This window comes from Kogia breviceps, chromosome 4 (assembly GCF_026419965.1).
Source record: "Kogia breviceps isolate mKogBre1 chromosome 4, mKogBre1 haplotype 1, whole genome shotgun sequence".
NCBI classification, from domain to species: Eukaryota; Metazoa; Chordata; class Mammalia; order Artiodactyla; family Physeteridae; genus Kogia; species Kogia breviceps.
In genome coordinates this window covers 79,048,880-79,337,237 of record NC_081313.1, presented here as the reverse complement: position 1 = coordinate 79,337,237, position 288,358 = coordinate 79,048,880, and positions in this window count along the sequence as shown.

Sequence of the window (288,358 nt, the reverse complement as noted above, 5' to 3'; positions counted from 1 at the left end):
TAGAAATGCTTATTTAAACAGAAGAAGGTAGCAGCATGGGTTTCAATAGACAATAATAATGTATATCTTAGAGGAGTTATTGTAGGGGTTAAATAAAATAATCTTCAGAGAGCAACTGAGACATAATAAGTCTCAATGAATATTAGCCATCCTCCAGTATGTAGATGATATTCTGATGGCCAGTCTTACTAAGGAGGTCTCTGACAAAAATACTGTAACCACTCTGAACCATCTAGCCGATAAAAGATATAAGGTGTCCAAGAAAAGTTTCAAAAATCACAAACTAGGGTGACCTACATAGCATTCATTCTCACAGAAGGTCAGAGAAGACTACACCAGGAACAGAAAGAAGCTATTTGCAGCCTTGCCCATTCTAAATCTAGAAGACAGTTTAGGGGTTTCCTGGGGATGGGCGGGTGTTGCCGCACCTGGATCCCTAACTGTGGTCTAAATAGCAAGGCCTCTATCTGAAAAGTTAAAAGGATGATCATCCTTTTGAATGGAATTCAGAATGCGAAGGGGACTTTCAAGAATTGAAAAAGCAATTACTTTAGGCTCCTGCCCTGGCCCTTCCAGATTTAGCTAAACCCTTTGACCTTTACGTTCATGAGAGAAGGGGAATCGCCCTTTGGGCATCAGCTCAAAAACTGGGACCCCCTTACTTGGGTGGTGGCTTCTTTCCCTAAAAAATTAGATTAAACCGCTAAGGGATGGCCTTCTTGCCTAGGGGCAGTAGCAGCTACTACAACCCTGCTAAAGGAGGCTGAAAAGTTAACTTTTGGCCAGCCAGTCACTATATGGACCCCACACCACATTCAGGCTTCAGTAAATTCTAAGGGGACAGAGTGGCTATCCCCTGGAAGGTCGATTCAAGTTCAGGCTATGCTTTTAGACAACCCAGTGGCTAGCATAGAAACCTGTCACATGCTAAAATCTGCCAACCTGCTACCCACAGAAACGGGGTACCTGGAGCATGACTGTATAGAAACCATAGACGCAATCTATTCCAGTCACCCCAACCTAGAATGTTAGGAAGTGAGCCTCTCCTAAACACTGAAGAGGAATTGTTCACAAACAGGAGCGATTTTATGAGACAGAGAAAAAGCCTGGTGGGATACACAGTGATTTCCGAGACTCAAGTCATAGAGGCAAGAAGCCTACTCCCAGGGACTTCTGCCCAAAGGCTGAGCTGATAGCCCTCACCTGATCTGTAGAGCTTGGGACAGGGAAGATCTTAAATGTTTACATAGATTCCTGCTAGAACTATGCCATCCTACATGTGACCATTATTCTCTTGCTAATATTTGGGCCACATATCTTAAATTATCTGGTGTCCTTTGTCTCCAAAAGGTAAGACAAATGGTGGCTGCTCAGGGATATGAATAGTTAGGGCTGAGACCTGGTGACAATCAAACACATCTAAAGGAGGCTGGGGAGAAGCTCTGCTCCTCCACCCAGGGTTATGACAACACACAGACTCAGCAGGAAGCAGTTTCCGAAGATGGAGCTGTGCCCCCTCAGTGCTCCTCAAGAAAGAGGAGCAGGATGAAAGACAAAGGGGGATTTTTCACTGGCAAAGCACGTTAACAATTCCCAGGAAATAAAAATAGAATCTGGGTAATAAAATAGAGTCTAACCTTTTTTTTCTCTTTGTGCTTCATGGAGTTTCACTAGCCATAGGATGCCGTGTGCGGAGGCCTTGCAGTCAGCGCTTCAGACCAGAGTTCCCAGTGAGAAATGGCTGCTCCCTACACCTCAGCTGGGCGACCTAGTGCGCAAGCGTTGCGCACAACGCTGCAATTCAAGATGATGGCGGCAGGCTGCGTGCAGAGTTGCTGCACCTGGCACTTCAATTTGGGGCGTGAGCAGCGCAGCTGTACCAGACCAGTGAAACTCTGCCCCTTCCCCTCCCCGCTGAGGAGACCCCTGTAAAGCTGTACAGTCTAGCAAAGGTGATCCTCAATCAAGATTTCTGAAGAGCTAAATGAAGTCAATGTATATTTTTTTCCTTACTCCCCTGTTTTTGCATTCCATTAGAATTCTATGCAAGATAACAAATCTGCCTAATAAACCTTCACATGGATCAAAGTCGGGAAAAATCTCCAAGGACTTTCTCTATTATTTATTGTGAGAATATCAAAGGTTGTTGATGTCTTAGTCAATGACTTTCTTTGTATATATTCAGATTATTCAACGTCTGTCTTAGACAAATATTCAGATTTTTCTATCTGAAGGCAAAAAGGACATATTCTACACAGAAATAAGCAGATATATTGAGGCTTATGTGGTTTCATTTTATCTGTATAATTAATTAGACTGCTTTGATGGGAGACAGTTCAGTGTGGTGCAGCAGAGAGCACTGGGGAGAGCTCAGGACGGAGGCTGGCTCTACAACTGCCACTCTTCAGTTGCATGACTTTAGATAACTGTCTTAATCTCTTATAACCTTAATGTCATCACCTGGGAAATAAACAGCTGCATCCTATCAACCCTGAAGCTTCCTGTGAGCTCTATATTCCACAAATCTAACATGCTATGACCTGAAAGGTAAGGTTAAATGGAAAAGTGAGCTTGATAATTCAGGTAAAAATATCTAGCATATACTAAAGAAAAAGACAAGGTGGAGAACTTGATTTACGTATTTACTAAATATATATTGAGCATTTTCTATGTCCATGGCACTGGACTAGGTGCTGTGTGTGTATGTGTGTGTGTGTGTGTGTGTGTGTGTGTGTGTGTGTGTGTGTTGAATGTGGTAGGAATCCTAACCTTATGGGCTTAGAGACTAGTTGAGGGGATTGGGTGTGGGTATGAGTAATCCTGACTGACGATGGCTTTCCATTTTTAGGAAATCAATTACACAATTGAGCCACAATTCATTTTGACTTTTAAGATAGCATTTGATGTTCAGAGATAAACGGCTCAACCTAAAATTACTTCAGAGTGAAATAATTTTACTGCATATCAGAACATCACAATTTGTAGGCAAAAAGCTTGCTAAGGCCATTAAGAATATGTGGGTGTACTTATTATAAAAACATGTGATTAGGCCAGAAAACTCTTCCCCCTGGATCTGCTTACCTGGAGACAGAAAAACCAATCCTAATCCCTGACTGATAATAATAATAATTTATAAAATAGGTGGTAGGACTGAACAGAGAGATTAGAGGAAGGTGTTAATCAAATTCACAGTGTCATGCTTTTACATGAAAGCAGCAGAGAAATAGATGGTATCTGGGACTGCTGGGTTCTGTTAGGTAATATTTTTAGCTTTGATTAATGATGCTACCAGGCAACATTTCCTAATTCCATGTAGCATATTAGAAATCCATATCTTCCTTCACACAAGCTCGTCCCATTCAGGTGGCAAACTGTCTGTAGTACCCTCATTCCTGAAGCAACAAACCAGGCAAGTATAGATTTTCTTGGTTCGAGTTTTAATTTTTCTTAAGTGTTCAGCAATAGATAAAAGGAAACATAAATACTACTGTTGTTGATTCATTATAGCAGCACTAAATTAATTTGTTACAGAAACAAGCAGAAGTCACTTCCAAATATGTGTGGATATTTATTGCATAGTTCACACACTAAGAAGGAGGGATGTAGAGGGAAGTATGGTAGTATAGACTGTTCTTTTAGGCATGTGTGGAACAGTGAAGGGTTTTTTTTTTTTTCTGGAAGAGAGGGACATGATTAGATTTATGTTTTAGAAAAGCAGTCTAGGATGAAAAAGAAGAATGAGAAAATTATATCAAAATATGTTAACATCAATAATCCAAGTGAATGACCATCAGAATTTGTGCTAGGATAATGAAAGTGGGAATCAAACAGTCATCAGGGTTTGGTGACTAGTTGACTATGAGGAATGAGAGATGGTGGTGTCGGTGACCAAACCTCGAAAAATTAAATAGGAATCCATTTTTGAGCCATATGCTTAGAGGAGAAAGGGAAGATATAATTTTATTATTTTCCTATCTTTTTATTTTTGAACATTTCAAATAGAAAAATTACAAGAAAGTACAATAAATACCATAATTACCCTTTGCTTGGTTCACTTATTGTCAATGTTTTGCCTATGTGATCTCTCTCTCTCTCTTTCTCACACACTGACATACGCTTTGCCCCCCAATAGTTTGGCACGTACCTCCTAATAACCAGTCCATTCCCTTATGTATTCAAAACACAATCATCATTCTCAAATAATATTATGGTATACAATCTATACATTTTTTCCCAATATTCCCAATAATGTCTTTATAGCTTTTGTTATGCTGGAAGGACATCCTTATTGGGATTCTGGAATGGAGCTAGAACACAAATTCATTGTTATAAATATAGATTTGAGAGTCACTCACTAGAATGGAACTGATATTACTAAGCCAATAGTATAAGTGAGTTCACTCTGGAAAGAGATAGTAGGAAGTGAGATTAATCAAGGATAGAACCACGAGGTAATTTTATTTTAGCTTTTTAAATTTTCAAAATTATTGTGTAAAGTAGTCAGTATTTTCTATACTTTAGTCAAGAAAAGTTATTTAAGAGATTTGCTTATGACAAGTTATGAAGTTATTAAAAGATGGTACTAGGACTTGATTTTCTGACTCCTAAGCATGTGGTCCTTCTACTATAACACAATTACTGTCCATGAGTGCACAGTACCTGTTCTGGAAAACATTTCAGTGTGGCTGATTGGATCTTTCAAAGTTGGCTGTAACAATAATTCCCACAACACATGTTCTTCTGCAATATGACTTGCCGTTCTCTCATCAAGGGGGGAATCTACACTTGCCCAATCAGGTTGTGTCATCGAGACATGAAAGGCATGCTTCCCCTCTTTACTGGTAATGCATAATATAATCAATATGAGCTAATAAATAAATATTTATTTACATCTTCACATTATTCCAAGAAAGATTTAGGCAGCTAGAGACATTTTATGGCATTCTGGCTTGAAGTCTTCAAAATGTATCTTTAGATCACTGAGCCTATTTTTCTATACAAGTGTATGGCTTTCTTTCCATAATCTACCTTTACTGTTCCAGTTGCTCTCTTTCAGAAAATTCTTCTTTTAAGAGTTATTATATCTGGGCTTCGCTGGTGGCTCAGTGGTTGAGAGTCCACCTGCCAATGCAGGGGATGCGGGTTCGTGCCCCGGTCCGGGAAGATCCCACATGCCGCAGAGCGGCTGGGCCCGTGAGCCATGGCTGCTGAGCCTGCGCGTCCGGAGCCTGTGCTCCGCAATGGGAGAGGCCACAACAGTGAGAGGCCCGCGTATCGCAAAAAAAAAAAAAAGAGTTATTATATCTGTCATCATGGAGACAAAGTGACTAACACTGTCTCGTCAGTTGATTCAAATGCTCATATCATACCATATATATAATAATGTTGGTCGGTCCACTAGATAGAGGCTTAGGCAAGAGGTGATAGAATGTATTTTCAAAACAGAAAGTAAGGGATAAATCAAAAAAAAAAAAAAAAAAAAAAACAGTTTTTGGCTTGAAGTCTCTGAGAAGTAGTGGGTAGACCTGGGATGGGGGAGTGGGTAGAGAGAGGAGGGTTAAAGTAGTTCCTCTCTGTAATTCATTGATTAGCATAAGGTTTTGCAATGTATTGTTTCCTTGATGTCAAGCATTGTGCACTAAACTAGAATGCATAGTTTCATTCAATCTATAACCTTGAGTATAATTTCCTTTAATTTTCTTTTGTTGATTGTAACTATTGGTGTTCAAAAATCATGGTAAAACCTGAAGTGTTTTTTTTTTTTTTTTTTTTGTGGTACGCGGGCCTCACTGTCGTGGCCTCTCCCGTTGCGGAGCACAGGCTCCAGACGCACATGCTCAGCAGCCATGGCTCACGGGCCCAGCCGCTCCGCGGCATGTGGGATCTTCCCGGACCCGGGCACGAACCCGTGTTCCCTGCATCAGCGGGCGGATTCTCAACCACTGCACCACCAGGGAAGCCCTGAAGAATTTTTATAAAGTGTCAGTAATAGCATTCTATTAGTTTATCAGCCAGACTCGCTATTTATTTCTATTTTTATTTATAAGAAAATTATTATCTGTATCTAGTGAGAAATTCAAGCATTGCCAAGGGGAATACATCAAATGAATGCCTGCTTCTTATCTCTAGTGCTCTAATTTCCACTCTAATGACAACCAGTTTTCAAATTCTTGTGTATACACATTCAGAGAGATTCTAGTCCTGTCAAGCATGTATGTACATATCAATACTTCCTTTTTTTGTCCATTTAGTAGCATATGATTCTTACTTCTGTGCACTTTGTTTTTGATCATCAATTGTTTAAATGAAGTTTGGTCCATATCAGTATAAGTATATAATTCATGTAATTGTTGTATAATATTCCATTACACACTTGCTTCATGATTCATTTAGCTGCTTCCTACTGATGGATACCTTGGATTGCATACCAACTGATGAACAATGCTTTAAAGTTTAAAGTTGTGAAAATGAAATGTAACTTCAAAAGTCTTTATGTGAATTATACAAAACACCACCAGGTAGGGATACCAGGTTATAGCAGGTTATAGCAGTCTATCTCTGAGTTTGAGTCTTTGCAGTCTGTGTGGTTATAAGCCTATTTTGTGTTTCTGTGCTTCTCTCTGCATCTTTTCCTGTTTGTTTCTGTCTGTGCATACATATTTCTCCTCTTTAATGCCTTATTTGTACGTCACTGTCATGTGGGCATACTTTAGAGTTTAAGTGGGGATCGTGGAAAGCATGGCCAGTGAAACTAGGACTGAGTTCAGTTTCTGCCGCTAACCAGATCTCAAACTTTTTCTCTTTAATATTTTCTTTTTACATCCAAAGGCATCAATTTTCCCATTTGTTGAGCAAAATAATCTCTAAAATCTCTTTTCTATCATTCTATGCATTCTTTTGTTGTTTATATATCTTTTAATTCAGCCATCATCTAATAAATTTTGAGTATCTGCTATTTACCAGGTATGGAGGGAAGCTAATAAGAGTGGGAGGAGATTACGAAGATACACGAAATGCCTTCTAGTTTTGACTCGATCAGGTGTATTACACAGAAATAAATAAGTACATTGTGAAGAGTAGTAGAACTTGTCATCCCAAAATATGCCTCTTTGGCATAAGGATTATTTTGAGCCGATTATTTTGAGAAATAGCAGACACAGAATAAGCTCTGAAAATAGATTATAAGTTACTCTTTTGTAAGGGAAATTTACATTTATAAAGGAAACCTCCATTTGTAAGGGTGTCTCCCTCTGTGAACCAGGAAGAGAAAGATGACAAAATCACAAGAGAATCTTATCAATGGAGGAGGCACAGATATAAATTTGCATAATAAGCCTTGTTTACTCATGCTTTTCCTGGTAACCTCTTATAACTGGCCTCCTCCTAACACAAACACACATCCTTTTTTTTCTTTTGTCTTTAACTGAAGGTGACATTTAAGTTAGTGGCTTAGGCCTCCTCAGGGAGTTATTCATTTTTACCTGGGTTATCTCTTATGTACACAGGAGGTATATGTGTTAATAAACTTCTGTTTTTTCTTTTATTTATCTGTCTCATTATAGGGGATCTCAGCTAAGAACTAAGAAGAGTAGAGGGAAAATTGTTTTTCCTCCCCTAAAATTACATCTAATTATACTTATTAAATGAAGTTTTAAGCTCTTGTTTCCTAATTTAAAAAGTGGAGCTGTGGACTATTTATATGCTTCTTTTTAATTTTTTTTTTTCTTATTGTAATTGAACTAATATTTTCTGAGGACCATTTGCCCTCAAGAGAAACAAAGAAATAAATACATTTCTAGTATATTATTTCAAAAGGAAAAGTGCTTAGGAGTTTGCATAGCAGACAGCTTAATATTTTTAATAATACTTTTCAGTTTTTATTCAAATATTGTAATTTATTTGCTTGGTAATGTTGGGCAGCAGATGCACGTCTCATCCTGATTAATAAGGGGTAGATGGTGCACCAGGCACAGATTGAATCATAGACTGGTCATGAGGGAGAGCCTTCGTCTGTCACTGACAAAAGGCAGGGTGAGAAAATGAGATCTGGAGCTCATTTAGGCTCCTAACTGTATAGAAGCACAGGGGCAAGAAGCCAGAATTGTAAAGAGAAAAACACCATCTTTATGAAAACAGTAAAATGTAATGTCTCCTTGGAGTCCTGCTCCATTTCAAAATAAATATGGAGAATCTGTTTAGAGCTATTCGCAGGCTTCTCTTCCATCAACCCCGTGCTTACTAACCTATATCAGCTTCTTTAAAAAGTACATTTTAAATGGTAGATATTCAATTGGAAAATTAACATTTGCGGGCAAGAAACAAGTTTACTCTATATAGAGAGAGGTGTTGATAATTAAAATGTGATATGACATTTAACAGCCCATTGACTGAAATGCCATTAATACTTTAATTCACATAGTTTTTAAAAAAATTACAGTTGCTTAATTTTGCTTTTCTTCTATGAAAAAGAAAAGACCATGAAAATGACCTGTCAAGTTTCAAGGCTGTATTTATTTCTGTAGGCAATATGACTAATCAAAGTAAAATAGAATTACGTCAATCCATGTATCCAGTTGCAAGAGCAAAAGTAAAATTTGCACTTTATAATCTTTAATATTTAAATTATAACATTTAATATTGAGAGCTGAATGTTATATAAACATGTAAACTTTATGAGCCTCAGTTTTCTCAGCTGTAAAGTGGAAATGAGTAATATAAACATCTGAGAGAATTTTTATGAGAAATAAATAAAATAATGAGTTTTAAATACTTAGCATTGTGCCTTGTACATGGTTGGTGCTTAAGTCTGAGGAATCTGAAAAACATAACAAACTCCAGGACAGAGAGATAAAGATGAATATAAATAAATAATAAATAGGTGTAACTTTCAAGTGTTGCATAAATTAGAGTTTAAATGCATTACTCTTTTAAGAACTGAAGGAATTTTTTCTGCAGTTTATTTCTGAGGAACTAATAATCTATTATCTGTTCTAAAAAGAGCACTGTAGGAGGTACTCTGAACATACTGGAAAATTTCTACACTTTCTTTTTAAAATAAATTACATATATTTGATCAACATAAATGGGAAAAAGGAAAATATTTTTGTATATATTATGTCACATAAATGCCTTTAAATATAAATTTTAAAATGATTCTATAAAAATCAAGCTTTAATTGCATAGATCCATTTTGCCAAGTTGTTCTAGCTCTTTCTCATCCTAGCAAATAGGACAGGCTTGAGGCACTTACTAGAAACTAACAGATTCAGAGAGCAACCTTGTTCAGGAGCTCCCTCAAAGCTTAGCCACAAAACCCTAAACACAAAAAAAATCTTCTGGAAGTGGCTCCCATCTTTTTTTAATGTTTATTAATTCGACTCACCTTTGCCTGAATTCGGAACTTTGCCCAGTGGTGTTCCTTCCTTCCATCTCACTAGTCCCAGCCTTCTCCCCTCCTTCAGTGAAAAGAGCAGCATGGAACTTCCCTCCAGAGACCTTCCACCTCAAATGGCCATATGCGTTTAATGTATAATGCATGAGAAGCAGTGTGAGCTGAAGATGACTCAAAAGAGAAGTCTTTGAGGCTGGGCTCAGGAGACATTTTTCAATAATAATTAGAAAATCAAGCAACATCTTACTGTTGTTCTAGTCATTTCATTGCATTGTAATAACAATGGCTCAAATAGTGCCACAGAGCAATATATTGCTCTGATACAACCTTTTCAACACACTTATTGGGCAAATGCACTTATTCATTGGTAATGGGTTCACTGTCCTCAGAATTTCCTACTTAGATTTGACTGGAAATTTCACTTTTCTATGGACACCTCTCTAACTTGAGCTGTTTATCACTAAGGTCGCTGGCAGAGACAGCAAGTTTTAATGTGGATGTAATTTTCAGTATATTATATTAAGGAATTCTTTTGGAAGAGGCAGAACAGGCAAGACTTTTGCATGGTGTTCAAGCTAGTGACATCAACTTTGGCAAGATGTCTTTTCTCTTTTCTTTTGACCCAGGAATAATATTTGAAATTAAAACTCGACTTTTTGCTCTGCCACGAAATACAGAATTATTGCGTGTAGTCAGGGTTTTTGTTTTTGTTTTTTTAAAAAAACAAAACCTAAAAAGTAGTAAAATGTAGAAATTGGGCACTTGATATGTGAAACAAATACCAGAGTATTTCACCTCAAAATATGTCTCTTTGGCATATGTATTATTTTGGACTAAAGGATATTGAAAATCAGCAGGTGCAGGAAAAGCTCTAAAAACAGGTCCCATGTTTTCCTTCTGTAAAGGAAATGTCTAATTTTTATTAATTTATTTAAAAAAAATTTTTGGAGTATAGTTGCTTTACAATGTGTTAATTTCTACTGTACAGCAAAGTGAATCAGCTATATGTATACATATATCCCCCCTTTTTAGATTTCCTTCACATTTAGGTTACCACAGAGCATTGAGTAGAGTTCCCTGTGCTATACAGTAGGTTCTCATTAGTTATCTATGTTACACATAGTATCAATAGTGTTTATATGTCAATCCCAATCTCCCAGTTCATCCCACTCCTCCTTCCCCCTTTGTATCCATATGTTTGTTCTAGGAAATTTCTATTTGTTAAGATGTCTCCCTCTCCCCAGCAGCAGGAAGAAGAGCTCTCTTAATAAAAAGGTAGGACTTAATAAAAAGGCATAACAAACATGATTAACAACCTTTGTTTACCACACTTTTCCTGGTTACCTTCCCATAACTTGCCTCCTCCTTCAAGAAGCCCCAAACCCCTTTTCCTTTGTTCAGCCTAAGATGGTATATAAGCCCAAGTTCTAACCACTCCTTTGAGTTACTCATCACTGGGTGCTTCCATGTATACATGAGTGATGCACATTTTAGTGAAGTTTGGTTTGTTTTTCTCTTGTTTCTCTGTTTTTGTTCAATCTTTATAGGGCGCTATCTAGAAAACTTAAAATAGGTAGAAGAAAAGATTTTCTTCCTCCCCTACATGTGTAAAAAACTCTGAGTTCTAAAGGAAGGGAGAAAGGGAGAGAGAGAGAGAGAGAGAGCAGAAGGGAGGGAGGAAAGAAGAAAGAAAGCTGTTTTCCCAATAAATCAGTGTGCCTGACTTCACTTTTTGAGTCTGCAAGGACAGTTCTGCAATTCTTTGGAAAACCTTGCGGGAGATACATTATTTATTTGAAGAAATTAGCCCAGGAGTTTGCAAAGGTGAACAGAGGTAAGCTTTATGCATAACGATATAGGAGATAATTCATCTCATTTACATAGGAGCTGCAGTCAGGGCTCTTTGAGAATCATATATGTGAGGATATATGCATAGTTACTTCATAAATTTCCATCCAGGGCAAAGACATTTGATACAATTATGGGAATATTCTGTAAAGGAAAGAAGACAAAAAGAAAATCATGGTTTCTTTAGGATGGAAGGAAATTGAAATGGCACAGAATTACAGAATTATTGAACTTAATCTCATGTAGGAGTCTAGACAGTAGACAGCCTGATCCTCTTCTTTTGCACATGAAAGAAATGAGAACCAAGAATGAGGCTATCAACAACACACTTATTATATGGGCTTCATCATGTAGCTGGTCAACAACTGCTTAAACATCTCCAGTGAAAGAGAGCTCACTTTTATTGTGGCTCCTACCCCTACATTTGAATGTTTTAAATTTTTATACAAATTTTCCTTTTGCAAAGTAAAAATTCCTTCCTTCCTTGTGAGAAGCAAATCAAAAAGCAGTATATTATTTTATCTGAAACATAATGGACAACTTTGACATTTAGTTTTTGTACATTTTAGCATTTAATAAGCACAGTCAAATTTTGATGGTGCAGCACAAATCAATGGGAAAAATAGATTATTTATTGGAAGTGCTTTATCACATATACAAAAAAGTAATGGAAGAAAATTCAGAAGAATATTTTTATGATTTAGGGACAAGGAAGATATTTAAAACTAAACTTTTTAACTGTAAAGCATAAGCAGAAAACATATTTTTATCAGAATAAAGCATATGTTCAATGAAGAATATCATAGACCAAAGTAATGCACATGTAACAGAATGACAAAAGGCGGAAAATGTTTGCAATATCTACAACTGACAAGGGGTTAATATACAGAATATAAAAGAAACTTATAAATTAACAAGAGGACAGAAACTCCAATAAAAATGGGTATAAGATTTGCAAATCAATTTACAAAGCAGAAACTCAAGAAATTAACAAACAAAAAGATTCTCAATTCATTTGCAATGCTGAAAATGGAAATCAAAAGAAAGATGAGCTATCACTTTGTACCTATACTCCTGGAAATAATTAGAAAGCTAGATAAGTAGCAACTATTGACAGGGTTGTAGAGATAGAATAGTCTGTATTTATTGCTGGTGGGAGATAAAACTGATGCAGACATTCAGAAGAGTAATCTGAGTTGACTTACTCAAAATAAATTTTCTCATACCTATGTCTAAACTATTCTTTTCCTCAATATATATCCCAAGGAAAGTCTCACAGAGGTCCTTTAAGGGACATGTACAAGGATGTTCATTGATGCATTATTTGTGGCGGTGGGAGTTGAACCAACCTCAGTGCTCATCACTGGGAGAAAGAGATAATAGAATGCAGTGGGTGTATAGCATAGAATACTATGCAGTGGTTAGAAACAATGAATTACGTTCATGTAGCAAATATATACGAATTTTTAAAACATAGTGCTTAGTGAAATAAATAAGAATCTGAGTAACACACCAAATTATTTACCTAACTGAATTAATATATTTGAATTCATTATTTGAATCAATTCATTCTATACAAGCAAACAAAAATCACATTTTTATAATAAGACATACAAAGAAAAAATCCATTGAATGGAACGGAATGGCTTCCTGGAGAAGTAGTGAGTGTGAGGTAGGTAAGGGAAAAAAAAGAATTAAATAAATAAAACAAAAGAGGCCTTTTTATGGCCCAATGTTAATAACATGCCATGAACTACAGAGCCTGATTAACCCAATCCTCTGCACCTAAGGGTCAAGGGAAAATGATATCTCATAACAATGACCTTGAAAAAGCCTGAACGGCCTTTTGAATCATGCAAGATATCATAAGTGCATTTAGTATCAGTGACATTTTATCATACACTAAATATTTGACATTAGAATACTATATGTGAATATAGGCAACTTATTTTAAATTATTTGAAAATGTTTAAGCTAATCAAATATTATGGTGAACTATGAAGTGTTCTTAAATAGGTAGATTTAAGAAGAAAAACGCTACAAAGCTTGCTAATGAAATGTTGAGCATTTATTCCTATTAACTCACTGCAATTTACATGGTTTTTCACTTCTTATTTGGGAACTCTCTTTGCTCTTTATTATGTTTTAAGTAACAAATAGGCCAAAAGCTACTGTTTTCTGCCTTTTTTGTATTCTTGTCAACATTTTTTAAAGACCATTATGAAATAGAGTCATTTCTAAATAACTTCCTACTCAGGAGCAGAAGTAAAAGCCATGGGTAATTGACAGCATGGATATAGGGTGGGCTTAGTGGGTAAGTGACCTATGGAAGTCAAAAGGACCCATACTCAGAAGGAACCTGTGCTTGTATTAATTTATGCAGTCACCATCTTAAAATTCCTAATGATTTTTAAAATAAGTGGCCCCTATTGTGCACTGGGCTCTCAAATTATGTAGCAAGTCCTACATAAATAGATGCAGAACTCATTTTACTTGATAATAACTTATTGAACATTTCTTACATGCCAGGCACTCTGCTAGGGGGCTGGCAACTCAAAGGTAAATAAGGAACAGCTCCTCATTTTAGGAGCTCATCATAACAAGGGAGCTACATATATGAACAACTAATTTACAGAGCAATATATATTCATAATTGTAAAACCCTGCTTCAGACAAACATATTTTTGTTTGTTTGGGAGATGTGGGGATTGGCAAGTGAACAAAGGGGTTGTCCCACACTTATGCATAGAATCAAATGGATATCAGAACTACTTTATTTAAAACACAATGGAAGGGCTTCCCTGGTGGCGCAGTGGTTGAGAATCTGCCTGCCATTGCCGGGGGGACACGGGTTCGAGCCATGGTCTGGGAAGATCCCACATGCCACGGAGCAACTAGGCCCATGAGCCACAACTACTGAGCCTGTGCATCTGGAGCCTGTGCCCCGCAACAAGAGAGGCCACTACAGTGAAAGGCCCGTGCACAGCGATGAAGAGTAGCCCCCTCTTGCCGCAACTAGAGAAAGCCCTCGCACAGAAACGAAGACCCAACACAGCCAGAAAAAAAATATTAATTATAAATAAATAAATTAATTAAAAAAAATACAATGGAAGTAAATCATTCCTATCAGGAAACGCTCTGCAATTTCATTTGGAAATAACACCTAATATTATTTCAAAAAGAGCCTCTGTAATGTCAAACTACATAGCTTTTGCTTTTTAACTAAATAATATTATGGAGAGTAAAGAAAAAGGGGGTCCAGTTTCACTGGCTTCATAGTGCTTTGTTGGTTCATCCTCCTTTAGTTCATTTCATCCTCAATTCCTAATTTCTGATTTTTTTCTTCCATGCTCTCATAAGTTAACTTTTCTTTGCAAAATCTGATTTCTAAAGTTTTGATTGCCAACAGCTTACAGCTTATTTCTTTAGCTCTTCCAGGGAATTTGCAATACTTAAAATCTTTTAGTTCCAGAACTAACACTCACTTGCACTTTGTTAAACAATCTAGACAAAGAACTAAAATTTGCACAGGGGCTGCAGAATGCCACAGCTTTTCTCTAATTCTTCTCCAGTAGTCAAGTTCTACTAGGGTTTGAAAACCTCTCTAAAATGGGGTGTATTTCACCTACAGTCCAGTTAGATCATAACAATCAATTTCAACCCACATGTTTCTTCTTGACAGAATAATTTTGCTTTAAAAACAATGAGTCAAAGAAAGCTTAGACCTGTTCTTAGGTTCAACCTCATTGAATTTTTTTTGTACAAAACAGTTGACATACTTCCATCTCATTCCTCTAATTTTTGCTATTCTAATTTGTACCACGATGTTAGCTTAGCTAATTTCTTTCTTAAGTTTTTTTTTAAAAAAAACATTATTGAGGTATAATTTACCAACAATAAACATTTCCAGTGATCTTTGTTGCCAAAGGTTCAATTTCCTCCTGGCATTCTTTCCTTTAACTTCGTTTAGCATTTCTAACAGTGCAGGGTCTGGTAAAGATAAATTTTCTTAGTTTTCTTTATCTGAAAATGTCTTAATTTCACCATCATTCTTGAAGAATATTTTCATTTGATGTAGAATTCTGGGTTGGCAGTTTTGTTCTCCCAGGACATTAAAGATGTTATTCCCAGTCTTCTAGCCTCCACGCTTTCTGATGAGAAACTTTGAGGCCATTCAAGCCTTTGTTCCCTTGTATGTAATGTTGTTTCTTATTCTCTGCTGCTTTCCAAAAATTTTCCCTTCATCTTTAGTTTCCAACAATTTGACTTTAATGTATCTATGCATGGTTTTGATGTCCTAGGATTTGAACTTCTGGCATTTATAAATTTCTATCTTCTTGCATTTATAAATTTCTATCTTTATCTAATTTGGAAAATCTTTAGGCATTTTTTTATCTTTGAATTTCCTTTTTTTTTTTTTTTTTTTTTGCGGTACGCGGGCCTCTCACTGTTGTGGCCTCTCCCATTGCGGAGCACAGGCTCTGGACGTGCAGGCTCAGCGGCCATGGCTCATGGGCCCAGCCGCTCCGCGGCATGCGGGATCTTCCCAGACCGGGGCACGAACCCGTGTCCCCTACATCGGCAGGCGGATTCTCAACCACTGCGCCACCAGGGAAGCCCTGAATTTCCTTTTAATTTACTTCTCTCTTCTCCTTCTGGGACTCTAATTACTCTTTTGATATTGCCCCATAGAATCTGATGCTCTTTTATTTTTTATAATTTTTTTCTATTTATTAGAATGGATTCCTTTTGATCTATTGTTATGTCCACAGATTCTTTCCTCTGTGATCTTCATTCTGCTACAAAGCTCTTTCAGTAACATTTAAAAAAATTTCATCCATTGTATTTTTTCAGTTCTAAAATTTTCATTTGCTTTTTTATGTTTCCCATTTCTCTGCTATTTCACATCCTTTTTTTCATTATGTGAATATTTTCCTTTATCTCACTGAGCATGATTAGAATAGTTTCTTTAAGTCTTTATGTCATAATTCCAACATCTGGATTATCTCAAGTTGGGGCTCTGTTGATTACCTTTCTTTGAGATTCATGTTTTTCTGGTTCTCTGTCTGTTGAGTAATTTTGGATTGTATTGTGGGCACTGTGGAGACTCTACAATCTGTTATATTTTCTGAAGAGTGTTGATATTTACCAATCAGCATATACCTGTGAAGTAATAGCCAAGACCGAGGAAAGAACTACCAGAAAGGATAAGAAGGAACAATGCCTGATGCTCATTCAGGGCTTAAAATGGTACTCTTTTCTTATAATTCAGAATGGGAAACCTCATAATTCATGGGACAATTAATAGCATACTCAAAAGTGTCTTGCCTCAGTAATAGGAAATAATTAACCCTAGGCTAAACACTGCTCTGGTCTCAACTATCAAATCTTAAAAACAGAATGCATAAACATCAAACTGTTTTCAAGTTACTTAACTGTGCCTGAAGACAAAATTCAAGTATATTTGTGAGACTACAAAATATCTCGTTCAATAAGGTAAATTTACAGTGTCTAGTATCCAGTGAAACATTACCAGGCATACAAAGACGCAGAATAATATGACCCATAATAAGGAGAAAAACCAATCAATCAAAACCTTCCTAGAACCAACACAGATGTTAGAATGAGATGAGAACACTGAAATAGTTTTACAACTGTATTCCATACATTCCACAATTTAAGCAGAGGCATGAGATATATAAAAAAAGACTAAAATCAAAATTCTAGAAATGATAACTACAATGCCTGATATGAAAAAAAACAGTAACAGCAGATTAGACATTTCAGAAGAAAAGATAAGTGAGTTTGAAGACTTGTCAGTAGAAACTATCCAAAATGAAACACAGAACACAAAGACAAAAACAAACCAAAAAACAGATCCCTGGAGCTCTCTCTATGCTTGTCTTCTCAGGTATGCTGTCCTGCAACCTCTAGCCTCTTTGGTCTCCCCAGATTCTCAGACTTGCCTCCTCATTCCAGGGAGTCCTCTAGGTTCTACCTTAGTTATCTCTCTCTGTGCCAAGGCCTAGATTCTCTCCCAAAACAGGAATCTGGGGCAATCACAGTGACTGCCTTATTCATTTCCCATCTCTCAGAGAAGACTGCCTTCCATTGCCTGATATCTAGTGTCTTGAAAACCACTTTTTCATATAATTTGTTCAGTTTTCTGGTTGTTTCAGGTTACAGGGTAAATCCAGTTTCTGTTATCACACCTTGGCCAGAATTGGGAGTAAATTCCATGACATTTAAAATTTCTTTTTGCTGTGGAAATGTCTGTAATTGAGAGTTCAGTGAGTCAAGTTTAGTGTTTCATATGTACCACAATAATGAAAATAACCCCTTGTTACATGTATATCCTTGAATAGAAGAATTTTGGTTAGGTAGAACCTGGTTAGGCAAGAAGAACCAGACCCTTCTCTTTTTCGATGGAAATTGCATGTCACCCTGGAACACTTCTTTGTATTGCAAAGAATCACTTGAGTAGCCCCTTTTAATTTCAGCTATGTAAAGGCAAATAAATTGGAAAACTTCTGTTGATGCAACTTCCTGGTTCAATGGATGTCTTTCCTGAACAATTGTTGGATTGTGCAGGTAAACCAAAGAGGAACCTTGGGATTCCCAGGGACATCACTGGGAATCTATACCATCAAAGGCATCCATGCAGCAATAAGCAAGTTCATGTATGTCAGGTAGGTGAGTCCAGTGTTGAAAAGCAAAATCATGTGGCACTGACAGAAGACATGGCAGCAAAAACTAGGACTCACCAGTGACTGAATCTTATTCTTTAATTTATTCTCTCTAGAATTTATAAACAGGAGTAGAAATTGGATTAGCATTCTCTTAAAGGAAGGATAATTTATTTTCTATTATTTTGGAGAATATATTAATTTCTTTAAAAAATGAAAGAATGGTGAGTACTCTAGTGAAGTGTGTAATACTGTGTATTATATTTTGTGCAGTTTTGTAGATCCATTAAAAAATAAATTTTAACCTAAAATAAATGTGGTTTTCTTGAGAAGAAAAATGATATGTTTTATTGGAATAATTTTCTTCAGGTTATGCTATTTGGACAGCTTCAGGTTTCAAGGACAGAGACACATTTATGGTCTCCAAAGTTACAGGATGTATTTTAAGGATGTATGAGGAAGTAAAGTATAACAAGGGAAGGTGCTCAAAAATCATCTCTAGCAAAAGAGTAGCTCTCATTTCTTGGGTAAGTTGATCCATGTGCTATTGCTCTCCTGACCACTTTTTTGCAATGTCTCTCTTTTAATCACCATTGTTATTAGCCAGTAGTGGGCATGCTTAGTGCTCAGGATTTTCTTGCCATTGGCTCACCAGTAGACAGCTACCATTGACACAGCCACCAACTGTGGCCCATTCAGTTGAGATCACAGGTCAGAATATTGACTCCCAAATTACAAAGCATGGTCACTTAAATAAAAAGAAATAATGTGACTGATTTTTTCAGCCTCAGAGTGGAGTCTGACAGGCATTCAATTTTTCTTAAATACAAGGGTACAGAGATTTATATTATTGATTTTAGTAAGAGAAGGGAAAGTAATAAAACTTTGGAGGTTCCTGACTATTTGGGGTTTAATATTTTATAAGGCATATTCATCTGTGAGACCATAATTCTGTCTGGGTTTGAATCCTTACTCTGTAAGTTTTTAGCTGCATGACCTTGATCAAATTATTTTACTTCTTTACTTATAAGTTTTTTGCTATCTGCCTTAGGGAGTTGTGAGGATTAAATGAGTTGATCGTTAGCACTGAATAACTATTAGTTATAATTGTATTATTGTCACTAGGGAAGTTTGGGAAATGTATTTTAAGTTTCTTTACAGCCAACTCAGAATTGGAGGTTTTCTACAAGTGTGTAAAGTTTATTTAAAAAACCCCTATGTCGGGCTTCCCTAGTGGCGCAGTGGTTGAGAATCCACCTGCCATTGCAGGGAACACGGGTTCGTGCCCCGGTCCGGGAAGATCCCACATGCCGCAGAGTGGCTGGGCCCGTGAGCCATGGCCTCTGAGCCTGCGTGTCCGGAGCCTGTGCTCTGCAACGGGAGAGGCCACAACAGTGAGAGGCCCGCGTACCACAAAAAAAACAAAACAAACCCCTATGTTTAATATGTATGTATATATTTCACACTTATATTTACTATTTATATCTACAGTTATACTTATACCTATTTCTTTATCTGTATTTTCATCTTCTCAGAATTATTTTGAAGGTCTTTAAAAGAAGAAAGAGATTGTGTTTTATTAATATATTACTAGTGCATAACATTGTGCTTAAAACATATTTGGTGCTTATACATAATTGTTGAGTCAAATTGAATTTGATTGAAAAGGAGAAGAAAGAATGTTGAGTCTTTTTTCCCCCTCCTTAAGATGCAGCTATGCTATGGCACATTGAATATGAATTTGGAAACAGAAGTTCTACTTCTGAGCTTTTTGATTACCAGTTCTATGTCCCTGAGCCATCATTTAATCTCTCTGAGCTCCAATTCCCTCATCTTTACAATGAAAAACTAATACTTCACAGAATCATAGTAAGAATTAAAATGAAATTAAATGTGTGTACAGCTACCCACACGTTAGGTATGATTATTGTTATTGTGTTACAAACTATTGCCCTTTCTTTTGAATTCCAGTTTGCTGGAAGATGTGGGAAAATGTCCCAAGCTTCTAAATATTTCTCAAATTTCTAGGGCGAAGTAACCCCTCAGTCAGAATACTTTACCTTCTGTTGTCTGCCTGACCTGTGGCCTATCAGTTTTTAGACTTAACCCTCCAAACATGCAGCTGAGATCAGCCATCTCTAGATATTACATCTCTCCCTGCCCTCCCCCACCCCGCCCCAATCTGTTTTTATATCTTCCTCTTTGAAAATAGCACAGAAAGACATGGCCAGTAATGCTGTGGTCATTACTCTATGTAGATCCTGCTTTACCTCTTACAGTTATTTTTTGTCCAGCCTAAGGCAGACAAACCTAATTCTATTTCAATCTGGATACGGCAGGTGGATTGAAAGATACATTCTGAGTGACATCTGGTCCCATTACAAAGAGAACAAATAAACTACATCTAGCCAGTTACAAACGCCATGCAAAAGAACAGGATCTTTCTCAGGCAATGCTCTTTTTGTTACTCTCTAATGTAGTTTTTATTGCACATTATTTTTCTCAGTTGTAATTCATTTGAGCCTTTCCTACTATGAAAAGATCAACTGTCATTACATACATTTTTTAGTACTGGAGTGTGAGAGGAAAACTCAGGAATGCTAGATTTCTTCATTGAAACTTGGAACAAAGAAAACAAAAATCACATCTCCGTTTCAGAACACAGTGCTTTTTGTGATTCATTTTGGAAACCAATTCAGTGAATTGTTGAAATTATCTGATAAATTTTCTGTCCATGATTTTAAAAATATTGTCAATTTGCCTCTGAATGGTCTGGAAGTTTGCAGGGCAGACACAAGGGTTGGCTGAAAATGGTCACTTAAGCAGTAGACACTGGGTTTCTAGGGCAGTAGTTTTGACTAAGAAAGAATGCCTATTCTTTCCTGAGTAATTAGAGATTGTTTGCAACTCCTAGACCTAATTACGCATTGACTTTATGGCTAGGCAAGGTCCATCCTGAAGGGTCAATAACTTCCTTAGAAGCTCAGGGGAAGTGATTTTCTGGCCTTTCTTTTGTTTTAGAAAATAACTTAATTTAGGATCACACTAACCAGCAGAGAGAAATGGAATCTTATTCTACACACTAGACAAGTGTGTCACTAAATATTATCCCCTGATTAATCTCTAGAAATTAACAACTTATTTGGCATTGTGTAGACATAACAATAAATTGTATATTTCTATAAATCAGGACCAATATCAAGCAGAGATTTGCATTATTGTTTTTAATGACTTAATTTTTTTTAAAAAGATGGCAAATTCTTGATGGCTTTATACACTTCATTTTAAGAAATTAGATCTGTTATGAGGTTATATAGAATTTTAGTAGGTTTTTCCCATATTTTAATCAACATTTACCTTTGGATATAGAATTTACTCTGTGAGCTTGAATATTGAAATTGGATTTTTGTCTGGAATATGGCCTATGAGGAAATGGTTAGTCACTTTTATTAATTCTTTTCAAGTGACAACTTAGAGAAAATATTTTTAAAAATTATACACAGATATCCTCAGGATGTTCATATATCACATATTTATACACATCTCAAAAATATGACTCTTTCCCTTGATAAGGAAGTCATAGAGAAAATGCCCTGTTTTTCATGTTTAATGGAAAATAACAATAATATATATATTTTGTACCATATAAACTATTTTGAGAATTTTAATATATTTTAATAACCCAAACAAATTCACCTTTTCAATGGACTGACATGTCTTAAAGAGATTTAAATGGATCTTTCAGTGAGGAATTTAAGGGCCATTTGGAGGAGGACATTTAACTTTGGTTGCCTCCGGATTCAATGTAAACTACCTGATCAGCCTAGTGACTTTCTTACTTTTAGATCTCCTTATTTGCTATCACTGTTGTCAGAAATCTAACTCAGAATGCCCTCCCATCTCATAATGGCAAAGCAAGGCACCATCAGAGGTGTTACTTTGTGAACTGTATGCTGTTCTTTTACAAATGAAACGCTGAACTTTAAAAACTGGCTTGTTAAAAGCATTTAATAATTTTTAACATTTTTTAAGATAGGCTTAGAAATTCTGGAAGATGGTAAAATTCAGATTCGGAAATGTGGGGATTTGTAGGTCAATTAATAATGATTTATTATTTCCATGATTTCTGAGATCAGAGATGGGTATATGCCAGATTCTATAGTTGAAATTGTGAAGTAAATCAACATCTAGTGCCGAGGGAATTGCTCGGATAATTGCAAAGTAAGCAGATCACCTGGTACCCCCATATGCTCAGGGTCCCCAAGCTCAGAGCTAATGCCATTCTTTTTAATGAAGCTTGGGCTTTTTACCAATTAATTGTCTAGCAATCCTTCTGGGATACTGAAGACACAAACATCTTTTTGAAACCTTCTAATATGAGGGACAGATTTTATAAAGAGACCATGGCATTTCTATTATATCTGACTCTCTAAGAACATTGGGGAGATGTATATGCTACCCTTTGCTAAATATAAAGTAGTATAAGTATGTAAGGATCTACTGTTATAATTTAACAGTGATGTGGTTAACATTTAATTTCAATCACTTATGAAAGCATGGAAGTTACCTGCCTGGTCTGGAACTTGTAAGCTCTTATCTACCTGAATTTGTCCCAGAGTAGAGTCCTATTCAAGACCAGGCCTTCCAGGCAGGAAGATAGGAGGGAATAGAAGCTGCACTAGCTGAATAATATAGCAGTGCAACTTCTCCATCTAGCCCTGCTTCTGCATGTGCTGTCATACATGGCCATTCATATGTAGTGTGCTGTATATTTATTTACAGCACACATTGGTAAGTTAATCTCTTTTTAAAATAAAATTTAATTTTTTTATATTTTCCAGTTCTCTGCCAATATTCTCCATTTCTTCATCTTTCCCTACAAATCCTTTAACATGTTTGTAACAGACATTTTAAGTTTCTTGCCTGCTAATTCAAACAGTTGGGCCATTTATGGGGTGGCTTTTATTGACATTTCTTTTCTCTTGATTATGAGTCGGATTTTCCTGCTTCCTTGTGTGTCTAGCATTATTTGACTAAATATTGGATATTATGATTGATATGTTGTAGATATTCTGGATTTCATTACCTTTCTCTAAAGGTGTTGAGTTTTGTTCTGCTGGGCATTTATATTGTTGACTAATCATCTTGATCTGTGGATGGCTGTGTTAGTGGACTTCTTTTGGTTTTGTCCTTGGTCCTAGGACATAGTCCTTAGTCCTGGCCTTATTCCTAAAGTGTGGCTTTAATGGAAAGCCTGAAGTCTTTACCAAGCCTCTCTAACTTGATAGGACTTTAAAAACAAAACTATGTTCCCTGAGCAGGTGGGCTGATGAGATACTGCTGTTGATTTTTTGGGGGTTCTGAGTCATATTTTATACATAAGCAGCTCAACAGTCAGCCAATAATTTGAAGAAAATTTTAATGTAGATTATTTTTCTCTGTGGCTTTCTCCTTTCCAGAATTTTCCTATCAGCTCAACCTATTTCTCCTTAACCTAATAGGGCTGCTGCTTTCTGTCTGAGCTCTATGCCACTGGACTCCATGGCAAACTGGGATAGGGTCTCAAGGGAACAGTGGCTAAATGTGGTGCTCATCTAATTTTCTTCCCTTCTTTCAAGGACTGTATTCTCTCTAGTATATGCCCTCTTTTATCTTTCTTTCAGTACATTAAAACTGCCTTTTCTTTTCTTTTTCTTTCTTTTTTTTTTTTTTTTGTGGTACACGCTCTCACTGTTGTGGCCTCTCCTGCTGTGGAGCACAGGCTCTGGACGCACAGGCTCAGCGGCCATGGCTCATGGGCCCAGCCGCTCCGCGGCATGTGGGATCCTCCCGGACCGGGGCACAAACCTGTGTCCCCTGCATCGGCAGGTGGACTCTCAACCACTGCGCCACCAGGAAAGCCCAAAACTGCCTTTAAAAAAAAATATTTTGCTCAGAGTTTATATTAATTATCAGTGGAAGAGTTAGAGTCTAACACAAGCTATTCTGCCATTACCAGTAGAGAAATGTAAACTCTTAAAAATTAAGATACATTACATATACAAATGTACAAAGTGAACAGATCCATGTAAATGCCACTCATACAGTGCTTTTCTTAGGGGGTGGATTTTATTAGTTAACATCTACTGAGTACTTACTCTATGCTAGGCAGAGTGCCTGGAGTTTTACATTTATTGAATGATGTTTTAAAAATTATCAAACATTTACAGAAGGAAGAACAGTATAAAGCATCTCTATGTACCTATCACAAAACTTCAATAATTAGCTACACATAGCTGATCTTGTTTCTCCTATACCTCTACTCACTTTGGCCTCATTGCAGTATTTTAAAGTAAGTTCAAGACTGTATAATTATATTTGCAAATACTTCAGTATGAGTCTCTAAAATGTGAGAGATTCTGTTTCAGTTATTTTTAGCATAAGCAAAATATTATCAGACTTAAAAATAACAATAAATTCTTAATGTTATCCAGTGTTCAGTTATCCCCCATTTTCTCAGCTCTTTAAACAGTTTTCCTCCACATTCCATATTTTAATCCAAAGGTTGTCTTTCCCTTTTATTTTCCTTACAATGTATTTGTTGAAGAAACTTGCCCACTGCCATTTAACACACTGCTCTGTCCTCATATATCTTGTAAACTTGTAGGAAGATCTAGAAGGGGGAGCAGATTAAGGTTGAATTTTTGGCAGAATACTTCATTGGAATTCTGTGCTTTCCTTCGCATCATATCAGGAGGCCTATACTATCTAGTTCTCTCTCTCCTTGTGATATTAAGATTGATAAGTAGGGTCAGTTGTTGCCAGCCTGATTCATATATTGTTGAGTGTCTCAACAGCTTTTGACTCAATTGTTCAGCAAACATTAACAATCATTGGCTAGGAGTTACTCAATTTATTTGTGCATAATTTATTCTTCATTCATGTATTGAACACATGTACATTCCAAACACCGTGCTAAGCACAAGGGGTACAAAGAAGAACAAAACAATCCATGCATATGACCAACTTATGGATGTCTGTTGGTCATACCATAGCCATGTCCTCATGTGTAGCTGAATTCTTCCTATGGCCAAAGAATTTGGGAGGATAAGAAATAATCAGTAATATTTTAGGCACTGAGAATGAGGAATTAGGGTTGAGGTTACTATTGAAGATATCATTATTTAGTGTAGATGAACTGGATTCACTGGCTAGAGGACTCTAAATTATCCACATGTTGTGGGAGTGGAATCACAACCAACAGTTTAGTCTGAATTATTTTGCAAAAAAATGATGCAATGATTGCATGCAGTGAAGCAATATACAAAATCTATTTGGTACATCATATTACACTTCCCACTACAACAAAAAATCTATTCTCAATTTGGCATGAGTCTGGTTTATAGAGACGTTTTTTCATTTAATTGTTTTTACATGGGTTAAATATTTATTGGACATATTTTCTTCATTTTTTATTACAGAATATCTTCAAAATTTACTGAATGCAATTAATGTATTTTAAATATGAACATTTGTTTAGCTACTATGATAAGAAGTTTACAAAACTATGTTCTTGAAGCTCATCTTAAGTTTCTGAGATTTAATATTTACATTCTCTATATTTGTATATCTCTTATAGGAATTCGCATGCATTCATTTCAGCAAAGGTATGGAACCTCTACTACTTACCTGGCATGTCCTAGGCAAATTGATGAATAAGAGAGACAAAGTTCTGTCTCTTCATGGAACTTATATTTCAGTACCTTAGTCTCAGTTATCATGTTTATTACAAATTGAAAATCAACAGGTGGGTTCTTCTCCCCATTAATGTTCCAGATGTCATTTGACATCATGATATACTAATGATATGTGATTTTTATAATATACTTTATAATATTCAAAGCAGTTTGTTATATATAAACATGGCTAATTTTCAGAGAAATATACTGGGGCCATTATCATCCTTAGTATAAAGATGCATATAGGACACATAACGTCTTATTCTTGCTGTCAAGTGGGTCTTTAAGTATTATAAAGTGAATCTCATTATCAATATTAATTTGTCCTTCTTTTTGTTTTCTTTAGCCTTGAACTCTTGAAAATATACAAAGTAGGATTAGCATTGATTGTATTTTATTCCAGTTAACAATTTATTGATTTTTTCCAGAACTGGAAAGGTAACCTCTCTATCATCTATTACAGTAAAAGCTCTTTTTCTCTCCCCATAGTCTGCTAATCCCGAATCTTAGAAGTTATCTTAGACTTTTAAATTTACCTCACTTTCAATGTCCAATCAATCTCTTTTTTTTCATTCCAGACCATAAAACACATGTTAATAGGTTTAAAATTTTTTTTAATTAATCTATTTTTTTATACAGAGGTTCTTAGTTATCTATTTTATACATATTAATGTATATATGTAATCTCCCAATTCATCCCATCACCCCCTCACCCCATAATTTATCTCTTTTTTAATTCTCTTCAACTCATTGGCATATTTGACTACTCTTCCCCACTCCATGTTGTAATGGTTTAATTCTATCTAATTATCACTTACTATGATTATCACAACGACTACTTGGTCTCCCTTGCTCAAGTTCCTCTTCTGTTAGAATGATCTTCAAAGTGCAAAATGTGTCAAATTATGTCACTGATTAAGCCATTCAACAAATTCTCAGTGCCTACAGCAAAAACTGAACTCTTTTTAGGGACAGTCAAGTTCTTCCATGACTTCTAAATTCATTTTTTATTTCCATCAGGCCAAACTTAATATGCAATCTAGATATACTGAACAGATCATTGTTTCCAAATACATCATGCTGGCTCATGTTTCTTTAACTGTGCAGATTTATTTAAATTTTTCCTCTTTGTTATCTCCTGTTAGGAATTTCCCTAACTGTCTAAGAAGATCTAGCCATTTCTTTCGTTGAACTCCCACTATGCCAAGTATATACTTCTTATTTTTATTTATTTAAGTGGGATTTTTTTTTGGTGTGTGTGTATGTAATTTATCACTCTATTACAAGTATCTATTTACAGGTCCACCTCTCTTACTAGAGTGTGGTTTTTTGAGGTTAGATGCCTGGAACACGGTATAAACATAAGTATTTGCTTGATAAAGCAATGAAGAAACAAAAAGGAAAAAAATTAAGGAAGTAAAGATATATATCATCACTATTCCCTGCAATTTTGTCATCCCTATTTCTATTCCTTTAATCCTTGGTCACTCTGTCTTTCTCCCTTAGAATTCAGGGATTGCAGAAGGCAGCAGCCTAGAACAGAACAGGACGCTTGGATTGCCTCTCCTTTTTAGAGTATGGATTTGATCCTTTTAATTCATCTTCTTAACAAAATGGACTTGTATTATCTGATATTCACTTAAGATTTTGCTTAGTAGTTTCCAAATTTGATGAAGAGATTTCAGGGGGTTGGTGGATCCAAGGCCATAATGAGGTACCCTAAGAGGATATAGTTAAGCACACAGATTTAAACTTGGAATTCAACTTGTCTCTGCCACTTAGTAACTGAGTTAACCTAGGACTAGATATTTATCCTCTCTGAACCTCAGTTAGCTTGTCAGTAAAACTGGAATAACACAGCCCTGCCTCACAGGGTTATTGTGAGGATTAGAGATAATGTGTATAAATCTCTTATCTAAGATGAAAGATTTAGACTAACCCTATCCTGTGAAAGTTTTGGCTATGGTGAGAAAACAATAAAGAGGGTAAGGACTCAGAGAAATACGGAAGGCACTTTAAGTTTTTGACTGGGGGTCCCAGACAAAGCCAGGAAATATTCCTCTGATTGTCTAGAACAAACTTCACAAATGTCAAAACCTCTGCAAACCCCTCAACACCTCGTCTTCCACTCATAATCAGATGAATTATGAACAAAGGTTACATGTTCATTTTAAAGTTAAGCTATGTATTTCAAATTATTTTATGAAAATTTTAAATTGTTGATGTTTTTAGTTTTTGTATATTTTGACTCCTAGTTCTTCCAAAGTACCAAAACAATTACAAATGTTTTACAGACATTCACTCGTGTTAGCTCTTACTCTCCTGGTATCTTCGAAAATCAGTATGTTTGAGGGAACTATTTTTGGGTGAATGAAATTTACATTTATGATAAGTTTGGGCCATAGGCCTGAATACACAATACACAATCAGGTACTATAATCTAATGATAGGGTTACTACATATCCTGATTTTAAGCTTTGTTTGCGAATGATGGAAAGTATTCAACTCTCTCTTAAAGATGGAAATAAAATTATTGGAATGACTATTTAAGGCATCAGTTGTTAGTTTTTCCTCAATTGTCATCATCAGGGATTTGTCTGATTTGAAAATATGGAGGTTGAATTGATGGCTTAGCGCTTTACTTGGTTTTACTCCCTTTATGCTTCTTTCTGCCTGATGACATGTGAGAGAGTAAATGCAAGTGCAGAAAAATTTTCTTTTTCATAGGCTCTAATATTATCCATTTTATTTCAGCCTTTTAAAGTACACTTTTGTGAAATATGTATATGGCTGGGGCTGATCTATTACTCATTTTTGACCCATAAATCCTCTGAACAACACTATGTTTCCTACTCTCTTTGATGAGAAAGTCTCAGGAACAGGTTAGTGAATTCCTCTGTGGACCTTTCAGGTGGAGGGCATGGTCTATAGGCACACAAAGCCTTTGGTCTGACTCTTGGGTCATGAACCCTAGACTTAATCAAAAGATAAAAAAATCAACCCAATGTGTTCTAATGAGTAATAACTCATTCTTGAAAATTTTCCATTGAATTTTAATATAACTTTCTACAAATATATTAACTGTAAGCATACCATTTAATTTTTGTTATTCTAGTTATTGCAAAAATGTCATCTCCTAGTGTTATGGGCATAAATCCCCAACCTCCTTTACAACTCAACTCTCAAAGTTCCAGAAATTGTACTCATTTGCTGTCATCTTTCTTGGACTCTGAAGGTTGGTGCCACAGACAAGCTGCATCTTTCTGAGGATGTGTTTACTATTTGGTTTCCACACTGGTCTCTATTGTTCATTCATAATGAATGCTTGTAATTCTCACTTTTTCACCAGGACCACCATGCTGAATTATGCCATGAATGTATGGCATTCCTGAATACTGTTTCTTCAATGATAAGCAGTAGGGAGACTTATAGATATTCTTTCTCATCATAAAACTAAATTAATATCACTATAGCATTGTAGAGACTTGAAAGGGATAAGACTAGCTCCCCTAGGGCAAAGAAAATCCTAGGCAGATAAACCTGAAACTTATAAAAGGAAATCCAACCAGGTGGGTAGCATATAGTATCCAGAGAATTCAGTGTTAGACAATAGGTGGGTAACGAGGTAAAAAGTGAGGAAAGAAGAAATAACTGAAGAGACATCTATTTTTTCAGTTTGCTTAATGAGAGTCCCCTCTATTGGTAACAGCATCTACCTGATATTCCTTTGTAGAACCATCTTATCCACACTCCCAATCTATGGAGTTGCAGGGGGATGACCTTTATCTTGCCTCCAGGCTTGGGCAAAAGAAGTACTGCACATACTTAGGGATATTGATTGATTTCGGTATGGGTCTGTGAGCTTGGTCAGCCAATGAAAGTACCCTGGATTTCGGTATAAAATTCTTTTGCTTGGTTTGTTAAATTGGTGGATTATAAGCTCTTGGCACCTTGTAGAGAGAGCTTGCCTTAGAATAAAACCAACACAGAAGTAGATAGAGCCAAGGGCCAAAAAGAAAGAAAGGCAATATGTAGATAAAATCCTTTAAGTTTCCTGGTATTAGCTAACCAAATGTCAAATTCATCCCTTCACTTTAGCCAGTAAATTCTCTCTTTAAATTTAAGTGAAATGTAACGAAGAATCCTGTCTTACTCTGTTTTTCAAACAAGTGCACAGACAGACAAATCTGGGATAGGCAATATCTGGAGACTTGGTCAGGCAGATATGGGAGTAATGGAAGTTTACCAGCAGAGATGATGAGCCCAGGGGCAGGAGGGTCAGGTATGTTACTATAGAGGGAGCAGAACAAGCAAAGCAGATTCCATTCTGGAAAGATTGGGAATATGGTTCTGTGGAACAAAGAATTATCCAATAATCATAACAGAGTCAAACTAGTCCAGGATCGGAGGTTTTTTCCAAGGAATAAGAAAGAATCCTAATTAACAGAAATGGAGCTAGTATTGAAGCGAATGAGACAAGGAAAAAATACCTGATTTTTGTGCTAGAGATCCTTTTAGAGAGGACTGCATTATTCCCAGAACAAAGCTGGAAATCAAGTACACAGTTGGGAGTAAATTATTTCCTGCTAGGGGGAAAGCAGGAATTTGGGGTAAAGGTAAGCAGTAGAGTTTATAGGAGAGAAGCGGGAGGAAGAAATGGGAGAGTAGGTTACATAAATGCACCAGCTACATTAAATATAGCAGATTTATGACTGACAGTGCTTTCAGTAGCTCACAAAATTCTTAAGTTTCTTCTAATATCAACAAAGAAAGTAAACTTTTAGGTTGCAGAAATTATATTTACATGCAGTATTGATATACTTATAACAATGTACTCACAAAATATAATTTTGCCTTATTTATTTATGTATTTATTTATTTACTTATATAGAAGAAGAGACCCATAAAAGCAAAAGTACCATGGGCCCACAGAAGTCAGATTGCTTCCCTGTCTTGGGTACTATTACAGACTCTGTTTATTGGCACCAAAGTCCTTCACAGCCACCTTTTCCCTGATTTCCTTTACTTGAAAGGCTGAAAGACTAGAAGATTCATTCATACTAGATTCTCCTGCAGTTAGGAGTGGCATGTAACTTTACAGCTGATGAGACATTAAAAAAAAAGACTCCGTCAAATCTGAATGAGATCCTTGCTGGTAGAGTAATCTTGATTGTAGGTTTTTCCCTTTCATCACTTTAAATATGTCCTGCCACTCCCTTCTGGCTTGCAGAGTTTCTGCTGAAAGATCAGCTGTTAACCTTATGGGGATTCCCTTGTATGTTATTTGTTGTTTTCCCTTGCTGCTTTTAATATTTTTTCTTTGTATTTAATTTTTGATAGTTTGATTAATATGTGTCTTGGTGTGTTTCTCCTTGGATTTATCCTGTATGGGACTGGCTGTGCTTCCTGGACTTGATTAACTATTTCCTTTCCCATATTAGGGAAGTTTTCAACTATAATCTCTTCAAATATTTTCTCAGTCCCTTTCTTTTTCTTTTCTTCTTTTGGGACCCCTATAATTTGAATGTTGGTGTGTTTAATATTGTCCCAGAGGTCTCTGAGACTGTCCTCAATTCTTTTCATTCTTTTTTTCTTTATTCTGCTCTGCAGTAGTTATTTCCACTATTTTATCTTCCAGGTCACTTACCCATTCTTCTGCCTTAGTTATTCTGCTATTGATTCCTTCTAGAGAATTTTTAATTTCATTTATTGTGTTGTTCATGATTGTTTGTTTGCTCTTTAGTTCTTCTAGGTCCTTGTTAAACGTTTCTTGTATTTTCTCCATTCTATTTCAAAGATTTTGGATCATCTTTACTATCATTATTTTGAATTCTTTTTCAGGTAGACTGCCTATTTCCTCTTCATTTGTTATGTCTGGTGGGTTTTTACCTTGCTCCTTCATCTGCTGTGTTCAAATGAAGCAACTGACAAAGGATTAATCTCCAAAATTTACAAGCAGCTCATGCAGCTCAATATCAAAAAAACAAACAACCCAATCCCAAAACGGGCAGAAGACCTAAATAGACATTTCTCCAAAGAAGATATACAGATTGTCAACAAACACATGAAAGAATGTTCAACATCATTAATCATTACAGAAATGCAAATCAAAACTACAATGAGATATCATCTCACACTGGTCAGAATGGCCATCATAAAAAAATCTACAAACAACAAATGCTGGAGAGGGTGTGGAGAAAAGGGAACCCTCTTGCACTGTTGGTGGGAATGTAAATTGATACAGCCACTATGGAGAACAGTATGGAGGTTCCTTAAAAAACTAAAAATAGAACTACCATATGACCCAGCAATCCCAGTGCTGGGCATATACCTTGAGAAAACCATAATTCAAAAAGAGTCATGTACCAAAATGTTCACTGCAGCTCTATTTACAATAGCCAGGACATGGAAGCAACCTAAGTGTCCATTGACAGATGAATGGATAAAGAAGATGTGGCACATATATACAATGGAATATTACTCAGCCATAAAAAAGAATGAAATTGAGTTATTTGTAGTGAGGTGGATGGACCTAGAATATGTCATACAGAGTGAAGTAAGTCAGAAAGAGAAAAATAAATCCTGTATGCTAACACATATATATGGAATGTAAAAAAAAGAAAAAAAATGGTCATGAAGAACCTAGGGGCAAGATGGGAATAAAGATGCAGACCTACTAGAGGATGGACTTGAGGACATGGGGAGAGGGAAGGGTAAGCTGGGACAAAGTGAGAGAGTGGTAGTGTATATATGGACATATATACACTACCAAATGTAAAATAGATAGCTAGTGGGAAGCAGTCGCATAGCACAGGGAGATCAGCTCGGTGATTTGTGACCAGCTAGAAGGGTGGGATAGGGAGGGTGGGAGGGAGGGAGACACAAGAGGGAAGAGATATGGGGATACATGTATACGTATAACTGATTCACCTTGTTATAAAGCAGAAACTAACACACCATTGTAAAGCAATTATACTCCAATAAAAATGTTAAAAAAAAGAAAAGACTCAACAGGAAGTAGGTCTGTAAAAGCGTTTTTGAAAAAGAAGGTACTTCTGATTCCCTTTGCTTAGGGAAATTGCTGACCCATATTAAGCACTCAATAAATGATAGCTAATAATAATAATAATTTTATTATTGAAAGATCACAGAACATAGAACAAAGTGATGACTGCTGACATTAACTTTCTATTTCCCACTTGTTCCTTGGATTCAAAATGTATCAGCTGCCATGGAAACCATAATGGTCAGATAGATTTTCCTTAATGACAGAATGTCTCAGAAACTAGCAGATGGTGCCAACTGCAGCCAATCATATCGCAAGTCCCCCTAAAGACTAGCTGCTGGTCCCTCTTAGAGGGAAAAGTTTCATGGCAAGGACTAAAGCCACAACTAGTCATGGCATTTTTAGATGATGATGAAACCCTGAGGACTAAATTATGAGGCAGTATATGGATTCTTCAAACTGTTGCCATTCAGAATTTATGTGGATATTTGTAATACCTACTCTCCAATCTCTCTCAACCTTGTATATAGAGAGGGCTTTTTCAGGGATACTGGTAGAGTGGAGTGAGTTGATAGTGAAATATATCATCTGGCTTTATTCCAATTAATCTAAAATTCCTTGAAATGCTCTTCAGTGGTTGTGCAGTGCCTATAATACTTCATCCCCTCCCAACTTGTTCTTTCACTTTCCAGTTCTCTTTCTTTCCCATCTATACCATACATTTTTCATATTTTGCCATTGCTCAGAAGCATTTGTGATTCCCGTTACTTACATAAGGAAACATCTATATTCTCATCATAAAATTGAAATCTTTCCACAACTAAGTCTCAGTCTAATCTTATCTTTCATTTCACCTCTGTCTACATTTTCCTCTCCAAGCTTTTCTTGAAAGTACCCTGAATATACCATGTTATGCCATGCTGTTTGAAATCTCTTTACCAAGATTTAATTCCATTTATTTCTGACTGATTATTCTTGGCCCAATTCAGGTTCTTTCTCCATTCCTGAAGTCTCCTCTGCCCTCACTGATATTTTTCTACTTTGAATTATTATGGGTTTGTCCCTAATTTTATGGTATATGTTGATAATCTCATTTAAGGAGAAATTATAAATTTATTAGCATATTATAGGACAGGAAAGAAGAAAAGGAACTGTCTTAAAATTGTATTTGCTTTGAAAATGTATATTTTGAATCTCCTTAGCAAGAATATATGTATCTGAAGAGGTTCTGCATATCTCATTTTTCTTGTATACCCCACAGTGTACAGCACTGCATAGTAAATACTTAGTAGAGAACAAATGAATTCTCAAGGACAGTGGTTTTTAAAGTGGAGTCCAGGAAATCTTGGAGAGGATACGAGAGTTCAAAATTTTTATAATACTAAGATACTATTTGCCTTTTTTTCAAGTTTCTGTGGTGTTTTCTCACTAAAGTTTTTTGGTTTTGAAAACACGTTTTTTTTTTTTTTTTTCATAAAATGTGCCATTTACAATAACACAAAAATGGGTTTATTATGGTTATTTAAAAATAAATGAATAAATACATACTTTAGATTTCTCAATTTTAATTTAGATTATAGTAAATATTGATAGGTATAATACATATCAACAAAAGCTCTTTGGAGTCACTAATGATTTTTAAGAGTATAAAAAGTTCCTGAGTTCAAAATGTGAAAGACTTGATGCTGAAGCAGTCACTGCTGTGGAAGTTCAATTCAGGAAGGAGAGAAGATAAGACAAGGCAAGGTGAGAGGGATAGTGAAGATACCACTAGCTCCTGTTTATCGTTTAAAAAGTAGAGATGCATTGGACAGAATACTCAGCAGCTCTCCTTTGAATGAGAATATATTATGGAAGTCAAAATGTCTTCCTTGCAGGGAATTAAGTTTAGATATTTACAAAATGATGCCTTCCTCAACAATAACACGACGGCCATTTGTTAAATCCCATGCTGTATATTTTAGCTATTTATATAGCTAAAATATAGATTAGAAAGTATAGATTAGAAATTTACATGAATCGTATTCTAAACTCTAAAATTCCTGATTCCCATCTTTAATTTATTCTTACTGACAGTAGTCACACAGTTACAGAGCCTTTGATTGACCAGTTTCTTACACTGTTTTGCCATTTCAAAAGCTGAAATATATAGTATTGTCTCTTTTCAAACATTGGTGCTGATAACATCTAACATTTGTTGAATGTATGGTATAAGCCCAGTATTCTTCTAAGTTCTCTACACATATTAACTCATTCAACCCCCTAGAAACCTTGTGATGTAAACACTCTTATTATTCCCACTTTACAGATGAGGAATCCAAAGAATGCACACATTTGATAATTAACTAAGGTTGCTTAGCCAATAAATGATAGAGCCAGGATTTATGCATAGGAATCTGGCTGTGGAGCAACATAGCATAGGATGCTATCCTGGATATCTCACAAATATTTAGCTTTTCCCTTTAAAAAAGGAAAATATGGTAAGAGATTCTCTAATTGATGATATTAACTAATTTTGATTATAAGCCCTTGAAATTTACTACATTGGAAATCATTTAAATTGTAATGATATCACATATTAAAGGTCTAGAATTAAGATATCATTGCTTAGAGGCATACCTTTTTGCTTAGTCAACCTCAGAAAGGCACTCTCAAATTTAATGGGCTTGTTACAAGCTAACTAAAATAGTGTAAATTCTAAAACCTTGCCTCTAGAGTGTTGTAACTATTTCCAACTTCCCAAATTATGTGTTAGGCTGTTAAATGTGAGAAGCTGTGACTCAGTACTTGCATGAGGATGATATAATTGTGAATAAAATTGGTGTGGAGGGAAGTGAAAAGTCTCAGAAGTGCTGGGGTCAGAGATGATTGCATTACAGATGAGCAAGTCTGGTTCATAAAACTGCTACCAGATTTCAGGGCTCAGAAGGGTTAAATGTGACTATTCACTCTTTTCACAGCTGCTATAAAGTCAAATCCAGGCTCTGGTACTGCCAAGACTTTGTTCTGGGGCAGGTCAGTATTGAAGACTTTTCACCATCCTGGAAATAGACAATGGGTAGAACTCTGCAGCCTAGAGGGTGGGATCAAATGATTATTTGGGTCATCAGCCCCTGAATGAAATTCATTGGTTTGAAAGGTTATACACCAGAATCTTCATTAATCTATCCTATTCATCTTTTCTCAAAGTTCATTCAATGAAGAAACTTCTTTTAATGTGTGAGTTATTATTTAGTGCCTCATACATCTAGTACTAATGCCATGAGGCCACCACATGTGCTATGTCAGCTTCAGCAGTGTTGTTCTCCTTGGCCTTCCCCTCTGAAATCCTGGAGGTCTAAACTGCTTAAGCATGCAGAGTCTGTTGCCTCAAGGAGTGTGAGAGGAGCCAAAGAAAGGCTCGTGGCTTTGGGTGGGGGTAACGGGGTGTAATTTGTATCTTGTTCACTTCTTCCCTGTTTCCATATGAAAATCTTGTTTGGATAAAATCAGAGCTCCTGGTGAGTTGTCAAGAGTTACATATTTCCATTTTCTGTCTCAACCTTTGGGATTAAGAACTTTAAAAACTGGTGTGTAGTGTGTGGGAAAAAATCCCCCCAAATGAGAAAAATTAAAAACAGATGAAAACCGAAAAAGAAAGCAGCCCAAGATGGTTATAGAACTCAGGTGGAGATGCACAGAAATAGGAATCACCTCCACTGTAATTCAGGTTTAGCACCGGCACTTGAGATAGTCAAAGGGTTTCTCAACTCTGGGGCAAGGTCTTACTTTCAAGACTGGGGCTTCCAGGGCAAAAAACAGAAGAAAAACATACAGTCATCATATATAGCTTAAATGCATGTAACAAGTGGCTACCAGGCTGGCATGTCTAGAAAATTTTCTGATTACAGTTTTGACAAGAATATTCTCTCTCTACCAACAGGTGCTATGCCTGTCACTCCATTCCTCATGTACTATTTTACATTGTTGACCAAATTAAGAGATCTTTACAGTCTTGATGATACAGAGCCTTTAAAAAACCTACTTAATCTGGAAAAGACCTATTAGTTCAATTTTGTAGGAAGTAAATATTTCAAGAATGGGATATTCTTTTAAAAATAAATAAGTGTAAAATGGCAGCTATTTTGTAAATTATTTTTCTTCAATTTCAGAGATTTAGTAAACATACTTAATCTGGTTCTATTTTGGAAACAAAATTGTTATTTCCAAATAAACTGGAAAAGCTCATTACTCTGTGTTGTGATAGCATCAGTGTATAGTCTAGGCATGAGGAAATAGAGCAATTAATACTCATAAATATGAAATGCAAAAATTTATGCTTTATGTTGAGAAGTGTCATTCTTAATTATAAATATGCCAACATTACTGATACTATCATTAACAGGATTTTCAAGTAAGGTGCCAATAGTTCCAGATATGAAACTCACTTGTACTTCTAGAATAAGTTTATAAGAACACCTTCATTAACTAACTATATTTCTAATGTAAAATTGTCTCCACTTTACATTTGACATATTCTTTGACATTTTTGCCAACAAGCAAGAATTAGAAAAATACCCCATTGTGTTTATTCATTGCTTAAATATTTTATTATACACTTTCAGATGGAATCAACCATTCTAATTGCATTAACCATCCATTCTACCTTATTTTTCCTAACCTTATCTGACACCCTGAAATTCTATTTTGTGACACTCAAAACTTTTATTCTAACTCAACTTTCATATGATGGAGGAAGATTACTCTATTTGCATATATTTAAAACTGAGTCCTTAGACTATTGTCCATGAGATATGGTTGCTGTGCTTTTAAATCTCCTACTATGCTATAAGTATATAGCAGTAAGAATGATCTTCTCCAAAAGGAATAAAAACTAAGATTTTTTAAAAGTTAAAATACATATTTCATTCTCATTCAAAATTTGCTTTTTGGGCTTCCCTGGTGGCGCAGTGGTTGAGAGTTGCCTGCCGATGCAGGGGACACGGGTTCGTGCCCCGGTCCGGGAAGATCCCACATGCCGCAGAGCAGCTGGGCCCGTGAGCCATGGCTGCTGAGCCTGTGCGTCCAGAGCCTGTGCTCTGCAGTGCGAGAGGCCACAACAGAGAGAGGCCTGTGTACCACAAAAAAAAAAAAAAAAAAAGAAGAAAAAAAAAAAAAGAACATTTGCTTTTTAAACTAATGCTCATATTTTCCAATACTTGGCTGAAAATATAGACAGGCCCTTGGACCTTAGTCCTCTGGAAGGGGAAGGGAGGGAGCAGAGCTGTCAACCTGAACAAGAAGGGTTAGAAAACATCTGCTCTGAAAATGAGCTGAGGATAGGAACTCCTCTCTGTTTAGAAACAAAGTTCAGCAGAAGGTCTACTAGAGGTACAACCATTGGAACAGCAGAACATAAAGCATGCTACTGGTATTTTCTTTTTTTTCTTTTTTTTTTTTTTTTTGCGGTATGCGGGCCTCCCACTGCTGAGGCCTCTCCCGTCGCAGAGCACAGGCTCCGGACGCACAGGCTCAGCGGCCATGGCTCACGGGCCCAGCCGCTCCGCGGCATGTGGGATCCTCCCGGACCAGGGCACGAACGCGTGTCCCCTGCATCGGCAGGCGGACTCCCAACCACTGCGCCACCAGGGAAGCCCGCTACTGGTATTTTCAAAGGCCTATGGTAGCCTGACATCATGGATGAGGGCATCAGGTATCAAGTCCATGTATGAGAGAGTTTCAAACCCTGACTTAGAGTAAGGTTAAGACCCAGTATAAGACAACAAGACTGGGCTTCCCTGGTGGCATAGTGGTTTAGAATCTGCCTGCCAATGCAGGGGACATGGGTTCGAGCCCTGGTCTGGGAAGATCCCACATGCCACGGAGCAACTAGGCCCGTGAGCCACAACTACTGAGCCTGCGTGTCTGGAGCTTGTGCTCCACAACAAGAGAGGCCCACACACCACGATGAAGAGTGGCCCCTGCTCGCTGCAACTAGAGAAAGCCCTCACACAGAAATGAAGACCCAACGCAGCCAAAAATAAATAATTAATTAATTTTAAAAAAAGACAACAAGACCAATTCATGGAATAAATGTTTTCCCCAGGAACTTGTGCCACAGCATAACCTGAGCAATTGTATGAAGTCACCATGATGTGCTTTAGGACTATCTCAGATGTTCACTCTGTCCCTGACACACTTTCCATTCATTTCTATAATGTTTTTTATTTTTATCTTTAATGTCTCAATTAAAATCTTACTTTTTCAGGTAAGTGCTTCTTGGACAACCAATTTAAAGTAGATCTGTTATTCTCCCTCATAGGATCTTTTTCTTATCTTTCATTGTATGTGATTTGTAATATCATTTTATATATTTTTCCTATTAGGCCCCTTCAGTACAGGCACTGTCTTTTTATTCATTATAGTATACTCCAAGCCTAGTACAGTGCTTGGCACATAAGCAACTCTCAATAATTTGTTAAATAGATAAAAGTTAAATAAGAAAATGCACTACCTTAATAACTGGCTAGTGAAGCGAGTAAACTGAATAGATACTCAGGGATAGAAATTGTCAGGAGTCCATTATTGCCTGGAGAGGACAAAAGAGGTGACTTCAAAATCAAGGCAGAACCACAGGGAGAGCAAGATGGAGGAGAAGAAGGATGTGCGCTTACTCCCTCTTGAGAGAGCACTGGAATCACAACTAACTGCTGAACAATCACTGACAGGAAGACACTGGAACTAAACAAAAAAAATACCCCACATCCAGAGACAAAGGAAAGGCACAATGAGATGGTAGGAGGGGCACAATCACAGTGATATCAAATCCCATAACTGCTGGGTGGGTGACTCATGAACTGGAGAACACTTGCACCACAGAAGTCCACCAACAGGACTGGAGGTTCTGAGCAGCACGTCAGGTTGCCAACCTGGGGGTCCGGCAATGGGAAGAGGAATTCATAGAGAATCAGACTTTGAAGGGTAGCGGGATTTGATTGCAGGCCTTTGACAGGACTGGGGGAAGCATAGACTCCACTCCTGAAGGGCACACACAGGGTGGTGTGCATATCAGGACCCAGGGGAAGGAGCAGTGACCCCACAGGAGACAAAACCAGACTTACCTGCTGGTGTTGGAGGGTCTCCTGTGGAGGGTGGTGATGGCTGTGGCTCACCACAGAGACAGGGACACTGGCAGCAGAGGTTCTGGGATGTGCTCCTTGGCATGAGCCCTCCCAGGGTCTGCCATTAGCCCCACTAAAGAGCCAAGTAGGCTCCAGTACTGGGTTGCCTCAGGCCAAACAACCAACAGGGAGGGAACCCAGCCCCACCCATCAGCAGACAAGCAGATTAAAGTTTTGCTGAGCTCTGCTCACCAGAGCAACACCCAAATCTACACCCCACCAGTCCCTCCCATCAGGAAGCATGTACAAGCCTCTTAGATAGCCTCATCCACCAGAGGGCAGACAGCAGAAGCAAGAAGAACTACAATCCTGCAGTCTGTGGAATGAAAACCATATTCACAGAAAGATAGACAAAATGTAAAGGCAGAGAAATATGTACCAGATGAAGGAACAAGATAAAACCCCAGAAAAACAACTAAATGAAGTGGAGATAGGCAACCTTCCAGAAACAGAATTCAGAATAATGATAGTGAAGATGATCCAGGACCTTGGAAAAAGAATGGAGGCAAAAATCGAGAATATGCAAGAAATGTTTAACAAAGACATAGAAGAATTAAAGAACAAACACCTAGAAGAATTAAACAACAAACAAATGGAGATGAACAACACAATAACTGAAAGGAAAAATACACTAGAAGGAATCAAAAGCAGAATAACTGAGGCAGAAGAATAGATAAGTGACCTGGAAGACAGAATGGTGGAATTCACTGCTGTGAAACAGAATAAAGAAAAAAGAATGAAAAGAAATGAAGACGTCCTGAGAGACCTCTGGGACAACATTAAACACAACAACATTTGCATTATAGGGGTCCCAGAAGGAGAAGAGAGAGAGAAAGGACCCGAGAAAATATTTGAAGAGATTATAGTCCAAAATTTTCCTTACATGGGAAAGGAAATAGCCACCCAAGGCCAGGAAGTGCAGAGAGTTCCAGGCAGGATAAACCCAAGGAGAAACACGCTGAGACACATAGTAATCAAACTGACAAAAATTAAAGACAAAGAAAAATTATGAAAAGCAACAAGGGAAAAATGACAAATAACATGCAAGGGAACTCCCATAAGGTTAACACCTGATTTTTCAGCAGAAACTCTACAAACCAGTAGGGAGTGGTACAATATATTTAAAGTGATGAAAGGGAAGGACCTACAACCAACATTACTCTACCCAGCAAGGATCTCATTCAGAATCCATGGAGAAATCAAAAGCTTTACAGACAAGCAAAACCAAAGAGAATTCAGCACCACCAAACCAGCAACAAATGCTAAAGGAACTTCTGTAAGTGGGAAACACAATAGAAGAAAAGGACCTACTAAAATAAACCCGAAACAATTAAGAAAATGGTAATAAGAGCATACATATAAATAATTACCTAAAATGTGAATGGATCAAATGCTCCAACCAAAAGATGCTGAATGGATACAAAAACAAGACCCATATATATGCTGTCTACAAGAAACCCACTTCAAATCTAGGGACACATACAGACTGAAAGTGAGGGGATGTAAAAAGATATTCCATGCAAATGGAAAGCAAAAGAAAGCTGCAGTAGCAATACTCATATCAGATCAAATGGACATTAAAATAAAGAGTTCTACAAGAGACAAGAAAGGACACTACATAATGATCAAGGGATCAATACAAGAAGAAGATATAGCAATTATAAATATATATGCACCCAGCATAGGAGCACCGCTATACATAAGGCAAATGCTAACAGCCATAGAAGAGGAAATCAACAGTAACACAATAATAGTGGGGGACTTTAACACCTCACTTACACCAATGGACAGATCATCTAGACAGAAAACTAAAAAGGAAACACAAGCTTTAAATGACTCAATAGACCAGATAGATTTAATTGATATTTATAGGACATTCCATCTGAAAACAGCAGATTACACTTTCTTCTCAAGTGCACACAGAACATTCTCCAGGATAGATCACATCTTGGATCACAAATCAAGTCTCAGTAAATTTAAGAAATTTGAAATCATATCAAGCATCTTTTCCGACCACAACACTATGAAATTAGAAATCAGTTACTGGGAAAAAAAATGTAAAAAACACAAACACATGGAGGCTAAATAATACGTTACTAAATAACCAAGAGATCACTGAAGAAATCAAAGAGGAAATCAAAAAATACCTAGAGAGAAATGACAATGAAAACACGACAGTCCAAAACCTATGGGACACAGCAAAAGCAGTTCTAAGAGGGAAGTTCACAGCAATACAATCCTACCTCAAAAAACAAGAAATTTCTCAAATCAACAATTTAACCTTACACCTAAAGGAACTAGAGAAAGAAGAAAAAAGAAAAAAACAGTGTATGTAGAAGAAAAAAAGTCATAAAGGTCAGAGCAGAAATAAATGAAATACAAACAAAGAAAACAACAGCAAAGATCAATAAAACTAAAAGCTGGTTCTTTGAGAAGATAAACAAAATTGATAAATCATTAGCCAGACTCATCAAGAAAAGGAGGGAGAGGACTCAAATCAATAAAATTAGAAATGAAAAAGGAGAAGTTACAACAGACACCGCAGAAGTACAAAGCATCCTAAGAGACTACTACAAGCAACTTCATGCCAATAAAATGGACAACCTGGAAGAAATGGACAAATTCTTAGAAAGGTATAACCTTCCAAGACTGAACCAGGAAGAAATAGAAAATATCAACAGACCAATCACAAGTAATGAAATTGAAACTGTGATTAAAATTCTTCCAGCAGGGCTTCCCTGGTGTCACGGTGGTTGAGAATCTGCCTGCTAATGCAGGGGACAAGGGTTTGAGTCCTGGTCTGGGAAGATCCCACATGCTGCGGAGCAACTAGGCCTGTGAGCCACAATTACTGAGCCTGCGCATCTGGAGCTTGTGCTCCGCAACAAGAGAGGCTGTGATAGTGAAAGGCCCGTGCACCGCGATGAAGACTGGCCCCTGCTTGCCACAACTAGAGAAAGCCCTCCCACATAAACGAAGACCCAACACAGGAAAAATAAATAAAGAAATAATTAAAAAGAAAAATTCTTTGAGCAAACAAACGTCCAGGACCAAATGGTTTCAGAGGTGAATTCTATCAAACATTTAGAGACGAGCTAACACCTATCCTTCTAAACACAGCCAAAAAATTGCAGAGGAAGGAACCCTCCCAAACTCATTCTATCAGGCCACCATCACCCTGATACCAAAACCAGACAGAGATACTACAAAAAAACAAAATTACAGACTAGATGCAAAAATCCTCAACAAAATATTAGCAAACAGAATCTAACAACACATTAAAAGGATCATACACCATGATCAAGTAGGATTTATTGATTTGTGAAAGTATTCTTCAATATACACAAATCAATCAATGTAATACACCATATTAACAAACTGAAGAATAAAAACCATACGATCATCTTCATAGATGCAAGAAAAGCTTTTGACAAAATTCAACACCAATTTATGATAAAAACTCTCCAGAAGTGGGCATAGAGAGAACCTACCTCAACATAATAAAGACCATATATGACAAACCCACAGCCCACATCATTCTCAGTGGTGAAAAACTGAAACCATTTCCTGTAAGATCAGGAACAAGATAAGCATGTCCATTCTTGCCACTATTATTCAACACAGTTTTGGAAATCCTAGCCATGACAATCAGAGAAGGAAAAGAAATTAAATGAATACAAATTGGAAAAGAAGAAGTAAAACTGTCACTGTTTGCAGATGACATGATACTATACATAGATAATCCTAAAGGTGCCACCAGAAAACTATTAGAGCTAATCAATGAATCTGGTAAAGTTGCAGGATACAAAATTAATGCACAGAAATCTCTGGCATTCCTATACACTAATGGTGAAAAATATGAAAGAGAAATTAAGGAAACACTCCCATTTACCACTGCAGCAAAAAGAATAAAATATGTAGGAATAAACCTACCTAAGGAGACAAAAGACCTGTATGCAAAAAACTCTAAGACACTGATGAAAGAAATTAAAGATGATACAAACAGATGGAGAGATATACCATGTTCTTGGATTGGAAGAATCAATACTGTGAAAATGACTTTACTACGCAAAGCAATCTACAGATTCAGTGCAATCCCTATCAAATTACCAATCGCATTTTTTACAGAACTAGAACAAAACAAATATTAAAATTTGTATGGAGACACAAAAGACCCTAAATAGCTAAACAATCTTGAGGGGAAAAAACGGAGCTGGAGGAATAAGACACCCAGACTTCAGACTATAATATAAAGCAACAGTAATCAAGACAATATGGTACTGGCACAAAAACAGAAACATACATCAATGGAACAGGATAGAAAGCCCAGAGATAAACCCCCGCAACTATGGTCTACTAATCTATGACAAAGGAGGCAAGGATATACAATTAAGACAGTCTCTTCAATAAGTGGTTCTGGGAAAACTGGACAGTTATATGTAAAAGAATGAAATCAGAACACTCCCTTACACCATACACAAAAATAAACTCAAAATGGATTAAAGACCTAAATGTAAGACCAGACACTATAAAACTCTTAGAGGAAAACATAGGAAGAACACTCTTTGACAAAAATCACAGCAAGATCTTTTTTGATCCACCTCCTAGAGTAATGGAAATAAAAACAAAATAAACAAATGGGACCTAATGAAACTCAAAATATTTTGCATCACAAAGGAAACTATAAACAAGACAAAAAGACAACACTCAGAATGGGAGGAAATATTTGCAAATGAATCAACGGATAAAGGATTAACCTCCAAAATATGTAAACAACTCATGAAGCTTAATATTAAAAATACAAACAACCCAATCCAAAAATGGGCAGAAGACCTAAATAGACATCTCTCCAAAGAAGGCATACAGATGGCCAAGAAGTACATGAAAAGCTGCTCAACAGCGCTAATTATTAGAGAAATGCAAATCAAAACTACCGTGAGGTATCACCTCACACCAGTTAGAATGGGCATCATCAGAAAATCTACAAACAATAAATGCTGGAGAGGGTATAGAGAAAAGGGAACCGTCTTGCACTGTTGGTGGGAATGTAAATTGATACAGCCAATATGGAGAACAGTGTGGAGGTTCCTTAGAAAACTAAAAATAGAATTACCATATGACCCAGCAATCCCACTACTCAGCATATACCCAGAGAAACCATAATTCAAAAAGACACATGCACCCCATTGTTCATTGCAGCACTATTTACAATAGCCAGGTTATGGAAGCAACCTAAATGCCCATTGACAGACGAATGGATAAAGAAGATGTGGTACATATATACAATGGAATATTACTCAGCCATAAAAAGGAACAAAATTGGGTCATTTGTAGAGACGTGGATGGACCTAGAGACTTTCATACAGAAGGAAGTAAGTCAGAAAGAGAAAAACAAATATGTTATATTAAAGCATATATGTGGAGTCTAGAAAAATGGTAAAAATGAACCAGTTTGCAAGGCAGGAATAAAGACACAGATATAAAGAACAAATGTAAGGACACCAAGGCGGGAAAGTGTGGGTTGGGGGTGGTGGTGGGATGAATTAGGAGATTGGGATTGACGTATATGCACTAATATGTGTAAAATAGATAACTAAAAGCACCTGCTGTATAAAAGATAAATAAATAAAATTAGATTAAAAATCAAGGCAAAAACCAGTGATGAACAAGTAGAATTTCAAACAAAAAACACAATAGCATTTATACTAGTACCCCCATAAATGAAATACTTAGGTATAAATCTAACCAAATATGTACAAGATCTATATGAGGAAAACTAGAAAACTGTGATGAATGAATCCAAAGAAGAACAAAGCAGAGAATCTATGTTAATAGATAGAAAGACTCAGTACTGTCAAAATGTCAATTCTTCCCAACTTGATCTATAGATTCAGTATAATTTGAATAAAAATCCCAGCCAGTTATTTTGTGGATACTGACAAACAGATTCTAAGTTTTATGTAGAGATGCAGAAGATCCAGAATAGCCAACACAACATTGAAGGAAAAGAACAAAGTTAGAGGACTGACAGTACCTGACTTTGTGGCTTACTTACTAAGACAAGCTATAGTAATCAAGATAGTGTGGCACTGGCAAAAGAATAGACAAATAGATCAATGGAACAGACTAGAGAGTACAGATACAGACCCATATACACATAGTCAACTGATATTTGACAAAGGAGCTAAGGCAGTACCATGGAGTAAAGATGGTCTTTTCATCAAATGGTGCTGGTTCTGGAACAATTGGATATCCACATGCAACGAAAATGACTCTAGACATAGATCTGACAACCTTCAGAAAAATTAATTCAAAATGGATCACAAACCAAAATGTAAAATTCAAAACCACAAAACTTCTAGAATATAACATAGGAGAAACCCTAAATGACTTTGGGCATGTTGATGAAGTTTTAGGTAAAAAAAACAAAGATATGGTTCATGAAAGCAATAAATGATAAGCTGGACTTTATTAAAATTTAAAAGTTCTGCTCTGCAAAAGATGATGTCAAGAGAATGAGAAGACAAGCCACAGACCGGGAGAAAATATTTGTAAAACACATATTTGATATAAAGGACTATTATCCAAAATATACAAATAACTCTTAAAATTCAACAATAAGAAATAATATGGAAAAAGTGGGCCAAAGACCTTAGTAGACACCTCACTAAAGAAGATATACATGTGACAAAAGGGCTATGAAAAGATGTTCCACATCATATGTCATCAGGAAAATGTATATTAAAACAATGAGATGCTACTACACAGCTGTTAGAATGGTCAAAATCTGGACATTGTGAACACCAAATGATGGCAAAGAGTTGAGAGACAGGAGCTCTCTTTCATTGCTGATGGGAATGCAGAAAGATACAGCCACTTTGGAAAGCAGTTTGGCTGTTTCTTACAAGACTAAACATACTCTGGTCATACATTCCAGCAATTATGCTCCTTGATGTTTATCCAAAGGAGTTGAAAACTTATGTCCACACAAAACCCTGCACACAGATGTTTATTACAGCTTTATTCATAATTGTCAAAACCCGAAAGCAACCAAAATGTCTTCCAGTAGGTGAACAGATAAACAGTGGTACATTCATACTAAAGGAATATTATTCAAACACTAAAAAGAAATGAGCTGTCAAACCATAAAAAGACATGGAGGAAATTTAAGTGCATAGTACTAAGTAAAAGAAGCCAATCTGACAAGCCTACATGTTGAATGATTCCAATTATATAAACTCCTGAAAAGGCAAAACTATGGAGACAGCAAAAAAGATCAGTGGTTGCCAGAGGTTGCAGAGGAGAGGGGAGGAATGAATAGGCATAGCCCAAAGGATTTTTAGGGCTTTGAAAATACTCTGTATGACATCATATTGATGGACAAGCCATTAAACATTTGTCCCGACCCATAGTATGTACAATACTAATAAGGAACCATAATATAAACTATTAACTCTGATTATGAGGTATCAATGTATATTCATCAATTACAACAAATGTACCTCACTGATGGGGGATGTTGACGATGGAGGAGGCTATGAATGTGTAGGGACAGGGGGTATATGGGAAATCTCTGTATCTTCCCCTCAATTTTGCTGTGAACCTAAAACTTCTTTAAAAACTAAATTATTTAATAAAAAAAAAAAAACCAAGCTCAGAGTCTTAGCTGGTTGACAGAGAATTGCCTTTCTTTCCTTAAGAACTTAGGCTCTAACGCAGGAGATAAGAGTATCAAAGAGTTGACATAACAGACATGCAGCATAGCCCAGGTCAGAGGAGGTTTCCTTGGACTGAAATGCAAATAGAAAACTAGGAGGAAGAGACTGGGGTTCCTTAATTCTACTCAGTACCTTGAGGTACCTTGAGTCTGTGCCAATTTCAGTCTGGATTGGGTTAATGTCTGATGTAGAAAGGAAGTAACTGGGAGGGAAGATGGTAAAAGCAGCCTCAAATGAACCCACCTTACTCCATTGCAATTTACATAGAGGCCAGGAACCATTAATACCAGGACTTTAACAGTTTGTTACAACTGCTACTTTATTTATCACTTATTTTTTTCTCTTCATTTCTTTTTTTTTTTTTTTTTTCCTTTGGAACTTTTTGTGTGTGTGTGGTACGCGGGCCTCTCACTGCTGTGGCCTCTCCCGTTGCGGAGCACAGGCTCCGGACGCACAGGCTCAGCGGCTGTGGCTCGCGGGCCCAGCCGCTCTGTGGCATGTGAGATCTTCCCGGACCGGGGCACGAACCTGCGACCCCTGCATTGGCAGGCGGATTCTCAACCACTGTGCCACCAGGGAAGCCCCTTGCCTTTGGAACTTTAAGGAGGTTCTTCAAAAACGTAAAAGGGTTGTGCTTTGCTTCAGACAAAGAAGTTGGGTGAAGAAATTGGAAAATAATAGCCTCTTATTCAAAAGAATGAGGGTTGTGTATAGAGAGAACACCTGTGGAAGAACAAGATGAATACTAGTGTTAAGTAGGACACATAGGTACGCTCTGCATAAGGTAAGAAAGGTGAAGGGAACCTCAACTATGCCCAGAAAAAGCATCCTGAGATTTAAACTTGTAAGGGATCTATTCACTGCAATACATTATTTCTCTAAAAATAATTATAGTTGATTAAATGCTGGTCAGGAAAGATAAGTGCCAACAGGAATATTCTCTGAAGCTACAGCATTTTCATTTGATTGAAACATTTGATATACTTTCATTCAGTGTAAGTTTGTGTCACTCAGATTTTAGTTTCTAGATAATAAAAAACAATTTCCTGATAGCTATATTAAACTCAGTAATCCTATTTCCTTTGCCTAAATGATTTATTCTCAGCTCATTTTCGGTAGTTTAAAAGAGTCATGAGTTTGATGACACATTTTTAGAGCTTGATTATGGAAGAAAAGTTTCATATTTTTCTCAACACTATTTCAGCTTTTAAAAAAATAAAACTAACCTTCTTTTCAAATCCATGCAGACCTCCTCCTTTTATTTCAGGCAACATGCAGAAGGCCATCACCTCTCACAGCGTTTTTTCTTTTTCTTTCTTTCTTTTTTTTTTGGTATCCTTTAATATCCTTTGTAATATACTGGTAATCTAGTGAGTAAATTAGTTTTTCCGAGTTCTGTGAGCTGTTCTAGAAAATTAATTGAACCCAGGGAAGTTGTGGGAACCTCTGATTTATAGCCAGTTGGTCAGAAGTACAGGTAACAACCAGTACAGGCTTGGGACTGGCATCTAAAGTGGAGGGTGGTCTTGTGGGACTGATCCCTTTACCTATGAAATCTGATGCCATCTCCAGGTGTCTGAGAATTGCTTATTGGTGAGGAGAAGGCTAAACACACACACACACACACACACACACACACACACACACACACACACACACACACACAGAGGAATTGGGTCCAGGAAACTAACTTAGTGTTCTTCTTGGGAATTCAGTTATAGTAGTTCACCAGGCCTGCCATAACAAAGTACCACAAACTGGGTGACTTAAATTCTTTATTTTTAAAATTAAAAGACTAGACATTCAAGTTGCATGACTTGCCTCAAGTTCCTTAGCTAGTTTGGGGCAGACTGAGCTCTTGAAACAAAGGTTTCTGACACCCAGTCCAGTGTACTTTTGTGTTTAATATATTTTCGGCTCTTCCTTTAGCAGAAGGAAAATAGTTACTCTGCAAAATACTCCCAAGTCGTCATGATGTTTCCTGTCATGAAAAGTTTGGAAGGATTATGGGAGCATGGAAGTGCTGTGAACTGTAGTATGAGGAAAAAAATGCCAGAAATGAAATGAAAGGGACAGATAGCAAGAGTCACATTGATGCTTGGCAAAGGAGCATAGTTTTTAGAGAAGGAATCTGTCGATTTTTAGTGCCACGGGTTCATTGAATACTTTCTCATTCAGTACATGAAATCATCTAAGAGAGTGGCCCAAGTGAAAAGAGAATTAGCTGAATAAAATTAAGTTTAATCTACATACATAATTGCCTGATCTATTCATGTATAAACAGCCAGCTATGTTCTTTGACATTATTGTTGGGGATGAGTTGGTAAAATACTTTAAGACCCACTGAGTATTAAAAGTAAAAATACCACAACTAAGTACTAGCACAATCTATATCGTTTTGGGTTCTAATTTTCTTTTATCCAAAGATATTTTTCCTATAAGTATACTGTATATTTTTTATCTTGTCTCTTGTCATTTAGAAGTTTCCAACAGAGTACTGGCTGATCTTTTCAAATTCTTAGTCCAGCTGTGGTAGAGTATACATTAGAAACTGATAATTCAAAATGATTGCTTGATCAATATAAACAGACCACCTACTCTTGTGTCCCAGATGCCTTCTATATTCTAGTAAGAAAAGGATATAAGTGATATAAACTGTAATATTAGGTTAGAAATTGCTTTCTAGGAGAGACAAATCCTTTTGGACGCTGAAGTGACAATTTGTACAAAATTTCATTTGTTGAAAATATAGTCTGTCTAAGGTTGACACTAAATAAGAGAAACAGTGCATCTAACAAGGAAAAAGATGCATTATTCTGGCTACCATCTGATACTTCGTTTAGATCAATTTTAAGAAAGATTTCCTGTGTAAATGACAGCCCTGAAGAGTATTGGATATAAGAAAAGAACACAATGAAGTTTGAAATGGTGAAATGTCTCAGTTGGTAAAGTGATTTAATGGAAGAAATTGTGAGGAAATGTTTAATAAGACCATGGATTTCAATGGCTAACTTACTTATATGGCCTGCCCTCTTTTCCTTCTCTCCATCCCTCCCTACCTCTCTTCTCTCTTTCTTCCTTCCTTCCTTCCTTCCTTCCTTCCTTCCTCTCTCTCTCCCTCCCTCCCTCCCTCCCTCTCTCTCTCTCTCTCTTTCTCTCTCTCTCTCTCTCTCTTTCTGTCTTTCAGTAGTGGTACTAGTTTGTACAGTAATTTATTTTGCCTACATGCCACTATGTGTTTATCGTAACCCTTGGAACTTTACAGCACCAAATAGTGTACCTTAATGTATACAAACTGAAAAAAATCAACCAGGAGATTCAGGGGTCCCAAGATGGAATGCAGACTGTGACAGAAGACTAACTGTCATACATGTATGACATAGTCTCACTGAAGGTGAGGGAAAAGGCTCTGATCTAAGTAACTTTGAAAATTTGTGTTTTGACTGGAAACTGTAAGACTAAATATAAAAGGAAATATACACAAACACTATACTCTAGGTAAGTTTTTTCCTCAAGTGAGTACATGTTAATATAATTCTGAAACCATTACACACATAAGGTGGGATTGAACAAATAAGTAAAAAAAAATGATGCTGGTGGGATTTTATCACTATTGGACTGGGAACTTACAGATAAGTAAGGGAGTTAAGGTTAGTATGGACCATGTGGTACTGGATTAAAGTTGGAAACATCAGTAGGAATTCATGTTTAGCTTAATATAGCTACAAACTGATAAATAAAAAACTAATTATAGATAAGTATGTACATATAGCTAGCATATATCCATTATTTCTTAGCTCTGTCTGCTGAGAGGGGCTTGAAGCAGTGACACTCCAGGAGTATTGAGCTCACCCAGGCCCAAGACCTTAGTTTCTAATACCATTCTACAAGAAAAGAAACCATAGCTCTTTGGAGAAATGCTTGATTCCAGACCCACAGCAGGGAATATATGAGATGAACCTGAAGCATCTTATTGTGTGAGAAAGTAAGGAAGTCCTCAAACAAAATGATGGAGGTATGCAAAACGGACAAAGGAGGGAACTGATAGAGCTCACAATAGTGAGAGATGAAACAATTTGGGCAAAAATATAAATAATGTTTTACATTGAATTATAACCCAAATTATGAAATCAATATCCATGAGTTCTTACTAATATAAACAAATGATTGAAGGAATAAATAAATGGAAGCAAAGAGGCAAATCTCCTATAATGAAGAACTTCAGATATTCATAGGAGTCTATACCGCCCCCTAAAAGGTGAAGCTTAATTCTCCATCTTTTGAGTGTAGGCTGTGCCTAGTGACTTGCTTCTAAAAAGTAAAGCATGAAAAGGGTAGTATTAACTTTACAGCGTATAAATCTAAAAAATACTACCTCAGCCTGGTAATCAAGGTTAATATATCATGTTGATGATATATATCCTTAATGTGAAATGATGAAAATGGCATTTCACATTTGTGGTCTTCCTTTAAAAAACCCAGAACTATAGTCAGGAAAAATATCAGACAAACTCAAAACTAAGGAACATTCTGCAAAATATATGACCAGTACACCTCAACACTATCAAAGTCATCAAAAATAAGGAAAGCTTGAGAAACTGTCACAGACCAGAGAAGGTTAAAGAGACAAGAAGACTAAAACGCCATGTGATATCCTTGATGGAACCTTGGACAGAAAAAAGGGTAGAAGAGGAAAACTAATGAAATTCAAATGAAGCATGGAACTTAGTTAATAGTAATGTATCAATATTTGTTATTAGTTATATCTAATATACCATATGAGTTTAACACTAGGGGAAATTGAGGCAGGGTATACACGAACATTGGGTCCTATCTTAACAAATTTATAGAACTATAAACAATTCCAAAATATAAAAGTTTCTATAAAAATTAAGTGGGTAAGAGTTTCACTTTTCTGTTTAAAATTATTCCTGAAAATTAGAAAAAATATAAAGTGGCATCAACAAAAAGAGGAAATGAAAATGATAATCCTATTTTGGGACAAAAATATGGAGAGAACTGGGCAGAACAACTTTTACAATATCTTATTTTTAATTTTGCTACACTACTTCTACATCAGATTAGGGTTTGATGCTAGACAAATTAAATGATGCTGTCTATAATTTAACTAGAAAGGCAAATATAGCAGGGGAAAGGAAAATAAATTTAAAGCCAGACTTTCTCTTTCATCCCACATCCTACCAAGTCCACAGAAGCTAAGTAACCTGCCTTGGTTCATTGGTGTTGCTGCTTTATTTCAATATATAGACAATATTTTCATTGAAGGATGGAGGAAATTATTAGATTACCAAAGGATGGAGGAAATTATTAGATTACCAAACTTTATGTGGGGTTACAACTCTTATTTCCATGAAATAAGATAAACTTTCTCAAGGACATGAAAATATAAAGAGTCTTTTTCTTTTTATAGATATCTAACTTTTCTTAGAGGAGAGAATTGGAACTTCATTGATAGCATAAAATAACTTTTATGAGTTTCAGGTTCCCTGGGAATTTTCCAAGTAATATTGAGTCTTCTGAGAGGGAAGGGATAATGAAATAATATGCCACTGCCCTAGAAAATCCCCGCTGATTTTGCTTTCCTGAAATAACAGGGTAACTCTTGTTAGTATTGTGCTATAAAACATCAACTGTTTACTGCAAATTCCCTGGCAATGAATTTCTAATATGCCTTTTGGAATTTTTAAGACCTCATGTAAAATTGAATTCAACTTTTAACAAAATGCAAATCTTTGGGGGAGCAGCAGTTCATGACATTTTCTCCTTGGGAATTATGGAAACAGATGCTCTCAAAACCACACATGATGGCTGTCAATTTCAAAATGGAGTGGGGAACTGAGGCAGATTTCCAGATAATGCTGATTACAAAATAATTTGAGACTCAATTATCTTGATGTCACGTGGGGCCTGCAAGCTTTTAAATGCTTTTCTTGACAACTAAAATACTTTTAGAGAATTTTCATAGAGAAATGACAGCGACATAAACAAATACATAGACATGGTTCAGATATTTTAATCTACTTGAAACAGCGCTGAGTTAATTAAAAACTGTTAATAAAGCTTCTTATTTAAGCTAGACAGCTGCAATAAAATTTCATTAGGAGGAGTGAAAAAAATAAGGCAAAAAGGACAAATGGTGGAGAATTAATAGAATTTGAGGTTGGAAAGTTCCATGTAAGCAGGGTCTTACTTCCTGGAATATCCTTGGTGTACATCATTTGTCCCAGTGTCATTATTAACTGTCCCAACCCCCAATCCCTTAATTCTCAAATATTTTCTAGTTTGAATTAAATGCTCATCCATTTAGAGGTCATCGAATCCAGCACCAATTCATATTGTTCTCTGAATATGATGGTCTGAAGTGCAGCAAAGCAAAGTAAATTTAGAGAACTAATGTATGTGACCATTTATAATAGGATATCATTAAACAAAACCCTAGATTTCTTATCTAGCATTTTAATATACTTTTTACAAAGGTGTTAACTCTTGAGATTTATGGGTTTCAATAAAATGTATCCTTCCCTAACTGGGTAACTCATTGAGAAATAAGGCAAGGAATAAGCAGATGGGAAATCTAAGTATCACCTATGTTACTGATAAGGGTAAGGTGTAAGATGAAGTTTAGTGTGAAAAGCAAATGAATTACCTAATACCAAACCCCAGGACTGCACACCTTTAATAGTTATAGAAGTGCTGAACATGATATTTGATGTGCCTGATCCTGAAGGCATTGCAGAGAATTCCTGCTGCCTGTGGGGAAGCCAGTGAGGTGGAGGATGGAGAGAGATGGATATATATATATATATATATATATATATATATATATATATAGAGAGAGAGAGAGAGAGAGAGAGAGAGAGAGAGGAAGAAGAGGAGAGGAGGGAAGGGGAAAGGGAGGAGAGGAGAGGAGAGGAGAGAAGAGTAAAGAAGAGAAGAGAAGAGAGGAGAGCAGAAGACAGGAACTGTTTTCATGGCCATGGAACCTCTTTTGTTCAGGTTAGTCCTCTGCACTTAGAGGGACTGTCCCAGATAAGAGTAACAGCAGGAGCATTAGAAGAAAGTGCCAGCCCCCTGATGGCTACTCAGCCCCAGGAGAGAGGAGGAGCTGAACCAACTCTGCCAACCTCATTCTTTTCAACTGTACCAGTCTCCACCATGTCTCAAATGGGTTGAGCAGGTCCGGGCTTGTCATATCAGTGGAGCTTCATGGAAGGAAGCATCAGGACTGGGGGAGAAGAGTTTCTCCATAGAAAACCTCATTTATTAAGGAGAAGAGAGAGAATATAACAAGTTTTAGTGGTTTAAGTCTCATGATATCAGTGTAAAGCAACATTCTAGGTAAAAAGTGAGGTTAGGTTTTCAGAAAAAGTAGATGAATTTCCTAGCATTGTTGTGAAGTTGGGCAGAGAAGCTGTCCTCTGAATTGCAGATTTCATTTTCCTTTCTATCATCTATTAATACCTCAAAACTTCTTCACACTAAAACTGTAGTCTATTCATGGGCCTACTTCTCCATTTTGATGCAGCTATCACAATGATGCTATCAACAAGTGAAAAGCATAATTTGAGCTACTTATCTGTGGTTAGAGTTGTTTTGTGCATGAGCTGTTTTCTGTATGCAGTTGATGAATAATATTGGACCTGAAGACATTTTATTTTGCAGATTGATTGTTCACATTGCTTGTGATCTCACATCACACTGTTGGAACCAATTGAATTATCTGACACAAATCATCATGTCTGCAGGGTGTTCATTCTCAGTCAAAATTACAGACTTCTTATGACTTTGTGGGGACAGTGAAAACAGGGTGTGCTGATGAGTTTCAAAGCTGAACACACTGATTCATTTCCAGGGTAGGGAAAGGAAGAAGATGACATATTTCCCCTCAGAGGACTGAAGCCTGGACCATCAGCAGTACATTGTGTTTTACATTTGGATTAAATGAACTTTTTCCCAGCAGCTGCCCATGTGATTACGACAGAGGGGATTTTGATCAGCATGGTGAGAAGGGTGATTGCATTTCCTCCTCATCCACTCATAGTCTTCCCTCTGGCTTCTGAGCTATGCAGGGGGCTGAAAAGCAGGTGTTGAAAGCTTCCCTGACTCAGCCCTTTTGGGGACTGCTTTGCTTTGGATGGAATTTGGGCTTCAGGGGTGAGATGCCTTTCATTGAGAATTCCAGTACACGCCATCTTCTCAAGGGCAAGGAAACATACAGGGCATTTACCAAAGTAGCTCAATAAAAAGCTAATTAAGTGCTTTGGATTTAAATTAAGCATTTTTCATTTGACCTCAAAATTCAAATTTCTTTGCAGTTTTGTTTTTAATGCTTCCACCCCCAACAAATATGGAGCTTTTAAAATTTTATATTTTTGATGTCACATGGGTCATTTTTCCTCTTAAATTTTTTAGTTTGTTGTTGATTGCTCATTTTGTTTATTTATTAATTGATTAAGTTGATAAAACAGATGATTAGAATTTTCTGCTGGGGTCCCAGACTGTTTATATGGTTACCTAGCAACTCAGATGCAACACTTTCTGAATTATTAGGAGTAATTTTACTGATGTACTAGATTAAATTATGCAGTTTGTTCTAGCAAACATGAGGGGGGTAGGGCAGAGCAACATTTTCTAGTTCTTTTCTCACAACTCCTGAGACCATCTGGTCTCACTGATCACAAGTGCCCTGCTCTATGTGATAGACGAAGCCTATGTTCCATTCATCTCAAGCATGGTCCATTGAAAACTGCTGTTGCATAGTAACATGGGCAGATGCTTTGAAAGCACATGGTTTTTCAAAGTGTTCAAAAGGAACAGCATTGTCCAGCAGGGTGAGAATGGGGCATAGCATGGTCTGCCTTATGGTTATCGGTATGAGTATGGCTCAGGTCAGAAACAGTTGAAGGAAGGATCGTTCCCACAAATTGGGTGGTCTTAGCTTAATTTCTTACAGACTACCAATGTGGGGTAAATGATGACAACCGCAAGTAAATTATGTTTGAGCTTCCAAAATGTGGTTCCTGAGAGTCCATGGCCCAGGGCTGCTATATGGTGGAGACATTAGGAAATTCCCTGTTAGGAACTTTAGCGATTGAATTACTATAGAATTCAAAATGGGGCCCACCTTATAAAAGTTTTAGAATAAAGCTGGGATCCTGTTCAGGCTAACTTTGATAGAATTATTGCCTTTGCTTGAAATTTTATGGTGAAAAGAGGATGGATCTTAGATTCGGTGAGATACAAGTTTGAATTACACTTTGGGTAATCAGTTTAACCAACTCTAACCTTGGAGGAAGTGATTTAAGCCCACTAAACCTCAATATCATCATATATAAAATCGGGATAAAATTGTCCACCCACAGGGATTGTGAGCATTAAGTTAGGGAACACTTGACCTTACCAAGACGTATCAGGTGTGTATTTTAGCTCTCTTTCCCCAATAAAGATAAGTGGATGGGGCTTCCCTGGTGGCGCAGTGGTTGAGAGTCCGCCTGCTGATGCAGGGCACACGGGTTCGTGCCCCGGTCCGGGAAGATCCCACGTGCCGCGGAGCGGCTGGGCCCGTGAGCCATGGCCGCTGAGCCTGCGCGTCCGGAGCCTGTGCTCCGCAACGGGAGAGGCCGCAACAGTGAGAGGCCCGCATACCGCAAAAAAAAAAAAAAAAAAAAAAAGATAAGTGGATGAAATTTTACCACATATTGTGAGTTGATTATTTAAGAAAAACATTAAAAAGATCAAATTGCTTCATTCGTTGGGGGATCCTTTGGGGAGTGGAAAGGAAGAATTAGAGCAATGCCAGGAATTACTCAAATGGTGAAATCACGTAGTGTTGGGGATGAGCACTGCAGGCATCAATGAAGTTAGCAGTTTAGTTTAGGTCTTGAAACAGGAGGAATATAATTCAGCAGGCGGTTTTAGCACAGTGCTTTTTGCTATGAGCACATTTGCACCTCACTGATGTTTGCTTTCAACAAATTGTTTCTTGGTTCGTGATATGTCGTTTCACAATTTACGAATCCTCCCTCATTTAAAGGAATATTTTGCACTAATTATGGCAGCATACCCTTGAGTATGTGAGATTTTCACAAAGAACCGTCTAAAAAGTTGTTAGATGGGTCGTGAGGTAGACCTTATTCAAATTGCAGGGGCGAACTGTTCTTTTTTTCCACAGGGTTTTCAATTTTCAGGGTCCGATTCAATTTTTGTCTTTGTCATGAGGCCTTTTCTGACTTCTCCCCTCCTTGGCATCTCCTCCCTACATTCTTAAAACATTTAGCGTCAACAGTCACAATTTAACTCTCAATTACGTACTGCCGCGAATAAGTTCCTTTATTTTGCCGATGTGATCATCTTTTCTCCCAACTAGATTTTTAATGTTTTGTTTTTCTGCTAACTGCTTGTCAAAACTCCTAACGTAGCACTGTTACATGAAATGTGATCCGTAAGTGCTTACCGATTGATTGGCTGACGTTTTACTGTTTTAGTGTAATTTATCCTGGCACCCCAATAGAGGATATGGAGATACTTCTAGTATTGATCCTTCTCTGGTTCTCTCCTTCCTGGACACAAGGAAGCACATACTACCCAATCCTCTTGAAGAGCCCTGTGACTAATTCTGTCCTCTAAGCTGTGAGTAGAAGTGACCTGTCACTTTCAGACTGAGGCAGTGAAAGCCCCTGCATAACTGTGGAGGCCACACATGGAAATGGTGAAGACACAACAAGGAGGAGCATGGATCACTCAGTCACTGCCCTGAGGACAGTTGCCCGGGAGTTACCTGATGCTCACTGGATATGTTCTGTGAGCAAGAAATAAATTTTGTCATTTAAGTCACTGGCATTTTGAGTTTAACTTGTTCTCAAAGCATAATTTAATCTCTCTTGACTATTTGTAGTGGAGGTTGTGATGCATCACCTAGACCTCCACTGCTGGAAAGTTCACTCACTTCTCAAGTAACTGGTTGCTGGCTGAATAACTCTCTTGGAATTGCACTAGGTAAAGAGAGTTTCCTGTCCCAAGTCTCATTCTCTCTACAGAGCACCTTATATTCAATGACTGGTAAATGAGGCAGCATAAAGACCCAACCCTGTTGCCTGGACAAGGGACAGCTTTGAAGAAGGAGCATCAAAACTCCCTGTAGCAACTGTATTTAAATTCCACCTCTCCCTTTGCCGACTCTTGTTTCTCTCACTCCCTTACAGATGAGCATGCCTGTCAAATTTTTGCATGTGCGTATCTGCCTCAGAGTCTGTTTCCCAGGGAACTGGAACTAAGATACAAATGCAGTTGTTTCAAATTCCAATAATAACTAAAAAGCTTATAGAGTGAAGGTAAAAAGGCTGCAGTTTAGGTCCTGAGAGAATCTTTTATACACCTACCTTAAAAAACATACAGACTAAGATTCAGAAACCTAGTTCCTACTTGTAGTTATTCTGCAAATAACTTGCTGTGACTGAGTTTCTTCATTTGTCAAATAGGGATGGTAACATATGCTCTAATGAGAGCAAAGAGCTGTTGTGCAGATCAAACATGAAAGTGTATAAAATATTATAATGCTTTCTAAATAAGCTATGATCTCTCTGGACTTAATCCCATTTCACCTGTGGCCAGACTGCATTTGTAATGTCATTGTTGACTGATTTTTCTGAGACTTCCCAGAAAATTGGACGGGAAGCATTCCAATATTTTTGAATATTCACCTTAGCATCTAACATAATGCCTCACATCAAGTAGGAGCCCAGTGCCTATTTATTGAATATTCCCTTTGGGATCTGCACACCTGGGGACACATATAGAAACTGTTATTTCAGAAAACTTTTTGATTCATGTTTGTGAAGAAAAGTGAGTCAGAAGGGACAATAAGAAGACCCAATCTCATATCCCATTTTAATTTTAACTTGGAGAGGACAGATTAACCTGCCTAATGGAGATATATCAACACTGTGTTTTCATGAAACATGCTTAGCAAGGTAGAAAAAGTGAACTAATTTTAACCCCAAAAGACACAAAGGTAATTTTGGCTTTAGAAGTGAAATTTAAGAAATGAAATAAATTGAGAGATAATAATAAACAGAAAGCTTCAGGCTCAGGTAGTTGGTGGAGAAAGTTATGAAAGAAGGACACAACTAGACATTAATATCATTTAGAGCAGCACTATCTCTTCACCAATCACAACACACGTAGGCACTGATTTCAGAGAGAAGTTTCAGGCTATAGAATCTTTTGAAGTAGTTAATACCCTGCTATTTTGTATGCAAAATAGAATTATACCCCAGTTGATATTTTCTTTTGGACATAGTCTGCCTACTTCTTCTGGAGGAGGTGGGAGAGGTCACCATGATCCCAAGTGTGCCATTAATAGCAGCTGACAAAGGATTAATCTCCAAAATTTACAAGCAGCTCAGGCAGTTCAATATCAAAAAAACAAACAACCCAATCCAAAATTGGGCAGAAGACATAAATAGACATTTCTCCAAAGAAGATATACAGATTTCCAACAAACACATGAAAGGATGCTCAACATCACTAATCATTAGAGAAATGCAAATCAAAACTACAATGAGGTATCACCTCACACCTGTCAGAATGGCCATCATAAAAAATCTACAACAATAAATGCTGGAGAGGGTGTGGAGAAAAGGGAACCCTCTTGCACTGCTGGTGGGAATGTATATTGATACAGCCACTATGGAGAACAGTATGGAGATTCCTTAAAAAACTAAAAATAGAGCTACATATGACCCAGCGATTCCACTACTGGGCATATACCCTGAGAAAACCATAATTCAAAAAGAGTCATGTACCAAAATGTTCATTGCAGCTCTATTTACAATAACCAGGACATGGAAGCAACCTAAGTGTCCATCAACAGATGAATGGAAAAAGAAGATGTGGCACACATATACAATGGAATATTACTCAGCCATAAAAAGAAATGAAATTGAGTTATTTGTAATGAGGTGGATGGACCTAGAGTCTGTCATACAGAGTGAAGTAAATCAGAAAGAGAAAAACAAATCCCGTATGTTAACACATATATATGGAATCTTAAAAAAAAAAAAAAAAAAAAGGTTCTGAAGAACCTAGGGGCAGGACAGGAATAAAGATGCAGACAGACATAGAGGATGGACTTGAGGACACGGGAAGGGGGAAGGGTAAGCTGGGACGAAGTGAGAGAGTGGCATGGATATATATACACTACCAAATGTAAAATAGCTAGTGGGAAGCAGCCGCATAGCACAGGGAGATCACCTGGGTGCTTTGTGACCACCTAGAGGAGTGGGATAGGGAGGATGGGAGGGAGACGCAAGAGGGAGGAGATATGGGGACATATGTATATGTATAGCTGAGTCACTTTGTTATACAGCAGAAACTAACACACAATTGCAAAGCAATTATACTCCAATAAAGATGTTAAAAAAGAAAAATAACTAGGAGCATGTTAAGCAGGCAAAAGCAGTGAAAAGAAGATGGCATGTGTTCTCCAAAGGAGAGTCCTACATCTCAATGTTTCCATCATTGTATTACAGTGAAGCATATCACGGAACATTGTTAAGAATATTTTCCCCCCAAATCGGAACAGGCTGTGCTGAGGCAAGAGAGGAAAATTGTGTTATTGTCTTTTAGTCGGTTAAAGACTCATTTGTTGGCAACAAAAGAAATAAATGGTTACCATTCTATAATGCATTTGAATGAAATTGCTTCATAATGGCTATTACTATTGCAGGAATTATCTCACCAGATTCACTGTGAAAAATTTTCACCAGAAATAAGAAATATAATGCCATTACAAGATACTGATGGAGAACTTAAGTCAGACAGGATAAAAGAAGGATAATTTTCCTTCTTGAGATACCTTCCAACCAACTCTTCTGAATACTTTGCAGCTACCAAATTACAGTCTAAACTTATTTGCAATTGATTTTATTTTACTTTATACATGCCATTTAAGTGGCTTGGCATAAGTCATGCAATCAGAAAAGTGACCATTTTATTCATGAGATCTCCTCAAAGTTAGTCCTCAATCTAGGCCAAGAATGGCATAGTGGGATGTTTTTTGCACAGCATGGTCTAGTGTGTATGCAAAGATTCAGTGAAGTATATTTGATTAATAGTTGCTAGGCATAGTTATGGAATGCTGGGGAGTAGAGCAGAGAAAAAAATCTAGTAAATGGGGAAATAATTGGAAATTAAAATGGCTAATTTTAACAAATTATTTTAGTCTGCTTAAGTGGAAATGCTCAGAATTACATTTCAAGGTAGAGATCACTAGTCATAGTGCTTCATTATAAATCTTTCACATAGCCATTATATTTTCTATTTCTCCCTGTTGAATATGGACTACCTGTCATATTACATGAGTCTAATTTGCAACTTTTTTGTATATTAAAACATAATATGCTAAAATGTATTTTGTATTATTTTCAGTTTGGTGGGATCTTGGGACCTGGACAGGTGAGTGAAATTCAGTTGTCAACCAATTAAGCTTTAGGTTCCTATGTATTCTCAAATAATGACACCTCCATCCTTATACTTGTTGAGGCCCCAAATCTTGATGCCATCTTTGAACCCCTCTGGCACTCATCCTTCACATTGGACCTGTCAGCAGTGCCTTCAAAACATGTCTGGAATAATTCAGCCACTTCTCACCACCTCCAATAGCATGCACCTCACCCAAACATATTTATCCCGCTCTTAAGTCAGTACTATACCTACTATGTCGTATTCCTTCTTCCATCTCGTACCCTTTACTCTGTTCTCCACTGAGCAGCAAGAGTGATCCTATGAAAACATAATCCACATCATGTCTTTCCTCCATTTAGAGGTCCCCAGTGACGTCTTTTCTCACTTTGCGTAAAAGCAAACGTTCATTCTCTGACCTATGAAACCTTACCTGATCTAACTGCGTGTTCCTTACTTCCTGTGCTGCAGCTACTCTGGCTTCCTTGCTCTTCCTCAGATATGCTGCTGGGCAGGCCTATCTCAGGCCTTCACACTTTGTCTTCTTCATTCCTCAAATGCTCTTCCCCCAGATATCCTTAGGGCTAATCCTTTATTTAATTAGTCGGTACTTCTACCTTGACCAGCCTAACTAAAATCTTGGTATCCCCCTGAACATACACACATAGACACATGCACTTATTCCCTTCCTCTGTTTTATGTTTTCCTTTCTAGCACTTATTATTATATAGCATATACCAAATTAAAGAAAAAATAATTATCTTGTTTATTTTCTGCCCCCCACACCAAAATCCAGACTCCTCAAAGCAGTGATTTTTGCCTGTTTTGTTCACAGCTGCATTGCCTGTGCTAGAAGAGTACCTGTGGCATGGAAGGTACCTCACAAATATTTGTGGAGTAAACGATCCTATTCTGAGTCCAACCCATGGTTTCATAGCTTCTTGTACCAAATAAAGCTCCAATTTTACATAATACATTATTTTCACTCTTAATGCTAGTCAGTACCCATTAACTTTGACAAGCTATTCAATAAGAAAACTTTGTAGGAAAAGAAGTTGCATCCTTCAACAAGCAGAGAAAATGGAGGATGATGACCTTCTAGAGACCTTTGTGGAAGTGCTAAGCTGTGATTTAACTAACTGGGGAATTCTTGAAGAGTTTAACTTAGATTTGAATCAAACAAAAACATTTTTACTCTTTATTCTTCTTTTATGGTATTGAATATGGAGTAAACTATTTAGATTTATTAGCAGAGTAAAAGAAATAAGAAATATTTCTTGAAGAAATAACCTATATTATCACTTCATTTCTGAACATAGTGTTAACTTGTGAACCATTCCTCCTTGAAATAAATGAAAACCAAGAAATGAGCAATTTCATAGCTCTATTTTAGGCATTGCTAATTACAATGTAAAAGACAGTAAAATGAACTAAGTCTATGGCAGTTAGAGAGGGTAGATGTTTTGACAATTATAGCTAGAATTACAGCATCTCATGTTTGTAAAATATATCACAAATTCGCCTTTTTAATAACATGCGTTTTTGATACTAAAATCTCTTCTGTGACATGGCTTCTGATGGTCATCCAGCACATCCACACATCCAATGATGGGAAATTTACTATATTTTGAGGCAGTTTATTTTAGCTTTGGACAATTTTGTTAAAAAAGCTCACTTATATTGATTCAGTTTGTCTTCCTGAAACTTACTTAGAAGATATTTAATAAGTATCATTGACTGAATGGATGACTAGATTGAGTAGAATTAACTTGTGAGGGTGGTGACTGCCACAAGAATCAGGTAGCTTGACAATAAGACTTGATAGATTATGTCACAGAAGTGCTTATAAAGGCCAAAACTCTACAGGAAGTAGATATAAGAACTCAAAAAGCACAATACCTTGGGATTATTTCATGTAAAGACAAATAGTCCTTCCCCTTCTTCTTCAAAGTAAATCTGATTACAGTTTAGTTTAACAACTTATATTTATAGTAACATCTGTGTGTTACCAAATAAAGATAATATCATTTAAAGTATTTTTAAGTAGATAATGTAAGTTTTAACACAGTTCATAAATGTGTCTCCACTCCAAGCACTTAAACTTATAAAATCATGTTGCTTAATACGGTAATTTTTAGCTTATCTGAAAAATGTATTTACATTGTAACAGTTATTCACCAGTAGTAGCAAATAAATGTGACTGCTATTGTGCAGACAATTCAGACTTCTAAAGGCTCTATGCAATTATAATCAAATCAAATTTTTTTATTAATGTCATAATAATACTGCTTTAAATGCTGCAAAAAAGAAAACTATTAGAAAAATGTATAGAATTTGAAGTATAAAGATTTTCAACTGAACAAGGGAAAATATCTCTAATTCCTAAGGTCATTATGTGATACTGTTAAGTCCAATGCCTGTGGTTCATTAAATGGAACTGGAATAACTTTTGAAACTCTGCTGAAATTCAGTGGCACCTTCTGACATGTCATCTATGCTTTCTGACCACTCTGTCTTTTTTTTTTTTTTTTTTTGGCTGTATTGGGTCTTCATTGCTGCACACGGGCTTTCGCTTGATGCAGAGAGCTGGGGCTACTCTTTGTTGTGGTATGAGGGCTTCTCATTGCGGTGGCTTCTCTTATTGTGGACCACAGGCTCTAGGCACATGCGCTTCAGTCATTGCAGCATGCAGGCTCAGTAGTTGTGGCTTGCAGACACTAGAGCACAAGCTCAGTAGTTGTGGCACACGGGCTTAGTTGCTCCGTGGTATGGGGATCCTCCCGGACCAGGGCTCAAACCCGTGTTCCCTCCATTGGCAGGCGGATTCTTAACCACTGCACCACCAGGGAAGTCCCCACTCTGTCTTTGATAAATGTCTATATCTATGTCTATTTTTTATCTCTCTCTCTCTCTCCCTCTCTCTCTCTCTCTCTCTCTCTCTCTCTCTCTATCTATCTATCTACCTATCAACATACACACCTTACATATTGCAAGAAGTCCTAAATCGCATTTGCCATTTTGGATTTCCGTTTTCCTCTAACATGAGAATATTTCACACCGGATTGCAGGTTAGGAGGTCTGTTTTCTTGTTTCAGATCTGGCATTGTACGATGAACAGCATTCAATTCTTTCACCTGCTTGGGGAGTTTTCTGACTAAATGATTGATTACTAAGATCCTAGTTTGTTTCAATAGCTTATAATATTACTATTTTGTGAGTATTTTGAATTGGGAAAGTCTATCTGTGAGATGTGATTGTTGACCAAAGGATAATGGAGGTGAAATTTCTGTGACAATATGCCCTGAATGTCTTCCATTTGCTGCTCGCCCTCCAACCTTCCCTGCCCTGCTGTTCTGCAGGGGCTGCAGTCTCTGTGGACTGTATCAACAGGCTCCCTTGATGCTGGAGTGAAGACAGGAGAAACAGAGGGGTGAAGAGTGAGATTGGAATATGTATCCTCCCTGCTTCCTCCCTGCAGGTCATGACTGCAGGCTGGCTGTGTGACTGAAGGCTACAGCCCCTGTCAGTCAGCCCTCTCCAAATTACAGTAACTGCTCTCTCCTCCTGCTCCTGCAGGCCTACCTGGTCCATGCGCCCTTTGATACTGCACTCCTCTTTGTGATTTCCTTACTCTCTGACCATAGCTTTGCAAATATTTCCTTGATTAGAATCATTACAAACTATTCCAGTCTGGGTGGCATCAACTTCCTGACTGGGAGTCCAAGCCTCTGCGCTGCTGCAGCAGGGAAAGATGAATGTTGTGTTGCACAAGATGGATATTGGAGTTGCTGCCTCTGTCTCAGTCATCAACCAGGAACTTCCTCACCCCCACCAGAAGGCACAGTACATGATACCCTTCACATTGCCATGGGACAGGTGGACGAACAACAGTGACACACAAGGCAGAGGACTGAAAGCAGAGTGAGAGAGAGAGAGTCTTTCACAGGATCATAGAGAGAGAAAGGAAAACCAGTAACAGGGAGGAAAAAGAATTTTGCGGTGAGCACACAGAGTAAATCACCTCTGAAAGACTGCTAAGCTCTCTGAGTCACAGATGAAGAGGCTGGGGATTTTTCATTAATAGTTTAAGTCCCTCAATATAAAGGAGAAGCAGTCTACACAAGGCCAAGCTGTGCTCTAAGTGGCAAGATGCAAAGTCTCTCAGCAAAACTGAGTAGCCCAGGAGGAAGAGAAACTTGGGCTGGAAAGAAGACCACACATGGTGACAGCTGGTTGGGAGTTTTCATGGAAAAAACAAAAACCAAAAACTCCCAAACCTAATACTAAAATCCTACAGCATGCCACTTTGGTTTGTTATATGTATATTTCCTTTAGTTAAATAGATATAAAGATATATATAGGTGATGACAGATAAATACATAGTGAGATAGATACATAAATAGATAGCTAAAGAATTCTGTAGCACATGTTAAGACATTTCCATGTCCCAAATTAACAATCTCAAATAAAAGAAGTCTGAATTGAGTAAAACCTTCTGACTCTCAAGCAGTTAGGAGCCTATATTTGGAATGGGTAATTTAAAATGTCTGAATTCACTGAAAAAAAATATTAAGCACTAAGGGTATTCCAAGTGTGTGGATAACCAAACTATTGGCCGTGTCGCTCCTTATGTGTGTAAAGCACGTAGCACAGTAAAGACTTCCAGTTATGGCTGCTGTTCCCTCAGGCTGGCATGCTTTTCCGTCAGACAGCTGGATGACTCACCTCACTCCTCTTTCCTGTTGTTTCTCAAGAGAGCACATGCTCAGTGAGACTTTGATGATACCCTATACAATTTCAACTCTCCCAATTTTATTTTATTTTTTCTTAGAATTTATCACGATTTCAATAATTATCATGCTCCACCTACATTATAGAATATAAACCCTATGAGGGAGGATTTTTTTTTGGTCTGTTTTGTTTAGAACTTTAACTCCAGGACTTAGAAGAGTGCTTGACACATAGCAAGATTATATTAGTTTTTCTTTGTAAATGAAAGGAAGGAAGGAGGGAGAGAGGGGGAAGGAAGGAAGAAAGGAAGGAGGGAAGGAAGGAAGGGAGGAAGGGAGAGAGGGAGGGAGGGAGGGAGGGAGGGAGGAAGGAAGGAAGGAAGGAAGGAAGGAAGGAAGGAAGGAAGGAAGGAAGGAAGAAGGGAGGGAGGGAGGGAAAAGGGGATTCAGGGGAGACACTTGGGAAAGAAGGGTTGCTTTCACATTTGAAGAGAGGCCAGAAAGTGCTTCATGAAAATCTTACCTTTGACCTGAGTCTTGAAAGATGAGTGATTTGTTTTTAGGTGAAAGTAGAGGGTGTTGAATAAAGAAAATCCATGATTCAAATGACATTCAGTTACCTTGATTTGAGCGCAGTTCCAAGTTACGTATGTTTAATTGGAAATCTCACTTAAGAGCAATTTCCACCTCACTAGATGTGTTCACACAGATTCTGGAGGAAAAGTGCTTGGGGAAGATTTAGAGCAGCATTTCTCAGCTCAGGTGACTTTCATGCACCACCCCATCCCCCCGCCACCTGGGGAAATTCTGCAACATCTGGAGATGTTTTTCGTTGTCACGCTGGTGGAGAACACTACTGGCATCAAGTGGTAGAGGTCAGGGGTGCTACTGAACATCCTGCTATGCAGACGACAGCCTCGGCAACACAGAGTTTTCCAGCTCAAAATGTCAACACTGCCCCAGGTGAGAAGCTCTGGGTTAGAGGGAACTGGTGAGATTTAGACTCCCACTGTAGTCTGTGCCAACAGTAAGAGTCTGAGATTTGTTTTATGGCGGGGATTTAAAACGAAATGATTTCCTTGAGGATGAACAGAAGAATTAAGTGCACCCTGGCGATGACTGAAAAAAAAATCTGAGGGGCCCTTAAAGTATGTGTATATGAATGATTGTTACAGAGAACACTGGGCCTAATATTTTTCTGTAGCACCTATTTCTGGACAGATTCTTGAATTATTAGAAAAAAATAGCTACCCTGAAATTATAATCCAGTGGATGCTCCTCAAGGTAATGGACAGAAACTTAAGTGTCATTACTATTATAATGAGGACAGTATCTGGTCATCTTAATTTTCTTCCCCCAGAAGAAGCTGTCCTAAGTGCTAAGACAGCACAATTCTAACGTTTAAAAGCCATTTTATATTTTAAAATAAACTTAGATAAGAGGGAAAAATACTGTAGGAGTTAAGTTAAAAATTGATTTTCAGCAAAGAAAAATAGGAAGGCTTTCTTTGCTGATTTTTAAAAATATTTTGTCTGTTTTGTTACCCCAACTAGGAAATTGCACACAGGGTGATGTTACAAAGATAAAAGCCTCTGGAACATAGCATCTTACCATATAGAAGCTGTGTGAATGGGAAAATGTATTTTTAAAACCAGCCATTCCTTTTTGAGCTCTGCCACTTGCGGAAATATATGGGAAGAAGATTGTCCTTGTTATTTCTGAGTGGTTTAGAGCAGGGGACGTTTTTGGGAACATACACCTCAGTACTGCATAGACTCAATCCCCAGCTTGACAGCTCTCTTAAATGAAATGCAACCTGTGCTGCACTTCATCTCCTGTATCTTATCCCTGGCTCACATCTACTGTGATCTTTATTTATATAAAGATGCATTCTGGGATCCTGATCCATTTTTCTGACACCAGTTCAGACATGCCTGAAACCTGTCATTACCATCCAGATTTCAGCACTAACCCCTGAGAGGCAAAGAGATTACCAATATGCAGTCTGCCTAAAGTGTTTTGGCTGCATCTAGTACACTTTAAACTGGACAATCTGCTTTCATATCTGTATTATAAATGGAAAAAAGCTGATGCCAAAAAGCCTGAAGACCCAACAACTTAAATGCAGCAAGGCATCTCTTCTCATACACAATCTCTTCCCTTCTCCTGTCCCTTTTACCTTCCCCAAATTCATACAATTTTGTAAATTAATTCAGACAATTTTTTTCTGCTCTTCCTTTTTTTTCAAAAGACAACCCAAAAGGGCATTATTTAATAAAGTATTGTAGAAAACAGATCATCGGTACATTCAACTGAAGAATTCTAAATATGAGTATGAATTTATCACAAATTCTAGTGAACAATGTACTTGGAAAATGCAGCACCTCATCTTTGAGCTATTTTTTTTGCATTTTTAAAATTAATAGACTTTAATTTTTAGAGCAGCTTTAGTTTTACACAAAAATTGGGCAAAAGCATAGAGAGTTCCCATATTACTTCCTATCCCCAATACACACACACACACACACACACACACACACATACACACACACACACACAAACATTTCCCTATTATTAACATCTTGCATTAGTGCAATACATATGTTACAATTGAAAAGCCAATACTATAGGTTGTTATTAACTGAAGTTCAGAGTTTACCTAGGAATTTACTCTTTGTGTTGTACATTCTATTTGTTTTGACAGATGCAAAATGTCTTGTATCCACCATTACAGTTTCACACAGAATAGTTTCAGTGCCCTAAATATCTCATATGTTCTACCTATTCAGCCTTCCTACCACCCCTGCACTCCTAGTAACCACTGATCTTTTTCTGTCTCTATAGTTTTGCCTTTTCCAGAATGTCACAGAGTTGGAATCATACCATATGTAGCCTTTTCGGAGTGGTTTGTCGCTTAGTAATATGCATTCTTGTGGCTTGACAGCGCATTTCTTTTTATCACTCAATAATATTCCAACCATTGTGTAGATATACCACAATTTTTTAAATTGGTATTTTTAAAAATTAAGGAATATAAAACAAATATAAGATTTTTTAAGGAAAACCAAGGTAAAATTTTAATTTTTACAAATGGTAATTTTTTTCCTTAGGTTTCAAAAGAATCATGAGATAGCATTAAATGAAACAATCTGATATGGTAACTTCAAAAGTGTCTGCTCAGATTGGAAGAATCAATATTGTCAAAATGTCTATACTACCCAAGGAAAGCTATGGATTCAATGCAATCCCTATCAAATTAGCAATGGCATTTTCCACAGAACTAGAACAAAAAAAATTTAAATTTGTATGGAAACACAAAAGAGCCTGAAAAGCCAAAGAAATCTTGAAAAAGAAAAATGGAGCTAGAGGAATCAGGCTCCCTGACTTCAGACTATACTACAAAGCTACAGTCATCACAACAGTATGGTACTGGCACAAAAACAGAAATATAGATCAATGGAACAGAATAGAAAGCCCAGAATTAAACCCACACACCTATGGTCAATTAATCTATGACAAAGGAGGCAAGAATATATTTACAATGGAGAAAAGACGGTCTCTTCAATAAGTGGTGCTGGGAAAACTGGACAGCTACATGTAAAGAATGAAAATAGAACATTCTCTAACACCCTGCACAAAAATAAACTCAAAAAAATGTGTTAAAGACCTAAATGTAAGACCAGGTACTATAAAACTCTTAAAGGAAAACACAGGCAGGACACTCTTTGACATAAATTGCAGCAATCTCTTTTTGAACCTGCCTCTTAGAGTAATGGAAATAAGAACAAAAATAAACAAATTGGACCTAATTAAACTTTAAAGCTTTTGCATAGCAAAGGAAACCATAAACAGAATGAAAAGAAAACCTACAGAATGGGAGAAAATATTCACAAATGATGTTACCAACAAGGGATTAATCTACAAAATATACAAACAACTCATACAGCTCAATATCTAAAACAAACCACCAATGAAAAAATGGGCAGAAGATCTAAGTAGACATTTCTCCAAAGAAGACATACATATGGCCAAAAGGCACTGGAAAAGATGCTCAACATCGTTAATTATTAGAGAAATGCAAATCAAAACAACAATGAGTATCACCTCACACCAGTCAGAATGGCTATCATCAAAAAGTCTGCAAATAATAAATGCTAGAGAGAATGTGAAGAAAAAGAACCCTCCTGCACTGTTGGTGGGAATGTAAATTTGTGCAGCCACTATGGAGAGCAGTATGGAGGTTCCTTAAAAAAATAAAAATAGAGTTACCATGTGGTCCAGCAATCTCACTCCTGGGTATATATCCAGAGAAAATCATACTTTGAAAAGATACATGGACCCCAATGTTCACTTCAGCACTATCTACAATAGCCAAAACATGGCAGCAACCTAAATGTCCATTAACAGAGGAATGGATAAGGAGGATGTAGTACATATATACAACGGAATGCTACTCAGCCATAAAAAAGAACGAAATAATGCCATTTGCAGCAACATGGATGGACCTAGAGAGTATCATACTAAGTGAAATAAATCAGAGAAAGACAAATATCATGATATCACTTATATGTAGAATCTAAAAAACTGATACAAATGAACATTTACAGAACAGAAAGAGACTCACAGACAGAAAACAAACTTAATACCAAAGGAGAAAGGGAGGTGGAGGAAGGGATAAATTAGGAGGTTGGGATTAACATATATACACTACTATATATAAAATAGATAACCTACAAGGACCTACTGTATAGCACAGGGAACTATACTGGATATTTTGTAATAAACTATATGGGAAAAGAATCTGAAAAGGAATATATAAATATATATAAAACTGAATCACTGTGCTGTACACTGGAAACTAACACAATATTATAAATCAACTATACTTCAATTTAAAAAAAGTGTCTGCCTGACAGGGTTTAGTGGAGATGAAAATATTGAATAATTTAAAGTTCATCTTCCTTCTTAAATTGGTATTTAAATATAATTACTTGTAAAAATTTTTGTGAAAATCACACAAATAATAAGTCTGTTTTGAATGGGAATCAGTTATGTGAACATAAGTTTTCTAGGGATTCAGAAGGCACTGCCAGTTGGCAAACCTACTGGCCTCTAAGGCATAATCAGGTTCTGCTTGCTTCTGTAATGCTGGGTGTATCTTTCTGTAGTCAAATCTTTCCTCACTCTTTCAAATCCTGGAAACAGAAAGGTAAATTCCTAAAGCACTATAGTAAGCAATTAAGAGTTCAAATCTGTACCGTTGTTTGAAAGATTAGTCTAATACTTGGTGCTCTGTGAAGGAGTTGGGACTAGGAAGCAGCAGGATGAATAAAGTGTTTGCAGTTGTTTCTGAGTCAGTGGCATGAGATTTATAAGACAGGTGGTTGTTTCTATGTGGACTGCCATTGGATATATGTGAGGGACAATGGAACACCGTGTGAGTTGTTACTCAAAAACTGAAAGCAACTATCAATAACAATTGGCTAAGAGTTTTAACTCACCACAGCTGTAACTTAGTCCCTATTTGTCTCTTTACTTCTCTTTGTTCTAACTTAGTTCTAAGCTCTCTTAGGTAGTTGTATTTTCTACCTAATTATTACAGAAAATTCTTTAGGAGTCATACTTTTAAAAATTAATGGGGTTGATAGTCAATGCTGTAGATACACCACCTAATATTTTCTGCACAATTTCCAAAGCTCCATGCTGCCTTTTCCCATTTCTGATAACACTATGAGACAGCCTCTTGTATACACTGATATCTCTCATTAACACATCTGACCTATGTAAAGAAAATGATAATAACTAACAGCCATAAAATAAAAAATGGAGTTAAATGAAAAACCTACAACAATCCTGAATGGTAGGACTTAACATTGTAAATATATTAACTTATCCTCATTTGATATGAGCATTTTAAATTGCATTTAGAATTTAATCTATAGGGTGGGGTGTGTGTGTGTGTGTGTGTGTGTGTGTGTGTGTGTGTGTGTGCGTTTGGAGGGTAGGATCTTGAAAGGTAGACTAAAGATTTATTTCAAAAGTAGAAAATAATGGGAGGGAACTTGTCCTAGCAAATGTTTCTCATTCTCTAAAATCTGCAAATAATATATTTGAAATAAAGTAGATTTAGATGCCTAACAAATTATACACATACACAAACAGAGACACACCCTAGATGAGAAGACATAAACTTTAAAAAAGATAAAAATATAAAGGAATTATTTTATACTCTTTTATTAAAGAAGGTCTTTCTAAGTGAGATATAAAAACACAAAACTTGGGCTTCCCTGGTGGCGCAGTGGTTGAGAGTCCGCCTGCCAATGCAGGGGACACAGGTTCGTGCCCCGGTCCGGGAAGATCCTACATGCCATGGAGCGGCTGGGCCCGTGAGTCATGTCCACTGAGCCTGTGCCCCGCAATGGGAGAGGCCACAACAGTGAGAGGCCCGCGTACCACACACACACACACACACAAACCCCCCACAAAACTCAGAAAATTTATTTGCTTAGAGACATTGAATTAAATTTTTCTGAATGATAAAATATACCTTAAATAGATTTAAAAGACAAAAAATAGACTCAAACTTTTTATAACACTTTTAGCAAGTCAAAAGTCATGGCCCATAATATATGAACAGGGCCTATAACATGAGAATAGAAAGATAGCCCATAAGAAACAAGACGGAAAACTTGAACACACAATTAATTCACAGAAAATATAAAAGGTTACTCAACATATGATTAAATGTAAAATTTCATTAAGTGAGAAGAAAACCAACCACACAAAACGAAATTCTTTCCCCTCTATCAGTTTTAGTATAAATTGTAAAGTACATCCAGTTATGAGTATGGAGGAAAAGGAGGTACTGTCACATACTTTCTTGCAATGACTGGGGACAATTAGGGAGCATGCACGAAAATATAAAATGTACAAACCCTTAGACACAAAAAAATTTTTTTGTTCTTCTTTGATCCTACAGTAACATGCAACTATGCACAAAGATTAGCAGTCTATAAATAAACAGCATTTGTATTAGCAAAATTTTGAACCAAGCATCAACGGGAGAATGTTTGAAAACACTATATAATATAATGTAGCTATTAAATGAGGTAGTTGTATATATTTTTCTATGAAACTATGTTCAGGATATTTTGTTGAAAATTTTTAAGTTCAAATTTAAGATAAAATATGATAAAATTTTCTAATGTATATATGAGGATGACATTTATTAACATGCATGTATACATATGTACATACACAGGCATACACATATTCTTATAAGCAAGAAATAAAAACTCTGGAGAGCTAAGAACCAAATGTTAGTAATCATCACCTTGGGGGATGGAACTGGGGTAGGGATGAGATTATACTCTTCTAGATTGTATTCTTTAAAAAAGAAGATGCGTTACATGCAAATTTTATTTTCATTTTGTTTTCATTGTTCTCACTTTACTTTTTAAAAAGCTGAAATATACATTTGAAACAAAAATAACTAAAATAAAACATAAACCAGGAGCATAATTTGGGAAATATCCTAGATTTGAAGATGGAAGAAAATGCAGGTGCATTAACACAATTTAATCTTAGTATTCAAATTACATTTCTAGATCTCTAAATAGTTTCCTTTAAAACTCATTCAAATATTCATTCTAGGAAATTGCTGAGCTTATTTATATGGAAGCACCATATTAGTGGACATCGTATTCAAGGGAATGGTCCAAAAGGGGCCCACATTCACATCTCAGTCGGGTTTCCCTCTCTTTCTCAATATCCTAAAACTTTTGCCTGCTTACCCAGGAAATGAGATTCATAATGATCAAATATAAAATGATGTTAATATTTTGGTCGTTTAAGGAATGCAGGGTGAGTACAGAGAATTGCTGAGAATTTACAGCACTAATCTTGGCCTGAACACTTGGTCTGGTCTCTGTTCTGTCTGATACAAAGAAGGTCTGTGGAAGTGCTCAGTTGGAACGAACAGGAATGTGGTGTGTCTCTGTGATTTCCTGTCCCTCCCCGTTTTTTCCACAGAGATAGGTCCTTTGGTGAAAAGACATCTGTGCTTTCTTCTTTCTCTTCAAGACTGAATGTCATGATTTAGAACACACAAATGTAATTTCAACTTTGACTGCCTGCTGGTTTATTTCATGCACCTGCTTTTGGAGGAAGGCAAGCAGGATTTTAAGAGGACATTTTGAGGCCAGAGCTGACATTTGACCTGATACATCCCACAGGAACACGGAAAACAAAAGCACTTATTCATATTGGGTGATTTAAACAGCAAAGGAACACATTTGCAATTATATTTACATATCAACACAGACTTGTTTCTTTCCTTGTTTTTTTTCTTTAAGTCATGAAATGAAAAGTTAAAGATCTCCTTTTTTGTATTTATAGCTCCATATCAAATCCTGTATTGATTTATAAGTCGAACTTTGTTTTTTTTTTTTAATTTCAGATGTTTTAATGTCTCTAATATAATACTTTTTAAGTTTTAGGATTTAAGTATAAACTACCTATTTAAGTCTGCATATATAATTTCCACTACGTGTGAACTTAGTTGTTTCTAACTAAAATATCTTCTATTAAAAATGTTCTTTTATTTCTGAGTATTAAGCAATTCCAAAGATGGAATTGTTATAAAGAGCCATCCTGAATGGTTTTGCTAAAAGTGTGACAGCTAATAAATTGAGGATTGATTTAACAAATAATTATTAGTCCTTAAATTGCTTTCTGTAATAAATGGTTATGCAATCCAAGTTAATTGCCAACTGCTTAACTTCATTTTAGGGAAATAAATATCAGATTAAAAAACCAAAACAAAAAAAGCAGACAAAATAGATGTTTAATAAAAGTAGATTACCTTCTGCTTCTTTTGCTCATCAAAGGGCATGTATTTCTCCACCTTGATTCTTTGAATTGAGGGAGTCCATCTCTACTACCACAGAACAAAAACTGCCTAAAATAATTTCTTGAGGATTTTAAGTTATAGAAGCAACACATGAAAAAAAAGTAGGAAACATCAGATTGTAAATATGAGAGCAATGCTTTGGCTTTATAGTGACACCATGTATTTGCTAGAATTGATGAACAGCAGATGTCCTGAGACTTGTGAAAACATCTGCAACAATCACTTGAAGGTGCGAAAATAATCTGATTAATTTCCTTTCTTTGTTTGTTCTGTGCATTCCCTTATAAATTATTTTTCAACCAAGGAGTCTTTCTTTCCATCATTCCTCTATGGAATTCGGTAAAATAAGAAATTTCACAGTTCCAGAATATTGTTACAGATGGATAGGTCAGGTGATTTGTATTTTTTCCTTAGCTAACAATGCTGATTGCTACCACCATGGATATGAAACCTGCCTTTTAATCTTAGAATATTCTTTATGCTTGTCTGCTAAATTCGTAAGACTCAGTGACATGAAAACAAAGATGAGTCATTTGTAGATTTTTTTTGGATAAATTATCTTCCTGGGATGAGGTCCTATTGGGCCATGCAGGTAAAGCCGATGTCGATTTCCAGCAGGTCCTTCCTGTGGCCCTCTGCTGTTGAGCCATCAACTTGAGTTGGCTGAGAGTGAGAACACACCAAGCCTCCCACGAGGGTCCTTTCCACTTTTCCATCTTGTAAAACTCAGGGCACTTCTGTTTCTCAGAAAAGTTAATAATGTCTTGGGTTGAGCTGTAGATTTGCAGGGAATATGTAAAATAGAGGCATTTACCCTGAAAGGAAGTGACCTTTGCAGGGAATATGTAAAATAGAGGCATTTACCCTGAAAGGAAGTGACCGTATTATGGTGCACATAGCTCTAGGTGAGGGGAGTAAATAAAAAGAGCTCTTCAAAGAAATATTGTTTTGTCTCACAGTGAAATGGAACAGTAAACTAAGAATCCATGGAACTGCAAAGAATTGAGTTCTCTTTTATTCTACTTGCCCTGGCCAGGGGTTCTCCACTGTGTATAGCACAATAAAAAGTGACCTCAGGATGGTAACCTCTGGGACAAAGAACTTCCACCACTCATACCTTTATGTAGTCTATACCATTCATATTCAATCTGAAAAGGGATTTGCCAGCTCTGCACCTAAGCTTCTTTTCTCTTCAAATTCAGTCTCTCCCACTTCTCTCTTCTTGATTTATCCTCTTAACTTTTCAATGACAATAACTAAACTTAGCTTAAAAGGAGAACAATAGTGGTCAACTCTGTAAGGTACAAACAAACAGACAAAAATACTCATCTGCTCAGTGGCTGCTGCTGACTTTGAGGGTCTTTCTCTGATACCCTTAGGGGTTTAGTTAACCGGAACATACAGGTCTCCACAGCCTTGAAACAGCTGGAGTTGTGTTGTACATCGCTTAAAGGTTTGACTGAATGACAGCTGGTTTAGCTATAGAAGTGAAAACTGATCACCTAAATCCCTCACAAGAGAATGAAAAAAGAGAAATACTCTCATAGACTATTCAAATCAAAAGAAGCAGCCAAGGGTGTCTACTGAAGAGGGAAGAGTTTGCTGTCTTCCCTGCAGAAGTTCATTGTAGACAGTGAACAGAGACAAGTACATATTATTTGTGGACAAAATTCCACCAGTAGCCAAAGAAAAAGACTTCTTTAGAAGAGATGAAAGAGAGGCTGAGGGTTTCTCTGTGGAAAGCTGAAGAGGAGGAGGTGAGCCAGAGGTGATAAACTGAAAGCTTCTACTAGCTCAAAATCAGATTAAGGCTCTGATTGTCCTGCACCCAAAAATACTGTTTCATCCATTAAACCTTGCCTTGGTGGAATTTGCACCTCCCACGTGCCAAATCAGTTAACCCGGAACTGTCACCAAAACATCAGAGCATTGAACAAATATGCTTAAAAGAAGCTAAGGAAAATAATAAATACTTAAGATTTCCTAAGTATTTGTAAGAGGCCCGGCATGCAAGTAAGATCTGAACCATTAACAAAGTCTAATCAAAGTGAAATAATAATTACTTATTATATGTCTGTTATTTGCAAGGCACTGGGCTAGGGCTATATTGGAACATGGGAGAATAAAATGCAACTTCTAATTCAAAGAACCCAGTGTCCAGTAAAGAAAATAGACATAAACACCGAGAGATAGAAGGGAGCTACTAAAATTTTTGCAGGATGGAGCTTAGAATCAGAAAGCAACAAGGCATAACTCAAGGTCTACAAATCCCACCTAATGGAAGAGCTTTTCCTTCTTCCTCTCCCCACAAGCCGGGTTTTTGTGATGTTTACACTAGGGAATCAATGCCTCTCCACTATTTCTTACCACTGAATAGTAGATTTTAGTTCTCCTTTCCTCTCCCCATAAGGTAACTTCTACAAAATTGCTTCTCTGATTGAAAAATATAACACATATTAAAAGACCATTGTATGCTGAAGATTACACTATTTATAATGCCTCAATCAAAAGAAACTGCATGAATAGTCCTGAAACTGAAGATTATTTCAATTTTTCTGGAGAAACACAATATAGAAAATGAGAAAAATGCTTGAAAATAATATTAAAGAGTGGATAAGGTTTATATATTCAAGTGTGCTGTTGCAGCTGATTTACCAGTTGTTCATGTTAAAACATACAGTATTGATATGGGAATATTGATAAGCTCATATTTATTCTATGCACTCATTTACACATATGCACACATACACATGATTTTGCTGTACATATTGCTATAGTAAAAATGCTCTTAAAACAAATTGCTACAACCTTTCTTCCCTAGTCTTTATTTTTTGGTTGAATTAATCAATTGACTAAATTTTTAAACACTTAAAAAACTGAATTGACAGTTCACAGATGGATATAAAGAACAAAATTAGATTACTGAAATGTTCTGACATATCCATGAAAAAGATTGTATAAATATTATGATTTTAAAAATTACACTTGGAACATTTTGGTCATACTGCTGTAAGAGTGAATTCCTTTTAAATTTCTTAAATGTACAAAGTTCCAGGCATACCGTATAATGTTTTTCTACCATATGATTTCCCTAGAAGTACTTCTGAATATGTGTGAATTTCACCTAGAGGAGAAGGGCCACAATAGTGCTATTGATTTTTGCACATGGACTGGATAGAACTGATTTATGAAAAAATAATGTTGAAGCAACATAGCTTAGGTTCAGTATCTTCTAACTCTATGTTCTTATAGAGCCTAGCTTAACTAGAAAGATATGTTTCTTGTCATATGTGTGAAATGAAATGCCTATTTTGTCTTTAAATATGGCAAGAGAGGTAGAGAAAGAGAGAAAATCCTAGAGTTAGAAACTCTGAGTCCCTTCATCAACTAGCCATCACTGCGGCCCCCAGAAGGGAATTTGGACACAGAGACAAAACCAGTCAAATAAGTTCACTAGATGGGGCTTTGTGTAACCTGTGAAATGGCAATGATACTACAGGGATTTTTTTTTGACACGTAAGAGACCAGCCTATACTTCGATAATATTAACCCAAGTGACATGTTGAACCCTTTCACCTGGGTTCATTGTCTTATGACCCAACCATTCCAGTGATGAGAAGAGGCAGGAATCAAGGCAAGGCAGATGCCAGGAAAACTTGTCAAGTGAGTAAAGGCACAGCTGTCCTAGGCCTAGAGATCACAGAGACTGAGCCAGCAAATCCTAGCAGCTTTTCCTTGGACTTTGTTTTCATTCTTTCTACGTTTGTGTTTAGTTACTTTCAGCTTTAGCCTTACATTATCCAGTCAACACACTATTTCCCAAAGTTATCTAAGGTGGCTCCTTTCTTTTCCACTTTATAGTACAGATTTGTAACATTTAGATTCAATTGTCAGAGTCTACATTTCATCTTGAATTTCCCCAACATTCTAGCTCACTTTAAAAAACAGTTTGGGGCTTCCCTGGTGGCGCAGTGGTTGAGAATCCGCCTGCCGATGCAGGAGACACGGGTTCGTGCCCCGGTCCGGGAAGATCCCACATGCCGCGGAGCGGCTGGGCCCGTGAACCATGGCCGCTGAGCCTGCGCGTCCGGAGCCTGTGCTCCGCAACGGGAGAGGCCACAACAGTGAGAGGCCCGCATACCGCAAAAAAATAAAAAATAAAAAATAAATAAAAATAAAAAACAGTTTGCACACAGTAAAATTCCCTCTTTGTGGTATAGAGTTCTATGGGTGCTGACAAAAGCACTGAGTCATATATTCACCTCCACAGTATCATACCAAACAGTTCTATCATTTCCCAGTGCTACCCCTTTTGGTTACCTCCAAGTATCATACCAAACAGTTCTATCATTTCCCAGTGCTACCCCTTTTGGTTACCTCCTCCCCTCAGACTTAACCTTGGCAGTAATGATCTTTCTGTCCTACCATTTTGCATTTTTCCAGAATGCCACATATTTGGCTTCATACAATATGAAGCCCTTTCAGTCTGGCTTCTTTCATTTAGAAAAGTGCTTTTTAGATTCTTGCAGATTATGAGAATTCATAATTTTTTTCCTTTATATTGCTGAGTAATATTCTACTGCATGGATGTACCACCATTTGTTTATCCATTCTTGTGTTGAAGGGCATTTGCATTGTTTCCAATATTTGGAGCTTATGGATGAAACTGCTAAGAACATAAACATACACGTATTTATAAATATAATATTACATTTCCCTAGGGTAAATGCCTAGGAATAGGAAAGCTGGGTTATATGGTAAGTGTATGGTATATTTATATTTATATGTAATTGTCAAAATATCTTCCAAGGTTGCCATAACATTTTGCATTCCCACCAAGTAGCTCTTCACATTCATACTTGGTGCTGTCATTTTTTCTTCATTTTAGTCATTTTAATACATGTGTAATGGTATCTTATTGAAGTTTTAATTTGCATTTTCCCCTAATGACTAATAATGTTGATTATACCTTTATATGTTTATTTTTCATCTGCATATCTCCTCTGGTGAAATATCTCTTTAAATCATTGCTTTTTTTAAATTGAGTTTTAAAAATTGTTAAGTTCTTTATATACTTTGCAAGAAAGTCTCTTATCAGATATGTGATTTGCATATATTTCCTCCCAGAATATGGCTTGTCTTTTATTAACTTAACACTGTTTTTTTACAAGGCAAAATTAATTAATTAATTTTGATTTAATTTATCCAGTTATAATTTTTTTCTTTTATGAATCTTGCTTTCAGTGTCATGTTTGAAAAATACCTGCAAAACTGTAATTCACACAGATTTTGCTTTTGTCTATTTCTATAATTTTATAGTTTTAGGATTTTGACTAACATTTTTTTGTGTGTAAAATGTGACCTATGTGTCAAGGTTCACATTTTTGCATATGGAAATTGAGTTGTTTCAGCAATATTTGTTGAAAGACTACTGTCTCTTAATTTGTCTTTGCACCTTTATCAGAATCATTTTACTTTATTAAAATGGATGTATTTCTGGGCTTTGTATTTTGTTTCACTGATCTATCCTTTCATTAATACCACATTTTGAGTCCTGTAGCATTTAGTAAGTCTTGAAAACAAATAGTGTGAGTCCTCTCCAACTTTGTTAATTTGCTTCAGAATCATGTTATCTTAGTTTCTTCACCTTTCCATACAAATTTTAGAAAAAGCTTGTGAATATCTACAAAAAATATTGATTGATTTTCAAACGTTGAACCAGTCTGCATTTTCTGGGATAAATCCCACTCGGTCAAGATAGATTATCTTTTTTTATATATTGCTATATTCAATTAGTTAATATTTTGTTGAGGATTCTTGTGTCTATGTTCATGAGAGAGATTTTTTCAGTACTTTTCTTATAAAACACTTGTTTGTTCTTGGTGTAAGAATAATGTTGGCCACATAAAATGAACTGAGAAGTGTAGTCTCTTCTGTTTTCTGGAGATGGCTGCATAAACTATGGTAGCATTCACAAATAAAATCCCTTGGGCATGGGGTTCTTTTTTGGAGAGGATTCAATTTCTTTACTAAATAAAGGAATATTCCAGCTACCTATTTCTCCTTGAATAAGTTTTTGTACTTTGTGTCTTTTGAGAAATTGGTCTATATAATCTAGGTTTCAGAACTAATGAGCAAAGAATTGTTTATGATATCCCTATATTAGCTTGATAGTGTCTGTGGGGTCAGTAGTGATGGCTCTTTATAATTCCTGATAGTGTAGGTTGCATTTTCTCTGTAGTTTTTTTTGGGGGGGTAGTCTGGCCAGAGGTTTACCAATTTTATTTATCTTTTCAAAGAACCAGTTTTTGGTTTCACTGATTTTCACTGATCACTTTTTTGAAATTCATTGATTTCTACTCTTATCTTTATTATTTTCTTTCTTCTGATTACTTTAGGTTTAGTTTATTTTTCATCTTCTAGTTTCTTAAGGTAGAAATTAAGATTATTACTTTGAGTTCTTTCCTCTTTTTTTTTTTTTTTTTTTTTTTTTTTTGGTGGTACGCGGGCCTCTCACTGTTGTGGCCTCTCCTGTTGCAGAGCACAGGCTCCGGACGCACAGGCTCAGCGGCCATGGCTCACGGGCCCAGCCGCTCTGCGGCATGTGGGATCTTCCCGGACCGGGGCACGAACCCGTGTCCCCTGCATCGGCAGGCGGATTCTCAACCACTGCGCCACCAGGAAAGCCCCTTTCCTCTTTTTTAATATGACATTTAATGCTATACATTTTCCTTTATACATTTCCTCCTCTAAGCACTGCTTTTGTTGCACATATCATATTTTGATATGTTGAATTTTTATATTCATGCATTTTAAATTATTTTAAAATTTTCCTTGAGATTTCTTCTTTAACCCATGGATTATTTAAAATTGTGTTATTCAACTTTCAAATATTTGTAGATTTTTCAAAATCTTTGTGTTGTTGATTTCTATATTAATTCTATTATGATCTGAAAACAAACTTCAAATGGTTTCTATTTGAGTTAATCCCCTTAGCAGATGGACTGTGTGTGTTGTGGCGGTGTTTACCCTCAATATAGCATGGACTTCAATTTCCTATAGTTTCACTTTGTGTTTGGCGTGGGAGCTTGTTTTCCAGAACAGGCATGTTAGGTTGCCTCTTGAACTTTTTCCTCAGAAAAGATCTCTTTGTATGCTTGTGTTCCACTTCTGTCCTCTCCCTGCAATATTCTGCTCTTACTTATAATTTGTAATTTGAAGTGTGTTAGTTTGATAGTGGTAGGCACTGTGGCAGGGCATTCTGTGCTGTTTTGATTAAGTCTCAGTCTTAGGCAGACACTGAATCCTGTGTCTCAGTGATGGTGTCTTCTCAGTTCTTTTCCCTTCCATCTTCTCAGTTCTGAACCCAGTGCATAATCCTGCTCCTTGCCCAGAAGTAGGTATTCCTCCTACCCCTTTCCTTCCTCAAGCTGACCTGAGTTTGCCCCAGTGTCCTAACGGTGAGAATTTGTTTCCCTTCTCTCAAGGCTGCTTCCCTTTCTCTAAGCTGGTTCCACAGTGACACATTCTTAAGCTTTTTTGGATCTTGTCTGTGAGCATCTGTTGGGGTTCATGGAAGAAGCCTGCAAATGCATGCTATCTCCCTCAATTTTTTTTTTTTTCTCTGCTGGGCTTCACAGTGTCTTACCAGCCCACGCTCAGCCTTCACCAATTCTTCTTACCAGCCTCTGGTAGTAGGCTGTGTCTAACCTATGGAAGAAAGTGTTCATATCTTCCCTATCCTTGCGGGCACCAATCTCTTGTCAGATTTTGTGCCATTGATTTGCTCTGTGAACTTAGGCCTCTGATAGGTCAAAAATGTCATGAATTTTAAGTTAATCTGGCTCTTTTTCATTGCAAGGATGGGCACAACACTTCTTCCAGTTCACTATATCCTGGAAGCACCCACTTAGTTTTTTGTTAAATTATCTAAGAGGAGAGTGAGAAAGAGAGACCTCACCCAAATGTGAAATAGTTTTAAGCTTCTCTTACTGTATAAGATATACCACTCAAGAAAAGAGGCAGTCAGAAGAAACAAGGCAAGGAGGGTGGATTTTGAGAAAAGAAAGTAATATAGCCTTAATGGCCTTGTACTCCCTTTCTTCAGCTTACATAAAAGTCCACACCTAGCACCAAGGTTCAAAATTACCCTTGTTCTTTAACTTCCAGATTAGCCTTGCTCTTGGGGATATAGTGAGAGATGGGGAAGTGAGTTACCCTAGAGTCCAACACTGTGAAACGTGAGGTTGACCATTAGTTAATAAATATTCTTCATCTGTTGTTAAAGTTTTAAAGTATATATACATTTTTCTTCATTACAAGATTACCTTAAATTTATTCTGGCAGGCAACAGATTATAGCATTGATCTAGGAGACTAGAAACACTGGAGTTCTCATTTTGTTCTTGTCACTAACTCCTTATCAGACTCTGGATAAGTTATTTAACTGCTTTGAATCTAAAAATTTTAAACTCTGCAAACGGAAATAACACTTCAAACTGAACTATGTATTGAAGTGGTGAGACTCTCATGAGATAACGTTGTTGAAAGCCATTTGACAAGTATCAAGGTTTATTCAAACAAGTAATACAATTACACCATTACTCTGTTGTCCTAGACTCTTAAAGTTAAGACGTGGAGGGCTTCCCTGGTGGCGCAGTGGTTGAGAACCCGCCTGCCGATGCAGGGGACACGGGTTCGTGCCCTGGTCCGGGAAGATCCCACATGCCGGGGAGCGGCTGGGCTTGTGAGCCAGGGCCGCTGAGCCAGCGCATCCAGAGCCTGCGCTCCCCAACGGGAGAGGCCACAACAGTGAGAAGCCCGCGTATCGCAAAAAAAAAAGTTAAGACGTGGAGGACACTCAAATCCAAAGCCTCATGAAGAATCAGAGCACTCTCTCCTCCGGATATTTTTGGATGAACTTTGAAAATTATGTACTCTTTCCAATTTTCCTCAACTTGCTTGCTACCAACAAGCTGCTACGGTTATTCAACAGTTACTTCAGAAAATTACCATGCAGATGTTTTCTGCTTTGATTGTCCTCCATTTATACACATTTTACTTGATTTTTTGTGTTGGCAAGTCTTCATCATCCACAACTTTTTCTCTATGAATGGGCACTTTTGCAACTCATAGATTTACCCATTCTACTTTCCATTTCAGAGGTAAAATTTTCTCTTCTCAAATTGTTAAGGACCTAAGGTCTTTGGCAACAGCAAATGAAAACTATTTATGCCAGCTGAAGCTCAGGGAAACCTTATGAGCAACAAGGATGAGAAAAGGAGACACAGGTAGACCCCATGGAGTCGGAAGGAAAATGCAGGAACTTAGGCTACTCTTTCTCTTCTTCCCAGTAGTGTTGACTTTCTTCTAAGTCTTGGCTGTCTTTAGGCCTCTCATCTGCTCCTCTCCATTCTTCTGTCAACCAGCTTCCACAGCAAGGCTCTTAGTTTCTATTCCCTCAAAACTTTAGGTTGTTCTCAGCTCTGAATTGCAAAGTGCTGACTATGGCCTAAACTCTACATAATTTTAAATTTTGAAGAGAGTATTCCAGCATCTTATTTAAAGGGATGAATTAGGGGGCTGCAGGCTGACAAAATATTCACAGAAACCTGAGTGACCTTGTTTCCTGACTGTAGAAAAGATCCTTGCTTTAACTCGCTTTCATTCATCAGTACCTCATACATTCCATTTCATTCCCTTGATGTATTGGAGATAGCTTAAATCTCAAGTCCTCCTTGAAAAATGATAATACATTTTCTATTGTGCTGGATTTTATGTAAGGAAACCTTTAGTAAGAGGCATACATCATTTACAAAAAATATATTAGAGAGGTATGAGAACTACAAAAATAGAATGTTGCACTAGTTTTCTCTAGTCTGTTTATTAAATAAAGGAGATGGTACCTATACTTGATTTAGTGAATGTGAATTAAAAAGCTTGACATTAATTACTATTTTATTAATCACTCAACTAATTTCTATTTATCATTATTCTTTTGGTGAATCTGTATTATTTTATTTTACATTAATTATTCATTATTTTTAAAATAAAAGAAACCCAAGCAGATATAATTATGATCACCTTAGACTTTATTCTAGAAGTTGAATAACTAATTATACAGAACTAATCTTAATAGTAACTATTTATATTTTTAAACAACTTCCAAATATCTTCAATGTATTTCATTTAATCCTCATAAGTAATTTGTGAAATGTATTGTCCTTATAATTTGTCCTATTCAAGGAAAGTAAACAGGTTAGAACAACTGAAAGCCTTGCTCATGTTTCCATATCCAGGGTTCAGACTCACAGATCTTTTGCGTGATTTTTACAACACAATTATTTCTCCCTGTAGTCATCAGTTTAGATACATCTGCATGTATTGTGAGATTTATTGATTCACAAAGATTTCTACAAAGCAGTATTTGTGTTTGTTTTCTTATGCAAAATAAATATTTGTTTACTAATGAAAAGATTCATGATATTGTAAAAAATGTTACAATATGTTTGCAATTTTTTTCTTGATTTCCCACTTTAGAAAGGCTCCTGATCATGCATATTATCACTTAGTCAAAGAATCTTTCTTCTTTGTTTAAAACCATTGGTGGTTCTTATGTATCAAACTCTTTGTTCAGTCAGATTAGACCTATAGTATTTGTGATAGTATCACCTCAACCAGTCAACATAAGGCTTTAAATATGCTCTGTAATTCCAATCTTACACAAGAGTGTGTTGGGAGCTGCAGTGTGTTAAAAGAGGAGACATCATTGAAGGATAATTCTGTCTAGCTATCCTGAATTCTCTATCTCCCAGAAATCATGACCAACATCAAAGAAACAGTATACATTCTACTCTTTATCAAATGCTAGGAACAGTGGCAAGCCCTAGGCATCACTTTGGGAAGGTTGTAAAGATAAAAACAATATAGATGCACAACAAATCAAAGATCCTGCAGTCCCATCCTTAATAACAAGACTATTATTAGCCTTTTACATACCATAAGACAGTGAGAACTGAAACCATCTGCAGCCACCAACTTACTGTCTATATTAACATGACTTTATTATTCCAGGAAATTATTACTCAGAAAGACAAAGTTACAAATATTATTATTTCACATACTTCCTGAAAAATCCATCTATCTGAACAATAGACTATTCTTAAATAGTTTGTTTAACTGGGATCAACAAACTGCTTTTTACTCTTCAAGTTTCCTTTCAAACCTTAACATCTCTGTGTTCACTAATCTTAAGCTATTATTTCACAACGTTAAGCCAATTCCTATTAGGCCCTCAGCATTCAGAGGTCTTTAAACTAGTTCCTCCAAACCTACGTATGGCCCTTGTCTTCCAAGATGCTCCTAAAACTCTGTCAGGATAGTGGTCTCTCTTACTGCAGTAAATAATAAACTTGGCTTTGCTCAATGAATAAGGTATTTTTATGGTCTCTTTGGGAAATCATCATCAGACAAAGATAATGGTCCTATAGACAAAAGTCAAAATAGACACTCTACTTAGAGAAGGTGTTTTAATTCTTTTTTTCTCACAGGGCAGGTACTAGTCTCAGCTGTGAAGCATGAACATCTTGTCTTCGGTGATCCTCTTTCAGACCCTGTCTTCTTGTGCCCTGCACCCACTTCTTTCTTCCTGCATCCTGTGGCAGATGCCTCAGCTGGCTCCTCCCAGGTCCCATGCATACATATAGGCTTAGCTGTATCACCACTGTGCCCAGTGGGAAAGGGGCAGATATACAGATTAGTTGATAAGCATTAACAGTAGATAAAGCATCTGTCTGCTTTTCCTAGAGATTGTCCCTGTGAAAATGCCTCTAGTGGTAATGCAATTAAGTGGATATGAAAGATGCATTCTGAGGGCTTTTTTTCCCCCTGTGTATGTTTTCAGTCTTTTTTCCATGTAAAGTTTAGGCTTTGCAGATTGCTAGGGCCTGAAATATGTCTTTTCATAGGTGTATGTTTTGCCTTTAATTTCTTCTCAGAACTCAAGTGAGCAGCTCACTTCAAATCCTCAGAAAAAAATATGTTTTTTCCTTCTCTCACTAGAAACAGAAAAATGTTCAGACATACTATAGCCAGGTTTACTGAATTTTTAAAAAGAAAATGATTGCTGAAACATCTTGCCAGTGGGGCAAAGATTATTTATACACAATTTGAGTGCTAATCTGTGATTTTAAAATTTAAATTAGCTCATTTATTACACATATGTACACTAGAAAAAACAAATATTAAAATGAACGTCAAGTTTGTGTTATATAACTGTCAATAGAGAACCAAATACTGCATTGCTATTATTCAAAGAATAATACATATAATTCTTATGTGTAATAATACTATTACATATTTACTCTTTTTGTCATTATTTACCCTTTCTCACTATTATATCTGAAATGCCATTTTCATTATGCAACAGTTGTTAGGCACTTCTCATCTCATTTGTTAAGGTTTATTCTATCTGACGTATGGAAGCTGCATTTATCAACTTCCTTTCAAAGGAAGTATAAGCCCAAGACGTATCTGTGGAGTATGAGGTCCTGTGCCAATGAAATTTATGTTTCTTAATTTTATTTTAATGTAAATTACTGCTGCCTCCACAGTACACTTCTGTTCGTTAAGAAATAATTTTGAGAGGCTGCCTACTCTCAGAGAATTCTGTTCCAGCAGTTCTTTTTAGCATTTCAGAGGCATTTACGATAACAGTGTGGATCATTTTAAGGCAATTCATTTTCAAATACAAGTCAAATGGGAGTCTTTTAGAAAACAACTTTTTGGAGTGAAAATGGTACTTTGGAATACATTTTACTGTTTTACTAGCAAAGGGATTTTTTTATCTGTAAAAGGATGTTTCATAAGTGATAAGATTTATAGTTTTTTGATATGAAATTTATAGTCCTCTACCTTGTGATAACAGCCATTGCCCTAGAGACTGTAGAGCTGGAGGTTCAAGTACCCATCAAGACAGTGACAGCGTTAAGCTTAATATCTTATTCAACTCATTTATCTGATGTTAGGTGAAATGTATTTCAACGTGACAGTGAATCAGGGAGTTATTTTGTTGTCTTGATATTTTCAAACTTGATAATCCTGAAAGAACTGACCAGCAAAAATACTTTCTGCTTATTTTAAATTTTTTAAGAACTCTTCAATCTCACTCTCTTTTTCTGTCACACACACACACAACACAAATACACACACATACACCAGTATCACTTCTCTCAACAGGACCCCCTCCATCACCTTCCCTAAGCTGTGATGGTGTTTTGTTTACTCGTTTATATTTTGTGTTATTTTGTTTAATTACAGCAGTAGCAAGTCATTCCTTTGATCTTGAAATTATTCTGTATGTTGTTTGCCTGACTCGTTTAGCTTCCTAAACAAAAGGAAAGACTGAAAGGTCTTTCTCCTTATTTGCTTACATTTGTGGCATAGATGTCCCTAGAGAATAGAATTTGCCTGATGGCATTTTAAGGAGTTGGATTTGTGTGTGTGTGTGTGTGTGTGTGTGTGTGTGTGTGTGTGTGTGTGTGTGTACTTTGGACCCTGTCCCCTAACAAAGTTTCTCTCCTTGACTAAACTTTAGTCAGGCTCCTCTGAGTCCTCTTTTTGGCTAGAACTTGTCCTTGGGTTCAAAATTCAATAGAAGTTTATTAACATGTTCATTGTGCATATATATGGGAGTACTCAGTGATAAATAACTCAAAGGGATGTTTAGAACTTGAGCTTATATGACATCTTAGAAAGAAACAATAATTTTGTTAAAAAGTGGCAAGACAAAGGAAAAGGACTGAGCTTTTAGGGTGGCAAATTGTGGGAAGGTAAATATATGAAGGAACTAATATTAGATAAGGGCTAGTTAGTAAGGTTTGTTAGGTAGGTTCCTTTTGTACCATCTCTCAGCTGATAAAGGTCTAGAATTGTCTCCAGTGATTAACTTCTGTCCTTCCTGGTGTGGGGGGCACTTTTACAAATTTACGTTATGCTTTTAGGTAAATGGGGGAGAAAAGAGAGTTTTTCTCATATCTGCTTCTTTTCAGTTGATTTCAGCTCTAAATAATCAATATGCCAAAGTGGCATACTTTGGTGTGGTATATTCTGCAATCCTTCACACACATAGCCCAGTTTTAGTAAGAATCTTGCTAAGTCAGTTTAGAGAGAATCCCCCACTCTTGATAGGCAGTCAAAATTCTCATCCTCACTCCTGATACCTGATCACACTGGTCTGCATTTAGGAGTAATTCTATTAAGTCCGTTTAGCAAGAATTCCTCCAACCTTGATGCCTTCTCTTAGTAATCTTCCATCCATTGACCCCTCTCCTTCTGTATAAATCTCCAGCTCTCTTTGCTGTGTTTGGAGTTAAGCTGATCTTTCCCCCCTACTGCAGAGTCTTGACACTGATCACAATAGCTCTGAATAAAGGATTTTTTTTCCACTTTAACAAGTGTCAGAGTAACTTTTCCTTTAACGTCCTCATCATCAACCATTCAGCCTTGTTCTTGGTCTCGTGACAAGAAGTCAAATGAAACTGCAAATTGCATCTTGTAGAATTTCCAGGGAGTAAATGTCTTCTGACTGCTATTCTGTATCTTCTCTGGAGTTTGCACAATGAGGTAGTTACACCAATATTGTGTGCATAATCAACATATTCAGAGCTATGTATGATATGAATGTGGAGAGGGAGAATGGATCAATGAGTTCCCCAATTCCCCACTCCAAAGGTTTAAGCAGGTCTCCTTTCACTCCTTTTCGGAAGGTGCCATAGGTGTGACACGCTGGGAGAATGTTTGAATCACAGAATAAGAGCAAAAGAATATCTATTTCAGAGAGAGCAAGAGAGAGTTGACGATAAAGCAAAAATTCCCAAGGGTGTGGAGACTGAAATTCATGAGTGAAAGATGTAAAAGTGGTCTCAGCGCTCTTCAGAACATAATCCCTTACTGTTTCTTCACTCTTCCCTTTTCTTTCTCCTTCCTTTTTCTTTTCTCCCACTTTTCATTTTTCTCCTTCAGAGACAGTAAAGCACTATATCATTTATATATGCTACCATTGATAGGTTACTCACTACTCTGAAAAACATTTTATACGTATTATATCAATAATCTTCAACATAATGTTGAGAAGTTGACATTGTTATAACCCTTTTACAGCTGAAGAATGTCAAGTATGGAGAGATTAAGTGACTTGTTCATGGTCACATAGATAATAAGTGGTAAAGTCAAAATGTAAAGTCTGCCCTGACTAAAACTTGTTCTTTGGTATGTTACCAGTGTTCTTCAAGTGTTAATGTGCATCCTTAAGTTTTCCTGGAGATCTTGTTAAAATGCAGATCCAGGCTCAGGAGCTCTGGGTGGGGACCTTAGATTCTATATTTGTGGGCAAGGTGATGCCGCATTTCTCTGGACTATGCTTTCAGTAGCAGCTGATGGTCATTAACTTGAACTTGGGAAGTTTTCACTGATAATGTGCTTAATCACAATTTCATCTTATTATTTTAGTATACGTCCAAAATACTACAGATCGGTTTATCCTAAAGTCCTTATTCTTCACTCAATCCAAAGTGTAGAGCTTTCTGGTATCAGTAGAATTGTCTCAAACAAATTCTTCCTCAAGGTTTTTGCTTAGGAATCTCAAATGTAGCACTTTTGTCTTCAGTTCATCTATCAAATTTTTTATTCCACTATTTTTTTTTTCTCCTTCTCCTCTGGAACTCCTTTCAATTTATCTAGATCTTTTGAGCACCTACAAGCACAAAATTGAATGCTTTATTACAGGTGCAGGCCCATCATTCATATGGAAAATACTATCACATCACATCTCCCTATTCTGTAATACAAGTGATACAATCTCTCTCAGTATTGAGTCCAAAAGAACCCTGCATGATTTTGAGACTGAGCTATATTGAAGATTTCTATCTAATTTGACACTGTAAGTTATAGCCTCAAATATCTGTGCTTCTTCAAAAGAACTAATTTACATCTTTGAAGCTGGATGATATATTTTTCCTATACCATGTATGCTGCATCATTTTCCTTGTTATGGATGATAGTGCACAACCTTCTCCATTTTCTAATTTGGGTTGTTTGTTGGTGGGAGCCTCTTTCATTTTCTTTATAGCTTGTGGACTGCTATCAAGGTGGAAACATGTCCATTATATCCCAAATGGTTCTGGATTGAAATGATGGAGCTCTAAGGCTACGGTTTTCAAGGTTAAGAGTAAGAAAAGGTATCACGGATTTTGTTCTGGAAGCCCCTGTGAGGCAAATCGAATAGGGCTTAATAGCTGATTAGTTGGTTAATGAAAGTTTCTTTTTTTTTTTTTTTACTCCTTCTGCCACTGTGCTTGTGGTACCCTTAGTTACCTAGAAATCTTTCTTTTGAAAAATTCTAATTTGATCTTAGGTGAACTAGGAGGGAAAGGACTGATTCATGAGTAGGCCAGGAGAGCTAAGTGGAGAGCCTATTCTAAGCACAAGGTCTCCTTTCAATTACATTTACAAATATTCAAAGAACAGTAGTACCTGTATGTGTGAGGCTTGTGTTTATTCGGTTTATAGTTAAGATTTGGTGAATTGTCCTTTGCAGGGATAACTCCACTAGAGGGAGAGTAAAGTCACTCAATAAAGATAACTGGAAAGGCCTAGAAAAATCTCATTAAGTGTATGTGTATGTGTGTGTGTGTGTGGGGGGGGGATTTTAAATAGCAATCACGCAAAATTATAAAAATGATCATTATCATCATAATAGCTAATAGTTATTGGGTATCTACTATATCAGGCACTATGTTAAATGTTTTACATAGCATTATACCATTTAATCCTCACAAATATTTAACTGAGTTAGATATAATTGTAAACTCATTTTATTAATGAGAAGACTGATGCCAAGATAGCTTAAATAAATTGTCTAAGGCTAGTTATTTTGTGGCTAAACAAGTCTTACTTTTCTAACTCTAGATATCGTATGTGTAACTCATACACTACAGTACATTTTTTGTGTCCAAATCCCTATGTCATATAAACAATTAGTTAACTCAGTGTAGCTATAAGTTAATGCTCAATGAATTTACCCAACGCAAGTCGTAGAGAAGACACAAAATATGACTATTATGTGACCCTTACAACCCCAGAGAATATAAATTAAAACTTTTACATCTACAATTCAAATATGATGCTATGCTAAATGCTATAAAAGAGAAAGAAATTATTATTAGTGAAGGATGCAGAGGAGAGATTGATTTTAACTGGAGAACTCTTGGGATGATTTTCAAAGAAGAAACAAATGAGATTGAGGGAAAATTTAAAACTCCAGCATGTGATCATAGAGTTGGTGGGGATGGTGAGGAGGTAACTGGCAAACATTCAAGCAAAGACCGAGTCCATATAATGGAGGATATGTTTAGGAATTAGCAGGTGGAATGAGATAAGTGAACCACAGGAAACTTAGAAGGGAGAAGGGACACTGATATATGGGAAGTGAAACTAGAAAGTTAGGTAGAAGATGAATTCTAGGCTGAATTATTCAAATTTCATTCAGTAGGGGATTGGAGCCATCAGAGCTGTTGAGCTGTCATGTGACAAGATCCGATCTATGTTTTAGGTGGATACATAATTGCTAAATAGAAATAGTGGTTTGGACAGCATCAGGGAGTCCATTTAAATCATAAGAGGAAATGAGTTACTGAACAAATATTTTGCCATGACCTGGAAAGATAACATTTATACTCACTGGTTATTCTGAAGTTAAGATATAATATATATTATAAATTTCAAATATGTCTTATTTATGCTTAGGCAGAATTTGAGTGATTTATTTATTATCTAAAATAATGCCTATTTAGGACATTTGCTATGTATTCTTTTATTTGGGACTTATGATGCTTCATAATAGCAGCTGATAAAAAGTTTCTGAATTTCATGTAATAGAATTGTTTTTGATTTATAAGTCATTCCAAACATCTTCACAGAACATTACCATTCTAACTCCTGGCATTTTGAAAGGATTGTTATGCCAAACAAATTTTAATATAACCAGGATAGTTTAAAAGGAGAGAGATAGACCTGAAGGGAATTTTTAAAAATGAATGGAACAAGACTGTTTCCTTTAAATTCTTCAGGAGGTAATTCTTTTTTGACAAAAAGATGGATTAGATAACTTGTTGGATCATTTAAAAATTTTAGTTTCCATGAGTTTGTGATTCATACATAAGAAAAATTGTTTTATCTCCTGATTGATGGTCCTCCTAATCCCTGTTTTTTTCCCCTGCCACCAAAAATAAAATTCCTCCAAGTATAAAAATGTTTCAAGCAGACTTTTTGGCTCTATAAGGCTCCAAGTGATAAATACAACCCTCAACATTGCTGTTTGAGATGGTAAATCACCTAAAGTTGAATTTATAGAATTCTAGAGATACATTTTGTTCAGCCACTCCTCTATTTTATATCCAAGTCCAGAATTCTCTTACACTCTACTAGAAAGAAAGTTCAAAGCATTAAACAAAACTTAATGTATTGAAAGGTCCCCTTTAAGCAAATTCTATAGGTTTTCCATGACCATGAAATTATATTTTATTTCCATAACTACCCAATTATCCTTTAATTATCTGCATAATTTGTTAAGAAAATCCTCAGGACTAGCAATATGCTGTGGACAATATGTTAGAACAGATATTACAAGGGGATTTTCCTGCTGCAAAATGATTAGATAGTGCAAAAAGTGTGTATGTATGTACATGAATGAGTGAATACTCACAGAGAGTATAATAATCTCATGCAGTGAACAAACAAACAAAAAAAACAAAGACTATGATTATCTGAGGTCAGTTGCCAATATCAGCTCAGTGGGCCCCAAATTAGGTTTTGATCCCAAAACACAAAGTAGGAGTAGCTGAATATGAGACTTTAAGGCAACCTGAGAACAAGAGAACAAAAATTGCCCAAGTTTGATAACAATGCCTGGCTCCCAGCAGAAGCAAATGCAAATTCTGTCAAGAAGAAAACACTCTCAGTTTTTGCCAGCACATTATTCATATTATAGAATTAATCAAATATGAGCTCACAATTCAAAATCAATAGACATACAAGGAACCAAATCACCATGGAAGAGAGTCACTAAAACAATAAACAACATATTTAGATTGCTTAAAAATTCAAAATCTGCAAGTATCAAATGCAAACTTTTAAATTCCTATGTTGGAAATATTTACCAAAATAAAAATGGGATAACAAAAACAGTAATCAATAAGAAACTATAGAAATGTCCAGATATTTATATTTAGTAAATTTATCAGTTAGGGTTCTCTGGGAAAACAGAACCAATAGGATCTATTTACCTATCTATCTATGTATCTATCAATCCATACACATATCTTATTTATCTATATCTAGATATCTTATCTACCTATCTAGATATATATCTGTAAAGTTATATTGATATCTACCATTTTAAATAATTCAACATCTTTTCATGATTAAAAACACTCAGAAAGCTAGGAATCAACCAAAGTTCCTTAACTCGATAAAGAGCATTTTACTGGTTTTCTGTGACTGCTGTAACATTACCACAATTTTAGTGACTTAAAACAATGAATTTGGATTATCTTATACGTCTAGCAATTCAGAAGTCCAAAATGGATATTGCTGGGCTAAACTAAAGGCTGGACTCTAGAAGAGAATCCATTTTCTTGCCTTTTCTAGCTTCTAGAGTCTGCCCACACGGCTCATAGCCCCCTTCCATCTTTGAAGCCATCAATAGTCAGTTGAGTCCTTCTTCAGGTTGCATCATTCTGACACTAACTCTTTGCCTCCCTCTTTCACTTTATAGGACTTTTGTGATTACATTGGACTCATTTGTATCATTCAGGATAACTCTTTATGGTTATTAAGATCAGTTGATTAGCGATGCTAATTCCATCTGAAACCCTAATTTCCCTTTGCCGTGTAACAGGTTATTCACAAGGTCCAGGGATTAAGGAGTGGAGAGATTTGGGGTACATTATTGTGCTGACCACAAGCATATACAAAATCCCCACAGCAAACATCTCATAAATAGTCTAAGTTCTTTTCCTTTAACTCTCTCAAGTTAAGAGAGGTGCCCCTTCTCTGTGCTCTCTTAGCATTTCTATTGAGCATTCCTACTTTAATGTGTAATAGCTGGTTTGTTTGCCTGTCCTACTAGTCATGATACAGTTTTTAATAATGTATACCAGATCAGTGCCTAGTAAAGAATAAGTCCTTAATAAGTACAAGTTATAGAAAGCAGCATCTCCAAATTATACCTGACTTAAGAAAAGTATCAGGATGTGTCCCTTTCCTTCCTCCCCAGACCTGGTGCCTGTGTGTGCTCCTAAATACTAGAGGAAGGCTTAGTTTCCAGTAGTCACTGTACCATTCAGGCACACAAAACATATTCAGGTAGAAAATCCAGAGAAAACATTCTGCTATGGTGCCTTCTTTCTAATAGCCCCTAATACATGGCCTGAGAACAGATAGCAAGTTTAAAAGTTCTTCCTAGAACAAGATAAGAGAAAAAAAATAGGTTGAGAGATCCATTGTGATTAATAAAGGAAAACAGTACAGAAGTACAGGCATTTCATTATACATGAAATACTGTTTATACATAAGAGTTACTTCAGTAGCTTTCTTACTGAGCAACTGCGTGATTTTTTTTTTTTAAAGAGAACTAAATGTTGGAAAAGACATTTTGAATTTAACAAAACTGGTTTGCATATGTAAGCCCAAATTTTGATCACAAGAATGGACACTGCAAGGAGATCAATTTGGAGAAACTTTTTAAAAACTAGCTGTTGTTAGAATGAAAGCTCACATTTTACATATTTTTAAGATTACTATTTTGTTATAGTTAATATATTAAATTGTATTCAGTGTATATGTAAGATATGTTGAAAGATTACAAAACAAAATCCCAAACCAACAAAACAGTTGCATCTGCCTCTGTTCCTTCCCTATCCATATCTCTGTTATCTTTAATAACATGTTATTTTGGTTTTTTCAAATAATAACCACAACAGTGGTTATTTTTTTCTTTCCCCAATGTTTATGCCTTTTCTTGTTCTTTTCTAACTGTTTTGACCAGTACACACAGTAAAATGCTTAATAGAAACCTGTCTTTTTTTTAGATTTTAAAAAGGCTGCTTCCAACATTTAATTGTTCAGCCTAATGCTTGCTATAGATTTTTCATATTGTTTATTAGATTAAGAAATTTTATATTTTACCAAGAACGTTTTTCTTAATAAAAAATGTTGAATTATCAGATAATTTTGTCTATATTTACAGTGATCATGTGATTTGTTCTTTTAATATATTATTGGATGGGTTTTATATATAGATTTTATTTTCTAGTTAAACAGCTTTTGCAATTCTTTGATAAACTCGATTTGGGCTTTCTTTATACTATTTTTTTCTCTTAAAACCTTTCTTTCTCAATCCCTTACCTCAGGGAAGGTAGAATAAGATAGATCCGGACATTTCATTTGAAAGTTATTTGATGTTATAACATATGGTCTTTTTTTTTTTTTTTTTTTTTTTTTTTTTTTTTTTTGCGGTATGCGGGGCTCTCACTGTTGTGGCCTCTCCCATTGCGGAGCACAGGCTCCGGACGCGCAGGCCCAGCGGCCATGGCTCACGGGCTTAGTTGCTCCACGGCATGTGGGATCTTCCCGGACCAGGGCACGAACCCGTGTCTCCTGCATCGGCAGGCGGATTCTCAACCACTGCGCCACCAGGGAAGCCCAACATATGGTCTTAATATCAATGCTCCTCTTTTAAAAATGAGAATAAAACTATCAACCTAAAGAGTGTGCTGAAGAGTAAAGCCTCATAAGGCATTTAAGTCATGTCCAGTCTTCATTTCCCATCCTGAGGATTCCTCAAGTGTTAGAAGCCAACCTGGAGCCTCTGTGCCATGACAGGGTCATGGAACAACACCAAGACAGCGCTGCAGGGCAGTGCTGAGCCCAGGAAGCTGACTACATCTCTTCTGATCTGTTTTGTAATTTTGTGCTTCTGCCTTGAAAAAGTACATGGGGGATTTGCCTCCCGTCCCAAGCTTAACCGTGTAAAACATCCCCTTCCCCCTCCCAAACCAAAACCTATGAATTGGGACTTTTTAACAACAGCCCCTGGCTGGTGGGAGAAAAAACAAACAACCTGGAAATGTAGGGTTGTTTCTATGGAAAACACCGATAATAAAAAAAACAATGGCCCTACATGGGAGTAATAGATGATTATGGGTATTGTTGGTTCTGGTATAAGGATAAATTAATTATACAGAGTCGACTGCCAACATTGGAATTGTTGACTCGTCCATTCAGACAAAGCTTCTTGCGCAGAAAAACACAGTGATAGATTAAATTGTGAAAAATATTGTAGATGATTTAGGGGATACATTGTTAAAACCTGTCCATGTGGACCTCTGAGACACATAGGAAAGTTTAGGAAACTTCCTCCTCCATAGTTTCTTTTAATGGCTTGTTACATATTAGCTTGGCTTTGTTATTAGTACGGATTGAACCTACTCTAAGAAAAAACAATGATGTTTTGAGAACCTTTAGAATTACTTTAAAAGTACATCTAGAAATATTAGGTACAATCTATTGTGAATATCTTCTGAGGTTTTAGTTAAACAGCTGATGATGTAATCACTTAGGGTATATAAACCTGACTGTGAGAAAATAAAGTATAGAGAGACCATGCTTGCACATACACAGTGTTACTGATTTATTTAACTTCTCCTCGCCGACGCTGTCCATCCCTCAGGTACTCCTGGACCTGCAGGAGCTGGACTCCCGCACTCAAGGCTCATCCTTAAATGCCTCCTGCAGCAGAAAATTTTTCTTGATCCTTCTAAATGAACCTTAATATTTTGCATGTTTCATTTTATTGTACTTATATTTTCACTAAAATTATCATTTGTTTATTTATTTCCTTGCTAGAGTACATGATCTGCTAATTGAAACCAGGGGCTGTCTCAATTTTATACACATCGAATAACTGTTAGTAAGGTGTTACGGACTAAATTATGCCCCCCAAATTCATACGTTGAAGCATGTAACCCTCCAGTACCCTCTAGGGTACTAAATAGAGCCACTTTCTAAAGTGACTCTATTTGGAGATAGGACTTTTAAAGAGGTAATTAAGTTAAAATGAGGTTGTTAGGGTGGGCTAATCCGATAACTGGTGTCCCTATAAGAAGAGGAGACCAGGGTTTCCCTGGTGGCGCAGTGGTTGAGAGTCTGCCTGCCAATGCAGGGGACATGGGTTCGAGCCCTGGTCTGGGAGGATCCCACATGCCGCGGAGCTGCTGGGCCCGTGAGCCACAACTACTGAGCCTGCGCGTCTGGAGCCTGTGCTCCGCAACAAGAGAGGCCGCAAGAGTGAGAGGCCCATGCACCGCGATGAAGAGTGGCCTCCGCTCGCCGCAACTAGAGAAAACCCTCGCACATTAACAATGACCCAACACAGCCATAAATCAGTCAATCAATCAATCAATCAAAAAAAAAAAAAAAAAGAGGAGACCAGGACACATAAAGAGATACCAGGAATGTATATGCACAGAAGGACTATGTGAAGAGGGAGCCAATCTGAAAACTAAGGAGAAAGGCCTCAGAGGAAACCAACTGCCCGCACCTTAATCTTGAAATTCTAGCCTCCAGACTGTGAGAAAACAACAAAAACAAACCAATTTCTGCTGCTTAAACCATCCAGTCTGTGGTATTTTGTAATGGCAGTTCTAGAAAACTATTACATAATGTATACAATAATTATTTTTATATTTAATTGTGTCAAATTCTTCTATGATAAAGATGGCATGAATGTACCGACACTGTCCTCACCCTATCCTAAGCATATGAAAATATTTACTGACCACTTAAAATACTGTGGGCGGGTAGTATGGAGAATAGGGAGAACAAATAAGATTCCTCCCCTTTATAAAGCTAAGGATTATTGATGTTGAGTGTTAGAACCTTTCTTCAGGGAGGTTTTATCTCTTTCAATAATTACTAATTAAGAATTTTTATATTTATTAAACCGATATTTACTAGAGGGAAGATTAATAATCCCCTAAAATTGATATCTGAGTCTGACTTCCCAAATAAAGGAAATTAGGAATTAAAAAGTTTGAAAACTTTAAGGCCAAGTTAATGAAAAATCATTTTACATTTGTAGTAAGCATTTTCATCAGAGTAGGAACTATTGAGGAGTGTGTGCGTTTGTGTGTGTGTGTGCATGTGTTTGTATGTGTTTTGGATGGGCTATGCCAGTGGAGTATAAAAGCATTATATGACACTGGATAACTCTTATTTTTGAGGAATTTACAATGTAATTTGAAAAGAAAAACAATAAAAATGAAAACTTTGCCTATATTAAGTGGTTTGAGTAGAAAACCCCAAATATTTTGTCTCTTCTCAGAACATAGCACAAAACCATGTTGTTCACACACCTAGAAAGAAAGCTCAGGGTTAGAGAGTGAAGACTTCCCTGTATGTACTTTGAGAGTCAGAACTTTGTCATATATTTTCTTTTGCTTAACATAGCATGGTTAATGGTAAATCCCCAGCATATCCTTCTCAAGATGAATTATAACAAATTAGGGTGGAGAAATCCAATGTCTACTCTGATAATTTTGCTGTCTTGTCCCTTCCAACAGTGGAAGAGAATTTTCCCACAGACCAGATTTGCTAGATTGAAATAAATGGCAATACTATTTTTCCAAGCCATGTCATGAGTGTACGCTATAGGAAAAACTTGAGCTGTGAGCCTGATGATCCATCTAGAGTAAATGTAAATAAAGCTCAAGTGGCTCTTAGGGCTTTGGCATGTCCTGTTGAGCCCAGAGTCTCCTATGCTCTAATTCAAATTCCCAAATGCACTCAAGTGGGCGAAAGTTCCAAATGATGTTTGGTAGAGAAAGGTAAAAAGGAGGCGATAGAATGTTCTGATTAATTTAAATACTTAGTAAATTGACTTTTAAATTTAAATTGCTTAGATTAAGGTTCTATAAATTATTTTCTGATCCTAGAATACTAATTCTTCCTTTACCCACCTCTTTTTGATATTATATGAATGTAAAATGTCCTGTTGTTTGTGTGACCCCAATAAACATAATACCCCCAACAAGAAGGTCATCACACTGCTTGTAAAACAAAGTTTCCCTTTTCCTTATTGTCTGAATTTCAATGACACCCAAATCAAGAATGTAAGTCTTGAAATTGATAAATATTTAACTTGAAATTTCCTTAGAGAATAGCAGCTCACTGTAAAAAGAGGAATCATAACTCTTTTACGGGTAATACATTTGTTATTTTTTCTGTATTGCTACCTCAGCTTCCCACTCAGAGTAAACTTCAGTTCATCATTCTCATTTGCCTCATGAAGATCGTAACTTTAATAAAATAAGTAAATGTCTAGAATCAACACTATTAGGACATTGTTTACTGATTTTATTGGAATGAATGGCTCTGCAGAATGGAGACATGCAATTATGTTGTTGTGGTCTAAAAAGTTTTGATGTAAGGAAGAAAACCACGTTATAATGAGTGGGTTTAGTTTATTACTACCAACAAAAAAAAGGAAAAGAGCTTTTGATTGAATAATTTGTTGGAATGAAAAACATGACTTTTCTCTTGAAGCATTTTTGTACCTAGGAGTGTAGGTTGTTAGCATTTTTCCCTTTGCCTGCATAATCACCCTCAGGTCAGTCAAGGCACCTACCAGGTCTACAGCTATACTCAGCAGAGCCTTTTCCTTGCATCAGTCCTCTCTAAGTCCGTCCATGGTCAGGTGTGGAAATTAAACACACACTTTTAATTCATTCATGTGGCTACAAACCATTACATGCTATGAATATGATTAATTAATTCTTACTTTATTGTCAATTCAGCTTTTACATTTTTGTAGAATAGATCTCTAAGTTTGTTTTCTGTGTTAAAGAGTATTGTATGTTTGTGAAACAATTCGAGATTTAGAGAAAAGTTGAAGTACAGAACAAAGAACCTAGAGTAAGTTGCTGAAATGATGTCCCTATATCCCCATATACTTTAGTTGTATTTCCTACAAACAAGGTCTTTCTGTGACATAACCAAAATACAGCCATCAGCATCAAGAAGCTAACAATCATTCACAGTGCTATCTAATCCTGATTCAAGTTTTGCCAGATGCCATGATAATGTTCTTTATAGCAAAAAGATTCAGTTCAGATCATGTTCTAAATTTAGATACCATGTTTCTTTGGTCTTCAATTTTGAATAATTCCTAATTCATTTCTTATTATTTGTGAAGACTTATGCATTGTAAACATTTCTGCATAAGCTCAGAAATATTGGATGTTAACATTCAAAACACTTTTTCCCCCAACAAAAGATTATAAAGTGATGTCTCTTTGTTATTTTATTTGCATTTTATTTACAGCTAATAAGGTTGAGCATGTTTTCTTAAGTTTTTGGTGATTTGCATTTTCTCTTATCTATTTTTCTACCATACTACTATTACTTTCATATTTTGTAGGTACTTAGAAAATAAGTGATATATTTTACAAAAATTATTTTTCTCTAGACTTTATGTTATAATTGCATAGATTTCAGTGGTCAAAACTATCAATCTTTCTTCTTGGATTTAGTGTCTTGCTAAAGGACTCTGTCCAAAGTTTTACAAATATTCTGTTACATTTATTTTAACACTTTTATTATTTTTTAAATTTAGATTTCAATCTATCTAGGAATTATTTTTATATGGTATAAAACATAGTGTATACGTGTTTGTTTATTTTAGATGAATAGCTAATTATGCCACTATTATTTATTAAAGAAAAGATATATTTCCTTCTAAATTAAGATGGCACTTCTATCATATATTAGGTTTTCCATATATATTACATCTATTCCTGGACTCTAGTTTTATGTCATTGACCTATTTGCCAATACTGTGTTTACATTTTTATTACGGTAACTTTATAATAGGTCTCACTGATCTTGTATGACAAGTTATCCTTTATGATTCTTTTTTTTTCCTGAAATGATTTTGGTAATCCTACTCATTTAGTTTTCTGTTAATTTTAATTAACAGAAATTAATTTTTAAATATTATTAATAACAGTAATAGAAGCTCTCTATATAATAATCTATATATTACCTTTAAAATGTAAGATTACATTTTAACGATATTGTCTATGTGTTCATTTTTTACTCTTGGCTTTGAATAGCATTTTATCTGATATTAATACGACTCACCTATTTTTTTCTATTACATATCTGCACAGAAATTTATTTTCCACTTTTCTGATAATTTCATTTAAATATACTTCTTGTATGTATCTAGTAGCTGGATTTTGTTTTATAAGCCAGCCTATCATAAGGAAATTACCATTAGTCATGTTAAACAGTATTGTTGGTTCCAATTAAAACCATCCCAATAATTCCAAATTTTACATCCAGATGGCAGGCAATTTAAATTATCATTATTATAATTATGTAAGATTAGATTTTATTCTCTTCCTGTTAATGTTGAAATTAGAAGTCAGGGTGCCCACAAAAAGTCAATGGGAGTGCCAGAAGGAAGCACTGACCTTTCTGTGTGATTGTGTCTACCGGCAGAATATTTGTCTACTTCTTGAGATCTCAGATTAAAACCCTTTCAATCTCCAACTTTCAAGTTTGTAAATATCAAGGTTTTTTTTTTATGGTGTTGGCTTTTGAGAATCCCCTCTTTATCTACTGTGGCTCTTCCTTCTCATAGTCTTTTGTACCCCAGTGTCAATTCCTCATTCAAAATAGAGCTAACATTCAGAGCTCATTAAAGAGTAATAAAGGTTGAATTATTTCCGCTAAAGGGTATTAAGAAGACTTGATAATGGCATAATGACAAATACAATTGTGAGATTAATGCTCTGATTATTAGGTTTAATTGATGACAGACCTCATTGAGGAAAAGAAAATGTTTATTCCAGACCGCCTAGTTCAGATTAAATACATATTTTAGAACAGAAATAATGTCATCCTTTATGATTGTCTATACCATTACTCCTGGCTTCAGTACAGAATACTCTTACAAAGAAATAGAAGTGCTCATGAACAAAGTAAGGTTTATGAGCTTCCTCAAGAGAAGGATTTTTAAAAATACTGATTACTTGTAGTAATAATTTAAAAAAAAATCTGCATGTAAAATGAAAGTTATTATCTCATTGTTCTTGGATTCATAAGAATTATGCACTTTGGAATAAAGATGGGTGAATATGAAAAATTTCATATTCCAATTGACATATATCTTGTATTTGGAAAGTATAGGAAAGGACTGGGAAATGTTTCTTGTCTATTTGTTTCCTAAAGCAGCTCTTTCTTTAGTATCCTATGTAATCAGAAAAGTTCTCCCTATTGGACTTTCCTGGTGGCGCAGTGGTTAAGAATCCGCCTGCCAGTGCAGGGGACGCCGGTTCGATCCCTGGCCCAGGAAGATCCCACATGCTGTGGAGCAAATAAGCCTGTGCTCTACAGCCCACCAGCCACAACTACTGAAGCCTGTGTGCCTAGAGCCCGTGCTCTGTAACAAGAGAAGCCACCACAATGAGAAGCCCGTGCACTGCAACAAAGAGCAGCCCCCTCTCACCACAGGTAGAGAAAGCCCGCTCACAGCAACGAAGACACAACACAACCAAAAATAAATAAATTTATTTTTTAAAAAAGGAAAGTTCTCCCTATTAAATTCAAATGTATCATTATACTTTTGCTTTGTATCCTGGAAAAGATCAAGACTCCATAGAGTTTTCCCAACAAGACTGTTACGACATCACCCAGATCATCAGCAATTTGGAAGCAGTGGTCCCTGGCAGATACATCTAATTTGTACAGATTGTCAGGGCTTAGCTCTGAACTGCATTCATCTGTAGGCTTTCTTCATTTCTAAGATAAGTACTTAAGGCAATGGAATTTCTTTGCACTGCTTTAGTGGCATCCACAAGGTTTGATATTTCATCCACTTAAAAACATATTTTAAAATTTTCTGTTTTTTTTAAACTTTTTAATAGTTTTTAAAGTTCATTACTGCAATTCCAATAGTTATGGTTTTTCTACTTTCTATATGTTATTTGGTTTCCAGCTTAATCAGCAAGTACCTCAAAAGAAGTGTCCAGGACTTCCCTGGTGGCGCAGTGGTTGGGAGTCCGCCTGCCGATGCAGGGGACACAGGTTCGTGCCCCAGTCTGGGAAGATCCCACATGCTGCGGAGAGGCTGGGCCCGTGAGCCATGGCCGCTGAGCCTGCACGTCTGGAGCCTGTGCTCCGCAACAGGAGAGACCACAACAGTGAGAGGCCTGCGTACCACCAAGAAAAAAAAAAGTGTCCAGAAACCTGGGCTGAAGTTAATGATATTTTCCTCTCTCCAGGGACTGTCAGGCCTTTAAATCCTGATTGTTCTAGCCCCTGTGATGCCTTTAAACAGCTTTTTCTTTTTTTTTTTTTAATTGCCTTTCTATTTGCTCTTGATAGAAGGCGTCTTTCTGCTACAAGTTATTCCATTGTAAGTCAGAGGTGGAAGGCTTATTGGATACATTTCTAAAAACTCCTTCATTATTAAATTTAATACAAATACATAAAAATAAAACACCTAAACACATATGTACCTTAATTAATTACCATAATTTGACCACCCATTAATCTTCTCCTCTACCCATGCAGGATAGATTTTTTTAGTCACTTGTTATATGAGCCTTCCATGTGCTCCCTTACAAATCCCCTCTCTCCCCTAAGACTAGCCACTATGCTAACTTTTATGGTAAAAGTTTCTTTTCTTTATAATTTTATCATTAAATGTGCAGCCCTAAATATCATAATTTAGTTCACCCTCCCTCTTGTTTTCATTTTTCTCTTGTAATTTATTTGTTGAAGAAACTGGAGCATTTGTTATGTAGAGTTTCTCCTAGTCTGGACATTGTTGATTGTGTTCACATGGTGTAGTTTAAAGCGTTCCTCTACATTTTGTGTAAACAGGGTTTAACTTAGAGGCTTATTTTTTGACAAGACTGTTATGAAGTCTGGTTGTCTGTTGTAATGTTAGCAAGAGCTGATGATCATCACTCAGATTATTAAGTCATTAGGAGTTGCAAAATGGTGATATCCTAATATGACCATTTTTTTCTTGATTTATTTGGTGGAATGCTTACCTGAAGAGAAATGTCACTTTATCTACTATTTTGTTACCTAGAGATGTATATAGTTTATATGGAAAAACATGATAAATGCTTGATCCTCTGCTTTTACTTTTATTTTATTATCTGCTATTATTTTATTTTAGTTTTCAAAGAGTTATTTCCTATATTCAAGACAGGTTTTTTTGGTGTCATTATGTACTCATGGATTTAAACATATTAAATGTGTTTTTATGCATTGCAGTTATTATTTTTACTAATGTTCACACTATCTCATCTTGGCCATTGGGAACCTCTTCTACTTGACTCCTAATTCCTTTTAACATCCTCCTAGTTTTTAATAGCTTCCTTGCCATCTGACATGAAAAAATTTTAAAGCCTTATCATGCACAATTTCTGTCTTAATCTTAGAAGCAGCCACAAATGACCACAGAAATCGCATGAATCTAGCTGAGACCAGAAGCACTATCCAGATGACCCATTGACTTGGGAGCAGAAATAAATAATTGTTGTTTTAAGCCACTGAGTTTGGAGTGGTTTGTTACACAGCCAATAGGTCCTGACACAGAAGACAGACAAAAAAATAGAAAACAAGAACTAAAAAGTAAAGCTACCTGGCAAATACATCTGGAAACATCAAATTTTATCTAATATGAAGTTTAAGAGAAGAGAATAGTGACAATAAAGGGTGAAGATCGTTTAATATCTAACAGGACACATTTGCCTGGGCTAAAACACATGTTTTCAAATGGAAAGGCTAATATCAATATAAGCTTCATCTAATGTAATAATAGAACCACAGAAGAGAAAATTCTATAAGATTTCAGGGAGAAAAAAGAGGTTAGATGCCCAGGAATAAGTATGAAAGTGGCATCAGACAACTCATCAGCAGCATCAGCTATTAGAGCAAACTTTTAAATTTGGGGGGGGAGGGGTGAAAGAAAGGGATAGAAAGAGAGAGAGAGAGAGAGAAAGAGAGAGAGAGAGAGAGAGAGAGAGAAAAAAGTTGAATGTTAAGAATGTTAAAGTGGTAGGTCTTTAGCTCCTTGCTGAGGCACATAGAAAAAAGTTGCCAGTAATCTCCCAGCTTTAGAGGCTGGAATAACTCTATTTGGCCTATTTGGTTTCTTCTTGGTCTCTTGGGAGCCAAGAAGAACCAGCATATCACAGGAAGCTGGTGATCTTCTCTCAGGAATCAGAGTTCTCTGAAGTCCAAGCTCGCCCCAGAAGTTGACATTAATCTGAAACTTACTTTGGGGTTCCTTTGCATATGTCAGAGAAATCCTCATATCAGTTTTCTCTACCAAGACCCTAACCAAGCCCCTGGCCTCACTGGCACCCAGTTGCCTATATATCCAAGAAGCTCTTTAACTCAGAAAAGTCAGGTATATTGAAGTTAATATTAGAAAAGAAGAGGAATACAATATGGAGTCATGTTCCAAACTGCTTCATAGAAACCTGATAACAAGGGGAAATTTTTACATAGAGGTTAGGTTTTTGTTTATTTTGTTTTTAAATTTATTTGTTCTTGTTTCTCAATCTAGAAAGTTGTATTAAGTATAAATAATAGTACCTTACCTCTAGCCACTGCAGATGGTCTGTGAGGCTCCCTGTCAGGACTTGGTCATCCTGATATCTCTTTTCATATTAACAGAGGACTCCATAGAACAATATACACCAGTAGCTGGCCTTGATCAGTTATGCCCTGTCCTTTAGGTTAGAACTCAGAAGGTGTGCCAGCCCTATGTTCTTTTCTAGCCCCCAAACAACAAATGTTTTCTGCTCTCCTTGAAACATGATCCTCTCTTGGATTCCACTTATTTCTGGTTTTACTTCTATTCTTATATCTGCTTCTTCTTATCTCCTTTCCTGGCTCTATTCAAATACTACCTGCTTGTGCTTCTTAGCAATAGGGCCTAGGACTCTGCTCTTCTCTCACTTAGATTCATAGGTAATCTCAACACTTACATGTAAAAAAAATGAATTTTAATTGTTTCCTCAGAAAACTCTTCCTTTTGTGTCATACCCATATCGGCAAAGTATATCACATCTATCCAGTTTATTACTCAGGCCAGAAACTAGCATTATTCCCTTTCCTTCACATCCCAAATATAATCCCATAACAAATCCTTTCATTTCTATATTCCTTTGCTCTCATTTACTGCTACCCATTTAGTTCAGCCCATCATAATATTTTGCTAGGATTACTGCAGCACTATCAAACTGGTCTTCCTTTATTCCATTCTTCATGCAACTATAAAAGTTATCTTAACATATATAAGATCACCTCATATCTCCTTTTCTTGTATTTCAATGACTTCCCACATGTTAATTAATAAAATTTAAATTTCTTACCATGGTCTACAAATTCTTACATGATCTGGCCATTACTATGTCTCTAAACTTTCTACTTCTCCTTGGCTCACTCGGTTACATGTCACCCACACTGATCCTCTTCAGGTTCTTTAAATATACCAAACTTATAACTGCCTCAAGTTCTTTACACGTTTCCTCTATCTGCATTACATTCTTTCTCTTTCTTTGTATGTCTGAATTTTTATTTTCCTTGTAAGATATCGTTCTCATTTTTCAGCCCCTTAAGTAATTCAGTGCCCTGTTTTTCTTTTCTATGTTAATTATGAGACACTTCTTTGTGCTTTTGTTTTCTTACCTGCAAGAATAGCAGATATAAATATTATTTAACAATATTAACTACTTCAAGAGTTAATGTGAAGATAAATGAAAGTGTAAAATGTTTAAAACGTGGGTCAGCAAACATTTTCTGTAAAAGGCCACAGATAGTTAATACTTCAGGCTTTGCAAGCCGTATAAAAGCTATTGCTCATATTTCTTCTTTTTTTCCTTTCCTTGCTTTTTAAAACAATGCTCCAAAAATTTAAACTCAGTCTTTGCTTACTGGCTATGTGAAAACAGGATGCTGACTGGATTTAGCCATGGGCAGCAGAGTAACAAGTCCCAAAATAGTGTCAGGTAGATAAGTGCTCAATGAATGTTAGTTATTGTTATAAATTGTATAGTACAATATTTTATTTGTTGTCTATAAAAACAAATCCCCCATTAAAAGTTAGGCCTCATGAAGCAAAGGGTGGTATCTGTGTTCACCATTTTCTTATTACAGTGTTTGACATATACAGGTACTCAAATATATTTGTAATATGGTTATCAAATCAGTGAGAACATGAAAGATTATTCAGTGAAAACAAGACATATATGGTATTGGTATTGGGATGATTAATTAGTTCTTTGGGGGGAAAAAGAGAAAATACTGATTGAGACCACTCATTATTGAAAAAAAAAAATCCAGCTCAATCAATGGATTAAAGTGAAAAATAAAACTATAAAATTACTGGAAAAAAACTAGATTAAAAAAAAAAACTTGTGGTAAAACTGTCAATATTTGCAGGTGACATGATACTCTATATAGAGAATCCTAAAGTCTTCACACATAAACTACTAAAACTAATAAATGAATTCCGTAAGGTAGCATGATACAAGATTAATATAAGGAATCTGTTGTGTTTCTACACCCTAATAATGAAATATCAGAAAGAGAAAGGAAAAATAAATCTCATTGAAAATCATATCAAAAAGAAAATACCTAGGAATAAAATTAACCAAGGAGGTGAAAGACTTAAACACCCAACACTATAAAACATTGATCAAAGAAACTGAAGAGGATTCAAAGAAATGGAAAGATAACCCATGCTCTTGGATTAGAAGAATTAATATTGTTAATTCAATATTACTCAAAGCAATCTACAGATTTAGTGCAATCCCTATTAAAATAACCATGATATTTTTCACAGAAATAGAACAAAATATTCTAAAATTTATATGGAACTACAAAAGACCTAAAATTACCAAAGCAATCCTGAGAAAAAAAGAACAAAGCTGGAGGTATAATCCTTCCAGATTTGAGACTGCTACAGCAATCAAAACAGCATAGTATTAACACAAAAACAGACACATAGATCAATGGAACAGAATAGAATCCCAGAAATAAATCCATACACCTCTAGTCAATTAATCTACAACAAAAGAGGCAAAAATATGCAATGAAGAAAAGACAGTGTCTTCAAGTGGTATTGGGAAAGTTTGACAGTTACATGTAAAACAATGAAATTGGAACATTTCCTTACACCATATGTAAAAATAAACTCAAAATGATTTAAAGACCTAAATGTAAGACATAACACCATAAAACTCCTAGAAGAGAACATAGACAAAACATTCTTTGACATAAAGCATAGCAATATTTTCTTAGTCTCCCAAGGCGAAAGAGATAAAAGCAAAAATAAACAAATGAGACCTAATCAAACTTAAAAGCATTTGCACAGCAAAGGAAACCAGTGACAAAGTGAAAAAAGAAGTATGGAATGGCAGAAAATATTTGCAAATGATGTTACCAACAAGGGGTTAATATCCAAAATATACAAACAGCTCATACAACTTACAATTAAAAATAACAAACTACCCAATCAAAAGAAGGGCATAAGACCTAAACAGACATTTTTCTAAAGAAGACATACAAATGGCTAACAGGCACATGAAATGATGCTCAACAACACTAATAATTAGAGAAATGCAAATCAAAACCACATTGAAGTATCACTTCATACCTGTCAGAATGGCTATCATCAAAAAGTCTATAAATAATAAATGCTAGAGAGGGTGTCAAGAAAAGGGAACCCTTGTACACTGTTGATGGGAATGTAAGTTGGTGCAGTCACTATGGAAAACAGTATGGAGGTTTCTTAAAAAACTAAAAATAGACTTACCACATGATCCAGCAATTCCACTCCTGGTTATATATCTGGAAAAAACAGAAACACTAATTTAAAAAGATATATATATCCTAATGTTCATAGCGCCACTATTACAATAGCCAAGACAAGGAAGCAAACTGCATATCCATCAACAGATGACTGACTTAAGAAGATATGATATATATATATATATAATTTGAATATTATATACTATATACACACATATAATATATATATTTTATATATATATTATATATGTACATATATATACATAAAATTGGATATTACTCAGCCATGAAAAGGAATAAAATACTGCCATTTGCAGCAACAAGAATGGACCTCAGAATATTATATTTAGTGAAATAAGTCAGGCAGAGAAAAACAAATACTATAGGATATCACATTATGGGATCTAAAAAATTATACATATGAATCTATATACAAAACAGAAACAGACTCACAGACATAGAAAACAAACTTATGATTTCCAAAGTGGGGGAAGGACAAATGAGTATGGAATTAACAGATACAAACCACTCTACATAAAATAGACAGCAACAAGGATTTACTGTATAGCACAGGAAATTATACCCAATAACTTGTAATAACCTATAATAGAATATAATCTGTGAAACCCAGATCACTATGCTGTACACATGAAACCAATACAATATCATAAATCCACTATACTTCATGATTTAAAAAAACCTCTTGTAATAGTGTGTGTTCAAAGAATATACCATACTCGAAATTCATAAAGGAAAATCTAACCAGACTTCTGCATGATAAAAACAATAGTTAATTCAAGTGCCAAATGACAAACCACAGAATAAATTATATTATCAAATGTCTAATATTATGGAGTCAGGTTACATGTTGGTGAGTGTATGGAGAAAGAGGTTCTTTCATGAAAAGAGTAGGATTTTAAATTGACCAGCCTCTTCAGTCACCTATTACTAATAGCTGCCAAATTTAAGCATAGTCTTTAAAACAGAATTCTATTTAGGATTATACTCTAGCAATTTATACGTAGAAAAGTTTGGCAAGGTAAGTGCAAGAATGTTCACTATAATATTGTTTATTAAAGTAAAAAGCAGGTCCCATCTGTAGGGACCCTCTGTGGGTAAATATACTGTGATAACTCCATACAATATATGGAGTTATGAAATGTTACACAACCATTAAAAAGAATGAAGAGAATCTAGATGCACTGATACAGAATGATAAAGAGTTAAGTTTTAAAATAGTAGTCGGTAGCATGTTATATACAGACTGTTCACAATTTGCAAATGTTATACATGATTTTATAAGTTTTGAAATGGTCATTGGCTCTGGGGAAAGAGGACTGAGGGAGCCACTGGTGTAAGAAGGAGACTAACATTAACATTTGCATAGTTTAATCTTTTTTACCATGTTCATGTATTACTTTTTCAAATAAAAATACAAAAACATTTAAAGAAAGCAGTATTTTTCCTAAAGAATGTTTATAGATTGGAAGAACAGACTAAGCATTTAAAAAATTCTGGCATAACTGGTTCTTATAAAAACTTTCTTGATTATTGAATAATTTAGAATTCTCAGCATAATTCTTCCTATTCTGACACTTGCTAATTTGCTATTTCCTGAAGGTTTCTAGCAGATGATTTCTTTCCAGAAGTTTCTGTTTTTCTTTCTCTATATTTGTCTTTAAGTAACTCTTTATCTCTGTAATTTGATTCTCATTCATATTCAAAGTATATTATCATTTACAAGTTTAGTGAGAATACAGGATATGGTAAATGAAACTAATGTAGAAACAACTTGGATTTGAGTTTCTCTTATTTTACCAATTTAGTTACTCAATTATCTCTTCATTGCTCTCAAATTACCTGAAATTTGGCAAATGCTGTACAGAATCTTAGTTTCATGTAATAAATCCAAATTAGGTTTTTCCTTCTGCTCTAGTTAACCTAAAATTGAAAAGGAGCTTTATAAAGTAAAATTTGAGCCAAGTAACTTTAATTTGTCTTTCCTCTACAAAATTCATGGTCAAGATGGACTTTCTTCCACTGTTATAAACCAAGCTGACTTGACCAAAATCACAACTAACTGCTGAACAACCACTGACAGAGAAAAAATGCTGGAATCTACCAAAAAAGATACTCTACATCCAAAGACAGAGAGAAGCCACAATGAGACGGTAGGATGGATGCAATCACAATAAAATCAAATCCCATATATGCCATGTAGGCGACCCACAAATTGGAAAATAATTATACCATAGAAGTTCTCCCACAGAAGTTCTCCCATCAGGCTCTCCAGCCTGGGGGTTCTGGCAGTGGGAGAAGGAGCCCCCAGAGGTACCAGTCCCTCTCACCAGAAAGCATGCACAGGCTTCTTAGACACCTCATCCACCTGTGGGCAGACAGCAGAAGCAAGAAAAGCTACAATCCTGCAGACTGCAGGATGGAAACCACAATCACAGAAAGTTAAAAAAAAAATAATATGACATAGGAATATGTCCCAGATGAAGAAACAAGATAAAACCCCAACAGAACAACTAAGCAAAGTGGAGATAGGAAATCTAACTGAAAACGAATTCAGAGTAATGATAGTAAAGATGATCCAAAATCTTGGAAAAAGAATAGAGGCACAGATCAAGAAGATACAAGAACTGTTAAACATAGACTTAAAAGAAATAAAAAACAAACAGAGATGAACAATACAAAAACTGAAATGAAAAATACCGTAAAAGGAATCAATAGCAGAATAACTGAGGCAGAATAATGGATAATTGAGCTGGAAGACAGAATGGTGAAAATCAGTCCTGTGGAACAGAATAAAGAGAAAAAAATGAAAAGAAATGAGGACAGTCTAAAAGACCTCTGTGACAACATGAAACACACAAACATTTGCATTATAGGGGTTCCAGAGGAGAAGAGACAGAGAAAGAACCTGAGAAAATACTTGAAGAGATAATAGTTGAAAACTTCCCTAACATGGGAAAGGAAACATTCACCCAAGTCTAGGAAGCACAGAGAGTCCCAGGCAGGATAAACCCAAGGAGGAACACTCTGAGAGACACAGTAATCAAGTTGACAAAAATTAAAGACAAAAAGATATTAAAAGCAACAAGGGAAAAGCAATAAATAATGTACAAAGGAATTCCCATAAGATTATCAGCTAATTTCTCAGCAACTACTCTGCAGGCCAGAAGGGAGTGGCATGATATATTTAAAGAGATGAAAGGGAAGAACCTACAACTAAGAATACTCTATCCGGCAAGAGTCTAATTCAGATTTGGCAGAGAAATCAAAAGCTTTAGAGACAAGCAAAAGCTAAGAGAATTCAGCACCACCAGACCAGCTGTGCAACAAATGCTAAAGGAATTTCCCGAGTCAGAAAAGAAAAGGCCACTACTTGAAACAAGAAAATTATGAATAGAAAAGCTCAGTAGTAAAGGCAAACATACAATAAAGGCAGGGAATCATATGCACACAAATATGATATCAAAACCAGCAATTATGAGAAGAGGAGAGCACAAATGCAGGATATTGGAAATGCATTTGAAATTAAAAGACCAGCAACTTGGGACTTCCCTGGTGGTGCAGTGGTTGGGAGTCTGCCTGCCAATTCAGGGGACACGGGTTCGATCCCTGGTCCGGGAAGATCCCACATGCCACAGAGCAACTAAGCCTATGTGCCATAACTGCTGGGCCTGCGCTCTAGAGCCCTCAAGCCACAACTGCTGAGCCCATGTGCCACAACTACTGAGGCCTGGGCACCTAGAGCCTGTGCTCCACAACAAGAGAAGCCACTGCAAGGAGAAGCCCATGCACTGTAACAAAGAGTAGACCCTGCTTGCCGCAACTAGGGAAAACCCAAGTGCAGCAACAAAGACCCAGTGCAGCCAAAATAAATAAATAAATAAATGAATGAATAATAAAATAAAAATTTTTAAAAACCCAGCAACTTAAAACAATCTTGTTTATATACAAACTGCTATATCAAAACCTCATGGTGACTGCAAACTAAAAATCTACAATAGATACACATACAAAACAGAAAAAGCAACGCAAACACAATGCTAAAGTTAGTCATCAAATCACAAGACAACAAAAGAGGAAGGAAAGAAAAAGAAACCTACCAAAACAAATTGAAAAAAATTAACAAAATGGCAATAAGAACATACATATTGATAATTACCTTAAATGTAAGCAGATTAAATGCTCCAACCAAAAGACACAGACTGGCTGAATGAATACAAAAACAAGACCCATATATATGCTGTCTACAAGAGACCCACTTCAGACCTAGGGACATATACAGACTGAAAGTGAGGGAATGGAAAAAGTTATTCCATGCAAATGGAAATCAAAAGAAAGCTGGAGTAGCAATTCTCATATCAGACAAAATAGACTTTAAAATAAAGACCATTACAAGAGACAAAGAAGGACACTACATAATGATCAAGGGATCAATCCAAGAAGATATAACAACTGTAAATACATATGCACCCAACATAGGAACACCCCAATATATAAGGCAAATACTAACAGCCATGAAAGAAGAAATTGAGAGTAATACTAATAGTGGGGGACTTTAACACCCCACTTTCATCAATAGACAGATCATCCAAGCAGAAAATCAATAAAGAAACACAGGCCTAAATGACACATTAAACCAGATGGACTTAATTGATATCTATAGAACATTCCATCCAAGAGCAGCAGGAAACACATTCTTCTCAAGTGCACATGGAACGTTCTCCAGGATTGATCCCATGCTGCGCCACAAAGTGAGCTTCAGGAAATTTAAGAAAACTGAAATCATATCAAGCATCTTTTCCAACCACAAAGTTATGAGATTAGAAATCAACCAGAAAAAAAAAAAAAACCTGTAAAAAATACAAACATATGGAGGTTAAACAATATGCTACTAAACAACCAAAGGATCACTGAAGAAATCAAAGAGGAAATAAAAAAATACCTAGAGACAAATGAAAACAAAAGCACAATGATCCAAAACCTATGGGATGCAGCAAAAGCAGTTCTAAGAGGGAAGTTTATAGCAATACAATCTTACCTCAGGAAACAAGTAAAATATCAAATAAACAACCTAACCTTACACCTAAAGCAACTAGGGAAAGAAGAAGAAGCAAAACTCAAAGTTAGTAGAAGGAAAGAAATCATAAACATCAGAGCAGAAATAAACAGAGATGAAAACAACAATAACAAAAATCAATGAAACTAAGAGCTGGTTATTTGAAAAGGTAAACAAAATTGATAAACCTTTAGCCAGACTCATAAAGAAAAAGATGGAGAGGTCATTAATTAATAAAATTAGAAATGAAAAAGGAGAAGTTACAATGGGCACCACAGAAATACAAAGGATCATAAAAAATTACCAAGAGAAACTATATGCCAATAAAACGGACAACCTTGAAAAAATGGACAAATTCTTAGAAAGGTACAATCTCCCAAGACTGAATCAGGAAGAAATAGAAAATATGAACTGAACAATCACAAGTACTGAAATTGAAACTGTGATTTTAAAACTCCCAAAAAACAAAAGTCCAGGACCAGGTGGCTTCACAGGCGAATTCTATGAAACTTTTAGAGAAGAGTTAACACCTATCCTTCTCAAACTCTTCCAAAGAAATTGCAGAGGAAGTAATACTCCCAAATGCATTCTACGAGGTCACCATCACCCTGATACCAAAACCAGACAAAGATACCACAAAAAAAGAAAATTAGAGGCCAATATCACTGATGAACATTGATGCAAAAATCCTCAACAGAATACTAACAAACAGAATCCAACAACACATTAAAAGGATCATACACATGATCAAGTGGGATTTATCCCAAGGACACAATGATTTTTCAATATCTGCAAATCAAGCACTGTGATACAACACATCAACAAATTAGAGAATAAAAACTATATGATCATCTCACTAGATGCAGAAAAACCTTTTAACGAAATTCAAGATCCATTTATGATAAAAACTCTCAAGAAAGTGGACATAGAGGGAACCTACCTCAACATAATAAAGGCCATATATGACAGACCTATAGCTAACATCACACTGAATGGTAAAAAGTTGAAAGCATTTCCTTTAAGATCAGGAACAAGACAAGGATGTCCACGCTTGGCACTTTTATTCAGCATAGTTTTGGAAGTCCTAGCCATAGCAATCAGAGAAGAAAAAGAAATAAGGAAATCCAAATTGGAAAAGAATAAGTAAAACTGTCACTGTTTGCAGATGACATGATACTATACATAGAAAATTCTAAACATGTTACCCAAAAACTACTAAAGCTCATCAATGAATTTGGTAAAGTTGCAGAATACACAGAAATCTGTTGCATTTCTATGCACTAACAATGAAAGATCAGAAAGAGAAATTAAAGAAACAACTCCATTTACCATCACAACAAAAAGAATAAAATACCTAGGAATAAACCTACCTAAGGAGGAAAAAGACCTGCATTCTGAAAAGTATAAGACACGGATGAAGGAAATTGAAGATGACACAAGCAGATGGAAAGATATATCATATTCTTGGATTGGAAAATCAATGTTGTAAGTAAGGCTATACTACCCTAGGAAATCTACAGATTCAATGCAATCTCTATCAAATTACCAATGGCATTTTTCACAGAACTAGAACAAAAATATCTTAAAATTTTTATGGTGACATAAAAGACCCTGAATAGCCAAAGGAATCTTGAGAAAGAAAAATGGAGCTGGAGGAGTCAGGCTACCTGATTTCAGACTATGCTACACAGCCACAGTCATCAAAACATTATGGTACTAGCACAGAAACAGAAATATAAATCAATGGAACAGGATAGAAAGCCTGGGCTTTCTATCCTAGGCATATATCCCAAGAAAAACATGGTTTGAAAGGATACACGCACCCCAATGTTCATTGTTGCACTGTTTACAATAGCCAAGATGTGGAAGCAACCTAAATCTCTATTGACAGATGAATGGATAAAGAAGATGTGGTACATATACACAATGGAATATTACTCAGCCTTAAAAAAGAGTGAGATAATGCCATGTGCAGCAACATGAAATGGACCTAGAGAGTATCATACTAAATGAACTAAGTCAGACAGAGGAAGACAAATATCATGATATAGCTTATATGTAGAATCTAAAAAAGTGATACAAATGAACATTTACAGAACAGAAAGAGACTCACAGACAGAAAACAAACTTAAGGTTACCAGAGGAGAAAGGGCGGTGGGGAGAGGGATAAATTAGGAGGTTGGGATTAACATATATACTCTACTATTTACAAAACAGATAACCTACAAGGACCTATTGTATAGCCCAAGGAACTCTCCTCTATATTCTGCAATAACCTAAATGAGAAAAAAATTTGAAAAAGAACAGATACATGTATATGTAAAACTGAATCACTCTCCTGTACACCCGAAACTAACACAACATTGTTAATCAACTATACTCCAATATAAAATAAAAGTTAAAAAGAAAAAAAAAAAAGTGGAATTTTTCTTTTGCAAATTAGACTTATCAAATCTTCACAAAATCCTTTTTTCTATTCAAGATGATAAATATTTATTGAGTAGATAATTTATGTAAGAAATGATCAAAGATTATGAAGGTAACATAAAAGGTGAATACAGCATATCTCTCCCTAATAATGTTTAATGCTTTTGAGATTAAAAGTTAATCAAATAGCAAAAAACTACTGGTTTAGTATTCTGGTAGATATCATACATCTCCATGGCATTAATGATTTTACAGATGGAAAAATGAAACTAGAGTGATGTAAATAACTTGACCCAAAGTATTTGGCTATTATGTCACTAAATTTGGATACAAATTCATTTGATGTGTCTCCAGACAAATCTAAAGTTTCCACAGCCCACAGGCTAGCCATTTATTCTGTATTTCCAAAAACAATTGATAGACTGTTTTGAGAATTTAGTATGCAATGGGCAATATTTTAAGCATTTTGATATATTAATTCATTTAATCCTAGCAATGATCCTATGAGGTTATTACTCTCATGGCCATTTCACAGATTAAGAAAACAAGGTGATCAAGGAGAACCCAGTGATTTGGATGTGTCTGGTTAGGGAGTTCTGGAATGACTTTCTCAAGAAATTAACACGTGGAAAATTATGGGGTAAAATTTGAGCAGGATTTGGCAGGTATACATGAGAGAGAGAGAGAGAGAGAGAGAGAGCACTAAGGTGTATGGAAGAAAGACAAAACAGAACTATTCAGGAAGCAACTAAACAAGCTAAGCATGACTGGATATGCAAAGACAGAATTTATGGGATACAAATGGCAATTCTGTAGTTTGGGGCCTAAATGTCAGAGAGCTCTATAGGTAATGAATTTATGTGTTTTGGAAGAAGAGCTCATTTTGCAAATGTATTGGCACACATTCTAGTAAATAGCACGTATCACCATGGCTTTAAATATCACCTATATGCTTTCCTTTGCATCTTTATTACTTCTCTTTTCCCTGAGCACCATCCTGCTTTTACATTGCCTTCTGGATACTTCCATTTGAATCACTGGAGGTAACTGAGCCATGGCATTTCTAAAACACATAGTTATCTTTTTCCAAAATGTTTTTTTCCGTCTTAATTAAAGGGGTAATCATTCACCTGGTTACCAAAACTAGAAAATATAGTTTAAAAAAAAATTCCACCCTGTTCCTCTTCCTCAATGCCTAATTTATTTACAAAATTCTACTAATTTTACTCACTGTATCTTTCTTGAGTCCATCTACTCCTCTCCATATCTTCTGCCATTGCTTTAGGTTACACCCCTATCTGCTCTACTGCTTGACCAGAGAACAGCCTTCTTTCTATTCTCCAGCTTATACTCATTCTTCGAATGCCAATTCAAATGTCATTTTTCCTGTGACAATGTCACTAATCTTCCCAGATGGAGTCATTCACTTCTTTCCCTGTGCTCTTATAATTTATATGTTTTGAGTGTTTTGTTTATGTGTCTATTTGCTCCATTAGACAATGTGCTCCTCAGAAAGAGAAACAACACGTTAGTCATTTTCCCCTAAGTATAGCCATAGTGTTGCCGTAGTGTTTGATGCACGGTAAGGACTCAACTCATTATTGAATGAATAAATAAATGATGGAATGAAAGAGAAGCACATTAGTTAGTTGCATGCATAGTTGTAGAGCTCAGGAAAGAGGGCCCACATCTGATCCATCTACAAATCTTACTATACCTTAAAAATATATCTAGAATCCAACCATTCCTCAACATCTACACTGCTTAGTCACTAACATTTCTTGACCAGTTCACGGAGTAGCCACTCCTACTGCTTCTCAACCCTTCCCCCTGCAGTCTATTCTTACTGCAGTCACCAAAGTGATCCTAATAAGACTTAAGTCAGATCGTGTCACTTTTCAAAGCAAACCCTCTAATGGCTTCACTTCACACAGGTTAAAAATGATAGTCCTTACAAAGGCCCACAAGGATTGACTCAGTCTGGCACACTGTTACCTCATCTCTGAAAGGCCTGGAAGGCTCCTTGGGGGCTTCACTTCCTGTTTGCTCTGCCTGGATTCACAACCCCAGCTATCCACATAGTCTATTCCTTCTCACCCGCTTTGGGTCCTGACTTAAACATATTTTCCCATTTTTTCCCTCATAGACTATATCCTTACCTACATTAGATCTATCTAATCTACATCTATAATTTAATTTAAATATAATTTCATATAATTTCAACATGTGAATACAATAATCTTAAAATGTAATTTTACTATAATATTAAATGATTATTGATAAAATGTTAAATGGTTATTTATAAAGTTGAGCAGTTATTTATAAGGTCAGATGTTTGTTAATTGTCTATGCCCCCCACTAGACTATAATGTGGAAAGATACTTTTTATTGTTTTGTTTAGACCTAAGAGATTGCCTGGCAGAGACAGCCTGAGGTTGGAACATGTAAATGTACATCTGTGCTGCAGGTGTGGGTGACAGCAGTGGCAAGGGTATTGGAAATCAGCTTACTTTGAATATATCTGAGCTGCAATTTCACCACTTAGCCATGCAGGAAATTTACCCTTAGGACATAGGAAAAGCAATGTATTTCCTCAAGTCCCAGGGAAGGATGGTTCTATACAGCAGATACTTTTGACCTGGCCACCCTAAACACCATGCATAGACTTTTGAAATAGCTTTTTATGTGTGCCTGCCTTTATGTGCAGGGACAATATATATGGTTTTGCAGATTGTTCACTACATTAGGGCACCTGGCAATTGGGGACTGAAATCCAGTTTGTTCCAGTAGGTAGTACAACTAGATAAGGCCATTAAATAAACATTGGTAAGTAGGATTCAGTCATATCACTTGTTTATGACAGAATATCCAGAATAACAGAATAAAATACTAAAAACTATGAGAGGGTTAAGTATAGTGGCTGCTAATAAAATTAACTTACAAAAGTCAATGGATTTTTAATATGCCCACAACACTTAATTACAAAATACAATATAAAAAATTACAAGCACAATAGCAACAACAAATACCACACCTAAGAACATGCATAACCAAATCTTTAAAAGATACCTGAAGAAAATTTTAAAAATAACAGAAGAACATAAAAGTAGACTTAAATAAATGGAGCAATATTCTTTGTCCTCATGAGGAAAGACTCGCTGTATAAATTCAATTTAATCATCGGGTCATCTGGGGATAAAGAGAAGTATGATGGAGTAGGAGTGGGTGGTGGTAGAACCAATGTTTCTAATCAACATTTGGCATTATAGCCATGAGAGGGTAGCCATAAAAATACTTTTAAAAGAAGCCTAATAAACTAGAATTTGGAATAGAAAATATTTGTATAAAATCTTAAGCAACAGAAATGAAGATACTGATGTAATTGTACAAGAATTAGCACCAAATCAATGGATCAGAATAGATATTAGAAACAAAATACATAAAAAGTTTTGTAAAATATAAAAAGTTAGAAGTGGCAATTTAAATCACTGAAGGAGAACTGGATTATTTAATAGCATGGATAAAATTTGTCAAATATTTTAAATAAAAACTGGATTTCCAACTTTTTTTAGGAAAATAAATTCCATATGCATTAAAGACTCAAGTATGCAAAATTAATCAAGAAACACTATGGATTAATTTTAAAATAATATTTAGGTTGGAAAGGGTCTTTCCAAACAAGACGTGTAAACCAGCAATAATAAAATGAAAATTGATAATTGTACTACATAAAAATTATAGTTAATGTATAGGAAAAAAGAAAGCTTGAAAATACAATCTATAAGTGAGAAAATTGTAATATATATGCTTAATGTCACTAATATGCCAAAAGCTTTACGATATAGCTAAAAGAAGGTAAGCTGTACTGCAGATGGAGCAGGTTTTAGTGATGTCATGAGTTAAGTCAGGGGCTTGCTGGTAAATGGCTAAAGTTGTATGAAGGAAGAATGCCAGGCAAGTTTGCACCAATGTTCTCTATAACTTTATTTTCATATATTCTAATGGTTTTTAATTTGATTTAAATATTTAATACAGCTGAAATATATATTTGTGAATTGCATGACATAGCAGTTGGAACTTTTCTTTCTTCTGGATGGATAGCCAATTATGCCATTTAATAAACAGATCAGCTGATTCCCACTAAATTGTCATTTAAATTTCCATATATACATATACATATATATATATGTTTCTGGATTTCATTTTGTCAGTTTCCTATTTTATAATATTACCCATATTTATTTAGCATTATTGGAAGATACTGTTCTACCTGCTTTACCTATATTAATTTATTTAGTCTCAAAAGCAACACGGGAAGGTAATATTATTTCCATTTTACAAGTGAAGTAACATTTGTGTGAAATGACTTGTACAGGTTTATCCAATTAGTGAGAAATAGAGATTCAGATCTAGGCAGACTTGCTCCAGAGCCTGGATTGAGTCACTGTGCTATCTTGCCCCTCTTACAGAAATAGCACTGCAGTGATGGTCTTGGTACATACATGAGAGAATCTTTTTTTAAGGGAGGCACATGTAAATGGAATTGATGGTCATCACAGGGTCATAAGGTTCACACATTTTCAGTTTTATTTTTTTTTGGTTTTTTTTTGCGGTATGTGGGCCTCTCACTGTTGTGGCCTCTCCTGTTGCGGAGCACAGGCTCCGGACGCGCAGGCTCAGCGGCCATGGCTCACGGGCCTAGCCGCTCTGCGGCATGTGGGATCTTCCCGGCCGGGACACGAACCCATGTGCCCTGTCTCGACGGGCGAATTCTCAACCACTGCGCCACCAGGGAAGCCCCATTTTCAGTTTTAAATGTACTGCCATACTGCCCTTCATGGTGGCTGTATCAGTTTAATTTCCCTCTGTGAGGTGGAGGAGGGAGAGAGAGAATGAATGAGAATATATGTTTACCATGTGCTTGGTATTGTGCTACATGCTATCTTATTAATCTTTACATGGACACTGTGTGATAGGTATTTTTAAATATGGAAACTGAAGCTATTCAAGGTTCATTAATGACCTGAAATTTGCATAGTTAATAAATGAAAAAAATGATTTGAACCCAAGACATTTATCTTGAAATCTATAGTAATTTCATTTTATGTTCCATTTCAAGTTACATATTGAGTGAAACAAAACTGGAGAGGCTAATAATCAAGAATTTAAAAATTATTATTTATTTTACTCAAGTATACCCCAGGATAACAAATGTCAAACCAATTAATTTTGAACCTGGTTAGAGGAATTTTTTTGAATGGCTTAGATTAGAGGAGTTGCTACTGACCACAGGTGATTTTTGTAAAAACAAAACAAAACAGTCCTTCAGTGAAAAAGCATATGAACAAAAACATAGTAATTTGTCAGCATTTAAAGCAAAATTGTTGGATATTTTTCAGGTCAAAGGTCACTTCAAAAAGAGAAAATATATCACACCAAATATCTCACTCACTCCAACTGAGAGCAAAACTCAAGTAAATATTAACATTAATAAGATTACTGCTATTTCAATAAGGTGATTTTTAAAAAATTAAACGTTACAGTTGTTAATTCATAACACAGTAAAGTATTTAGACATTGATATATAATAAAACTGAGCACTCCAAGAGACCAGACTGTTGGTCACCTGCCGAAACGTTTGTGAATTATTAGTAGTCCTAGGATCACATTTTAAGACCCAGTGATGCAAGAGTAATCATTTTAATTGGGAGCTCCCACAGGCAGGTATAAGAGACTATAGTTCTAGAGCTTGTACTCTAAATCTTACATGACAGACATGTAATATTTTTACTCTGTGATACCAATATTTTGGTGGGTTAACTTCAAATCTGTGATCTTTTTGTGAAATGTAGACAATACATGAAAAATCAAAAACATATGGCATTAAATCATATGGATGTGATGATAAATAAAATTTTAGGGAGAAGAAAATCATCAGAAAAGCTTTTCCACTTTTGTTGATTATTTGGTATCCTAAAGATTGAAACTCCAAAAAGGAAAGTATTGTTGGCCAAAAATTTTGTTCAGATATTTCCATAGGTTATGAAAAGCCCAAAGAAACTTTGGCCAACCCAAAAGAAGAGATACCGTTATGACAGACATAAATTACTCTGAAAAGGGTCTTTTTTCTATTCAAGAAGATTTTTAAGACTCTATGGATTTGGTACATAAATATGAGGAGTATGAAGAGTTTAACTTCTTGGGAGGTCAAAACAATTGATACTGAACCCAATTAGTGTAATTTAGGCCAAGATCTTGTAACTGACTAGAATGTCAACACTCACTGCGTCTTACATTGCATCTCTTACCACATGATTGAAACCAGGCTGGCTTTGGGTACATGCACTTCAATATCTGTGATGATGGTCCGTGCACTGATGGTGAAATGATATAGTAATTTCACCCAGAGTGTGTATGTGTTGGGCAGGACAGCTGGGAGATGGAGAATCTGGACTAAAATAATCTCTTAATATTCAAAGAGATAAAAATTTACCTCTAGATTCAGTGAAGTTTCTAGTTTAGTTCTTGCTGCTTATGGTTTGTTTCCCAGAAAGTCAGAAGATATTAAAAAGTTTCAGACAATTATGCTGTGAAGGAAAGAAATACAGGCAAAGTTTGTATTCTCAAAATGTACTCTTCTTGTTTAATGTGGTGTTTGAGATGCCTAGATACCACAATAATTTCTATTGCACAAGGATATTTCTATTTTCATAGAATGGACATCCAGAGAGACACGTGTTTTCAATTTAGATCTATCTTGGGGTTACTCACGTGGTATTTCTAAGAGGTATGTTGTAAATATTTCAATCAGATAACTTTCCTTAAAAAATGACTTATTCATTTGGCAGTTTTTATAGCTGCCTCTAGACTTGATCAAGTCCAGCCATCCAAAATATAGCTAAAAAGAAATTTATATTTTAATAGGAAACAAAATACTCTAACTCAAAAAGAACAAAAATAGGGCTTCCCTGGTGGCACAGTGGTTGAGAGTCCGCCTGCCGATGCTGGGGACACGGGTTCGTGCCCCGGTCCGGGAGGATCCCACATGCAGAGGAGAGGCTGGGCCCGTGACCCATGGCCGCTGAGCCTGTGCGTCCGGAGCCTGTGCTCCGCAACGGGAGAGGCCACAGCAGTGAGAGGTCCGTGTACCACACACACACACAAAAAGAACAAAAATAAAAATAAAATAACTAAGGTTAATGTCATAAACTATTACTGGATTGCTGCAAGTGCATTTTAACCTTTGCAATGTCCCAATCAAAAGATTACTGCATAATTCTCCTGTAAACAGACATAAAATGCCAATAATCTTTAAAAGATAGAGCATTGCTCTTATTGAAAATGCACATTTTTTAAGTATAAACAAGATAATTGAGTTAGATCTTTTCATATTTTCTTCTCTTTGATGAAAAATAACACTTGGATTTCTTTTGGAGTTCATTTTTAAATGACAGAAGTTTGAAGAAGTTTAACAACAGTTGGTTGTCAGTCTTAGCCACCTAGGTTCACTCTTGGCTCGGTGATTTGTTCCTCTCTAATTGCCTACAATTGTCTGAAATACAAGTCTGAGCTTTAGTAAAATTATAATTTATGATATGGTATTGATCTCTAGCTCAAATGGTTAAAAATTTTTAAAGTTAACTTTTTAAATATTGATACCAAGTGTTTACTGTTAATGTATGTAATACTTTCCCAGATTAAAGAAGATCCACTTTTCACCCCTGGAAGGCAATGAAATACTCTAATATACAATTCATGAAACTAAAAACATATTTACTATTATCTTCTTTCATGTTAAAACTCATTTTCTCTATGTGTGAATTGTCTTTTACATTAATTGACTTTGAGGGCATTTACATATTCAGAAATAACACATTTGTAGTTTTGCCAATATTCAAAATCATAAAATATAGGACCAAATGAAAAAAATCTTGTTTAGGTATGCATATAGAAGAAGAGTTTGCTCCTGTTCTGCACATTAGTCAGTATACTATATTGATGAGTTTGGAAAGATAAATTTGACTTGTCATTGTGCTTAAAATATAGAAAAGCTTTCAGAATATTTATGAATATGTTTATAGGTTTTGCTATAATATTCACAAAGAGGAAAAATTAATATAGAATTTAGAATCGGTTTCAATGACAAGAAACTTTGTTTTTTTAAAAAAATTAGAAATCAATGTTGCTAAATGGTTAATGACATTAAAGAACAAAATACTTCAAACACTTTGAGCGCATAAGAAGCCTAGTTCAGAAAACATATAATGTGAATTATTTCCATGAGCATGTGCTAAATAATCTGGCTCACCAGGAAGAGTAAATGTTAAAATAACTTTATATGCCAATATGTTTAATGACAATATGCTTATTTAAAGGAGAGTAATAACAATAAAAAAAGTTACAGGCCACTGCGAGGCAGACCTTAGACAGAAACAGCTGCAGATTTACTACATGGGCACTTCCTCTTGATGATATTGTATTGCCAAAATGAAGGTCATTTGATATGTCAGCCTTGGCAAGAGAGTAGAATGAAACTAGCTGCTGGTTTTTGCTAGAAAAATATAATTACATTTAATTTTAATCAAAAAGGACAAAAATATTTATGTAGTGTTTTCTAAAGTAAAATTTTGACATCATTAAGTATAACACATTTTGACTAAAAAGCTAGAAGCAATAAAATAAAGATTGATAAATTTGAATACATTTTAAAAACCATGACTCAAAGTATTGTATAGAAGGTCAAAAGAAAATAGACAAAGTGGGAAAAATATGCAACATATATTAGACACAAAGGGATAGTATCCCTAATACAGAAAACACCCTTAGAAATGACAAAGGACTAAAAACCCAATGGAAAAAATGAAAAAAAAGACATGTGCAATTGATTTATAAGAAATATAATAAGTGATTTCCAAACATATGAAGATATGGACAAGCTCACCCATAATTAGAGAAAACAAATTACAATAACACTGGACACTGTTTCTCACATATTAGTTTGATGAAAATTTTGAAGTATAACAACACCCTCATTCATAGTTATGGAAATGTAAAGTAGCTCAACTCTTCTGCATGGGGATTTGGCAATACCTAACAAAACTATTTACTCAGTTACCCTGTGAACCCAAAATCCTTCTAGAAATTTACCCTGAAGATACTCTTCAACAATGTGAAAATAAATATGGACAAAATTCTTTATTTTAGTGTTGTTTGTAATTCTAAAATATTGGAAACAGCATAAATGCTCACACATAGGACAGGTTGAACAAACTGTGGTGCCTCCACAGGATGGAATAATATGCAGCTGTAAAAAGAATAAAGAAGATCCCTATGAACTGATATGAGGTAATTTCCAGGATATATTGCTTAGTATAAAAGAAAAAAATGTTCAAATGAATCTGTTGTACACTACCTTTCAAGTAAATTAAAGAGGGAGATGTAAGAAATTCATGTGTATCTGTTCATTTGTGTAAAAAGAAATACAAGGAGGATAAATCAAATTCTAACAAGATCTGTTATCTACAGGAGATAGGTAGAAATGGGTGGAAATAATTGGGAAATGCAAATGGGATTGAAGGGTATGACTTTTCTCTAGGTATAACTTTTTATATAATTCATACTCTCAGAACCAAGCATATTAATGTTTTACATTCCCAAACACTAAATAATTAATGAAAATCATAAAATATGATGGAGAAACCCCAAATATAATGCAAACAATAACAAATAAACCTTCATAGATATATATTAAAAGGATAACATAACCACTCTGGGATAGGGAAGAAATGAACTAAACTAAGTAACTTTGGGAATAGTATTTTGACTGCATAATGTAAGTATCAAAAGAATTATGTAATAAATACTATACTCCACTTAGTAACTTCATTATTCCACAGAGTTATAGGTTAGTAACTTTGAAACTACTTCAAATGATTTTTAGGATTGTGCAAATATGTAAATATATTTTGCATGATGAGAGCTAGGTTTCTCACCCACAAGGAAAGAAGTTATAAATAAGGAGATGGCTGTTGGATTAGAATCACTAATTACTGATTTTTCTTCTTGGGACCTGACTTTATGCTCTGGAATAAATCTCTCCATTTCTGCTTCAATAATCTACTGTCTTGCTAACCTGCCAGGGACCACTGCTCATCTTATCATATGTACCTAACAACTGGAAGTTCTCAGTTTAATGGGAACCAGCTCAACAGACATGAAAAGGAATCTTAACATCTCCATATATTGATATCAAGGTCCAATTATTCCCATGATCCAGAGAAAGAAAAAAAAAAAGATCTTTCTTTTCCCAAATCCAAGACAGTCTATATTCTTTGATGCCAGCATTATAATGTCACAGGTTGGTAGATTTGGTGATTTGAGTTAGAATTGAATATATCATTAAAAGTGAGTGAATTATGGTTCAGGCCATTAAAATAGAAACAAAAGTGATTTTCTCATAGCACTGAAATTGATCCATATGAATTCATAAAGTTCAGTGTACATGGAGGTGAACTCCTGTGCACATACTCAGTTGTATAAAAATGATTTTATAAAACAAGACCTGCATAGACCAATCAATGGATGCATCGTATGCCTCATATCACATTGGATGTGAAAGGGAAATGATCATTGATACTGATCATTAAGCATTGAGTTGCATCTTATAGTCTACCAGGATCAAAGGAGTGAGCCAAAAGAGTCCTGCCCTCAAGGGGTTTTCAATTATCAATTTTCCCTGCATGTTGTCCTTCCTTTCTTTCTCTTCTTTTCTTCCTTTTTCTTTTCTGTTTTAAACTTAACCAGTGATGTCAATGCTCTGGATTAAAACACCAGTGTGAGAATCAGATTATGCAGAAATATTTTCATGACATCATGATCAAATTTCACACTCAAGTAGTGTAAAACAAAACTGTGCTGGCTCCACTACATTTTACTTAGTTTTGCAACTTGCATATAAGGGGCTTAATGTCACATTTCTATGAACTTAAAGCACGCCCACCTCCCAGAACTAATAGGAAATAAATATGATTTTTTATTACATAATTTTACTCTTGGCAGCCAGAAATACCTTCACAAAGCAAATGATACTGTTGTTCAAATATATTCAGAAGGAACAGTTTAATATTAATTATGTTAACACCAACATCAGCTTTTGGCAGATGTTGTCAAATATCCAAACTGATGACACTAAATAAACCAATATGGAAAGTGAAATCATTCACTTATCTTGAGAATATCCTTTTCAGTAAGCCCTTCTTTATGGGGCCTTCTGGAGGTAGAGCTACCCTAAACTGTACCTTTTTTTGCTGCTTAGCAGTGGTTTTTATGATTAAGAAAGTTGATAAAAGCAACCTGGTCTTAACATTTTCCAGGATAAAATAATCTCTTCCATGTGCTAAGCACTGAAGCACTGGTTATTTCTGGTGGATGCAGGAAAGAGGGGGAAAGAAGGACTAAATTGAGTGCTAGTTTAAATACTTAGATGCAAAGATGTTTTTTGAAGAAAATTTGGACTTACAGACACTTAGTTGCCTTATTTCTGCCTCTGTGCTGTGTGTTATTGTTCATACACAAAGATTTACTCTCTAAATGAAGTCATATTTAAGTCAGGTCATGAAAAACTCCTTATCAGAAGTATATCATTACTTTTTATAGAATCCATTTGGGGAAAATTGACCAAGTGCCTTAATTTTCAAAATGTAGAGAGCCAGAGAGTAGCCAAGATGGTGGACTAGAAGGACCTAAGCTCAGCTCTTCTCACAAGCACACCAAAAGCACAGTAATCCTTAGAACAACCATTGTTGAAAAAGTCTGAAACCTAGCAGAAAAATTTTTCTACAAATAAAGACATAAAGAAGAAACCACAGGGACTTCCCTGGTGGCACAGTGGTTAAAGAATCTCAACTCAAGAAAGAGTTCACAGTAATGATCATAAAGATGATCAAAGAACTTGGGAGGAGAATGGATGCACAGCATGAGAAGTTAGAAGTTTTTAACAAAGAATTATAAAATACAAAGAACAACCAAACAGAATTGAAGAATACAATAACTAAAAGTAAAAATACACTAGATGGAATCAATAGTAGACTAAACGAGATAGAAGAACGGGTCAGTGAGCTGGAAGACAGAGTAGTGGAAATCACTGCTGCTGAACAGAAAAAAAGTATGAAAAGAAATGGACAGTTTAAGAGACCTCTGGGATAATATTAGCATCATGGGTGCTAATATTTGCATGACAGGGGTCACAGAAGGAGAAGAGAGAGAGAAAAATGGCCTGAGAAAATATTTGAAGAAATAATGGCCAATATAACTACTGAACATAGTTGCAAAAATCCTTAACAAAATACTAGCAAACCGAATACAACAGTACATTAGAAGGATCATACACTATATTCAACTGGAATTTATCCCAGGGATGTAAGAATTTTTCCATATCCACAAATCAATCAGTGTGATACACCACATTAACAAATTGAAGGATAAAAACCATATGATGATCTCCATAGATGTACAAAAAGCTTTTGCTAAAATTTAATATCCATTTATGATAAAAACTCTTCAGAAAGTGGACATAGAGGCCAACATAATAAAAGCCATATATGACAAACCCACAGCTAACATCATACTCCATGGTGAAAAGTTGAAAGCATTTCCTCTAAGATCAGGAACAAGACAAGGATGCCCACTCTTGCCACTTTCATTCAATATAGTTTTGGAAGTCCTAGCCACATCAATCAGAGAAGAAAAATAAATAGAATAAATTGAAGTTGGAAAAGAAGAAGTAAAACTGTCACTGTTTGCAGATGACATGATGCTATACATCAAAATCTTAAGCACCCTACCAGAAAAGTACTAAAGTTCATCAATGAATTCAATAAAGTTGCAGAACCAAAATTAAAATACAGAAATATGTTGCATTTCTATACATACTGAATACTAGTCAAACATGTTTTTAAATGTTTCTTTGGGTGTTCATTTGATGCATCGACTCTAATCTCCCTCTGCAGGAAACAAATGGAATAGAAGTCCATGGAGTCCAACCTTCCCAAATCCCCAGTTCTAAGAAATTTTGTCAAACCCAACAGGTTCTGGGACACTTCTGTTTAGAATTGAGAGCTGCCAGCTAACAGTAATTCTTCCATAGCTGACTTGAATTTCTGATGCTTTTATTGCCCCGTTTTCTCTGGTGGGTCCAGTGTTTTGTTTCTAGGTGTCTGCTGAGATAAAATGAGGTTGTCTGTAGTATTTAAAGAGAAAAGAGATACTTCTTTTAAAAAATTAAGCAACTCCATTTGATGATTGAAAAAAAAAATTCAAGGAAAAATAAACACTGTTTACTCTACTCTTAGAGAAATTCTCCTTGTTTTGTGAAAAATCAGAACCAGTCAGCATCTTCTGCCCCTACAGCACTTTTTTTTTTTTTTCCATTTTCCAACCACTGTGTCATCAGGGAAGCCCTCATTAAATTTTTAAAGTTTTTTCCCCCCTAAGATCAGCAAATGGGTAAGCTGGCACTGTTTCTAAAGTTTTACAAGACAGTTCATTGAATCTTTTTTGCTGTGCTTTGAAAAACATTTTGGTCAAAATATAAATTAATTCTTAAATCTAAATTGGGCAATCCATTTTTATTATTTATTTTTAACACTTTAGGTACCCTCACAGTGTATAGTCTATAAATTGCTTTTAAAGATTTTTGGAGTGAATATTTTATTATTGTCATTTCAGAGATGAAGGAACTTATATATGATCAAGAGTTGGTTAAGGTCAGAATTTTAGTCAAGTTGTTCCTCTCACTGTATTGGCCTTTAAAATACTACCATGAAGCTTATCAGGAATCTGTATACTACCTGGCAAACAAGTGCATATTTTCTATAAGCATATGGATTTTAGAAAAGTCAGAGAGTAGGCCCTGCTTTTAGCAAGTCTTCCATAAAATACTTCTCTTGAAGTCATCCAAGCATGATAGTTAAAACATTACTTTTCTATGCCGTTAAGCCCAAGACTGTTACAGTCTGAACAATTATTTGCCATTTTTCAAAACAGTTGACCATTTTTATACCAAAAGATTATAAGGAAATTTAGCCATCATGGACACCCAGATTAACTATTAACAGGATAGGTGGAAAATATTGATACCAGAGTAAGAGTCATTATACTAGAAACACTCTAAAAAGAATTCAATGAATAGTAATAATATAAATCAACTTAATGAAAGATACAGAGGTATGTTTTTCATTTCTTTTTTTCCAGCTGTATTGCAATATAATTGCCACATAACACTATATAAATTTAAGGTGTACAATGTGATGATTTGATACACATATCTACTGAGAAATGATTCTACAATAGGGCTAGTTAACACCCCCATCACCTCTCATAATAACCTGTGTGTGTGTGCACGCACATGGTGAAAATATTTAACACCTACTTTTAGCAACTATTAAGCATATAATACAGCGTTGTTAACTATAGTCGCCATGCTCTACATTAGATCCCCAGGATACATTCATCTTATAACTGGAAGTTTGCACCCTTTGACCCACATCTCCCCTTTTCTCCTAACCCCCACCCAGCTCCTGGCAATCACCACCCTGTTTCTATGAGTTTGGCTTTTTTCGATTCCACATGTAAGTAAGATCCTACAGTATCTGTCATTCTCTGTGTGACTTATTTCCCTTAGCATAATGTGTGTGTATGTCACATTTCTTTGTCCATTCTTCCATTGATAGACACTTAGGTGGTTTCCATATCTTGGCTATTTTGAATAATTAAATAATGCTGCAAAGCACATAAGAGTGCAGATATCTCTTTGAGATCCTCATTTTATTTCCTTTGAATATATACCCAGAAGTGGGTTTGCTGGATCATATGGTAGTTCTATTTTCAGGTTTTTGAGGAATCTCCATTCTGTTTTCCATAGAGGCCGCACGAATTTACATTCCCACCAACAGTGCATAAGGGTTCCTTTTTTTCCACATCCTTGACAACATTTGTTATCTCTTGTCTTTTTTCATAATAGCCATTCTAAGAGATATGAGGTGATATCTCATTGTGGTTTTGATTTCCATTTCCTTGATGACTAGTGATGTTGAGCAACTTTTCATGTACCTACTGGTATTTGTATGTCTTCTTTGGAAAAATGTCTGTTCAGGTCCTCTCACCAGTTTTTGTCATATTGTTTATTTTTTGTTTATTTTTGAGTTGTATAAGTTCCTTATATATTTTGGATATTAACCTCTTATTAGATATGTGGTTTGAAAATATTTTCTGCTATTCCACAGGTTGCCTTTTCTTCTTCTTTTTTTTTTTTGCCATGTCATGCAGCATGTGGGATCTTAGTTCCCCCACGAGAGATCAAACCTGCACCCCCTGCATTGGAAGAACAGAGTCTCAACCACTTGACTGCCAGGGAAGTCCGTTACCTTTCCATTTTGTTGATAATTTCTTTTGCTGTGCAGAAGCTTTTCAGTTTGATGTAGTCTCACTTATTTATCTTTGCTTTTGTTGCTTGTGCTTCTGGTATCATATCCCCAAAATCATGACAACACCAAGACCAATGTCAAGGAGCTTTTCTCCTATGTTCTTCTAGGAGTTTTATGCTTTCAGGTTTATGTTCAAGTCTTTAATCCATTTTGAGTTAATTTTTGTGAGTTTGTAAGATAGGGGTCCAATTTCATTTTTCTGCATGTGATTATCGTTTCCCCAACAATATTTATTGAAAGACTATTCTTTTTCCACTGAGTATTCTTGGCTCCTTTGTCAAATATTAGTTGACTGTATACATGAGGGTTTATTTATGGGCTCTTAATTCTTTTCCATTGGTCTATTTTTATGCCAGTACTATATTATTTTGATCACTATAGCTTTGTGATATAGTTTGAAATCAGGAGGTAGGATACCTCCAGCTTTATTATTCACTCTCAGGATTATTTTGGCTATTCATGGTCTTTTGTGTTTCCATATGAATTTTAGGATTTTTTTTCCTAGTTCTGTGAAAAATGTCATTGATATTTTGATAGAGATTGAATTGACTCTATTAATGACTTTGAATACTATGGACATTTAAACAATATTAATTATACTGATCCATCAACATAAGTACCTTTTATTTTCTTTCATCAAAGTCATAATATTCAGTGTAGAGATATTTTACCTCCTTGGTTAAACTTATCCCTAAGCATTTTATTATTTTTCTTTATAATTAACAAATATATGGTAAGCATTGTTTTTCAAAGAGGAGTCTCTAGAATAGTAACATTAGCATCACCTGGGATCAGAATGAGACTATTTTACTAAGTTAATCAGATGATTTTATGCATATTAAAGTTTGAGAAAAACTGCTGTAGGGGAGAACACTATAAACAAGTTTATTTTCAAGCTAGCAGTGCTAAGGGAAATAATGTACACTTTAGGCTTTAGAGCTTCTCTCTTTCTATCACATTCATTTTCCCTCTCTGGTCTCACAAAGAAGTGGTGACTCCAGTTAATTAAATTTTATTTATTTTCTTTTCAAGCCATAGATGAGTATTGGAAAGAGGGCCAATCTTTTTGGAAAAGAAAGTGTTTGCCTCTTCCAATATTCCTGGAGTCATGAGAGCTAGATCATTATTGATTCAGACTCCAAACTATGGCATTCCCTAAATTCCGGGCAGAACATACTCACTTTGCCTTTTTGGTAAGGGGGTTGGGACTCTCACAATAATTAATACTTTTGATGTCAAGAATATACAGAGAGAACGCAGGGTTCCACCTTGTATAACTTACGTCCATAGAGATTCTTCTTCATTGCTGACTATTTGGGGAGTCCTTGAGATTACGATTGTGGTACTGACAATTTTCCCTTTTTAAACTATGCATAGAGAGAAACTATGTATGTCTCTCTCTCCCTCTTTTCTTTTTTTCCTTATGTGTGGGCTCCAGAAAAATGAGATAAAATTTTAATCAGTAAATGTGACTACTTATTTTAAGCTTAGGACAAATTTTATAGGCTCCAAACTCTTTGTTTAAAATGAGACTTCTATTACTCTCTATATTTCAAATTTCATGCTATATGAATAATTGAGAATAGCCTATTTATGAATTGTAAATTTTAATAAGCAGTACTATTCCCATCCATGTCACTATGGTATAATTCTTGGATCTATATTCATTAAATTGAGTACAGTTATAGGAAATGATTTAAAAATTATTGCCAAATGTAACAAACCTGTAAAAGGAAAAAAAAAAAGGTGCTTTCTTAGTAATTTTTTCAAAGTATTTGGTTAACATTTCCAGAATAAATACCAATTTTCAAAATTTAGTATCTTGGCCTCTTTAAAATCATATCATATTAAATTTGATTTGATCCATTTGGTCATTTGAGACTTAATCTCCAAAAGCTACAGTTCTGACATAATTTTAGAAGTTTTTGGCCAAGTGAAATAGAAAAAGAAAATCTAAAAGAAAACTGAAAGGTTAAAAAAAGCTACATAATTTTAGAGACTAATATTTTTGAGTTAACAAAATCCTACGATTATTTTAAAAGACACATATTCCCTGAAACAGTATAGATCAAATGATTTAACATAAAATTTACAGATTGATTTTCAACAGGTTTCTTTTATTAGGTTTATGGAGACTTTAGCACATTTTCTAAATCATAGCTCTCAACTGATGATTGTAGATTTATTTCAGTATTTGTCAGAAATATTCAGGGTCTATCAATCATATAGGTTGCTATGTTTCTGCCTATAATCTTCTGTGCTTTTGGTTCATTAAATAAATGAGGACAAGAACATATAGCAGAATGCAGGTCCTCAGACTTGGACAAAATGGTGGGAGGAAGTTTCATTTTCACTCTAGACTTACATTAGAGTCATAAGCTCTCTAATCCAATAAAGTCTTCACTCATGTGGTTTGGGGTCATTAAATTTTTTAAAGAACATTAGCTTATTTTTTTCCTGAATATAAAAATAATACAAGTTTATTTTAGTCAGTTAGGAAAATTTACAAAAGTATAAAGTAAGAACAAATAAAAATCACCTGCTATTCCACAATCTAGGGGTTATAAATACCAACATTTGGTGTGTATCTTACTAAACTTGTTCTCCCTTTAGAATTTTATTACATACATGTTTTGTACCTGGCTGTTGATTGATAAGTAATACAAAAATAACTTATTTTTGCTTTGAAATATGCTATTTTAAAAAATTAAACTATATCTAATATAAAAATTAAAATAAAGTATATAAGGTAAAATATGTCAAAGTCTTCAAAATATTTCCACTTTTTAGAGGTAACCAGGGTAACCAGAGTTAATAGTTTGATCCACATTGGTGAATTTTCTTTCATGTATTTAAGGTATGTTGTGAGTGATATATAAAATAGTTGCTTAATATCCCATAGTATAATTGGAGCATGATTTATTAACTTTGAGAATCAAATGTTAGTTTATTTCCAAATGTTCCCTATGAAAAGCAGGTTGCAATGAATATACAGGCACATATATCTTACAAAATGAAAGGATACTTTAAGCATTTCTATAGAAATTCCTAGAGATGGGATTCCTTGTTTAATAGGTAAGGATATTTTATATTTTGATAGATACTTTTATGTTTTCATATATTTTCTCTAAAATGCTCCTGGCCATTTCATTTACATACCCTGTTTGAAAACATCTGACCCCCTTGCTAATGCTGGATATCATTTTTGTGTTTGCCAATATGGTAGAAAACTTGAATTTGATTTTTGTTGTAATTTGTAGGACTATTATTAAGACTTATTGGTGAATTTTAACATCTTTCATATGCTTATTAAAAATTGCATTTTTTTCTTCTCTTGGGAATTGCCTTTTCATTTAGTTCAATTTTCTCTCATGTTCTGTGCTTCTTACGGATTTGTAAAAGCTCCGTATCTGTTACTTGTGTTGCAAATATTTTCTCTCAGTATATTTTTCTGTTCTAAGGTTGTTTGTGGCATCTTTAACAGACATGCATTTAATTTTTATGTTGTAGTATGTTTTCAAGCAGCTACTTTTATAAATAATAGTAGTAGCCTATATCTATATAACACTCTCCATGTACCAGGCAATATTCTGAATGCTTTACAAATATTGATATTTTTAGCACACATTACAGCCAAGTGAGTTCCTATTGTTATAATTTTATCATTGCCATTATAAGAAATGAGAAAAGCGAGGCATAGGGGAATCAATGCCATAATTAAATGCCTAAGTATACATGACTAGAAGTAGCAAAACCAGGACATGGACATAGACTGTTGGCTTCAGAGCCTGTGCCCTTAGTCTCTCAGTTGTATCATCTCTCATAGAAGAAGCCTACATCCCTAGTTATTCTTATGGTAGTGGGATTTTATAGAATATATCACAAAAGCTATGAGTATACTAAGACTGGCTTTATGTGGAGATGGACCATTAACTGTAAATGTAAGGATATCCATAGGGGGTCTTCTCCCCAGCAAATTCTCCTAGTGTCCTCATTCCCTCATCTGTTGAATGAAATCTTAAAATCAATGCTTTTCTTCAGACTTTCACACTTCTTAAGATTACCAAAAATTAATTAAGTGTATATTAATAAGGATAATGCTGTAAATACTCATTCATGTTGGAGGAGTGACATCAGCAAGATGGCAGAATAGGAAGCCCCAGGCTTTGTTCCCTCATAGAAATGCTGGTTTAACAACATCATATGGACCAAAATACCTTTATGAGGATTCCAGAATCCACTTAAGAAGTTGCAGTACTGTAGGCGAGTACAAAGCTGGGAACAGCTGCACTGAAATGGATAAGAAAAGCAATTTCACATTAGCTACATAAGCCCCTCTCCTAAGACTACACAGTTCAGTGCTGGAAGAGAACACAGCAGCCCACAACCTCTCCCTCAGAGTGGAAGCAGAGAGTACAGCATGCCTCCAATATTCTGGCTTTTCAGAGGACTGCCCAAGGGAAGTGGTTTCTGTCCAGACTCAGAGTGCTGACAGAACCAGAACAGTTTGGATACCTGTGGACCACTGAGAACAAAGGAAAGTAGCAGGTTACTACTTAAAAAGATGAATGGATAAAGATGAAAAGATCATCTTTCAACAGATGAATGGATAATGAAAATGTGGTATATACAATGTATGTAAGTATATATGTACATAAACAATGGAATATTATTCATCCATAAAAGAAGGAAATTCTGTCATATTTTACAACACGGATAAACCGTGAGGACATTATACTAAATGAATAAATCAACCACAGGAGGACAAATACGGTATGATTCCACGCACATGAAGTATCTAAAACAGTTAAACTCAAAGAAACAAAGTAGAATGATGGTTGCCAGAGGTTCAGGAGAGGGGAAAATAAGAGAATTGCTGTTAAACGGGTTTAGATTTTTAGTCATGCAAGATGGAAAAATTCTAGAGATCTGCTGTACGAATTGTGCTTATATTTAACAACTGTGTGTTGTGCTTTTATTTAACCACATGTGTTGTACACAAACATTTGTTAAAAGGGTAGATCTCATATAGTATGGTTTTTATCACAATAAAAATAAATTTATGTTTATACTTTTGGTGGGTACATTTGAGATAACTTCCTCAGAATAAGAATCCTTTTATAGACTAGATAGGGGGAGTGTGAGGGAATTGACAGCCTTAGGGACATGGGAAGCTACCCAGCACAGAATAAAATGTAAAACCAAGAACATCCAATAGGAGGCCCTGGAGATCACAGCTGCTTTTGTCACATTTTGCCTGATAGGAGTTCTCTAATTCCCATAAAATGAGTGAAATTCATGGGCTCATCACTTAAGTGGATCAATGTAGATACCCTGGACAATTCAGGGTTACACATCGATTTATTCCAATCACTTTGAATGTCTTATTGATCAAATTAAATATCCAACCAACAAATTTCCTCTTAATTTTATAACCTGTATACAGGCCAATCGTGTATGCCTATTTCAGCTATGCTAATGGCTTTATAGACATTTGAAGTAAGCTATTAATTTGGTTACAAGAATGATATTAGTTAGAAACTGAAATAACTATAATTTATATACAAATGTTAAGTATATATATTAAACCTCATTTACTTCTTTTTTTTTCCAATCATCTGTTGATAGGCACTTGGGTTGCTTCTGTGTATTAGCTATTGTAAATAGTACTGCTATGAATATTGGGATTTATGTATCTGTTTTTGAATTTTACTTTACATTTTTTTTTACAGCAGATTTTTATTAGTCATCAATGTAATAAACATCAGTGTATACATGTCAATCCCAATCGCCCAATTCATCACACCAACACCACCACCCCCAACCCACTTTCCCCCCTTGTTATCCATACGTCTGTTCTCTACATCTGTGCCTCACTTTCTGCCCTGCAAATTGGTTCATCTGTACCATTTTTCTGGGTTCCATATATATGCGTTAATATATGGTATTTGTTTTTCTCTTTCTGACTTACTTCACCCTGTATAACAGTCTCTAGATCCATCCACGTCTCAACAAATGACCCAACTGCTTTCCTATTTATGGCTGAGTAATATTCCATTGTATATATGTACCACATCTTCTTTAACCATCCATCTGTCGATGGGCATTTAGGTTGCTTCCATGACCTGGCTATTGTAAACTGTGCTGCAATGAATATTGGGGTGCATGTGTCTTTTTGAATTATGGTTTTCTCTGGGTATATGTCCAGTAGTGGGATTGATGGATCATATGGTAATTCTATTTTTAGTTTTTTAAGGAACCACCATACTGTTCTCCATAGTGGCTGTATCAATTTACATTCCTACCAACAGTGCAAGAGGGTTTTCCTTTTCTCCACAGCATCTGTTGTTTGTAGATTTTTTTGATGATGCCCATTCTAACTGGGGTGAGGTGATAACTCATTGTAGTTTTGATTTGCATTTGTCTAATAATTAGTGATGTTGAACAGCTTTTCATGTGCTTCTTGGAGATGTCTGTCTTCTTTGGAGAAATGTCTATTTAGTTCTTATACCCATTTTTGGATTGTGTTGTTTGTTTTTTTAATATTGAGCGGCATGAGCTGTTTATATATTTTGGAGATTAATCCTTTGTCCGTTGATTTGTTTGCAAATATTTTCTCCCATTCTAAGGGTTGTCTTTTCGTCTTGTTTATGGTTTCCTTTGCTGTGCAAAAGCTTTGAAGTTTCATTAGGTCCCATTTGCTTATTTTTGTTTTTATTTCCATTACTCTAGGAGGTTGATCAAAAAGGATCTTGCTGTGATTTATGTCAAAGAGTGTTCTTCCTATGTTTTCCTCTATGAGTTTTATAGTGTCCAGTCTTACATTTAGGTCTCTAATCCATTTGAGTTTATTTTTGTGTATGGTGTTAGAGAGTGTTCTGATGTCATTCTTTTACATGTAGCTGTCTAGTTTTCCCAGCACCATTTATTGAAGAGACTGTCTTTTCTGCATTGTATATCCTTGCCTCCTTTGTCATAGATTAGTTAATCATAGGTGCATGGGTTTATCTCTGGGCTTTCTATCTTGTTCCATTGATCTATGTTTCTGTTTTCATGCCAGTACCATATTGTCTTGATTACTGTAGCTTTGTAGGATAGTCTGAAGTCAGGGAGTCTGATTCCTCCATCTCCGTTTTATTCCCTCAAGACTGCTTTGGCTATTTGGGGTCTTTTGTGTCTCCATACAAATTTTAAGATCTTTTTTGTTCTAGTTCTGTAAAAAATGCCATTGGTAATTTCATAGGGATTGCATTGATTCTGTAGATTGCTTTGGGTAGTAGAGTCATTTTTACAATATTGATTCTTCCAATCCAAGAACATGGTATATCTCTCCATCTGTTGGTATCATCTTTAATTTCTTTCATCAGTGTCTTAGAGTTTTCTGCATACAGGTCTTTCGTCTCCTTAGGTAAGTTTATTCCTAGGTATTTTATTCATTTTGTTGCAAAGGTAAATGGGAGTGTTTCCTTAATTTATCTTTCAGATTTTTCATCATTAGTGTATAGGAATGCAAGAGATTTCTGTGCGTTAATTTTGTATCCTGCAACTTTACCAAATTCATTGATTAGCTCTAGTAGTTTTCTAGTGGCATTTTAAGGATTTTCTATGTATAGTATCATGTCATCTGCAGTGACAATTTTACTTCTTCTTTTCCAATTTGTATTCCTTTTATTTCTTTTTCTTCTTTGATTGCCATGGCTAGAACTTCCAAAACTATGTTGAATATTAGTGGTGAGAGTGGACATCCTTGTCTTGTTACTGATCTTAGAGTAAATGCTTTCAGTTTTTCACCATTGAGAATGATGTTTGCTGTGGGTTTGTCATATATGGCCTTTATTATGTTGAGGTAGGTTCCCTCTATGCCCACTTTCTGCAGAGTTTTTATCATAAATGGGTGTGAATTTTGTCAAAAGCTTTTACTGCATCTATTGAAATGATCATATGTTTTTTATTCTTCAATTTGTTAATATGGTGTATCACATTGATTGATTTGTGTATATTGAAGAATCCTTGCATCCCTGGAATAAATCCCACTTGATCATGGTGTATGATCCTTTTAATGTGTTGCTGGATTCTGTTTACTAGTACTTTGCTGAGGACTTTTGCATCTATATTCATGAGTGATATTGGTCTGTAATTTTCTTTTTTTGTAGTAGCTTTGTCTGGTTTTGGTATCAGGGTGATGGCCTCATAGAATGAGTTCGGGAGTTTTCCGACCTCCACAATTTTTTGGAAGAGTTTGAGAGGGATGGGTGTTAGCTCTTCTCTAAATGTTTGATAGAATTCACCTGTGAAGCCATCTGGTCCTGGACTTTTGTTTCTTGGAAGATTTTTAATCACACTTTCAATTTCACTATTTGTGCTTGGTCTGTTCATATTTTCTATTTCTTCCTGGTTCAGTCTTGGAAGGTTATACCTTTCTAAGAATTTGTCCATATTTTCCAGGTTATCTATTTTATTGGTATACAGTTGCTTGTAGTAGTCTCTTAGGATGCTTTGTATTTCTCTGGTGTCTGTTGCAACTACTCCTTTTTCATTTCTAATTTTATTGATTTGAGTCCTCTCCCTCTTTTTCTTGATTCGTCTGGCTAATGGTTTATGCATTTTGTTTATCTTCTCAAAGAACCAGCCTTTAGTTTTATTGATCTTTGCTATTGTTTTCTTTGTTTCTATTTCATTTATTTCTGCTCTGATCTTCATGATTTCTTTCCTTCTGCTAACTTTGGGTTTTGTTTGCCCTTCTTTCTCTAGATCCTTTAGGTGTAAGGTTAGATTGTTTATTTGAGATTTTTCTTGTTTCTTGATGCAGGCTTGTATAGCTGTAAAATTCCCTCTTAGAACTGCTTTTGCTGCAACCCAAAGGTTTTGGATCGTCGTGTTTTCATTGTCATTTGTCTCTAGGTATTTTTTGATTTCCTCTTTGAATCAAGCTTCAGTGATCTCTTGGTTATTTAGTAACGTAGTGTTTAGCCTCCATATGTTTGTGTTTTTTATGTTTTTTTCCCTGTAATTCATTTCTAATCTCATAGCGTTGTGGTCAGAAAAGATGCTTGATATGATTTCAAGTTCCTTAAGTTTACTGAGGCTTGATTTGTGACCTACGATGTGATCTATCCTGGAGAATGTTCCATGCACACTTGAGAAGAAAGCATAATCTGCTGTTTTAGGAAGGAATGTCCTATAAATATCAATTAAATCTATTTTGTCTATTGTTTCATTTAAAGCTTCTGTTTCCTTATTTATTTTCATTTTGGATGATCTGTCCATTGGTGTAAGTTAGGTGTTAAAGTCTCCCACTATTATTGTGTTACTGTCGATTTCCTGTTTTATAGCTGTTAGCAGTTACCTTATGCATGCAAGTGCTCCTATGTTGGGTGCATATGTATTTTTAATTGTTATATCTTCTTCTTGGGTTGATCCCTTGATATTATGTAGTGTCCTTCCTTGTCTCTTTTAACATTCTTTAATTTAAAGACTATTTTATCTGATATGAGTATTGCTACTACAGCTTTCTTTTGATTTCCATTTGTATGGAATATCTTTTTCCATCTCCTCACTTTCAATTTGTATGTGTCCCTAGGTCTGAAGTAGGTCTCTTGTAGACAGCATATTTATGGGTCTTGTTTTTGTATCCATTCAGCAAGCCTGTGTCTTTTGGTTGGAGCATTTAATCCATTCACGTTTAAGGTAATTATCAATATGTATGTTCCTTTGACCATTTTCTTAATTGTTTTGTGTTTGTTTTTGTAGGTCCTTTTCTTCTCTAGTGTTTCCCATTTAGAGAAGTTCCTTTAGCATTTGTTGTAGAGCTGGTTTGATGGTGCTGAATTCTCTTAGCTTTTGCTTGTCTGTAAATATTTTGATTTCTTCATCAAATCTGATTGAGATCCTTGCCGGGTAGATTAATCTTGGTTGCAGTTTCTTCCCTTTCATCACTTTAAGTATATCATGGCACTCCCTTCTGGCTTGTAGAGTTTCTGCTGAGAAATCAGCTGTTAACCTCATGGGAGTTCCCTTGTATATTATTTCTCATATTTCCCTTGCTGCTTTCAACAATTTTTCTTTGTGTTTAATTTTTGCCAATTTGATTATTATGTGTCTCGGCATGTTTCTCCTTGGGTTTATCCTGTATGAGACTCACTGCGCTTCCTGGACTTGGGTGGCTATTTCCTTTCCCATGTTAGGGGAGTTTTCGACTATAATCTCTTCAAAGATTTTCTCTGGTCCTTTCTCTCTCTCTTCTCCTTCTGGGACCCCTATAATGAGAATGTTGTTGTGTTTAATGTTGTCCCAGAGGTCTCTTAGGCTGTCTTCATTTCTTTTCATTCTTTTTCTTTATTCTGTTCTGCAGTAGTGAATTCCACCATTCTGTCTTCCAGGTCACTTATCCGTTCTTCTGCCTCAGTCATTCTGCTATTGATTCCTTCTAGTGTAGTTTTCATTTCATTTATTGTATTGTTCATCCCTGTTTGTTTGTTCTTTAATTCTTCTAAGTCTTTTTTAAACATTTCTTGCATCTTCTCGATCTTTGCCTCCATTCTTTTTCCGAGGTCCTGTATCATCTTCACCATCATTATTTTTCTAGAAGTTTTCCTATCTCCACTTCATTTAGTTGTTTTTCTGGGCTTTTATCTTGTTCCTTCATTTGGTACATAGCCCTCTGTCTTTTCATCTTGTCTATCTTTCTGTGAATGTGGTTTTTGTTCCACAGGCTGCAGGACTGTAGTTCTTCTTGCTTCTGCTGTCTGCCCTCTGCTGGGTGAGGCTTGTGCAAGTTTCCTGATGGGAGGGACTGGTGGCGGGTAGAGCTGGCTGTTGCTCTGGTGGGCAGAGCTCTGTAAAAGTTTAATCCATTTGACTGCTGATGGGTGGGGCTGGGTATAGCCTCCCTGTTGCTTGTTTGGCCTGAGGCAATCCAACACTGGAGCCTACCTGGGGTCTTTGGTGGGGTTCATGGTAGACTCTGGGAGGGCTCACACCAAGGAGTACTTCCCAGAACTTCTGCTGCCAGTTTCCTTTTTCCCACAGTAAGCCACAGCCATCCCCACCTCTGCAGGAGACCCTCCAACACTAGCAGGTAGGTCTGGTTCAGTCTCCCCTGGGGTTACTGTTCCTTCCCCTGGGTCCTGATGCACACACTACTTTGTGTGTGCCCTCCAAGAGTGTAGTCTCTGTTTCCCCCAGTCCTGTTGAAGTCCTGCAATGAAATCCCACTAGCCTTCAAAGTCTGATTCTCTAGGAATTCCTTCTCCTGTTGCCGGACCCCCAGTTTGGCAAGCCTGATGTGGGGCTCACAACCTTCACTGCAATGGGTGGACTTCTGTGGTATAAGTGTTCTCCTGTCTGTGAGTCACCCACCCAGCAGTGATGGGATTTGATTTTACTGTGATTTCGCCCCACCTACCGTCTCACTGTGGCTTCTCCTTTGTCCCTGGATGTGGGAAAATTTTTTTGGTGAGTTCCATGGTCTACCTGTTGATGACTGTCCAGCAGCTAGTTGTGATTCTGGTGTTGTCACAAGAGGGAGTGAGAGAACGTCCTTCTACTCTGCCATCTTGGTTCTGATTCACAAACCTCATTTACTTTTGAAAGTAAATGTGCAAAGTACAATTTTCTCTCTTCAGAGAAAGTATCACTTATTCTACTACAACTTTTTGTCTTTTGTTCCAGATACTTTTGTTGACACAGGCTAGTGGTATTCTCCTCCAAAAGAATCATTAAGTAGTTTTGTCAAATTTTATATAATCCTAGAAATTGTAGTTTACAAATTTATTGTTTCTTCAAAGATTTGTGATATTTTAAAAACTTCCATCCAACATAAAAATTTTAAAAGGAAAAATAACCAACTATTTAAAACATGTTTTCAGTGTGTGGATGAAGCAGATTAAAACTGTATCAACTCAAAGAGTATTAAAAGAGTGTATACTTTATTCTTTTACCTTAACTCTGACTCATTCTATAAAGTCACCAGACAGCTATCAATTTTCAAAGGGTGAGAAATCTACTCAGTAAAAGATTATCTGACAATATCAAATTGTGTAGTTTTTCATCCTTATTACTACAAGAACCATGAACATAATACAAATTTAAAGAATATTTAAATTTGATGTACTAAAAATATCACTTGTACGTTTAAACCTAATTTTGTAGTAATTTTACCATTTTAATATACTACTACTTGTTATAGTATGTATCATTTTGGTACTTATATTAAAAAAAAGAAAAACGAGAATAGTAATTTAAAACCACTCTTGCAAAAAGATGTATTTTCTTCATCCCTGTAGAGTTTTATAAGTTTTTTTGTTCTTTACACATGGAAAGTGTATTGTCAGAAAATTTTCTTCTCTCTGGGATTGTTTAGATGCAGTTATTTTAATCTGGTGGTATTCTGGAGTTATTTAGGTTTTGCTTTTTTAGTGCTATTTTTAGTGCTAAATAGTGCTATTCTTAAAAAGATGCTTAATTTTGAAAAACTGAAGAGGATTTAGTGAGAGTAGAGACAGTTGTACCATGCTCATCTTCATCTGCAATTAAAAATCGTGTATGAGAACATTTTGCATAATAAGTATACATGAATACAACATACATAAAATTTAAGGCTGGAAGGGACTTTAAGCAGTCATCCAATCTAATATGTGAATACAATTTATAAATATGAAACACATATACGTGCTCTCTGTAGGCTCTGGTCCCTGTACTGCGGCTTTGGAATGCACTCACTAGGATTAGAGTTGAGCTGGACCACCCACAAAGGCAAGGCCACCCAAGGGAAAATTCGAGACCTGGGCAAGCAGAGCTGCCAGGCATGCCTTGTGAGAACAGCTGGCCATCCCAGCACCTGCTGCCCAGTTCCAGACAGCTGGGGCTAAGGCCTCACATGCCCAGCTGCTTTTAGAATGGGCAAACACAAAGGCCACTGCTGCTTGGGCATCTGTCAACTCTTGCTATATTTGACAGAGAAAGTTTGGCAGGAAGTTATGTGGTCTACCAACTAAAATTTAGGCTGATTTTTCACAAACCAGAAACATAAAATCATAGGGCTGGAAGGAAACTCCAGTGAGGGAGGTCTCAAACTTTCTTGTGAATTAGAAAAACACTGGGAGCTTCCTGAAAAGGCTGGATTCCAGATGCCATACCTTAGAGTCCAATTCAGTGGATCTGTGAACTATATGCAATTTGTATTTTTAGTAAGACCCTGAGGTAAATACAGATAATATATTAAACTAATACAGATGCACCAACAGTTTCATTCTAAGAGTTTGATGAAATATCACAGTTTATGACTAATCCATCACTTGGGATCTATGTTAAAAATAAATATCACCAGTCCTTATCGTATTTACTCAAAAGTTAGAGTGTAAATCTACCTGAAATTGGGTTTTCACTATCTGATCAATTCTTAAATAAACGAGATTATCAAAAGTGATTGTTTTTATATTTCTTACTGGTTAAATGGAGGGCATGAGTCCTACCATAAAGTAAAAAAAAAAAAAAAAAAAATTTTACACATATATAATTCTTATATAATATCTTTATTTTTCCTTTGGAGTATAAAATAATAGCCTGATGTAATTGTAGGGAGGAAGGTGTCAATTTGATATACAAACCTCTTTAAATTCCTTTTCTCTCAGTTTTAATCAGAAGCTTTAAGGATTTGAAATGGAAAGCTACCCTCATAATACAATTTAAAATGTGGCAAATTAGACTGTCCTATTAAGGAACTGGATATTTCTCTGTGGCCCAAAGGGAAACATAGATGTTTTGCACTAGTTTCTCTAGTGAGAAAAGCAAAGCAGGTGTGCTGACCCTGTTGTACTTTCAGAATGTAGTCTGCCTGAGCATGAGTATTTCTAGGAATCTGTGTTTGTAATACTCCTCCCTCCTGCCTGAGGATTTTATCTGGGCCTTTAGAGTGTCTGTGAACCACTTCAAATTACACTCATATGAATTTTATTTTTCAGGAGAAGAAGTTCATGACTTTCATTAGAATCTTAAAATGTGAAGCGATAAGACCTACTTCATCTAATAGGATGGTAACTGAGCTTTGTAATCACACAATACCATGCTTTTTCAAGTAGGAATGAAGAGAAGCTATATATAACTTTAGTCTCAGTAAATGTAAGCTAATTCAGAAAAGAGCAGGTGAAAACCTTCAGGCTTTAATAGTGCGTGCGTGCGTGCGTGCGTGCGTGCGTGCGTGTGTGTGTGTGTGTGTGTGTTTTCCTGTCAGGCAAGTAAAATATTTCATTCAATTTCAATATACTTTTTAGCTTATTAAATATTTTAAATGCAATGTGATGGCTTTGGTGTATATGCTTTGCAAGTTTTGGAAGTTTGTTCAGCTAGTTAGTAGTTTCCTTCTTATAAATTTCACCACACGACATCCTATGTATTTGCCTCATCTATTACTTTGAGGTAGTTGGGATTTACCTACTATTTCATCTAATAATATGTGCCCTACCACATATATGCATACATATACAAAACACACACACATGCACGTACACACACACTAATGTGAGCATGCATTTACATTTTGAAGATTCTATTCCCTTTTATCCTCCTTTTTCTTGTGGCTATAACAGAATTTTTTCTGGTTCTTGTTTTGGGGAAAAGAGCAGAATTGAAGTCCTGGAATCAGTCAGGTCTGAACTGGATTTTAAAATGTCCCTGCCACGTGGAGATGTGAAACGATTGACCTTCAGGTTTCTGTAGCCCTTGAGTGATGTATGTGCTGTTTGGGGGTGAAGGAAGGGTGGAAAGAGAGAAAGAGAGAGAGAGGGAGAATTTCTCCAGAACTTATGAAGTCGATGAAGCCCATTGATGAAGTCTATACTTCTGCCAAATATCCCAAAATATACAAATGTAGATACATTAGTGATAATTATTTTGAAATTGTTTACATATTTTTTTGTTCTTGAAATCAGAACCTGAATATTTTTATGTTGTTTCCAAGATATTTTCCAGTTTATCAAAAATAATTTAAAATCAAGTTCATTTTCTTTTATTGAATTTACATTTCTGAATCTTTGGCAAATTTGAAGGCCAAGGTATTTTTCTTCAAAGTTCACGGTCAAAATTTCCTTGGTAATAGGAATGTCTTTTGTTATTTGTAACAAGTCAACCACAAGATTAAAAGGTTGGAACTTTTAGCCCCACCCCCTGATAGGCCTTTGGGGAGGAGAGAGGGGCTGGAGATCGAATTCACTCATGTGGTCAATAATTTCATCAATCATGTATATGTAATGAGAGCCTATATAAAACCCCTGAAACAATGAGGCTCCAGGAGCTTTTAAGTTGGTGAAGACATAGATGTGTTGGGAGAGTGGATGTCTGGAGAGGGCATGGAAGTTGTGCACCTCTCTTCTGGCATATATTGGAAAGAACATAAGACTTTGAGTGAAAAAAAAAAATGGAGTTAGATTTCTGATGATGACTCTTACCTTAGGCAACTCCCTAAGTTTCAGTTCCTTCTCTGTACAATTGGAATAATGATACTTGTCATACCTGCTTTAGAATCCTTGAGAATCTTAAGTAAGATGGTGTATTTGAAAATTCTCATAACCTGGGAAACTTTACAGAAATGTATGGTGTTTCCATTATTTTGACCTCCTCTTGATGTTGACAACTATTTCACCCTAACTGTGATAGTAAAGCCGTCAATCACTGTGAATTTTTCTACTTTCATAACTTACAAATTCATCAATAAAGATATTTCAAACTCTTGGTCAAAGCTTCCCACACCTGGGTAAACCTGTCAAACTGTCACCTTTGCATATCACCTCTAAACTTTTCTGGCCTATATTCCAAATACATCATTTTTTTGATGCCTGAATGTCCATCAGGAGAGACTTTACTTTTTATTCTCTCAGTTAATTTGCTAAACTGAATCCCACTTAAATCTTATTTTTATCTCTTTTCTTGGACTTCTGACCTCGTCTCTGAACTGATATAATCTCTTCCTCTGTAGAGTTACGAAAGAGGAATACTTCTTTCACCTTGGAGACTAACCCCTCTCTAGTTTGATTTTCTGTACTATTTTTCAGATGTCCTTTTAATTTTTATTTTAGGTAAAAACTTAATATGGTGGTGGCCATCTATCATTTACTGAAGAATAATTTGTGTTTTAGGCTTATTGATCCTAAGTAATTATATTAATATCTAACTAAAGAAGATTTCACTTTATCATCTTACTTGAGGCTTTTATTTTTTTATGAAAGATGTAAGAAAACATACAGACACATCAAATTTTTGTAACTGTCTGTTCAAATGATCTTGCAGCAAAGGAAAAATGTAGACACATGTTTGTGTTAGAATTCAAATCATGATGGAGATATGTCATGTCAAAACCCTCTAATATGGAAGGTGTCAAGCCATGTAGAATTTCACAAATGTGAAAAACAAAGTTCAGTACAGTGGAGTCCTACTGCCCCAATATAATTTTTGGTAAAGTATTATATAACCTTAAGAATATAAAATATATAGAAATGTCCTATTATACTTTAGGTTATAATATGAATAGAGGAAACAGAAGCCTTTATGTACTATTTGCTTTTTTTTTTTTTTCCTAGGAAAGGATAACCTAGAAATTTATTGTCATTTGTACTGTTAGGACCCAAGAAGCTGCTGTGCACATTTATTAAACACTTTGGGCAGAGGAGAGAATATGTCCTGAAAACAACGTTTAAAGAGCCAGCAACATTCTTCAGTAGATAATTAAAGATGACGAGTGAAAAAGACGATTTCCTAAAAAGCTAAGAACTGTCGATAGCATTTTACCCTTTGCCATCTTCTCATGCTAACTTCTTGCTACTTCGGAAACATATAGCTAGCACAGTAGAATCTATGCTTATAATATTGTAGAGTCAATATGCATTAAACCCAGAGTATCACTGACCTGTTTGATTCTAATGACTAATTTTTTTTTTCTTTTTGTTGTAATGGAAGACAACTAACTAGGAATCTTGGAATCCTTTTTTCCACTGGAACAGAAAATAAGGTTTTCACTGGTCATAGAAGTCAAAATTGGAGCTGGCCCCTGTCTCCCACTTTAGCTGCCTATTCTTCACTGTTACAATTTTTCTCCAATTGTACAAACAACAAAAATAACTAACATTTAAAAATTTTACTCTGTACTAGACACCATGCTATATGTTTTACATTTAGCCCTAACAATAATTCGTTGAGATTGGTACTATTAATAGTTTCATTTGTAGTAATAGGAGCCTTGGAATTATGGAGTTTAAATAAATACATTTCTGAAATCGCACAACTAGGAAATGGTGTAGCTGGAATTCATACCCAGGTCTTGGATGCCAGGAAAATTAAATTGAGGCAAGAATGACATAATGGGTCAAAGGAAGCCACCAATAACTAAAATAGCATATAAGAAAGAGACTTATAGGCTGAATGTTCTGGAAAACAAAACAAAATAAAACAACAAAAAATAAAACCTTGAATCTTTAATGTGGTTAGGAATTTCATTTTTATAATAGGTCTACTTATTTTCTATAATGGTTGAAAGAGTCAATGAAGAGCAAAGAAAGTATATTAGAGAAACATAGAGTTATGTTTTTAGAAATAGCACCACACACAGTAATGTCTGATCACGGAAGGCCATAGAATTTCCTGCACTGAATTGTATAAAGGAGATAGAAAACAATTCTCTAGGTTTGAAATTTTGGAGATTCACATAGAGATAAGGTCCCTTACTGTTCTGTGATTCTTCCACTGAAAGTCACAGGAAGGGTCAAATAAGACATGCAAAGGCAGCTGCATAGATTAGAATTTCTGGTCTTCAACATGAAATTATAAATGTGATAATATTTGTCAAGAAGATTTAACTAAGGACAAAAATAATGGCATATGGGGGCAAAAGGAAGGCAACAGTAACTAAAATAGGAGCTTACAGGCTAACCGCACTGGCCTGAGTATCAGTGAGAACTTGAGAACCCTCCAAAATACAATAAAGAGTGGCCCCACCATAGTTCTGTGTAAACTGTTCCGTGGATGAAAGCCATGCTTCATAACTTTGTTCCATAAATGGAAAGTGGGCCTTGGACTGGCTCCTCTGCCTCCCATTAGACAGATGGAATACTGGAACTCTTGATACAAAGCAGAGGTATAGTTAAGAAATATCTTCCTTAAGAAGTAGAAATCAATAAGTTCAGTCAACAATTTTAAGGGAATGCATTCAATTAATGGAACTATTTCTGGGGAAATCTGATGCAAGCTTTTGAGAAATTTAAATGCTAGTCCCTTTATTTTAGTTGTTAACTTAGATTGATCTAAGTTTTATCTACAAGAAATCTAAAATGAGAGTGTATTATTAGATGATCTCTGAGTCATGTTACATCTCAAAGATTTTATAAAATTCTCACCTGTAACTCATCAGTTGAAAGTTAACAATTTTCCTAGGTGAGTTTTCTGTTTGTTAAAAACAGCATTATTATCTCCAAGAATATTAAAATTATTTTGAAATTCTTACATAGTAAATTTGATGCCTATTATTAATCAGCAGATGCCCATTATTAATTGTTCTTGGTGGCTACAGTGAATTCCAAAGGATACAACTGGCAACCATCACAAATAGATAGCACTGGCATATTTAACCAGCAGCTCTGTTGATATTTGTCTTTACAAATTCACATTAATGGAGGCACCTATTCACAATATCAGATACTACTATGTAACCCTGTGGAAAGCAACAACAGAAAGAAAATCATTGTTAACATTAATTGGAATGAGTGTTACTAGTTGCATAAACATGCTGTGATCAATAATTTCAGTCTCAGCTGGAAAATAAATTCAGATAGTGAATCGAGCTGGTGATTGTCCTAAGGTAGCTTATTGTACTCATGTAAACAAGCATTAACTTATTTTTCCTATTTCTTCTACATCACTAATTCTCAAATGTGGTTGTACATTGCCATTACCTAGGGACTTAAAAAAAAATCCTTATCTCCAGCTGTGCTTCATAAAAATTAAATCCAAATTTCTAGACCTGGAGTCTAGGTATTATTGTTTTTAAAAATTCCATAAATGATTCCACTGTGTAGAACTGTTTGAGAACCACTATTTTTCCTAACTGAATTGCTTCTATATGTGAATTGTTTGCTTCTATATGTGAATTGCTTCTATATGTGAATTGTTTGAGAACCACTACTACTCCTAACTGAATTGATTCTATATGTGAAGCTCTTATGAGTTTCCAAATGGACCTAATTTAAGAAAAATAAATGTCTATAGAAAGATTAAAAATTGCCTTTTGGTTTTAAGACTATGGAAATCCAAAACATTGGTTTTTAAAATTTTGCATTAGTTATATGCTACAATTTCACATAATTATTCCATTTGCATTAATGTCATTCTGTTATGTTCAGATATTGTAAAGAATATTTATAGACATAAGCTTCATATACATATTAAAAGTTTCCTATCTTATTTAATTTAGCTTTAAACAAGTTCTACTCTTCATCATAGCTACTAATTAACTCTGAAATGCACCAAACTTTTTAGATTGTCATTAAAATTCTTACTTTATTAAGCCTGCTTGAATATGTTCATTGTTAATCTGAATCTTTTGGTTTAACTTAATTTCTTAGTTATGTGTCTTTCATTTTTTTCAACTTTATTGTGGTACAACTGACAAAATGATAAGGTATTTAACATATACATAATGATGATTTTGTGAAAAGATTCTTTCCATCTAGTTAGTTAACATATTCATTGCTTCATACATATATATATATATATATATATATTCCCAAATTCTCCCTATTTCCCCCATCTACCCTGCCTTTGACAACCACTTTAATACTCTATTTGTATAAGATTGATATTTTTTAAATATTCCACATATAAGTGATACCTTGCATTATTTGTATTTCTCTGGCTTATTTCACTTAGCATAATGCTTTCAAGGTCCATCTCTTGTCATGTTGTTGCAACTGACAAGATTTTCTTCTCTCTTATGGATGATTATATATATATATATATATAAATTTATATACAAATAATTATGTATTATATAGTTATATGATTATATTCTTTATCCATTCATCCATTGACAGAAAATTACGTTGTTTCCATATCTTGACTATTGTGAATAATACTTCAATGAATGTAAGTATGAAGATATCTCTTTGAGGTACTGACTTCATTTACTTTGGATATATACCTGGAAGTGGGATTGCTGAATCATATAATAGTTCTATGTTTAATTTTTTTTGAGGAACCTCCATATTGTTCTCCATAGTGACTGAATAAATTTACATTCCCACCAACAGTGCATAAGGGTTTTCTTTTCTCCACATTCTTGCCAACATTTGTTATCTCTTGTCTTTTTCATAATAACTGTTCTCATAGATGTGAGGTAATATCTCATTTTGGTTTTGATTTGAATTTTCCTGATGATTAGTGATGTTGAACATCTTCTCATGTGCCTACTGGCCATTTGTATGTCTTCTTTGAAAAATTGTCTATTCAATTCCTCTACCCATTTTTTTTTTCTTTCTTTTTTTTTTTTTTTTTTTTTTTGTGGTACACGGGCCTCTCACTGTTGTGGCCTCTCCTGTTGTGGAGCACAGGCTCCGGACATGCAGGCTCAGCGGCCATGGCTCACGGGCCCAGCAGCTCCGCGGCATGTGGGATCTTCCCGGACCAGGGCACGAACCTATGTCCCCTGTATCGCCAGGCGGACTCTCAACCATTGCGCCACCAGGGAAGCCCTCTACCCATTTTTAAATCAGATTGCTTGGTTTGGTTTTTTGTTTGTTTGCTTTTCTATTGAGTTGTTAGGATATTAACCTTTTATCAGGTATGTGGTTTGCAAATATTTTCTCCCATTCCATAGGTTGAGTTTTCATTTTCTTAATGGGTTCATTTGCTGTGCAGAAGCTTTTCAGTTTGATGTAGTCCCGCTTGTTTATTTTTGCTTTTGTTGCCTTTTTATCCTTTTTTCTTTTATCTCCTCTGACTGGATAAATTCCACTGCCCTGTCTTTGATTTGACTGATTTTTTCTTCCACTTGATCTAGTCTGCTGGTGAACTATTCTATTGAATGTTTCAGTGCAGTTATTGTATTTTTAAGCTCTGTGATTTCTGTTTGGTGTTTCCTTATATCTTCTATCTCTTTGTTAAAATCCTCACTTTATTCATGCATTGTTCTCCTGACCTTAATGATCACCTTTATTACCCTTATTTTGGACTCCGTCAGGTAAATTACTATCTCTATTTCATTAAGGTCTTTTTTTGGAATTCTATCTTGTTTTTTTTGTTTGGGAACATTTTTCTCTGTTTCTTCATTTTCCTTCTTACTCTGTGTTGTTTTCTACTAATGAGATAAAACAGCCACTTCTCCTTCTCTTGATAGGGTGGTCTCATGTAGAAGATGAATCTTATCATTCAGCCTAGCCCAAACTCTTGGTTGTCTCCCAAACTGTTGTGATTGTCCAAGCTTCCTTCTTTGCTTTTGTGGCTCCCAGTAGTTGAGGCTGTGCCGAGATCTGTCAGTATTCCCAAGGGGAGGACTGCAGTCAGCACCTTGATATAGGCTGATGGAAGCCAGGCTCTCAGGCAACAGCTGGGAGAGTAGGTGGTTAGGGCACTTCCAGGGAGAGACTGGGAGATGGATGGGTTTTGCCTGCCCCTTCTGCATTAAGTCCTGGGGGAATGGACATGGCAAGTCCTTGAAAGTCCAGGGTGTTCCCTCCTAAGTGTATAGTGCTGTGCTGGGGGTAGGGTTTATGGCAACAGTATGTCTCAGTCTTTCCTATTAGTTTCCATGTGGGTGATGTAGGTATTTTCTCATTTTCTCAATGTGTAGGGGTTGCTCTATGAGTTTCTAGATTTCTTTCAGAAGGATCTGCTGTATGTGTAGCTGTAGATTCAGTGTGTCTGTTGGAGGAGGTAAGTTCAGGAAGCTCGTATGTTGCCATCTTGGATCAGAACTGGTTTTCAGTTGACGGGTTTTGCTTTCTCTCCAAAAGATTACCATTTCTTCTGTTTCTGCTTTCTCTAAATGCAAGCCCAAACTTTAGTTAAATCAAACAAATTAAAAACTTTAATCTTGGGCTTCCCTGGTGGCGCAGTGGTTGAGAATCCACCTGCCGATGCAGGGGATACGGGTTCGCGCCCCGGTCCAGGAAGATCCCACATGCCGCGGAGCAGCTGGGCCCGTGAGCCATGGCCGCTGGGCCTGCGCATCCGGAGCCTGTGCCCCGCAACGGGAGAGGCCACAACAGTGAGAGGCCCGCATACCACAAAAAAAAAAACAAACAAAAACTTTAATCTTAACTCTCACGAAGTTGTACCTTTTCTTGACAAGTGTTGCCTGTGACTTTTATATTTCATCACTTCTTTATTTCCCCTTTTTACTGTATCCAAAGAACACTTGTCATCAGTCATAAGTTTTCAATTCCCTGGGTTTTCATCTTCTAATTCCTTTAGGAGACTTTGCTCTGAGTTCCTGTTCTTTACAACTACACCTTTTTATGATATTCAACATGAAGCTTAAAATATTTTTCTAATACACTGCTCATGACGGTTTCAACTCTCTCATTTTGACTTTGCATTATATATTCCTTCTGTAAGAGTATTGGATCCTTTTCATTCTACAGTCAGATAACAGCTTCTGACCAAAGCAAATTTATTATCTTTATTTTATAAAACTTCTTCTGGCATACTATATCCATTCAGATTTTAAAATTTTGTTTTATTTCCTTCTCTCCATTATTAATGCATGAAGTTTAGATTCATGTTTATTTTTTAGATATGGTAGGTTTTTTATTTTTGGCAAGCTTTACTTTTAGTCTTATTTCCAGGAAACATTTTACTTTTAAATTAATATGTATTTCTCCATTTTTCATTTTTTAAAATATTCAGAATTCACAATGTTCTTTGGGTTTATAAATATTTGAAACAGAAAAAAAGACTAATACTCAATCTTCAGAGTAAGATGTAGTTATAATGGAGTATACTTGAAAATCAAAAGATGAAAAAATAGCCCCCAAATAGGAAAAGTAACCTCAAGTAGCAAAATGAAAATAATTATGAGCTAGGAGAGAGATATCTTAATTCAGAGACTTAATTGGGTGAAAGAAGAAACATCTTAGATTTGTCAAAGGATTTTATTAGATAAACTATTTAGAAAGAATTGTTGGGAGAATAAATATTTTGAGAATCAAACAAAAGGCAAGAAATACAATACAAATAGCTGAAAGTTATAAAATTAAATTATTGATCATTTACATGAAGAAGGAGATGTTATAAGATGACTTTAGGGAGATGCAAAGATGACAGCAAAAAATAACTAGTATTTTAAAACCACATTGTTCAACTCAGTCATATCTCTTCGTCTTCATTCATAATTAACTCATAAGTAATATATTAAAAAAACGTATACCAAACCTCCATTTGCTTTATTAACAATCATTTTATTGGCCATTGTCTAGTCAGTAAAGTCAGAGGGATTTGGCACACTGAATTATACAACTATTGAGGGCAAGAATCATGTTTCCTATGTCTTATGTATCTTCCATGGAATTTAGCGCATCAGACGCTTTAAAAATACTGTCTCTAACTGCCTCTTGGTGCTTTACTCCTTTAGTAGATATTTCATTCCTGTTTCAAGTGACAGGTCTTTCTCTTTCAAGACGGCAGTCTTCCCAAAGTGCTTTAACTATTTTTTTTTCCTTAAAAGAAGCTCAAGGGCTTCCCTGGTGGCACAGTGGTTGAGAGTCTGCCTGCCGATGCAGGGGACACTGGTTTGTGCCCCGGTCCGGGAAGATCCCACATGCCGCGGGGTGGCTGGGCCCGTGAGCCATGGCCGCTGAGCCTGCACGTCCAGAAAAAAGAAGCTCAAAAAGCACGAAGCAATTTCTGCAGTGCATGTGCACTGCATGTTTCTATTCCAATCTGTCAGCTGCACCATCAGGAAGTAAGAATGAGAAGGAAAATATTCTCCCTTTCCTATTTCCCTCCATCATGTGCTTCCCTTTTTATGCATATAACAATCACCCAGAGAGGAGGATTATGTAATCATGCAGATGCAAAAGGCCCAAGAGATGGGATCCTTAATAGTGGACAACCCAAACTTGGGAAAGCCTCAGAATTATCAGTATCTTCAAAAATAAAGTGTTCACTTCTGTAATATGCTGCTCTTAACAAAGTGTTTTAAATAAATTATCTCCTTTGATTTATATGACAGCTTCTTGAGGTACAGGGCAGGTTTTATTATGTCCATTTTGTAGATGTGAAACCAGAGCTTAGAGAGGTTAAGAAGACTCCTAAAGTAGTAATTGAGGAGTGTGGCCTCATATTCCATTTTCAGATTCTTGTTCTTGGGTTCTTTTACTGTGTCATGCTGTGAGCAGTCTGTGCACACCACTAGAATAGTAAGTAGGAATTAAGGTGAACCTATTAGACTATACGTCTACTAATCAAAAGATATGTCTATGAGCTTGATAGTGGCTATATAAATTTTACTAACAAGAATAACTAAAGGCTTGTAGTTTTCAGAGATTTTGGAACTCTGTGAAGCAAGGTTTAGAAATAAAGATTCAAATTATATTCAGAGGAACAGATCTTCCTGTGGTAGTGTTGCATTCCAAATGTGTGAAAAAGGCAGGGAAAAACATGAACTGTAATAAATTGAGGCTAAAGTGAGTTAGCTTATTAACTTCCTTTCTCCGTTTCCTGGCGGCTGGCAGCGAGAAGTTCTTAGAAGCTTTCAAAACATGGGAATGATAGGCATCCTCAAGTTCAAAGACTCTCTTGAACCTTTTGGACCTAAAACTGCAGCTAGAAGTCCTGTTGAAACAGGCTTCCTTGGGTAATTTCCAGCACAGTTGGATACATAGCACTGTTAGAACTAGCTTCCTCAAAGTTGGACATCACTGACATTCTGTTCTCAGCTAGATTTGGGAGAATAGAGGCTGCCTGTGAGACTAGCCTGAGGCATGTACACCTGATATTTCTTACCTGAGGCACCTGACCCTGGTCACTACTTCAGCATTAATGGGCCCTCCCCTACTGACACAGGTGTGAGGTACTGCCGGGTGTTTCTCACACATAATTAGAAAACACATCTGTGCAAGAAGCTTGGAGGGGGTTTTCTTTACAGAAAGAAACTTTTGCTAACTTTCTTAAAAAGCAAGTCTAAAAGGATCGTTTTTATACAAGTCAGTTCCTTCGGGATAGAGTTTACCCTTGATATCAAATCGTATATATTAAAGATCTGTATGTTCACAATAACTTGCTAAGCAGACCATGTGCAGGAAGAGAGAACTCTGCTCAGAAATGAAGGACATCACAGTCTTTTCTTGATTTGATTTTAGTGAAAAATGAAATTGGCAGAGGCAGCAGTACTCCCACGGGTATCACTCCCTTTGACTTTAGAGGGAGGTGAATATACTGAGCAGGAATGATCATGTCTGAAAGATGAAACACTTCGAGAAATATTCAACTTTTGGTCCCTGGTTCTTAGAAAAATAGCAAGTAAGGCTGTAAACAGCTCTTAGTTGTACCCTTACAATTGAAAAATCAGTGATTTGGTGACTTACTAGGAAAACTCTCCTGCACTCAGTAGAACCCAGCTTTTATGGGCCAGTTGTTCAAAGTATTTCATTAGAATTCACACACAGATCACTCCTTGCCAGAGGTGGTTAAGGCAAGGCCAGGATCTTTTTTTTTTTTTTTTTGGCTGCATAATGCAGCATGCAGAAACTTAGTTCCCCGACCAGGAATTGAACCCATGCCCCTGCAGTGGAAGTGCAGAGTCTTAACCACTGGACCGCCAGGGAAGTCTCAAGACCAGGATCTTTAAAGACGTTAGTTATATCACAGAACACTGGCTTTTGTTGAAAACAGGTCCAAGTGCTGGATACAGGAAAGAGCAGTCTTTTACCCAGCAAAAACTTTCATCCCAATGGATCTCAGAAGAAGGGCCCTTCAGGAAAAAGATTGCTGAAAAGGGGGCCAAATGCTTCAATATCTGACTCCTCTTTAATTGGATTCAGTACCCAGGTCAAAGTCTTTCCCTTTATGTCCTCATGTAATCCCGAATGATAATCGTCCTGATTTACGCTCACAAGGGGTCTTTCTCTTCATTCAATACTAGAAGTAACCAGAGTTTTTGAAGAGTATAAGGCGTAGAGTGGCTTGAACATGGATTTAGGAGACTTACAAATTCTTCTAGTGGAAATGGTAGAGGAATATGAGATATCATACATAAAGTATAAGATGCCGGGTCATCTTCCTAAAAAATAGATGACTTTGCCATGGCTTGCTGACATCTCTTTAAAGGCAGGGACATGAATTTCCAGTGTCTCTCTCTGACAACTATTTTTTTTTTTTTAGTAAATTTTGCATCATTACCATATAGTTTTTCTGCAGTCAAAATTACTTATTAAAATTTTATTTAAAAATAATGCAAGGTACTTTTTGGAGCTACGAAAATGTGCAATATTATTTTACAGTTCCTATATTAAGATGCTCAGATTTAGTTTGCCAAGTAATATGAAAGATCACTTGTTCTTGTGTGTTGTATATCCACTCTAACACAAGTGGACTCAAGTTTGGAGCCCAAATATTTTTTATCTCTTACTATAAATTCATTTGCAATTCTTGGGCTTCCCTGGTGGTGCAGTGGTTGAGAGTCCGCCTGCCGATGCATGGGACACGGGTTCGTGCCCCGGTCCGGGAGGATCGCACATGCCACGGAGCGGCTGGGCCCGTGAGCCATGGCCGCTGAGCCTGCGCGTCCGGAGCCTGTGCTCCGCAACGGGAGAGTCAACAACAGTGAGAGGCCCGCGTGCCGCAAAAAAAAAAAAAAAAAAAATTCATTTGCAATTCTAGACCTCCAATTTAGATGAAACAACTTACTTCCTGTTTCTCAGAATCTTACAGTTTTGTAAGATCATAGGTGAGATAGACCAAACTAACCTGTACATTTCAATAAAGGTAACAAAGATTTATATTCTGAATTATTATACTAGATTCAAGGGTACTTCTTGAATACCATGATTCTTACAACATTTTAATAAAAATTCATGGAAAGAAAAATCATCCATTTTGATTCTTCAATAGAATGGTGTATTTCTCTCAGGGCATAAAATGAATTAGCTCAATGCATTTCTCGATTTGTTTGGAAGCAGTTTTTTCATGTCTAACATGTAAAATCTCTCTCACACACACACGTACTTTCCTCTTCTATTCTTATCCTTTTGTTTCTTCTTAGGAATTTTATATCTGACATACGAAATATTTAATTTTTTATTTAATTATTATCTGTCTCCTTCATTAGAATGCAAGTTCTATGAGGACAAGAGTTTTTGTCTATTTTGTTTATTTACCTAGAATGTGTCTGGTCCATTGTAGATGCTCAATAAATGTTTGTTGAATGAATATGTGACAGTTCCTAGAGCCCGCAATGGCATAAACTCTTCTCCAACTTTGGTTTTATGTCTCTAGATGGAGTCATCATAGCTCAGGGGGTTAAAAATGGCAGGAAAAGATTGGTTTACTCCATTATGCAGTCAATAAAACATACTGATCAGTGTTTTTCAGGGCAAACATAGATTGGAAGTTAAGCCTTCCTTTAAGGAAAAATAATAAGGCATGTCTACTACGTATCCAGATTTAAAATGAGGTGTATCTTTCAGATAGAATGATCTTTCTAAATTGAGCCTTTTTCTGAATATAAACTTCATGGTTAAAAGTCACAGGAAAAAATTTCTTTCTAACATGTTTGACATCTGACTTCTTTCCCATTAAGACATATACAAATAATGTTTAGGGACTTCATTTTTTAAATGTATAGTGTTTAAATATATCAAGAAGTATAATGATGCTGCTTCAAAGTATTTAAGGCAGACATATTTAAATATCAAATAATGAAATCTTTGGGTATGTGCTTATTCAAATTTAACTTACAGTACAAATTTGTGAACCTCCTTGCTTAAATCAAAGGAGGACACTAAATGAAGAATGATTAAGGCACTGAATTCTGCAGAATTGTCTTCTGCTCCATTATGAAACAAAACAGTGGTAATTGACTCAAAATCATAGTACAGAAAGCAAATAAAGCTAGAATATGTGCTGAAGTCAGTTTTAGAATTAAAATGTTTCTCTGCTGCTGTTTGTTTTAGAGTTAGGTGTTCATAAGTAGAATTTAGAAAGCTAAGAAAATAACATATTTACAATGAATCTGCTTCACATTCCTAAGGTTTTCACGTGCATTTGCACTTTTAAATGTAATTTGGAGTTCCTCAAATGGGCACACAGTCACTCTTCTGAGAGACCTTTTACTCCATGTAAGGGCAATTTTTCACTTAAGGTGGCAGCAAGTTTGCAACTGCTTTCTTCATAAAGATTCTGTGATTACTGAATTTGAGGAAAAAAAAAAAAACCCTTTAATTAAAAATAAAGAGGGACTTCCCTGGTAGACCAGTGGTTAAGAATTCACCTTCCAATGCGGGGTATCTGAGTTTGATCCCTAGTCAGGGAACTAAGATCCCAAATGCTGTGGGGCAACTAAGCTGTGCGCTCTAGAGCCTGCGCCACAGCTACAGAGGAGCCCACACACTGCAACGAACCAAGCCTGCGCACCGCAGTGAAGGATCCCGCACGCGGTAACAAAGATCCCACGTGCCGAAACTAAGAACCGACGCAGCCAAGTAATAATAAAAAAAAATTTAAAAATAAGGTAATAATCCCAGTAGTCATCCAACAGTAAACCGAGTGCGATCTGTATGTCCCTCATTGTTCTACATACTATAATTATGGGGATTATTGTGCAGTAGTAATTCAGGACACGGGTGTACACTGGATTTATGAAGGGACTTGGAAAGAAAGTTCCACCCAGAGGTGATAAATCTATACCTGCTTCAATAACCCAAATATCTCTCCTATTATATGGCAGTAAAAAAATCTATGACTGATTTACAGACAGAATTTGGAACTAGGAGCTTCTCTCTATTCTAAAACAAAGTTTTCTTCATGCAAAATCATACCAAAAAGTAAAAGTATGTGTCAAATGTTTTTACATGTTAAGATGCTACTCCTTAAAGTGTGATACCATCACATTTGCACAGAATGAATCACAAAATGACATTTACTTTTCTCTTTTCACTCCCAATTTAAACTGGGATTTACTTTGATATTGTTTAAAGTAATATTCCTAAGCAAAGGGATTTAATATAAAATATGACTGCCTGATTTCAATTATTATTACAATGAATATTACATATGAATATTTAAAAACTTTTTATCCTTGTATGGTGCATTGCAGGACTACTGTTCTGAGAAGTAAACACTTAAGGCTCTAAGAGTAGAGTTTTTTTCTGTCTTCATTTTGCATTCTACAAAATGTCATCATTTTTCCCCGAGATTCCTCCCTGTTTTCATTTTTCTCCTTTCTTCTAGTTGTATTTCTCAGTATTCCAAAGTTCAGAATGGAACAATTTCCTTGACTGCTCTGAGAAGATTTCCATGCTTTATTAATTTTTATATTTCCACAATTCTAAGCTAGAACATTACAGTAATCAATGTATGACTAATACTTTGGGGGAAACATTAACTTCCATAGCTAGCTTTGTAGGTTTTACATAATTATTTATGGTACATAATTATTATTCTCATTACTAGCACAATATTGTACTAAATCTTTTCTGCCTCTAGGATTGTGTATTTTTCAGTCACACTAATTACACGGCTTTGTTTTACGTGCAAGTGACACATGTCATAGGTAGATTTTGTAAGATAACGGACCCGTTTTCAAATTTATTAGCGTGCTTCTGCTGGCTTTAAACATTTTCTAATTATATTATCCTCTGATTGAAAGAAAGCAACATTTGTTTTAATCCAAATGAATCATTCTAAATTGATAGCTCAGAAAAGTATATGAGAAACATGGTTGTTCTCATCCACTATTTTTAAGTAAAGGCACAGCCACAACTTTGATACTGAAGTACTCAGATTGCTTCCTACATAACGTTCACCTTTTCTACATGCCAAGTTGTTTCACACGGCAACAATTATCTATATATAAATTGTTAGCAAAGAATACAAGGATTTAGGAAGGCGTTTCCTATCCACCACAAAAACAGGATTTGTAAGTACTGCCAACTCCCCCTCCCAAAACTCCAGTACCTAGCAAAAAAAAAAAAAATCGTGTGCCAAAACTAAGTTCCCAAAGTATATCTCGATTAGTAAATAAAGAGCTGACAATTTCTGACCTCAATTTTTCAATATTTTTCCAACACATGGTAAAAAATAAAAACAAAAATATTTATAACGTTAAGGCACAAGGCGTCCTGATAAAATATCAGCCTGAACAAAAGAATGAAAAGTAAGTATTTGAGGGTAAGAAATCCATACATCACTAATTTTCTAAATATTTTTCTTTAATTAAAAGTTCTAACATTGTGGGAATAATTTTTTTCCCCCTTCAACTGCTCTTGTAAGTCCATGTTTCTTTGTCTTGGATAAACTATTTTGAGATTATTGTTTTGCAGCTGCAGAGGAAAGTGATTTCAGCAGTATTTCACTCTGTATGCTGTCCAGGGACTTAGTCAATGGGGAATTCCACATGCTCTCGGATCAAGGATCTGATTTGAGAACCAGAGAGGAGAGATCTGGGAGAGGAAAGGGTTCAGTACTTGCTCATATATTATTTAAAAACCCTTGTTAGTGCTTTAGATGTCAGAATACTGAGATGGGGAAAAATACCTTCGTCTCTAGTACATAATGAATCTACCCCTTCATAGACTGGCCATGCACAATAAAACACAATCGTGTTTTACTTGCATAAGTCAGCTGACTTCTCCCCAGTCAGCTTTGTGTGCAGGAATGAGATGAGCTCTTGGGAATCAGAGATGCACTCGTAAGTAAGAGAGTATGCAAATTGTCCCAACTGCAATAGGACTTTATATCAGTGCATGTTGGGTTCTAATAAAAGTATTCCCACCAGGCCCAATTCTACACTGTTTCCTGCCACAAAACTTCTACATATGTCACAGGAAACTTCAAGGGAAGAAGCCCCTAGAGAGGAAGGAGTTTATTTAATAAGATATCTACTGCTCAGTATCATGAAAACATACACCTGCACTTCCATAGCTGCTGAAATTAGAAATACACCAGAACATCACAGCCCTGTGCCCTGGATTCATAAACAGCAGAGCATGTATTAGTGGATGATTACCACTGCCCTACACTTTTACCATTTTTGTTTTTCATACTTTAGACAAGACCAGCATGAAAGAAGAAAAGCCAGCAAACATTTATGTGGCATAATTAGAAGGAGACAAAGTGATGGACCCTCACCTCCAATTGTCTTTTTTTTTTTTTTTTTTTTTTTGCGGTACGCGGGCCTCTCACTGTTGTGGCCTCTCCCGTTGCGGAGCACAGGCTCCGGACGCACAGGCTCAGCGGCCGTGGCTCACGGGCCCAGCCGCTCCACGGCATGTGGGATCTTCCCAGACCCGGGCACGAACCCTTGTCTCCTGCATTGGCAGGCGGATTCTCAACCACTGCGCCACCAGGGGAGCCCTCCAATTGTCTTTTAAAGTTGTTTGAACTTTTCAATATTAAATTCTTCCTGAAGTACTTTCGTAAAAGGCTGATCATTTGAACTGACATTGGTAAATTTTTATGATGCCATCACATTAGTCCAAAACCATCCATGGTAGCAACATTCAGTGTTTTGTAGAATAGAGAGATAAATTAGAGTTTAATGAAGCAGTGGATTTGGGGAGCAGGGGTTCTCCTGGAAGAGCAAGAATTTACAGGTGGCTGCTCCTGCCAGGAAGGCTGTCCCTGAGTAGTGGGTTCCTGGGATTTAAAGGAAGAATTAAATAGAAGGGTAGTTGGACCAAACCTCACCATCATTCCATCATTGCCTGGGATGAGTTCTGTCTAGAGGCACTTGTCAGTGGTAGTAACAGTCAGTTTACTGATATGAAGGAGAAAAATGTCCAAAACTATAGCAGTGATATTCAAAATGACTATTCGGAATCCATACTTAGCCTAGCTAATGACATCAGTCATTTCTACATATTTTAATAAAACAATTAAGGTTTTTACTTCAATATCACTCTACTAAAACTATTTTTTAGAAATTGTTAATGGCGTGATAATTGACAGATTTAATCACTTAGCCTGATGATTGACACCTTTAATCACTTTTTTTCATTCTTTATTATCTTTGACCCATTCTTTTTGATACTCTTTCCCATTCTTTAAATATCCTGATACTTCAGTCCCTTTGTCGTTAAAAAGTGACAAAGGCGGGTCTTAACTCAACAGGGTAGCGATCAGGAGGAATCAAGGCTACAAGTTACTGCCCCCATATGTGTTGGAAGGTGGCCGTTTACTGCTAAGAAAGCAATTAATTAGGCAATTGATAAAGAGAACAAAGAAACAGGAGAACTTCTTGCAATATTTCTCAGAACATATATCTGCCCATTATTTGACGGAGCCCAGAAGAGTTTCCTTTCTCTGTGCACAACTCGTGTTAAAAGCATGTGGAGTTCCTCAAGGTTCAACTTCTTAACCTCGAGGGTATGTATTCTTCCTTAAGTGAAGAACCATAGGAAATGCTAGGTAAAATATTTAGAATTTCCTGACATTTATAAACAATGTTCCTGATACTTTCAATTAGGGATTAGTTTTTCCTTTCAAGAGCTTTGATTTTGAATTCAAAATAGAGGGATTTATATGATTCTGGAATACCTCCAAATTCATAAATTCTTCATTGCAGAGTTAAGGGTGTGAAAGTATGTGTAAATATTTGGTAAGTAGCCTGAGTCATGCCAATGGAAATATTCCCCTTCTGGTATTTTGGCCTTGACTTCTGATTCAAATGTAAAAGATTAAAAATAAATGTAACATAAAGGAACATCTTAATCATCCCCCTGAGCCCTATATTTTCCATAAATACCCACTATAAAATGAGAATTTCCTGATGTGTCTTGAATGAGGAGAGTATAGTGTGGGCATGATGTGTGAGAGGGGGCCAGGGTGGGGCAGAAAGTGAGGAAGAAGCCATCTCACTACCACTACTTCCTAACCTAATCTGTTACGGAGCAAGCAGTGTTTCTCAGGTTAAGTGGGAATTCCCTAATTACATCCTATAGCTGAGTGTCCGCGAGCTAGTAGTATAAGATCCCCAAAATGGAGGGTAGGAGAAGATTCTGCCTTTACTAACTGGTCTTTGCTTTTTTAATCCTGTGTTAATGGTTTTATGGGAACAGTGCTTTACAAGTTACCTGATCTCCTCTTTCACTATTATTGATTTATTGTGTGATTTAAACTTTTTTTGAGGGGTAACACATACACAAAAATTGATGAAATTTTACATGTATATTTACCTATTTGACCACAGCCTAAGTCAAATATAGAACACAAAGCGTACCACAAGAGTATTTCCCATGCCTGTGCCCATCCCCACTGAATAACACGTAACTAAAATTAACCTTTATTCTGATTTTTATCACTATTAATTTAACTGTTTTATTTTGCACACCCCCAACCCCATCCCCCTTATACTTCCCCCCTTCGTGGCCATACGTCTCTTCCCTACATCTGTGTCTCACTTTCTGCCCTGAAAATCGGTTCATCTGTAGCATTTTTCTAGGTTCCACATATATGCGTTAATATACGATATTTGTTTTTCTCTTTCTGACTTACTTCACTCTGTATGACAGTCTCTAGATCCATCCATGTCTCAACTAATGACCCAGTTTTGTTCCTTTTTCTGGCTGAGTAATATTCCATTGTATATATGTACCACATCTTCTTTAACCATCCATCTGTCGATGGGCATTTAGGTTGCTTCCATGACCTGGCTATTGTAAACTGTGCTGCAATGAATATTGGGGTGCATGTGTCTTTTTGAATTATGGTTTTCTCTGGGTATATGTCCAGTAGTGGGATTGATGGATCGTATGGTAATTCTATTTTTAGTTTTTTAAGGAACCACCATACTGTTCTCCATAGTGGCTGTATCAACTTACATTCCTACCAACAGTGCAAGAGGGTTTTCCTTTTCTCCCCAGCATCTGTTCTTTGTAGATTTTTTGATGATGCCCATTCTAACTGGGGTGAGGTGATAACTCATTGTAGTTTTGATTTGCATTTGTATAATAATTAGTGATGTTGAACAGCTTTTCATGTGCTTCTTGGAGATGTCTGTCTTCTTTGGAGAAATGTCTATTTAGTTCTTATACCCATTTTTGGATTGTGTTGTTTGTTTTTTTAATATTGAGTGGCATGAGCTGTTTATATATTTTGGAGATTAATCCTTTGTCCGTTGATTTGTTTGCAAATATTTTCTCCCATTCTAAGGGTTGTCTTTTCGTCTTGTTTATGGTTTCCTTTGCTGTGCAAAAGCTTTGAAGTTTCATTAGGTCCCATTTGCTTATTTTTGTTTTTATTTCCATTACTCTAGGAGGTTGATCAAAAAGGATCTTGCTGTGATTTATGTCAAAGAGTGTTCTTCCTATGTTTTCCTCTATGAGTTTTATAGTGTCCAGTCTTACATTTAGGTCTCTAATCCATTTGAGTTTATTTTTGTGTATGGTGTTAGAGAGTGTTCTAATGTCATTCTTTTACATGTAGCTGTCTAGTTTTCCCAGCACCACTTATTGAAGAGACTGTCTTTTCTGCATTGTATATCCTTGCCTCCTTTGTCATAGATTAGTTAATCATAGGTGCATGGGTTTATCTCTGGGCTTTCTATCTTGTTCCATTGATCTATGTTTCTGTTTTCATGCCAGTACCATATTGTCTTGATTACTGTAGCTTTGTAGGATAGTCTGAAGTCAGGGAGTCTGATTCCTCCATCTCCGTTTTATTCCCTCAAGACTGCTTTGGCTATTTGGGGTCTTTTGTGTCTCCATACAAATTTTAAGATCTTTTTTGTTCTAGTTCTGTAAAAAATGCCATTGGTAATTTCATAGGGATTGCATTGATTCTGTAGATTGCTTTGGGTAGTAGAGTTATTTTTACAATATTGATTCTTCCAATCCAAGAACATGGTATATCTCTCCATCTGTTGGTATCATCTTTAATTTCTTTCATCAGTGTCTTAGAGTTTTCTGCATACAGGTCTTTCGTCTCCTTAGGTAAGTTTATTCCTAGGTATTTTATTCATTTTGTTGCAAAGGTAAATGGGAGTGTTTCCTTAATTTATCTTTCAGATTTTTCATCATTAGTGTATAGGAATGCAAGAGATTTCTGTGCGTTAATTTTGTACCCTGCAACTTTACCAAATTCATTGATTAGCTCTAGCAGTTTTCTGGTGGCATCTTCAGGATTCTCTATGCATAGTAGCATGTCATCTGCAAACAGTGACAGTTTTACTTCTTCTTTTCTGATTTGGATACCTTTTATTTCTTTTTCTTCTCTGATTGCTGCAGCTAAGACTTCCAAAACTACGTTGAATAACAGTGGTGAGAGTGGACATCCTTGTCTTATTCCTGATCATAGAGGAAATACTTTCAGTTTTTCACCATTGAGAATGATGTTTGCTGTGGGTTTGTCATATATGGCCTTTATTATGTTGAGGTAGGTTCCCTCTATGCCCACTTTCTGAAGAGTGTTTATCATAAATGGGTGTTGAATTTTGTCAAAAGCTTTTTCTGCATCTATTGAAATGATCATATGGTTTTTATTTTTCAACTTGTTAATATGGTGTATCACATTGATTGATTTCCATATATTGAAGAATCCTTGCATCCCTGGGATAAATCCCACTTCATCATGGTGTATGATCCTTTTAATGTGTTGCTGGATTCTGTTTACTAGTACTTTGCTGAGGACTTTTGCATCTATATTCATGAGTGATATTGGTCTGTAATTTTCTTTTTTTGTAGTAGCTTTGTCTGGTTTTGGTATCAGGGTGATGGCGGCCTCATAGAATGAGTCTGGGAGTTTTCCTACCTTTGCAATTTTTTGGAAGAGTTTGAGAAGGATGGGTGTTAGTTCTTCTCTAAATGTCTGATAGAATTCAACTGTGAAGCCATCTGGTCCTGGACTTTTCTATGTTGGAAGATTTTTAATAACAGTTTCAATTTCATTACTTGTGACTGGTGTGTTCATATTTTCTATTTCTTCGTGGTTCAGACTTGGAACGTTATACCTTTCTAAGAATTTGTCCATTTCTTCCAGGTTGTCCATTTTATTGGCATAGAGTTGCTTGTAGTAGTCTCTTAGGATGCTTTGTATTTCTGTGGTGTCTGTTGTAACTTCTCCTTTTTCATTTCTAATTTTATTGAGTCGTCTTCCTCTTTTTCTTGATGAGTCTGGCTAATGGTTTATCAATTTTGTTTATCTTCTCAAAGAACCAGCCTTTAGTTTTATTGATCTTTGCTATTGTTTTCTTTGTTTCTATTTCATTTAGTTCTGTTCTGATCTTTATGATTTCTTTCCTTCTGCTAACTTTGGGTTTTGTTTATTATTCTTTCTCTAGTTCCTTTAGGTGTAAGGTTAGATTGTTTGAGATTTTGTTTCTTGAGTTAGGCTTGCATAGCTATAAACTTCCTTCTCAGAACTGCTTTTGCTACATCCCATAGGTTTTGGATCATCGTGTTTTCATTGTCATTTGTCTCTAGGTATTTTTTGATTTTCTCTTTGATTTCTTCAGTGATCTCTTGGTTATTTAGTAACGTAGTGTTTAGCCTACATGTGTTTGTGTGTTTTATGTTTTCTCTCTGTAATTGATTTCTAATCTCATAGTGTTGTGGTCAGAAAAGATGCTTGATATGATTTCAAGTTCCTTAAGTTTACTGAGGCTTGATTTGTGACCTAAGATGTGATCTCTCCTGGAGAATATTATGTGCTCACTTAAGAAGAAAGTGTAATCTGCTGTTTTTGGATGAAATGTTCAATAAATATCAATTAAATCAATTGTGTCATTTAAAGCTCCTGTTTCCTTATTTATTTTCATTTTGGATTTTCTGTCCGTTGGTTCACGTGACGTGTTAAAGTCCCTCACTATTATTGTGTTACTTTTGATTTCCTCTTTTATAGCTGTTAGCAGTTGCCTTATGTGCTGAGCTGCTCCTATGTTGGGTGCATATATATTTATAATTGTTATATCTTCTTCTTGGTTTGATCCCTTGATCAGTATGTAGTGTCCTTCCTTGTCTCTTTTAACATTCTTTATTTTAAAGTCTATTTTATCTGAAATGAGTGTTGCTACTCCAGCTTTCTTTTGATTTCCTGTTGCATGGAATAGCTTTCTCCACCCCCTCACTTTCAGTCTGTATGTGTCTCTAGGTCTGAAGTAGGTCTCTTGTAGACAGCATATATATGGGTCTTATTTTTGTATCCATTCAGCAAGCCTGTGTCTTTTGGTTGGAACATTTAATCCATTCACGTTTAAGGTAATTATTGATATGTATGTTCCTATGACCATTTTCTTCATTGTTTTGGGTTTGTTTTTGTAGGTCCTTTTCTTCTCTTGTGTTTCCCACTTAGAGAAGTTCCTTTAGCATTTGTTGTAGCTGGTTTGGTGGTGCTGAATTCGATTAGCTTTTGTTTGTCGGTAAAGCTTTTTATTTCTCCATTCAATCTGGATGAGATCCTAGCCAGATAGAGTAATCTTGGCTGTAGGTTCTTCCCTTTCATCACTTTAAGTATATCATGCCACTCCCTTCTGGCTTGTAGAGTTTCTGCTGAGAAATCAGCTGTTAATCTTATGGGAGTTGCCTTGTATGTTATTTGTCATTTTTCCCTTGCTGCTTTTGATAATTTTTCTTTGTTTTTAATTTTTACCAATTTGATTACTATGTGTCTTGGCATGTTTCTCCTTGGGTTTATCCTGTATGCTCACTGCTCTTGCTGGACCTGGGTGGCTATTTACTTTCCCATGTTAGGGAAGTTTTCGACTATAATCTCTTCAAATATTTTCTCAGGTCCCTTCTCTCTCTCTTCTCCTTCTGGGACCCCTATGATGCAAATGTTGTTGCATTTAATGTTGTCCCAGAGGTCTCTTAGACTGTCTTCATTTCTTTTCATTCTTTTTTCTTTATTCTGTTCTGCATAAGTGAATTCCACCATTCTGTCTTCCAGGTCACTTATCCATTCTTCTACCTCAGTTATTCTGCTATTGATTCTTTCTAGTGTATTTTTCATTTCAAACCAAAGAGATAGGCCTGGAACACATCCTTCCCTCACAGTCCTCAGAAGGAACCTACCCTGATAAGATCTAGCTTTCATACATCTAGCGTCCACAATTCTGAGACAATATACTTCCGTTGTTCTAAGGCACACAATTTGTAGTACTTTGTTATCGCAGCTCTAGCAAATACAATCAGCAACTGGGTGCTCACCACTCTGCCCATGGTCAATAATCCTACTGATGTGATGTTACCTGTTTCTTCTAGTGGGAATATCACTTATGTTGCACCCTGAATGGCATCATTCCCTCCTTAGAGGAACCTGCCATTACAGAAGGGAGTTGGTATAGGGATAAAGTAAGATGGGTTTGAACATAAGAGCTTTTCATGCTAAAGTATTAATGGAGCAGGAAACAATGCCAGGGTTCATGATAAACTCTTTTGCTTAGATAAGCCTTGAGGTGATGTTCCGGCCTTGTTTTCTGCTTTCCCACTTCTGAAAAAGGAAAATGAATTTTCCATTTGGCCTTTATTGAGGACTGCCTGCACTTCACAATGCACTAAGACCAAGAATCTTTATTTGTGTACCTCATTAATCTCACTAATTCATTAGAAACATGATTTAAACAAAACAGAATTTATAATACTGATGTCAAAATAATATTTATGAGGGTTTATGCCTAAAAAAGATATCATTCACCTAATAGATTTAAACCAGTAGTGATAGAAACAATGCTTGGCTGGTTCAGTTCCATACCATATTTGCCTGAACGATCTATCTGCATTATAACTGTCACTCTAATATTATATGCCTCAGTGAATTAGAGATTGTAATGGAGCAAACGAAATATGGGAAAGAAAACTATTTTTCCCAGAGGAATGCTAAATTTACAAGAGAGATGTGCTTAGTAAAACAGCACACAATAGCAAGATAAATACACCTTTATGTACTGCACATGGGAAGACATTTCTCAATAGCACTTGTTTCTGAGAGACTTTCTGTCCATCTAGGAAATAACAGCTGGAGCAATAGGAACAGAAAAAATTAATACCCAAGAGTGAAACTGTGACCTGTAGTGGTGAATAAGTTCCCAGGTAGGAGATGAGTGAACATGAAACTGGTGGAAACAGATGACTTTTTTCTTCTGTTTTCTTTTCTCTTTTGAAATATACATGATTATTAGGAGGATTCAAATGAAATTCACAAAGGACTGAGAACTCTGGACTGAAATTAAAAGTGATAATTATCTTCTTTTTTATCAGAGTATCTGAAGGAAGGGCAGCAGGTTGGTGTATCTGTATTTATGAAGCACTGACAGGGGAACGGTGCTGTATAAAAGGTTAGCTCCCGGGCTTCCCTGGTGGCGCAGTGGTTGAGAGTCCGCCTGCCGATTCAGGAGACACGGGTTCGTGCCCTGGTCCGGGAGGATCCCACATGCCGCGGAGCGGCTGGGCCCGTGAGCCGTGGCCGCTGGGCCTGCGCGTCCGGAGCCTGTGCTCCGCAACGGGGGAGGCCACGGCAGTGAGAGGCCCGCGTACCGCAAAAAAAAAAAAAAAAAAAAAAAAAAAAAAAAAAAAAAAAAAAAAAAAAAAAGGTTAGCTCCCTTTCCTATCAATCCCTTCTGACTTTTCTTTCGAAAATTGCCCTCGTGCATTATGACATTCCTGGCTGTCCATAATTGGCACAGTGAAACGTCACAAGTGGGAAAGCTCTCAAGATGTCCCAGCTTCCACCCTGCAAACATTTCTATGAATAGTCCATTAACACTGATTTTCAGAGGAACAATATAGCACAACATTTCCCTTTTCCAGCTGCCTGGTAGTCAAGCAATTTCTTGACCATAGTTTATATTAAAGGTTAGGGAAATGACTTACGTTATTGTTCAGTGCTTTCCATTTAAGTCATCTCCCCTGTGATTAGTTCACTATTCAGAAATATCCAGCCCCACAAATTGCAATATCAATGGAGAGACACAGTTTTGGTTAATAAATCCTTTTGGCCTGAATTTTGTATTTTGCACCTTTGAATCTAGGCAAATAATGAAATAAGCAGCTCATCAGATAAGAATAGGCATTTATCACTTGAATCAACTTTGCAAGTTATATTTAACGACCAGAGAGCAGGGACAGAATAGGATCCACCTATGTCTAGGATCGATTCCTCAGGCTCCGGGTTTGATTTACACTTATAAAGAGATAAACAGTTTTTGCCCCAACTATTAAAATATGAAGTATTATTTAATCCTAAGATTCCGGGTGCTTTATAGTTCTAGTAATATTAGAAAATCTCTTTTACGTAATAAAATAAATGTTACCTCAGGGATGTCACGTCATCTTTTTCTATACTCTATGTACAATACAGTATATACAAATCTGAAATGATTTCATACACTGTGTGTAAACAAAACCTGAATTTCAAAACACATACTCTTAGAAGTCTCCCTTACATGCCAGCTGTGTCTTTATAGCCAAAGTTGTGAGGTAAAAGCTTCAAAATGATGGGCCAACACAACCTCTGACTTGTCTGTTTGTTAGTCTGTTCCTCTATTGGGATATATCATCTTGCCATTCCCTCAAGAAAAAGAGAGCAGGTGCACACATTGGAAACTTGTTCTGTTTAATTGTTTCCTCATAATAAAATTTCAGGACTGCAGAGGGCTTTAGACGTCATTTGAAGCAGCCCTAAATTAACTGGCTATACATTGTCTATGCAGGAAAGCAATGGACATTTACTAATCATGTGCAGAAAGTCTTCTTGTGCCTGGAGGTGTCTTTATTAATCTAAATCTCAGCAACACCTGGGACCCACAGATATAGAGAGATGAGTGAAAGGGTCCTTTCAAAGTAAGAAAACCTGATAAGACAAGGGTATTTGAGATCCATTTATTCTCCACTTGTCTTTCTCCAGCTTTGGTGATGTATGATGGGGCTGAAAAAAGCATTATAATAGCTTAATTTTTTTTTTTTTTTACTCAGTAATTTACTTCAGAGGAGAGATGCTAGAAAGAAGAAAATTTCTGTCTTTAAAATCTTTGCTTTAATACACAAATCATGTGTAATTGTCTAAAATCCTGAGTTTACTTATATTTTCACCTGTCCACATGTGATTCCTAATTCTTCCCACTGTCACTTATGTCATTTTGCTAAGAGAACACAAGCTGATATCTTCAGTAGAATAGACTCACACTTCCTCCTTATAATTTCTAAGCAATAACTACAAGATAGGAGAAGTAAAGCATTCTCATTTACTGAAAACGCTTGACTATATGCTCATATGCCAGAAATATGATTTAACTGGATGGGAAAAAGCAACATAAAGAAAACATCTTGTGATTCAAAGGACTCACAGCACACAAGAATATGACTAGAAACATGATGTGCCCTTTTCAGCACATGCATAGACTATGAGATCCTGTGCTGCTGAGAGCTTACTGAGAATTGACAGATTTGCCTGGTAGGTTTAATCATATTTGAGGTATATATAAACATTGTGCCTACTGCTTTTGAAGTTAGTTTTTGTAAAGCAGAAATGTTATTTGAACATATTGCCTATACTGAGGCTAAAGAGGAAAAGACAAAGGGACAAATTAGAAAGTGAAAGGGGGAAAATTTGGATCTCCATGGATATTAGAAAAAGGAGAGTAAGGCGTCATTTATATTATGTATATAATGAGATAATAAAGGAAACCATTTCAAGAATATATGTTATTTTCCAGGTAGATGACAAATAATGAATTTTCAACTACAGAGGCAAACTCAAAGAAAACAGATATTTCCTAATTTCCCAGACAAGTATGTGAAATGTATACACACATATATTTATTTTAAAATATATATATATATATACATGTGGATATATGTCTCCACAAATACCTACACTATAAAATTCTCCAATTCTGAATATTAGTGGTTAAAACAACTACATTCCTAGGCATAAATATATTCAAGAGCCACATGTCAATATATTTCTTTTTCGACGTAAGTTACTGAAGAGAGAAAGTTTACTATAAAGAGGAATAAAGGGAATTACATTATGGTTAATGCAAATATAAGACTGTTTACTGCCCCTTACAAAGGAAGCAGTTTGCATTGACATGATAATAAATGAGATTCTGACATACAGTATCTGCAGAGTATAGAGGAGGGGCAGTTGGAGCAGCATGAAGATTATAACTATGACCTTGGGGTTTATACTAAGGTTTCTGGCCCCAGGTAGGCAATTCTCCACTAGGATGAGGACCTGAAAGATAAGTGAATTATTTGCCTTCTACAGAAATGGATGAGGAGAGAATTCTTATTGTCATCTATATAGAACCACCTCTTACCATACAATTCAATCAAGAAATGATACAGTTTTATAAATGTGTAACCCTAAAACAGAAGAGATTAATTTTTTAAGGTATTTAGGGATAACAGGTGAAAAATGAAAACTGAGAACCATTGGAAAGATACAGGTATACAAAGATACACATACAGATATATACAGATAAACATGTATATGTTTTATATATAGGTATCAGAGATTTTACTGAAAATTACACCTCCCCAAACCAGAATATTAAAGAGAAATAATGTAAAACAAGACTGATAATTTGTATGAGGCACTTTTTCATTGTTTTTGATATATAAATGGGGAAAAAAGGCAATGGAAGAGTATTCTTACTCTAAAATAAAAACTTGAAAGTCAATCCTCAAGGCTTAAAAGCCACAGAAAATGGCACCTTGTTTTTCTCTTGTATGGAACATACTATGTGGGTCATGAGATATTTAAAATTGAATGGAGGAAAGGATAAAGGATGTTTAGAAACACTATTTGGCCATTGATGATGATAAGAGTGGCAAGATGGTTCTCATTTGTTGAGGGTTTACTTTGTGTTAAACATGTGCCAGGCACTGTTTATTGGACAAACTCATTTAATTTTCACAACAATCCCTGTTTTAAAGATGAGAAACTACTGCACTAGACAGAGAGGCTATGTGACCCACACAAAGTAACAGAGAAAAATGGAAATCTGAACACAGAATGTCTCATTTTAAGTAACTCTACCATAACAATAGGGCCCAATACGAATTGATCAATTATAAATTGTAAGGTTTGTACACTGGGATTAGGTTGAAGCTGAATCATCTGTACTAAAGAAACAATGGAAGCAGCTCTATTTACGATAGCCAGGACATGGAAGCAACCTAAGTGTTCATCAACAGATGAATGGATAAGGAAGATGTGGCACATATATACAATGGAATATTACTCAGCCATAAAAAGAAATGAAACTGAGTTATTTGTAATGAGGTGGATAGACCTGGAGTCTGTCATACAGAGTGAAGTAAGTCAGAAGGATAAAAACAAATACTGTATGCTAACACATATATATGGAATCTAAAAAAAAAAAAATGTCATGAAGAGATTAGTGGTAGGATGGGAATAAAACACAGACCTACTAGAGAGTGGACTTGAGGATATGGGGAGGGGGAAGGGTAAGCTGTGATGATGTGAGAGAGTGTCAGGGACATATACACACTACCAAATGTAAATTAGATAGCTAGTGGGAAGCTGCAGCATAGCACAGGGAGCTCACCTCTGTGCTTTGTGACCACCTAGAGGGGTGGGATAGGGAGGGTGGGAGGGAGGGTGACACAAGAGGGAAGAGTTATGGGAACATATGTATATGTATAACTGATTCACTTTGTTGTAAAGGAGAAACTAACACACTATTGTAAAACAGTTATACTCAAATAAAGATGTTAAAAAAAAAAAAAAGAAAAAGAAACAATGGAGATGTTTGAGCCTCACTCTCAAAAGAATACTCATAGAATCTAAGAATCTCAGAACTCTAAGAGGCGTTCTAACATTGGTGAAGAAACTAAACCCTAGAGAAGTTGAGACAAATAATACAGATATTATACAGGCAGGACTAGAATAGAGGTCTGCTTATTACTCCATTTGTTCTTTTCTCCATATCACATTGTCTCAATCACATTGTCTCAAGTGTGAAAATCCAAGAAATACTTGTTTGGTACCCAGTTTTGTGGGCAGCTCTGAGCATTCTTTTTTTTCCAACCTAAAAACCAGCTTTATACATAAATTCAGAAGTTTGAAAACAGTAGGATGTTTTCTTCAAGTTTTAATGCTTGAACTGATATATGCATATATAAGAGAAATGCAAGCACTACACAAATGAAGAATCCATTTACACTTAATTATTTTTGTGGTTATTACTAGTAATTGCCCCCGTGGGCAGGAATGTTTAACATGCAATCCAAACAAATTTACAAAATTGTTCAGGGATAAATATTGCTTTCACTATTGTATAGCTGATGAAGTTGAAGAAAAAAATGTTAAATCATGTCCCTAGGCTTGTTTCTGTCATATCCAATACATTTTGATAAATTTTGGACCCTTAGAGCAATCCCTATTCTACGGTAAAGTCTCAAAGAAAAAGTAGTGTTTATTTTGTTAAACTATTAAGATTATAATAATTAAAGATGAAAAACAAGAGTCTATAAAGAGTTAATGGATTTAAATCAAATGAGAATGTTGCACAGAGTATTTTCTCAAATTTCAAGTACAAGTTTTAAAGATTAATTTTGATTTTGATATTTATTTTAATAACCATTTGCTGCATTCTTGCTTCCCCCCTGGTGGGAGTGACATGAAAACCACAGGAGATGGCTTGGTCATGTTCAAGATTAGCTGAAATACCTAATTATAATGGAGGTGTGTAAAGGATGTTATATAAACACAAATGAGGGGAAAATTCACTCATGAAGTTTGAGGAAAATTTGTAAATAAAATTTATAAGGAGAAGGTACCACCTGATTTGGGGCCTTGTGGGACTGATTTAGGAAGCCAAGTGGGATAGATGAAAGGAATTTAGAGTCACATAGATCAGAGATCAAAGCCTGCTTATGGGACCATGGTCAAGTTATTCAAAGTTTCAGTGTCCTCACCTGTGATATGCAGACAATAAGACCCACAAATTTGTGATCACAGTTAATGGATGTAAAGTGCCTGGCACATAGATAGCACTCAAAAATGATCTCAGTATCTTTAGTGCAAGCCAAGGCAGAAAGTGTATTCCAGTTCTAAGGAAGAAAGAGTTTGTGTAAAATCATAAAGATATAATGAAAGCCCTAATGTTTTCACCTTTGGAAACCTCATATATCCTATATTGCGATTTCCTTCTTGTACTTTCATTCTTAATTTCACATATTTAGCCAGACCTCATCCCGTGTTATAGACTGGATTGCATCTCCCCCTCCCCCAAATTCATATGCTGAAGCTCTAATATCCAATGTGATGGTATTTGAATATGGAGTTTTCGGGAGATAATTAGGGCCAGATGAGGTCATGAGGATAGGTCCCTAGTCCTATGGGATTAGTACCCTTGCAAGAAGAGACACCAGAGAGCTTGTTCTCTCTCTGTGTACATACAATGAGGTCATAGGAGCACCCAGCCAGATAGCAGCCACCTATAGACCAAGAGAAATGCCCTTGGAAGAAAATCTACATTACAGGAACATTGATCTTGGACTTTCCAGTCTCCCGAACTGTGATAAAATAAATTTCTGTTGTTGAAGACATCCATTTTATGGCATTTTTCATGGCATCCGAAGAAGACTAGTATAACCTTTAACTCCAGATATGAATATCGAGCTTCCCATTTGACACTTCCACCTGTAAATAATCCCATAATCTTACAATGGTCTCTCTGCTTTCACTCTTTCTCTTTACAGTCAGTTTTCAAACAGAAGTCACAATAATGTTGTTTAAATACCTGACATAAATAATTCCCTTTTGGGAACCCTTTTGAAGATTTCTGACAGCACCAAGAATAAAATGCAAAGTCATTACCAAAGTTTTCGAGCCTTTCTCTTATCCAGTCTGTCTTTGTTTCCAAATTAATTTCCTTCCTCTCTTCCCTGACCCACTTTGCTCCAGCTACAGAAACTTTCTCACAGTCTTGAACATAGTGAACTCTTTCCCAGCAAGTGGCTTTGAGTATTACTTCATCTGCCCTGAAAACTTGCTTATTAAGTTCTTCACATGGCTGCTCCTTCTCCACATCAGGTTTCAGATCAAACCCTTCCTCAGAAAGGCCTTCTCTGACCACAATATCTAATTAAGGCTCTCTCCATTTTTACCATAATTCATCTGTGCAATTGTATATGTATTTGCTTGTTATTTCTATCATTTCTACTGAGCAGTGAGCTCCATAAGGAAGAATGCACGTCTCTCCATTTTACAACTGCTTAGTTGTTCTGGGAAGCCCTTGATCAAATTCCTCTTTATGAGCTTAAAGCCACCCCAAAAGATAAGATTACTATTTTTCTCTCTCATGCGGAATTTTTAGAAAAGTATTACTTTTTATTGTTTTTGATAATCGAATTTAAGATCTATATTATTTCACAAAAATAAAATACATATATTACAAAAAATGAAACATTAAATGCTCAGTTGCAAAGTAGATATTATAGAAGTATAGGGAGGGATCAAATTATCAAATATATTTCAAATGAGGATGTTGTTTTGATCAAGTCTCACCATGACCAAATATTCCTGCACCTGGAAGGTGCTAAAGGGGACTAAAAAAGTTGTGATTTCTTTGAACAAATAACATCAGCAGAGTTAAAATATGATATCTTTATTATTATGAATAAAGAAATAGTAGACAACTCTGAATTAGTTGCATATATATGACTAATAATTTTATATACATATATTTATTTATAAATATATAAATATTAATATTTTAATATATCTGTTTTTAAGAGATCATTTTAGGCCTAATCCTAATAGTGGGTACTGACCTAATAGTGGGTACTGAGCACAGGGTGTGGAACATGGCAGCCACTTTAGCATATATTACTTAAATATATTGTTAAATGAATTAAACTAGGGAGTGGCTGAGAAAAAAGGTTGTAGACAGAAAGCAAAGGTGTTGCATGACACAGTAATGAATTTAAAATATATGCTTTAAATGACTTAAAGTTTTGTGGGGTTTTTTTTGTGGTACGTGGGCCTCTCACTGTTGTGGCCTCTCCCATTGTGGAGCACAGGCTCTGGACGCGCAGACTCAGCAGCCATGGCTCACGGGCCCAGCCGCTCCGTGGCATGTGGGATCTTCCCGGATCAGGGCATGAAACCGTGTCCCCTGTATTGGCAGGCAGATTCTCAACCACTGCACCACCAGGGAAGCTCCAAATGACTTAAAGTTATGCGAAAATTTTAAGGAAGAAAATAACACAATTAGATCCATGTTTGTTTGTTTTTAATATCTTTATTGGAGTATAATTGCTTTTCAATGGTGTGTTAGTTTCTGCTTTATAACAAAGTGAATCAGCTACACATATACATATATCCCCATATCTCTTCCTTTTTGCATCTCTCTCCCTCCCACCCTCCCTATCCCACCCCTCTAGGTAGTCACAAAGCACCGAGCTGATCTCCCTGTGCTATGCGGCTGCTTCCCACTACTTATCTATTTTATATTTGATAGTGTATATATATCCATGCCACTCTCTCACTTCGTCTCAGCTTACCCCCCTCCCCCCCGTGTCCTCAAGTCTATTCTCTATGTCTACGTCTTTATTCCTGTCCTGCCCCTAGGTTTTTCAGAACCTTTTTTTTTTTGATTCCATATATATGTCTTAGCATACAGTATTTGTTTTTCTCTTTCTGACTTACTTCACTCTGTATGACAGATTCTAGGTCCATCCACCTCACTACAAATAACTCAATTTCGTTTCTTTTTATGGCTGAGTAATATTCCATTGTATATATGTGCTACATCTTCTTCATCCATTCATCTGTCAATGGACACTGAGGTTGTTTCCATGTCCTGGCTATTGTAAATAGAGCTGCAATGAACATTGTGGTACATGACTCTTTTTGAATTATGGTTTTCTCGGGATATGTGCCAAGTAGTGGGATTGCTGAGTTGTCCGGTAGTTCTATTTTTAGTGTTTTAAGGAACCTCCATACTGTTCTCCATAGTGGCTGTATTAATTTACATTCCAACCAACAGTGCAAGAGGGTTGCCCTTTCTCCACACCCTCTCCAGCATTAATTGTTTGTAGATTTTTTGATGATGGCCATTCTGACTGGTGAGAGATGATATCTCATTGTACTTTTGATTTGCATTTCTCAAATGATTAATGATGTTGAGCATTCTTTCCTGTGTTTGTTGGCAATCTGTATATCTTCTTTGCAGAAATGTCTATTTAGTTCTTCTGACTATTTTGGGGTTCGGTTGTGTATTTTTTTGTTATTGAGCTGCATGAGCTGCTTGTAAATTTTGGGGATTAATCCTTTGTCAGTTGTTTCATTTGCAATTATTTTCTCCCATTCTGAGAGTTGTTGTTTCATCTTGTTTATGGTTTCCTTTGCTGTGCAAAAGCTTTTAAGTTTCTTTAGGTCCCATTTGTTTATTTTTGTTTTTATTTCCATTTCTCTAGGAGGTGGGTACAAAAGGATCTTGCTGTGATTTATGTCATAGAGTGTTCTGCCTATCTTTTCCTCTAAGAGTTTGATAGTGTCTGGCCTTCCATGTAGGTCTTTAACACATTTTGACTTTATTTTTGTGTATGGTGTTAGGGAGTGTTCTAATTTCATTCTTTTACATATAGCTGTCCAGTTTTCCCAGCACTACTTAATGAAGAAGCTGTCTTTCCTCCACTGTATATTCCTGCCTCCTTTATCAAAAATAAGGTGACCATATGTGAGTGGGTTTATCTCTGGGCTTTCTATCCTGTTCCATTGCTCTATATTTCTGTTTTTGTGCCAGTATCATACTGTCTTGATTACTGTAGCTTTGTAGTATAGTCTAAAGTCCGGGAGCCTGATTCCTCCAGCTCCATTTTTCTTTCTCAAGATTATTTGGCTATTTGGGGCCTTCTGTGTTTCCATACAAAATCATGAAATTTTTTGTTATAGTTCCATGAAAATTGCCAGGGGTAGTTTGATAGGGATTGCATTGAACCTGTAGATTGCTTTGGGTAATATAGTCATTTTCACAATGTTGATTCCTCCAATCCAAGAACATGGTATGTCTCTCCATTTGTCTGTCTCACCTTTAATTTCTTTCATCAGTACCTTATAGTTTTCTGCATACAGGTCTTTTGTCTCCGTAGGTAGGTTTATTCCTAGGTATTTTATTCTATTTGTTGCAGTGATAAATGGGCGTGCTTCCTTAATTTCTTTCAGATTTTTCATCACTGGTGTATAGGAATGCAAGAGATTTCTGTGCATTAATTTTGTATCCTGCTACTTTACCAAATTCATTGATTAGCTCTAGGAGTTTTCTGGTAGCATCTTAGGATTCTCTATGTATGTCATGTCATCTATAATCAGTGACAGTTTTATTTTTTCTTTTCTAATTTGGATTCCTTTTCTTTTTTGTCTCTGATTGCTGTGTCTAAAACTTCCAAAACTATGTTGAATAATAGTGGTGAGAGTGGGCAACCTTGTCTTGTTCCTGATCTTAGTGGAAATGGTTTCACTTTTTCACCATTGAGAATGATGTTTTCTCTGGGTTTGTCATATATGGCCTTTATTATGTTGAGGTAAGTTCCCTCTATGCCTACTTTCTGCAGAGTTTTTATCATAAATGGGTGTTGAATTTTCTTGAAAGCTTTCTCTGCATCTATTGAGATTATCATATAGTTTTTACCCTTCAATTTGTTAATATGGTGTATCACGTCGATTGATTTGTGTATATTGAAGAATCCTTGCATTCGTGGATAAACCCCACTTGATCATGGTGTATGATGCATTTAATGTGCGATTGGATTCTGTTTGCTAATATTTTGTTGAGGATTTTTGCATCTATGTTCATCAGTGATATTGGCCTGTAGTTTTCTCTTTTTGTGACAACTTTGTCTGGTTTTGGTATCAGGGTGATTGTGGCCTCATAGAAGGAGTTTGGGAGTGTTCCTCCCTCTGCTATCTTTTGGAAGAATTGGAGAAGGATAGGTGTTAGCTCTGCTCTAAATGTTTGATAGAATTCGCCTGTGAAGCCATCTGGTCCTGGGCTTTTGTTTGTTGGAAGATTTTTAATCACAGTTTTAATTTCAGTGCTTGTGATTGGTCTGTTTATATTTTCTATTTCTTCCTGGTTCAGTCTTGGAAGGTTGTGCTTTCCTACATTTGTCCATTTCTTCCAGGTTGTCCATTTTATTGGCATATAGTTGCTTATAGTAATCTCTCATGATCCTTTCTATTTCTGCAGTGTCAGTTGTTACTTCTTTTTTATTTCTAATTCTGTTGATGTGAGTCTTCTCCCTTTTTTTCTTGATGAGTCTGGCTAATGGTTTATCAATTTTGTTTATCTCCTCAAAGAACCAGGTCTTCGTTTTATTGATCTTTGCTATCGTTTCCTTCATTTCTTTTTCATTTATTTATGATCTGATCTTTATGATTTCTTTCCTTCTGCTAACTTTTGGGTATTTTTGTTCTTCTTTCTCTAATTGCTTTAGGTGTAAGGTTATGTTGTTTATTTGAGATTTTCCTTGTTTCTTGAAGGTGGACTGTATTGCTATAAACTTTCCTCTTAGAACTGTTTTTGCTGCATCCCATAGGTTTTGGGTCATCGTGCTTTCATTGTCCTTTGCTTCTAGGTATTTTCTGATTTTTTCTTTGATTCCTTCAGTGATCTCTTGCTTATTTAGTAGTGTATTGTTTAGCCTCCATGTGTTTGTATTTTTTTTACAGATTTTTTTCCTGTAATTTTTATCTAGTCTCATAGTGTTGTGGTTGGAAAATATACTTAATATAATTTCAATCTTTAAAAAATTTACCAAGGCTTGATTTATGACCCAAGATATATGCTCTATCCTGGAGAATGTTACATGAGCACTTGAGAATTGTATTGTGTTGTTTTTGGATGGACTGTCCGATAAATCTCAATTAAGTCCATCTTGTTTAATATGCCATTTAAGGCTTGTGTTTCCTTATTTATTTTCATTTTGGATGATCTGTCCATTGGTGAAAATGGGGTGTTAAAGTCCCCTACTATGATTGTATTACTGTCGATTTCCCCTTTTATGATGTTTAGCATTAGCCCTATGTATTGAGGTGTTCCTATGTTGGGTGTATAAATATTTACAATTGTTATGTCTTCTTCTTGGATTGATCCCTTGATCATTATGTGGTGTCCTTCTTTGTCTCTTGTAATAGTCTTTATTTTAAAGTCTATTTGTCTGATATAAGAATTGCTACTCCATCTTTTTTTTGATTTCCATTTGCATGAAATATTGTTTTCCACCCCCTCACTTTCAGTCTGTATGTGTCCCTAGGTCTGAAGTGGGCCTGTTGTAGACAGCATATGTACGAGTCTTGTTTTTGTATCCATTCAGCCAGTCTATGTCTTTTGGTTGGAGCATTTAATCCATTTACATTTAAGGTAGTTATCGATATGTATGTTAGCATTACCGTTTTCTTAATTGTTTTGGGTTTGCTATTGTACGTCTTTTTCTTCTCTTGTATTTCCTGCCTAGAGAAGTTCCTTTAGTATTTGTTGTAAAGCTGGTTTGGTGGTGCTGAATCATCTTAGTTTTCTCTTTTCTATAAAGGTTTTAAATTCTCCATCAAATGTGAATGAGATCCTTGCTGGTTACAGTAATCTTGTTTGTAGGTTTTTCCCTTTCATCACTTTAAATATGTCCTGCCACTCCCTTCTCGCTTTCAGAGTTTCTGCTGAAAGATCAGCTTTTAACCTTATGGGGATTCCCTTGTATGTTATTTGTTGTTTTTCCCTTGCTGCTTTTAATACTTTTTCCTTGTATTTAATATTTGATAGTTTGATTAATATGTGTCTTGGTGTATTTCTCCTTGGATTTCTCCTGGATGGGATTCTCTGCCCTTTCTGGACTTGGTTGATTTTTTCCTTTCCCATATTAGGGAAGTTTTCAACCATAATCTCTTCAAATATTTTCTCAGTCCCCCTTTTTTTTCTCTTCTTTTTCTGAGACCCCTATAATTTGAATGTTGGTGCATTTAATGTTGCCCCAGAGGTCTCTGAGATTGTCCTCAATTCTTTTCATTCTTTTTTCTCTGTTCTGCTCTGTGGTAGTTATTTCCACTATCTTATCTTCCAGGTCACTTATCCGTTCTTCTGCCTCAGTTATTCTGCTATTGACTCCTTCTAGAGAATTTTTAATTTCATTTATTGTGTTGTTCATCATTGTTTGTTTTCCTTTTAGTTCTTGGTCCTTGTTAAATGTTTCTTGTATTCTCTCCATTCTATTTCCAAGAATTTGGATCATCTTTATTATCATTACTCTAAATTCTTTTTCAGGTAGACTGCCTATTTCCACTTCATTTGTTTGGTCTGGTGGGGTTTTGCCTTGCTCCTTCATCTGCTGCGTATTTCTCTGTCCTCATTTTGCTTAACTTACTGTGTTAGGGGTCTTCCTTTCACAGGCTGCTGGTTCGTAGTTCCCACTGTTTTTGGTGTCTGCCCCAGTGGGTAAGGTTGGTTCAGTGGCTTGTGTAAGCTTCCTTTTTGAGGGGACAGATGCCTTGCTCTGGTGGATGTGGCTCGATCTTGTGTTTCTGTTGAGCAGGACCATGTCTAGTGTTGTGTTTGGGGTGTTTATGAACTCTAGTATGATTTTAGGCAGTCTCTCTGCTAATGGGTGGGGTTGTGTTCCTGTCTTGCTAGTTGTTTGTCATGGGGTGTGTAGCACTGGAGCTTGCTGGTCATTGAGTGGAGATGGGTCTTAGTGTTGAGACAGAGATCTCTGAGAGAGCTCTTGCCAATTGATATTACCTTGGGCTGGGAGGTCTCTGGTGGTCTAATATCCTAAACTAGGCTCTCCCATCTCAGAGGATCAGGCCTGACACCCAGCCAGAGCACTAAGACCCTGTCAGCCACAGAGCTCAGAAGAAAAGGGAGAAAGAAAGAAAGCAAGGAAGCAAGGAAACAAGAAAGAAAGAGAGAAAGAAAGAACGAAAGAGAGAAAGAGAGAAAGGAAGAAAGGAAGAAAAGAGAAGAAAGTTATTGAAATTAAAAAAAAAATTAATTTATTAAAATTAATAAAAAAGTGTAGAGAGCAGCCAAACCAATAAACAATCCACCAATGATAAGAAGTGCTAAAAACCTAAGTAAGATAAACATAAAAATCAGAAACTAGTCAGGTACATACAGCAAAACCCAAGTCTATATTTGCTACCAAAGTCCACCGTCTCAATTTTGGGATGATTTGTTGTCTATTCAGGTATTCCACAGATGCAGGGTACATCAAGTTGATTGTGCAGATTTAATCTGCTGCTCCTGAGGATGCACAGAGAAATTTCCCTTTCTCTTTTTTGTTCACAAAGCTCCTGGTATTCAGGTTTGGATTTGGCCCTGCCTCTGCATGTAGGTCACCCTCTGGTGTATGTTTTTTGGGGACGTCTGAGGTTTTCTGGCAGTGTTCAGTAGGTATTCTGTAGGAGCTGTTCCACATGTAGATTTAATTTTGATGTATTTGTGGGGAGGAAGGTGATCTCCTCATCTTACTCCTCCACCATCTTGAAGGTCCTCCTGCTACTTGGTCTTTAAAGGAACATTTAATGGGCTATGATCCTTTAGTACAGCTGCTATAAATTTTTTTCTACAGAGAAAAGTTCTAGCTTTCCTTTCAATAACTGCTTCAAGCTGCTTTATATTTTCTCCAGTGCTCAGCCAAAAACCAGAGGAAAAACAGAGGTGTTCTATCTCTCCCTGCCACAGTAAAAGATAGGCTAAGGAAACCCACAGGCTTAGTCTCTTCACATTTCCAAACAGTTCTTATTGATTAAGAGTGAGCCCAACCTTATCCCTGTCTGGCATTTTGATCATGGTCAAAGCAACAAGTAGTGATATGATGCTCACATGGTAATTAATAAATTGATTTATGTTCTTTGACAAAGTCTAGAGATATGAGCTTCAAATTAAATTTGGTTAGTGTCTAATATTTCCATTGATTTTTTAATGTGATAAATTTGAGTCAATGGAATACCCTTACTTTAAAAAAAGCTTGATTTATGTGTAGGCATTTATTCCTTGTGTATATTATTTAATTTAAAAGTGAGGGAATTTAATATTATTTAAATGCGAACAGCTTGGGTTTGATTATTTTGCATTTATGCAGTCTTTTTAGATTTATGCTTTTTTCAAATAAAAATGCTCCTGAAGAAATTACTGATGCTCATATATTTTTTAGGTAAAAATTAATGGAGCAAATAAAAATCAAAATGATGACACTATATTTCCTATATAGATAAAATTAGGGCTGGTTTGTGTAAATTAATGGCTTCATTTTGAAGCACATTTTCCATCCAGCAATCAAACTCTTACATGCTTTTCATGATCTCTGTTAATTAATCCTTCCCATTTCTGTAGGGTTTGAAATCCTTTGTAATACTCTAGAGTTCTCATAAGCTCTGTAACTATTCCAGAGTTAAGACTGAGGAGAAACTGGTATATAAACATCATAGAGCGATTATTGCTCATTTCCAGCTGCAGTAAAAACTGGTAGTAAAAATTGGTAGGAAAGCAGCAAAAATCATCTTGAAATATTTAGAGATGATACTGTTTATAAAAGTAAGGCAACTCCTGAAACTTCAAATTGAACTAAATCATTTTAAACCTTAATGAACCTTTGATTTAAATTTATTAAAATGTATAAATACTTAGTGGGGGAAAAAAGAAAACTAGCTTTTAAACTTCATCAAGAACAAGGACTTCATGGACTAGTTTCCAGAATTCTGATCTTAATTGAACTGAAATCTGTAATTTACTATCTCATCTATATGCCACAGAAAAATATTTCACTTCTTAAATGCCATGTTGCTAAACTAGAGTTCTTTGAAGAGTGACTTGTGATATCAAATGTGAATTCATGAAATCCTCCAACCTAGTTCTGAGAGAGCACTAGTATCTGATCTTTACTGAGAAAAGTGTCTGACTCCATTTTGCTCAGCAGTCTCTTAGAGGTCAATCTGTTTTCTTTCCCCAGATTTCCTGACTCCAAAAATTCAAATGAGACCTGCTAATCAGGCTCTGCTTTTCTCTCAACTGAGACAATTTCAACAAAGGAGGAAGTAAAGTGATTTGAAATGACTTGCTTTTAGTATACTTACATTTGCTCCTAGTGATCTGTGAGAGGGCTCTGAACTAAATCTTTATGTCATTTGTCAGAGTCTATTATAATAATTTGGGGATAGGGTCACTGCCAAGTATCCACTTTTTACATCACTTAGAAAATTGTATCTTAGTGGTCTTTTTTTTTTTTTCCTGTTTTTGAATATCTTTTTTCCCATCTATTATGACATCCTTGAAGATTGACTTAGTTTTAGTATGATGCCACTCTAAGGTTTTCACACAACCTAGGATATAACTTATCCAGATATAGAAACTTCCTTTGCTGGATCAGTCACCTCCTTCAACCTCATTTCCCCAACTCCATCAATGCTGTCTGCACACAAGACTCATCCACATCTACAGAGAGTAACTTGCTATAATGTTGGCTTTAAAGTGCTATCATTGTGGACCTGATCCTTCAAACAGCAATTTGCTATCAGAAATAAGCTACTGATTTGTAGTTAGAGAGACTTCAAAAAATGATTGATGAAAATTCACTGAATATATTAAGGGTCATTTTATTACCCTCATTACTCATTTAGACGGCTTGAAGTAAAATGTATAAGTTCTATTTAAAAATTTTTTTTCTTTCCTTTCAGGTTTTATGCAACATTTCCCTCTTAGCAGGATTAATCTGGCTACTACCATTTGTGTAGCTTATATATTTCATTTGGTATTTTAATGTCTTAATCTATTACTATATATAATTAAAATATGATAACATTTAAAAATAAAAAAATAACTTGCTTTATATTACTATTCAAGAATAAATATTAGAATGAGAAAATGATAATTTAAATGCTTACACTCTGGAGTCTTATGAGTAACTACAGAGTCATTACAGCCACAAAACAAGAAACAGAATAATCATTTCCTGATACATTTGGATAAATTACCACTTGGCTCTTAATCAGTGAGTTTGGAGAAGAATTGCAGACAATTGTGTGACTTAATTCACATGGTTTTATAGTGCTTTTGAGATGACATAAATAAAATAACAGCTTTTGGCTATAAAATACAAAGAGTGAATCAAAGTTTTAAGGGTTTACATGCTGTACTGTGCATGTAACTTATGTGTAGAACTTATGTGAAATGTTGAAAAGAGAGAGAAAACCAGAAATCTTCATTCATGTATTCATTTATTCATCTGTTAAATTATTAAAAAAATAACAACTTCCTGTTTTAATGTCCTAGCTTTAGAAAGTAGTAATTTATCTTTGTCTTTGACTTAAGGACTCAAGACCATATCTTGCCATTCAAGATTTCTGGGAAGCTTATTAAATGCCCTGTGTCCAGTATAGATAATATTCATAAATAAGATGCAATTATTACAGCAAACATTTTTCATGTGTTTTAAATAAATAACTTTCATAATAATTCTGTAAGTATAAATATTGAATATTCAGGTAATGTTTTAAAATAATATCATATAAAATGATATGATTGTCCTGATTACATTAATTTATGAGAATAAAACAGTTTCATCCTCCATTATTTACCACTTTTTATTTCTGTTATAAAAAAGAAAAAGTAAGATTCAGAGTAACCCTAGGCTCAGGGATTCTCAATTTCTTCTCTGTGTCACTGTAAAACGTCACTTTCTTTGAAGTAGGCATCTGGAAGCAGAATGATGCCCTCTTTTTTTCTTTTATTTTTTTTCCTTTATTTTCTGTCAGAGAGTGCCAGGGAATGTCTCTAAAGTCTATTTTTGTCTCATTTAAATATTTTAAGAAATACAGTTATTTATCTGGGTATGAAAATTTTCAGCATATTTTCCACAAATTTTCAGTTGTTCATTGTGTTCTTATCTCTATTCTAACTCTATAGAGTTCTATAATACTCTATTATAGACATTAATAGAATATATATGTTAAATAAGACTAATTAAAATTACATTTTGCTTTATAAAAGTAAACAAATTAAGAAACCCCTGAGTCAGGTTTTTATAAGAGTTTTCATTTTTCAGTGGAGAACTAAGAAAATGGAAAGACAGGTTGTGCCAGTTGGAGGAAACTACAGGGAATTTATGGAAAGAGTACAGAGGACACTGATTTTTCGATTCTGAGATTAGAAAGTGCTGGGGTGGAGAAAGGAAGGAGAAAACATCCCTGAGGGGATAGTTCTGGGCCACTTACAGAGTGCTGTGACTAGACTGTACTAAAAAACAGCAGCTGAGCTGTCTAAGGAGAGGAAAAAGACATTTCTGTTGTATAAAATTCCAAGCTTCAGTGAATCTATGAGTACCACACAGCAGGAATTCTCCTATTCTTAGAAAAGTATGTAGCTAAAAGTGAATTTTGAAAATGCAACAGAACATGATATTGTATAGAAAAAGCATAAATGTTAAAGGTACATTTTTTTTTTTTTTTTTTTTTTTTGCGGTACGCGGGCCTCTCACTGTCGTGGCCTCTCCTGTTGCGGAGCACAGGCTCCGGACGCGCAGGCTCAGCGACCATGGCTCACGGGCCCAGCCGCTTTGCGGCATGTGGGATCTTCCCGGACTGGGGCACGAACCCGCGTCCCCTGCATCGGCAGGGGGACTCTCAACCACTGCGCCACCAGGGAAGCCCAAGGTACATTTTTTTTTAAATGATGGGATGAATGATCCTAATTTCCTAATATTTTACCCCCAAATAACTTAACTAATGTTTTTAAAATAATGTGGCTTTGAAAATACAAATAATAACTATTAAAAAGGCAAATATTTTCAAGTGCTAATGAGGGCATATTATGTTTAAGGCACCACGCTAGATACTGTACTGGGGAATTCAAAGAAATAATAGACATGGTCCTTGTACTCAGGAGTCTTCAAACTCATGAGAATATTATAGGAAACAATTCTGGGAACTTAAATACTTTTTCTTTGATCTTCTATACTTTATCCTATAGCCAGAAGTCACATATGTAGGGGGAAAGGGGTGTGGATGGGGTACATTATTGAATGGATTTGAGTAAAGGGTGCATAAACAAAACAAAGCTTTAGGGAGATTAATCTGGAAGTTGGTACAGTGGAGTTAAATTTTTAAAACACTGGATGCACGAAGTTGGATCTAGAGGTATCAAATTGTTTCATGATGACACTGTAAGGGTGAGGAGTACACGTTTAAGCTTGTTTACAATTGTTGTTTAGGAACCAAAAAGGCTTTAAGGCAGAGATCATTAGCTTACTTATCTTGGGGGGGTTTAGACATGCAATTCTTCCCTCAGGTGAGCGTTCTGTTTTCCTGCAAGAGACTGAGGGAGTGAGGGGATGTGAATGGCTTCTGCTGTGGGATGGATGTGTGAGTTAGGTGTTTCTTAAGCCACAGTCCACAGCGCATGCAGAGAAACAGGCCTAGCTTTGGTGGCTCTGAGCATTTAAATACACAGGAGTGCCTCACCTCGTTACCGTGGCCAATGCCACACTCAGCCAGCCTCTGTGGTCCTCATAGGTATCAGACTAGACTGTGTATGTTTTACCAAGGCAGAGCCTAATCTATCTTTTCACTGACTTTCTCCCTTAGAAGCAGTACCTGAGGGCCCATGGTTTATGCAGATCATTTCCAAATTTGCTTCCCTAAGACACTACTGAAAGAGCTATACATCATCATATTTCACAACTGCATGACTAATGCAAGCTGAAAATTTGGCTTAGAGAGAGCTAATATGTGTTATCATGTAACCTCCATGTTAACTAAGATAATAGGAAACATAATCCTTCCTTCCTTCTTTGCTGTCTCAAAGAAGGTTAAGAAGGAGGCAGATACTTCAGACCTTCAACAAATTTCAACTTGGCCCCCTCCACCCTCCTGGATGTGCACGCCAAGTTGGACAGAGGTTGTTATGGATGTTACTTCCAATACACGCCACTACTCTTCCCAAGTCACACTTTCTCAGGGTTGCACTTTTACAACCATTGTTTTGGTGCAGCCAATTAGTAGGTCCCAATAATTCTTCCTTTAGGCCCAGAGCTAAAACTTTAAAGATAACAATATTTTTACTTAAGTCATTTTTGTGTGTGCCTGTGTGTATATATACACATATAGATGTATATACACATATGCATGCTATTTTATAGTATTATTTAATAAAACACACTAAAACATTATTTTTTAAAAAATTTTAGTGTTATTTCGTTGATTTGGGGGCATTGTTAATGAGTTAAAGTTGAGTAACAAGGGTTTGGGTAAATACTTTTATTTTTTAGAAATAATTTCTCATTTAGTTTCAGCTAAAAGTTGTGTTTTCCTTGAAAAACATCTCACAACACAGATCTTCTATATAATTTTAGAGTGGATAAGAACATACACTATGAAATCACACAGACCTTTGCTCAAAAGCCAACATTTCCACTTGACTATGTGGACAAAATATATACTTTCTGAGTCCCAATTTCTTTATCTATAAAATGAGAACAATAATAGTACCATTTTTAGGGCTTCTCTGGTGGCGCAGTGGTTGAGAGTCCGCCTGCCAATGCAGGGGACACGGGTTCGTGCCCCAGTCTGGAAAGATCCCACATGCCACCAAGCGGCTAGGACCACTGCTGAGCCTGTGCGTCTGGAACCTGTGCTCCACAACGGGAGAGGCCACAACAGTGAGAGGCCCACGTACCACAAAAAAATAAATAAAAAATAAAATAAATAATAATAGTAGTACCATTTTTAGAGTTGCTTGAGTTAATGTGTGTGAAATAATTTGCACAGTGCCTGGCACATAATAAGCGAGAAACTGATCCTATCTGGACTGCACTTAGCGCATAGTCCCTAATATATATTATTAACATAATAATTAGTTGAATGATTAAACTGAGGGAAGAAAAGAAGGAAGGGAAGTGAATGGTTGGAGGGAAGGGAATCTGTTGAATCCTAGCTTCATACAATGTATTACAAAGTATTAGAATGATCTCTTTATATGTCTTTCTCTGTCACAAGACTATAAGCATCATGCAGGCCTAGAGGCCTGTGTTTTTTCATGTCTATATCATCCATAACTCCCAAAACAGTATCTTGCACATAGCTGATTAACAAACACTTTAAAATGAGCTGAACAAAACAAATGATATGTTTGTAAGATTATTTAATATCTATCATCATACCAGATTTTAAGCTTCGTAAAAGCAGGAAATGGGCTTGTATTATTATTATTATTATTATTATTTTGCCACTATCTATCAGCTTGTAGAGTACTTGGTGCCATAAATTATTATATTGGACTTCAGGGAAGAAATGTCCAAATGTACCTACATTCCTGGGTTTTCTGGCCCATAAGTAGTACCTCCTAATAATCATGAAAAGGAATAAACTCAGACAGCATTACCATAAATAAGATGATCAATTTTTCAGTAACACTGCAGATGTCAGTCACTTTACCTTGTACTATATAACATTCCTGAAAACTTGTGAACATAATTGTTTACTTGAAAATTACAATAATAAAGGTAACTTTACACTAAGCTATTAGGCATTTAAAATATTCTTGAGAATATTTTGAATATTTCCAATCACAATGCATTACTGGTTATTTTCAACATGTGCCATGATAGTCTTTGTTCTTAGGACTCAGAAGACTTCAGACAGCCTGGTTCTGCCTCCAAGAGGCCAGAGAGCCATCCAAGGTCAGTTCACTGTAAGAATTAGGGCTGATCATGCAGGATGTTGCCTGGCCAGAGAACTCCCAGAGTTGCCTGTGAGGTTATCAAACAAGCACTTTTCACCCACAGTGAGAAATTATAAGATGTGGCCATCCCATGTCAGGAGAGCTTCTTGCTGTTTCTGCTTTCATCTTGATTTTTCCTTTTCGGGTGTGTAACAAAGAAAATGGATCCCATGGGACAACTCTCACACTTGTTACCCTCCATTTCCTCAGTGTAACTGAGTGTAAGTAATGGAACTGCGTTTTAATGGCTCACTATCCCAAACGCCCTCCTAACCCTTTGGCAGAGATGCTTTGTAGCTGACAAATATGACAGGCAAGGCTAACGAACCCTTAGGTCTGCAATATTCTCATCTTTAATCCATCATAGACATCAAAAAATAATGAGATTTCTTGAAACGGTGCCAGCAGTGAGCTCATATGGCATTGAGATGATAAATTTATTCAACCACTTACAAAGAAGTAGCCAGTACACTAAAAGACCCAGGTAACTTCACAACACGGAGTGGTGCAGTGTGGAAAACATGGATGTTTTACTACATTTTCCAGATGGTATCTAGACCCAGATTCTAGTCCATTTCCATTTTTAATCTTGCTTCTAAGTCATGTCTTTTATTTCTTACTGTTTTGCATGAGAAATTAATTCTGCCCTCCTCCTAGAGATGCTGATAAGAGATATATTCAAGCCTGTGTGCACCATGCTACTGTAGCTATAAAACTGTGATAAAATGGGACATTAAAAAAAAGATGGTTTTTATTTTAAGTTCTTTTAAGATTTAAGTTGAATTGGTCTAATCTAGAGGACTTGAAAAGGTTTTGAAATGGCCTCAAGCACTGATCCTTTGACAGAGAAGCCCTGCTCACCCTAGGCCATTGTAGAGAAATGTGTCTTTTTTAACAAAGTTTATAATTTCGATTTGAAAAAAAAATTGAATATGAAAATGTATATTTACATACCCTTTACATCTCACAAGCCTCTACAGCTATTTTTTTTCTACTTTGCATCAATATGCAAAGAATGTAAGTTTCCAACATCATGGAAAAGTCAAAACCACTTAGTGATTATCTGCTAACAATGAAATGGAAGCAAACTGTTCCCAAATAGTCAAAACCCTGCACTGGGTATTATGATTAGAATATTTTAGTTCAGGGCTTCCCTGATGGCACAGTGGTTGAGAGTCTGCCTGCCGATGCAGGGGACACGGGTTTGTGACCCGGTCCGGGAAGATCCCACGTGCCACAGAGTGGCTGGGCTCATGAGCCACGGCCGCTGGGCCTGTGCGTCCGGAGCCTGTGCGCTGCAACGGGAGAGGCCACAGCAGTGAGAGGCCCACGTACCGCAAAAAAAAAAAAAATAATAATAATAATAAAAAAGAATATTTTAGTTCTATCATTTTAATTCTACTGTTTACCTTACAAGAGCACCTTTATCAGCATGATATCAGAATGACCCCAGAAAACCGGCCCACCAGAGTATCTGCTACCCTGACTACAACCTTGAAGAGGAAGTTTAGAGGGCTGCCCCAGAGTTGCCACTGCAATTGCCTCTAGACTCAGTTGAGGCTAGACCTGCTGTCTGAAGTTCCATAAGGAGAGATCTCTTACCTGGCTGCTGCTTTATTACCCCCAAAAATGCCAACATCTGAGAGGACAGAGATACTCCTCATGCCTTATTAGGTAATATGGATAAGTTGATTAAATACTTGCCATTCAAAGTGTGGTCTGCAACCAGCAGCATCAGTATCACCTAAGTGCTATTAGAAATACAGGATCTCGAGGGAGAGGACTGGGGTTGGCGGCGTGAACACAGCCTGAAGGGGCTAGTGCACCACGGCTAGCCGGGAGGGAGTCCGGGAGAAGTCTGGAGCTGCCGAAGGGGCAAGAGACCTTGTCTTCCCTCTTTGCTTCCTGCGGCGCGAGGACAGGGGATTAACCGCGCCGCTTAAAGGAGCTCCAAAAACGGGCGCAGAGCTGCCAAAGAGGCAAGAGACCTTTTCTTCCCTCTTTGCTTCCTGGGGCACGAGGAGAGGGGATTAAGGGCACCGCATAAAGGAGATCCAGAAACGGGGGCGAACCGCGGCTGTCGGCACGGACAGTAGAGACAGGTGTGGGACACTAGGGTTGCTGCTACTGCCACCAAGAGGCCTGTGTGCGAGCACAGGTCACTCTCCACACCGCCCCTTCCAGGAGCCCGTGCAGCCCGCCACTGCCGGGGTCCCGGGATCCAGGGACAACTTCCCCGGGAGAACTCACGGCACGCCTCAGGCCGGTGCAGCGTCACGCTGGCCTCTGCCACCACAGGCTCACCCCGCATCCGTGCCCCTCCCTCCCCCTGGCCTGTGCCAGAGCCCCTGAATCAGCTGCTCCTTTAACACCATCCTGTCTGAGCGAAGGGCAGACGTCCTCGGACGACCTACACGCAGAGGCGGCGCCAAGTCCAAAGCTGAACCCCAGGAGCTGTGTGAACAAAGAGGAGAGGCGGAGGTCTCTCCCAGCAGCCTCAGAAGTAGCGGATTAAAGCTCCACAATCAACTTAAAGTGCCCTGCATCTGTGGAAAACCTGAATAGACAACGAATCATCCCAAGTTGAGGAGGTGGACTTTGGGAGCAAGATATACTATTATTTTCCCCTTTATTCTTTTTGTGAGTGTGTGCTACTGTGTGAGATTTTGTCTGTATAGCTTTGCTTTCACCATTTGTTCTAGGGTTAGACCAACCCGTTTTTCTTTGTTTCTTTTTAATAAAAATTTTTCTTCTTAATAATTATTTTTTATTTCAATAACTATACTTTATCCTACTTTATTTTGTCTTCTCCCTTTCTTCCTTCCTTTCTTCCCTCCTACCCTCCTTTCTTCCTTCCTTCCTCCCTTCCTTTCTTACTCTCCTCCTTCCTTCCTTCCTTTCTTGCTTTCTTCCTTCCTTCCTTTCTTCCTCTCCTCCTCCCTTCCTTCCTTTCTTGCTTTCTTCCTTCCTTCCTCCCTTCCTTTCTTCCTTCCTTCCATCCCTCCCTCCTTCCTTCCTTCCTTCCTTTTATTTCCTTTCTATTTTTTTCTCCCTTTGATTTTGAGTCGTGTGGATTAAAGGCTCTTGGCACTCCAGCCAGGTGTCAGGCCTGTGTCTCTGAGGTGGGAGAACCAACCTCAGGACACTGGTCCACAAGAGACCTCCCAGCTCCATGCACTACCAAACGATGAAAATCTCCCAGAGATCTCCATCTCAACACCAAGACCCAGCTTCACTCAAGGACCAGAAACGAACAGTGCTGGACACCATATGCCCAACAAAGAGCAAGACAGGTCTACAGCCCCACCCATTAGCACAGAGGCTGCCTAAAATCATAATAAGGCTACCAACATCCCAAAACACACCACCAGACGTGGACCTGCCCACCAGAAAGACAAGATCCAGCCTCATCCACCAGAACAGAGGCACTACTCCCCCCAACCAGGAAACCTAGTCAACCCACTAAACCAACCTTAGCCACTGGGGACAGCCACCAAAAACAACGGGAACTATGAACCTGCAGCCTGCAAAAAGGAGACCCCAAACACAGTAAGATAAGCAAAATGAGAAGACAGAAAAACACTCAGCAGATGAAGGAGCAAGATAAAAACACACCAGACCTAACAAATGAAGAGGAAACAGGCAGTCTACCTGAAAAAGAATTCAGAATAATGATAGTAAAGATGATTCAAAATCTTGGAAATAGAATAGACAAATTGCAAGAAACAGTTAACAAGGACCTAGAAGAAATAAAGAGGAAGCAAGCAATGAGGAGCAACACAATAGATGAAATGAAAAATACTCTAGATGGAATCAATAGCAGAATAACTGAGGCAGAAGGACGGATAAGTGACCTGGAAGATAAAATAGTGCAAATAACTACTGTAGAACAGAATAAAGAAAAAGGAAAGAAAAGAACTGAGGACAGTCTCAGAGACCTCTGGGACAACATTAAATGCACCAACATTCGAATTATAGGGGTCCCAGAAGAAGAAGAGAAAAAGAAAGGGACTGAGAAAATATTTGAAGAGATTATAGTTGAACACTTCCCTAATATAGGAAAGGAAATAGTCATAATTGAACACTTCCCTAATATAGTAAAGGAAATAGTCAATCAAGTCCAGGAAGCACAGAGAGTGCCATACAGGATAAACTCAAGGATAAACATGCCAAGACACATAATAATCAAACTGTCAAAAATTAAATACAAAGAAAACATATTAAAAGCAGCAAGGGAAAAACAACAAATAACACACAAGGGAATCCCCATAAGGTGAATATCTGATCTTTCAGCAGAAACTCTACAAGCCAGAAGGGAGTGGCAGGACATATTTAAAGTGATGAAGGAGAAAAAACTACAACCAAGATTACTCTACCCAGCAAGGATCTCATTCAGATTTGATGGAGAAATTAAAACCTTTACAGACAAGCAAAAGCTGAGAGAGTTCAGCACCACCAAATCAGTTCTACAACAAATGCTGAAGGAACTTCTCTAGGCAAGAAACACAAGAGAAGGAAGAGACCTACAAGAACAACCTGAAACAATTAAGTATATGGTAATAGGAACATACATATCAATAATTACCTTAAATGTAAATGGATTAAATGCTCCCACCAAAAGACACAGACTGGCTGAATGGATACAAAAACAGGACCCATATATATGCTGTCTACAAGAGACCAACTTCAGACCTAGGGACACATACAGACTGAAAGTAAGGGGATGGAAAAAGATATTCCATGCAAATGGAAATCAGAAGAAAGCTGGAGTAGCAATTCTCATATCAGACAAAATAGACTTTAAAATAAAAACTATTACAAGAGACAAAGAAGGACACTACCTAATGATCAAGGGATCGATCCATGAAGAACATATAACAATTGTAAATATTATGCACCCAACATAGGAGCACCACAATACATAAGGCAAATACTAACAGCCATAAAAGGGGAAATCGACAGTAACACAAACATACTAGGGGACTTTAACACCCCACTGTCACCAATGGACAGATCATTGAAAATGAAAATAAACAAGGGAACACAAGCTTTAAATGATACATTACACAAGATGGACTTAATTGATATTTATAGGACTTTCCATCCAAAAACAACAGAATACACATTTTTCTCAAGTGCTCATGGAACATTCTCCAGGATAGATCATATCTTGGGTCACAAATCTAGCCTTGGCAAATTTAAGAAAACTGAAATAGTATCAAGTATCTTTTCTGACCACAGCGCTATGAGACTAGATATCAATTACAGGAAAAGATCTGTAAAAAATACAAACACATGGAGGCTAAACAATACACTACTTAATAACGAAGTGATCACTGAAGAAATCAAAGAGGAAATCAAAAAGTACTTAGAAACAAATGACAATGGAGACACGATGACCGAAAACCTATGGGATGCAGCAAAAGCAGTTCTAAGAGGGAAGTTTATAGCAATACAATCATACCTTAAGAAACAGGAAACATTTCGAATAAACAACCTAACTTTGCACTTAAAGCAATTAGAGAAAGAAGAACAAAAAATCCCCAAATTTAGCAGAAGGAAAGAAATCATAAATATCAGAACAGAAATAAATGAAAAAGAAATGATGGAAACAATAGGAAAGATCCATAAAACTAAAAGCTGGTTCTTTGAGAAGATAAACAAAATTGATAAACCATTAGCCAGACTCATCAAGAAAAAAAGGGAGAAGACTCAAATCAATAGAATTCGAAATGAGAAAGGAGATTTATCAACTGACACTGCAGAAATACAAAAGATTATTAGAGATTACTACAAGCAACTCTATGCCAATAAAATGGACAACCTGGAGGAAATGGACAAATTCTTAGAAATGCACAACCTGCCGAGACTGAACCAGGAAGAAATAGAAAATATGAACAGACCAATCACAAGCACTGAAATTGAAACTGTGATTTAAAATCTTCCAACAAACAAAAGCCCAGGACCAGATGGCTTCACAGGCGAACTCTATCAAACATTTAGAGAAGAGTTAACACCTATCCTTCTCAAACTCTTCCAAAAGATAGCAGAGGGAGGAACACTCCCAATCTCATTCTATGAGGCCACCATCACCCTGATATGAAAACCAGACAAAGATGTCACAAAGAAAGAAAACTACAGGCCAATATCACTGATGAACATAGATGCAAAAATCCTCAACAAAATATTAGCAAACAGAATCCAACAGCACATTAAAAGGATCATACACCATGATCAAGTGGGGTTTATTCCAGGAATGCAAGGATTCTTCAATATACTCAAATCAATCAACGTGATACACCGTATCAACAAACTGAAGGAGAAAAACCATTTGATCATCTCAATAGATGCAGAGAAAGCTTTTGACAAAATTCAACACCCATTTATGATAAAAACCCTGCAGAAAGTAGGTATAGAGGGAACTTTTCTCAACATAATAAAGGCCATATATGACAAACCCACAGCCAGCATCGTTCTAAATGGTGAAAAACTGAAACCATTTCCACTAAGATCAGGAACAAGACAAGGTTGCCCACTCTCACCACTATGACTCAACATAGTTTTGGACGTTTTAGACACAGCAATCAGAGGAAAAAAAGAAATTAAAGGAATCCAAATAGGAAAAGAAGAAGTAAAGCTGTCACTGTTTGCAGATGACATGATACTATACATAGAGAATTCTAAGGATGCTACCAGAAAACTACTAGAGCTAATCAATGAATTTGGTAAAGTAGCAGGATACAAAATTAATGCACAGAAATCTCTGGCATTCTTATACACTAATGATGAAAAATCTGAGAGTGAAATTAAGAAAACACTCCCATTTACCATTGCAACAAAAAGAATAAAATATCTAGGAATAAACCTACCTAAGGAGACAAAAGACTTGTATGCAGAAAACTATAAGACACTGATGAAAGAAATTAAAGATGATACAAATAGGTGGAGAAATAATATACCATGTTCTTGGATTGGAAGAATCAACATTGTGAAAATGACTCTACTACCCAAAGCGATCTACAGATTCAATGTGATCCCTATCAAATTACCACTGGCAGTTTTTACAGAACTAGAACAGAAAATTTCACAATTTTTATGGAAACACAATAGACCCCGAATAGCCAAAGCAATCTTGAGAACGAAAAGTGGAGCTGGAGGAATCAGGCTCCCTGACTTCAGACTATACTACAAGGCTACAATAATCAAGACAGTATGGTACTGGCACAGAAACAGAAATATAGATCAATGGAACAGGATAGAAAGCCCAGAGATAAACCCACACACATATGGTCACCTTATCTTTGATAAAGGAGGCAGGAATATACAGTGGAGGAAAGACAGCCTCTTCAATAAGTGGTGCTGGGAAAACTGGACAGCTACATGTAAAATTATGAAATTAGAAACTCCCTAACACCACACACAAAAATAAACTCAAAATGGGTTAAAGACCTACATGCAAGGCCAGACACTATCAAACTCTTAGAGGAAAACATAGGCAGAACGCTCTATGACACAAATCACAGCAAAATCCTTTTTGACCCACCTCCTAGAGAAATGGGCATAAAACCAAAAATGAACAAATGGGACCTAATGAAACTTAAAAGCTTTTGCACAGCAAAGGATACCATAAACAAGACCAAAAGACACCCCTCAGAATGGGAGAAAATAGTTGAAAATGAAGCAACTGACAAAGGATTAATATGCAAAATTTATAAGCAACTCAGGCAGCTGAATAACAAAAAAACAAACAACCCAATCCAAAAATGGGCAGAAGACCTAAATAGACATTTCTCCAAAGAAGATATACAGATTGCCAACAAACACATGAAAGAATGCTCAACATCATTAATCATTAGAGAAATGCAAATCATCTCACACCGGTCAGATTCGCCATCATCAAAAACTCTAGAAATGGGGCTTCCCTGGTGGCGCAGTGGTTGAGAATCCACCTGCCGATGCAGGGGACACGGGTTCGTGCCCCGGTCCGGGAAGATCCCACATGCCGCAGAGGGCTGGGCCCGTGAGCCATGGCCGCTGAGCCTGTGCGTCCAGAGCCTGCGCTCCGCAATGGGAGAGGCCACAACAGTGAGAGGCCCACGTACCACAAAAAAAAAAAAAAAAAAAAAAAAACAATAAATGCTGGAGAGGGTGTGCAGAAAAGGGAACCCTCTTGCAGTTCTGGTGGGAATGTAAATTGATACAACCACTACGGAAAACTGTATGGGGGTTCCTTAAAAAACTAAAAATAGAACTACCATACGACCCAGCAATCCCACTACTGGGCATATACCCTGAAAAAAACATAATTCAAAAAGAGTCATGTATCAAAATGTTCATTGCAGCTCTATTTACCATAGCCAGGACATGGAAGCAACATAAGTGTCCATCGACAGATGAATGGATAAAGAAGATGTGGCACATATATACAATGGAATATTTCTAAGCCATAAAAAGAAACTGAGTTATTTGTAATGAGGTGGATAGACTTGGAGTCTGTCATACAGAGTGAAGTAAGTCAGAAGGAGAAAAACAAATAACGTATGGAAACACATATATATGGACTCTAAGAAAAAAAAAAATGTCATGAAGAGATTAGTGGTAGGATGGGAATAAAACACAGACATACCAAAAAAAAAAAAAAAAAGAAAGAAAAAAGAAAAAAAGAAATACAGGATCTCAATCCCAGGCCTCATGATTCAGAATTTGTGTTTTAACAAGATACCCAGGTGATTTATACACACACTAGAATTTTAGAAACACTGGATTAGATAGTTTGGATTGAAGGGGAGAGGTGTAAAGAATATAAAGCTATGGATGCTTACGAAAAAGACAGAGGGATATCAGGTCTAAAATGAAATGGCATATTTCACACAGTTTCCTGAGCTTTCAGTTGATTATTACATCATGGATGATGAAGTATATTTATGGTGGTTCAACTCTAATTATACTAAGAAAGTGTTTAATTCACAAAAAAATGTTTCCTTTTGGATTTTAAATTTATGTTGAAGAGTGGAATTTATGGAAATATTCACCCTTTAAGTGAGGAAAAATAAAGTTTTCATATTTAAGAAGGAGAATTAATTCTTTAAATCTACTATGTGACTCCACAGACAATTAAGACTCCATTTGAGGTCTTTCTTAGTGCTCCTTAAGAAAAATCAAGTCCAATATCTATTTAATTAACTTCCCATGGTGATAGGTAGAAGGAAATACTAGGGAAACACCATGTATGTGTGTGTGTGTGTTTATATTTGAGATCTGAACACTAAGAGACTGCAGATGAGAAAATAATTTCTGCCTTCATCTCAAGAGCTTGACTCAAAGAAATAGCCAGTATTATTCATAGTGAAAAACATTTTGTACACTAAGCCAAATATCGTCCTTTCTTACTTAAGCCTTAACCTAACTCCTTAACTCCTATACAAGCAGGGACTAAAGCCCTGGCCCCTGGCCACATTGTTTCTGGGAGTCTGAGCTGGGCACAGCGTTGGGTCAAAGCTGGCTCACGAGTTTCAGAGTGAGATACTGAGAATAAAATCCACAAGTTAAAGCCAGAAAATATATCCAATTAGACCATTCAAATACACATCACAGTGAATGTCTGAGCAGAGAAAGGAGAACAAATAACAGAGTAAGAGGGTAGAAATGAGAGCCATCTGAACAGAGGAAGCGCATTCAAAATTAGGGTGGGAATAGAATGTAAGTTGAGTCCCTGAAGTGCTGAGGTGCATTAACAAGACCCGTTTCCTTAGTTGGGGAGGGAGTGGTATATTAAAGAAACTGAGATCATTCAGACAGCCTGGGGGCAGAGTGATGGGATTAATAGGTCCTGGTGTACAAAGTGGTAGAATATTGTGGGGTGAAAGAATGGGTGATCTCTTTAACCCAAATGGAAGCCAACTCCCAGCAGAGGCACTGGTACATCTGTCATGGGAAGCCTTATGGAAAGGGTGTCCTGTTAGAAATTCTTACTTAGGTCCCTGTTCATGGATTGTGCCAGTTTTTGGTCCACCATAGGATGTCCTCATGATCCTTTGAGGCAATAAGTACTTTTCTCAGATGGTCAGTTGCTGGAGAGCTATTATTCAAGGAGAAATGTGGACAAGAACCAGATGGAAGGCAAAGTTGTTATCCATGAAGGTACCTTGAGTGGACAGTCAGCAGTGGATTATATGTCAATTCTGTAGTGAAGAGTTAAATGGATTCACTAATCTTATACGTAGAAATTATGTAAACTCAAGTTCGTAAATAACGTGATCTAATTTACATGTTAGCAGTGGGGTAGAGTAGAAAAGTGGCAGATAGTGGACATATATTACAGTTTTTGAGGACCTTGAAAACTCCAAAACTTATTTCAAATAGAAAATTAGTTGGTTTGGTTATTCTGGGAGGTGAAAATCATATCTGTGTAAGAAAGATAGTATTAAGGGGGTTGTGACCTAGAGCAGTTAGGATTTTGAAAGAGGAGACAGAAAGCAGTTCTGCACTGTTTTCATCTTATGGATTAGAGGATGGTTTTATTTTACGGTTTAAAATTCAGCAGAGGGTAGGATTCAGCAGGTTTCTCAGTTGAATGTGTGCCACCACCATGGATTCAACACACATGGGGAAATTGGCCACCTAGTCCAATTGGAAGGACAGGTTCTCCACCTCGTATATTATTCTCTCCATGGACATCAGCAGGTCGTTAGCTTGGGCAGGCAGCAAGTTATACTTTGTTTTCATATTATCAGTGGGTGGTCTAATGGCAGAGCATCAAGGAGAATAAAAAAGTTATTACTAGGGTGTTTCTGATGCTTACCAAATTAACAAGATCTGAAAGGCTCAGGCAATATAGCCAGCTGTGCTTGCAGAACTGCCCTGAAGCCTTCCTGGACCTGGGCCTACACAATTGAGTCATTTCCTGTTTTATGTCCTGAAATTAGGGCCAGATTTCCACAGGGTAACAGGTCATTGATTCTGCTCCAACAAGAATTCACCCATCACACTGGTGGCCATGTCCAGGGATGAAGCTGTGAAAGGTGTTGCTTAGTACTTCTTGGAGATAAGATATCTTCAACAAACAGACTGTCTGGCAAGAGGAGGGTATGACCCAGTTACCTGGCTTCCATGTTCAGTATGAGACCAGGAATTTTCTAGGTACATTTATCTGGAAGTTGCCCTTGTGGGGAGACCAGCAGTAATGGTGTTCTTTGTGATGAACTCAAGTTCAGAGAACCATCTGTAGTTTTAGCTTTGATACACAGACTGTCTATACCTAAAAGTGATCATAGCATAGCACTGAAGAGTCCTGTACTAGAAACCCCTGGCACATCCTCATTAGCTGGAACAGAATGCATATAAATGTGAGTATATCATGGACAGATAGTGTCTAATAGCAAGAGACCTGAGAATTGAGTCAAGTGGTAGACACATGAACTGGATCCTCAGGGAATAACTGTGTACATAAGTTTTCTGTTTGTTTTCAGATCTCTCCTGCTCTGCTGTGAATTGTAGGTGACTGATCCTGCAAATTACTTTTCTTAGATTCTTTTCCCATTGGTTTCTGGCTAAGCTTGGTCAATGGGAAGCACTGGTGGGAGATTGGAAGGTGGCAAAAAGAAAGAAGCCAGAGTATTTCTCTCTACTTTTTCTGCTTCCTGCAATCTTTAACAATAGCTGTGTCTCCTCAATGGTCCCAGCTACTCCAGGTAGGCTTTGATGTCTCACTGCATGCCCCCAGCTTTTGAGTTTTAGTAGCATCTTCTCCCTGTGTCTTTGCAGTCTTAGTAATGCTAGCAGCTCCTGCTTTTGTTAATTTCTGTCACTTCTTTTGCTTTTCAGCCCTCTGAACCCTTTTTAACTAATTTCCCTAAATACTCTCTATTTTCTCTATTTAAACCCTTACCATGGGTTTTCTGATACAACTGACTGTCAGAGACTCTTTCTTGGGCAAGAAGGAGTGCAGAATATGGGATGTGGGTTGGGGGTGCATGATCATGGGCTTATTTCAGCAGGCAGCTTGGACTGGAATCAAGAGAGAGTAGAGCCATAGATTCTAGGGGCAAAGCTGAAAGTAAGCATCACAATCAGCCTAATTAGAATGTTGACATGCAAGGTATTAGGCAGAAAGAAGGAAAGTAGTGTAATTCAATAACCTACCTAAGTGTGGTCACAATAAAAGTTTTTAAAAATCCAATGTTAAGAAAAAAACCTTTAAAACCAATGTAATGTTTATTAAACATTGCCAATTTGACACAATGGCAAGGTTATGTTGCTTAATACACAGCAAAATCCCCCTTTGTTCTCTCTATTCAAAGTCTCATTCATCATGACTATCCTTCTACAAATTGTTTATCTTTCTTCCTCTCCCTCTCCTTCTCCTGCTCCCTCTCCCTCTCTCTCTCCTCCTTCTTGTCCAAACTCTTTGCTCTCCTTTTTTTTTCCTTCTATTTTCCTTCTCTTGTGTCTTCCTTATCACTTCTCTTTTTCCAGGAGAAGACTTTTCTTATGTAAATCAATCCAAGAGGCTGCATAATGACTTATAATTTATTATACTTTCTTGTATCCCTCTCAAACCAGGAAACATAAACCAAAATGAAAACTAGAGATATTAGATCAGAATAGATTGGCCTGAAAGGAAAGTGTAAAGATAAGCCCAGGGATATTACTTTCATCAGGGCTGGAAATGACTTTTTGTATAATGATTTTTGCCTTATCCCTGCAAAGGGAGAACTCTTAATGACCCTAAACTGATTTAGATAGTTGGGATCTAAAACTAGATGTGGAAACCAGCTGTTTAGAATTCAGAGCATGCCAATACAGAGGGATAATTTAGGTACTGGACAGGCTTCCAATGCCTCTCACAGAAAACATGCTCAATGAATGTTTGTGAATGAACACGTAACACCTGAAACACAGTATGGTATCTGACCAAGAGTTTTAGAGAAAATAACTACTGGATATAAATATGTTACTATGGTGGAACTCTTTCATAATTCCAACTTGGAATATGAGAAACAGATCTTCCAGTCAATGAAAGTTGAAATCGTTTTCCCTCATTTTCCTATTTCCTGTGTAACAGACAAACTCCCTCAATCCCCAATGACTCAAGTACTAATTACTGACAATGTCTTCCTGGAATAGAATTACCATAAGGTGCTCTGAAGAATGGGCTATGGCTCCAAGGGGATCACGTGAATAGGTGTTGCCAGGGAGACACTCCCAGCCAAGGGACAAACTTAAATATTCCCTTTTTCCTTAATATGGCCCCAGAGAGTGGTTTATCAGCTTCAGCTTATTGCTTCTGGTCAGATGTTACTTATACTTAGTGTTCTGCAGTTCTGCAGAAAAATCCTTCCATTCTTTCCTATCCTATTCTAGTTTTATAACAAATGCATAGCTCTTTGGAGGGTACTAAGTGGTTTATTGGTAGCAAGATGAGAGGAAAGATATAAGAAATAAAAATTATAACAATCTTAGATGATCTCAAATATTTTTTAAAGTACCAGTTAAACATGATGTGGGGCCTATAGATAGTATCACACTTAATGGTGAAAAACTGGATGCTTTCCACCCAAGATAGGAACAATGCAAAGATGTCCTCTCTCATTACTTCTATTCAATATTGTACTGGAAGTCCTAGCTGATGAAATAAGACAAGAAAAGGAAAGGAAGAAGTATAACTGTCTTTGTTCAAAGGAGCATGATTAGCTAAGTGGAAAATCCCAAAGAATCAACATAAAATTCCTGGAACTAAAAATCAACTAAAGCAAGGTCATAGGATACAAGATTGACATACAAAGGTTAATTTTTTTTTTTTTATACCAGCAATAAGCATAACAATGCCACTTACAATAGCAACAAAAAATTAAATTAAATCTAACAAAATATGTACAGGATGTATATGCTGAAAACCACAGAATTCTACCATGCTATTCCATGTTCATGGATTGAAATCCTCAGTATTGTAAAGATATACATTCTTCCCAATTCCATCTATAGATTCAACCAATCATAATTAAAATCCTAGCATGATATTTTGGAGATACTGACAAACTGATTCTAAAGTTTACACGTCAAGGTAAAAGACCTAGAATAGCCAATACAATATTGAAGGTGAAAAAAAAGGAGAATTTATACCACCTGATTTCAAAACCTACTATAAATCTATAATAATCACGATAGTGTGGTATTGGTGAAAGACTATACACATAGATAAGTGGACAGAATAGAAAACCCAAAAATAGAAAACCCACACAAATAAAGTGATTCTTCATAAAGGAACAAAAGCAGTTCAATTGAGAAAGGATGTTCTGTTCAATAAAGGAGGATGGAAAGATTGGTTGCCCAAATTTAAAACAAAAAGAATCTAGACAGAAACCTTACACCTTTCACAAAAATTAACTCAAAATGAATCATAAACTTAAATGTAAACACAAAACTATTAAACTTCTAGAAAACAATAGAGGAAGAATCTAGGTGACCCTGGGCTTGATGTTGAGTTTTTAGATACAACAACAAAAGAATAATCCGTGAAATCAAAATACTGATGTTAGACAATTAAATATTTAAAAAAAATCTGCTTTGTGAAAGACTGCTAAAAGCATTTAAAAACAAGATACACATAGAAAATATTTGGAATAAAATATTTGGAAAAATATATCTGATAAAGGATATATTTTCAATCTATATAAAATACTCTTGGAACTCAACAACAAGAAAACAAACTGCCCAATTTATAAAAACAGACAAAATAGATAAAGCAACATCTCACCAAAGAAGTTACAGAGGTGACAAGTAAGCATATGAAAGATGCTCAGCACCTTATAGCATTAAGGAATTGCAAATTAAAACAGTGTCATACTACTACATATCTCTTAGAAGATCTAAAACTAAAAAAAAACAAAACAAAACCTAATAAAACCAATTGCTGGTGAGAAGGAGAAACAATAGGACCCCCGCTGCTGTTCAGAGTATATGCAGTAGAGCCATTTTGGAAGAGTTTGACAGGTTCTTACAAAGTTAAACATAGTCTTACCATATCACACAACATTGTACTCCTAGGTATTATCTCAACTAACTTGAAAACTTACGTCCATGCCAAAAACTGCATGCGAGTTTATAGCAGCTTTACTCATAATCGCCAAAGCTTGGAAGCACCCAAAATGGTCTTTAATAGGTAAAAAGATAAATAAACTTTTATACATTCATACATTAGAAAATTATTCAGTGATAAAAAGAAGTGAGTTATCAAGCTATGAAAAGATATACATGAACCATAAATGCATATTTCTAAGTGAAAGAAGCCATTCTGAAAAGGATGCATACTGTATAATTCCAATTATATGACATTCTGGGAAATGCAAAACTATAGAGAGTAAAATGATCAGAGGTTGCAAGGGGTTCATAAATAGGAGGAGAGGGTTCAATAGTTGAAGCACAGGAGATTTTTTAGGGTGGTGAAACTCCTGTATGGTATGCATACAGGATATGTAACTTTATGCATGTGTGAAAACTCATAGAACTTTACAGCACAAGGAAACCTTACTGTTTGAAAAAAAAATTAGGAGGTCAGTGGATTCCAGGATAGAATGTAGAATCATGAAATAATCTACCTGTTTTATAAATGTCTGAAAAAAACTAATTTAAGGGAATTGGGGAAAAAGGTGCTGATCTATGTAACTTTGTAAATGAATGGAGTCTGTAAGAACAAAGGCACAAGATATTGCACACATACTGCATGTACACACATGCACAGGACCCTAGTTGATAAAGCTGACTCCTATGCAGGTACAGGTTAACAATTCTAATACTGTTCTACATATACTTAATTAAACAATTAAGTAAATGATGGTAGATGGTGCTAATTAGATTTCTCATTTTTAGAGTAAGAATTTACAGAAAATTAAGGGGAAGAAACTAGAATAATCCATATAGTTTTTTTTGTTTGTTTGTTTTCTTTTGTGGTATGCGGGCCTCTCACTGCTGTGGCCTCTCCCGTTGCGGAGCACAGGCTCCGGACGCGCAGGCCCAGCGGCCATGGCTCACAGGCCCAGCCGCTCCGTGGCATGTGGGATCTTCCCAGACTGGGACACAAACCCGTGTCCCCTGCATCGGCAGGCGGGCTCTCAACCACTGCGCCACCAGGGAAGCCCATAATCCATATAGTTATGGATTAGAGTTGGAGATATCCATATGGACTCATATTGCTTAATATACATACATAGAGTTACTTACAGAAATATTTATAGATATGTGTATCTACACAGGTTAGTATACATGCATATATTTCCTTGCTCTGCCATCTGAGAGGGCCTAGAAGCAATGACACCCCAATAGCAATGAGCACACCTAATGCCATAACTTGACTTTTACTACCATTTCTCAGTGAAAGGGACCAGAATTATTTTGAGAAAAATCTCATTCTGGGACCTGGGTAGGAAATGCAGAAGATAAGTTTAGAGCATCTTGTACTGCCAGAAAGAAGTGCTAGAAAAAAATATTGATGAGCATGAGTCAACTGAAGTGCTCCCATAGTCAAAGCTGTAACAATTTGAGCAAAATACAGTTGTATTGAACTGTAACCTAAAATATAAAATAATACCCATGGGCCCATATTGATAAAGATAAATGAATGAATAAACAAATAAATGGGGAAGATGAGACACATCTCTTATGCAGAAGAATTCCAAATAATTTATTTAGACACTCTGCCTTCAAGGAGGTAGAGCATACCTCTCCACTGCTTAAGTCTGAGCTGTATATAATGTCTTTATTCCAAAGAGGACAGCATGTAAAGGGGAAAAAAGAGTAGGTTTATAATGAAGCAACGGGACAAACACTGCCTCAGCCAGGTGATGGAGGTCAACATTATCATGATAAGCCATGCTGATAGCATGTTTCCTTAATATGATGTAATGAAAATGACACTTTACCCTATGGTTTTGCTCTCCAAAACCCATAATCTTATTCTAATCATGGGAAACACATCATGAAAATCCCAATAGAGAGAGATTCTACAGAACAACTGACCAGTACTTCTCAAAACTGTCAAGGTCATCAAACAAAAGAAAACTGTGTAACTGTCACAGATAAGAGTAGTCTAAAGAAATAGGATAACTAAATGTAATGTGGTTTCCTGGGTAGGGTCCTGGAAAGAAAATGAACATTAGGTAAGAATTAATGAAATTTGAAAAATGTATAGACTTTAGTTATTAAGAAGGTATCAATATTGGTTCATTAATTGCAATAAGACTGTCAAACTAATGTAAAATGTTAAAAATAGGAAAAACTAGGTGTGAGGTCTATGGGCAGTCTCTGTACTTTCTTTGCAATTTTTCTGTAAGTCTAAATCTGTTCTGAAAAATAAAGTTTATTGAAAAAATCATGTAGAAGAATGGGTAGAATTACAGAATAAATGCTATTTAACTGAGAGTTAATTATGGAAGTCTCATAGGAATACATAGGTTTAGTATAGTATTCTATTTACTTAAAGTTACAATTGAAATTGTTCATAACACATTTTTTAAAAGTAGATTAACAATAAAAAAGAAAACAACTGAAAAAAGTTGTTCCTACCATTTATTAGATGTTAGTTAGAAATAGATCCTACTATTTTTCTCACCATACTCATGAGAGCCTCAATCTCTTGGCAACCCTTTAGATCTTAGAATAGGACTTTAATTAGCCTGTCTATATAATTTATTGCCCAGAGTAGGGCACACTGTATACTGAAAGGGATGCTATTAAGTAATTATGCTGGGATAACAGGAGTAATCTAGACCAAACAAGGATACCCTATCTTTGATTCCCCCTTTTTTAAAACTTAACATGGCTTCTACAATTTTCTTCTTCCACCTCTAGAAGTAGGAAAAGACAAAGTTTACTTAGATTACAATAGTGAATTTGTGGGTGTTAGAGCTCTGAAATAAGATTTTCTACCATTATAAAAAAGCTGGTATGTTCTTAGCTGTCTTCTTTTATTATCAAGAAGGATTTGGAAGTTTAATATGGAAATGGAGCTGAGAGCCTCAGGATATGTTTGTAAAGAAAGAGGACTGGTCAAAACATGCTTCTACTCACAGACTCAAGCATAAATCAATCCAACCAACAAGTAGCCAGAGGTAGGTGGAGTTTATGAATCTGAGTCTGCATCAAGTGGGTGAAAGGAGAATGTAGATGAAAGATACCCCAGTGTGAGGGTGTAATGACAAATGGGACTTCACAGCTCTTTGGGAGAGCAATTCCATAAAAGAGACATCTAAGTTGGTTAGATATGAGCTGTCATTTTAACAGAAGTTTAACACCAGAAATATTTTCACAGGAAACTTCCATAAGTGTAAAAGCAACATCTCAGTAATTGCCTGTAAGTGTCTCTAAAACACAGTACTGTGTTTTATAGATCTTTGTTTTTAACCAGCTTTAACAATGTCCCCAACATTGTAAAGCTCACTGAAGTTTATAGACATAAATAGTTACATGTAAATTTCAATACCTGGAAAAATTTACCTTGCAAGGCTTTGTCATTAGTTTGTAAAGAAGTACTTCACCAAAATTCAGTCTGTAGGGTCTAGCTGGACTCCCATCATTTGTATCCACACTGCATATACAGTAGAACCTTGGCTTTACCCAAACTACAATATTATATTGTGTTCCAACTAATCCAGTTGTGTTCTTTTATCGATGAAGCTGTCAGAGGACAGTAAACGCCAAGGGTGAGAAGATAAAGGAACACAAAATAAGAATAGAAAATTGATGACAGAGCAGGAGAAATAGCTTGAAATCTCTGCTGGAAAGTTCTATTACATCCTATGATACACGTACACTCCATTACTTATAGCTTCATGAATTCTCATCATATTCCATCTCCCCTCATCCTTCCTCTTCCCCTACTGCTTTACAATCCATAAAATAATCTTGAAAGGACTACAGAAATCAAAAATTAGAATACAAACCTATTCCCAACAAATTCTCATCTCTCACAGATATATGCATAACTTCTTTCTCTTTTAAATTTCCTTGGGTCTCTACTTCATCCTTATTAGAACATAAGTTTTGAGAGAAGAGAGTGATTTTTTAAATTATTTTACTAACAGAGACATTAATTAAGTAACAGCACACAGACTAACTACATTCAATTACTTTAAGATATTTGTTGAGAAAGACTTCATTTACCAGGGTTTGCAATGACTTCCTATGGGTCAACCTCTGGGAACGTTTTCATCATTGCTACTTTCCTTCTCTGAGGCATTCAGTATCATTAAACATTCTTCCCCTCTGTTAACAGGCTGTTTCCTAATACTGTTCTTCCTATTTTTTTCTTCATCTTTTAATTTTCAGTCTTTAAAAGAAAAAAAAAAAAAAAAGACTGTGTTCTTTCTCCTATTTTTTTCATTCTAAATGTAGATGGTTTTGTTCTCTTGGGAAAAATCTAGAATGATCTTTAAGAAGATGACTCCCAAGTCTGTACCTCCAGCTGTGGTCTCTGCCCAATGTTTCAGACCTACCCAATGGTAGTTAGAAATCTTTATACAGATGTAACACAAACACACCAAACTCAGCAAATTCTCAATGAAGATCTAAAGTACAACATTGGGAGCCACCTTCTTCGTATTTCTCATTTAATTTCCCCTCCTCATGTTCTGTTGATTCTGTCCCATGCAAGTCTCATAAATCTCTTCCTTTCTACCTCTACTGTTTTGGACAATATCCTCACTATCAAAATAGTTGCAAATGGATCACTCTGCTTTTATCTTCCTAATTAGTTTTTCACTTCGTTCCAACTCATTTTCCATATAAATGCCAGGGTACAGTTTTTCTGAAATACAAATATGATCACATCTTTCTCCTGCCTTAAAATCTTTAGTGGAATTAAGTCAAATATAAAAATAAATGCTAGCCATATTGAATTACAGCCTTCTGTGTGCACTATCCAACATTGTGCCCCTGTGACTTTGCTTTTCTTCTCCTGCCACCTCAAACTCCCAGCCCACTCTTCTTTGGCCAGGTAAGCATTCCTCAGTGACTCAATTTAAATTAGCCATTTTAGATGTATTTCCTGATTCTTCCAGGTTTAGGGTAAGAAAGGTGCTCCTCTATCGTGCTTCCCTAATACTCTATTTAGGTCATTTATTTCACTGTATTAAAAGGATAAATTTTCCTAACTGTCTCATTAGATTGTGAGCAGTTTGAGGGCAGGAACTGTGTCTTACTCATCCGAGAATAACTTGTATCTAATACAAAGAAGACACATAATTAATGCTAGCACAATAAATGCATGATCATTATCATCTAGCCATAAAAAAATCAGAATTCATTTTTCCTGACCACAGAAATCTGTTCAATGTATGTGAATATTATTTTATGTGAGTAATGTGAACTTCATCTTATTTTCATTGTTATATTTTAGGCTTTTGCTAAAACATACTCCCAGCTGTAAAAAGTCATTCCCCTAGCACTTCAGAGGCAGCAGAAGCTGTTATATGTTTTCAGCCTTGAAAAAAAAAAACTCAATATTTGGATTTGCTTGAAGGAATTAAAGTCTGTGCCTTTGGAAAAAATGAGCATGCCATTAATTACCCATCCTCCCAGAGCTCTCCCTTGGGTGCTCTCACTTTTGTCAGCCTGATGAGGCTGACATCTGTTGCTTTCTCTCTCAAGACTTCTCTGGGAACTGTGTTAAATTGGATTAAAGTATTCTAATTAATTTTCTGTACGTAAATTGCTTTCACTCTGATGAATTAATTTTGAAGTGAAATCAATAAAATTATACCATCTTGACCTGAGTTTCTTACTAATTATTATGTATCCTAACCATCTTCATTACAGCTTTCTTCAAGAGGGAATGGTAACATGGTGGGAATTATAGGTAAGGTAGTTAGGGAGTCTAAACTCAGGGATTTTTTTTTTTAAAATCATTAAGTTAACTACTGTCTCTGAAACCTTCAATATCAGTAAACACTCATCCCCTCTGGTAGCATACTACTCCATATTAGGGATATAAACTCTGCTAAGGGTTGAATTCCGTCTTCTCAATATTCACCTGTTGAAATCCTAACTCCTAGTATCTCAGAATGTGACCTTATTTGGAGATAAGGACTTTACAGATGTAATAGAGTTAAAAATGATGACACTAGGATGGGCCCTAAACCAATATAACTTGGTGTCCTTATAAAAAAAAGGAAAAAATTGGAGACAGAGACACACAGGGAAAATGAATGCCATGTGAAGACAAAAGCAGAGATCAGTGTGATGCCTCTACATACCAAGGAACATCAAAGATTCTCAACAAACCAGTAGAAACTAAGAGAGAGGCATAGAACAAATTCTTGCTCACAGCCCCCAGAGAGAACCAATACTAGTGTCATCTTAATCTTGTATGTCTAGCCTCCAGAACTGTGAGGCAATAAATTTCTGTTGTTTAAGCAATTCAGTTTGTGGTATTTTGTTATGGCAGCCCTGGAAAACTAATATAGATCCCTATTTAATAATTTTCTCCACAGATCTTTTTGTGGTGAGCCATGACCAGGCCTGCTCATGGAAAGACACCAGGTGGGCAAATATAAGTTCTATGCCACAGTAGGAATTTCCACCAAGTGATCATGCAAGAAAAATGTTTTGCCTCAAAACCTATATATTATGCCTAGGTGATGTCATTTTATGACTAACAGGACTATTTATTTATTCAGCATATATTTTAGTGACTGTTATGTGTCAGGCACTGTTAAAGATGCTGAGCATTCAGCAATGAACAAAACATACAAAAATAAATCCCTGTCCTCAAGGAGCTTACATTCTGGGAGAGAATCAGTCCATAAACAATTAACTAAGTAAAATGTATAGTATATTACATTGAGAAAGCTAAAGCAGAAAAGGTAATAGTAAGCATGGTGAGAGGGGTATTCATTTTAATCAGTGGTGATAGAAGGTCACAATAGAAGTTGCCATTTTAATAAAGGTATGATATTAGTGAGGAATGTAGATACCAGCAGGAAAGTATTCCAGGTAGAAACAACATCAAGGGCAGGGGCTCTGAGGCAGGAGAATGCTTGACATGTTTAAAGAATAGAAAGAACACCAGTGTAGCTGAAACAGAGTGAGCAAGGGAGAGAGTCCTAAGAGACCAGGTGTTAGAAGAAACATCAAAACAGACATTAAAACCTCCAAGAATTATAGCAGAGTAGTCTTGGAGAGAGTGACAATGAGTCTTTCAGAATCAAGGGGAAATGAATGAAGGGTTGATAAATGAGAGCAACAAGGAGGGTTAGTAGGGTCTTGCAGGAAGAAGTAAGATTCAAGCCTGGGATGCGGAGCTTGAGGAAGAGAAAAAGCTGTGATTTGAGAGAAATGCAGGGAAAGTATCATCTTCAAGGTAGACTCAGTTTTCACTTGGAGCCAGAGAGTAAGGGAACAGTCAAAGAAGGATATGAGGAGCTAGGGCATTTTGCTAATGATGGACTTTAAATTTCAGAGAGTACAGTTGAAGGGTTTCAGGAATTGAGTAGGGAATATACAGAAATTATGGAAATTAGTGTCTGGAAGGGAAAGGATGACCTGGCTCAAGGCTCCTATTTGACCTTTACAGGTGAAGCCCAGCATACCAGTGCAAGTTATTTCTAGGCAATTCTATGGGCCCTCTAAGAAAGAGGAGGAAGAAAAATCTAGAAATTTTTCAGCTCTGGCAGATTTATCACCTCTCTTGAGCTTCTAAACCATCCTGAACATGTCCCTGAGAGAAACAAAAAAAGAGATGCTGAGTTTGGGTTTACTCAGGAGTGTCCTTTTCTTATGTATCTTCTTTGTGTTCAGTAAAGTTTGTGAGAAGAAGCCAGAGCAGGCTTTATTTATTTATTTTTATCCTTCCAATTTATTCCCAGTTCTCCGGAACTAAGGCCTAGGATACTTTGGCCATGACTTTGCCTTTAATTTGTAATGTTCACAGCTCTGCTGTGACAGACACACACATACAAGCACCCCAACAATATTCTCTGGCACCTGTCCTTAAAACATATTTTTAAGCCTCTGTTCAGAGGTGATACAGAAAAGCAAAAAGCAGACATGGTACTATCCCAAATTAGGGCATTTTCTCATTAACTGCCCTAATGAAGTCCCAAATGGAACTGTGCATATGGTAAAGAGAGCTGTATTCTTTCTACAGAGAGGGTTGATCAGAGAATATCCAATCAAGACTACTGAAGTCACATTGCATATTTCGTTCTTTTTCTTTTGGGAACACTGGCAGAATCTCAAGGCAATCCAAGAGAAAAATGCACCAATTACTATGTAAATCCTCTTGAGCACATCAGACTTTGCAGTGTTTTCACATCATTATTATTTGGAGGTAAATTATACAATTTCTGACCATTTTTTAATGATGGCAAGTTACCATCCTATGCCAAAGCATCATTTATCAATTCACAAGCTGCCCAGTTAAGCAGTGTGCCTCCAGTTGATATTGTAACTCTAGATTAATGTCAAATCATTGCAATTTGCAGAGTATCTGCATATATCACAAGTTAGACAAGACAGGTTTCCAAAGTCTAGAAAAAAAAATCATCTCGTCCACATTAGCATGAAAAAAACCTTGAGATTGAGATTTTTCTACAATGGGAAATTAAGAGTTAGAGAACCTTCAAACTCCTGCCATTACAAAATAACTTAAATTTCTCTTTGGAGCTCTTCCTTCTGGTTCCCTGTCCTAGGTGACCTCTCCTCCTAGTCCTGCTCATGATCTCCCTCACTGAAAGCGAGGCCTTCCTTCTCTTCATCTCAGAAGACTAAGTAATCTGGCTCCAACAGCTGTGTTCCCATAAGCTTCCCTGAATGTCTTTCTTGAACAAACAGTCCTGAGATCTCATATATTAAGAGTGAATTCTGATATCTTTATAGCTCCCAAGTAACAATATTCCCAACTGCCACGCTAAACCAACCTAGTATCCAGGATACTACATTTACTAATTGCTTAGTTGTGGTCAAATTAAATAATTTCTGAGATATTAGTTTTCACATCTGTAATAGGGAGAGAACAACAGCTCATGGAGTTGCTAGAATACTAAAATCAGTTCACATCTACAGAGAATACCATGTAGAGCCTGGCATACTACAGATGCACAAAATGTAATTACTTTCATGAGCAGATTTCCCAGCATCACCTGTTGCTTCATATGACTTTTGCATTGGACTGCCACTACATCCCATTCTTAGATGCCCCTATACTTTCTGTATAAGATTAGATAATCTTGTATAGCAGGTGTTCAGGTTGTTGGATACACTTAAATACAATTTGAGAAGGCATATAATTTTCATTTCTAGCGCATATTTTCAAGAGCTGTAAGCTAGTTATCACTTATTGCATTTCAAAGGGGCTTGGTTTATCTATACAAGTAAGTGCCCTACATACGAACGAGTTCTATTCTGGGGAGCACATTTGTATGTCCAATTTGTTCGTAAGTCCAGTTTGTTCATAAGCCCAATAAAGTTAGCCTAAGTACCCAACTAACACAATCGGCTATATAGTACTGTACTCTAAGAGGTTTATAATAATTTTCACACAAATACTACATGAAAAACAAAGAAACACAAAAAATAAACTTTTAGTCTCACAGTACAGTACCTTGAAAAGTATAGTAATACAGTACAACATCTGGCACACAGGGGCTGGCATTGAGTGAACAGGCAAGAAGAGTCACTAACTGGAGGAGGGGGAGGAGGTGGGAGATGGTCGAGCTGAAGGATCGTCTGCAACAGGAGACGGAGGGCAAGCTGCAATTGCACTCATGCCTGACGTTGATGGCACAGGTTCTGGTTCCTTGATGGATTCAATTCTATCTACCCTCTTGAAAAAATGATCCAGCAATGTCTGGGGAGTAGCTCTTTTTTTCTCATCATAGATGAAATGACAGCACTGGATTGTATTATGAACAGCTTCTGCAACCTTCATGTACCATTCTACATTTGGGTCCTATGCCTGAAAAACTAACAATGCCTCCTCAAATAAAGAAAATGCCCCTGCCATTTCCTGGGTTGTGAATCTCTTTGGTTCTTCAGTTACTTCTTCCTCATGTCTCTATTCGTCCTTTCTCCAGGCCTCCAATTCCATCAGGTCTTCATTAGTAAGCTTCTCATGTTGCACAGCAACAGTACTATACAGTAAGGTACACAAAAGCACATCCACTTGTAGAGGATGCACGCATGTGACAATGTATGCCAGACATGTGAACTAACTCACATGCCTGGACATGCAAAAGCATCTTTGAAAGTTCACAACATGAAGGTTTGTATGTAGGGACTTACTGTAATTGATTATACTAGTCAAGGTAGGTTAAATGTTATTAAAGAAACTCCAAAATATCACTAATTTAACAAAATATAATTCACAAAGAAGTCTAAGGTGGTGTTCCTGGTTTTGTCGGTGATCTTCGTAGCAGTGACTCAGATATGTAAGATCTTGTGGTTCTACCCTTCTCTAGATCATCTGAGATGTTTGTGAGGCAGATGGATGTAAAGCATAGAGAACCTCACACAGGAAGCTTTTATAGGAAAAAACTGTGTGTTCTACATCATTTCCAATGATAATATGATAATCCCAAGGGTATGAAATATGATTTTCTAAAATAACTAATGACATTATATACGAGTTGAAAGTCACAGAAAAAATGGACTAACGCTTTTTTTTTGGCTGCTATATGAAAACAGCTTTCACTTACTGCCTCAGCACCTACAGCCCAATCTGCCCTGCTAGGGAAACAGAAAGGTACTGATGGGGCTTTTCTACTAGCCAGTTCATGTCCACTTCATGATATAATTATCACTTATTTTTCTAGGTTTTTTTTTTTTCTCACCATGAGAAAAATCACTTAATCGAATATTAAAAATAAAGAAGAAATTAATTTTTTCAGTGACAAGTTCTCTGACATTTACTGCAATTAACAAGAATAGGATTATATACTTGGCTTTTCATTTTGAAAAGAAAAATTATTATTAAACACTCAATCATTAAAAATTGTAATTTAGGGGCTTCCCTGGTGGCGCAGTGGTTGAGAATCCGCCTGCCGATGCAGGGGATACGGGTTCGTGCCCCGGTCCGGGAAGATCCCACATGCCGCGAAGCGGCTGGGCCCGTGAGCCATGGCCGCTGAGCCTGCGCGTCCGGAGCCTGTGCCCCGCAACGGGAGAGGCCACAACAGTGAGAGGCCCGCGTACCACAAAAAAAAAAAAAAAAAAAAAAAAAAAAAAAAAAAAAAAAAAAAAAAAAAAAAAATTGTAATTTAGGTTTATGTTGTATTTACAAAGGAGAGGTTATATATAATTATTCACATATATATGTGTATATATATATATTCATAGATTTCTATATTCATAGATATATATTTGATCTCAAATATTTGAAGAAAGGGAAACTAGACCAAAATGAGTTCTCATTTCCCCCTTTTCTACTTTAAGATTTTATTTTACTACAAAGCTGGAGAGGTAGAATTCACTACCCAGAGAGTTTGTCGTGATCTCACTCTTTCCGGATTAAGCTAAGAATAATGAAAATGTGAGACAATTCAATAAAGATACTGATCATCTCTTTAATTCTGAAAACATTTGAGGATTTTCTTTTTCATTTGGGAATCGATGTACCAATAATTCTTGTAGAGCCCAGTGAATTATTTTAAAAAACCTACATACATATTTTTGCTTGTTTTATTGATTTTACCTAGAAAATGCCACCATATCACCCTCTTACCTTGTTCCTAAGTGAGAAAAACTTGGTCACACTATATAATTAAATTAAAACCAGCATTTGTGAACCCAGGTTTCTTCATTTTAATTTGGACAGCAGGTGATTATAACATTTCCCGGTATTTCCTATGTTTCATGTTCACACGTTTGTCAAGCAAATATAATATAAAAGTCCTTTCCTGGGACTTCCCTGGTGGTCCAGTCATTAAGAATCCACCTTCCAATGCAGGAGACGTGGGTTCAATCCCTGGTCAGAGAACTAAGATCCCACATGCTGCGGGGCAATGAAGCCTACATGCCACGACTACAGGGCCCACACGCCCTGGAGCCCACGTGCCACAACTAGAGAGACAGAAAACCTGCATGCCACAACTAGAGAGAAGCCCACGCACCACAACAAAGAGCCAGTGTGCTGCAACTAAGACCCAATACAGCCAAAAAACAAAACCAAAAACAAAATAAAACAAAACATATCTTCCTAATGACTCCTGCTTCCTATTAGAGGTTCAGCTCAAAACTTATGAATACTTGGAGGATGAGGCAGAATAGCAATCTTATCAGTTTTAATTTTTCACTCTGCAGATTGCCTCCATATTAAGTCCTCACATCCAGAGATGGTCCATAACTTTGAGATTAGCTAAGCCTATGAGATAATGCATCCTACTTCTTTAACTTTCATGTGCTGACAGAGATTTAGAAATGTCAGTCAATTATTATGTTTTTTTCAGGATACTTTTGCAATCAGTCTGCAGAGATCTGAATAGAAACCACTCAGCCTTGAGAAAGGAAAAAAAAAAAGAAATCCTTGCTCAGATAAAGATCTAGGGAAATACAATAAATAAAACACGGGGGAGCTAAATCAAAATAAAGAAGGTAGATTTCTTAGAAGGAACCACAGAATTACAGAATAAGAATTATAAAGATATAGTGATTCTACTTTATCATTTTAACACTGAAAAAAATAAACTCCAAAGAGACTTTTACAAGGTCACTGGAATACGCGAGCTGAAGTCAACTCTGAATCCAGTGGTCACTGCACTTCACTGGGAAGCCTTGCTCAGTAGGGTCCCTCACTCAGAGGTGGCTATAAGCACACTATGCTCCAGAAGTCTAGGCGCCTATTTTATATGTTTTTAAACAGAACTTAGTAAAGGACACAGACACACAAGCTCACAAAAGGATTCCTATTAGTGAATAGATGACTGATCACTTGGTCTTTTCCTTTTTTTTTTTCTTTTTGTGGTACGCGGGCCTCTCACTGCCGTGGCCTCTCCCATTGCGGAGCACAGGCTCCGGACGCGCAGGCCCAGCGGCCATGGCCCACGGGCCCAGCCGCTCCGCGGCACGCGGGATCCTCCCGGATTGGGGCACGAACCCGCGTCCCCTGCATCGGCAGGCGGACTCTCAACCACTGCGCCACCAGGGAAGCCCCTCCATTTTTAATTTGAGAAGTTTATGATTCATGCAGGTTGATGTGAGAGGCCAACCTCAGCATGAAAAGGTCTGAGAAACTAGGGAAAAAGTGAAAAAATATGATGATTAAACCCACAGAATCAAATGTTGCAGAGTTAGCCTGAGCATCTTTAGCTAAGACCCACAGAGCTTGCCACACAGAGATTAGGCAGCGGCTGAGGCTGTCTGTGCCCATCTGCTACCTCAGTACTCTCTGCTCCCTCAGTACCCTCTGCTCGGTAGAATGGGAAAAGCAGAGATTGGGAAGCAGCAGAACAGAGGTGGCTCAGGCACTCTACCTGTAATAACTTAAAAAAAAAAAAAAAAAAAAAAACCCAAAGCTTCCATGGAGCAAAAATTAACTTTCTGAGGCCACATAGATTTTAAAAACAATAATTCCAGCAGGGAGTACAAATTTGTATTTAGTCCATATGTATCCTTTCGGGGGCTTTAGTGTTTCATTAGGAGTAGTGGGAAAAAAAGTCTGTTTAGGAACTAAAATGTTCCAGAGTTCTGTGGATATATTCCTGGGACTCTCTGACTAAACATATACTGCATACATTCACATATGATCAACTTGATTCTACAAAATTGTGTAATCAGATTATATATATTTATACACTAAAAAATGCAGTCGGTCTTTATGCATCTCCCAGAAATACCTATGGCAATATATTGACAGAGGAAATCCCTTCACTATATTAGTGCATGACAGGAATTTGTGATTAGGCAAGGAAATAGGAAGAGAAAAATTGATGTGATATGTCCACACTTGGACAATATTTCCTCATTCAAGGCTTTTAATATATTTTATACACAATTCTTCAATAGGTTAAAATACAAATATAGATCCACTAGGATTCGCCTAGTCTTTACCTGATTCCAAGTTCCAAGCTGATGAAAACATCACTTTGGGTACAGTTTCTCATGTCAGAATCCCCTGTGCCTCACATACGAAGAAACTAATTCAGAAGGGCCAAAACAAGGCTAGGAATGCATGTTTTTTAAAAGTCTTAGAAAGCCAAATAATCTGTCATATATTTAAGTTTAAGAACCTCTAATTCACAGCATCATCACTTTCCCTTAGCACAAATTCCAAACATAAAACTCTCTCAACATTAAGTATAGAACTGTTTTCAAGAACCAAATATCTAAAGTCATGTGACAGGGTAGATAATTTTGAAAGACCAGTGCCAGCCCAAATGTTTGGGTGAAGGAAATTGAGTCAGTTCCTCAAGCCAGCATATCAATTGCCTCAAGGGCAGCAATGATGTTTCATTTGTATCCCCAGCTTCTAGCACAAAGCTGGATCCTGAAAAATTGCTTGATGAATGAAAGTTGCATACTTGTGGGAGACAGTGGACCACAGACATTCTGTAATGTCTATACAACTGAGAGAAGACCAGAAAGTAAAAAGAACTAGGGGAGGTACGTTAGATCTAGATATTTATCATCCACTTTCATACTGCATGGGGTTTGAACCAAAACTTAGATGGTCAAGGACATGGAGGTTGGAGAGCTGTCCTTTGCTACACTCAAACATATGAATTAGTAGCTCTAGTGTTTATTACTCATCTTTCTTTACATTGTCAGGGTTCTGTTTCAAGTCTAAGGAATCTTGTTTATATATATGCTTATTGATTAATTTCCCTTGCTATTAGCAAGAGATAAAAGTAGCTATTTCCAAAGGAGTAAAAGATGAGGATGCTGAATGAAAGTGGAACATAGCAAGTGGTAGGACCACTGTGCCAAGTGTTCATTCTGGTGAGGAGTGGGAAGGTAGAACTCCACTGTACGAGTCTTTTTTTAAAAAAAAAAAAAACAACAAATGATAATTTATATGTAGAAATCACTGCCCTTTCATGCCTTTTATGTCTAAGTCTTTAAGGGGAGGATCAGGGAAGTCCAAGAAGGATACCACCTGAGACAACATGAGCTAAGTCTTTATTAAGCATAACTTGACATCAACTGGCACCTCATTTCCTCTCAAATGCCAGATTACAAAGGTTTTACTGTGTGTGTACTCCATGTCTATAGGGTAATGAGGTGGGGTTTTTATGTGGTTTATGGAAAGCAGTTCTCACTATTTTATAGCTACTTCCCGCCCCTTTCCCTATTCTCAGCAGTAAATTCTCTTTCTTTTAATGTTCTATATCCCTACCTCAATTTCTAATCTCTCTTAGATCAACAATTTTCTAAATGTTCAATAAGTTCAATTTCAAGTTTTTCTCACTGTTTTTCATCTCTTATCAGTCTGGATTTACCACTCATTAGGAGTGAAAAGAGAGAAAAAATACATTATTTTTGTTGAGATTTATATTCAGCTGTTTATAATTTCTAAGGCATAGATAGGAAAATTAAATCATGAAGAAACTAAGATGAATATTCTAGGTCACTAAGCAGTTCATCAGTAGAGAAAGCAGAAATAAAACCAAATTATGTTTAAAACATTTTAAGAAATTAAGTGTTTTTTACCTAATTTTTACCAACAAATTATTCAGTTGAGTAAATATGGGGAGAAATTGTGGGGGTTTCAAACCATCAGAAATAGAATAATCTATAATCAGTAGGTTTAGGAATAAGAAGATTTGTTTGTGGAAAACAGTACAAGTATGTTATCAATTAGAACCATAGAATAGACTTCTTCTCTTGGAAAGGGAGATTACTTTTGGATTGTAACATGTAGTTTTATGGAGTTTCTCCCCTTAGATTTGGAGTTTAAATAATTTCAAAAGAAAAGCTTTCTAATTTCCCACAATCCAGGGAGGTTTGTGTTTCTGTACTCTTGCTCATACACTAGAAATTCTGTAGTATTAGTCTCCATCCCTCCCTGGGGAGCAGATGATGCCTCTTCATCCCTTGCAGAGCTGGCCTCCAAATGGTAATGAAACCCACTGAGGAATGCAGGAAAAATCATGAAAAAGAAAGAGCCAGGTTAAATGATACTCCAACTGCTAAATCTCAATGATGTCAGCTCCTTGAGAAACATGTGCATATGCATTTTCCCCAAAAAAATCCCACTTAAATTTCCTATTCTCCTACTTTCTGAATTTTTTTTTCACATTCCCTCAAACAAAAGCCTACCACCAAGGCTTATGTATACACCTAAATCATCCTGCATTTACCATATGACATTCAGAGAAAGGGTTTTAAAGACATTGAACCTCTGCTTGGACATGAAAAGTAAATGAGTATGTAAAATTTCTCAGCAAAATCAGTTTACTGGGAGTGATTTGGAAGGTCAGAAGAAATTCTTTTTTTTCTGTTGCAGCTGCTTAAACACTGGCTAGAAATTAAGACTTTGGAACAGCTTTTTTGCTTTATGGCCGTGATGCAACTCAGTGGTTTCAAACTTTTTACCAAGGACAAGGCAATCCTGAAAATAGGTCTGTTTTCCACCAGTTCTTTAGAAAAGAAAATGTTTAGCTTTCCCCAGTCTGTCAATCCTGCGGTAAGGAAATGCCACCGGGGTACCTTTTTTAAGAATCAGGGCTCAGAAACAGCTGTACAAATCATAAAATGAGTTTTTTCCCCTTTTAATCCAATTGGCATTCAAGTCAATGGGCATTTTCAGAGACAAAATATAAAGCAAACTCACTCTGAAATCCAGTCTGAAGAAGAGATACACACTACATGACAACCTGTTTAGAAGTGGATATTCTGATCACTGTTACTGGAAAAAATGAGGGATAATCGTTTATGATACTATAAGCAAAGGCTCTCCTAGAGCCCTCTGCTTACATGTACATAGTAAAGTAAACTGATGCAAAAGCCCAGGGTCTCTTGAAAAGGAAGAAATATGTCCTTGAGAGATAATATGAAGAATATTATTATTTCATAAATTAATATTCTCTCCTTGTCAGTGTTAAATGAAAAAAAGACTAAAATCCCCACATAGGAAGCTAAATAAAGGCTTCCTAGTACACAGCAGTAACAAGTGAATCATTGAAACCCATTTCAACCCCAGAGTGACAGAGAATGGTAAATCATTTCCTTCCCCCTCACCTGTCCCTCCCTGCCAAACAGCATTTTGCTGTTAAACCTCACCCTATTAAAATATTATTTTATCCTACTTGGTGTCTGCCTCTGTTGCTGTTAAGGGGTTAGCCTTCTTTCTTCACACACCAGTGGGAGTGAACACACTACAGACAGAAGGCAGAACCACAGCTGCCCTGGTAGCAACACAGGATGTGACCCTTGATTTAATTGTGTGGTGAAATGTGTCCCCCAAATGGGTTCTGAAAGCTCTGTTTTAAGAGTATCTGATATGGGTAATGTGCGGCAAGGGCTGATCTCCTTTCCTGGTTCTCTTCCTTCCTCTGTGAAAAAAAATATAGGTCATGGAGGAGATAAACACCCAGGTCTAGGATAGACTTTTCCATTTAAAGTGGTTCAGTATGTTCTGAGAATCTCACCTGGTGCCTTACAGAGAGTTTGCAAAAAAAAAAAAAAAAAAAAAGAGAAGAGAAGAATAAAAGAAAAAGAAAAAATACTGAACGCTGATTCCTTAGTGAACCAGTTTCAGAGAAGCAAACAGCAAAATTCTGTTACAAATTAATTATTATGAAACGATTTCTCCAAAGGTTTCAATTTCTAAAGAGCTCTGCCTGGCTCTGTGGAGCAGGAAATCTGGAGGAAAGGGATGCTGTGGTAATCACCCAGGATATAACCCAGGGGGTTGGAGAATTATCTCTGAATTTGGCTGGTAGTAGACAAAGAGGAAAGGTTCAGATTGCTAAACTCACAGCTTTTGGGAAATTAGGAGCTGGTGAGAAAATCCTCGAGTCATTAGGATGAAAAGAATCAACAAATTCTCTGATAGAAATGCTTCCTAGTGCACAGCAACAACAAGTAAATAAATGGAAAGGTAAATACAGGTATATGAACAGACTTCCCTGTTCTCCCCTATCCCTTTTCCTCCATATTTACTTTGGACAGTTGAATATCATTCAGCAATCAGCGTTTAATGAGAACCAATTACGAGGGAGACACAGAACAAGATCCTGTTCACACAAAGTCAATCAAGGCATGATTTCTAACTACTACAACACACATAAAAATCCTTCAATGTAGTACTGCCCATTTGGCTTTGAATCTATCATCAGTTGGATAATGGTTGATGTGATCTTTCAAGGCCTAAACTTTTCTGAGTGCTATGTGTCAACAACTCTTGTAGGCACTTTAAATTTGTTTCCTAATTGTAATCTTCCCAGGTAGCACTCTTGGTTAAATATCTACCACCTTTTCACTGATGATGAACTAGATTCTGAGCAATGAAATAATTTGCCCAAAGTCACTTATGATGGCAGAACTGAGTTTTGGATGCATTTATGACTCAAAGACTACTGCTTATTAACATGTAGCTATTGGTGTTCTTTATTTAGGTAGTTTATGCAATGAAGTATTTGAATCTATGGTTAACAATCTCCTCCCAGACTACTTTGTGCAGAAATGGAAACATAAGGAAAAATGATGAGGTGTGCATCTTTCTCATTGATGAAAATGTTCAAAATGGATACACACTCACTGGGAATATGTAAGTGTACTCTCTCACTTTCATCCCATAGGAGATGTGGCTCTTGTACATCTGGTTCCCAGAGAGAAAGACTGTGGCTAGCTGGAAACATTACATGGAACTAGGGGAGCCTGCAATCCACTATTGGTATTATACTTTCTGATTATGGCAAAGATTAAGCTCACAGCTTCCTCATGTGTTAGATAATATTAACAAAGTTCAGCATGAATCAAGAGAATAAATCAAAATTAATTTAGCCTGCTTCTCAGGGGTCCACCAATTTCCTGTAATTATTAAAGAAAAAAGCCCTATTTGTATCATAGGTTTCAATTTTGAATGTTATAAATGTTTCCGTTTATTATTCATTTATTATTTTATCCATTCTCCATAAATATTGATTCATATTTTAGAAACACATTGGTTTATTAACTTTCACAAAACTAATAGTAAAATAAATTGTTCACAGATTCTTAACATTATTAACTCAACAAAATAAATGAGTATTTTTAGTTCTTATACTCTATTTCAAAACACTATAAAATATGTTATTACACACTAATCTCCTCTTAGGTTTATGCAAATATTCATTTGATGCCCAGTTACGCATTTATTCTTGGAGAGAGGTTTGATGAATAACCACTAAGTAACTGGGGACAGACATAGCATTTAGGTGGAGTGGCATTGTAAGTCACATAAAAGAGCACTGGCCTTTTTCATTAGCCCTCAAAAATTGTTATAGAGGTATGAGAAGGGCACGGAAGTAGAGGAAACTATATTTATTCATTTAACACATATTTAGTAAACATTTACTATGGAAGAAGTGTATCCCAAGTAGAAAGAAAAGCAACTTGACAAGGTCTATTTTGACCCACTCAAGAGCAAGTAACAAGATCAGTGTGGCTAGAGTGAAATATGCTCGGGTTAAGGGGTAGGAGATGAGATCAGATGGCATAGACTGGTTAAATTATGTAGTGCATTGGGTGTTCAGGAAGGACACTGAATTTCATTATTAGTGAAATGGGAAGCCAGTGGAGGATATCAATTAGAGGCATTGCATAAGCTGAGAATCTGATACTATCTGGACTTGCTTCTTCTCTTTTAATGAATATTATTCATCTATAAGCTGAATCATTACAGGCAATATATATTCTTGGTTCCCTTTACAAGATGATGAACCTAGAGGTTTTGACTAGGTCCATTAATGGAATACTTAAAGAGAAAATCCTGATAACCAGAGAGGGGTATGGGACAGGTTGGAGGGGGCCAGGCCAAAAATCAGAAATAGATAAGTCTTTTGTGTTGCCCAAGAATGGATGGGTAATACAGGGAGGAAAACCAACTGACAAACTAAAAGTGGGAAGTTAGTACTGTGGCAGGATTGGAGGGACAGGCATCAAACCTGGGATCAAAGATGAGTCTAAAACAAACAACACCAGATATTGTCAGTAGCTTCATGAGGTTCAAGAGAAATTCTTTAGATCACAGCCTGCCACTACAGGAGTGTGTTCGACATGAGGAGGATCAAAATTTTGTCAAAATTCTGGCAAATAATAAAATAATTCCTCCTTATGATAATATCTTAGAGTTGCATTAATTTTAATTTAATTTTATCTTTTAAAAATTCTGCCATTTCTCAGTTGAGGAAACTAGAGAATTTAAGCCAAAAGACATACAATGCATAAGGGGCAAACCAGTTATTAAACTCAAATATTTTGACTCTCAATCCAGTGACCTTTTTGCTCATTTAAACTTCCAAAAATATTTCACTTACATGATTTCAGACCATTTGAATTGGAGGTTTTACCATAACATTCCACATTTTTTAGGAGTCACTCAGAGAAAACATTAATTCAGACCCTAAATATATACATTCCTTGTTCATATATGATGATAGTTGAAGAGAAAGCATCTGTGAATAGTTGGATTCTTTTGGTAATAAATCTGCCACTTAGTTGAGGACCTTTTGGCTAGGTGTTATTTTTAATATAGAATGAAGTAGCTTAAAGCCAAATCTGCGAAATAATTGGATAACTGGTTATAATTAAAATCAAGGTATGACTATAAAATAATAGACTTGTTTCCTTATACTATTTACAGATTGGAAGTGAAGTAATTAAAGGTAAGTATTAAAATTTGTTTAACCTCAGGCCTGGCTTACGTATATTAAAAAAGAAAAGAACAATTATTATATATAAAGAACATGTAATAACAAGTCACTGAAAAGTGTGTTGCTAGAGAAGCCAAAATTTTCTTCCTTATGGCTATATAAAAATTATATAAATCAAGCAGGTAGGAGGAGTGGAATGCTTGCCAAGAAATGAGTAACCATATGTAATTGACATCGTGGAACAACAAGAGTGGATGGAGCAGCAAAAGAAGCCAGGTCATAGTGCCACTGAGTCACAGGCTGTAATGGACAACTAAGAAAATGTAAGATTTAACGAAAGTAGCATCTAAATACTTAGAAAGTCTACATCAGCTGTTCTTAACAAGGGGTAACTTTGTACCCCTCCTCCCCCAGGAGACTTTTGATAACACCTGGAGATGTTTGTTATGTCCTAACTGGGGGTGCTACTGGTATCTTACGGGTAGAGCCAGAGATGCTGCTAAATATTTTACAATGCACAGGAGGATCCCACAACAAAGATTCATCCAGTTCAAAATTTTAATAGTGCTGAGGCTGAGAAACACTGATGTAAATGAAAATTTTCCTTGTGAAACAACTTGGAGGAGAACTGTGCTATGCTAAACCAACTGAAATCAAGAAATCAGTGGTGGATGATGCCATAAACCAGGGTAAAATGATGTTGGAGAGCTGGAGGCAATTTGATTCACCAATCACTAGGAAAGGGGATGAGAAAAAAGTGACAGATCTCTGCCATGGGATACTATACTGCAGTTAGAAGGAACAAATTAGACATATGCACAGCACTAGCCAAAAACATAGCACTGATTAAAAAGCAAGGAACATGACTCTTTTTGAACTGTGGTTTTCTCAAGGTATATGCCCAGTAGTGGGATTGCTTTGTGACCACCTAGAGGGGTGGGGTAGGGAGGGTGGGAGGGAGATGCAAGAGAGAGGGGATATGGGGATGTATGTATACGTATAGCTGATTCACTTTGTTATACAGCAGAAACTAACACAACATTGTAAAGCAATTATACTCCAGTAAAGATGTTAAAAAAAAAAGGAGCAGAGTGAAATATCTATCAAAATACTCTTTAAATATGTAACAAGTACAATAAACAACAAAGTACACCCAAAATAATACATGTTCTGCAAAAACATCAATACCCAAAAACATATTTGTTAAACTCCTTAACATTATAACCTGTCTAGAGAAGGAAGATAAAAGGTTATGGTAGGAAGAGAAATGATCAACTAAGTCAATTAAGAGAGAGATAAATGAAGACAATGTGCCATCAACTGAGAATTCTGATTCCTACAGTTCTCTTCATCTGATGTTCAAATATAAATAGTGCTAAAAGTATTAGCCCTAAGTGTGCATACTCAAAATTAGGACAGATGGTGATCAAATAGAATTTTAATTATTCACATCTAGATTCATGGATATTCTCATTAAGGAGAGATATGAAAGAAACATTTTGGGGGGAATAAATAACTGCTTCTTAGATCAAGTAATTTTAGAATCCATAAGGAAAGGAAATACAGTGAATGAGTTCTGCATAAAAGACAGGAAGTGAATCAGAAATTATACAAACCACTATATATTAGTGATCAATATATGATTAAGTTTCACATTCTGCTGGAAGTGGGGAAGCCAAGAAACATCGAACACATGCTAACTCAATTTTATAAAAGGAACCTATAACAAAATGTGGATATTAGAAAAAAATGTAAAGGAGTTGGGAAAAAAAAAAGCAAATAATCTACCAGAAACCTGGAGACTGTTTAAAACACCTTATTAGAAGCCCAGGCAAAATGCGTGCCAAGGATCAAGAAATCCAGGTGCTCAAACAAAATCCCTGTATGGCTAACTGGAAAGCAAAAGAGGTCATTGTGGGTGAGCGGGGAGAATAGCATTTTTAGTGGTACAATTGGCCAAGGGAGCAAAATAAGAAAATCCACAAAGTAAGGCAAAACAAGAAAGTCCACAAAGTAAGGCAAATCAGGTTCAAAAAACCTAAGACCAACTAAAAATGACTCTAAGAACCACTGTGCTCGATATTCCAAAAAAAATAAAAGCTTTTCTTAAAAAAATAGAGCAAGATTCCAGGTCAAGAATCACTAGTACTATACAATGATGGTGGTGGAAAAGCTGACACCTGGAATTAAAAGAATCTGACAAAATAATCAATGGATTCTTTATTTCAATTTTTATTACAAAAAAAAAGTTAGCTGAATGTTTAGTTTTAAATAATCCTCAAAATTAAAAAACATCTAGGGGGCGGAGAGAAGATGGCGTAAGAGTAAGACGCGGAGATCACTTTCCTTCTCACAGATACATCAGAAATACATCTACACGTGGAACTGCTCCTATAGAACACCCACTGAAAGCTGGCAGAAGACCTCAGACCTCCCCAAAAGGCAAGAAACACCCCATGTACCTGGGTAGGGCGAAAAAAAAGAGAATAAACAGAAACAAAAGAATAGGGACAGGACCTGCACCAGTGGGAGGGAGCGATGAAGGAGGGAAGGTTCCCACACACTAGAAGCCCCTTCACGGGCGGAGACTGCGGGTGGCAGAGGGGGAAGCCTCAGAGCCACGGAAGAGAGCGCAGTAACAGGGGTGCAGAGGGCAAAGCGGAGATTCCTGCACAGAGGATCAGTGACGAACGGCACTCACCAGCCCAAGAGGCTTGTCTGCTCACCCGCGAGGGTGGGCGGGGGCTGGGAGCTGAGGCTCCGGCTTCAGTCGGATCCCAGGGAGAGGACGGGTTGGCGGAGTGAACACAGCCTGAAGGGTTTAGTGCACCATGGCTAGGCTAGCCGAGAGGGAGTCCGGGAGAAGTCTGGAGCTGCCTAAGAGGCAAGAGACCTTTTCTTCACTCTTTGCTTCCTGGTGTGCGAGGAGAGGGGTTTAAGCATGCCTCTTAAAGGAGCTCCAGAAACCAGTGCGGAGCTGCCGAAGAGACAAGAGAATTTTTCTTGCCTCTTTGTTTCCTGGTGCGAGAGGAAAGGGTTAAGCGCAACGCATAAAGGAGCTCCAGAAACGGGCACGAGCCACTGCTCTCAGCGTGGACACCAGAGACGGGCGTGGGAAGCTAGGGATGCTGCTGCTGCCACCAAGAGGCCTGTGTGTGAGCACAGGTCACTCTCCACACCTCCCCTCCCAGGAGCCTATGCAGCCCTCCACTGCCGGGGTCCTGGAATCAAGAGACAGCTTGCCTGGGAGAATGCACGCCTCGGGCTGGTGCAATGTCACGCCGGCCTCTGCTGCCGCAAGCTCGCCCTCCCCCCGGCCTGAGCCAGAGCCCCCCAATCAGCTGCTCCTTTAAACCTGTCCTGTCTGAGGGAAGAGCAGACGCCCTCGGAGGACCTACGCGCAGAGGCGAGGCCAAGCCCAAAGCTGAACCCCAGGAGCTGTGCTAACAAAGAGGAGAGGGGGAGGTCTCTCCCAGCAGCCTCAGAAGCAGCGGATTAAAGCTCCACAATCAACTTGAAGTGCCCTGCATCTGTGGAATACCTGAATAGACAGCTAATCATCCCAAGTTGAGGAAGTGGACTTTGGGAGCAAGATATATTATTATTTTCCCCTTTTTCTCTTTTTGTGAGTGTGTATGTGTGTGCTACTGTGTGAGATTTTGTCTGTATAGCTTCGCTTTCACCATTTGTCCTAGGGTTCTGACAGAACCGTTTTTTTTTTAAATAAAATTTTTCTTCTTATACTATTTTTTTATTTTCATAACTTTATTTTATCTTCTTCCTTTCTTCCTCCCTCCCTTCCTTCCTTCTTTTCTTCCTTCCTTCCTCCCTCTCCTTCCTTCCCTCCTTTCTTGCTTTCTTCCTTCATTCCTTCCTTCATTTCTTCCTTTCTTCCTTCCTTTCTTTCTTTCCTTTCTATTTTTGCTCCCTTTTATACTGACCCATGTGCATTAAAGGCTCTTGGTGCTCCAGCCAGGCATCAGGGCTGTGTCTCTGAGGTGGGAGAACCAACCTCAGGACACTGGTCCACAAGAGACCTCCCAGCTCCACATAATATCAAACGGTGAAAATCTCCCAGAGATCTCCATCTCAACACCAAGACCCAGCTTCACTCAAGGACCAGAAACGAACAGTGCTGGACACCATATGCCCAACAAAGAGCAAGACAGGTCTACAGCCCCAAGCATTAGCAGAGAGGCTGCCTAAAATCATAATAAGGCTACCAACATCCCAAAACACACCACCAAATGTGGACTTGCCCACCAGAAAGACAAGATCCAGCCTCATCCACCAGAACAGAGGCACTAGTCTCCCCAACCAGGAAACCTACTCAACCCACTGAAACAACCTTAGCCACCGGGGACAGTCACCAAAAACAACAGGAACTACGAACGTGCAGCCTGCAAAAAGGAGACCCCAAACACAGTAAGCAAAATGAAAACACAGAAAAACACACAGCAGATGAAGGAGCAAGGTAAAAACCCACCAGACCTAACAAATGAAGAGGAAACAGGCAGTCTACCTGAAAAATAATTCAGAATAATGATAGGACAGATGATCCAAAATCTTGGAAACAGAACAGACAAATTGCAAGAAACAGTTAACAAGGACCTAGAAGAAATAAAGAGGAAGCAAGCAACGAGGAGCAACACAATAAATGAAATGAAAAATACTCTAGATGGAATCAATAGCAGAATAACTGAGGCAGAAGGACGGATAAGTGACCTGGAAGATAAAATAGCAGAAATAACTACTGCAGAACAGAATAAAGAAAAAAGAATGAAAAGAACTGAGGACAGTCTCAGAGACCTCTGGGACAACATTAAATGCACCAACATTCGAATTATAGGGGTCCCAGAAGAAGAAGAGAAAAAGAAAAGGACTGAGAAAATATTTGAAGAGATTATAGTTGAAAACTTCCCTAATATGGGAAAGGAAATAGTTAGTCAAGTTCAGGAAGCCCAGAGAGTCCCATACAGGATAAATCCAAGGATAAACACGCCAAGACACATATTAATCAAACTATCAAAAGTTAAATACAAAGAAAACATATTAAAAGCAGCAAGGGTAAAACAACAAATAACACACAAGGGAATCCCCATAAGGTTAACAGCTGATCTTTCAGCAGAAACTCTGCAAGCCAGAGGGAGTGGCAGGACATATTTAAAGTGATGAAGGAGAAAAAACTACAACCAAGATTACTCTACCCAGCAAGCATCTCATTCAGATTTGATGGAGAAATTAAAACCTTTACAGACAAGCAAAAGCTGAGAGAGTTCAGCACCACCAAACCAGCTTTACAACAAATGCTAAAGGTACTTCTCCAGGCAAGAAACACAAGACAAGGAAAAGACCTACAAGAACAAACCTGAAACAATCAAGTAAATGGTAATAGGAACATACATATTGATAATTAACTTAAATGTAAATGGATTAAATGCTCCCACAAAAAGACATAGACCGGCTGAATGGATATAAAAACAAGACCCATATGTATGCTGTCTATAAGAGACCCACTTCAGACCTAGGGACACATACAGACTGAAAGTAAGGGGATGGAAAAAGATATTCCATGCAAATGGAAATCAGAAGAAAGCTGGAGTAGCAATTCTCATATCAGACAAAATAGACTTTAAAATAAAAACTATTACAAGAGACAAAGAAGGACACTACATAATGATCAAGGGATCGATCCATGAAGAAGATATAACAATTGTAAATATTTATGCACCCAACATAGGAGCACCTCAACACATAAGGCAAATACTAACAGCCATAAAAGGGGAAATCAACAGTAACACAATCAGAGTAGGGGACTTTAACACCCCACTTTCACCAATGGACAGATCATCCAAAATGAAAATAAATAAGGAAACACAAGCTTTAAATGATACATTACACAAGATGGACTTAACTGATATTTATAGGACATTCCACCCAAAAACAACAGAATACACATTTTTCTCAAGTGCTCATGGAACATTCTCCAGGATAGATCATATCTTGGGTCACAAATACAGCCTTGATAAATTTAAGAAAATTGAAATTGTATCAAGTATCTTATCTGACCACAACTCTATGAGACTAGATATCAATTACAGGAAAAGATCTGTAAAAAATACAAATACATGGAGGCTAAACAATACACTACTTAATAACGAAGTGATCACGGAAGGAATCAAAGAGGAAATCAAAAAATACTTAGAAACAAATGACAACAGAGACACGATGACCCAAAACCTATGGGATGCAGCAAAAGCAGTTCTAAGAGGGAAGTTTATAGCAATACAATCCTACCGTTAGAAACAGGAAACATCTCAAATAAACAACCTAACTTTGCACCTAAAGCAATTAGAGAAAGAAGAACGAAAAAAACCCAAATTTAGCAGAAGGAAAGAAATAATAAAGATTAGATCAGAAAAAAATGAAAAAGAAATGAAGGAAACGATAGCAAAGATCAATAAAACTAAAAGCTGGTTCTTTGAGAAGATAAACAAAATTGATAAACCATTAGCCAGACTCATCAAGAAAAAAAGGGAGAAGACTCAAATCAATAGAATTCGAAATGAGAAAGGAGATGTAACAACTGACACTGCAGAAATACAAAAGATTATTAGAGATCACTACAAGCAACTCTATGCCAATAAAATGGACAACCTGGAAGAAATGGACACATTCTTAGAAATGCACAACCTGCCGAGACTGAACCAGGAAGAAATAGAAAATATGAACAGACCAATCACAAGCACTGAAATTGAAACTGTGATTTAAAATCTTCCAACAAACAAAAGCCCAGGATCAGATGGTTTCACAGGAGAATTCTATCAAACATTTAGAGAAGAGCTAACACCTATCCTTCTCAAACTCATCCAAAAGATAGCAGAGGGAGGAACACTCCCAATCTCATTCTATGAGGCCACCATCACCCTGATACCAAAACCAGACAAAGATGTCACAAAGAAAGAAAACTACAGGCCAATATCACTGATGAACATAGATGCAAAAATCCTCAACAAAATACTAGCAAACAGAATCCAACAGCACATTAAAAGGATCATACACCTTGATCAAGTGGGGTTTGTCCAGGAATGCAAGGATTCTTCAATATATGCAAACCAATCAACGTGATACACCATATCAACAAACTGAAGGAGAAAAACCATATGATCATCTCAATAGATGCAGAGAAAGCTTTTGACAAAATTCAATACCTATTTATGATAAAAACCCTGCAGAAAGTAGGCATAGAGGGAACTTTCCTCAACATAATAAAGGCCATATATGACAAACCCACAGCCAACATCGTTCTAAATGGTGAAAAAGTGAAACCATTTCCACTAAGATCAGGAACAAGACATGGTTGCCCACTCTCATCATTCTTATTCAACCTAGTTTTGGAAGTTCTAGCCACAGCAATCAGAGAAGAAAAAGAAATAAAAGGAATCCAAATCAGAAAAGAAGAAGTAAAGCTGTCACTGTTTGCAGATGACATGATACTATACATAGAGAATCCCAAGGATGCTACCACAAAACTACTAGAGCTAATCAATGAATTTAGTAAAGTAGCAGGATACAAAATTAATGCACAGAAATCTCTGGCATTCTTATACACTAATGATGAAAAATCTGAGAGTGAAATTAAGAAAACACTCCCATTTACCATTGCAACAAAAAGAATAAAATATCTGGAATAAACCTACCTAAGGAGACAAAACACCTCTATGCAGAAAATTATAAAACAGTGATGAAAGAAATTAAAGATGATACCAATAGATGGAGAAATATACTGTGTTTTTGGATTGGAAGAATCAACGTTGTGAAAATGACTCTAGTACCCAAAGCAATCTACAGATTCAATGCAATCCCTATCAAACTACCACTGGCATTTTTTACAGAACTAGAACAAAAATTTCACAATTTGTATGGAAACACTAAAGACCCCGAATAGCCAAAGCAATATTGAGAATGAAAAATGGAGCTGGAGGAATCAGGCTCCCTGACTTCAGACTATAGTACAAGTCCACAGTAATGAAGACAGTATGGTACTGGCACAAAAACAGAAATATAGATCAATGGAACAGGATAGAAAGCCCAGAGATAAACCCACACACATATGGTCACCTTATCTTTGATAAAGCAGGCAAGAATATACAGTGCAGAAAGGACAGCCTCTTCAATAAGTGGCGCTGAGCAAACTGGATAGGTACATGTAAAAGTATGAAATTAGAACACTCCCTAACACCATACACAAAAATAAACTCAAAATGAGTTAAAGACCTAAATGTAAGGCCAGCCACTATCAAACTCTTAGAGGAAAACATAGGCAGAACACTCTATGACATAAATCACAGCAAGATCCTTTTTGACCCACCTCCTAGAGAAATGGAAATTTAAAAAAATATATAAACAAATGGGACCTAATGAAACTTAAAAGCTTTTGCACAGCAAAGGATACCATAAACAAGACCAAAAGACAACACTTAGAATGGGAGAAAATAGTTGCAAATGAAGCAACTGACAAAGGATTAAACTCCATAATTTATAAGCAACACAGGCAGCTCAATAACAAAAAAACAAACAACCCAATCCAAAAATGGGCAGAAGACCTAAATAGACATTTCTCCAAAAAAGATATACAGATTGCCAACAAACACATGAAAGAATGCTCAACATCATTAATCATTAGAGAAATGGAAATCAAAACTACAATGAGATATCATCTCACACCGGTCAGATTGGCCATCATCAAAAACTCTAGAAACAATAAATGCTGGAGAGGATGTGGAGAAAAGGGAACACTCTTGCACTGCTGGTGGGAATGTAAACTGATACAGCCACTATGGAAAACAGTGTGGAGGTTCCTTAAAGAACTACAAATAGAACTACCATACGACCCTGCAATCCCACTACTGGGCATATACCCTGAGAAAACCATAATTCAAAAAGAGTCATGTACCAAAATGTTCATTGCAGCTCTATTTACAATAGCCAGGACATGGAACCAACCTAAGTGTCCATCAACAGATGAATGGATAAAGAAGAAAATGTGGCACATATATACAATGGAATATTACTCAGCCATAAAAAGAAATGAAACTGAGTTATTTGTAATGAGGTGGATAGGCCTGGAGTCTGTCATACAGAGTGAAGTAAGTCAGAAGGACAAAAACAAATACCGTATGCTAACACATATATATGGAATCTAAGGAAAAATAAATATCATGAAGAGACTAGGGGTAGGACAGGAATAAAACACAGACCTACTAGAGCATGGACTTGGGGATATGGGGAGGGGGAAGGGTAAGCTGTGACGAAGTGAGAGAGTGGCATGGACATATATACACTACCAAACGTATGGTGGTTAGCTAATGGGAAGCAGCCGCATGGCACAGGGAGATCAGCTCGGTGCTTTGTGACCACCTAAAGGGGTGGGATAGAGAAGGTGGGAGGGAGGGAGACGCAAGATGGAAGACATATGGGAACATATGTATATGTATAACTGATTCACTTTGTTGTAAAGCAGAAACTAACACACCATTGTAAGGCAGTTATACTCCAATAAAGATGTTAAAAAAAAAATCTAGGAATTTAAAAAACTTTGTAATTACATGTATTCTTCACATCATTATTTACTATCATAATTAGGTAAGATTTTTAAAGTATGGATTTGGCGACCCAATATTGGAGACTGTGAAACAGACATCCACAGGTGGAGCCTGTGACTCTGTAATTTTTTGTTTTTGTTTTTGTTTGCAGTATGCGGGCCTCTCACTGTTGTGGCCTCTCACGTTGCGGAGCACAGGCTCCGGACACGCAGGCTCAGCGGCCATGGCTCACAGGCCTAGCCGCTCCACGGCATGTGGGATCTTCCCGGACCTGGGCACGAATCCATGTCCCCTGCATCGGCAGGCGGACTCTGAACCACTGCGCCACCAGGGAAGCCCTGACTCTGTATTTTTAACAAGTTCCCATGTGATTTTGATGATCAGCTTGTTTAGGGACCACTGTTCTAGATCAAATGAAAAACCAATTTAAATTAAGCAATTACCATGACTAAAGCAACTCATTATTCAACTCACTTGTCACAATACATCACCCAAATCCACACTCAGCCAGAGGACTGGTACAAGCTAATACCTATTGCAATGTTTACCCAGAGAACTACAGATGTGTATAAAATGTTCTAAATGTCACCTTCATATTTGGACATCTGAAAGGTGTGTTGCTAGGGAAGCCAAAATTTTCTTCCCTATGGCTATATAAAAATTATATAAATCAAGCAGATAGGAGGAATGGAATGCTTGTCAAGATGATCTACAAAGTCAAGATGGTTCTACACTTAAATGTACACAGCAATTTAGTGAAAAGGCAATATGGTATTCTCTAAAGAAAAATTATTCCTATCAATTATTAGGATTATTTGACAGAACTTTACAAGAAAGAAGCAGCTGATATACTTTACTCAGAATTTAAATAATAAAAAGTTATGTAGTTATGGTTATTAAAAATGGTTGATCAACACTGAGTAGGAAGATCAAATATTTTTAGAAGAGAGAGTGACTTACAGGCAAAAAAAAAAAAAAAAAAAAGGCTGTGGTGAGATAGGCTTTTTCCAATGCTGAGGTAATGAAACCAAGGAGTAATGATTAATTTTATATGTGAACTTGGCTGGGCCATGGGTTATCCAGATAGTTGGTCAAACAGTATTCTGGATGTTTCTGTGAGAAGACTTTTGAATAAGGTTAACATTTAAATCAGTAGACTTAGTAAAACTGATTGCCCTCCACAATGTGAGCAGGCCTCATCTAATCAGCTGAAGCTCTGAATAGAACAAAAGGCTGACTTCCCCATGAGTAAGAGAGAAGTCTTCTGTGAGACAGCCTGCTAACTGGAATATCTGCTCTTCCTGGTTATAGCGGCCTTCCAGCCTTCAGACTCAAAATGGGACATTAGTTCTGCAGATTTTGGACTCGCCAGCTTTCATAATCATGAGCCAATTACTTACAATCTCTCGTTAATTTTCTCTCTCTTTCTGTATCCTCCCCCCTCCCACCCACGCTCAGTTCTGTTTCTCTGGAAAATTTTGACTAATACACAAGGTTATCACCTACCTGGTAATCTACCTGGACCTATCTGAACATCTCTACAATGACTTGAAATAAGGTCACTTAGGGAAACTTTTAGACTTTCAAGTAGCACTAGATATTTAAAGAAAATGATATGTCTAGTGGAGGAGTACAAACTAAAACTGTTCCATGTGTGAGTTAGCAGAAGAATGGAAACTAAGTATCTGTGTGAACTACTATAATATAATACATTTAGCAAGTAGAAATCACACAGGCATACAGACACACACACATTATATTTCAGGATAATGGTTTCCTCGTGTGGAATCATTCCTAAAAATATTGTCTGAAAAACACAAGGCCAAAGAGAGCTATGACAATTATTGGGAAGGCAGTTAAGAGAAAAATTAACCAGTAAATATGCTTTTATCCTTGAATGAAATATAATTCATCTAAATAAGAATGTCGAATGTAATTCTGTATGCCATACCTTAAGAAAGAAATAGCAGTATAGAAACAGATTCAGAGAAGGTACAACTACTAGGAAAAGGTGTGTGGGTTTTTTCAAAAAGATATGAAATTTAAAGAGCTAAAAACTTGAGGGTAAGAGTGGAGGTAGATTTGGAGGAATTACATTTATAAAATGATAAAAGACGTGAATATGATAAATATTTGTTTTTCCAGTTCTGGAATATTAAATTAATAGGCATCTTTTGAAGCACAGAAGAGATAATCTCAGAATCAATAAATAGAAAAAGCTGAAGACCTTAAGGAATAGCAAATTTTAATAGTTTGGTCTCAATTTTTTGGCCACCAGTGTTCACCAAGTGGAAAAGTGCTATTCATGGATTATCAAGTAAGTAAAGGTTATTTACATTATATAGATTATAGACCTGGAAAAAATTTTAAGATATTGCCACTTCAAGATCTATGCTTCGAAGCAGGACAATTATTTCCATTTTAATACTGGGGCAATTGAGACAGAGTGGTTGACTAATTTTTCCAAGAAATTTTCCAAACAAAAGAACAGAATTAGAACCCAGGTATTTTGCCTCCTAGAAAGTGTTCTTCATATTGAATAACATGGACATGTACACATATATGCAAAGTAATCAGCTCTATGATGATTTATTCCTTGTAACTGCCACTGCTGTCACATAACCCCTTTTAAAAAATTGCATAAAGTGAACATAATCCTATGGTTCTACATAAAGCTAACCTGAATTAAAATGGTATTATTCTGCTGTGGTGGTTCTCAAAGTATGTTCCTTGGATCAAAAGCAGAAAAACATCTGGAAACTCACGAGAAATGCAAACTTTTGGGTCCCGATTCTACTGGCTTAGGAACTCTAGAGTTAAGACCAAACAATTTGTGTTTTATCAACCCCTTCTGGTATGCCTGGTACACACTACACTTTAAGAATTACAGATTTAAAAAACAGCAGTTTCGGAGAAGGAGAAGAACAATTTCTTCATATGACATTTTTTTCCATCCTCAAGTGTTTTATATATCTTCAAATAATTTAAATTGTTTAAAATGAGGCTGATTGTGTTAGATGTATTATTAAAAAATCATCTTTCGGACTAAAGATGTGAGCTCCTATATCTGACATTTTATGCATAAATAGAGTTATGCTGTAGAATATGTGCCTAGGATAATGAGTAAATAAAATAAAAGACCTCAGATCAGGCGTTTCTTGCAGACCATTTGTTCTCACCTCACTTTCTTTAAGACACTTGTATTTCCAGTGATGCTGGGCCACAGAGGTTTCATTTGGAAATGTTGGTAGAGTGCAAATCACTGTAACTCAGTATAACTCACATATACCTTTCTAAGAATGATAACCACTACCTCCTCCTTTCCTTAATTACTATCTGAAATTATGTAGCTTTAGAACTTGGTCCTCAACAGAACAAATATGTTATTCTATCGAATCCTAAGAAAACACATAAATGCTCAAGAATGATCCCATAACTTAAAACGTTTCTTTGCAGAGATAACTTCATAGGTAAACATTTTTTCCACTTATCATACGCTACATGCTTAATTCTGTTCAAAAAGAGCATGCTATATGTTTACAATGACATTGATTTTGAAATTAAAACAATGATTCAACACTGGCATTCAGTCTCATTCTAAGAAGATCACATTTACAATTATTTGTGCAAGTTTCAATTCCAGCTGTGACAACAGGCTACTGACAATCTGAACAGTACTACCTGTGACTCCAACCCGCCTCACATAGCAGTCTGAGATCCATTTAAAATGTAATTTGCCCTTTAAAATCAGAATAATCAATATTCAGAGTTCTTATACCTCCAGTCCCTTATCTGTAGATCATATTGTCAAAATGAAAATGCACAGCCATGAAACTATAAGCATTGAACTATAGTGTCACTTTTAGGATGCAAAAGGTAAAAGAATAGAAATGCAGAGAACAGGGTTTTTTTTAACTGGTAATCTTTGATTGGCTCAGAGATGTGTTGGTGAGGAAGGGATTTCATCTACCTAAATACATCTGGGATTCATTCAAATGTCTGGTCTAGGAATTAAAAGAGGAAAGAACACCTTACATTTGCAAACTATATTATTCTCTGGCTCTTATGTTTCGTAAAGTAACAGTCTTACGTAACTGCTCCAGTTAAGTTTCATTTGAATTTGGGGCAGAAGGAAAATTCACGCTGGTGATGTTAAAGATTCTCAGAGAAAAAGTTTTAATGTAACCACTGTTTTATTAATTTTCTAAAGCAGGATGTTTGTCTTGGCTGAAATGGAGAATAACAAGAAAATGCCCCTTTCCTCCCTCTGCTCTTGTCGCGGAGCTATGTTTATGGGTCTTCATGAAGAGAAATATTTTTTTCAAGTTACTGAAAAAATTAATCCATAATACTCTGAATTTTATGTGGCATCATCTACTTTTCATTTTGAGCTTCTGATCTTTTATATTTTTCGGCTCTTTGAATTTAGCTCTGCTGTGCCTGTCCCTGTCATTCTTGCATAAATGAAAACTATGGAATTCAACAAGTGAGGCAATCTTGGAATAACAGATAAATAAAATAAAGAAACTCAGAGCAGTTCTTCTCTATCAGGCCACACGAGTCTGCTCACTTCACCCTTATCCAAGTATTTAAATTAAAAATGAAGCGGGCTTCCCTGGTGGCGCAGTGGTTGAGAATCCGCCTGCCGATGCAGGAGACACGGGTTCGTGCCCCGGTCCGGGAAGATCCCACATGCCGCGGAGCAACTAAGCTCGTGAGCCATGGCCGCTGCGCCTGCGCATCCGGAGCCTGTGCTCCGCAATGGGAGAGGCCACAACAGTGAGAGGCCCGAATACCGCAAAAAAAAAAAAAAAAAAAAAAAAAAAAAAAAAAAAAAGAAGCATACTGACAGAGGTTTCATCCAGAAATGTTGATGCAGTGCAAACCATCATCACCTAGATCGGCTCATGTCTTTTCTGGAATGGTGGTACTATTGCTTTCTTTCCTCCATAGCTTAGCTGAAACCATTCAGTGTTAGCATTCTGTCTTCAACAGGAAATACTGATTATACCATCATATCGCCAGAGACACATACCCACATATATAAATCATTCAATACCTTAAAATATTTTTCACTACAGAAAAACATCAAAGAGTGTGCATGTGTTTCCCTTATCTGGTGAGGCACACTCAGTTCTGTTCAGCAAGTATTGATCAGCATTCTAGGATTTTGTCAAGAATGGGAATAATCAACCTATCAGCTGGAAATTCCATGGGGAAAAAAAATCCCAACAGAACAGAAGTCTACTGGTTAAATTAGTACATTTGTAGTACATTCATAAAATAGGAATGTGGTGGGAGAAGCAAGAAAAACAAGCAGATGAAGTAAAACTGACTTTTCTTGTAAATATGCATATGATACAGTAAGATCAGTATCACCAATCAAGGTTATCCTCCATAAAATGTATGTGATGAAGACTCTGCAAACAACTCTCAAATTGCTAAACAATAGTTGTTTTTAAATAAAATCAACAAATTGACTACATGCATATTACCTGAGGCCACAGATGAAGAATAAATCTTATTTTTTTTTAGTGATGTGTTTATACACTCTAGCAACAGCTTTTTTGAAAATGAATAGGTTTGTATATATACAAAAGTCTTTGAATATATAAATATAAAACATTTTATGATCAATGAAAAGTTTGGCTTAAAATATCTACTCTCTATATTTATTTATCTCTCCTGCTTTTATCTCTATACCCTTCTTTACTAATATATGTGGCTTCCACCTATACTAGTTATTTTCATAATATTTCTTACTTGTATATATTACTCCTGGTATGATACATGATATGATATGATTTGGTCTGGGTTTTTCTATTTCTAGATACTCTTAGCCTCTGCAGTCAATTCGATAGGGAGAATGAACCATTCATCAATGTGAACAGCTTTCAGTGAAGACTTTGAAGGGATTCCAGCTTGGCTGACTACATTTCCACAGATGTGTGCACCCTGTGACTGAGATAATCACATGTTCAATTACCCCACTTGAACTTGCAAGGAAGATAAATATACTTTTAAAAACAGTAGAAATGTTAGAACAATAATAACATGTCTTTTTTTTTTTTTTTGCGGTACGCGGGCCTCTCACTGTTGTGGCCTCTCCCGTTGCGGAGCACAGGCTCCGGAGGCGCAGGCCCAGTGGCCATGGCTCACGGGCCCAGCCGCTCTGCGGCACGTGGGATCTTCCCGGACCGGGGCATGAACCCGCGTCCCCTGCATCGGCAGGCGGATTCTCAACCACTGCGCCACCAGGGAAGCCCAATAACATGTCTTTTAATAAAATATCTACTAAGAGTAACCTTGCCATCTTCCAAATGTAAATATTTAACTTCTATGACCATAAAATTTGTTATAAAACTACATGATGAGTATCCTTTGATCTAAAGGAGCAGCAAGGTCATATCAAAATCACCTGGAAAGGGAAAAATAGAAAAATAGAGAGGAGTTTATGTTTTGAAATTATTAAGAAGAATCCAGGATGCCCTCCTGCCCCAAATAATATCCCTCAAAAACCAGATTTCATGTCTGGAATTTCCAATTCCACTTCTTTGGGGAAAGAACCTCAAATTTTTGTCTCTTCTCAAGCGCGCGCACACACACACACACACACACACACACACACACACACACACACACACACACAGTGCTTTCTTACCTCTCTCTCTTCCCACTTGGCAACTCTCTGAAATACCCTTTATCTTCTGTCCCTCATAAACACTTTCTGTTAATCTAGATTCACCTCCTCTAGGGTATGCTTCCTGTGAACACTCCAGGCAGGTAAATGTCCCCTTCCCTCACTTCTGGGCTCCCTTGATCTTTTGCTTATACAATTCTTATCACTCATTACAAAACTGTAATTACCTTAAAGTGTTAGTCTCTTTCACTAAACTGAGTATCTCTAAAGAAAAAAAAAAAAATCAAGCAACTATTGGCCATTATTCCTTTATTTGAAAATCACCTACGAAAGAAGTGGCAAGCTAGTAACATATAGTCCAAATTCTGCCTAGAGGTATATTTTGTTTTACACCTGAACAGTGTTTCAAAAGGATTAGAATTTTCACATGAAAAACTTACATTTCTGGCTTGTATTTAAAAATCTAAAGATCTCACAACACTAGGTTTTCATTTTCACATGATACCATTAGGCTGTAACTGAATAATGGCTTTCCATTTTAGACATGGCCAATATCTACAATTTGCCTCAGTCCTCACTATTCAAAGTTAAGTTGTCTTATATCTTTATTACTTTATAATACTACATACTAGCCCACAGTACTTGTGTTGGAGATTTCTGGTCTATTCAGATTAACCATTAAGATTACTAGAAGAAAAATCAAAGAATGAAACACACTGATATTAGCAGGAGCTAAATTTCATAGCATACAGAGCATTGTAGAAGGCCAGGCCTGGTTTAGGCAGAAAAGGAGAAAATCTAGGCAGTAGCAGATATGAGCAGAAATTGGTAGAAAATTATTAGACCCTCAAAGGAGGTGAGGATCACAGAATATAGAATAGGAAATGCAAAAGATTATTTTCACCTTCTTCACAGCTTTACTTAAGTACTAGCCATAATAATTGTAATTAAATCAGTAAATACAATAAAACATTCAACACTGTAAAGAGAAAAGATATGTGGAATAGTGTTATATGTATCTTCCTGATAGTTCCTTTCTAAAAAATACTACACCTCTTACAGTGTAATACTTCTGTAGTCAAACAGAAGAAGTCTGTTTGACTTCTCTTCACATCAATTCCTTTTTTTCTACACCTGTTAATTTAAAAATTATTAATTCTAATGATCTCTGCTGGTGAATTTTATTAGGCACTGTTTATACAAAAGTCCCCAGGTATGATAATTTTGTGGGTGTATATATATGTGTGTGTGTGCACATGAATATGTGTGTTTGTACATTTTGTAGGAAAAACAGAATTAAGAGAGAATAGGGAATGGAGAGTGGTAGAGAGAAAGAGATGGAGAGATAGAGATGAGGAGGTGATTATTGAAAAGCTAGGGCTCACATCAGTTATTAAATCTAAAAAATATGTACGTTAAATGTTGACTAAAATGGTCGTTTTCTATTATGGTTACTTTATTCTCAAGTAAATCAGGCAAATGGAACTGATTGCCCTGAAATCTTGAACTGTGAATGCCATGCTTTCATGTTCCTCCATGTAACGCTTTAAAAGAGGGATGGTAGCCCGGAAAATGTCTCTGCAATGATAAGAAACAACAGCCACCTGTTCTAAGTAAGCAACAAAGATGCCTGTGATTGCAGTAACAGAACACAGAAGGCAGAAGAAACATAACACCCAAGAGAAAAGCACGTCCTTGACTATACTTCCACAAAATGTTTACAAAATTTTAATAGACAATCAGTTGTTTCAGACTTGTTTTTCTTACCACTGTGCTAGGAGTGTTGGAAGATAGGGGGACAGAATCTGTTCTTAACTAGTTTATTTGCAGAGGTAAAATTATTGGTGTTAAGGGTATATGACTAATTAGGTTACAATTGTCACCTAAACTTAAACCTACAGCAATTTGAAACAGTGCTGCATAGGAAAGTGTCATACATTTTGCTTCATCCATCAATGATTATTGTCACGCTATGCCATTTGGAGATATACTTTCTATTGGAACATTAGATGAAATTTCTGAATTCTGACTGAAATTCATAGAAATGATAACCTAATCAGATATCAGGAATTGTATTTCTGGATACCCTCTAGTGTTGGGGCTAATTGTTTAATCAGGGATCCATGTATTCATTAAAATTCCTTATGTGTGAGATATATAAATAGATATGGACATACAGAAAATTTCTCTCTTTCTCTCTTTCTCCAAATATAATACTTCATTCCTAGATGCCAACTCTAGTAAATGCATAAATAAATTTTCCTTACAGAGATACCCAAATGAAAGCTATAGAGTTATTATAAAAAGCAATTATATTTGTCCTTGGATAATAAGCAGAATTATTGCATTTTGTGGTGGATCATCTCTCAGGGTGCAGCCCTTGTTCAACTTCTAGACATAGAGGAGCTTAGGTCCTCAGTCCAAGCTCCCTGTTTAATCTTATTGAGCATTCATGTAACACTTCATTCCTCTGTATTCTTAAGAACTGAATGAATACTAAAGCAAAGCAACACGGTTATAATGCAAGTGATTTCTATTACCAAACTGCAAGGATGTTTAAACAATCAAATGAATAATGGAGAAGTATAATGATTTCATAACAATGTGTTAAACTAATAACTCTAGTTTCAATTGCCCAAAGCATAAACTACTGGAAAGAAAAAAGCAAAATTGACATGAATGAATGGATTTTAGTTTTGCTGAATGTAAGAATTTATTCAGATTGGTCTGGTTTTTAGCCTCCATCATCTCTCTCACCTACCCATTCCTAATGATTAACCTCCAATTAATCACAGGAACCTCCAATTCCTATGAATAACCCTAGTTTGAGCCAAAACTGAAGAATGTTTAACACTATATATGGTAGCCCATTAATGGCTTCATTCATCCAACAACCAGGAACTGGGACAACAAAAATGACAGAAAAATGATCCCTGCACTTACAGAGCTCACCCTCTGGAGGAAGGAAGAGTAGTAAAGACACATAATTACAATTCAGTATGAATCATGTTATATTAGCTGTTCATATAGTGTGATATGATTGAGAAAGAGTTAAGGACTCATCCTGCTCATGACACAGAAACAGATGAGGACTTACTAAATGATTTTGAAGAGTTCTCCAGCAGAAAAAAGAATTCTAGTTGAGGGATCTTATGCAAAATGCATAGGCAAAGAAGGATACAATAATCACATTTGTTTTAGAAGGATGAAACTAGATAGTTTGGAAGATAAATTAAAATATGACCAGATTAAAGGCAGAGAGACAGATAAGAGAGTATTTCAAAAATCTTGGCAAAGAATGTTGATTGGTAGAATTTAGTCAATGGGGTGGAGATGGAGGAAGAAGAGGATTTGAAATGAAATTTGTTCAGAAGGCAAAAAAAAAAAAAAAAGAAGTATTTGAATTCCATGTCAGGAATATGGGAGAAGAAGGGGTCAGATTGATTTGAAGCTGTTAAAATTTTCAGCTGGATGGATTATAATGTTCTTATTGCTGAGAGGGAATATAGGAAAATAAGCAAGATTTATAGAGAATTTGGTTTTGAATATGCTAGGTTAAGTTGCCTCTAAATATAGAGACTAACAGGTAAAGATATTCCATAGGAAGCTAGAAATATGAGTCTTAAGAGAGATGAGGGCTGAAGACAGAGTGATGAGAGACATTAGTGTAATCACTCCATCCAAATGCCAGACTTCATTGTTTACAAGCAGAAAATAACTTTATTCTTTTTGTTCACTGTCTCTTAAAACGATCAGAGTGAGCTATTTTCCCACCCACTGGATGATATTTTCAACTGATCCCTCTCTAGATCATCCTTTGATAGTAAAAAAAAACCTTTCATCATTTTTTTTTCCGAGAATAGGCTCAGTGCACTACATATTAATGACTAATCTAAATAACTTCTCAAATACTGGCTTTCATTCAACCTCAGAGCCCCTCCTCTCCCCAGGTTGGGATGGATTTCTTAAATTTACTCATTTTGCACTTCTCTTCCCCCTTTCTGCCCTCACCCAGGATTTAAGGAAGAGAAAGGAGGAGAAGAAGCCATATGCCTTACTTGCTGATAGTGACATGGCATCTATGCTTTCAGGGCTTGGATCATGTTCCAAGATGAGTCTCATGGGTATCTGCACGGATTCCTTGAAGATTATCCTTCTAAGAGCATCTGACTATAGCTTCCTTGACTTAGGCAATGCTCTCTTTCTGCTGGCTACTTACTACATCTTCCTCAGATTCTGCAAATGTATACCTCAGTCTTTGATACACTAAAGGCTTTCCCAGTGAGACTGCCTTGCTCTCTGGGCCTTGGGAAATATACAGCTATTCCTTAGCATCTGAGAAATCACAGGTGGTTCCCATTGTAGCCACTTCTTTATGCTCTGACCCTAGGTGGCCAGTTCTAGTCTTTAAATATCTTAAGTCATTCAACATATGCTTGTGTTCTTGCAAACTTTAGGAGACAAATTTTAAGCACTGGATTCTTGTGATAAGGGGAAAGCTGATTCTTCCCCTCTTCCATCAAACAGAGAAAATTCAGTAGCATTCAAATGAATGCTTGCTTCAAATAAACTCTATTTCTTTCTCCCTCTTCAATCTCAACATTTTATATCCTCCCGGAAGTCGACTGTGTAACAATTTTTAATCAAAAATTTTACCACAAAATTGCCCATTTTAAATAGACTGTATAGAACTTCATTTCGGAATATGAGGTACTTGAAAACTATTGGTTAGTTCTTGTCCTTTTGAGGTCTCAAATTAATTAAGACAGAAAGAAACTCAAATAAAATACTGTTACTCCATAAAATAAGAACAAACAAAATTGTCCAGTGAGATCCTACAGGGATAAAAAAGAACTTCCAAAGTCAAAACCTTGGGAAGAACCTTAGAAATCTAGGAAATGGGCCAATGAAGAAATTGAGGAAGGGTGATGAGAATGAAAAGGAGAACCAGAGAAGAAAATGTGTATGAGTGCTCAGAGAGGAGTTGATTTAAAGAAGGTGGGGTTATTCTACAATGACATATGCTTCAGCGTGAACCCTGAAATGATCCATTGGACATAAGAATTTTCAAGGCATTGGTGATATTAGTGAGCACAAATCAGAGTCAAAATTAGATTTCAACAAATTAAGATGTTTGAGGAGGTGGGGAAGAAGAAAGATGATGGTAGTTCAAGAGGGGATCATGGCCAAATAAAATGCATCATTCTCATGCTTGATTTGGCATGGGGAAGTATAGAGTATGTTTGACAGGTTCCATCACCTTTGCATAATCAGATCAGTTATATTTCTTCCTGGTTCGAGAGGAGTTTACACCTGGTGCTTCAGATCACATAAGTATGCTTGATCTATGGTTCCTTCCCTAAGTTTTCATTCCAGTAATAACTTTCTTCATATCTGAGACCATGGATATATCTGAGGTGAACTTGCTAGTGAAGGGAATCATGGTCCAGTGGAACCTTGTTCCTGACATGATTGTCTAAGTATCCTTTGATCCATTGTTGTCCTCACTATTCCCTGCCACCTGTTAAAATACTCTCCTACCTTATCCTGGGACTCCACATATTTGGTCAATCTTTGCCCTGACAATTCTATATGGTGTCATATATTTTGATATTGGGCTTTGGCTAATAGGGTAAGCCAATAGCTCTATTCTACCCTGCTTCTATCTAAGTCTCTTTCCTACCCTGTTAAAAGCAGAGGCCAGATCTAAAGACAGTGGGTCATGCCATGCTTAGCAGATGTTCCCAGGTCACATCAAAATGAATATTGAAGATTTCATTTCTAGATATCTGTTACCCTTTAGGAGCTAAGCCAGAAAATGTCTCTGGTTTCCATCTTTTTAGTTGTTTATATTCTAGGGAGTTGGAAAAAAATGTTATATTTAAAAATTCTCATTTAACCAAGCTCCAATGGGGCTCTTATGTAATTGAAGTAAATTTCCTTATACTTTTCAAACATAATTAACTTTGGGTAAAATCAAAACATTTTGTTATTATTAACTACTGCACAACAAGAAAAAAAAGACACAAATAATAACTCAGCACCACAACTTTGTGCCTTAATTAGTTGTTTTAAAAGGCCTAATTGGTAAGAAAATAGATCTCTGGATGGAATGAAATAACTTTTTTCTCCTTTGGCAATTATTAATGGAAAGGAAACGTATGATAATTCTGTTATTTACTAAATAGCAGGAACCTAATTAAATTCAGCGTCATTTTATAATTCTGTCATCCATGAGTTCTGGGCAGGGCTATTGCTCCTTGTAGATCTCCTTGAACTTTATGACTTTCCCAGACACACACCACATTAAAAATAAAAATTTTTCTTATTAATTGTAGGCATAAGTAGAAGGAATAGTGGGCTAAAAACAATCCTGAGGTTTGGATTTCTAAATATTTTTTAATACACTATTGCTTTCTTTTGTTTTTCTATCTTCATACACACACCAAGATCCTCGATAAATGGTTTGTCTTCCAATGCATAACTTGAAACATATAGACTCATCTATGTATATTGCATGATATACCCCAAATCTGCTCTTTTAGAAGGTGAATTTGTACAGCTATTCTTATTTCCAAATATTGCTGGCCCTCACTTTTGGTATTCTTAGTCTTGCTTATTCATTCCTCTACACACTGAAATGCTTCAGCTACTTTTCCTTTTTATCATTTATAACAGGCTCCTTCCTTAGGATTATATAAAAATGGTGATTTATAAAAGTCTATTCTAACATTTATGAATAGTTTGGCTAAATTTTATAGTCGTCCTGTGAAGCTAAATAATATACACCAAGCAAGGTAGAATAAACCAAAGATTTTTCCCCCAAAGCACAGGGTTTTAGTTTGTTTTCTCTGGATTTTCTTTTATTGTTTGTTACTTTACAAAGTTAGCTTTGTAATACATCAGAGGAAAAAAAGCATATGAAATTGTTAGAATTTACATTTTAAAAATTCTACCAACATTTCCTGAACACTTACCATGTTCTAAGCATAAATCTAGGCGCTAAGTCATGGCTTCTGATTCAGGAGAGAGACAAGTAAAAATAACTACAGCATAGTGAACATAATATGTGCAGCACACTAGCATTTTGTTCAACATCTATTCCTGTCTTTCTTGCCAATAGGATCCTAATTTTGTTGGCTGGAGCAACTAAATACTCATTTTCTCTTACAACTAGCTGTGGCTATGTGACATAATTATAAAGAGAGAGAAAGAGACAGTAAGAAGAAGAAGAAGAAGGAAGAGGGAAAGATTTGTAACTATGTGTGGTGACAGATATTAACTAGAATTATTGTGGTGATCATTTTGCAATATATACAAATGCTGAATCATTATGTTGTACACCTGAAACTAATATGATGTTATTTACCAGTTATACCTCAATTAAAAAAAAAACGAAAGAAAAAGAAGGAAGAGAAGGAAGGGGAGGAGGAAGTAGAAGAAATGAGAAGGGAAGAGAGAGAGTGAAAGTTTGTCCATGTAGGGAAACTGAGAATAATCAGACCACAATGTTGGCATTCATGTTTAGATTCCTGCTTAGAATTTTACAATATTATTTATGTTGGGAAATGAAAGTAATTCAAGCAATACAAACATTAACTTTATTGCATAGATTCCGTTGTCCCATCAAACATTTGGAAAGCCAGAAAAGTTAGAATAAAATATCTCTGTCCCAAAGGAGCAGGCAACAGCTCTATTACTAGTCAGAAATTATGCCAGCCTACTCCAAATTATTTGGAAAGGGTATGAAAGCATGACAGAGCTATAGCCAAAGCCAGGCAGAAGATGGATGCCAGGAGAATGGAAGAATACCATAACTATATACTATACTATGTCTTACCCTAATTTTATTTTACCAGGCTCTTTTACCCTTAAACATTGGGTTCAAACAGCAACAGCAACAACAGCAACAAGAGAGGCTCATAAAACCATGGGTGGCCTGAGAAGTCAGAATGAACAGGCCTGTGGAAAAAGTTATTGCTAATTCAATAAGAACTGTGAGTATAAAAGAGAGTGAGTTTTTAAACAAATATTAGAATTTCTTCAACAAAATGAACATCATCTCCTTCAGAGTTGTCATTTTTTGATGATTCATTCCAACAGCATTTCCATTGTCCAAAATATTTCTGAATTCATCTTTAGAAGTATTTTCCAGAACATACTGTACTCTTTTAAATAGCCTCAGGATTGTACTTACTTGTACCAAAGTGGATTTGATATATGGAGATGGCCAAATGTGTGGCCAAGCCTTGTGATTAGGTTTGGTGATCAAGCTTATAGAATATGTTTGTTTGTTGATTGGTTTATTCAAAGAAGATATGAGTATAAGGAAATACAACTGAAATTTTTGAGTGCCCTGGATCTGAAGGAAAATCTCATACACAAAGTATCAATTTACTCATACACAGCAGAACATGCTTGTTAGCAAACCTTAAAAGTACAATATTTTGAATAAGTTAGTGCCTTCCTGAATAATTAATACACTGTGCCACCTGAAAAAGATAAGATCTTCCATAAAGGTTGCTTATTTCTATTCTACTACACATTTAAAGTTTGATGGCTAAAAATACTCTGTATTCTTCAATTAATTACTTCTAAACTCTTCAAGAGGAAACTAGTTACTTAAGTGCTAAACAAACTGATTTTTGCCTATGCAAAAATTATCTGTGATATTCAGTTAAAGCTAAAAGTTAATTTTATTTCCTTAGTAATTTTTAAAAGACTTCAACTCTTGAGCAAACACGGTGTCAAGAAAAAGCTACTTGGGCTATGTAGAGTCTGAAACACAGGCAGTTCTACACTTGAACACACTAAATGCTTCATTCTTAATGTATGAATATTAAGAATTCCTTTCTGAGGAGCATTTTTTCAGAGAGAGGATGAAATTTTTCCTCCCCAACAACAACTTCAGTTGATTCCCTGGCAGAATGAGAATCTGCCACTCATCATTCCCCATCCCTTTCCTTCTCCCAAGCCTTGGAGACATGAAAGGAATTAAATGCTTTCTAGATGTTAACATGAATGGCTGCCATGAATGAAGTGCATACTAAGTGCCATGTTGCAGTTATTAACCTTCAAAACCAAACTGAAAGATAAAAGGTATTAATTATCCCTTTTTTTCAAATGGGGAGATAGCCACAAATCATAGAGCTATGAGACAGAACTCATATTGGAATTCAGATCCTCTTGGGTCTGAGTTAGCTGAGGGAAAAGGGAATCTAGAGTTTTACTTTGGCAGTGATAATATGAGCAACTTGTCCTGATCCCATGCTAAAATAACAGAATAACAATTAGGCCTTCTTCTAAGTCTTAAGTGAAATTGCAAATAAAAATGTAAATAAGGTAAGGACATGACTGGCAGGACGGAGGAGAAAAATGATGACCAAGAAATATCCCACCACCCCAGCCTTTGTCTACTGATCCCAAAGTCAGTGGAAGATTTTCACCACTCCTTTTCTTGGCCTTCTGTTCTGATAGGATCTTACAGTATATTATGGATATATAGGCACTTTTAGCACACAGAGGGCATGGAAACAGAGATCTCCCAGGATTCACAAAACAGAAAATCCCGTTCAGCCACTTCATAACATGGACTAGGTATATGGGAGCCCCATGATATTCACTTTTACTGCCATTAGCCCTATTCATCTATTCTCAGCCTTTGCACAGATTCCTTCCTTACCTATTTGAAAGTTTTTTTTTTCTCTTTTACATTATATGTCTTTTCTGTAACTCTGTTGGAAATTAGCTTCAGTTTAAAAGTAGCTTCTCCTTCTAAGTATTAGTTATCTTGTATCTATCCTGCCTCTGAATTCTGTCCTACTTCTTGACTTCAGTACCTTCTAATTTCTCTATTCTTTTCATCTTTTAAAGTCAAATTTTCTAATTCAATAATCTGATTGGCCAGCTACTAGTTCTGTGCCATGCCAAGTCGTAAGTGCTGTCTGGCCTGTGTATTTAGCTTTCTTTGCGTGAGATGTGCCAAGGTGGGTACAGGGTCACTTTGTATCATATATGGCCCCCATGGGCTGCCTCAGACAGACAGAACTTTTGCTTGTTAGGAGATGCTGCCTCAGTGAATATTTTGATTGTCATGTCTAGTATATTAATATCCTGTCTCCTCTCCCTTGTACTCATCCTCATCATCACTCTCCAGACTCCCTGGAGTCTCTCCCTTGAGCTCTCCACTGACCTTCTCTCCTTTCTTTCATGTAGTTTAGTCAAGCTTCTGGAGTAAATCTCGCAATATTGAAAGGACCTGACTATGACTGAATCCCCTTGGAATTTTTAACTCTCAGACTTGTCCACCACTCAGGCTTTCACAATTTATCAATTACAGTTCTGGTTTTCCTACCCAGCACTGGTTCCCACTTCAGTTTCCACTCTGAGCTTCTGCTCTGGTCAGCTGTTACTCCCTGTATTTGCCTGTTTCTTCAGTCTTGGAGGGAGTAGTTTGCCCTGTGTCTTCCCCTCTCTTATGGATCCAAGAAGAGTCATTGATTTTTTTCTGTCTGTTCAACTTTTTAATTGTGTTACGATGGTGACTTTGAAGCTCCTCACATGAGGAACCAGAAACTGGAAGTCTGCTTCACACATTCTTATAAAAAATGTTATTGTTTCATAGATGTGAAGTATGATAAAAATAGATTATGTTTTTATTCTTTAAATACTTTTTCTACCTTACATCTTATTTTCTTCCTACATATTTAGCTACTTCTATTCAATATCCTTTGCCAGGTCATCTTCTTTTATTTACCTAAAAAGTCTGAACTGCTGTGAAGTCATTAGGGTTGTTCAAAAATATTTTAACTTACTTTTCTTCAGAATACATGATAAGATTCCACTTCCCACCCACTTGTAATTAGGTACAGGTAGGTGATTTGCTTTGGGCTATTGAAATGTAAGGGCAAGCCACAAGTGTTACTTATAGGCAAAACTTTGAGCCTGTACATGCTTTATCACATTCTCTTTCTTTCTGCCATGGTAACCATCAAAGTTTCACATTAGTGGCATCTCTTTTATCAGGGTCCTGGAGTAAAGACAAGGTGGAAATAAATCTCAGGTAACCCATTCTAAGTGTGTAGAATGAGTGAGAAATAAGGGAGCTGTTTGTTACCTCACTATAACCAAACCCATCCTGACAGATACAGAGCCATAGGGTTAGTCATCATGTCCTTATTTTTTGTTATTAACATTTACTCTTTTGGTATTATCATCTAGTCTTGTCCCATGGCTTTAAATACTATTTGTATATTTAGCTGTGACTTCTCCCTGAAATCTTATTTGAATATTCACTAGCTGCCTCAACATCGCCACTCAAATCTGCCATGCCTAACAACTTTAATTTCTAATTTCTTTTATAATTTCTAATTTCTCATCACCTGTGTTCTCTATCTGCAAATGGGGCACTACTTTTCACCTAGGCTTCCTCACCAAAAAACTAGGGGTCATTGTTGATGACTGTCTCACACACAAACTTCCACATCCATTTTATCATCAAATTCTGGTGGCTTGAATTCCAAAGTGAAACTGAATTAAACTAGTTCTCACCACTTCAACAGCCACCATCCTAGTCTAAGCCTTCAGTACCTCTTGGTGGGTTAGTAATAGTTTTCAACCCTATCTCCCTGCTTCCTCTCTCTCTACTCTATTCTCTATTGAGCACCCAGAGAGATATTTTAAAATGTGAGTGAGGTCATTCCCTTTTGAAAGACCTTCCCATCAATTAATTTCAGTAATCTTTGACCCTGCCTACATCTTCAACTCAACGTCCTATATTATTTGTCTATCTTACTTTTTGCAAGTCACACTGGTTACTCTTCTTCTTGTTCCTCAAACATCAAATATGCTGTCACTTCAGGGTCTTTGCAATGGTTGTTCCCCCCACCTCTAATGCACATTTTTATACACTAGCAAAGCTCCGTTTTTTATTTCTTTCAGATTTCCTTTCAGAAAAACGTTCCCTGCTTATCCTATTGTAGATATGAAGATGTGCCACCAGATCCCATTTCAAGAAGAACATGCTTCTCAGCTGTGGGGAGTACAATCAGCAGATAGCCTCTAGCCATCAGCTCCTTCAGGGTCTGCCTCCTTTGCAGAAAATGGCCCACTCAAGCTCATGCCTTTCCTGTGGCAGTCCACATTCACTGGCTGAGTAGGCAGAAATAAAAAGGCCTGATGATTTTCAGTCTACAAGGATCTTCTACTGGGCAATACTCACTCAAGAGTTCCACCAATGGGTTAGCTGAGGCCTTGTCTGCACTGTGTCACAATCTGACTCCTTTCTCTGCCCATTTCTAGTTCTTTCTCCTTTATTTCACAAGTGTTAATAACTAATAAACATCTTGAATCCCAAACTCTATCTCAGTATCTGCTTAGTATCTCACAGAACATATTTTAAATCTATCCAAACTATATCTCCTATGACTCTGAATCTTGTCTGGTATTTCTTTTTTCATAGCACTTAAGGTTATGTTATGTATTTGTTTGTTTGTTTATTTATTGCTCTCTGTGGTCAAGGACTCACTCCTATTGTTCACTGCTGTATTCTAAGCACATGGAATATTGCCTGACACAAAAAGGGAACCCATAATATGGGAGGACTAAAGGAATTATGTGGGCTGGCCTAGGCACCTGATCTCCAGTTTTAACTTTCTCCTGTAGGAAAATACATTCTGAATTAATATAGGCTGCTGAAATCCAATCAACTTGTAAGTTAGAGATGTTCAGTGTATACTCATTAAAACTGAACTATTTTGAGAATTCAAAACATTTTTATCTATTAGACACATTATATATTGTGAAAAAAGTGAGAGTTTTTTCCTTTCATTTTGTAAAGGATAAGTGCATCAGACCTCTGGCCATTGGTTCATCTTTGCATCATTAGTCATGATGGATAGACTACTTACAAAGGCAATTATATTATGTGTGATGTGGATCTTGATGGAAAAAGATAAATTAACTGTAGGTTTATGCAACAGAGCAGACAGAATTACATTTGGAAAAGAACTCCACCTTGAACAGCATCCAGACCAGTCAAATCACCATCAGCTTGGCCTCTTTTATAACACACACTCAGTAGTTAATGCTGTTTTTATGTTTCCTAACTGCCTGCCCTAGGTGGATGTGATAGCACTGAGTCATCAGAGTCTCTTGCCTTTAAGTCACAATGGATTAATTTACATCTCATTTGCATAACAAATCATCCTGTATGCATTTAGATGAATATTAAGGCTGGGCAACAATAGCACTCTCATCAATTATTCTTGCACTGATGGTGCAGAATCTGGGGTGTTCAAGAGATGTTATTAAAATCCTTCTTAACATCAAAACCTGGTATATAAAATAGTCCCATAAGCACCTAATTTTAAAAAACCTTAACACTGTGTACATTTTCTTATTTTTAAGATTGTAATTTATTGGAGGCATACTGTTTCTCATAACTCAGTATTTCTCTTGTCACTTCATTCATTTTCATTTTTTCTTATTCATTTTTTTCTTTTCAATTTTGTCAGCTTCCCTTTCCTTTTTCCATTTGTCTTCTTTTCTGTCACTTGGCTTCCTCTAACAGCCAGTTTCACTTTTCTCTGCAGTCCCTTTCTCTGTCTCTTACTTTATTTGTCCTTCCCAAATATGAATCGTAGAGAGTAAAGAGACAGATACCAATGAAAAGGAAGAGATTGGTAGTGGAGTAACCATGAAGGTCTTTATTCCATTAATTCATGGGATATTTCATGGTATATTTGCTTCCTTAATTTTATTTTACTATGCTCTGAAAAAGGAACTACACAGGACATTTTTGTGTGTGTGTTATTGTGGAAAAAAAATCTTCAAGAAAGATTAGTCATTTTTTCTGCTGTGAAAATTGTTTCAAGGGTGGCAGTATGTTATGTGAGAAGGGTCCAAGGAAGGAAGGAGTAGAAGAGAGAAGGACAAGCTTACCCTCACCTGTGCTGTCATATTTACTGTGAACAAAACAAGGAACAATTAAAAATATTTCATCACACCTCATTCCTAATATGAAAATAATCATTGGTTTTAGAATCTTATCTTTCCAATTTTATTCTGCTGATAATTATCCGCATATCACTGAATTTTCTCTTCTCTAATATTATTAAAGTTAATGGAATCACAAATGAAAGATATTTATAAACTATCTACTACTATAATCACAATTTACAGATGAGGAAACTGAGATCAATATTTTAAATGTTTGGTACAAAGACCTAGAACATTGCCTCATTCATATAATTTCCATAATATATCATTTTCATAATTAAGCAATAGAATGGTTAAAGCATTGTTAATGAAACATTTCTGCCTGGGTTTGAATCCCAGTCCTGCCATCTACAAGCTGGATGACCTTGCATAGATAAATTCATCTCTCTATGCCTCATTTTAAGATTGAACTAGCACTTACCACATATGCTGACTGTGAAGACCGAATGAGACTCACACTTTTAAAGCAATTACTAGATTCCTGGCAAAGTAATTGCTATGTAAGTGCTGCTATTATTATTACCCCTGAACCTGCTTCTTGCTAATGCAACCCGTTTTAAGGTAATCAATCAAGGGAGAAAACTTGGAATTAGCCTACATTTCTCCTTCCATTTTACCACCCACCCCACAAATACCATGTCCCATCACCCCCAAGACTGTACTTCAGAGCCATAAAATTCCTCACTTTGATTATCAAAAGCATCTTCATTGATCTTATTTCTGGTGTTTCATACAATTGAAAATACAACCATTTTTAAAGGAAAATTTTTACCATGCTTCTGCTTCAAAAAGAATAGTTAATATTACAGATAATTTATAGTATATATCATGTTATATATAAATATTATAACTGCTTCAAAAAGAATAGTTAATATTATAGATAGCTAAGTTATATTAATATCATATATTATATATAAATATTATAACTGCTTCAAAAATAGTTAATATTATAGATAGCTAATTTATATTATATATCATATATTATATATACAATAGATATTATAACTAGCTAATATTTATTGAGAAGCTACAATATGCCTCACACTACATAGCTCATAGCTCTCACAGCAAACCTGAAAGTTGAATATTTTTACCCCCATTCTAGTCATGAAAGGACTGAGGACAAGAAAGTTTAAGTAGTTGCATAAGGCTGTATAACTAGTGAGTATCAGGTAGATTTGGAACTAGTGCAGAAACCAGACCTCATGAGGCACATGACAAGCATGCTTTTTCCTCACTGTCAAGATAAAAATCTAAGAGATCTGGTAGGCATAAAATGTCCTTCTGGTCTGGCTCCTTACCTATCTCTTCAGAATCATTTTTGCTGAGAGCATCCAGTTTTCCTATTATACTGATTTAGCTCTGTACTTTCAGCCTTGAATGAGGCATTCTTTCTTAAGACTCTGTGACTTACTTAACAAATGCTACTCTACTTGTCTGAGACTTTCTTTCTCAGCTTTGCTCAACTTCAGAAAGACTCCTCTGATGTGGAGAAAAGGTAACCCTAGTACACTGTTGGTGGGGTTGTAAATTGGTGTACGGAAAACAGTATGGAGGCTCCTCAAAAACCTAAAAATAGACCTACTGTATAATCCAGCAATTCCACTGATAGATATATATCTGAAGAAAATGAAAACACTAATTTGAAAACATATGGGTATCCAATGTTCATAGCAGCACTACTTATAATACAATACCCAAGATATGAAAGAAACCTAAGTGTCCAAACACAGATGAATGGATAAAGAAGATGTGATGTTATATGTGTATATGTGTGTGTGTGTGTGTGTGTGTGTGTGTGTGTGTGTAATGGAATACTACTCAGCCATAAAAAAGAATGAGATTCCATCATTTACAACAACATGGATGGACCTAGAGAGTATTATGTCTGGTGAAATAAGTCAGACAGAGAAAGACAAATACTCTACATTGCCACTTATATGTAGAATCTAAAAATTAAAACAAATGAATGTATATAACAAAATAGATACAGACTCACAGATAGAGAATGGGGAGGGGTGAGATAGGGGTAGGGGATTAAGAGGTATAAACTATTATGTATAAAATAAATAAGCAACAAGGATATATTGTAGAGCACAGGGAAATACAGCCATTATTTTATAATAACTTTAAATAAAGTATAATCTATAAAATATTGAATCACTATGTTGTACACCTGAAACTAATATAATATTGTAAATCAACTATACTTTAATTGAACAAATAAATAAACAAACAAATAAATAAAATGGAAAAAAAAGGCTCCTCTAACTTCCCCTTGCTCTATATCTGGGTTATGGGCAATACCTCCATGGTCTACATCAATAGACAAGTAGATAAAGATTGATAAATACATGGGTGAACAATAGATGAATATACTAGAGTTAATTATTATGTTCAAAACATCTGTATCTTTTAAATTTTTTCTCATTCTGTCAAAGTCTGAGATTTATTAACATCTTTTAGGTTTATTACAATTTATAAAATCTTCTAGTTTTTTTCTTTGAGTATGATAAAACTCTTAGATTGTGGCATAAATGTTTATAAACATTATAATTTATTTATTGATTTTGTCTAATATGGCTCTTTAGTCAAATTCTACTTTTCTATTAATTCTTTTTATTTGTTGGTTTCATCTTTTGCAATCCCTTAATTTTTAACCTTTGCATGTAAAATTATTAACGTTTAAAAATTCAATTTAGGAAGTTGCTTTTGGAGGAAATTATCTCACTATAGGAATTATGAAAACTTCAGAAATGGGATTTCATTTTATTTTGATTTTACTATTTACTATATTTTCTAGTTTTTGTTTCCTCTTTGTTATTTTATTTTTGTGAAATTAATCTTTAAAAAATTCCTTTACCTCAATCCCTATTAATTTAAAAGCACTGCATCATTTCAATTTACTCAAGATTAGATTTTATCATAAGGTTATATGTAAATCAATATTTTCAATTAACATTTAAAAATTAAATAATAACTATGAAATCCCAACTTATGCATCCACTCCATTCAACTTAAGAGGAAATACTTATCATCCCATGAAAACTTTGCCTAATGTTGACTATTACTTTCCTGAATGCTGAAAGTAGAAGATTGAGAAATTTGCTTCCATATATAGGAAAAGTAAATAAGACTTATGCTTCTAGCCAAGATGGAATTAAAAGAAGTAGGTTTAATCTCATCTGAAACAATGAAAAAAGCAGAAATGTATTTTAAACAATGGTTTAAAGACACTGGACCTCTGGAAATGAAAAACAGTGACCTCTGAGAGGGAGTAAATATGTTTGGCAAGCCCCTCTTGCCACTTATGCCTCAGATTACTGCCTAGAGATAATTTTCAGACCAAAATGGAGAAACAAGGAAATCAGTCAAGGCCAGACCATCTCCCTAAATTGAAGTGACAGAATTTGGAGTTTGAGGTGGCCAAGGTAGTTAGAATTTGCATGGCAGAGTACTGAAAATGAATGAAATGCATGGAGAGAATTTCAGAGATCTATAGACAATGTCAAGTCTATCAGCTGACTACTGATAAACTCGTTTGTGTGGGAAAATTAACCAGGGCTGTAAAAATAACCACTGAAAGAATTAGATGCAACCCCTAGAACATAAGTATGTAAATCATTTTTTTCTTTTTTACCATCAGCAAGGGTGAAAACATCATAATTCATGAAGTGTCATATAGCCTTTGAAGATTGGTTTTGCCTCAGTAATAGGGCAAAATTAGCTCTTGTCAAAATACTGCTCTTGGTCTGTATAAGAAGGTCAAAAAGGATAAAATGTTTCCAAGTTACTTAGCAGGATCTAAGCATAAAGCTTAAGTATATTTTTAGGAATACAAATATACCCAAATCCAACAGGATAAAATTCATAATATCTGGCAAACAATCAAAAATTACCAGCCATGAAAAGAAGCAGGAAAATGCAACTCAACAGAAAGAGAAACATCAACAAATGAAAAGGACCTAGAAACTACACAGATGATAAATTTAGTAGACAAGGATATTAGAACAGTTATTATGAATTAGTCTGTATGTTTAAGAAGCTAGAGGAAAGAATGAACACTAAGTAGATATATTAAATGTATAAAAAAGACCCAAATCAAACTTCTGGAAATGAAAATTATAATGTCTGAGTTTAAAAAAAACACTAGATGAAATTAAGGGCAAATTAAAGATTATAGAAGAAAAGATTTATGAACTTGAAGGTATAGCAATAGAAACTATCAAAAATGAAACACAAAGAAAATAAAGAATGAAGAAAATTGAACAGAGTATTAGCTGCGAAATAAGTTTATGTGGGCTAATATATATATATGTATAGCTGAAATACCAAAAGAAGAAAGAAGAGAGAGGAAAGAGCAGAAAATTTTATAAATAGACCTCACATAGATAGAATAAATCTTAAGAAAACAATGAAGATTCATACCACAATTGATTACAGTGAATTCACCGATAGGAAAAATTTTTAGGTGGCCAGAAATAAGATACTTCCCTAACAAAAGAACAACAAAATGATAGAAAATTTGTTGTCAGAAACAATGCAAGCTGAAAGACAGTGTTTCTTTAAAACACTGAAAGAAAAAGTCATCATAGAATTCTTGAGCCAGTAAAACCATGTTTCAAAAATAAAAATAACAATGTTTTTCCATTTAAACAAAAATTGAAAGAATGTATACTCAGCAATCCTGCATTGCAAGAAAGATTAAAGGATGTTTTCAAGACAAAAGAAAAAATGATACCTGATACAAATTTGGAACTATTAAAAAAATAGATATCCCCAGAACTTATAAATAATGAGTAAATCTAAAAATTTGTTTTCACTGTGTAATACCTCTAAAAGATAATTGTTTTGCTTAGAGCAAAGATAGTAAATATGTATAAAAAGATCTCTACCATAATTAGGTGTCAGTTGTGTGAAACTTGGTAAAGACCGAGAGGAGTAAAATGGATGTATACTGATATGAGGTTTTTACATCATACATAAAGTTATAATATTTGAAATGAGACTGTGATAGTTAAATATGTACACTGTAAACATTAAGGAAAACATTAAAAATAAAAACAAAGAGATGTAGTTAATAGATTAAATGATGGAGAAAAAAATGAAATCTTAAAATTTAATACTCAGTTAATACAAAAGAAGTCATACAAAGAGAAATACTGATGAGATAGCTCAAGTAGAAAGCAAACAACATGGTGTAGTTAAATTCAACCATATCAATAATTACATAAATGTTAATGATCTACCATCCCACTTAAAAAGAAGAGATTGTCAATGTGTAGTAAAGAATTTGCCTTGCCCAAAGAGAGGTCTTGCCTTTGCTTGTGGCTTCTGTTAGGTAATCTATGTCATACTGGATGGAAATGTTTTTGCTTAGGGTGGTCCTGGCCACTCATGGCAGTCTTAGTTTGGGGTTGGCCATGCCAGAAATGCTAACAATATGACTTAGAGTGGGGGCTTTGGGTCACCTGGGATCAATCAACCTGGAGATTGAGTTCAATCACATGGGCAATCGATTAATCTGCCATGCCTACATAATGAAGCCACAATAAAATCTTTGGATGCTGGAACTCTAGTAAGCCTCACTGGTTGGTTGCCGTGATGAATACATTGTCATACTAATGGAATTAAGTACCCCCTTGAACTCTGTATTGTTTCAAATAATGTTTGAGGTATTATATCTAATTCGATGTCACATATTCAGGGAAAAAAAAATATGTTCAGTGATTATGAGCTGAAGGAAACAGAAGTAGGTACACTAGTAGTCTCAAATCATAGAGATATAGTTTGAAAATCACTTCAATACTATTATTTTGTATCTGAAAGTTAAAAAAAATTTAGCACTTTTTGTAATACCAAGTTCTGAAAATAAGCAGGAAAAATCTTTTAAACTGGTGCAAGAGAGACAAAAAAAAATCATTATTATCATCAAGATCACAGGCCATGAAAAAGTATGAAAGTTATATGCTTATAAAAGAGAAACTGGAATTTCAAAAAAGCAGAGAAATAACATTACACTGTGTCCAAGTGAAAAGATAAGAATAAGTGAAGAGATCTCAAATTCATGTTATGTGAACAAATTGGTAGAAGAAAGGTTAAGATATTTACTCCATAAAAGAAGATAAAGGTGATTAGAGAGTGATTTCCAAATATCTGAACAAATGGCATGTGCAAGATAGAATATATTTGTTTGGAATTTCAGAGCCATAGGTCCTCATGAATGGAATTTATAAAAACAGCTGATTTTCTTGATTTGTAAAGTATTAAGACTTCTCTATCTTCTCAAGATTCTGTACTGTGAGGGGCAATTAAAGAATACCTCTGGTGTGGGGTTGGGATAGGTATGAGCAGTGGCATAGCCATTATTTAAAAACTCTGAACTGTGAATCAATAAATGTGAAGAATTCTAGCACATGAAACTTGTTTTCAAGTCTCTTAAGGCATCTTCACAGAGCTTAGCAACCAACTGCCTTCCATCTGTTCCACACAGAGAACACAACAATTTGGGCTTGAAGTGAAACTAAAGAGATTTATGTTAGATATGAGAAGTTTCTGACAGTGATGTTTATTAGCATATGGAATGTGTAACCAATGAAACTATAATCTCTTCATTGGAGGTCTGCACACACAGGTCATCCTCTCCTCTTTCTGGGATGGTTTAAATATTCTTGCAAGCATGGGATGGACATAACGACTTATTCCAAACAGAATTCTTTTAAAATGTACCAACATTTCATTTATCTAGATTCATTCAGGAATGAATTGGTGTATAAAGCAAATGTTCCAAGTAAATAGTTTATTTTCAATGCAATGTAAATACTTTCATTATAAATCCTTCCAAAGTTTATTTAATTTACAAACTATTTAAAATATATGATATTGAATTTATTTCAAATTTTATTTTAAACTTCTCTAATTGGACAAGATTACAATTTAGATCTTAACCATTTTAATGTTTTAAATATATTAATCCTCTCAAAGAATTTTAAACTTTATTTTTCCGTACATTAAATTATCTGATGTTAAAATTTACCCTCAAAATTTTTTTTTTCCTTCCTTCCTATTGAACTTCCCAAAGTCATGTCTAATGGCTGATGACTTGGCTGCATTTTGAAGTTTCTACCTTGATTTAATTTTAATCTGTTACTGGGAAATCTGAATATCTGGATATTTGAATTACCCCTAAAGTAAAAGTAAATAAGAAATGAGTGAGGACCTGAGATTATTGTTAAAGAATAAAGTGTAGGATTATTACCCGCTTAAGAAACTTTTCTTGCTTACTTTCTGAGTTTTTTATTAGGCATTTGGATATTCTTACGTAACTGCTGTTCGGATGAATGTTGATGTGTTAGTTATCAATTGTTATTTGACAAATTATCCCGAAACTTAGCCACTTAAAACAACTCACATTTATTATCTTAGAGTTTCTGTGGGTCAGAAATCTGGTCACAGCTTAACTGGGCCTTACGCTTCACAGTCTTTTACAAGGATGTAGTTGAGATCTGGAGCCTCATCTGAAGGCTCTATTGAGGAAGAAACTACTTCCAAGCTTACTTGCTTGTTGACAGAGCTCAGTTCCTCCTGGCTGTTGGAAGGATGGCCTCAGTTCTCTATGGGCTATTGTCCAGGGGTCATCCTCAGTTCCTTGCCACGTGGACCTCTCCAATATAGCAGCTGTTTCATCAAAGACGGGAAGAGAGAGAGCATCTACTAACAAACCGGAGGTCAGGGTCTTTTATAACCTAACCACAGAAGTGATAACCATCACGTTTGCCATATTCTGTTCACTACAAGAAAATCACTAGATCCAGCCCATACTTGAGGAACAGAGATTATATACAATGGCATGAACAATAGGAGGAAGTGATCACTGGGAGCCATGTCAAAAGCTGCATACCATAGCTGCTATACCTAATAGCTTAGTCAGGCAGGTATAAAGATACATTTGTATGAATCCAAAGTGATATTTTTGCATTCTACTAGTGCATTATCAGGTTTATTTATGTGATATAATAAGATATGTGAGATCCAATTTATCATAAACAAGTCAAAAAAATTTAAACTGAAAAAAACTAAACATCTAAACTCTACTATTCAGTGAAAACAGCAATATTTTGAAGTTTAGGGGTATTAGAGTGCGTGTGCTTTGGATTACACCACAAGACCAAAGATTCAGTCTTCTGCAAAGCCAAGGATGCCAGTGGGCTTGTCCTGGAGACTGAGTTGCTTAAGAAGGATGAATAGAAGTTTTGAGAATGGAACATCAAGATGGTGAGCTCTGATGGGCATTACCCCAGATTAACAGACAGAAAATTTATTCTTAACTTTGGTTCCCATTTCTTCACTAAAACATAAACTGCACATGCCACTTAAAGTACTCATCCTCTGAAAGAACAGAAAGTAAAAGTGAATTCATTCCTGGAAGTTTGGGTAACATTATGGGATAAGATCCACTTCAGCTCTCAGAGCCATGATCATACTACCAGTGTAGGGTATGATTTAAAGTCTTCACCTTGATTAGGCTTAAGATTTCTCTAAACCCAGGCCTACAATGACTCAGATTGGAAACGGAGTGAAAAAAATAAGCTAAACCAGACCAGTACCCTCAGTGAGACCAGATGCCAACATCTGTAACCACACAGATAACATAAGTTTTTAGAACTCAAGTCCAATTCAGACTCAGTATATTTAAAAGATGTTAAGTACAAGTTCAAGTGGAAAGAAACTATTTCATTTTAAAGGTGACAGATGTATTCAGAATAGAAAAACAGACCACACGGTTTTGATCTTATATATGAGTCATTTCTCTTACATTTCAGTTTCAATTTTAATTTCAGGGAAAAATATAACTGATTCTCAAAGGAGTTGGGAGGCAATTATGGCATAATTCACAGACATTATTTTTGTAGTATCCTCAGTAATTAAATGAGGTAGCCAGCTAGTGGAAGAAAAGGAAAGGCAAAATGAGGTCTCTTCAGAATAAAACCATATCCCATTAATTTCATATTATCACTGTGACAATGATGCTAATGATCATGGATAAGTATTGTTGATAGCCTACTTCCCAAAACCAATGTCTCGGATATGTAATTAAATGTTGTCATAGGCGGTGCACATTTGAGAGTTTAATGCTAAAATATTAAATACTAGTCTACTTACAGGTATTTACTCATTTGATATTTTTTGTTTCCAATTATTAGATGGAGGACGTGAAGGAGAGGTTGACACAACTGGTGAAAATAGAAACATAACAATGCTGAAAGTGATATTCTAGCTCAGGTTTGACATTTCAGTATTTATTACAGGTATACCTCCTTTATTCACAGTGATATCTAGGGACTTTCTGCAACTCCACCCACTTCTGTCTCCTCCCTTTACCTATACTGTCAGCCTTCTTAGAATAGTGACCAACAATCTAACTCACTGCATTCTAGCTTCTGTCTTCATCACTCGAATAGGAAAATTATCACTAAAGTCATGAGACACTTCCCTTTACCTACAACCAGGGGCTGTAGTTCTTCTTTTTTTTCCCCCTATTTAATCACACTTATTTTCTTGGTAACAACTGGCCCTGCAGATTTCTCTCTACTCAGTTTTGAAAACAAACCTTACTCATTCCAACTGTCCTCTCAGACTCTACAGCCACTCTTTATTACTTAATTACTTTGTTGGGCGAACTCCAGAGTGTAGCTTGCACTCTAGGTCTTCCCTTTCCATTTCATTCTCTCTCTCTAGAAAATCTCACTCACTGTCAGAGAATAAACCCTCATCTTTATTACTCCAGTTTCTATTTCTTTGGCTGTGTCTTCCTGAGCTCCAGATCAATATATTCATAGCTCACTGAGCAACTCCATCTAGAGGTCCCACAAATATGGCAGATTCAGCATGTCTAAAATTAATCTTCTTTTCTATTCAACTATACTTTTCTTGCAGATTTCCTATTTTGTATGAAATCTTCACCACTCAACCAAATGCCTTAATCATCTCTGGCTCTTTTCCTACTACTGTAACCACATGCAATCAACAAAGACTGCTTACCTCCCAAATGTCCTCTGTGTCTGTATCCCTGTTTAATCCCCTCTGGTATACCTTCAGACAAATGCTTCTCATTGCCTCTGACAGTATCAAAGTAACTTCCTAATTACCCATCCTTTTTTTCTAGTATCTTCCCACTTCATATCTTTGTTTTCCTTTTTGCCAGAAAAATTCTTTTAAATGTACACTTTATCCTGTCACATGTTGCACAGAAACATACCTTATTATCCATAGAATGAGTTCAAGGTACATAGATTATATTAAGTTCTTCATATTCTGGTCCCAAGTATCTTTTCAGATATATCTTCTAGCAATTTTCTTCAAGTATATCTTTCTGCATACAGTAAGTCCCCTACATACAAACGAGTTCTGTTCCGAGAGCGCATTCATAAATCCAATTTGTTTGAAAGTCCAACAAAGTTAGCCTCGGTACCCAACTAACAGAATCGGCTATATAGTACTGTACTCTAATAGGTTTATAATACTTTTCACACAAGTAATACATAAAAAACAAGCAAACACAAAAAATGAAAACATTTTTAATCTCACAGTACAGTACCTTGAAAAGTACAGTAGTACAGTACCACAGCTGGCATACAGGGGCTGGCATCCAGTGAACACGCAAGAAGAGTTACTGACTGGAGGAGGGGGAGGAGGTGGGAGATGTTAGAGCTGAAGGATCGTCAGCAATAGGAGATGGAGGGCAAGCTGCAGTTTCACTCACACCTGACGTTGATGGAAAGCATGTTCGCATCTTTGAAAGTTCACAATTTTAAGGTTTGTATGTATGGGACTTACTGTATTTCTCCTTTATTTACTAAGTATATCATGCAGTGTGTGCCTTCATGCTTTTACTAATCTTCTTCCTTAAGAGATTTCTTCCGTTCACCTACTCCTGCCAAACTCATACAACCCTCGAGTTCTATATGAAAATGCTCCCTGTTCCCCAGCTTGAAAGTTAATATTAGTCATTACAATTCATTCCAAATGCGTGCACTTGGTACACACTTCTATCAAGTAATATGGATTCCATGATACAATTAATAGTTGCTAACGGCTGTTCCCTCTACCAGACCATGACCTGCTAGTGGACAGAGATCATTCCATGTCTGGAACATTACAATTGTGTAATAAGTATTTGTTGAATGAATAAATAAATGAGTTCTTTTATAAATAAAGAAGCACTGAATTTTGTAAGTGATGACTTCATTTATCAGTGTTCCCCTTTTCTGTTATTAAAGGCAAAGCTACCCTATGTAATCTTACTGAGATCAATATTAGTACCTTTTCATAAATTACCCTTTTTTGGTTCTAAATAATCTATATTTTAATCATTATATCTCCAAGGCTGAATTTGTAGCCTGTGTTGTATAAATGTGGGCAAAATTTAAAAATATTTTACTTGGATTTTTTTTTTAACATACATATTAAGCATCAGGACATGTGTTATCTCATAACTCAAAAACAGTTGCCTTAAATTTGTAGTGTAACTTCTCTATGGGCTTCCATAGGGGAAAGAACAAATTTGTTACATCAGGACCTTTTCTGAACTCTATAGCCAAATATAAGCTTTTTTGGTTATGTTCCTAGATGCTTAGCTATTGTCTTCAATGTGCCTCCAACATATTTTCTATGAGAATAAAAGGCTAAAATAGTCTTCAAGATTGAGTTTTATATATATATATATATATATATATATATATATATATATATATAAAGGTGGAGGATATCTATTTTTACTTCTGCATGTAAGAAGTGAACTTTCCTCTCCATAGAGGAAGAACTTTAAGAGTTGTTGTTTTCTTCTGCTAGAAATACCTGACTCCATATATCCCAGCAGATTTGCATAAGAAGCAAAAATTTGTCATAGCTTATTTTGTTGTACTGTGTCTTAACTCCTTAAAGCTTTTAATTGATGATGCAGAGAGAGGCTAAGGACTGGGTTTTTCCAGTAAGTACAAAGCAAACCATGATGAAAAGGCATACTTATATTGAATAAAAACAGAGTAAGAGTCACTGTAGAATTTTTATATCTGGTCATTCAGGGTCTGTGTCAATGGCTCTTCTACTTCTCAAATGAGTTTCAGCCTTTCACATGAGATAAGCTATCTGGAAAGACATGCTTCCACTGTGCTGCATACAGATGCTGAAAATTAAATTCTTTAGATTCTTGAAAGATCAAAGTCCCATCAAACTTCTAAGCCAAGAGATTCTTGTTATTGTTGATGAACCAAACACTGGGAACTACTTAGCAAGTCATATTTAATTTAGAAAAAAATACATTTTCAGAATTTGATGACTATTAAAATATAGCAAGTTAAAGCTTTATATATGAGTGCATGTGTACAGACTAATACTTTTTAGGATTAGAAAGATGCACATTATGTGACATAATATGATGGGTGTAGGGCTATGTAGCTGTTCATTTATTAGCCAATTCATTTATTCAGCATGTATCATTTGTTAATTCAAAATAGTTATTAAATACTTGTGATATTAGGGATAGACATGAAGAATTTTCAAGTGACCAAGATCAACTCTCTGCCCTTGTAGACTTTTCAGTCTAATAGAAGATTAAGACAAGTAAATAGAGTGAAAAAATCGAGTATGAAAAGGACTAAGATATGGGAAGAATGGAATGATATAGAAGCACAAAACAGGGCACCAACCCAGACTTGGATGGATCAAAGACTTCCTGGAAGAGTTGTCTAATCTGAGACCTAGAGGATGGCAAGGAGGGAGTTGTATGCCAACAGAATCCCATGAATTTGAAATATATGAGTTGATAGAAAGTATGGTGAAAAACTGTGAAAAGCTAAGTACAGCTACATCAAAACAGAACAGTAGGAGCTTTATGAGACTATGATAAGAATTTTTAGTGACTTTTGTGAATTCAGTCCCAGATATTTTCCTTTTGATTACCAGGGAACACAACTGGACCACAGAAGAGGGCAACTTGCTGTCACTATTAGCAACCCTACTGAGTATGGGTCAGAAAATTTTTAAGGACAATTTTATCCCAGTAACTTTTGGCAGAGTGATAGAATAAGGAGTTTAGGTATGAGCCTGTGATAGAAACTAGAACACAGACACTTGCCTCTGACTAGTTGCTGCAAAATGTAGTTTAAGGAGTGAGTAGGTGTGTCACATAGGTTTTGAATCATCGTGTATTCGTTTCCATTTTTAGGTAATTTTTATTTCCTCTTTGATTTCTTCAACAACCATTGGTTGTTTAGTAGCATATTGATTAGCCTCCATGTGTTTGTGTTTTTTGCAGTTTGTTTTATTGTAATTGACTTCTAATCTCATAGCATTGTGGTCAGAAAGATGCTTGATATAATTTCAATTTTCTTAAATTTACCAAGGCTTGCTTTGTGACCCATCCTGTGATCTATTCTGGAGAATATTACATGTGCACTTGAAAACAATGTGTATTCTGCTGCTTTCAGATGGAATGCTCTATAAATATCAGTTAAGTCCATCTGTTCTAATGTGTCATTTAAAGCCTAGGTTTCACTATTGATTTTCTGTCTGGATGATCTGTCCATTAATGTAAGTGGTGTGTTAAAGTTCCCCATATGCCAAATCCACAGCTAACATCATACTTAATGGTGAAAAGCTGAAAGAATTTCCTCTGAGGTCAGGAAAAAGACTAGGACATCCACTCTCACTACTTTTATTCAACATAGTTTTGGAAGTCCTAGCCACAGCAATCAGAGAAGAAAAAGAAATAAAAGGAATTCAAACTGGAAAAGAAGAAAAAAACTGTTATTGTTTGCAGTTGACATGATACTATACATAGAAAATCTGAAAGACACTACCAGAAAACTACTAGAACTCATTAATGAATTTGGTAAAGTTGAAGGATACAAAATTAATACACAGAAATCTGTTGCATTTCTATACACTAAGAGTGAAAGATCAGAAAGGTAGATTAAGAAAACAATCTCATTTGCCATCACATCAGAAAGAATAAAGTACCTAGAAATAAACCTACCTAAGTAGGCAAAAGACCTGTATGCTGAAAACTGTTAAGACGCAGATGAAAATAATCAAAGATGATACAAAGAAATAGAAAGATATACCATATTCTTGGATTGGAAGAATCAATATTGTGAAAATACATATACTAGCCAAGGTAATCTGCAGCTTCAATGAAATCCTTTTCAAATTACCAATGGCATTTTTCACAGAACTAGAAGAAAAAAAAAATTTAATTTGTATGGAAACACAAAAGACCCCAAATAGCCAAAGCAATACAGTAAGTCCCCTACACATGAATGAATTCCATTCCAAGAGCACATTCATAAGTCCATGAGTCCAATTTGTTCATAAGTCCAACAAAGTTAGCCTCGGTACCCAACTAACAGAATCGGCTATATATACTGTACCCTAATAGTTTTATAATACTTTTCACACAAATAGTACATTAAAAACAAACACACAAAAATATCACTTTTAATCTCACAGTACAGTACCTTTAAAAGTATAGTAGTACAGTACAACAGCTGGCGTACAGCAGCTGGCATTGAGTGAACAGGCAAGAAGAGTTACTGACTGGAGGAGGGAGAAGAGGTGGGAGATGGTAGAGCTGAAGGATCGTCAGCAATAGGAGATGGAAGGCAAGCTGCAATTTCACTCACGCCTGATGATGGCACAGGTTTGTTCCTTGCTGGATTCAATTCTATCTACCCTCTTAAAAAAACAATCCAGTGATTCCTGGGTAGTAGCTCTCTTTTTCTCATCATAGATGAAATGGTAGCACTGGATTGCATTCTGAAAAGCTGCGGCAACCTTCGTGTACCCTTCTACACCTGGGTCCTGTACCTCAAAAAGTAACAGGGCCTCCTCAGACAAAGAAAATCCCCTTGCCATTTCCTGTGTCATGAACCTCTTTGGTTCTTCAGTTACTTCTTTTCCTCTTACTTCTCTTTGCCCTTTCTCTGGGCCTCCAATTCCATCAGGTCTTCATTAGTAACACAAGTTTGCATCTTGGAAAGTTTGCAACTTGAAGGTTCATATGTAGGGGACTTACTGTATTGAGAAAGAAAAACAGAGCTAGAGGAATCAGGGTCCCTGACTTTAAACTATACTACAAAGCTACAGTCATCAAAACAGTATGGTGCTGGCACAAAAGCAGACATATAATCAAGGAACCAGGATAGAAAGCCCCGAAATAAACCCACAGACCTATGGTCAATTAACCTATGACAAAGGAGCCAAGACTATACAATGGAGAAAGGACAATCTCTTTAGTAAGTGGTGGTGGGAAAACTGGACAGCTACATGTAAAAGAATGAAATTAGAACATTTTCTAACACGATATACAAAAATAAACTCAAAATGAATTAAAGACATAAATGTAAAACTGGATACTGTAAAACTCCTAGAGGAAGGCATAGGCAGAGCATTTTTTGACATAAATCACAGTAATATCTTTTTGGATCCATCTCCTGGAGTAATGAAAACAAAAACAAAACCAAAAATAAACAAATGGGACCTAATTAAACTTAAAAGCTTTTGCACAGCAAAGAAAACCATAAACAAAACAAAAAGACAACCTACAGAATGGGTGAAAATATTTGCAAATGATACAACAGACAAAGGATTAATCTCCAAATTATACAAACAGCTCATGCAGCTCAATATCAAAAAAACAAACAACCCAATCAAAAAATGGACAGGAGATCTGAACAGACATTTCTCCAAAGAAGGCCTACAGATGGCCAACAGGCACATGAAAAGATGCTCAATATTGCTAATTATTAAAGAAATACATATCAAAACAACGAGTATCATCTCATACCTGTCAGAACGGCCATCATTAAAAAGTCTACAAATAATAAATGTTGGAGAGGGGGTAGAGAAAAAGGAACCCTCCTACACTGTTGGTGGGAATGTAAATTAGTATAGCTACTTTGGAGAGCAGTATGGAGGTTCCTTGAAAAACTAAAAATAGAGCTACCATATGATCCTGAAATACCACTACTGGGCATATATCCATAGAAAACTCTAATGCAAGAAAATTCACGTACCCCAATGTTCAGTGCTGCACTATTAACAATACCCAAGACATGGAAGCAACCTAAATGTCCATTGACAGATGAATGGATAAAGAAGATTATACACACACACACACACACACACACACACACACACACACACACACACACACACAAAATGGAATAGTACTCAGCCATAAAAAAGAACGAAATAATGCCATTTGCAGCAACATGGATGGACCTAGAGCTTATCATACTAAGTGAAGTTAGCCAGACACAGAAAGACAAATATCAATGATATCATTTATATGTGGAATCTAAAAAAAAGATACAATTGAACTTATATACAAAACAGAAATAGACCCACAGACATAGAAAACAAACTTATGGTTACCAACCAAGGGGAAAGTCAGGGGGTAGGGCTAAATTAGGAGTTTGGGATTAACATAAACACACTACTATATATAAAACAAATGACCAACAAGGACCTACTATATAGCACAGGGAATTATAGTCAGTATTTTGTAATATCCTATAAGGGAAAAGAATAGGAAAAAGAATATATACACAAATATATTCTTTTTCAGATTCATAAATATATGTATATATATCTGAATCACCTTGCTGTGTACATGAAACTAACACAACATTGTAAATCTACTATACTTCAATTAAAAAAAAAGGGGGGGACTTCCCTGGTGGTGCAGTGGTTAAGAATCTGCCTGTCAATGCAGGGGACATGGATCTGATCCCTGGTCTGCAAAGATCCCACATGCTGCAGAGCAATTAAGCTCGCGAGCTGCAACTACTGAGCCTGCGTGCTGCTACTACTGAAGCCCACACTTCTAGAACCCGTGCTCTGCAACAAGAGAAGACACTACAACGAGAAGCCTGCACACCACAACGAAGACTCGCCCCCGCTTGCTGCAACTGAAGAAAGCCCGCACGCAGCAACAAAGACCCAATGTAGCCTAAAATATTTTTTAAATAGAAAATGGTTTGCTGCCTTCCAGTATCCAATCCCTTTTTCCTCCCACTATTATATATATACCAATATTATTCAAGTGTCATCCATCCCCATCCAGCCTGTCGATGAGGAAGTCGACCCTTTTCCTCTAAAGAAGAATGAACTCAAGGGGACTAATGATTACATCACCTTTCTACCAGTGATCAGTTCAGGAATGAGCTTGTGATCTAATTTTAGTCAATGTAATGTGAAAAGATATTTGTTCTTCTGAGTAAACTCTCATAATTATTCCTTCTTTTGGTCTGAATGATTTTATGTCTAATTAGCTGCAACCAACATACTATAAGTCTATGGATGATGTTGTCAAACTGTGAGTGAGCGGACATAGTGTACAGTTGCACTGTTCAATACAACGGCCTATGAGGTTACCTAATTTAAATTACTGAAAATTAAATAAAATTGAAAATTAATTTCCTAAATTACAGTAGTACTCTTTACATGCTCAATAGCCACATGTGGCTAGTGGCTACCATCATACTGTGCTAATATAGAACATTTCCGTTATTGCAGAAAGTTCCATTGGATAGTGTTGGTCTAGAGAATCATAAAGAAACAGCACTGGAAACATTACATTAAATCATCCCTGAAGCTTGCCCTACCTCTGGACTTCCAGATGTGTGAACCAATAAATGCCATTGTCGTTTAAGCCAGTTTGAGCTCAGCTTTCAATTCCTTCCAGCTGGAAGCACATAATGTAACTAATTAGAAAGTTAAGCTGTTTAAATATTAAAAATTAAGATATTTTGTGCACCAAATAACTGTGATTCTCTCAAATGACAGCTCCTATCATTTTGTCTCACCTTTTAGTAAGCACTAGAAGTTCTGGTCAATTAATAAAGGAATGATTAAATAAATTGCAAAGCTCCTTCTATTTAATATTGTACGTTTTTCTCACAAAAGTGTTTGGCTTATTATTTTACTGTGATTAACTTATTTGGATCATTTGAAATAAAATACATTTTCAAGTTTAGTGTTAATCAAAAGTCTTATTGGGCTTCCCTGGTGGCGCAGTGGTTGAGAGTCCGCCTGCCGATGCAGGGGACATGGGTTCGTGCCCCGGTCCGGGAGGATCCCACATGCCGCGGAGCGGCTGGGCCCGTGAGCCATGGCCACTGAGCCTGCGCGTCCGGAGCCTGTGCTTCGCAACGGGAGAGGCCACAACAGTGAGAGGCTCGCGTACGCAAAAAAAAAAAAAAAAAAAAGTCTTACTGAAACAACCAAGAAAGAATTCTTTGATTTTACAAGACAAAGGACAGCTTCTCTTCAAAGCTGTGTAGCCTCATATGGTTTAAAATCAAATGTAACTGTCAACCGTCTTGCACACCATCCCTCCCTATTTGTCATATTTAGGTGCTGGATGGGATTCATTAAAGGGCAATGTAACAATAGGGGGCAATTATATTTTTATCATGAAGCAATTGCTGCTCTCAGAAAAGCTCAGGCACCCATCTGGGGCTTTTGCCCTAGGGGGGCAGTTTTCTTTTGATAATCTCACCTATTGAACTGTCATGTTCCATTGCTCAATTAATTTAGCTCAGTAGATGGTTCAATAAAAATGTTCTCTCTATTCAGGCAATTTGATGTTTCTCTCTGCACTTTCAGACTAAACACAATACAGTCATGGGCATGAGTTCCTGCTGCTGCACACAAAAGCCCTGAGCCCCCTGGCTGCCCCATGTCCTTTCTATGGCTCTGGCTCTAATGCAGATGGAGAGGGAGTGTAGCTGATCTTTCTTCATCCATCCGAGAAACAACCAGGCAGCTTTTTCTACAGTCAGGACATGCAGGTTAAACAAACAATTAAAATGCCAGATTGAGATCTGAGACTCATATCTGACTAAAGCAACTCAAAAATAAACCCTTATATTTGAGACAAAGAGAGTAATCCTATCTGCTTTACATAATATCCAAAATATTCTTGTTTATTCTTCTGTTTATTCAAAGATGTCTTTGAATGCTAGCAATGGTAAAAAGCTACTGCTTTGAATGATCACTTTCTAAATTGTCCCTGAAAATTACGTTAAATGTGGTGAATGCTTAAAGTTTTAAACAATTCAAAATGATACATAGAATAGAAAGTAAAATCCTCCCCTCCAACACATACATACACATCCTTCACTACCACCTTAATCTCACCCTTTCCATTTAGGTAACAGTTATCAAATAAAGTTCATTTATTTCTAGAAATGTTTCTGTATGTTCAACACACATGTGCATGTACATACACACAGCATGTTGTGTGTCCATTTTACATAAAATGGAATCCTACTACATACGCTGTTCTGTGACTAGCTTTATTATATTTTTCAAAATATCTTAAAGATAATTCAATACTAGATACACAATGCTATTTCACTGATGCAAGAAATCTTTATAGTACTCCATACCATAAAATCACATAATTTAACTTTTATATTAATAATGACATACAGATTGTTTCCACTTTTTCCCAATATTACAAACAATACCGTGAAAAACATCCATGTGCATGTGTACACGCACATATGTGTGGCTATATTCTAGCCTCTGAAAGTCACTGGAGATTCTGCAGTCCAAAGAGATTGCCTATAATACATTTTGATAAAGACAATTTGCTGTTCAAAACAGAGCTAGATGCTCATTCTCCCACACCCTAACAACTCTTCACATTATCAAATTCTAAGGTTTTTTGTTTTTTTATTTGGCAAGTCTGATGGTCAAGAAATAAATTTATATTTACATGATTACTAGTGAGGTTAAGCATGTACTTATATATCTTTTGCAATTTAAAATTATTCTTCTAGGAATTGTCTGTTAATATATTTACCCATTTTTTTCTATTAGGGTTTTTTTATTGATTTATGAGATCTATGATGAATTTATGAGATTTATATGAATACCAAGTTTTACTTTATCTCTGACAGCTATTTATTCCTGATTTTCTTCAATCTGTCTTTTTCTCCTCTCTCCTGCATATGCCATCTTTTGTCCTTATAATTATTTAAATTTTTTTGTAGGCATCTATTTCTGACTTTTTTTTTTTTTTTTTTTCTGTGGTACGCAGGCCTCTCACCGTTGTGGCTTCTCCCTTTGCTGAGCACAGGCTCCAGATGCGCAGGCTCAGCGGCCATGGTTCACGGGCCCAGCCGCTCCGCGGCATGTGGGATCCTCCGGACCGGGGCACGAACCCGTGTCCCCTGCATCGGTAGGCGGACTCTCAACCACTGCGCCACCAGGGAAGCCCCCGACTTTTATATTATAACTTCAGGATTCTTCATTTTGATTAGGTAAACTCTCACTATCCCCAAATACTTAGCTACTAGTCTACAGGTTCTTTTAGTAAATTCATGCTTTAAAAATAAATCTATATCTATATCTTTAACTTAACTTTATATATTTAAATATATATATATATATATATATATATATATATATATATACATATGTCTTTAAACTACCTGGAATTATCTTTGCCTAAATGAGAGACAGAGATTGAAATAAAGATAACAGTTTATGAATTTTTGTCTAAATGGATATTAAGTTTTCCTAGGATACTTTTTTCCCTATTGATTTTAAATACCATCTATTGATATATCTACATTATACTAAATTCCCATAGATACATTAGTGTGTTTCTAGAATCTCTACTTTGATACACAGACTCATGTATTTCCTCACAAATGTGTTGTCAATGTAATTACCCTAAGCTTTACATTATAATTGTAGCTGTCATAATTGAATTTTGGTAGCATAAGTCATCCTTCACTCTTTTTCTTTCTTCATAAGTTCTTAACTATTATTAGATATTTTCCCTTCAAGGTGAACTTTGGAAGCAACTTCACAAGTTCCATAAAGTATTTGGTTGACATTTTGTATTTGTTTTTGTAGATTTATAGAATAATTGGAAGGAAACTGATGTCATCAAAACACTGACTCCTATCATCCAGAACCATGTTATGACTCTCAATTTATTCCAATTATCTTTTATGCTCTTCAATAAATTTTTATAGGTTTCCACATATTGGTCTTACAAGTTTTTTCTTAAAATTTATTCCTGGATATTTATTGCAAAAAAGACTCTTGGGGATTCCTCTTTATAAGTTCTGACACCAATGAAATCAACGTACATTTTCCCCTTCACATAGGAAGCAAATGGAATTAATATACTGCGATTTATGCTATTAGAAGTTAATGATGTTTTACATTGCTGTAAGCATGTATTCTAGAATGTTAGTATGTCCTTTGCTGAGATAGACTCTACATTTTCAAAATACTTTCCTCTTTATTTAGAAAAAATGGTTTAATATTTTATGTATCCAGAGTGATTTGCAGACAGTTCTATAGGAGAAGAGGAACAAGAAGCCTCATTACAGACTTTTCTGTGATGGTGTACATTTAGATATAGTGTAGGTGCTTGTTCCTGAGAGGATGGTTAAGTAACTAACAAGATGGACATGCAGCAATATAGAGGCATTCTAATCATAGTGGTGAGTGAATAAAGGAAGAAACAGAATAAATAGGAGTGACAACAGCTAGATGGTGGAATAGGAGGTTCCCCACTCATATCCCTGTCCTCATCAAGAATCTGAAAGCTATCCAAGGAGAAAAGTACCATTGTGAGAGCTTTGGGATCTAGGTAGGAGATTAAGAAACCTGAGGGGCCCGAAAACAAGGATAGCCATTTTGAGAAGGCAGGCCCATGCCCAGGTAGCAGACTTGCCAATCATGGTTGTGACTATAGACTTGGAAACAGCCCTTGACATTGGTCTTGGCAAAGATTCTTTGAATATGACATCAAAAGCAAAGGCAATAAAAGCAAAAATAAACAAGTGGACTACATCAAACAAAAAAGCTTCTGTGTAGAAAAGGAAACCATCAACAAAATTAAAAGGCAACCTATGGAATGGGAGAAAATATTTGCAAACCATATATCTGATAAGGGGTTAATAACCAAAATATAAGTAACACAGCTCAATAGCAAAAACAAAAAACAAAACAAAACACTCAAATAACCCAAATAAAAATGGACAGAAAATCAGAATAGACACTTTTCCAAAGAGGACATACAAAGACCAATATACATTCCATGTGTATGAAAAGGTGCTCAACATTATTAATCATGAAAGAAATGCAAATCAAAACAGTGAGGAGATATTACCTCACACCTGTCAGGATGGCTACTATCAAAAATATGAGATAACAAGTGTGGCAAGGGTGTGGGAAAAGGGAATTCTTGTACATTGTTGGTTAGAATGTAAATTGGTACAGCCATTATGGAAAACAGTATGGAGGTTCCTCAAAAAATTAAAAATAGAACTACCAAATGATCCAGCAATCCTAATTCTGGGTATATATTCAAAGGAAATGAAATCAGTATATGGAAGAGATATCTGTACTCCCATGTTCACTGCAGCACTATTCAGAATACCCAAGCTATGGAAACAACCTAAGTGTCCATCGTTGGATGAATGGAGAAAGAAAATATGAGATACATCTATTTATCTATATCTATATTCATGTATGTATATTTACAATAATACAATGGGGTATAATTCAACCATAAAAAAGAAGGAAATCCTGTAATTTACAAACATGAATGAACCAGGAGGATATTATTCACAGTGAATTAATCCATGCAGAGAAAGAAAAATACTGTATTACCTTACTTATAGAGGAATATTAAAAAGTTGAACTCACTGAACCAGAGAATAGAGTGATAGTTGCTAGGGGCAGTGGGGTAGGGGAAATAGGAAGATGTTGATCAAAGGCACAAACTGTCAGTGACAAGATGAGTACATTCTGGGGATGTAACATACAGCATGATGACTATTAATGATACTGTACTGTATACTTGAAATCTGCAAAGAGATTCGGTATCAAGTATTTGTACCACACACACACACAAATGGCAGCTATGTGAGGTGACGGATGTGTTAATTAACTTGTGGCAATCATTTATATATATATATATATATATATATATATATATATATATATATATATATAAAATCATCACATTGTATACCTTAAAAAGTCAAGTAAAATCTAAAAAAATAAAAATAAAGCTAAGGGACAAACTGTAAAATAAATCAAAAAATAATAAAATTCAATGGTACTTGTGCAAATTTAAGATACTTTTATGCACGCAGGCACTAAATATTATATGAAGACATAAAGAAAGTGTATGTATAAACCCATTAGAATGGTGCTCTTTGGAAGGCAGAGGGGAGGATAATGGGAGTAGGAAATAGTTTGATCAATATGGGAACTTTTCTTAGACCAATGATGACAGTGAGCCAAGAACACAGAAGTATGTTAATTCAGCACTCTCTTTTTACCAGAAATCAAGGGGAAAAAGAAAAGGAAGATGATAACACATTTTATGGGCAGCTTTTTCAAAATAGCCTACGTATACTCTACATTTTAGAGACTCTCCTCTATATTTTGTTTAGAGCTACATGTAATAATGTGTAATTATAGCCCTCACATAATTATTCTCAAAACCAAGAAAGGTTTTTGTGCTTTTCCAATGTTTTGTGATTGAACAGCTTAATATTAGTAACTGTAAATTTCCTATATTCATATCTATATGAATATATAGCTATTCACAGCTAAAGTAGAAAAAAGTTATTTTTTGGTTACAGTCAATTTCTCCCATGTACAACTGAATCATACTGCTTCTTAAATCAGAGCAATTCTCATGTGCATTACTATATACACAAGATATTCAGGAACTGGAATTTATAGAATCCAATATATCTTAATCCTGGATTTTGACATGTATAACACACAATATTAGTTCTTTATAAAGGATGTAAGATTAAGGATAAAAATACTGTGAGATGAAATACATTTATATAATAGTCACTGGAAAGAAAGGTTAATATATATTTAGGCATAAATGGTATATGTTTTTAATGATAAATTGTGGTTATTTTTTGCTGAACAACTTTCTTTAATTTATCCTTCAAAAGGAAACATTTACATTATTTTAGAAGCTTGAACTCTAGGTGAGAAGTAGACATTAATGTTAGTAAGTTAGGGAAAAAAGAAATGAGGGTTATAAATGAATGATAGGATATATACAAAAATGTGAAGTGATCGAGAAGGGCAGATGCAGATGGAGATGTTGAGAAATTATCAGATCAGCCTTCAGGAGATAGTGCATTTTCCAGTCCTATATGTGAGTTATAGTCAGGTGGCTTTGTTTCCTAATGCACAAGCGAGACATTTTCTAAGCCAAAGAGACTCACATTAATAGTAAAATCAATCTACTTTGTACAGAAAAATTTTAAAACGTGTATCTTTTGATTAAAAATTCAACATGACTTTTAGTTTGAAGTTCAATTACTTCTCAAATGCATGTAGATTCTAGATTCTTGATGGATAAATCATACGGTTATAGAACTTTAGAGCTGAAAGAGACTTAGACATTATTTTGTTAGGTTCCTTATTTTTATAAAATGAAGAAAAGAAAACAGCTGAAGACAAGTTCTAAGACTGAGTGTGAATATGGCATGATCCTAAAGGCAGAACAATTCTCCCACTTATGCTTGGAGCTAACAGAGACATTGAGATGAATAGCAGTGAAAGATACGTTTAACTACCAAAGAACTGAAATTTGTGTGCTCCAGTTGGGATCACATTTGACATAGGATATCAAAAAAGGAGAAGAAATACCTTAAAGGGGGAAATGGGAAAGAGCAATTGACTAAAAGCCATAATGGATGCTTTGGGAGAAATTAATATGCTTAACTACCATATAGGGCTTCAATAATTAAAATCTACAATAAAAGAGACATCAGCATTAATTATTAAATGTGAATCTAAGTCAATTTAAATGGTGACAAATAACACCTTAGATTCTTGGGAACTTAATTCAAGAATGTCAAACTACATTATCATTTATTTCTCTATTTTACCTGGCAAGTGTGTGGCTAGACTATGATTGCATGTGTGTCTATTTCAAATGCTAAAAAATATATTTTAATTAAGCATCATATTTATAGGTTATTTTCTGAATTTCCCAAGGTGAGCTTTCACGGGATCCCTTCAGTCCTATGCATATTCTAAATCTTGATTTATACATCCAAAAACCACTCTCAGGTGATTGGTATTAAAGTACCTCCTGAACTATTAATATGACACTTGTTACTCTTAGATAAAATATTTTTAATTGATTAGTATGGCGAGGAGAGTAATGTAGCAAAAGCATTTAAAATAAAAATATTTGGGTTAACTTATTACCTATGCTATTTTGCAGTTAATTTTCAAATATTCATTTTCTTCTGTTAACAAAATAAGAATGAGCATACTCATTCAACACAAGAATCAAATTAACTAACATATGTGATAGAAATATGTAAGGTGGTTTAAAATTATAACTATTATTTCCTGTATCTTAAAGGTATTTGAAATAAAACAAAGAAGCACAGATATAAGTAGTTAAACACAAGGACAAAAATCAAAAGTTACTTTAGAAAAACCAAGCCTAAGAATTGTTGTTGTGATGAAAGCAGCTCTCAACTTTGTGTTTCCTAGAAGAAAAGGCAAATCAGAACACATAAGGAGGGGTCCAGGATAGGTTATCCAAGAGAAAAATAATTCAGCAATGTCGTTCCTGCAATGATAAACTTACCTTGAGCACAAAACTTTAAAATAACTTTCTCAAAAAAATTCTGTTATAAGCTTGTTACTTAATTAAAAACTCCTTAGAATGATCTCAGAGATCCTAAGAAGCTTTAAGTTTATCTGGAATTATCCAATAAAAGCCTGACTTTATTTCCTATCTCAAAAAGTCACTTCTACTGTTCTGGTCTTAATTTTGGGAATCTTCTTTAAAAAGCATAAATCTAGACCAGTGGATCTAAGGCTGGGATACTCTGCCATCTTAAACATGATCTTAAAATGGGAGAGAATAGGGCTTCCCTGGTGGCGCAGTGGTTGAGAGTCTACCTGCTGATGCAGGGGACGCGGGTTCGTGCCCCAGTCTGGGAAGATCCCACCTGCCACGGAGCAGCTGGGCCCGTGAGCCATGGCCGCTGAGCCTGCGCGTCCGGAGCCTGTGCTCCGCAACCGGAGAGGCCACAACAGTGAGAGGCCTGTGTACCGGAGGAAAAAAAAAGAGGGAGAGAATATGTGAATGTAGTCCTACCCCGGAACATCCCAGAAACATGTTCATTATGTACTGTTACACCCTTTAACAGCCTGAGGAACAATGAAAACCACCTGAAAGTTTGGATGCACAGCCAATTCATTCACGTAGATGCTTTATGATTTATATGCTGCCTTCATATAGTTTGCCTAGTGAACAACTGGCTGATATTTAACAAAATAATGTAAACAAAATACTTGGAACATTGCCTAGTACATGATAAGCACTAAATTATACCTATTATTATTTTATTAATAACAGGGTAGCTTACATAGCTTTTAAGAGTGTCTATTACCATACTGTTACAAAAATAAACTAAAAAATTAAGAACTTCCCAATGTTTCAAAGTAAAAGTTGAATAGTCATGTAAAAAAAGTAACAGTTTATTTGAAAAAACAAAAATCTTTTAAAACTTTCCAATGCTTCTTTTTCTCCGAATTCCAACAAAATGTCTTACCATGTAGGGAAGCTTAGAGGATTATGAATTTTTAAGAACCAATGTGAGTGAGGCAAACTTATATTTACAATTTCTGTCTGTGAACGTCAATAGCTGTAATTTTAAAATTTCACCAATGTTTACTTCTCTGGAATACAAGGAAAGGCCCTTCTACAGGACTACATTTATAAACTGTGCTGCTTGTAGGTAGTGGGATAAATTATGGCCTAGAATTCTAAGGAGAAGTCCCCATGTATTTGAATATGAACTGTTTATGTACAAAGAAAGAATTTGGCCCATTTCCCAACACAATTGATGATAGAAATTCACAGAGGCTAATCCTGTCCTATTTTAAAACATATGTATATATTAGTGTTTAATTTTGGCAACCACTCTTCATAGGTATGTTATTTTGATAATAAATCCTTCTCTTCTTAACTCAAATTTTTTGTAGGCACATAATTTTAGATACCACATTGTTAGTTACTAACAAAAAAAAGAGTGATGAAAATACATATAAAATAATTTCATAGTTTTTGTAGACCTTAGTTTATTTTATTTAGTCACAAAATCAGTATTAGAGCCTTCTATGAATGAAATATATTACTGATGTTATATAAATAAATATACATGTAAAATTACTTCTAATTCTTTCATAGACTGCATGGTAAATGAAAATTTTATGTAAAATCTTTCTGTTAAAAAATTAAAAGAAATATCAGTAATCAGTTTTTAATAGAGAAAGAGCATTACTATCAATAAGATTTGTCAGGGTTTTATATTTAATTTAAAAATAAAAGGTCTTGAAACTCTAAAAAGAGATCTGGCAGCTTCTGAAAAATAGCCTAATGTTCTCTAAGTGTGAATACTGAGAGAAAATAACTTGTCCGCTAATGGTTTTGATTGCTCTAACAGGATCTTCTGTAAAAGGTGCAACCCACTTCCTGCAAAGCCCCCAATATTAAAACACAAAGAGCAGGATGAAGGGGCAACTCTTTCACTGGGACTTTCTGCAAGATGCCAAAGTAAATAGCTGTACATAATGCATGCAAACACACCCTAAGACTGTATTTAAGGAGAGCTAAAGGAAATTTAGAGACTGAAGCCACAAGTTAGCAAAGTCTTTTTGAAATATTCTGCCACTCTCTGGAGATTAAGCTTGGAACAAAACACCCTGGTGTTAGAGTCCAGTACTAAAATGTACAGGTGGAATTTCTTTTTTTAGCATGTTTTCTGTTCTTCAA